This window comes from Saimiri boliviensis, chromosome 5 (assembly GCF_048565385.1).
Source record: "Saimiri boliviensis isolate mSaiBol1 chromosome 5, mSaiBol1.pri, whole genome shotgun sequence".
NCBI classification, from domain to species: domain Eukaryota; kingdom Metazoa; phylum Chordata; class Mammalia; order Primates; family Cebidae; genus Saimiri; species Saimiri boliviensis.
Window position 1 is genome coordinate 133579386 of NC_133453.1, and position 283802 is coordinate 133863187.

Sequence of the window (283802 nt, forward strand, 5' to 3'; positions counted from 1 at the left end):
AATTGACCTGGAAATACATGAAATTCTCATTTCATTGTTTCTCCTCCCTTCTCTGCCTATACCTCTCCCGCACCCAGAAATAAATAAAACAAACATTAGAGACAAAGGGTGAGTAGTAACAGAGCCAAAGAGATTTGGAGCCAGAGTTGCTGGGCCAGGGTCTGTCATTGCCATTTCTAGCAGAACATAACCTCAGATTGTTACGTATTTTCCAGTGGGAATAATTATACTAAGAATGCCTACCTCAGTTAAGATAAGTGAGAGGTTCAGATGATATTTTTCGAAGTGCTCATGTTACTTTGGGCCGTGATTTTGGCTTTATCTGTTTGGTTCCCACTCATACATCATCTCCAAGGTAGAAACTACAAGCAAAGTGTTTGACGTGGTCCTAACTTGACAAAGGTTTTGTGTGGCCAAGGAGGGAAGGGAGCTGTGAGCCTAAGTCTCTTGGGGGTGGTACAACCCTCCTGGCTGAGCCAGTGCCTGCTCCTGGGACACCCTTAGCTTGGGTTGAGACAGATTCAAAGAAGAAAACACCACCACCACCCAACCAACCCAACGTAATCTTCACTTAGGAAATGTTCACCTAGTCTTTTCAAAGAACATTATTGGAAAAGCATACACATCACACATGGCAATGATGTGGACCAGGGCATCTGATGGGCTGCAAGGAAAGCAGAGCCCAGCTTGGTTATACTTTCCAAAAACATTTCTGGGCTCAGAAGTGCTGATGAGCCACGTGTGTGCACCATCAAACCCTGATCCTTTTCCTTCGTATGTGGTCACCTTGGGAAATCCAGGTGTACTACATGTCCTGCCTACTGGCAAGGCGACTTCCGGGCACAGTCCCACAGCGGAACTTGCTTATTCTGGGACATTAGCCTCTCAGCTGTGGTCTTCCCAAGGGCTCCTGCAGCCTTCTTCTCTATTCTCTGCTCATATGCAAAGTTTGCCTTTAAACCCGTAGATGTGAATCCTTTACTAGAGTGAGTTCTTCTGTATCCTAACCTCCATATGTCAACATACAGGGTTTAAGCAATGCACATTTGAGCCACCTGCTGGGAGGTAGACAGCCATTGTTTTGTAAGCATTGCCTGCCCCCTCCCTTCTTTTTCTAAGACAGGGTCTCACTCTATTGCCCATATTAATAAGAGAGCAGTAGTATGATCATGGCTCAGGCAGCCTCGAACTCCCAGACTCAAGAGATCCTCCTAAGGCCGGGCGCAGTGGTTCACACCTGTAATCCCGGCACTTTGGGAGACCAAGGCGGGTGGATCACCTGAGGTTGGGAGTTCAAAACCAGCCTGACCAACATGTAGAAACCTCATCTCTACTAAAAATACAAAAAAATTAGCCAGGCGTGGTGGCACATGCCTGTAATCCCAGCTACTCAGAAGACTGAGGCAGGAGAATCACTTAAACCCAGAAGGTGGAGGTTGTGGTGAGCCAAGATTGTGCCACTGCACTCCAGCCTGGCCAACAAGAGTGAAACTCCGGCCGGGCGCGGTGGCTCATGCCTATAATCTCAGCACTTTGGGAGGCCAAGGCGGGTGGATCACGAGGTCAAGAGATCGAGACCATCCTGGTCAACATGGTGAAACCCCATCTCTACTAAAAATACAAAAAATTAGCTGGGCATGGTGATGCATGCCTGTAATCCCAGCTACTCAGGAGGTTGAGGCAGGAGAATTGCTTGAACCTAGGAGGCGGAGGTTGTGGTGAGCCGAGATCGCGCCATTGCACTCCAGCCTGGGCAACAAGAGTGAAACTCCATCTCAAAAAAAAAAAAAAAATAGAGCGAGATCCTCCTGCCTCACCCTCTCTAGTAGCCAAAACTACAGGCTCACACCACTGCATTTGGTTGATTTTGTGTGTGTAGAAACAGAGTCTTGCTGTGTTGTCCAGGCTGGTCTCAAACTCCTGGGCTCAAGCAGTCATCCCTCCTCAGCCTGCCAAAGTGCTGGGATTACAGGCATGAGCCACTGTGCCTGGCCTGATTGGTTGTTTAATGTGCATGCCCCTGGAGGTCTTGTTAAAGCAGATTCTGATGCAGCATGTCTGAGATGTGGCCTTGGAGCTCCCCATGTGGAGGGGCCAGCCCTCCTTGGACCACACTTTGAGTAGTGAGGCCAGATCTGACACTTCTGAGTTTCCTAAACTCCAGAGCCAAGCCTCCAACAGAAAGTGAGATCAGAGGCCAGGCACAGTGGCTCACACTTATAATCCCAGCACTTTTAGAGGCTGATGCAGGCAAATCACCTGAGGTCAGGAGTTTGACACCAGCCTGGCCAACATGGTGAAACCCCCTCTCTACTAAAAATATAAAAATTGGCCGGATGTAGGGGCAGGCGCCTGTAATCCCAGCTACTTGGGAGGCTAAAGCAGGAGAATCACTTGAACCCAGGAGGCAGAGGTTGCATTGAGCTGAGATCATGCCGCTGCACTCCAGCCTGGGTGATAGTGAGACTCTCTCAAAAAAAAAAAAAAAAAAGTGGGATCCGAGGTGTTCCACTTCACCTGTTAGGTGATGCGTCACCTCTTTTCCTGCTCATTTGAGTTAAGAGAAAGGCGTACCTCTTCCAGTAAGGCTTTGCCAGGCCTCCAGGAAGTGCGACCGTCCTCCACTTTCCCCTGGGTAAAGCCGAGGCGTGGCCAATTTCATTGAGAGGCTCTCTGAAGCTGGCACCTGTCTCCTTCCAGAGACCTCAACCCACAGCTTGATGAATTGCCTCTGTTCTCCCAACGTCCACATTCCCATGGCAGAAATGTATCGCTGCAACCTTCCAACTCGTATACTTTTATGTGACAGAATCCCTGCCTTATCCCAGATATCCCCAGAAAGGAAGTTGTTATGGGCACCAAATGGTTGTCATAAAATTCATGTTTTGTTGTTCTCCTTCCCATGGCTGGTGTCCTTCAAAAGAGTATTTTATTGTCGCTCTTCAATAATGTGGGGAATCACACACATAAGCAGCTGGGATTTTTGTGAGGCTGAGCACGTCAGGTTTTGCCATTCACAGTCTTCAGACACTTTTTCCCCCGAAAGCATCACCACCTTCTCGGGCAAGGTCTGGCCCAGCCCACCCAGATAACCCTCCTGCCCAGCTTGTCCCTGGAAGAGCAGTGCCAGGGTATGGCCAGCAGGGGGCGACGCAAGCGCACAGTCAGAGCTGGCTCACAGGGTTCAATGAATTTCTGATGACTTCTTCCTCAGAAAGCCACTAGGTCTTATCAGCGAGGGCCCCTGAGCTAAGGCGTCAGCCCTGCTGACCTTAGGGATGATCCCAGAATCCCATGCGTGTTTCAGTAGGAGCCAAGGATGCCCCAAGAGTCTTCTGGTCAGGATGTGCCTGATCCCATTGATACTTTCTGAGCTGCCACAAATTCAGAGCAGGACAGGGCTGTGTCTAGGAGGGCGCCTGGTAGCTCCGGGCTCAGGGAAGATGGGGTCAGTGGACAGGGATCAACCAGTGTTTCCCTCAGATTTGGGACCCAAGTCCTGAGGAGCAATTAGAAGTATATATCCTTTTTTTGAGATGGAGTCTCTCTCTGTCACCCAGGCTGGAGTGCAGTGGGGTGATCTTAGCTCACTGCCATTGTTTTTCTTTGTTTGTTTTAAGACAGAGTTTCGCTGTGTCACCCAAGCTGGAGTTCAGTGGCACAATCTCAGCTCACTGCAGCCTTCACCTCCTGGTTTCAAGTGATTGTCCTGCCTCGACCTCCCAAGTAGCTGGGATTACAGGTCCCTGCCATCACACCTGGTTAGTTTTTATATTCTTAGTAGAGACGGGGTTTCACTATGTTTGGCCAAGCTGGTCTCAAATCCTGACCTCAAGCAGTCCACCCACTTCGGCCTCCCAAAGTGCTGGGATTATGGGCATGAGCCACCGTGCCTGGCCAAAAATACCCATTCCTTTGAATTATTGAGCTTAGCCTCATCCCCACCCCCTCCATCAACACCCCCACTTGGGCCACTAGTGCCCTCCACCTTGGCAAATGCTAGTCTCTCTTCCTTTCTCACTTGACCCCAAAGCACCATTGACAGTTACCCATGTTCTCATGCCTGAAATACCTTCCTAGCTCCAGATGCTCGTAAGTGATCTCTTGGGGTGAGGCCCCTTCTGCCAGGGCAGCTTCACTCTTTTTAGATTGGTGTTGTTTTGTTTTGTTGATACAGGGTTTCTCTCTGTTGTACGTGACCTGCATGTACATAAGGCATGACCATAGCTCACTGTAGCCTCCATCTCCTGGGCTCAGGCAATCGTCCAACCTCAGCCCCCTGAGTTGTGGGGACTGTAGGCATGCATCACCATAACCAACTAATTTGTATATTTTTAATAGAGATGGATTTCACCATGTTGCCTAGGTTTATCTCAAACTCCCAAGTTCAAGCGATCCTCCTGCCTCGGCCTCTCAGAGTACTGAGATTATAGGCATAAGCCGCACGCCTGGCCCTTTTTAAGTTTGAATACCAAGGTTCCATGTGAGATTTGATTTGCAAAAAGGAAGCCTCAGCTCTGGGGACAAACTCCTCACTGGTTGATCTCCTACCCTTGTGCCCATAATAATTTGCCGTGATTCCTCCTCCAGCCTAGGAGTCCTGTGTAAATACCATTTTCATTTTCATGGATTTTATGACCACGGATAGTTGACAGTGAATGTTATAAAGAAGGAAATTTCTTGGGGAATGAGCAAACAGTACAAACCCTAAAAGTGAAAGAAAGTATATAAGAAATAAATGCACACACACACACACACACAAACACACACACACGTATACACACATTGACATACTTGAACAGGTACACAGCCTCACCGAAAAACAAGAAAGAGACCTCTCATGGATCAGATAAATTCTCAAAGGTATAACAGGACTGGATTGAATCCAAAGTCAGAAAACAGTTGGAATATCCTGCCCCAAAAGGTAGGTGCAGCAGTAAGGGTGCTTCACACCCACAAAGAAAGGGGTGACTCTGCAGGCAAGAGCAGACAAGTCTTGGGATGACTGACTGGGACACCTTGGTGGGAACAACAAGGCCTCACCTCCTGCCACTAGCCAGCCAATGTCTGTTTCCACGTGGGAAAATGAGTGTAGCATCTTGGAAACAGTATCTGTCAATGCTTTGGCGACCCACGCCCAGAAGAAGCCAGCACTTTCCCAAGAGGGACCAGCATCCTCAGCAAACAGGGCATCTAACAGGGATTCTCACCTCCAGAAATGAGCGCACACTCGAAAATTACCAAGCACTTGAGTAAAGCCAACTCCATAGATGGAAAGCATTTATATTTGTCAAAATACACAGATTTGGGCCAGGCATGGTGGCTCAACCTATAATCCCAGCACAAGGATGACTTGAGGTCAGGAGTTGGAGACCAGACTTGGCAACAGAGCCAGACCCTCATCTCTACAAAAAAAAAAAAAAGAGAGAGAGAGAGAAGAAAGAAAGAAAGAAAAGAAAAGAAAGAGAAAGAAAGAAAGGGAAAGAAAGAAAGAAGAAAAGAAAAGAAAGAAATGTAAAACATTAGTTGGGTGCAGTGCATGCGCCCGTAGTCCCAGCTGCTCAGGGGGCTGAGGCAGGAGGCTTGCTTGAGCCCAGGAGTTTGAGGTTGAAGTAAACTATGATTGCACCATTGCACTCCAGCCTGGGCAACAAGTGAGACCTTGTCTCAAAAAAAAAAAAAAAAAATGTAGATTTGGAAAGTGTAAGTTCATCACTATGAAGTGCCTGAGAGTCAAGACAAAAAAAGAGCTTTAACTCTTGAGGACCAAGTGAGTGCTCAGAGAAGATGCCACCTTTTACTTAGATTTGTAAATCTAAAAGTAAAACCCTCCATCCAGGCAAGGGGACTGGAGGAGACAGCTTTTGGTGGACAAACCCCCTCTCCCAGACAGATGGAGGAAGCATGACTGCCACCCTGGAAAGAAGTCCAAGTTCCGGCCCACCCTACACATGCGCACTGCACCTGAATGAAGCAGCTTCTCCACCCTGGAATTCTCCATGGAAAAGCCCCTGCCTGCCTGGCGGCCACCAAGATGCCTATGTTTGTCAAATCACTTGAGCGTATCTCCTCCCTCTTTTATGTTTTATTGCATTTTTGGGGAGAGTAGGAGGCTATTTTAACCCAGGCTCCCTGCCTGTTTTCAGACCCTAAGTCGCAAAACTCTATTACAAAGGAAATGATTGAGAAAACTAGAGTCTTTGAAATACAACCTCGCGCAAAAATTATTGTCTTAAGGTTTCAAGGACGGGTGGAAATATAACTACCCCCAGTACTTCTTGTTCAAGGGTTACCCCTGAGCTCACTCAGGCTTAGGGAGCTCCAGAGGGACCGCAATCATTTCAAGCAGCCCTTTCTTAGCCTTGGGTCTGGGACAGCTCAGAGGCCCAGGGATGCTAACTACAGTTCAGCTGGCAGAAGATGTCCTCAGAAGGCTGTGTTCTCAGCTTGGGCCCGGGGGCCAAAGAGCTGCTCAGCAACAGCCTTGCCATCATACTTGGGCAGCGTGCCCCCGAAGTCAGATGGCAGGATGTTCTCATCGATCTCCTGGTAGAAACCAGAGAGGTCATCCCCATGGACAAAGACCTGCAGGGAAGCAAGGGAGGCAGAGCTGAGCCGGAGGAGGTGCCCTGAGGATGAGGGCTGACAGCAGAAGGGACAGGAGGACCAAGCCCCACCGTGTGTAGTCGCTGCCTGGCGACAACCCCTCCCCGCAGGTCTCCATGCTGGTTGTCGGTGGGATCCACGTAGCTCAGGACCACGGTAGAGTGTGACGAGGGCTTAGGTGAGGCCCCACCCTTGGCCCTCTCATCTCATTGTCTGGGCCACCCATGGACTCACCCTCTCAAGCAGCTTGCTCTTCAAGAAGGGTTTGACCACGTTGTAAGTCGTGGTGAAGTACCACGGCTGGTGGATGAAGTGGACGGCTTTGAACCGGGCTGGGAAGGAATCCTGCAGTGACAGAGACCCCCGTGCCCCGTGGCCCTGATGACCTCAGAGGCTCCCACTCCTTCCCTGCTGCCTCTCTGCGTGGCATAGGACAGACTGCTCCAGTGTCACAGGGCTGCCCTGGAGAAGGGCCCACTGAAGGTCCTGTTTCCAGGCCAGCCACTAGGGATCCCTGGCTTCACTGTGGCCCCAAACTGCAGGGAGGAAACCCCAAGATTCATACGACCCAATCCTCTCACTGCCGATGCAAGTAAAACCGAGAATCAGGTAAAGAAATGAAAGTAGCATCGCTTGGCCTTTTGGTGAGTGTTTTACAACCCACTTGCCTGCCGAATGGACTGCAAATGATTACAAACCACAGGACCACTATTACCACGCCTCACTGTCCATCAGCTCCTCCCACGACCTCCACCTCCCACCCCTCCTTTCCCAAATACCACATACAGCAGATCCAAGATGGCTCTGAGAAAGGACTCCTGACATGTCAGCGTATATAGGAGTGAGTTATCAGGGGGTTACTGATACTTCTTTCTGAATCCACATTCAAAGAGAGGCAGGACGCACTCACAGATACACAGGTGCACCCTTCTGTCCAACAGCCAGTGTCTTATTTAATGAGAAAACTCTAGCGGCATCCTCACTGAGACCAGGAATTAGATAAGGATTTCACTATCTCTGCCACCGTTTAACTCTGTATGGACAGACAACATGGGATTCCAGGTCAAAGGTACCCCTTCAAGTCTGGCCTCTGCCACTTCATTGCTGTGTGACCTTGAGATGTCACTGAAAATCTCTGAGCCTTCGTTTCCAGGTATGAAAAATGAAGCAGGGAAGGAGGGAGACAATGCTCTCGAGGAGTCAATGAAAAAACGAAAGTGAATACTTTGCAAATTGTCAGTCACTACGCACGTGCTTGTGGTTGGGATTGTGGCTGTCCCTGCTCTTTGTGGCACAAGGTGGTCCAACTTTTCAGGTCTCTGCGAGCACCATGAAGGCAGGACCAGCCTCTGAGCCTCCCCAGCTGCAGGAGGCTCCTGTGTGACAGGGCTCAGGCCTCACCTGGAGCATGTCCACCATCTTCCTGAGATCCGAAGTCCGGAGACTGGCGGCCTGCTGCATGGTGAAGCCCTTGAAGTTCTCGATGATGCAGAAGCCATTAATCTGAGTTTCCTCATTCTCCAGCAGCTTCTCCAGGATGAAGCAATATGCCTGCAAGATCTTGGGCACAGAGCGAACAGGCCGTAAGACCTAACCCACGATGATAATTAAGGCTCGAGGTCCTGAGGGGAGAGCTAACGGGCACATTCTTCACTGGGGTAATTTGCTGCTGGCTTTGATCTCAGACATTCTACTTCTGGGCGTGTGTATCAAGAAAACAAGCTTCAGTGTCACATCCATGGAGAAGCCAGAAGGCTTATCCTAGTACTCTTAGAATAGTGAGAACATTGGCGCTAACCTAAAAATCCATCAGTGAGAACTGGTGACATTATGGCATATTTGTGCCATGGAATACTCTGGAACAATTAGAAACAATACAGAAGACTAATAGGAAAATGTGCATGACGTATTATTATAGAATATAATACCATTATGATAAGAAAAATGTATGGGCCAGGTGCAGTGGCTCACATGTATAATCCCAGCACTTTGGGAGGCCGAGGCAGGTGGATCACATGAGGACAGGAGTTCAAGACCAGCCTGCCCAACATGACGAAACCCCGTCTTAACTAAAAATACAAAAAATTAGCTGGGCATCGTGGTGGGCTCCTGTAATCTGAGCTACATTGGGAGGCTAAGGCAGGAGAATTGCTTGAACCTGGGAGGTGGAGGTTGCAGTTAGCTGAGATCACACCATTGCATTCCAGCCTGGGCAACAAGAGCTGAGTGTGTGTGCATGTGTGTGCGTGTACATGCATGTGCACACATGTATAAAACGATTGGAAGGATATCAATAGTAGAGCTCTCTGAGTAGTAGAACTGCAAATTATTTTAAATTTGTTTGTAATTTTTTTTTTTTTTTTTTTTGAGATAGAGTCTCTTTCTCTCACCCAGGCTGGAGTGCAGTGGTGTGATCTCAGCTTACTGTAACCTCCGCCTCCTGGGTTCAAGCAATTCTCATGCCTCAGCCTCCCAAAGTAGCTCAGAATTACAGGCACCCACCACCACACCGAGCTAATTTTGGTATTTTTAGTAGAGACAGCGTTTCACCATGTTGGCCAGGCTGGTCTCGAACTCCTGACCTCAGGTGATCCACCTGCCTCATCCTCCCAAAGTGCTGGGATTACAGACGTGAGCCACACTTTTTATATTTTCTGAAATATGTAGATATCACTTATGTAATAAGAAAAAATATGTATTTTAAGTCTCTTCCTAAACGAACACAGATACGCAGGTGCACGCTTCAATCCTACAGCCAGTGTCTTATTTAATGGGAAGACACTAGAGGCATCCTTACTAATTAGATAAGGATTTCTACATCTCTGCCACCATTTAACTCTATGTTGAAAGTACTAACCAATGCAATCAGTTTGTTTTTTTTAAAAAAAGATTAGGACATAAGAAGTGAAAAGGGAGAAGAAAAACTATCTCCTCTACTTACAGGTAGTATGATGGTATACTTAAAAAACCCCAGCACCTGTAATCCCAGCACTTGGGGAGGCTGAGGTGGGCAGATAACTTGAGTTCAAGAGTTCGAGACCAACCTGGCCAACATGGTGAAACCCCGTCTTTACTAAAAATACAAACATTAGCTGGGTATTGTGGCACGCACCTGTAATCCCAGCTACTTGGGAGGCTGAGGCACAAAAGCCACTTGAACCCAGGAGGCAGAGGTTGCAGTGAGCCAAGATCACACCACTGCACTCCAGCCTGGGTGACCAGAGCGAGACTCTGTCTCAAAAATAAATAAATTAGTTTGTACCAATTTTTTTTTAATTAAAGGAATCTTTTTCAGGCTCAGTGGCACATGCCTAAGTTCTCCCAAGACAAACCCTAATTCCCCCACTTGGTGCAGCCCTCTTAATGGTTAAGGCAAGCAAAAATGAGTATATATAAGCACAAAGAATTGGGGCTTCTAAATAGATTGCAACCTGTGCTTTCCAGAATCTCTTCCAGCCCACAGTGTACGAATCCCTGTTCTCTCTGTTGCTCTCAGCTTTTAGCATTAAGCCCATAGTGCACAGCTGTTACCCGGCTAGGCACTTGGCAGGGATACCCAGGAGCAGCCACATACGATTGGCCATCCAGCCCCACCTGCAAAGCTACTGGGTTTTCCAGCTGCCCTGGCATACCCTAAGAATTCTCCCCCTGCCCGAAAAGGGCTTGGCGATGGGTGGCTGCCCACCTTTCCCCCTCTACCAACCTTGCCTCCTGGGAACCAGGAATGAGGGTCCAGTAGAGACCAGGGTTGAGGGAGGGAACCCAGCCTGCAGGGTGGGAGCCGGGCGAGCCCCCACTAACCTCGTCAAAGGTGATTTCTTGACTCTGCCAGTTCTCAATGTTGAAGAGCATGACCACTCGGCCATACCTGTCCCGACTAGATAGGACACCAGGGTAACCAGCTTCAATGGTGCAGCGGACGGCCTCTGGGGACAGGCTGTCAAAGAGCTCAGGGTACTGCAGCCGGAAATTCACATAGCCTGGTGGAGGGAGCAGAGGAACCCCTTCAGGGAGCCATCCCATCCCTACCCCATCCCACCTAGTGGGCGCCAGAGACCTGGCCTCCTGCCTGGCTCTTCCACAAAAGTCCTATGCGAGACCGAGCAGGCTGCTCAACCCCATCGGAGTCCCATGTTTCCTCTCCAAAAAATGGAATCTCAGTATTGGCCTAGCTATTCTAGATAGTGGCCTATCTCACCAATTTGTTGAAGCAACCAAATAAGATCCAAGGTATAAATATCATAAGCTTGTGCAAACGTGAGACGTAGTCCCAAATATGAGGAGAATCATTACTTGTTATTTTCTTTCCCATGGGGACAAGGCACAGATTTTTCAGCTGGGCACAGGGTAAGCTGAGGGGTGAGGTGTGTGCAGGGCTGGGGAGGAGCTCCCAAGTAAAATCCAAACCCCAGGCAGGACACAGAGCCCTTCCTGATTCTGTCCAGAAACACTATCTGTACCCATCCTGAACAGTTCACCGCCTCTGTGGCCTGCAGCACCAAACTGGAGCCCCTAGAGGACCTGAGCACCTCTGCCAAGAGACTGCCACACCAACTTCCTCACTGCTCTGGAACACTCCAGGCACCTCCCACCTCCCACCCGGCCTTTGTCTTTGCTGTTCCCTCTGCCCTGGCTGCTCTTCCCCACAGATATCTCATTTCCTCTGTGTTTTTCTTCAAAAATTCCTTTTGCAGCCGGGCGTGGTGGCTCATGCCAGTAATCCCAGCACTTTGGGAGGCCGAGGTGGGCGGATCACTAGGTCAAGAGATGGAGACCATCCTTCCCAACATGGTGAAACCCCGTCTCTACTAAAATACAAACATACAAAAAATTAGGTGGGCATGGTGGTGGGCGCCTGTAGTCCCAGCTACTCGGGAGGCTGTGGCAGAAGAATCCCTTGAATACCCGAGAGGCGGAGCTTGCAGTGAGCCAAGATTGCGCCACTGCACTCCAGCCTGGTGACAGAGCAAGACTCCATCTCAAAAAAAAAAAAAAAAAAAAACCCTTTGCACTGGAACTTCCCTGGCCACTAAAATTTTACTTCATTTATCGAATGTATTATTTCCACCATTAGAATATAAGCTCCACCAGGGCAGGGAACTCTGGTCTGTTCTGTTCTCCACTGCATCCCTTGGCCTATAGCAGTGGTCAGCACAGCAAGCTCTGAATTACCGTTTGGGGAAGGAAGAAGTAAGAAAAGGAAGATCGTCAGCCTGCAGAGGGCCTGTGCAGTCCCCGTTTCCCTCCCCCAGTGCCCAAGACTTGATTTCTTGAGGGATCCTGTCTTCATCCAGCCAGCATTCCCAGGCCTGGCAGCATCTTCCATTCCACTGCACATGAGGCTTAGCTAACCGCCCTGAGCAAGGCACTGTCCAGCTTCCTGCAGCATTCCAGGGCCAAGGCCTGGTTCTCAGGATGGGGAACTCCAGGGATAAGGAAGGGAAGCTCCTCCCCTTACCACCCAAATGGGGGGTACCCAAGTTTTACTCATTGAATCCCAAGACTGGGAGAGAGTTGAAAGAACTTAGTCCTCTTGGAATCTGGTCCTGACACACTCCATTCATTCATTCATTCATTCGTTCATTATTGGAGCAAACCCATTTTGCAGGTAAGTATATAAAGGCTCAGGGAAATAGACTTGCCCACAGTATGGAAGTGGCCTCTTCAGTGCCTGGGAGAGAGTGGACACCATCCTCACAGCCCCCCGCCCCACTAGAGTTGGCCCTCCAGTGCGGGCCTCACCTCTGAGCAGCTCATAGGCACGGGCCACGTTGAACTTCCGCGCGCGGATGAAGCGCAGGAAGAAGCCGCTGTCCTTGTCCTGCACCCTCTCCGCCACGGCCACAGCCAGCTCCTCCCCGGAGGCGGCCTGCGCCTGCACCATCTCCTGCAGCTCGCGCACCGCCTCCTCCCGGGTCTCCTCTCTCTCATTCAGCTCATCCTTGGCCTGGAACAGGGTGGGGTGTGCATGAGGTTAGGCTTTGGTGCGGGTGAGGGGCAGGACACACAGGTGATGAGTCTCCCACCAGAGCCAGACCAGCCCAGGGGGCCCAGGGCTCTGCCCCAGTGCCCTCCCTTTCTGCCCCAGGGACAGCACCTGAGATTGTTGTGTGTGGAGAGAATTCAGTCAAACTGTTCGTTCTGGATATTTGCAGAATATGGCCAACAGTCTAAATGTTTCTCATAATGACAGCCTACACTCACTGAGCCTTTCCCTAGCAACCTGCTAACTCCTTTAAAGGCATTGTGTTTTTACATCTTTGCACAGCCCACATGGTTGGTGTTCTTATCCCCATCTCTCAGAGGAGCAGATTGAGGCTCAACAAGGTGAAGATATTCTTGCTCAAGGTCACCCGGAGAGAAAGGAGTGGAGCTGGGACTCCTCTTTCCATTGAGTCTCGCTGCTGCCTCCCAAGCTTTGCTCCTCACTCTGAGTCTAGTTTAGACGGCCCCGATTCAGAGGCTCTGGGCTGTAGTCTTGAGTTGGGCTGGCTAGGTGTCTGGTCAACCTAGTTGCTGCCATAGCTGTGACCAACAGGAAGGACCCTAGAACAGTCCAGTCTATCAGGTCTAGGACAATCTGGAGTGCTGGGGCTGGACCCTTTGTGCAGGAAGGAGGACGTGGTCACGGTTCCCTTATGTTGCCCCTAGGTTGCCCCTCCCGGCACTGTCAGCCACCTCACCTTCTGCAAGGTGTGGCGGGGCAGCTGGGTGCACGGACCAAAGACGGGTCCATGGTCCTTTGTTGTGAGCTGCTCCAGCTGGGCACGGAGTTCCTGCTCCTCTTCAGGGACCATGCGGAATGTGCCCACCTGGGCAGAGAAGGGGAAAACAGGAACAGCCCCACTGTCAGCCCCAGTCAGCCAGGGAAATGACCTGCTCACACCTCCAACTCATGCTGTTCCCCAAGGTCACTGTTAAGCCCCCTTGTTTTGTGAAGTCAGGACCCACAGAGAGGTGAGAGGAGTGTGTGCCTATAATCCTGGGCAGAGCAGGTGATAGAGAAGTAAGGCAGGAGGGAGAGGGAAGAGAGCGGTGGTGGGTGGAGGAGCGCCCCAGAGGACAGAGCACTTACCCCTTCTGACATATTGCCTCTGGAAGACACAGAGTCCTTTGAAAAAGAAGGGATCTGCTTTCTCTGTCCTGGCCTCTCCAGTCAGCCCCTTTCCTAGGAGAGAAAGTCAGGGCTGCAGGGGTTAGAGAAACCATTCTGTTATTGTCTCAGAACAGTGGATCTCAAACTTTGAATGGCATCAGAATCATTCGAGGCATTTGTTAGAAATGCAGGTGCCCAGGCCCCGACCTCCATGCTTCTGACTCTGGAGGTGCAGGCTCAGGCCTAGGCATCTGCAATTCAAAGCATGCCCAGGTGGCTCCCAGGGAGATGGTTCTCGGGCTGCCCTTTCAGAAACACTGCTTTGACAAAGGCACACACGCAAATGGCTCAGTCCTCAGATGTTCAGACAAGTTAGCCCCACCAGGAAAAAACAAGAGTCTGGCTCCATTCCCAATGACGCAATCACTGCAGGATAAGGCAACCCTCCGCCCTCCTGTGACCATCCTTCTCCAGCCCAAAGGGGTCCCTCAGACACTTCCCAGCCTAGTGGATGGCCCTTTCCCCAATTCATTCACTCTCGAGATGGGCAATGACCAGTTACATAAGTACATGATCATGAGGCTAGGAGTGTGTTCTGCACTTTGGGATGTGCTAAGTACTCCCAAATCCACTCTCTCAGTGCCATGGCTGGCCTTATTATTCCCGTTTGACAAGGAGGAAACAGAGGAGGGGGGAGACGTGACTCGTCCAAGGTAACACAGCCAAAAAATCTCCAGGGATCAGGACTCAGACCCAAGCTGTGACTTCCTGTCAGCACCAAGAGGCAGCCCGCTGCGGCGCGGAAGTCAGACCTGGGTTCCACTTCCTCTTTTTCACTTGCAGGCTGTGTGGTTTAACCTGAGCCTTGGCTGTTCCCTGTAAAGTAGGAATGGAAGGGTTGTGATATGTCATTTAAAAATGAACACATAAGCAATGCTTCGTTATCAGAACAGATCCCACTCATGGCCCACACGACCACCTGGGTATTTTTGGATATTTTTGGAGATAACTCTTCTGTTTCCAGGTTTCCTCTCCTGCCTAAATGTCCTGCCTAAGTGCCTTCAAGAACGCTTCTCCATCCTGCTCCTTCCTGTGACCAGATTCTATGGTCTGTTCAATTACCTCGTCACAGCTGGTAAGTGACAGAGCTGGGATTTGAATCAATGTCTGCCTGACGCCAAGTCTTTTTATGATGCCTAGAGCCAAGACATCTGCAGGCAAACTCCCTAGGAGAGCTGGTGTCATAGAAACCCTAAAGGTTAGGGCGACCTGGCTTTTGTCATTTATGACTTACGTGACCCTAGCAAGTTATTTAACCATTCTGGGTCTCAGTTTCCTCATCTGCAAACTGAGGGTAACAACAGTACTTAGCAAAAAGAACTGTCATGAAAACTATACAACTTCCGCAACGCTCCTGGCACAGCGTCCTGTTCTAAAACACAGTTTCTCTTATCTTACTTAACTCCGTATTGATCATGACCCTAACTTGCACAAAGAGACTTGGAGGACCCCAAAGAATATCTAAGGGTCCCCCATCTCCTGCTCCATCCACTCCACAGCCCCAGCAAGGACAGGGAAGTTCTGGGGGCCACAATCCACCGACAGGAACCAAATCTAAGCCATCTTTCTGGCTGGTAGACATCCAAATTTGCGGGCACAGATAGACTAGAATGCTGCTGTGTGATCACTTGGGTTTTGCTGGCACAGGAATGGAAATGGAGGGGCTGACAGAACTGCCCTAAGGAGTCCAGGCAGGAGGAACAGTGGCTGGACACCCCCAGCCAGTTGTGCAGACCATCAGAACAAGATCCTAGGTCTTAGGAATACCGGGTTCAAGTCTGTGCAGCAACTCTTTTCGAAATATGCCCAAGCTGTTAACTTTGAGTTTTAAATATACTGATTGACAAGCTGTACACAATGAAAAAATGCCTATCCCTCTCACCATGCTGATGCTGTTCCCTGCCATCCCAGGTTGCCAATTAAAATACAGAATGCCAGTTAAATGTGAACTTTTTTTTTTTTTTTTTTGAGATGGAGTTAAATTCCTGTCACCCAGGCTGGAGTGCAGTGGTGCAATCTCAGTTCACTGCAACCTCCGCCTCCTGGGTTCAAGCGATTCTCCTGCTTTAGCCTCCTGAGTAGCTGGAACTATAGGCACGCACCACCAAGCCTGTCTAATTTTTTGGATTTTTAGTAGAGACAGGGTTTCAGCATGTTGGCCAGGCTGGTCTCGAACTCCTGACCTCAGGTTATCCACCCACCTCGGCCTCCCAAAGTGCTGGGATTGCAGGCGTGAGTCACTGCACCCAGCCTAAATGTGAACTTTTCTAATACTAAAAAAGTATTTGCTGTTCATCTGTAATTCACATTTAACTGGGTGTTCTGTATTTTTATTTGCTAAATCTGCCATCAGATTGGTCTAGCTCAGCCTGGAGCATGGCCAAGTAGTTTTGGTTTTACAGGTAGCTTGGGACACGGTCTCCCTGCTCCCCTGAGTCCTTACCCCAGTCCTGGGCTCCCTGGCCCAGGCAGGCCCCAGGTATTGACTTACCTGCCAGGTTGGCAGCTCCTCCTTGGGGCTACCTGGTACCTGAATGTCCTGGAGCTCTAGAGGTTGCCTCCACTGGAGGCGTGGTCCGGTCAGCAGGTTGGGATTAGTGTCATAAGGAACTTCTCACCGCCCACAGTTTCCGTTAAATCGGGCTCACAGGAGGCCCGGAGTGGGGCAAAGGAAGACCCGGAGAGAGAGGGGAGAGGGGAGAGGCCGGGGCCTGGCTGGAGGTGCATCAAAGCCCTCCTTTGTGTGCTCCTGCTCTGGAGTTCCTGCTCAGCCATGTGGAAGCCTGGCTGTGGGGCTGGTATCTGGGCCAGTCCCATTCCCTTTTCCCTGCCCTCTTTCTCCTCAAGATCCGGGCATGGGGTTGCTGAGAGAGCACCCTGCAGGGTAATAAGAGGTGAAGGGAAATTGTGAACGTGATTACATCGATAGTGGCAGCTCTGGCCAATCCAGGCGTGTGGCCCACCCTCTCCCGCAGCCAGCAAGACCTTGGCATGGTAGTTTTCACCTCTGCAGCAAGTGGGGTCAGTGGGAAATGTAGCTGGTTAAGGCCAAGCAGGAAGAGGACGAGACAGGCTGAGCCTCCTTGTAGGTAGAGTGGTGCAGTGGACGGCATGCTCTGGATCCTGGCTGCCTGCTTAAAGCCTTGCTCCAGCATCCTCTGGCCGTGAGACATGACTTCAAAACTCGGCAGCTCTAAGGTTCCTCCCCTAAGAAGAGGAGAAAGCAGGAGGACCAGGCTCATGGCTTTGTGTAGATGAAACTGCAGTTAAGTGCTCAGTTCAGGAGTTTAGCTGCCTGACCCTTAATAAGTCCTCTGGAAAGGTCATTTATTGCAAATACGGGATCAGTAGACACCTAACTGGAGGGAACTCATTATTCAACCCTTTATACAGGAACAAACCCCTCTGCAGCCTCTCAACAGGCAGCTTTCCAGATTCTGTTTTGCCGTTCCACTGCATGAGGAGGAGGCGATTCCTCTAGAACATTCTCTGTCCAGGATTCCAAAGGCAGGAAGCTCCCTGTTTCCATTGTGGGGACTCTCCTTGTTTAAAAGCTCATTGTTGGTCTGAGCCCCAAGCAGCTTCCTGTAACGACCACCCTTGGTCCCGGTTTCGCTTCCTAGAGGTGTCCAGGACAGGCTCAAGCTCCCTCGCACAGGTCGTTCTCCAGAATCCAAGCCCAGAAGCACTTTTTTAATTTCCCTGGACATAGTTCCTGCTTTGCCACCCATTCCTACTTCAGCAGGTTTGGGATCTCTTCACACCACCCCATCCCCTGCTGACCCCTTCCTCCAGAGCCAGCTATAGTGCCTGGTGCTTAGATCTTGGGGTGCACACCTTGAGCTCTTTGCTTCCAACACGCCTTTCCCTGGGCTCCTGCACTGGCGCTGTCTGGGTCTTGGGCTGTTTCCATCTCAAGTCCTCTGTGGAGCTGGGATCCTTCATTTCTGTCATTCTTCTTCCTGATGGTCTAGTCCTACACTGCCGTATACAGTAGCCGCTAACCACATGTAGCTTTTCAAGCATTTGAAATGGGTTAATGGTAGAGATGGGGTCTCGCTATAAAAAATTAAATTGAAAAATTCAGTAATACGACCCAAGGACTAAATTTGGTGGGGTGGGCTGGGGACAGAGTCTCACTGTTGCACAGGCTGGAGTGCAGTGGTGCGATCTGAGCTCATTGCAACCTCTGCCTCCTGGGTGCAAGTGATTCTCGTGCCTCAGCCTCCTGAGTAGCTGGGATTACAGGCGTGCACCACCACACCAGCTAATTTTTATATTTTTTGTAGAGATGGGGTTTCACATGTTGGTCAGACTGGCCTCAAACTCCTGAGCTCAAGTGATCCACCAGCCACAGCCTCCCAAAGTGTTGAAATTACAGGCGTGAGCCACTGCGCCTTGGCCTTAAATTTTTAATTTTATTTGATTTTAATTATCTTAAATTTGAAAGTTAATACTGGATTCTGTTTTTTGAAAACTTTTATTTTTTTTTTTTTTGAGACAGAGTTTCACTCTTGTTGCCCAGGCTGGAGTGCAATGGCGCGATCTCGGCTCACCGCAACCTCCGCCTCCTGGGTTCAGGCAATTCTCCTGCCTCAGCCTCCGGAGTAGCTGGGATTACAGGCATGCACCACCATGCCCAGCTAATTTTTTGTATTTTCAGTAGAGACAGGGTTTCACCATGTTGACCAGGATGGTCTCGATCTCTTGACCTTGTGATCCACCCGCCTCGGCCTCCCAAAGTGTTGGGATTATAGGCGTGAGCCACCGCGCCCAGCTGAAAACTTTTAAGTAGGTTTAGAACAACTTAGATGTGTGATCCTTTTTTTTTTTCAACTGTAAATTTTGTGATGAAGTATTTCTCCTAAGAATTTAGAGTCCCAAGTGAGATGTGCTATAAAGTACCTACCAGATTTTGACGACTTAGTACAAACAAAATAATGTAAAATATCTCATCAACAATTTTTATATGCTCACTGTTCTGAAATAATAATGATTATGTTTGGGATATACTGGGTTAAAAATATATTAGAGCTTGTAATCCCAGCACTTTGGGAGGCCAAGACCAGAGGATCACTTAAGGTCAGGAGTTTGAGACCAGCCTGGCCAACATGGTGAAACCCAGTCTCTGCATAAGAAAACAAAAATTAGCTGGGTGTGGTGGCAGGCACCTGTAATCTCAGCTACTTAGGAGGCTGAGGTAGGAAGATTGCTTGAACCTGGGAGGTGAATGTTGCAGTGAGCTGAGATCATACCACCGCACTCCATCTCAAAAAAAAAAAAAAAAAAAAAAAAAAATACACACATGAGCTAATTTTTAAAATTATTTTTTGTAGAAATGAGGTCTCACTCTGTTGCCCACGCTGAACTCAGACTCTTGGTCTCAAGCTGTCCTCCTACCTTGGCCTGTCAAAATGTTGCAGTTACAGGCCCGAGCCACAGCACCTGGTCCACTTGTTTCTTTTTACATTTTTTTTGATGTGATATGAGAAAATTTAGAATGACATCTATTTCTCATGGAGAGTGCTGGTTTAAACCTTGCTACTGCTCAGTGTGGTCTAGAAATCAGCAGCATTGACATCACATGGGAGCCTGTGGGAGATGCAAAGTCTCAGGCCCTTCCCCAGAGAGGCCAAGTCAGAGCCTGGACTGGTTTAGGGCCCACCCTAATGATGTCATTTTAACTCAATTACCTAAAATTACTTAATTTTTAGCCAGAACAGTGGCACAGCTCTGTAGTCTCAGCTACTGGGGAGGCTGAGGAAGGAGGATCGCTTGAGTCCAGGCATTCAAGGCTGTAGTGAGCTATGATTGCACCTTTGAACAGCCCATATTCTCCAGCCTGGGCAATACAGAGAGACCCTGACCCAAAAAATAAATAATTTTAATGGAGTTCACCAGGTGTAATAATTCCTATGCATATACAATTTGAAAAGCACTGCCCTGGAGAATGTCTGCCCTTGCTGTGCCCAGCAGAGTGGCTTGCCTGACCAGTCACTTCCACCAGCTGGGAGGTTTGATGAGGAGTCAGACCTCGGATTGCCCTCACCCACCAACCTCTTCCTCTCCGGGACAGGCGAGTGAGGCTGGGTTGTGAATGGAGGCAGAGAGGGAGGGTCTGGCCTTGCCTAGTACCAGCCACAGACCCTCTTAGGCCTCAGTTGTTTCACCTGTAAGATGCCATATGGGCCAAATGGCATCTGTCCACTCCCCACCCACCCAATTCCTACATGGAAGCCCTAACCCCCAGACCTCAGAATGTGACTGTTATTTACAGATTGTGTCTCTAAAGAGGCAATTAAGTTAGAATGGGGTCATTAGGGTGGCTCTAATTCAATAAGGTTGGTATCTTATAAGAAGAGGAAGTTTGGGCACAGTTACAGTGGGAAGACTATGGGAAGACACAGGGAGAAGATGGCACCTTACAAGCCAAGGAAAAAGGCCACAGAGGAAACTGATTCTACAGAGGCAGTCCTTGATCTCGGACTTCCAGCTTCCAGAGCTATGAGAAATGAACTTCTGTTGTGGAAGCTGCCCGGCCTACAGTACTTTGTGATGGCAGCCATAGCAAACAAATACAGATGCGAGGATGGGTTTTTCCCAGGTACTTCATAGAGTGCGAGGCTCCTTGGAGATCATCAGAATGGGAGCCCAGGATGCCCCATGGGAAGGAACCACGAGGGCTCAGAAGAGGCTGGCTGATGGGTGCTGGGTGCTGGGTGCTGGGTGCGGGGTGATGGACTCCATCACGAAAAACACTCCTGTGCACCAGGAACCCTCTCAAGTGAATGGCCCAGCCCTGACAGGAGCAGGCTGCACGGAGCTTTTCAGGATGCTAGCTGGCCATGAGGGCATTCTGGGGGAACAGAGCTTTCTGCAGCATGATATTCTGCTCGCGGCCCTTCCAGCGCCTCTAACCTTCCCTCCTCCCTCCCCAGGAGTCATGCTCACATCCATCTCCCCTGGTGGAACAATAGTGCCACTGTGAGAGGAGGCACTGCCCTTACTGGCCCAGACACCTGTGCTGGCCACACCGGCAGACAACCGTGGGCTCCCTGGATGCTGCCCTCTGCCCGGCTGAATGCCTGGAGGGAGATGACTGGCATCTGTGGTGCCTCACCCCTCAGCCAGTCCTTCCAGATGTCAGAGGGTATAATCCCCTTTTTCACAGACTAGGATACTGAGAGTCCGGGAGGCGAGGGGCTTTTCCAAAGCTATACAGCTGGTTAGAAATAGAGTCTCAGGGGGCCAGGCCCTGTGACTCATGCCTGTAATCCCAGCACTTTGGGAGGCCAAGGTGGGCAGATCACCTGAGGTCAAGAGTTCAAGACCAGCCTGAACAACATGGAGAAACCCGGTCTCTACTAAAAATACAAAATTAGCTGGGGGTGGTGGCATATGCCTGTAATCCCAGCTACCTAGGAGGCTGAGGCAGGAGAATTGCTTGAAACTGGGAGGTGGAGGTTGTGGTGAGCTGAGATTGCACCATTGCACGCCAGCCTGGGCAACAAGAGCAAAATTCTGTCTCAAAAAAAAAAAAAAGAAGGCCGGGCGCGGTGGCTCAAATTTGTAATCCCAGCACTTTGGGAGGCCGAGGCGGGTGGATCACGAGGTCAAGAGATCGAGACCATCCTGGTCAACATGGTGAAACCCCGTCTCTACTAAAAATACAAAAAAATTAGCTGGGCATAGTGGCACATGCCTGTAATCCCAGCTAGTCAGGAGGCTGAGGCAGGAGAATTGCCTGAAACCAGGAGGCGGAGGTTGCGGTGAGCCGAGATCGCTCCATTGCACTCCAGCCTGGGTAACAAGAGCGAAACTCCGTCTCAAAAAAAAAGAAGTAGAGGTGTCAGCCATTCTAAACATTCTAAAGACCTCTCAGCGTTCAATACATAAGGCTGTCCCTCCTCAAGAAGCAAGATCAACACAGGGGTGTCTGCCCAGGGACCTCACACCTGCCCGCGACTCCTGGGGAAGGTGACATTACTTGACCCTCCCTGGGAGCAGTTCCAGTGGGCAAGAGTTTGGTTCATGCAATCCCTTCTTTGGTCAGTAGCAATTATTCTGGGCTAGGGAGGATTTTATGGAATCCTAGGCCTCAGCCCTTTCTTTGAGAAGCAGGAAAACCCAAGTCTGGGAACATTCTGCACTTTCCTTAAAATTGCACAGTAATGATGAGAGTGAGCAAGCAGGGTCTCTGACCCCCGGGGCTCGCAGCCTCTCCCATGCTCTAAAAAGTTCCTTCCCTCCAGGAGTTACTGCTCATTCCACAAAGAGAGGCCGGCCCATGTCAGGGAAAGAGCAGGAGGCACTGGCAGTGAGCAAGGAGGAGCTGAGCTATACAATTTGTCAGGATGCTTGTTCCGAGAGGATTTCAGAATTAAGGTGACTCCACAATCTGAAGAAGAATAAGCTTGCAAACACACACAGTAAGACGAAAGCGAAGAACAGATCAGTAAGCTGGATCCACGGCTGATGTGAGGGATGGATAATGGATAGATGTGATGGAGCAAGTAGAATAAAACATTTATAGCCGAGCGCGGTGGCTCACGCCTGTAATCCCAGCACTTTGGGAGGCCAAGGTGGGTGGATCATGAGGTCAAGAGATCGAGACCATCCTAGTCAACATGGTGAAACCCTGTCTCTACTAAAAATACAAAACATTAGCTGGGCATGGTGGCGCGTGCCTGTAATCCCAGCTACTCAGGAGGCTGAGGCAGGAGAATTGCCTGAATCCAGGAGGCGGAGGTTGCGATGAGCCGAGATCGTGCCATTGCACTCCAGCCTGGGTAAGGAGAGCGAAACTCCGTCTCAAAAACAAACAAACAAACAAAACAAAAAAACATTTATGGTAGCATCTAGGTAGTGGGTTTCTGGAATGTTACATGCAAAAATCAAGAAGCCCCCCCTCTTTTTTTTTTTTTTTTTGAGTCAGAGTCTTGCTCTTCCACCCAGGCTGGAGTGCAGTGGCATGATCTCAGCTCACTGCAACTTCTGCCTCCCAGGTTCAAGTGATTCTCTTGCCTCAGCCTCCCAAGTAGCTGGGGTTACAAGTGCCCACCACCACGCCCGGCTAAGTTTTGTATTTTTAGTAGAGATGGGGTTTCACCATGTTGGCCAGGCTTGAACTCTTGACCTCGGGTGATCCACCTGCCTCAGCCTCCCAAGGTGTTGGGATTATGGGCGAGAGCCACTGTGCCCAGCCTCAAAAAGCCTTCTTTCTCCTATTTCATCATTCTTTCTCTTCCTCTCTTACCTTCCTTTTCCCTACATTCTTTCAACCAGCTTGTATTGAGTAGCTACTATATGTTAGGCACTTTTATTTTTCCAGAGAGAAATAAAATACTATCTCTGCATTAAGCGGCTTACAGTGTAGAAGGAGGGAGCCATACACAAAATAATTATAAAATAGGGCAAGCAGAATGACAAGACAAAGCTTCTGAAGTAATCCATGTGGTAGTGCCAAAAAATGCTCCACAAAAATGGGGAGTTGCTCTTTGGTTAATTGTTTGATTTGAGAAATGTTACAAATTATATTGGAAATTATTAATGAACGTAAGCAATGCAAAGGCTCTGAGAAGTCCTGCAGCAAAGAAATCTAGCAGTTTAGGCTGGGCACAATAGCTCACACCTTTAATCCCAGCACTTTTCGGGACTGTGATGGGAGGACTGACAGCCTAGGAGTTTCAGACCAGCCTGGTCAACATAGTGAGACCCTGTCTTTAAAAAAATAAAATAACATGACTTGCACCTGTGGTCCCAGCAACTTAGGAGGTTGAGGCAAAAGGATTGCTTGAGCCCAGGAGGTCAAGGCTGCAGTGAATTATTATCTGGCCACTGCACTCTAGCATGGGTGACAAAGTGAGACCCTCTCTCAAGAAAACAAACAAAACACCTATTTAACTCAGCATTTCCCAAATTTATGAGCCAGCGCAACCCTTTCACGAACGACCTCTGAGCATGCTTGGGAACCGCTGTAATAGCTGTGGCCTGTGTAAAGAATACAGGAGGGGCTTGGAGGGAGAAGACTGCTCTGCCGGGGGAATTAAGAAGGATTTCCGAAGAAAGTGGTTTTCAAACTAAGAAAAGAGCAAGAGATTCACCAGGGAGGCGACGTGGGGAAATGGAGTAGGTGTCCCTGAAAAGGACTCCCAGGCAGTAAGCAGCACATGTTAAAAATATGGAAAAGCAGGAGTTCGGCTTGTTTGGAGAATTGCAACTAAATAGTCTAGTTGGAGCCGAGGGTTTGGGTAGGAGATGAGTGAAAAGATAAAGGCAGTGGCTGGATCCTTTAGGTCCTAAGATGCTGTATTCCACAATTCAAATAATTCAGTTTCAATGTAAATATAAAATAATATTTGTTGAGCACCTACTATGTGCTGGTACTGGGGATCTGTGCCTGGTACTGGGGAAATGTTGGTTTGTAAGACACGTACTCTGCCTTTGCTGCTTACAATCCAGCAGGGAATGTAGACAGGAAAACCAGGACAGCATAGTTCACAGAAGGGAGTGCCAAGTGCTGTAGGGAGGTCAAGATGGGATTAAACAAGTCCACGGGATTTAAAAACAAGAAGACGGCGGAGTGTGGTGGCTCACGCCTGTAATCCCAGCACTTTGGGAGGCCAAGGCCAGCGGATCACCTGAGGTCAGGAGTCCGAGACCAGCCTGGCCAACATGGTGAAACCCCGTCTCTACTAAAAATACAAAAATTAGTTAGGTGTGGTGGCGCACACCTGTAGTCCCAGCTACTCAGAAGGCTGAGGCAGGAGAATTGCCTGAACCCGGGAGGCAGAGGTTGCAGCTGTGATCGCAGCATGGCACTCCAGCCTGGCAACAAGAGCGAGACTCAAACAAACACACAAACAAAACCAAGAAGTGTGCCATGATCCTGGCCACGGCTGTTTTGGTGAATTATCAGAGGTAAAAGAAGGGCAGAGGAATGAAGAGGAGATACGGAAATACAGAGAGAGACAATAGATGGCTCCTTCGAGAAATCTGGCTGAAAGCAGGTGGGAAAGAGGGGGGTAACTGAAGGGAAGTGTGGGTCAAGGGTTTGCTTTGTTTAGATGGATGGGAGAGACTTTTCTATCTCCTCCTTTATTTTCCGTAGATGATCTCACTACTTCTTTTTATTATTATTTTTTTTAGCGTTCAAGGGGGAAAATAAAAGATGCCCTCAGATGGGAACTCGGCTTTAACTCCTCACCACCAAAGGAGAAGATAGGTATATGAAAGGGCAGCTGTAGAAAGTTAGAGGTTAAAGACCGAGGTTTGAGAAGGGTAAATGATAGTAAGGTCTGCGCTGAGAAGGTGGAAGCAGGTGGGATTTGATGCTCCAGCAGAAGGACCAGCATTGGCCGGGAAGGTGGGACGCCCTCCACTGTTACAGGGACCTGGGAAAGAACTGGTGGTGAGGACGCTGTCTTTAAAGACTTGACAGTGGAGAGTTAATGCAAATTTCCATCTGACGGCACTTAGTTTTTTCTTTTTTTGAGGGGCGGGGGCAGGTCAAGTACAACTTTATGAAGACAGGAAGGATAAACTTATTGAGGAAGGTTATCTGGCAGCGTTGAAGGCCCCTTTGAGGCTGGGACACTCACCTACGCACACACGTGACTTCCCTAGCACAACCCAGCAGCTGAGGTATGGCTCCAGTGAGAGAATACAGCTGGCTTCATACAGGGTTAGAGTTTGCTGAGTCAATGGGATGGAAGGAAAGGCAAAAGGGGGCAAAAGGTGGGAGCAGTCGCTTGTGCCAGGAATCCCAGCAATTTGGGAGGCTGAGGCGGGAGGTTCACTTGAGTCCAGGTGTTTGAGACTAGCCTGGGCAACATAGCAAGACTCCTTCTCTACAAAAAATAAAATTAGCTGAGTGTGGTGGTGCATGTCTATAGTCCCAGCTACTCAGGAGGCTGAGGTGGGAGGACTGTTTAAGCCTAGGAGGTTGGGGCTGCAGTGAGTCATGATTACCCAACTGCACTCAGCCTGGGCAACAGTGAGACCATCTCAAAACAAATAAATGAATAGGTCGGGTGCAGTGGCTCATGCCTGTAATCCCAGCACTTTGGGAGATTGAGGTGAGCGGGATCATAAGGTCAGGAGTTCGAGACTAGCCTGGGCAACAGGGCGAAACCCCATCTCTACTAAAAATATAAAAATTAGCCAGGCATGGTGATGGACACCTGTAATCCCAACTGCTTGGAAGTCTGAGGCAGGAGAATTGCTTGAACCTGAAAAGTGGAGGTTGCAGTGAACTGAGATCGCACCACTGCATTCCAGCCTGGGTGACAGAGTGAGACTCTGTCTCAAAAAATATATATATATATATATAATATATATATATGAATAAATAAATATTGCAAAAATGTGGTTTAAGTAACCTTGGAATTAAAGATGAGGAGGAGTCAGAGGCAGTGAAAATTGGAGAACAGGTGGGTGGGAATAATTGAGCAGGCTAATTGGATGGTTGAGAGGTTGCTGCCTGAGTAGTGATTAGGGAGGTGGCTCGGGGCACGGCCAGGAGAGTGAGTGGCTGAGGTGACATGGAGGAGAAAGTCATGGGGTGGAGGGGAGATGGCCGAGAGGCCACACGTAGGATGGGGATGACCTAGGATGGCAGTAGAAGAGGGCGAGGTAGAAGATGGAGAACAAGTATCCACCTTTCCACGGAAAAGGGCAGAGATGGCGCCTCCAAGGTGCAGTTTGCTGATGATCTATAGGCCAGAAAAGTCCGATAGATTTGCAACCGGGCCAGCAGTTTCTTAACTTTTTATTTTGACATTTAATTTCAAATCTGTGGAAAAGCTGCAAGGATGGTACAAAGAATTCCCACATGCCTTTCACCTAGATGTTAACACTTCACATTAGCTCTTTCATTCTCTCAATATGCACGCGCATACTTTTTTCTAAACTATTTTAGTGTAAGTTGCAGACGTGATGCCCTTCTCCTCCTAAATACTTCAGGGTGGACTTCCTAAAAACAGGGACATTCTCTTTGCTTTGATCTGAATGCTGCTGTTCCCCTAAATTCATACACTGAAATCCCAACCCCCAAAGAGATAATATTAGGAGGCGGGGTTTTGGGATTAGCGTCTTTATAATAGAGCACCTGAGAGCTGCCTTGCGCCTTCCGCCATGAAAGGACACAGCAAAAAGATGCCATCTATGTGAAAGTGGCCTTCACCAGATACCAACACTGCTGGTGTCTTGATTTTGAACTTCCCAGCCTCCAGAACAGTGAGAAATAAATTTCTGTTGTTCAGAAGCCACCCAGTCTATAGCATTTGGTTATTGCAGCCTGCGTGAAGTAAGATTCTGTTAATTAATCCCAGTACAATGATCAAAACTACGAATTGACCATTGATACCCTTAGATCATCTATAAAATTTAATCAAATATTACTAACTGTAAGGGGCCAGTTTTCACGGATGACTTTCCACCCTGCTTCTTTTCCTTTCCCCCTTTATTCCTCTTCCTTCCAGGCCTCTGAGAAACAGGAAACAGAATGGGAGGAAGGAGCTAACACTTTCCTGTTTGTTTTGAACGTTCTACTTTCAAATGATCGCAGATTCACAGGGAGCTTTAGAAGAAGCAATGTATCTTTTATGTCAAAATTTTGGGTTTGGCATTTCACATCTCATTGAGATACTTTAAACCCATATTTTTCTTAGGCTATTTTTATGATGTGGCATCCATTTAGCAAATACTTATGAAGCGGTACCTTATGCCAGGCACTTTTTACAAACTGGTGATACAGTGAGCAGTTAAACCTCTGCCTCAAACTCTACCAAACTAGAATTTCTTCTGAGTGGAGTAAACCAGTTCTCTTTAACAAACCTGCGAGTTACCCGGGTAGTACTGTGCTTGTTTCTTTTACCATCTTAATGGTTTTTAAGTGTACTGTTCAGTTGTGTCAAGAATATTCACACTGAGCCGGGCGCGGTGGCTCAAGCCTGTAATCCCAGCACTTTGGGAGGCTGAGGCGGGTGGATCACGAGGTCAAAAGATCGAGACCATCCTGGTCAACATGGTTGAAATCCCGTCTCTACTAAAAATACAAAAAAAATTAGCTGGGCATGGTGGCGCGTGCCTGTAATCCCAGCTACTCAGGAGGCTGAGGCAGGAGAATTGCCTGAAACCGGGAGGCGGAGGTTGCGGTGAGCCAAGATCGCGCCATTGCACTCCAGCCTGGGTAACAAGAGCGAAACTCCGTCTCAAAAAAAAAAAAAAAAAAGAATATTCACACTGTTGTGCAACATATCTCCAGAACTTTTTCATCTTGCAAAACTGAGACTCTGTACCCATTACGTGGTATCTTTTCATTTCCCCTCCCCTCAGACCCCATAATCACCCTTCTTTCTGTTTCTACGATTTTTTTTTTTCTCTTTTTTTTTTTGAGACGGAGTTTCGCTCTTGTTACCCAGGCTGGAGTGCAATGGCGCGATCTCGGCTCACCGCAACCTCCGCCTCCCGGGTTCAGGCAATTCTCCTACCTCAGCCTCCTGAGTAGCTGGGATTACAGGCACGCACCACCATGCCCAGCTAATGTTTTGTATTTTTAGTAGAGACGGGGTTTCACCATGTTGACCAGGATAGTCTCGATCTCTCGACCTCGTGATCCACCCGCCTCGGCCTCCCAAAGTGCTGGGATTACAGGCTTGAGCCACCGCGCCCGGCCCTTTTTTTTTTTTTTTTTTTTTTGAGATGGAGTTTTGCTCTATCACCCAGGCTGGAGTGCAGTGGCATGATCTTGGCTCACTGCAACCTTCACTTATCGGGTTCAAGCAGTTCTCCTGCCTCAGCCTCCAGAGTAGCTGGGATGACAGGCACCTGCCACCACTCCTGGCTAATTTTTGTATTTTTAGTAGAGGGGATTTTGCCATGTTGGACAGGCTGGTCTCAAACTCCTGACCTCAGGTGATCTACCCGCTTCGGCCTCCCAAAGTGCTGGGATTACAGGGGTAAGCCACCGTGCCCCGTGTGTTTCTATGATTTTGATGAGATACCTCACATAAATGGAATCACATACATTAGTATTTGCCTTTTGGTGACTGGCTTATTTCACTTTAGCATAATGCCCCCAAGATTCATCCATGTTGTAGCACGTGTCAGAACTTCCTTCCTTTTAAAACTGGGTAATATTCTATAGTATGTATGTCCCACATTTTAGCCATTCACTCACTGAGGGACATCTGTATTGCTTCTACCTTTTGGTTACTGTAAAGAGTACTGCTATGAAATAGATATATAAATATCTCTTTGAGATGTTGCTGTCAATTCTTTTAGATACATACCCAGTAATGGGGATTGCTGGAAGGAAATAACACTTTCATGTGCTTCTGAATTTGACTCTTTATACATTACCTTGGTTATTGTCTCAAGCAGTACAACGTTAATCCCAAGCGACTGGAGCTCTTGGGCTGGTGGGTACCTTATTGGTTCTCCTCTGCCCAGAGTCCAAGGAACCCAGAGGATGTGCTCCTTTTAAATCGTGCTGTAGGTTCCGACTTAACCATCCTCAAATTTGCTTCCAGGGCCCAGGTAGGCCTTTTCCTAGGTCCACCCTCCTTAGAGTGGACCTGCTAGTATGTACAGCCCTAGACCCAAAGGGTGGCCACGGGGCAGCTTTGTAGGGGAGTCACGGTGTGGATCTTCAGGTTGGCCATCCGCATGCAGGCATATGAAGCCTGAGACCTCACACTGCAAGACTGAGTTGGGAATGGTGAGGGGCGTCCATTTGTACTTTTTCTTTGGACTCCTGTAAATATTAGTAGCCATAATGTTGTTAGATAAACAAGTACTATTGACAAGTTCAGAAGAACATTTAGTTCCATTACTGTAGACCTGTTTTTTGTTTTTTTTTTTTGAGACGGAGTTTCACTCTTGTTACCCAGGCTGGAGTGCAATGGCGCGATCTCGGCTCACCGCAATCTCCGTCTCCTGGGCTCAGGCAATTCTCCTGCCTCAGCCTCCTGAGTAGCTGGGATTACAGGCACGTGCCACCATGCCCAGCCAATTTTTTGTATTTTTAGTAGAGACGGGGTTTCACCCTGTTGACCAGGATGGTCTCGATCTCTTGACCTCGTGATCCACCCGCCTCGGCCTCCCAAAGTGCTGGGATTACAGGCTTGAGCCACCGCACCCGGCGTAGACCTGTTTTTAACTGGCTGTATTTTCTAGAATCAGTGTATCACTAGCTTCTCTGTGTATAGCGTCTTGTGGGTGAAGCAGACGGTAAGATCTGCTGCTTAGTTAAGGAAGCCTGCACCAGGGTGAAAAAACTGCTGTGGTTAATCTGAATGAATCTAGTCTTCTCTTCTTTTGCATATGTAACATTTATTCATGCAAATGGAAAACACAAATGATACATTTGTGCAACAAGGGGAGACCAGAACCTTGAAGCATCAATGCTGGTGGGTAGACACACAGGCAATTCAGCAAGGACGTCTGGGATGTGCCAGTGGGGGCTCCGAGAGGCTAATGAGCTTGTTCTAGCTACCCAGACCCACAGACTCATGGCTGAATTCCAGCACTCCCAGAAGCAGCCAGGGAGATGTTGCGGGGAGATGAGGCAAAGTCACCTGTTTCCTTGGCAAGGTAAAAGATTCCTTTCAGGGCCGGGCGCAGTGGCTCACACCTGTAATCCTAGCACTTTGGGAGGCCGAGGTGGGTGGATCACCCGAGGTCAGGAGTTCAAGATCAGCCTGGCCATCATGGTGAAACCCCATCTTATTAAAAAAAAAAAAAAAAAAGATTCCTTTCAGGAATCATCTTCATCCTCAAACTGCCATGTTTTGGTTAAATATCACAGCTTAGTATTGGGACAGAAATGGAGAAGGAAAAAAATGCTGAAGGGTGACAAGCAAAGAGCAGGTCTAGACAAGCTGACAGGCACCATTCTCCTCCAATAGCTGTTTCTTCCATAACTGGCCATGTAGACCCATTCTACCCGCGAGGGCTGGGAGTCGAGTCAGGATCCAGACTGAATGCTCCCTGATCTTAGCATTCCTTCACTTGCACCTCAAATCCCACAGGCACCTTAAATTTGGTGGGTCCAAATCTGAAGGGCTCACCATCACCCCATCATCCTTTTCCTGTGCTCCCGGTGTTCGTCAACTAGCAGGATTAACTCCCCGCCTCCCAACCCGTCATTCAAGCCTGAACATTCCTCAACAACTCCCACCCCCACCCCTCAAATCCGGATATTTGGGCTTCCTAAATCTCTACCTCCTAATCTCTTTCACATGCAGTCCACTTCTTTCTGTCCCCGTTGCCACGGTTGGCCACCACCACCTATCTCGGGGACAACTTACAGTCTCCTAAGGGGTCCTGCCTGCGGTCCTCCCCGCCTGGCCCATCTCTTTTGAACGGTTTCTGAGGAACTCACCTGCCCGATATCGCATTCTACAGTACAACACAGTCACGCCCTTCCCCTTCAGAGGTTCCCCACTGCCCCCAACGTGAGAAAGACTTGCAAACCAACCCCACGGAGCACTTCGCCTTCCCAGCTGGCCAGAGGCTCTCTTGCTCGCTCGTTGCTCTTAGGCCCTTTGCACAAGGGGCTCCCTGAACCCAAAGCAGAATCGCGGCCCCACCCTCTGTCGGTCTTTGCTCTACGGTCAGTTGTTCATTTAACGAATATTCACTATTACCAGGCTACGCGCTAAACGCTGGGGTTACACAAGGGGAGCGCAATAAAAAAAGCAAAACAAAGATCAAGCAAAACCCACAACCCCAGAAGCCCACCAAGCCCCTTAGCCACAGCGGTTCCTGTCCCCTGGCACACTGTGGAGTATGAAACCCGCCTCTGCACTCCAGGCTTTTCCAACGCCAAGACATGCGGGGCCCCCAGTTGTGAGTCCCCCGGCCCTGACTACTGGACTAGGTCCCACTGCGCGCGCTCATCCGCGGCCCCGAGCGCCGGTTCGGACTCGTAGCGCCCCCCTCCGACTGTGAGCGGGGACGTCCTGAAACTCCGCACGCTTCCCGGCACCCGTCAGCCTTCCACGTGCTCCCCGCCCGCGGCGCCCGGGCGGCGGAAGTGAGCCGCGGGGGCGGGACTTGTTGTCACGGGTAGCGGAAGTGTGGCGGCGTCGGGTTGAGCGGGATTTTCGGAAGTTTGCGGAGGAGGTGAGGCTGGGGTGACTGCAGGTTGGCGCGCGAGTGCTTGGGCTGTGGGATGGGGTCCCTGGGAGGGAGCTATTCTTTGGGGGAAAGGAAGCTCGTGTCCTGACGTGGCGCTCTGGTATTTTCTGTGTCCTGGAAAGCAGACTCGCTTCGCTGTCTCCTGCCGTCCGCCTCTGCTTTAGCAGTTCCCTCCGAGGGGCGAGCCTCGCTCGGAGCCTCTCCTGTTAAATTCTTTCCCCGTGGTCGAGGTGCAGTTCTGACTTCTGAGAAATTTTCCGAAATCTTGCTTTGCGTTTGTTGCCGGGTCACGGTCTCCATCGCCAGCTGCTGCTTGTTATCGTTTCTGTATTTACGTTCGCGGCTAGCGCGCTGAAGAACCCGGAAGGGAACGCCAGCGTTTCCCGCCGCCCGGACCCTGCTTTTCTCAGATTTTGACTTCAGATCTCTGATGCTCTCCGCATCTCTTGAGAGGAATCTACTTTGCGCTCAGAGAATTCACAGCCACCCGTCTCTGGTCTTACCTCTGGTTTTAGGATGGTTTTAGCACATGTGCCTAGTTTGGTTTACACGTATTCCCCTCCGAAGCTGCCTGCCTGCCTCTTCTGGCTGGACACCTTGTTAGGCTGGTGTGTCCTATTTGCATCCAGTTGTCATCTTGGAGTCTGGAGCTGGACAAACTTGGGCTTCACTTCTCTCTCTGCCACTTGCTGGTCGTCTAATCTTCGGGAAATTCCTTAATCTCTGAATCCCAAAAGTTGTTCATCTAAAATGGGTCGAATAGTACACCTACCTAATATGTGGTGTTGTGAGGATCATATTAATGGATGTAAAGTGCTGGGTCCAGTGTCTTCCCTGTTGTAGGGGTTTAATAATTTGTTCAACAAATATTTGTTAGTTACCGAGTTTGAGCTAGGTAGTGTGCCAAGTGCTGGAGATACAGTGATAAAACCAGCTACGGCTTCTGCCCTTAACAGGGCTTATAGTCTAGTGGGAAATACATTTGTTAATCTGGTAATTACACATGTAACATTAAAAACTGGTGACAGTATGTAAGAGGGTTTACTGGTGCCATGAGCGGATGTAATAGGGAACTGTTTAACCTAGACTTGAGTTTTTGAGATGTGGATTGAGCTGAGATCTGAAGGATTTGTAGGAATTAGTAATAAAAGATTGAGGGGCAGTGGATGGAAGGAGGAGTCTTTATTTGAGTTCCAGATGGAAACATGTGGAAGGGCCTGTGGCATAAAGAACTTGGCGATTTGAAGGACTGGAAGTAATTCCTTGTGGCTGGAACAGAGTGATGAAGGGGAGTTAGGCATGGGTCAGACCTTGCAGGACTTACTTTATCCTTACTTACGGATTTTGGACTGATGAGAAAGCAGTGGAAAGCTACTCTGAAGAGCTTTCTAATGAGGATGGCATGGAGGGAAGATGAGTCACATAATGCGGTTTCAAAAACATCATTTTAGTTGATACATGGAGGGGGACAAGTTAAGGATGATTGCCCTAGTTCAAGTGAGAGATGGTGGTGGCTTGGAGTAATGTGTCAGTAGTGGAGTCGGAGAAAAGTAGACAGATTAGGGAGATACTTAGTAGGTAACATTGACAGGATTAGGTCATGGATGTGGTGAAGGATGAAGCCAAAGTTGTTAAGAATGTCACCTAGGTTTCTGGTTTGAGCAGCTGAACAGATGATGGTACAATTTATGGAGATGGGAAACACAGGAGGAAGAGGAGGGGCAGATTTTCTTTCTGCTAGTCTGTATTTCCTCCGTATATTTTCATAGCTCCTAGCTGAATTCTGTCTGTTTCATGTGCCTCCATTTCACCCCATCTTTTGTATTCTCCAGTCACCACCCTAGTACAGGTCTTTATTATTTCCACTACAGTGGCGTCCAAATGATCTCTTCGCCTTTGCTGTTTCTCCTTACCTTCTCCCCACTTTAATCTGCCCAAAGATGCTAGGTTCTGTCACTTTCAATCTTGTGAGATTGTCTTTTGCTCGGAATTTTTTGATGGTTCTCAGTGATTTACGAAGCAGAATCTGAATTCCTTAACCTCTTTACTCCCAGCCTATCTTTCCAACCTTCCTACTCAATATTTTCCTACTTGGATTCTACCTCAGCCATTCTACTTATTTTCCCCAAATACATTGCTAATTTCCCATATGAATGCCTTTGTTCATGATACCCTTCTCACTAATGCATACGGTCTGGTCGTCTTGACTATCTAAAATTAATCTCTTAAGTTCCAGTTCAAGGTTTCCTCTGCTGGGAAGCCTTGACCTTTAAGAACACAATTATATCTTTCACCTTGTTAATTTCTCACCTTTTCTTTCTTTCTTTCTTTTTTTATTTATTTTTTATTTTTTTAAAATTAGTTTATTTACTTCAGGTGCATACTATATCTGGCATTTCTCCCCATGTTATCCCTCCCCATCCTCCCCTCCCTCCCCATCCCCTGCTGTCTCTCCCTACCCCCCTCAACTACCCCCAGTGTGTGATGCTCCTCTCCCCGAGTCCACATGTTCTCATTGTTCAACACCCACCTATGAGTGAGAACATACGGTGTTTGGCTTTCTGTTCTTTTATTAGTTCGCTGAGAATGATGGTTTCCAGATTCATCCAAGTCCCTACAAAGGACACAAACTTGTTTTTTATAGCTGCGTAGTATTCCATGGTGTACATGTACCACATTTTCTTTGTCCAATCTATCATTTATGAGCGTTTGGGTTGATTCTATGGAAGTCTAGTATTTCTTTTTTTTTTAGAGACAGTTTCCAGTTGACACTCAGAAACAGGTTATTCAGTTTCCAAGTAGTTATGCGGGTTTGTGTGTGTTTCTTGATCCTGAGTCCTATTCTGACTGCGCTGTGGTCTGATAGACTGTTTGTTATGATTTCTGTTCTTTTGCGTTTGCTGAGGGGTGATTTGCTTCCAATGATATGGTCAATTTTAGAGTATGTGCAATTTGGTGCTGAGAAAAATGTATATTCTGTGGATTTGGGGTGGAGTGTTCTATATATGTGTATTAGGTCCACTTGGTCCAGCTCTACATTCAAGTCCTGGATATCCTTGTTAATTTTCTGCTGATTTATCTAATATTGACAGTGGAGTGTTGAAGTCTCCCACTATTATTGTGTGGGAGTCTAAATCTTGTTTTAGGTCATTAAGAACTTGCTTCATGTATCTGGGTGCTCCTGTGTTGGGGATGTATGTATTTAGGATACTTAACTCTTCCTGTTGGATTGATTCTTTGACCATAATGTAGTGTCCTTCTTTGTCTCTTTTGATCTTTGTTGAAGTCCATTTTATCAGAGACTAGGATTACAACCCCTGCTTTTTTTTGTTCTCCATTTGCTTCGTAAATCTTCTTCTATCCCTTTATTGTGAGTCTTTGTGTGTCTTTGTATGTGAGATGGGTTTCCTGAATACAGCACACTGATGGGTTCTGACTTTTTATCCAGTTTGCCAGTCTGTGTCTTTTGATTGGAGCATTTAGGCCATTTACTTTCAATGTTAATATTGCTATATGTGATTTGATGCTGCCATTTTGTTACTGACTGGTTTTCTTTCCCATTAGTTGCCTCATTTTCTTCATTGCATTTTTGGTCTTTGCCAACTGGTTTGCTTTTGCAGTGACTGGTACTTGTTCCTTTCCATGCTTAGTGTTTCTCTCAGGAGCTCTTGTAGGGCAGGTTTGGTGGTGACAAAATCTCTCAATAATTCCTTGTCCGTAAAGGATTTTATTTCTCCTTCACTTACAAAGCTTAGTTTGGCTGGATATGAGATTCTGGGTTGAAAGTTCTTTTCTTTAAGGATGTTGAATATTGGCCTCCACTCTCTTCTGGCTTGTAGGGTTTCTGCAGAGAGATCTGCTGTGAATCTGATGGGCTTCCCTCTGTGGGTGACCTGGCCTTTCTCTCTGGCTGCCCTTAGTATTTTTTCCTTCATTTCAACCCTGGTGAATCTGACGATTATGTGCCTTGGGGTTGCTCTTCTTGAGGAATATCTTTGGGGAGTTCTCTGTATTTCTTGAATTTGAAATTTGGACTGCCTTGCTAAACTTGGGAAGTTCTCCTGGATAATATCCTGGAACATGTTTTCCAGCTTGGATTCATTCTCGCCGTCATATTCAGGTATACCGATCAAGCGTAGATTAGGTCTTTTCACATAATCCCATATTACTCGGAGGTTTTGTTCATTTCTTTTCACTCTTTTTTCTCTTGTCTTGCCTTCTCTTTTTATTTCATTGAGTTGATCTTCAATCTCTGATATCCTTTCTTCTCCTTGATCGATCTGGCTATTAGAACTTGTGTTTACTTCACGTAGTTCTTGTGCTGTGTTTTTCCACTCCATCAAGTCGTCTAAGTTCTTCTGTATGCTGGTTATTCTAATTAGCATTTTGTCTAACTTTTTTTCAAGATTTTTGTTTGCTTTCCTTTGAGTTAGAACATGTTCCTTTAGCTCAGAAATGTTTCTCACTAGCCACCTTCTGAAGCCTTTTTCTGTCAATTCGTCGCACTCCTCAGTCAAGTTGTGATTCTGTGCTGTTGAGGAGTTGTGATGCCTTGAAGGAGAAGAGGTGTTCTGGTCTTTGATGATGGTTTCATCTTTTTTTTTTTTTTTTTTTGAGACGGAGTTTCACTCTTGTTACCCAGGCTGGAGTGCAATGGCGCGATCTCGGCTCACTGCAACCTCCGCCTCCTGGGTTCAGGCAATTCTCCTGCCTCAGCCTCCTGAGTAGCTGGGATTACAGGCACGCACCACCATGCCCAGCTAATTTTTTGTATTTTTAGTAGAGACGGGGTTTCACCATGTTGACCAGGATGGTCTCGATCTCTTGACCTCGTGATCCACCCGCCTCAGCCTCCCAAAGCGCTGGGATTACAGGCTTGAGCCACCGCGCCCGGCGGTTTCATCTTTTTTGTGCTGGTTTTTTCCCATCTTTGTGGATTTACCTGGCTGTGGTGTCAGGGAGCTGCTTGATGAGGTTGCTTGTCTGCCCAGGAAGGCCAGGTTTCTGTAGTTCTCTAACATCACATTCCTATATAAATTCTGTTGTGCAGGGTCCAGGCATTGCCACTCCTCCAGAGAGAATTCTATGGCCATATCCCTAAATGTCAGTGGTTCCATTTCTAGGCTTCTAGGGGGTCCCGGCGTCGTAGCTGTAGATCTCCAATACCTGCAGGTCACAGGGCCACACAAGCCAGGCGTCTAGGCGAACAGGACACAGAGCAGTGGAAACGAGACCCGGAGCTGCCGCTACAGGGAAAGACCTTTTTTTTTTTTTTTTTTTTTGAGACGGAGTTTCGCTCTTGTTACCCAGGCTGGAGTGCAATGGCATGATCTTGGCTCACCGCAACCTCCGCCTCCTGGGTTCAGGCAATTCTCCTGCCTCAGCCTCCTGAGTAGCTGGGATTACAGGCATGTGCCACCATGCCCAGCTAATTTTTTTTTCTATTTTTAGTAGAGACGGGGTTTCACCATGTTGACCAGGATGGTCTCGATCTCTTGACCTCGTGATCCACCCGCCTCAGCCTCCCAAAGTGCTGGGACCACAGGCTTGAGCCACCGTGCCCGGCCTTCTTTTTTTTTCTTTTTTTTTTTTTTTTAAAGAGACAAGGTCTTACCTTGTTGCCTAGGCTGGGGTACAGTGACATGATCACAGCTCACTTCAGCCTCACACTCTTGGGCTCCCCTTCTCACTTGTTTTTTATACTATTTAATTGGCACATAGCATTTCTAGTGCTGTTGGTTTATTCATTTATTTGTCAAATGTTTTATTACATGCTTATGATAATGTATTACATACTTGATATGCTGTTAAGTGGCAGCTGGGTTCTAGATAGATGCTCAGTAGATGATAGCAAATGTGGGCAAAAATTAAAACCACGTGATTAAAATACAGTTTCCTAATAAGGCAATTTCAGGGAATTTTTAAGATTATTTTGGTTAGGTTAAGAATCACCATCTTAACACTGAGCTTAAGAAGAAGAAGAAGAAAAGAATCACCTCAAAGACAGTCCTAAGTTGTTGAGCACTCATTGCATAATAGGTATGAAATAGTTAACAGGGAAGGAAAAAAAATGAAGTTTGTCTATTTCTGGAATCTTCACTCACCTCTGACGTTTTTCCCTTATAGTTCTGTGATATGAGCAATAATGGACCAGAAGATTTTATCTCTAGCAGCAGAAAAAACAGCAGACAAGCTGCAGGAATTTCTTCAGACCCTGAAAGAAGATGACGTGAGTATCAGGAAGCATGTTCTGCTAAAAGTGAATGTCAGGCTTGATGACAAATTCAAAGGACATGTGAGAAAGAAAAATTATATTGCGTCTTCGTCTACTCCCCATTCTCTGTAGGAGACAAGGATTTATTTAATAATAATTTATACATGTAAAGAAATTGGGATGAGGGAATGAGAGAAATGGACAACGTGAGGGCGTTTGTGACCAAATTTAAATCTGAAATAGCCTTAGAATGCTTTTACAACTGTATGTACTTTTATGGTCCTTAGAACAATTCTATTTGAAGATAATATCTAGGCTATAGTTACTGATTGAGACATTCGTTTTACATTCTGATGTTTTTCTGTGTTTTTCCTTAAAATAATTTTATGAGCAGCAAAGCATTTTGAAATTATTAGTAAAAATTAGGGCCTCTGTTTTCACTCTAAGTATATGATTATCAAATGGGATAGTAATTGCCTTATATGTGAAGCTGTTTATTTTTCCTAATCTCCTCGCTCAGCTGATATACTGCTTCTTTTTCCATAATAAGTGATCTCATCCTATCCAGATCGCTGCCTGGAAAAGCATCCTGCTTCAAGATATATGTATAAACAAGTAAAGACATTGAGTATTATGGGATTTTCTTTTCTTCTCTTTTTCTGTCAGTTGATGAGTATTATGTTTTTAAGGATTTTTTTTTTTCTTTTTTTGAGACAAGGTTTTACTCTTTTGCCCAGGCTGGAGTACAGTGGCACAATCTCGGCTCACTGCAACCTCTGCCTCCTGGGTTCAAATGATTCTGCTGCCTCAGCCTCCCTAGTAGCTGGGATTACAGGCACCAGCCACTGTGCCTGGCTAGGTTTTGTATTTTTAGTAGAGATGGGGTTTCACCCTGTTGGCCAGGCTAGTCTGGAACTCCGACCTCAGGTGATCTACCAGCCTCGGCCTCCTAAAGTGCTGGGATTATAGTCTTGAGCCACTGTACCCGACCTTTTAAGGGAATTTTTATGTATTAGTGTTGCAGTTATTGAAACAAAGCGCATCTTAGTCTGTGTTATCTGACAGACTAACTAGGAATTGATGTAGGGTTGCTCTTTGATTTTTTTTTTTCTTTGAAATTATCCAGGATTGCCTTTATAGCTGCTATTTATTTATTTATTTATTACCACATCTTATGTGTACAGATACAGCTATTTTTTTGAGCTGGCTTATTGCATGAGTAGTAACTTGAATCATTCTATAGATAAGATCTGGTTAAAACCAATATTTAAATTATTTAAAGTTTCATGCCTCAAATTGAAGGCATGAATACTGTCAAATTGAAGACAGTGTTCCAGATGTATTCTGATTCTAGGATAGAGTAATGCTAATATTTCTTTCATTTTTTTCATTAATGCAAAATCAACTTTTTGGCAGTAACATCATATTGTGGTCTTATTGGTCTTATATTTACTTTTGTATATGTTGATATTAAGCTAAATTTCCTTTATCTATGAAATCCTGTAGTTTTTAGAACCCCTGTTAAAAGCTATATATGGGCCAGGCATGGTGGCTCACACCTGTGATCCTGGCACTTTGGGAGCATTCCTTCAGGCCAGAAGTTCAAGATAGGCTTAGGCAACATAGCAAGACCCGGTTTCTAAAAACAACCACACAACAGCAAACTTTATACTTGTTAACTGTCATCTTTTTTAGATTCATCTTGTTTTACTCCATCAGGATCATTTTGTATGATTCTGTTGACCGTATTAATCACCTTTTATCCTCTACAAATTTGTTAAGCATGTCAGTAATATGTGCATGCAGTTCATTTAATAAAATGTTCCACAGAATATGAACTCAGAGTAAAAATTATAAAACACATAAGAAGTCTTATGGCAAGAAAGACTGTCACAGAACCAGCAATGGGAAAATTAGGATTCAAGGATTTAGAGCAATCTGAAAAAAACTTTAAATATTTAACACAAATACTTAATACAGTATTTAACTTTATTTATTTGTTTAGAGAGAGGATCTCACTCTTGCCCAGGCTGGAGTGCAGTGGGGCAGTCTCAGCTTACTGCAGCCTCAACCTCCTGGGCTCAAGTGATCCTCTCACCTCAGCCTCCTGAGTAACAGGGACCATGGACATGTGTCTGACTAATTTTTGTATTTTTAGCAGAGATGGTGTTTCGCCATGCTTTTCAGGCTGTTCTTGAGCTCCTGAGCTCAAGCAATCCACCCACCTCAGCCTCCCACTGTGTTGGTATTATAGGCGTGAGCCACTCTGCCTGGACTAGTATTTAACATATTTAAAGATGTAAATGAAGGCCATCCCTGGTGGCTCACACCTCTAATCCCAGCACTTTGGGAGGCCAAGACGGGCAGATCAACTGAGTTCGGGAGTTCGAGACCAGCCTCACCAAAATGGAGAAACCCTGTCTCTACTAAAAATACAAAATTAGCCTAACACGGTGGCGCATGCCTGTAATCTCAGCTGCTCGGAAGGCTGAGGCAGGAGAATTGCTTGAACGCAGGAGGCAGAGGTTACAGTGAGCCGAGATCGAGCTACTGCACTCCAGTCTGGCCCTTGGTGACACAGCGAGACTCTGTCTCAGAAAAACAAAAACTGTATGTTAGAAGAAAACACGGATGAATTTCTCTTCAAGTCCAGTGCAGTGAAAAGCTTTCTAAGTATCATACAAAATACAGATGCAATAAAAGATAAGTTAGTCTATGTATAAGTTAAATAAAAGTTTGCATGGCCAGAGTCAAAAGACAAATGGCAAACTGGGAAAAGAATATTTGTAACGTATCACAGATAAAGGATTAATATTCCTAATTCTTTTTCTCTTTTTTCTTTTTTTTTTTTTTTTTTGAGGCGGAGTTTGGCTCTTGTTACCCAGGCTGGAGTGCAATGGCGCTATCTCGGCTCACCGTGACCTCCGCCTCCTGGGTTCAGGCAATTCTCCTGCCTCAGCCTCCTGAGTAGCTGGGATTCCAGGTATGCGCCACCATACCCAGCTAATTTTTTGTATTTTTGGTAGAGACAGGGTTTCACCATGTTGATCAGGATGGTCTCGGTCTCTTGACCTCGTGATCCACCTGCCTTGGCCTCCCAAAGTGCTGGAATTACAGGCATGAGCCACCGCGCCCGGCCCTTAATTCTTTTTTTTTTTTTTTTTTTTTTTTGAGACGGAGTTTCGCTCTTGTTACCCAGGCTGGAGTGCAATGGCACGATCTCGGCTCACCGCAACCTCCGCCTCCTGGGTTCAGGCAATTCTCCTGCCTCAGCCTCCTGAGTAGCTGGGATTACAGGCACGCACCACCATGCCCAGCTAATTTTTTGTATTTTTAGTAGAGACGGGGTTTCACCATGTTGACCAGGATGGTCTCAATCTCTTGACCTCGTGATCCACCCGCCTCGGCCTCCCAAAGTGCTGGGATTACAAGCTTGAGCCACCGCGCCTGGCCCCTTAATTCTTAAATAACTCGTGAGGAGGGGAAAGATAAAACATCATACTTTAAAAAGGCAAAAAACATGAGAATAATCATTAAAAGATAGATAAAAATGGCCTTAAACATAAGAAAATATGCTCAACTTCACTCATAATAAGAGAAATGTAAATTAAAATGGAAGATACTATTTCTTGTCCAATTGAGCCGCTGGGGGAAAACGGGCATTCACTCATTCACTGCTGAGAAATGGTATGACCATGGTTAGAATTCGCTAATAGCTAGCAACACTGCAGACACATTTTCCTTCAACCCAGTCATCCCACTTCTAGGAAATGTGCAAAATGCGTATATTCTCCTTTTTATGTGAAAAAGAAGAGAAAACATATGTATGTCTGGGTATCATTACAAAAAAGAAACAAAGAATACCCCAACCATACTGAAGGTGGGGAGGGGAGAAAGAACTCATCTAAGTATTTGATTATCTACCCGAAGTCTTGGTATAGGAGTGGTGGGGAAAAATACAAATAAACCTTGAACTCTTTTTAGTAGGATTGTTTATTGTAGTGGTATGGGTGAAGCAATTTTGAAACTATTTTAGATGTAATAAACGTGTTGATATTCAGAGTCAGTGTTCTTTCAGTGGCAAAGGGACATGTAAATATGAAATGTGGAAAGGCAAGAAAGAATCCTGTGGGGATAGATTAGAAATAGAGGTACAAGTGTGAACTTAGGCTTTCTCAGATATGTGTATATATATATATATATATATGTGTGTGTACCTGTGTACATGTATATTTTTATGTGTATATATGTGCATACATTTCCTATTTAAAATTTTTTTTTTTAATTAGCATGGCATGGTAGCACATGCTTGTATTCCTAGTTAACTGGAGGGGTGCTGAGGCAGGAGAATTTCTTGAGCCCCCAGGAGTTTGAGGTTATAGCGAGCTATGACTGTGCCACTGCAGTCCAGCCAGGGCGGCAAAGAAGACTGTCTCTAAGTAAATAAGATAAGTAAATGGGTAGAAAGGAGTTCTCTTTCTTACAGTGCAGGAATTGGAAAGTCATTACTTTGCAACCGTCATAGTAAAAATTGAACCAGGCAAGAAATACCAAGGGATGCTAGATCCAGGAGGAATTTAAAAACATTCATAAGATACAATTAATGAAGCTAAGACCCTTAGTCCAACTCTCCCCAGTAATTATTTCACTAATGTTGTCTTTATATTCCAGCGTCCTTCATTGTACTCAGCATCCTACACTGCTCCCTTAGTTGTCATTTCCCCCCGATTTCCTGCAGTCTGCAGTAGTCTTTCCTTGTTCTCTGTTGATCATGATAGCCCTGAAGAATATTGATCAGTTGTTTTGCTGAATGTGTCTCAGTTATAGCCTGTTTGGAATTGTCTCACTATTGGACCAAAGTCATGTATACCTGGCATAAGGGCCACAGAAAAGGTGCCATGTCCTTTTTAGTGTATCAAATCACTGGGGTCTTGATGTCAGTGTCATTCCTGGCGATACTGACTTTGATAACCTGATAACAGTGGTTTCTGCTGGGCTTTTCCATTTTACATGGAGAAAATTAATGAGCAAGATATTTGTGTGGTCTTAAAGTGTCTCCCTACAAATTTCTTACTGGTGGCAAAGGGAGGGAGGAAAAGTAATTATAAAGTGGGGTCAGAATTAATATCGCCAATGAGGGACAGATGGACATCAGGTACTTCCTGATGTGATACTCAGAGAATGACATGGTATCAGCTATGTTGTTGCAAGACTGCATAAACCCCATCGAGGCACAAGGAAACACCAGACAACACTAAATGAAGAATGTTTTATTTTTTTAAAAAAATCGAAATTTATTTGGATTGTGCTGTTAACTTGGTAGTTCGTCTGCGAGTTAAAAATTTTGAAGCCTTCCGAGATAACAGGGATACTTAAATCTTACTTGCTCTAAGTTTTAAAATGTAGTAAAAAGCATAGCTGGGCATGGTGAAAAGGAAGACTGAAGATCACGTAAGTGGAAGGAGGAAGACGGAGAGTAGGGGACAGAGGTGATAGAGGAACATTAACATTCGTTGAGTACGTGTTGTGTGTTAGTTCCCCTGCAAGTTCTTCTGCATGTTATCTCAGTCCTTCGAGGAGGGGAAATGGACACATAACAGATTGAATTACTTGCCTGAGGTTATATAGCTAGTAAATGGCATTGCTAGGATTTACATCCAGGGCTTCTGATTCTGGATCCAGCTTTTTCCCCCCTCCTATGCCACACTGCTTTCTGTTAAAACTGAACTATTTCAAAGAGTCAACAACAGCTTCTCAGCCTTGGCAGTGCTCACGCTTTGGCTTGGATAAATCTTTGTTGTGGTGGGCTGTCCAGTGCACTGCAGAATGTTTAGTAGCATCTCTTACCACTGGATTCCAGCAGCACCCTTCCCGTTGTGACAACCAGAAATGTTTCTAGACATTGCCCAGTGTCCCCTGCGGGACAAAAGTCACCACTGGTTAAGAACTGCTGTTTTAAGGGTTAGGACCAAGTACTCTGTTGGGATGTATAGGCAAGAGTAGTCAGATGCTTTTTTATTATATATGTAATGGAGAGATGGACTCCAGCTAGAAACACCAGACTCATGTACTTGTGGAAGAGATGAAGTTTATTGTTTTATTAGTCCTGGTTTCTGTGATAGTTCGCTCTCTAGATTATCCTCCAGTGTTACTGATCTCACTTTCTCCATTGTCTTTGCTGGCAGCTGTTTCTCTTTTTAATGATTGACTATTGGTGTTCTCTTCTCTTTATATTCTTTCCTGGATGGTGTCATCTGTTTCCACTGATGCTCCACTTGGCGTATTTCATTGTCATATACTTGGCACTTCTACCTGGATATCTCAGAGTAGTGGTTCTGAGCCCCACAGCAGACCTGAATCATAAACTGTGGGTAGAGCCCAGAAATTTGTTTTAGTAAGCTCTCAGGATGATTTAGATGCTTCCTTACTCCCAAATTTTCACCACATAAATGGATGGTGCCACTATTCACCCAGCTAGCTGCTTAAGCCAGAAATGTGGGAGTCTTCCTCAGTTTCTTTTCCTTTATCACTACCCCTTACTTCGCTTCCAAACTGAGGAGTTTCTATTCTTAGTTCTCAAATATTTATCTTGGATCTATCTACTTTTCTTCATCTCCTATATCAGTGTGCTAGGGCTACAAAGTACCACCAATTGCTTAGCTTAAGTAGCATCAATTAAATGTTTCATGGTTCTGGAGACTAGAAGTCCAAGATCAAGGTGTTGTTGGGATTGGTTCCTTTTGAGGGCGGTGAGAATTTGTTCTGTGTCTCTCGCCTGGCTTCTGGTGGGTTGCTGGTAACCTTTGGCATTCCTTGGCGTGTATCACCTGAGCTCTGCTTGCATCTTCACCTGGCATTCTCCCTGTTTATGTTCTATGTCCAGAGTTCCCTTTTTTAAGGGCATCAGTCATTGGACTAGTGACTGAATGGTGCATTCTAATGACCTCAGTTAATTATATCTACAAGAACCCAATTTCCAAATAAGGTCACATTCGGAACCATGGTGGGGGGGCGGTTAGAACTTCAGCATATGAAATTTGGGGGTGTGGGGAGGACACAACTCTTAGTGCCTCTATTACTTTGGTCTAGGTCACTATCATCTCTCTCTTAAACACAGTACCAGTCTGCTAACAGATACCCCCTTTCACAAACCCCCATAACTCATTCTCCACACTAGGAGCAAGGACGATGTTTTAAAAATCTATCATCTCACTTCCTTATTTTCTCTTTAGTAACTTCTGTTGCACTTAGACAAAAGCTAAACATCCTACCATGACCTGTAAGAGTCTTCATAATCTGGTCCTTTCTGTTTCTCTTCAGACTCATCTTCTGCTACTCTTTTCTTTACCCTTCTGTAGCCATATTGATCTTTTTTTTTTTTTTTTTTTAAAAGTCTTTGGCCTCAAATATGCCAAGCTCTTTGCTTCTTCTTGGCCTTTGCACATGATCATACTTCTATCTAGAATATCCCTCTCTAACTCCTTTGAATAATTAGTGCCTTCTTGCTGGGCGCCGTGGCTCACCCCTGTAATCCCAGCACTTTGGGAGGCCAAGGCGGGTGGATCACCTGAGGTCAGGACCTGGCCAACATGGTGAAACACCGTCTCTACTAACAATACAAAAAATTAGCTAGGCACGGTGGCACACGCCTGTAATCCCAGCTACTCAGGAGGCTGAGGCAGGAGAATCTTGTCCTCTAAGTCTCTACTTAAATGTCATCTGCTTCAGAGAAGATTCCCCTTACTACCCTAGATGAAGTTTCTTTCCTTTCCTCACTTACTGTCTATCTCAGCCTCTTATTTGGTTCTTTTACAAATTATTTTCTGATTTTTTTTTTTTCTGTCATCCTTTCCCCTCCTGCTCTATTGTAAACTCTGAGTCAAATTACTATGTCTGTCTTGTTCATCTTTATAGCACGCCTAAAGAAAATAACATGCTCAAGAAGTGTTTGTTGGATTGAAGTATGTCCCCAACTATGCTAAGTACTCCACAAATCTTTATAGAATAAGTATGAATAGGCTGGGTGCAGTGGCTCACGCCTGTAATCCCAACACCTTGGGAGGCCGAGGCAGGTGGATCAGGAGGTCAGGAGTTGGAGACTAGCCTGGTCAACATGGTGAAACCCCATCTCTACTAAAATTATAAAAATTAGCTGGGTGTGGTGGCAGGTGCCTCTAATACCAGCTGCTTGAGAGGCTGAGGCAGAAGAATGGCTTGAACCTGGAAGGCAGAGGTTGCAGTGAGCTGAGATCCTGCCATTATGCTCCACCCTGGGCAACAAGAGCGAAACTCGGTCTCAAAAAAAATGAAAAAGTAAAAAATAAAAGAATGAGTATGAGTAGATCTCAGTCTTGACAATCCAGGGTCATATTAAGATGTATCCTGCTCTGTCTAAAACTTAATGGTGTTTGTAGTCCTTGAATGATCTGAACCTGACACAAGAGTATTTTTTAAGTGTTTAGGTCATTGGGTTAAAGAGTGTTGCTAGAGACTTACAGTTTTTCTTTCTTTCTTTGCAGTTGACTAATCTCCTTCAGAATCAAGCAGTGAAAGGAAAAGTTGCTGGATCACTCCTGAGAGCCATCTTCAAAGGTAATAATAATTAATGTCACTTCTATCTATCTCCTGTGTTCCTTGCTAGATTTGTTTAGTTTTGATACGTTTCTTACTATTTGAAGCCCTACTGGAACATTTTCCACGTTTTCGGGATTCCACAGAATCAACTATAGCAGCAGTTTCCTCACTAGTGGACTTAAATAATTTTACTGAAGGGAGCTGAAGTGGCTACCTGAGATTGTATTGCTGATTTTGGGGCCTGTAATTACAGAACGTGCTTTTCATAAAATCTGCTTTGATTTACTTGTGCTTTTAAAATTGTGGAGAAGAGAACAGCAATGTTTAATACATAATCTGTGCTTAACAAGGAGCGAGTGACCTGTGGGGTTTAATGAAATGGGATATCTTAAGGTGCCTTATGTAGAGATTCTTTATGTGGAGATTCTGACATACTTGTTTTCTTGTCTTGAACAAGGACTAGTTTAAGTTGTTGCAGATTGTGACTCACAGTGGTCTTATAAATTCTTATAGGATAAAGTTGTACAAGGCAAAAATTAAAAGTGTCTTTGGACTCTTAATTAGGTATGTTAACTTGGTTTATTTTTCTTCCCCCAAGTTAATTAGATCTCTGCTGCAAGGGTACAAAAACACATCTTCCTATTCATGAAAGAACTTTCAAGATTGCTTGAGTCAACCTGTATGGAAACTTGCTAAATATTTTCTAGAAATATCAGAGAAAAGGAAATAATGAAAGATCAATAGCAGCTCCCTATGTACACTACTAAGTAAAAGAGCAATTCTATGGCTTTTAGTCTATTCAGAGTTGTGTATCCATTACCACAACTGATTTTAAAACAATTTCATTACCCCTAAAAGAAGGTTTGCATCTCTTAAGATGTCACCTCTTCAAACACCTTGTTTATTCCAGTCCTAAGAAACCATGAATCTACTTTTTATCTCAACGGATTTGTCTATTTTGGACATTTCATTTAGTGGAATTGTCCTATATTTGGTCCTTTGTGACCGACTTCTTTCATTTAACATGATGTTACAAAAGTTCCTCTATGTTGAAATATATATCATTACTTAGTTTATTTTACTGCTGGTGTCTAGGCTCTCTATTTTGTTATAGTTTATGCTTTTGCTGTCATATCTCAGAAAACATTGCTTAATTCAATGTCACAAAGATTTATACCTATCTTTTCTTCTAAAAGTTTTACAAGGCCAGGTGCAGTGGCTCTTGCTTGTAATCTTAGCACTTTGGGAGGCTGAGGTGGGGGGATTGCTTGAGCCTAGGTGGAGTTTGAGAGCAGCCTGGGCAACAGGCCCCATCTCTACAAAAAATTTAAAAAATTAGCTGGGCATTGTGGCACGGGCTTGTGGCCCTAGCTACTCAGAATGCTGAAGCGGAAGGATCGCTTGAGCCAGGAAGCTTGAGGCTGTAGCAACAGAGTGAGACACTGTCTCAAAAAAAAAAAAAGCAAAAGTAAAAATTTTATAGATTTACCTCATACATATAGTTCATTTGATCCATTTTCAATTAGTTTTTATACTTGGTATGAGGTAGGGGTCCAACTTCATTCCTTCCCCATTTGGCACCCTTATCAAAAACCAATTGCAGATAAATGAGAAGGTTTATATCTGGGCTTTTGGTATTGTTCCTTTGATCTGTACGTCTCTCCTTATTTCAGTGCCACACAGTCTTGATTACTATAGCTTTGTATTCAGTTTTGCAGTCAGGAAGTGTGAATTCTTCAAACTTGTTTTTATCTTTTGGGATTGTTTTGGCTGTTGTAGGTCTTTTGTATTTCCTTATAAATTTTAAAATAAGCTTGTTGATTTCTGCAAAAAGGAGGCTGGGGTTTTGGTAGGGATAGTGTTGAATCTATATATGAATTTGGGAAGTGTTGCTATCTTAAGATAAGTCTTACATTCCATGAACATGTAATGTCTTTCCATTTATTTAGATCCTGTTTAATTTTGTTTTACAGTACTTTATGCTTTTCAGAGTACAGGTCTTGTGCTTCTTTTATTAAGTGTATTCCTAAGTACTTTATTCCTTTTAATGCTATTGAAACAAAATTGTTTTCTTAATTCAGTCTTGTAATAGTTCATTGGTAGCACAAAGAACTGTAATTATTGTATATGGAACTCATATCCTGCAACCTTCTGTACTTAGTAGCTCTAATTGTTTCATTTTTGTGGATTCCTTAGGGTTTTCTATATACAAGATAATGTCATCCGTGAAGAGAGAATAGTTTTACTTCTTTTCCAGTTTAGATAACTTTTATTTTTATTTTTACGTATTTATCCTGATTGGAACCAGCAGTACAAATGGAAGGGGTGAAAGTAGACACCCTTGTCTTGTTCCTGATCTTAGAAGAGAGCTTCCCATTGAGTATGATGTTAGCTGTAGTTTTTCTTTCTTCTTTTTTTTTCTTGGTGGGGGATGGAGTTTCGCTCTTGTTGCCCAGGCTGGAGTGCAATGGTAGGATCTCGGCTCACTGCAACCTCCACCTCCCAGGTTCAAGCAATTCTCCTGCATCAGCCTCCTGAGTAGCTGGGATTACAGGCATGCAGTACTATGCCTGGCCAATTTTTTTGTGTTTTTAGTAGAGATGGGGTTTCTCCATATTGGTCGGGCTGGTCTCAGACTCCTGACCTCAGATGATCTGCCCACCTCAGTCTCCCAGACTGCTGGGATTACAGGCGTGAGCCACCGTGCCTGGGTAGCAGTAATTTTTCCTAGGTGCCCTTTGTCAGGTTGAGGAACTTCCCTTTGATTCCTCGTTTGTTCAGTGTTTTATCATGAAAGAGTATTGGGTTTTTGAAAGGCTTCCCCCCGCCCCATCATCTTTGTGTCCCCCTTCATTCACAATACAGAGCAGGCACAGGGCCTGGGTGGAGGTGTGTATGAGGTAGGTTTACTCTGTCTCCTCTTTCTAGGCAGTCAGTGTAAGAACACAGCCAGTGGTAAGCACCAGGAGCCTCAGGTGCTTTTTCTGCATCTACCGAGATGATCATGTGGTGTATTTTTGATGCTATTTATTTACTTATTCTTTATCCTTTATTTGTTATTCCATTTATATGGTGTATTTTATTGATTTTCATACATTAAACTGATCCTGCTTAGTTGTGGTATATAATCTTTTTAAAATGTTGCTGGATTCAGTTTTGCTTTTTTGCATGGTGTATAATCGTTTTTAAATGCTGGATTCTAGTATTTTGCTGAGGCTTTTTGCATTTGTATTCACAAGGGCTAATGATCTGTAGTTTTCTCATGTCTTTGTCTACTTTTGGTTTGAGGATAATATTGGCCTCATAAGATGAGTTAGGAAGTATTCCCTTATCTTCTGTTTTTTTGGAAGAATGTGAAGAATTGGTGTTAATTCTTTTTTAAACGCTTAGTGAATTCACCCTTGAGGCCATCTGAGTTTTCCTTTGTGTGAATTGTTTTGATTACTAATTCAATCTCTATCTGGTCTGTTGAAATTTTGTTTCTTCTTGAGTTGATTTTGATAATTTGTGTCATTTTAGAAATTTGTCTGTTTCAGGCCAGGCATGGTGGCTCACTTGAGGCCAGGAGTTCACCTGTAAGCTCAGAACTTTGGGAGGCTGAGGCAGACGGATCACTTGAGGTCAGGAGTTTGAGACCAGCCTGGCCAACATGGCGAAACCCTGTCTCTACCAGAAATACAAAAAATTAGCCAGGTGTGGTGGTGCATGCCTGTAGTTCCAGCTACTCTGGAGGCTAAGCCATGAGAATCACTTGAACCCAAGAGGCAGAGGTTGCAGTGAGCCGAGAATTTTCCTCTGCCCTCTAGTCTAGGCAACAGAGCAAGACTCTGTCTTAAAAATAAAAAAAAAAAAATGTCTATTTCATATAGATTATCTAATTTATTGTTCTATAATTGTTTTTTGTATTTCTTTATAATCCTTTTTATTTCTCTTAGTAGCAATTTCCCTCTTTCATTCATGTTATTAGTAATTTAAGTCATTTTCCTTTTCTTTGTCAGCCTAGCTAAAGATTTTTCTTTTTCCTTTTTTTTTTTTTTTTTGAGACGGAGTCTTGCTCTTGTCGCCCAGCCTGGAGTACAATGGCGCAATCTTGGCTCACTGCAACCTCAGCCTCCAGGGTTCAAGCATTCTCCTGCCTTAACCTCCTGAGTAGCTGAGGTTACAGGTGTGTGCCACCACTCCTGGCTAATTTTTGTATTTTTTAGTAGAGATGGAGTTTCTCACCATTTTGTTTGGGCTGGTCTCATACTCCTAACCTCAGGAGCCACTGCGCCTGGCCGAGATTTTTCAATTTTGTTCATCTTTTTAAAGAACCAACTCTTGGTTTCCTTGCTTTTCTCTGTTGTTAGTCTCTGTTTTACGTAGGTCCACTCTAACCTTTATATTCCTTCTACTAGCTTTGGGTTTAGTTTAATTGTTGTTTTATAGGTTCTTATGGTAGATTAGGTCATTGTTAAAACACGTACTCTGAATGAAGAGACCCCCCCCAAACTGGCTTTGTCTGAGCACATGGCTGTTTATTCACCTGCGTGTGGGTGGGCTGAGTCCAAAAAGAGAGTCAGCGGAGGGTGGTGGGTTAGGAGTTGGTTTTACAGGTTTGGAGTAAGCAGTGTAAGTTACAGTTCAGGGCAGTTTTTTGCAAGCCTAGGGGGGTCATAGGGTCTGGAATCATGAGGTTGAGCAAGGTCGGTTACAAAGTCCCATGGCCTTGTCTATTGAGGCCGGAATAAGAAACAATAGAAGAATGTCCCAAGTTAGTTAGGTGTTACAGGGGTTAATTTTCTTCCAGAAACTCATCTGGGGTATATATGCAGGTCACAGAGATTACTATGCTGTTCATGGTGCGATCAGTTGGCCTAAAAGACCTTACAGTTGTTGCTTTAATTCTCCTTTTTTAATATAAGGCATTTATAAAAATAAATTTTTTTTTATGCACTGCGTTAGCTGCATCTGGTAACATTTGGCATGCTGTGTTTTTTGCTTTTGGTCATCTCAAGGTGTTTTCTAATTTCCCTGTAGTTATTTGATCCATTGGTTAGTTAAGATTGTCTTAATTTCCACATTTATGAATCTCCCAGATTTCCTTTTGTTACTGGTTTCTACTTTCATTTCACTGCAGTAATAGAATATATATGGTATGATTACAGTCCTTTTAAATTTATCCAGAATTGTTTTAAAGCCTAATATGTGGTCTATCCTGGAGAACGGTCCATGTGCACTCGAGTATTCTGCTGTTGTTGGATGGAGTGTTCTATAGATGTCTTTTAGGTCTAGTGATGTTCAAGTTTTCCAGAACAACAATGGAAGTTGTTGATCTTCTGTCTGTTGTTGTATTCATTATTAAAAGTGGGACATGGAAGTTTCTAATGATTATTGTTAAATTGTCTGTTTTTTCCTTCAGTTCTGTTAGTGTTTGTTTAGTGTATTTTGGAGCTCTTTTGAGTGCCTACATGTTTATAATTATTAAGTCCTAATGAAGGATTAATCTTCTTATCATTGTAAAATATCCTTCCTTTGTCTCAGTGACAATTTTAGTCTTTTTTTTTTTCTTTTTTTTTTTTTTAAGACAAGAGTCTTGTTCTATCACCCAGACCGGAGTGCAGTGGTGCAGTCTGCTCACTGTAACCTTGAACTCGGGGGCTCAAGCAGTCCTCCCACTTCAGCCCCCCAGGTAGCTAGGAGTTAAGGCATGCACCACCATGTCTGGCTAATTTTTTTATTTTTGTAGAGTTGGGGGTCTCAATATGTTGCTCAGGCTGGTCTTGAACTCTTGGTGTTCACAGCCTGCTTTTTCTGATACTAGTATAGCCATTCAGGCATTCTTTGGTTACTGTTTACATGGCGTTATCTTTTTCCATCCTTTTAACTTTCACTTATTTGTGTCTTTGAATTTAAATTGTGTCTCTGGTAGACAGTGTGGTGGGCAAGGCCCTTGGCACCCCAGAGATGCACTGAAAAATCAACTCACAGTAAGGCAGGTTAGTAAGAGAAATGGCATACAAATTTATTTAACTGTGTGCATGGGGAGAATTGCAGTGTGACTGCCCAGTATCTCAATGGGGTCCAGAAGCTTGTATACCATCTTAAAGTTATAAAAAGAATGGGGACTTGTATCCTGGCAAAATAGGTTATAGGAGAGGGAGAAGAGGAATTCTGTTGAGGAGCAGTAAGTGGTGACTAGGAAGATTGACTGGATCAGGACACAAATTAACATGTAAATAGTTCTCTTTGGAATTTAAATGATCCTTGGGGATAGTCATTATCTTGGAAAAGTGTCTGTTAATATGTGGTACATTTTTCTTTCCAATAATGGCTAATGAGATGACAGGGAGGAAAGCAAGAATACTTGTTCTCCTTGGTGGGTCAGTCCTGTCTTTATTTATTTTTTTTTTTTGAGACGGAGTTTCGCTCTTGTTACCCAGGCTGGAGTGCAATGGCGCGATCTCGGCTCACCGCAACCTCCTGGGTTCAGGCAATTCTCCTGCCTCAGCCTCCTGAGTAGCTGGGATTACAGGCACGCGCCACCACGTCCAGCTAGTTTTTTGTATTTTTAGTAGAGACGGGGTTTCACCATGTTGACCAGGATGGTCTTGATCTCTCGACCTCGTGATCCACCCGCCTCAGCCTCCCAAAGTGCTGGGATTACAGGCTTGAGCCACCGCGCCCGGCCAGTCCTGTCTTTATATAGAGAGGGGAATGTCTCTTCCAGGGCTCGTTGAACTCTAAGGATTTTTAATTCAAAATACTTTTATTAGGGAGCCATATTTTGGGGTGAGATTTCCTGTGGTCCTTCAACAACATGTAGTAGGATTTAAAAAAAATTCTGGCAGGATGTGGTGGCTCACACCTGTAATTCCACACCTTGGGAAGCTGGGGCGGCAAATCACCTGAGGTCAGGAGTTCGAGACCAGCCTGGCTAACATGGTGAACCCCATCTCTACTAAAAATGCAAGAATTAATTAGCTGGATATGGTGGTGGGTGCCTGCAATCCTAGCTACTCAGGAGGCTGAGGCAGGAGAATCTCTTGAACCCAGGAACTAGAGGTTAGAGTGAACTGAGATTGTGCCACTGCACTCCAAACTGGGTGACAGAGCAAGACTCCGTCTGGAAAAAAAAAAAATTCTGCCAATCTTTGCTTTTAGATTAGAGTGTCTAATCCATTTACATTTTCTTTTCTTTCTTTTTTTTTTTTTTGAGACGGAGTTTCACTCTTGTTACCCAGGCTGGAGTGCAATGGCGCGATCTCAGCTCACCGCAACCTCCGCCTCCTGGGTTCAAGCAATTCTCCTGCCTCAGCCTCCTGAGTAGCTGGGATTACAGGCACGTGCCACCATGCCCAGCTAATTTTTTTGTATCTTTAGTAGAGACGGGGTTTCACCATGTTGACCAGGATGGTCTCGATCTCTTGACCTCGTGATCCACCCGCCTCAGCCTCCCAGAGTGCTGGGATTACAGGCTTGAGCCACCGCACCCGGCCTCCATTTACGTTTTCTTATTTACCTGTCAATCTTGTAAGACTTCTTCCCTTGTTTAAAATAATCAGGTTCACCCTGCTCTGAGGAAGCTGGAACACTTAGGAGACATAAGATATACACTTACTGTATCCAGTTGGTGGAATCAGGAGACTTGCAGAAAGAAACAGCATCTGAGATCATAGGATTACTGATGCTGGAGGTAAGAGGGCAAACTAAAACTTGTATTTGGAGGTAGATTTTTGGGGGTTTGTAATTTGTTGAGGGAAGGAAAACTTACGTGCCCAACCTAGCATAGTTCCTATTTATGAGTAAGAGCTGTTGCTAAAAAAAAAAAAAAAAAAAAGTAGGCCGGGCACGGTGGCTCACACCTGTAATCCTAGCACTTTTTGAGGCGGAGGTGGGTGGATCACTTGTGCTCAGGAGTTTGAGATCAGCCCGAGCAACATGGAAACCACATCTACCAAAAATACGGAAGAAACAAATTAGCCAGGTTGGTGATGCATGTCTGTGGTCACAGCTATTTGGGAGGCTGAGGCAGGAGGATTGCCTGAGCCAAGGTAGCGGAGGTTGCAGTGAGCCGAGATTGTGCCACTGCACTCCAGCCTGGGAAGCAGAGTGAGACCCTGTCTCAAAAAAAGGCAGATGAATGGGTTATAATCAACCTAGATGTATATATTACATTTCTGGTACCATGGACATATATATCTTTGAAGAGTTGGCATGTCTAAAAATGTTAGGGAACCGACAGAGGACTCAAATCTTTGAAGCTCTTCACAATTACAGCTACGTATGTACCAGACAGAACAAAATGATTCCATAAATCCCTTACAGGACCAGTTCTGGTGGATCTTAGTCAATTTGTGTATTTCAGCAAAAGACTTTATTTCTTAGAAAGAGATATCAAACATTGGATTTCTGCTTGAGGTTTCCTTTCTCCCATGAACTTCTAGGCTCACCATTTTCCAGCACCGTTATTGGTTGAATTAGCCAATGAGTTTATTAGTGCTGTCAGAGACAGCAGCCTAGTGAATGGAAAATCTTTGGAGTTACTGCCTATCATTCTCACTGCCCTCGCAACCAAAAAGGAAAAACTGGCTTATGGAAAAGGTAATTTTCTTCCAATTTTAGTGGCTTTTTCTCTATTTATGTAATCAAATTTATTGCTCAGTCTATTTTGCATTTCTAGGTGTACTGAGTGGGGAAGAATATAAGAAGCAGTTGATTAACACCTTGTGTTCTGGCAGGTGAGTCTCACTAATATGTAGAACTTTCTTAGGAATACAAGTGGCCCAAAAAAACACTTTATTTCAGGAATTTATGTCTGTGAAGGTTTTAAGTCCTTTATTATTATTTTTTAATATGACACTATCAAACTATTTAGTCTGCAGTGAATTACTGAGAAAGAGATGACTTTATTCTGTCCTCTAATTCTGTTCATATAGTTTTATTTACTTGACTGTGTATCTTAGTACAGCAATTTAGCGTGTTAATTTAGTGTGTTTAATGCTCCAGTCTAAGCATTATTGGAGTCTTAAGGTCATGAAGGCTGGGGAAGTCAACTTGCTACTGCATCTTTTCTATTCTTTTTTTTGTTTGTTTTTTTGAGGAAGTAGAATATACAAGTGATACATCCTTTAACCAGTAATTGTATTTCTGGGAATCTACAATAAAGAATGACTTCACATACAAGAAAATCCTCACATATGAACATGTTCAACACAGAAACTTGTGACCAATATAAGCACACAGTAATAGACACATGTAAACTATGTAGGTTGAGGTAGAGCCACTCCATGACGTTTATACCTATTAAAAGTAAAATGTAGGCCTGGTGCAGTGGCTCATGCCTATAATCCCAGCACTTTGGGAGGCTGAGGCGGGTGGATCACGAGGTCAAGAGATTGAGACTATCCTGGTCAACATGGTGAAACCCTGTCTCTGCTAAAAATACAAAAAATCAGTGGGGCATGGTGGCGCACGCCTGTAGTCCCCGCTACTCGGGAGGCTGAGGCAGGAGAATTGCTTGAACCCAGGAGGCGGAGGTTGCAGTGAGCTGATATCGCGCCATTGCACTCCAGCCCGGGTAACAAGAGTGAAATTCCGTCTCAAAAAAAAAGTGAAATGTAGGCCGGGCACAGTGGTTCACACCTGTAATCCCAGCACTTTGGGAGGCCGAGGCAGGTGGATCATGAGGTCAGGAGTTTGAGACCTGGCCAACATGGTGAAACCTTATCTCTACTAAAAATACAAAAAATTAGCTGGATATGGTGGTATGCGCCTGTAATCTCAGCTATTCTGGAAGCTGAGGCAGGAGAATTGCTTGAACCCAGGAGGCGGAGGTTGAGGTGAGCAGAGATCGTGCCATTGCACTCCAGCTGTTACACTCCAGCCTGGGCAACAGAGCAGGACTCTGTCTCAAAAAAAAAAAAAAAAACGGGAAATGTATACATTATAGATGAAAAATTCTTTTCATCTTTATAAATTCATATAACTAAAAAATAAAGAGATTACTATGTTATATAATACAGTGATTGTATGATTACTACGTTATATAATACATTATATAAATTCATATAACTAAAAAATAAAGAGATTACTATGTTATATAATACTGTGATTGTATGTGGGTTTGTTAAAAAAAACCAAAGGAAATACCCAGGATTATCTAAACTAGAGATCATTGCATTTATGGTTCCTTACGTAAGATCCCTTACGTAAATCATTTTAAGCATGTATTTATCAATTTATTTGTTTTTAATTATACGACTTTATTCAATACATGTTGTAATATACCTTGCATTTTTTATTTAATACAACTGTCCATGTCAGCATATACAACTCTACATCATTCTTTTTAGTGGTTTGTAGTAATCTGTTATTTGGCTAATCTACAATTATTGGATTATCTGTTTGTTTGTAGTTTTTTGCTATTACAAAGAGTGTTTCAATGAATGTCTTTTTTTAATTTAAGTAGAGTTGGGAATCTTGCTTTATTGCCCAGGCTGGTCTTGAACTCCTGACTTTAAGTGATCTTCCTACCTTGGCCTCCCACAGTATTGGGAATATAGGCATGAGCCACTGTACCTGGCCAGAACATATTTATATATCTAGATGACCTTTTACAAGCATTTATATGGCATATATTTCAAATAGGAAATTGGGTAAATCTGTGATGATGTGCATTTTTTAAAGTTGGTAAGTACTCCCAGCTTGTCATACATTCCCTAAAACAGTACGTGAAGAGTGTTTGTTTTCCACAATCTCACCAACATTGGGTATTACCAGAATTTTGATTTCATGAGTTGGATAGGCTAACATCTGCTGTTTCATTGTTTTAAATGGTATTTCTTTGATCTTGTTTCTCAGTATTACAAAAGTAAACTTGAAATCACCCTGTTTTTTTTTTTGTCCTGATTAATTTTACAAAGTTATAACCAAATAAGTTGAAATTAAATCAGCTTTGTCATTTTCTTCAATCAGGTGGGATCAGCAGCACGTAATCCACCTCACCTCCATGTTCAAGTAAGCATCATATTTCCCCTTTTTTTTGTATTTCCTGCTTTGTGAACTTACTTGCTAGAAATTAAACCATAGCAAACTAAACATCATGCTCTCCTGCTTGCAACAATATTACTATTTATGTTTTCTGTTTCAGATTCCCTCCCCACTCCTGCCTCCTTTTTGGCTTTACTTATTTATTTGACATGTAACTTTATGTTTTTTTTCTGAGATGACTTTGCTTAGGTAAGGTTATTTGTTCCCTTAAAGGTTCTTCACTAGAGAAAAATCAAAAGGGACAGTTATAATAATCTATTACCTGTTTCTCTGCTCTCAAGTTTTGTTTCTTAAAATATGTTTAATGGAATTTTAACCACTGTAAAGCCCTGAATTGAATTTCTGAAAGCAAGGCAGTTTGACTCTTGTCTATAGCCTTTAGAATCTTTGATCTACAGGGATGTCCCTCTGAGTGCAGAAGAGGTGGAATTTGTGGTGGAAAAAGCATTGAGCATGTTTTCCAAGATGAATCTTCAAGAAATACCACCTTTGGTCTATCAGCTTCTGGTTCTCTCCTCAAAGGTACAAACGGAAAATTGTTTCTCCTTAGTTCTGATGGTATGACCAGTTAAGACCATTCAACTTACTCAAACCCTTGCCTACATAGCAGAACAAACGTAGCAGAATGTAGATGCTTTCATTTCATGGATAGTGGTAAAAAGATCGTGATTTTCATCCAAGGAAAACATACATTGTCTCTTGTATTGCACCCCATTTTTTTTGTGGTGGTAAAAGGGATAAATACTTCAGAAAGGTTAGACTATCGGCCTCATAAATTCTTACAGTAAGAGGTATTTCAAATCTTGTTTCAACGTGAAAGTGTTCTACACATTCTTAGTTTGACTCTAGGTCATAGATTATTTATTTAAATTTGTACTGGAGAATTCTTTAAGCCGAAAACTACTTTGAATTCAACTTGGTTATTTTGCTTTTAATTGGGAGACCTTACCAATTTTGTATTGTTTTCAGGGAAGCAGAAAAAGTGTTTTGGAAGGAATCATAGCCTTCTTCAATGCAGTAGATAAGCAGCACAATGAGGATCAGAGTGGTGATGAGTGAGTAATACAGTGTCGAAATAAAGATCATTTTTACAGATTCATCTTCTCATTGTGCATTTTAGCTACTTCATTTTCTTCTCTTTCCCCCCCACCTTCATCTCAGCGCAAAACTTTTCTAATCTTCTCCTGGCTGCTCAGTAGTAAAGAAAATAACATGACCTCCTCAGCTCTTTCATTTTCATCTTTCCAGGAAAATAGCAATAATTGTCCTATAAGCTGCAAGTTTAAAACCTGTTTATTAAGTGTCAACTCTCTGCCAGGAACTATTTAGTCTTGGCACTATGGTGCTAAACCAGTCAGTGTCCCTGCTCTTATAGAGCTTGAATTTTAGTGAGAAGAGAACAGAAAATAAGTAACAAGAAACATTATAGTGAAAAGTGCTATGCAGGTAATGGATGATCTAACAGTGACAGTACAGCTACTTTAGATTGGGTCAGGGAAAACCTCTCTCAGATGTGCTATTTTAACTGAAACCTGAATGATAAGATCTATAATACATAGATTAGAGAACATAGGTAGGGAAACAGTACAAAGGCAGAAGTGTGGCATGTCTGAGAAAGATGATTTGGGGGTTTTCGTTTTTGAGACAGAGTATCGCTCCGTCACCCAGGTTGGAATGCAGTGGCGTGATCTTGGCTCACTGCATCCTCCAGCTCCCAGGTTTCAGTGATTGTCCTGCCTCAGCCTCCTGAGTAGCTGGTACTACAGGTGCACACCAATACACCCAGCTAATTTTTGTAATTTTAGTAGTAAAGACGGGGTTTGCATGTTGGCCAGTCTGGTCTCAAACTCCGGCCTCAAGTGATCCACCCACCTTGGTCTCTCAAAGTGCTGGGATTACAGATCCCTGTGCCTGGCCAAGGATTTCTTTTTTTTCTTTTCTTTTTCTTTGAGATGAGTCTCTCTGTTGCCCAGGCAGGAGTGCAGTGGTATGATCTCAGCTTACTACAATCTCCACCTCCTCGGTTCAAGCAATTCTCCTGCCTCAGCTGCCTGAGTACCTGGGATTGCAGGAATGTGCCACCACGCCCGGCTAATTTATTTATTTATTTTTTTAGAGACAGAGTCTCGCACTGCCGCCCAAACAGTAGTGTGGTGGTATGATCTTGGCTCACTGCAGTCTCTGCCTCCTAGGTTCAAGCAGTTCTCCTGCCTCAGCCTCCTGAGTAGCTGGGACTACAGGAGTACGCCATCACGCCCAGCTAATTCTTTAGGTATTTTGTTAGTAGAGACGGGGTTTCACCATGTTGGCCAGGATGGTCTTGATCTCCTGATCTTGTGATCCGCCCGCCTCGGTCTCCCAAAGTGCTGGGGTTACAGGCATGAATCACCATGCCCAGCTGGGTTTTTGTTTTTTAAGCAAACATTTGTTGAGAGTTCATTTTGTGCGAGGTGCTGTTCTAAGCACTTCAAACCTTACAACCTTATTTTGCCTTTATTTTATGGGTATGGACATCAAGAAACAGAGAATTTAGTTTGGCTTGAGCAGTTGATTAGAGGTGGGCACCATCATAGCTCACTGCAGCCTCCAATTCCTGGGCTCAAGTGATCCTGCAGCCTCAGCTTCCCAAGTAGCTGGGACTCTAGGCACATGACACCAAGCCTGGCTAATTTTGTTTTTGAGATGAAGTCTCTCTCTTGCCCAGGCTGGAGTACAGTGGTGCAATTTTAGCTCACTGCAACCTCTGCCTCCCAAGATCAAGTTCTTCTCCTGCATCAGCCTCCCAAAGAGCTGGGATTACAGGCACCCACCACCATGCCTGCCTAATTTTTCTTTTTTTAATTTGAGATGAAGTCTCACTTTGTTGCCCAGGCTAGAGTGCAGTGGCATGATCTCAGGTCACTGCAAACTGCCTCCCAGGTTCAAGTGATCCTCCGGCCTCAGCCTTCCTAGTAGTTGGGATTACAGGTGCGTGCCACCATGCACGGCTAATTTTTGTATTTGTAGTAGAGGTGGGGTTTCACCATGTTGGCCAGGCTGGTCGTGAACTCCTGACCTCAAATGATCTGCCCCCTAGGCCTCCCAAGTGCTGGTATTACAGTTGTGAGCCATTCCACCTAGCCCAAGTCTGACTAATTTAACTTTTTTTTTCTAGAGACAGGGTCTCACTTTGTTGCCCAGGCTGCTCTTGAGCTCCTAGCTTCAGGCAATCCTGCCTCAGCCTCCCAAAGTGCCGGAATTACAGGAGCGAGCTGCCACATTCAGCATAGAAGGTGGTCTTAGATCCTAAATTAGAATAAGCTGACAGAGAATCAGATTTTGGAGAATATAATTAGCTCACTTTTTAAAATGAGCTCACTTTTGACCACATTGGGTTTGAGATATGTATTAGGGTCTCATAAGAAGATATTAAGCAGGTACTCTGGAGTTGTAGGGAGAAGTCTTAACTGGGGATAAGACTGGAAGGGACTAAAGCCAAGAGACTGGATGGGATTATTGAGGGAAAGCATGAAGAAAAAGAAACCTAAGACTGAGCTCAGAGGCGTTCTACCATTTAAAGGTCAAGTACTTTGGGAGGCTCAGGTGGGCAGATTGCTTGAGCTCAGTAGTTCAAGATCAGCCTGGGCAACATGGTAAAACCCCGTCTCTACAAAAAGATATAAAAATAGCCAGGAGCAGTGGCACACAGCTATAGTCCCACATACTCGGAAGGCTGAGGCAGGAGAATCACTTGAGTTCAGGAGGCAGAGGTTGCAGTGAGCTGAGATTGCACCATTGCACTCCAGCCTTGGCAATGGGAGTGAAACCCTGTCTTAAAAAAAAAAAAAAAAAAAAAAAAAATTGAGAAGAGGCCAGTGATGATGCCCTGGAAGCTGAGAGAAGAAAATGTTTTAAGAAAGAAGTCGGCCGGGCGCAGTGGCTCACGCCTATAATCCCAGCACTTTGGGAGGCCGAGACGGGTGGATCACGAGGTCAAGAGATCGAGACCATCCTGGTCAACATGGTGAAACCCCGTCTCTACTAAAAATACAAAAATTAGCTGGGCATGGTGGCACACGCCTGTAGTCCCAGCTACTCGGGAGGCTGAGGCAGGAGAATTGCTTGAACCCAGGAGGCGGAGGTTGTGGTGAGCCGAGATCGTGCCATTGCACCCCAGCCTAGGTAACAAGAGCGAAACTCCGTCTCAAAAAAAAAAAAAAAAAGAAGTGGTTAATTGTGTTAAATCTGAGATGTTGATTAAGGTGGGACTTTATTGGTTTTTGGCAACTTGGAGGTCATTTGTGACCCTTGCAGGAATAATCAGATGTTACTGTCGGCGTGAGGGTAGAAAGAGGATAGAAGCCTGATTGAACTGGATTATACCGGGAAGAGATTGTGAAACAGAAAAAGAGAAATGATGACTGTAGGCATTTCTTTTATGAAATCTTGTTGTAAAAAGGAGCAGAGTCTGGGCATACTGAATCCTGCCTTTAATACCAACATTTTGGGAGGCTGAAGCAGGAGAATCACTTGAGGCCAGGAGTTTGAGACCAGCTGGGCTATATAGTGAGACTCCATCTTTACCAAAAAATAGAAAAATTAGCTGGGCATGATGGCTCATGCCTATAGTCCCAGCTACTGAGGAGGCTGAGGTGGGAGGATCATTTGAGCCTGGGAGGTTGAGGCTGCTGTGAACCATGATCATGCCATTGCACTCCAGCCTGGGTGAGAGAGTGAGACCCTGTCTCAGATAGACAGACAGACAGACAGACAGACAGACAGGAGCAGAGAATGGGGCAGTAGAATTTCTAGTTAACACCTGCCTGCAGTGATTATAGAGTTTAGATTGAGTTGGTCTACTTATTCATCCTGTCACTTGTCTCTCACTCAAAAACTATAGCTCATACCTTTTGTTGTTGTTGTTGTTGAGACAGGGTCTCACTCTGTCGCCTAGGCTGGAGTGCAGTGGTGCAGTCTTGGCTCACTGCAGCCTCCACCTTCGGCCTGAAGTAGTCCTCCCACCTCAGCCTCCCAAGTATCTAGGACTACAGGTTTGCCACCACACTGGGCTGACTTTTTTGTATTTTTAGTAGAGGCTAGTCTTGAACTCCTGGGATCAAGTGATCCGCCCGCCTCGGCCTCCCAAAGTGCTGGGATTATAGGTGTGAGGCACTGCACCTTAAAGCTCATACCTTTCCGTTGAATCTTTTAGGCTCTTGGATGTTGTTACTGTGCCATCAGGTGAACTTCGTCATGTGGAAGGCACCGTTATTCTACACATTGTGTTTGCCATCAAATTGGACTATGAACTAGGCAGAGAACTCTTGAAACACTTAAAGGTAGCAACAAACTTGTAAGGTGATCTGAGTCTCTTTTGAATGAAAATGTTTGAACTTAAGTCGCTTTTATGCCAGTTAATGACAGGAAACAAATACTGTAAAATGATCCTGGGTGTAGAGGATCTCTTTTTTTACTTTAAAAGTGGAAAATACATGATGTTACCACACTCCTTTTTTTTTTTAAGTTAAGAAACTTTCTGGTTTCTTAAGCAAACCAGAAAGTTCCATTTAAAAAACCCTTAAATGTTCTAATGCAAAACAAAACAAAACAAAACTGAAACTACTCAGCAGGAAACTCAAAATCTAATCCTAAGTAGATGATGTGTCACTGTCTTATGTGACCTTCACCAATGACCTCTGCTTTCCCATTTATGAATTAGGATGTTGCTTACTTCTGTTCGTATATGTGGAGTTGTGTGATGCTAAGTCATTCATCATGAAATATTTGTAAAGTAGTAAAATAAAACTCAGAAGTGTTTTGAACTATATTAAAGAAAAGTAGTGTACAGATACATTTGTTCCTCCAACTTTTTAGTTTGGAAATTCTAACTAAGAAGAGATAAAACACTATATAGCATGAAGAACACCTATGCTCTCTTCACCTGGATTCACCAATTATTAGACACTTTGCCACATTTACCTTATCTCTCTATTTTCCTCATACATGCGTTATGTTTTTTGTGAACATTTAACAGTAAGATATAGTAAACCCTAACACTTCAATGCCTGGATATTTCAGCATGCTAAGAATAAGGACATATTATTATTATACTGTCATCACACCTAGGAAAATTAACAATAGTTCCATAATATTATTTAATTTATATTCCCTATTCACATTTTCACAGTTGTCTCTAAAATGTCTTTTACAGCTGTGTTTTTTTCCCCCCTGCTCCAGGCTCTCATCAGGCTTCATGCATTGCATTTGGTTCGTTCTTTCTAGTTTTGGACTGATTTTTTTGAAGCATCAGCCGACTTGTCTTGTGCAATGTCCCGTATTTTGGGATTTATCTGATAATTTCCTCACTATTGGGTTCAAGTTAAACATTTTTGGCAAGAATACTTCGTAAATGATGTTGTTTACATTTTCTTGCAAGGGCCAGATATTAATACACTTTGCAGGACACACAGGTTCTATCGCAACTACTCAGCTCTCCCACTGCAGCAAGAAGGCAGCCATAGACAAAATGTATTAATGAATGTGGCTGTTTTCCCATTATTTGTGGACACTGAGATTTGAATTTTATTCTATTTTTATTTTCTGGAATATTATTCTTCCTTTTTTTTTTTTTTGGACAGAGTCTTACTCTGTCACCCAAGCTAGAGTGCCATGGCCCAATCTTGTGGCTTCAACTTCTACCTCCTGGGTTCAAGTGATTCTCATGCCTCAGCCTTCCTTATAGCTGGGACTACAATCACATGACTAATTTTTGTATTTTTAGTAGAGGCAGGGTTTTGCCATGTTGGCCAGGCTGGTCACTCCTGGCCTCAAGTGATCTGCCTGCCTTGGCCTCCCAAAGTGCTGAGATTACAGTTGTGAGCCACTGAACCCACCTTCCTTTGATTCCCCCCCCCCCATCATTAAAACCATAAAAACCAGTCTTAGCTAACGGGTTGTATAAAAACAGGTAATGGGTTGGATTTGACCAACAGGCTGTATATAGTTTGCCAGCCACAGTTCTGTGCATTACATCAGAATGAACATAGTATTAGCTACCTTACTATTTGTGATGCTAAATCATTCGCTTTTAAGAAAATGACCATCGGCTTTCGTCATCCGTAAGTATATATATATGTGTGTGTATATATATATATATATATATATATATATATATATATATATGATCCTATAGAATCCTTTCTAATACAAAGGGATATATATATATCCCTTTGTATTAGAAAGGATTCTATAGGATCATAGTTAGAGATGGTATTAAAAATCCTTTTCCCGGCCAGGCATGGTAGCTTACGCCTATAATCTCAGCACTTTGGGAGGCCGAGGTAGGCGGATCACGAGGTCAAGAGATGGAGACCATCCTGGCCAACACGGTGAAACACCATCTCTACCAAAAATACAAAAAAAATTAGCCGGGTGTGGTGGCACATGCCTGTGGTCCCAGCTACTCGGGAGGCTGAGGTGGAAGAATCACTTGAACCCAGGAGGTGGAGGTTGCAGTGAGCTGAGATTGCGCCACTGCACTCCAGCCTGGCAACAGAGGAAGACTCTGTATAAAAAAAAAAAAAATCCTTTTCCCAATGGTATTTCGTTTTCCCATCTGTTGATGATTCTTGGCCTAAATCAGTAATTATATCAGGAATTTGAATTTTATATTTCATTTTTTTTCTTTTTGTCCTCACAATCTGTTCCCAAGGAATTCCAATTTTAATTAAAAAATTCTAATTGCATCTTTTTTTCTACATTATTAGCTGGCATTCTTCTGTAAAAAGAGCCACTCCTTTCCCTGTTGTTTTGAATATCATTATGCACTCATGAACCTTTTTAAATTCAATGTACTCATTATTCACTACTGTCATTATTTGTTTTGAGCACAAAATTACCCCAATTTGTCCAGTTTGATCCTTCAGGGTCAGCTATGTGTTCTTTTGATGTGACCCCATTAGTCTGTGAGCTGTGACATGAACTGCCCAAGGCTCACCAGAGTACTTTCCCTGCCCCATCCTGTTGCCAGCCATGTCTCTCTTTTTTTTTTTTTTTTTTTTTGATACGGAGTTTCGCTCTTGTTACCCAGGCTGGAGTGCAATGGCACGATCTCGGCTCACCGCAACCTCCGCCTCCTGGGTTCAAGCAATTCTCCTGCCTCAGCCTCCTGAGTAGCTGGGATTACAGGCACACACCACCATGCCCAGCTAATTTTTTGTATTTTTAGTAGAGACGGGGTTTCACCGTGTTGACCAGGATGGTCTCGATCTCTTGACCTCGTGATCCACCCGCCTCGGCCTCCCAAAGTGCTGGGATTACAGGCTTGAGCCACCGCGCCCGGCCAAGCCATGTCTCTTAAAAGCCTTGAGTCCCTTTTGTAAGACAGGATATTTAAACACCATCATCTGTGAGTAGGCTTTAAAGCTTCTTTATCTTCTCTGTATCTGTTCACTTTTTTTTTTTTTAATTCGGGTTAATAGTAACTATATTATTTACCTTTTCACCAGCTTTATATATTTTGAGCCACTCTGTTCTTTGTTTTTGGTTTTCTCTTTGTTTCATGTTTGATTTTACATGTTTTTTGGCTTTTTTAGTATCATTTTTTTCTAGGCCTTGAAGATGTATTTTTTAAACTTTTTGAGGCACAATTTACATAGCATAAAATTCTTCCATTCTAAGTATGCAATGCAGTGATTTTTTTCATAAATTTACCTAGTTTCCAGCTGTCACCATAATCTAATTTTGGAACATTTTTATCACCCTGTGAGATCTTTTACACCCATTTAATCTGCATTACCACTCCCACCTCCAGGTAACCACTAATCTACTTTGTATCTCTATGGGTTTACCTTTCCCAGATATTTTATATAAATGGAATTATATGATATATGGTCTTTTGTGTATGTCTTCTTTCATTTAGTGTAATGTTTTCAGGGTTCGCCTGTCTTGTAGCATATATCAGTATTTCATTTGTGTTTATTTTTGTTTTGTTTGCTATAGGAGACATGGTCTCTGTCACCTAGGCTGGAATGCAATATCATGATCATGGCTTACTGTACCCTCAAACTCCTGGCCTCAAGTGATCTCCCACTCTAGATTTCTGACTAGCTAGGACTACAGGCACACACCATCATGCCTGGCTCATTTTTAAACAATTTTTTTAAGAGACTGAGGTCTCACTGTGTTGTCCAGGCTGTTCTCAAACTCCTGGCCTCAACTGATCCTCCTGCCTCAGCCTCCTGAGTGGCTGTGATTACAGGTGTGAGCTACCTTATCAGGTTTATTTCTTTTTATTGTTGAATAGTATTCCATTGTGTGGATATATATATCAGTTTTGTTTAGCAGTCTACCAGCTGGTGGACATGTGAATTTTTTCTACGGTTTGGCTATTATGAGTAATGCTACCACTAACATTCACATGCAAATCTTTGTGTGGACTTAATGTTTTCTTTTTTTTTTTTTTTTTTTTTTGAGACAGAGTGTCACTCTTGTTACCCAGGCTGGAGTGCAATGGCATGATCTCAGCTCACCGCAACCTCCGCCTCCTGGGTTCAAGCAATTCTCCTGCCTCAGCCTCCTGAGTAGCTGGGACTACAGGCACGTGCCACCATGCCCAGCTAATTTTTTGTATTTTTAGTAGAGACGGGGTTTCACCACGTTGACCAGGATGGTCTCGATCTCTCGACCTTGTGATCCACCCGCCTCGGCCTCCCAAAGTGCTGGGATTACAGGCTTGAGCCACCGCGTCCGGCTTAATGTTTTATTTCTCTTGAACATATACCCAGGAGTGGAACTGTTGGCCTATATGAGAATTTTTTTTTTTTTTTTTTTTTGAGACAGAGTTTTGCTCATGTCGCCCAGGCTGGATTGCAGTGGCACGATCTTGGCTCTCTGCAGCCTCTGCCCCCTGGATTCAAGCGATTCTCCTGCCTCAGGCTCCTGAGTAGCTGGGTTACAAGTGCCCGCTACCACACACAGCTAATTCTTGTATTTTTAGTAGAGACGGGGTTTCACCGTATTGGCCAGGTTTGTCTTAAACTCCTGACCTCAGGTGATCTACCCGAGTTAGCCTCCCAAAGTGGTGGAATTACAGGCATAAGACCCCATCCAGCCCGAGAAATTTATATTTTTAGGAAACTGCCTGTTTTCCAAAACAATATCATTTTACATTCCCACCGTTACTATGTGAGGCTCCTATTTCTGTCTCCTGGCCAATATTTGTTATTGTCTGTCTTTTTTATTATATCCATTCTAATGGGTATAAAACAGTACCTCATTGAGGTTTAACTTTGCATTTTCTTAATGACTGATGATAATTGAGCATCTTTTCATGTGCTCATTAACTGTTCTAATACCATCTTTGGTGAACTGTCTATTCAAATCTTTTGCCCATTTTTTGAGTGTATTGTTTATCTTCTTAATTAAAATTCTTTGTATATTTTACTGACAAATTCTTTTTTGTTTTTTCAATAACTTTGTTATGAATGGTGACACGTTCTTTATCAGGTATAAAATTAGCAAATATTTTTTCCTAGTCTGACTTGTCTTTTTATTTTCTTAATGGTATCTTTTGAAGCAGAAAAGTTTTGAATTTTGGTGAGGTCCGGTTTATCAATTTTTTCTTATACAAAGTATGCTTTTCTTTTGGCATTACAGCTAAAAAATCTTTACCTAATCCATGTTCTTGAAATTTTTCTGAAAGTATTACAATTTTTGCTCTTAAATTTAGATTTCTGGTCCATTTAAAGACCTACTTTTATTTTGTATTACTATTAAAAAATCTGTTTTTATGTCCCTTGAGTCATAGGGACTTTTTTTTTTTTTTGGTGAACTGGTGCAATCTCAGCTCACTGCAACCTTTGCTCCCAGATTCAAGTGATTCTTCTGCCTCAATCTCTCCAGTTGCCAGGATTACAGGCATCCACCACCACTCACAGCTAATTTTTATATTTTTAGTAGAGATGAGGTTTCACCATGTTGTCCAGGCTGGTCTTCAACTCCTGACCTCAAGTGATACACCTACTTCGGTCTCCCAAAGTGGTGGGATTACAGGCATGAGCCATGACACCCACCAAGGAACTTACTGTTAAATAAGCTGTTATATTTTTAAGATGTAAGTAATGGGACCAGGCGTGGTGGTTCACACCTGTAATCCCAGCACTTTGGGAGACCAAGGTGGGAGGATCACTTGAGGCCAGGAGTTTAAGACTCACCTGGGCAGCATAGTGAGACTTCATCTCTCCAAAAATTTAAAAATTAGCCAGGCATGGTGTAGTCCCAGCTACTTGGGAGGTCAAGCCAGGAGGATCCCTTGAGCCTCGGAAATCAAGGCAGCAGTGAGCTGTGATTGCATCACTGCATACCAGCCTGGGCAACAGAGTGAGACCCTATCTTTAAAAAAGAAAAAGGAAAAGAAAATGTAAGTAATGACTCCCTTTTGGTTGCTCTCTTTTAGGCAGGACAGCAAGGAGATTCCAATAACTTAAGTCCCTTCAGCATTGCTCTTCTTCTCTCTGTAACAAGAATACAAAGATTTCAGGAACAGGTACTTTTTTTAATGCCATTTTGTTTCCTTCTGTAGTTGGTAAAATTAAAAAGCACAGAAATCTGTTTTTGTTGTTATCCTTTCCTAAACAATTTTGCCCCCTTCCTGCCAGCAGCAAAGCTGCTATAAGACATGTGTGTCCTCTGTTCTCTGGGGACTGGTGGAAGACTTCTCCAGGATTTTGATTTATTCCATTTCCTGTTGTGTGATAAGTGAGGTGGTGAGGTGGGAATAGAAGTGGAGGGCTATCACCTGGCGCAGCTGGAGGAAGGGAAAGTTGAGCTGCATATCAAGAATAGGTTAGTTGCAAGGATGAAACCTACCCTTTTTTTCTTATATGTGTTCCAGGTTGTGGGTAATACTTATGTTGATTTTTAGCCTTTTTTCCCCCTTTTGCTTAAGGAAGGCTCATCTTCAACTCCCTTAAGTTCCCACTAACCATCATACTTTTTGTAACATCTTCATCTAGCTAAAATAGTTGTCATGGGGATATATATGCATGGCAGCTTATAGAAACAGTTATAGAGTTAAAGTTTATAGCATGAGCTGTAATATTTGCTTCATTTTCTTATTTCTTTTTTTTTTCCAACTATACCCAAGGTGCTTGATTTTTTAAAGACTTCGGTTGTTAAGAGCTTTAAGGATCTTCAGCTCCTCCAAGGCTCAAAATTTCTTCAAAATCTAGTTCTTCATAGAGCTTACGTTTCAACCATGATCTTGGAGGTGGTGAAGAATAGGTAAGTTGGTAAACCGTATCTCAAAAGTTTCGTTTCATAAGGTGTTTAATGTGGTGCCATACTTCCAGCCTATGAGGGAAGCCTGTTAACTACAGCTGTTAACTTCACACATCACTGTAATTTCTTAAAATTGGTAGAGCATACTTTTTCCCCATGGAAGTATCCTTGAATCTTAGGACCTGGTTTCTTGGCCACCTTGACAGAAAGCATACAAAACTGAATTAGGTGCTTTTGTTTATTTCATGACGTTACAATTCTCTATTTTCCTTTTCTTTCCTTTTTTTTTTTTTGAGACAAGGTCTGACTCTGTCGCCCAGGCTGGAGTTGTAGTGCCACAGTCTTGGCTCACTGCACCCTTGACCTCCCAGGCTCTAGCAATCCTCCCACCTCAGCCTCTCTAGTAGCTACAGGCATACTCCACCATGCCTAGGTAATATTTTGCATTTTTTTGTGGAGACGGAGATTCGCCATGTTGCCTAGGCTGGTCTTGAACCTGAGCTCGAGTGATCCACTTACCTTGGCTTCCCAAAAAGTGCTGGGATAACAGGCTTGAGCCACTGGTCCTGGCCCTTTCTTTTCATTTCATTTTTAAAGGAAACAGAGTCTCACTATGTTGCGCTGGAGTTCAATGACTGTTCACAGACTCTATCATAGCATGGTAAATCCTCGAACTCCCAGCCTCAGGTGATCCTCCCACCTCAGTAGCTGGGACTATAGGCATGCACTCCTGTGCCTGGCTTGGCCTTTTCTGGTTTTTTTTTTTTTTTTTTTTTCTGAAGACATAGGACTTTTTCACTATGTTTCTCAGTCTGGATTCAATCTTCTGGGCTCAACTGATCCACCTGCCTCAGCCTCAAGTAACTGAGACTATAGGTATATGCCACTGCATCTAGCTCATGGCCTCTTTTTACAGTGAGTAAAAAACATTAAGAGTTAGGCCAGGTGTGGTAGATCACAAGGTCAGGAGTTCGAGACCAGCCTGGCCAATATGGTGAAACCCTGTCTATACTAAAAATACAAAAATCAGCTGGGCATGATGGTGGGCACCTGCAGTCCCAGCTACTCAGGAAGCTGAGGCAGGAGAATTGGTTGAACTTGGGAGGCGAAGGTTGCAGTGAGCTGAGATCACGCCACTGCACTCTAGCCTGGGAAACATAACGAGACTGTAAAAAAAAAAAAAAAAGACCACTAAGAGTTTTATTTACTTTTTTGAAATTTGGAGCTTTTGGTTGGAATTTAATTATTGTTTAGCCAGTTTAGACAAATTTATTTAAAATCACTTGAAAAACATCAGTAACTATCTGGTTTTTATTTTAATTTCAGGATATATATTAGCTGTTGTAATAGTCTTTACTATGTCATGTTTTCTTTGTACATTAAATATATTTTAAAGTTTCATAATTTATGCATGACTTACAGTAGGTCTCTTCTAGGCCTGGAATTCTTATTTATTGATAGATTGAATTTACATGAGCTTTGCAGTAGGGAAAATGTGAAATTAGAGTTTATTGTTTGAGTGTTTTACCCATTGATAGGCCTTAAAGCTTTTTAATCTTTATATTTGGTTATTCTTTTTCCTGAGGTTTCTAGTTATGTCTCCAGTATTTTCCCAACCCAGTCTCTTCAATTTGGGCTAAAGAAACAGTACTAACTAACCAGGAAATTCGGAAAGCTGCCTGTCTTCTGGAACTCTCAACTGTCATAGGACTTGAAAGCATTTCCGTGTATAATTAGCCTGGAGTGGGTACTTGCCACCAGGTGGGACCAAACCTCCGCAGGGAGAGATTTGGATAGCCTTATTAGATCCTTTGAAATAATTGACTGGGTAGTTGCACATGCTTGCCGCAGTCAGTTAATGAACCTTTCAGTAATGCCTTCTCCATTTTACGTAATTGAATTTTTGGCTGTCTAGAGTATGAATATTGTTAACTCTGTTAAAGTATTATATTTTATCCATAACTGTCTACTTCATTCTGTAGTGCTGCATTATAATTTGTTGCAATTTAACAGGTAGATATAATAGATAAAGGTTATATGTATATTATTTCCACCGTGGGGTATATAACATTAAGTGGTATAAAATCACCAATTATTCTACTGTTTTACAAAAGATTATTTGTAGTTTTAGCTCATGCTGTTGATACCAGATCACTCATCCATTTATGCTCTGAATATCTACTGAGTTTCTTTTATAAGGCACCCTTGTGCTAAGCAATATGAGTAAAAATGTGACTATGCTATGACCTCTATCCTGGAGAATTTCTGTCTATGGAGGCGAGCTAATTTGTGAGCCTATACATAAGTGCTGTCAGTGCTGTTGGGTAACAGAAGAGGCAGCAATGAACTTCTCATCATGAAATCTTGAATGGGAATATCTAAGGGTTATCAAATTGAAAGATTCCAGTTTCTTTTATATGTTTTTGAATATTCTCTAGCTTTTGGATTTTCCCAGTATTCTGTCTGTCACTGGAGACCACTTGCCTGCTGTTCCCATTATGGTACATTTAAGAATTCAGAATTCTGTCAGACGGTGTATGAAAAGAAAATTTTTATGTGCAGAGTGTGTTGGTTACCCAGGTCAAGTTTGGGAAGTGTGTAATAGGCCAGTGAATGTAAAGGTAAGATGTCTTATTAAGTTTTTCTTTTTTAACTAAGCTTTGTTTTCTTGCAGTGTTCATAGTTGGGACCATGTTACTCAGGGCCTGGTAGAACTTGGTTTCCTTTTAATGGATTCATATGGGCCAAAGAAGGTTCTTGACGGAAAAGCTATTGAAACCAGCCCAAATCTTTCTAGAATGCCAAACCAGCATGCGTGTAAGCTTGGAGCTAATATACTGTTGGAAACTTTTAAGGTGAGACACTGTTTTAGCAACCACTCCCTAGTTTTGTTTAAATAATCCATGTAGGGCTTGGCATTTGCCTGGGAGTTTGGTGGACAAGGAAATTTGAGTATGTATTAGTTTGACAGAGGATGTATGACAGAGATTAGGATAATATTGAAACATAGATCCAGTTTGATGGAATACTTACCTTCTTTTTCTTTTATGTAAGTTTTTCATTTATTCCTATTAATCCATTTATTTATTTATAAATATAAATAATATATTTATATTATTTATAATTGATATTAATATATTTATATTTATATAATTATAATATTTATATTATAATTAATATAATATAAATATTTATAATTTATATTTATTTATATATATTTATAATCCAATAATTCATTTATTCCTATTAATTGTTTCTGACCTAGAGTTTGAATATAAGATAGCTTTTTCTTGATTTTTCTCTTCTTCCAGCAGCAGTAAACCATTTCTGGTTTTTGTTTTATTTTGTTTTAATGCTGTTTTTTTTACACAGAAAAAAAATTTTTAGGTCATTATAGAACATCAAGCCTAAAGAATCATGCTTTTAAGAATTTTTACTGAAAATAAAAAAATAATCATGCTTGATCAGGTGTGGTAGCTCATGCCTGTAATCCCAACACTTTGGGAGGCCGAGATGGGCAGATTATTTGAGCTCAGGAGTTTGAGACCAGCCTAAGCAATATGGCAAAACCTCATCTCTACAAAAAATACAAAAATTAGTCAGGCATGATGGCACACACCTGCCATCCCAGCTACTTGGGGGACTGAAGTGGATCACTTGAGCCCAGGAAGTCAAGGCTACAGTGAGCTGTGTTTGCACAGCAGCTTGGGTAACAAAGTAAGAACCTGTCTCAAAAAAATAAAAAATAAAAAATAAATAGAATCATGCTTATTGTTTCATCGTTCTTAAAGAACACAAAATGGGAAATTTACACTTTTTGACAATATCACAACAGCTTTCAAAAATGTATTTTCTTTTGAATAAAAATATGCTAGATCATATCTGAGGTTAAAAACTCTGCTAGTAATTCCTCTAAGTCTTCTTGATGTTCAGTTGTTTAATGCAGCTACACACCAAGAGTGTCTGCTGAAAATGTTATTTAGGGCCAGGTGCAGTGGCCCACGCCTGTAATCCCAGCACTTGGGAGGCCAAGGCAGGTGGATCTTTTGCGGTCAGGAGTTGGAGACCAGCTTGACCAACATGGAGAATCCCCATCTCTACTAAAAGACAAAATTAGTCCTGTGCAGTGACACGTGCCTGTAATCCCAGCTACTCAGGAGGCTGAGGCAAGAGAATCGCTTCAACCCAGGAGGCAGAGGTTGCAGTGAGCCGAGATCGTGCCACTGCACTCCAGCCAGGGTGGGTGACAGAGTAAGACTCTCTCTCTAAAAAAAAAAAATGGGCCGGGCACGGTGGCTCAAGCCTGTAATCCCAGCACTTTGGGAGGCCGAGGCGGGTGGATCACAGGGTCAAGAGATCGAGACCATCCTGGTCAACATGGTGAAACCCCGTCCTTACTAAAAATACAAAAAAGTAGCTGGGCATGGTGGCACATGCCTGTAATCCGACCTACTCAGGAGGCTGAGGCAGGAGAATTGCCTGAACCCAGGAGGCGGAGGTTGCGGTGAGCCGAGATCGCGCCATTGCACTCCAGCCTGGGTAACAAGAGTGAAACTCCGTCTCAAAAAAAAAAAAAAAAAGTTATTTGGGAGGCTGATCTAAGTGTAAATCTAGTGTTCTGATCCAGAACTATGAACTAATTATTAGAATAGTTATCGCGAGTTGTAAGTATATTCGATGATATGTGACCCTGCTTAACAGTGATATGGTTAAAGACATTATCTTTGAGTATGTTTTTGTATTTAAATTATTATTTTTTCAAAACTATAAAGATGTTTTATTTGATTTAACATAGATGTCAGCTTTATCAAGACATCTTTATAAATTACGAAGTCACTAACAGTCTGAGGTCTGGAAGAAATTAGTCTGTACTATAAAGTAATCAAGTTCAAGTAAGAATTTTAACTAAAATTCATGTGAAAATTCAGAATGCATCTTTTTAAAGGCAACTGCTAGGCTTCTAGAAACAGAAAGGGGTTAGGGAAGATTTTTTAAGTTTCTAGAAATTTTCATGGGATTTTACATTTTAATTTTTAGAATAAAAGTTATGTATAATGTCAGGAATATGGATGTTGTCATGTAATGGATACCTAAGTCGAATTTGTCCTGTTTGATGTTGAACTGTATATGTAGCAATGTTTCAATGTGATCTGTACTTTTAGGCTAATAAACATGGTATTTACCCTACTAATGACTCATCTAAGTGCAGAACAAGGGGAAAGTTGAGTGATTCTGTCTTTCCAGATGATTCACATTATATTGTGATTTTTTGAGTTTTACCCATATCCAAACTGTTCTTCATCCGGCCTGACATGGATTGATGAACTTAAAAGCTGAAGTTCACCCAGTAGTATTTTATTGGTTCTGTTCTTTTTAGATCCATGAGATGGTCAGACAAGAAATTCTGGAGCAGGTCCTCAACAGGGTTGTAACCAGAGCGTCTTCTCCAATCAGTCATTTCTTAGGTATTAAACTTTGAAAGGGTGAATAAAGTTCCTAGAAGTATTTTCGTTTAAATGTCATAATCATTTGGTCCTGGAAAAAAAATTTAATAAGAGTTCAAATGCAGTATCTTTAATTGGATGTCAGTAAAGCAAATCCATTTATGTTGTGTATGACTGTCAATTGTCAAGAAGGCTGTAGTTGTTAGTAAGGAAAGCAACATTTAACCAATAAGTAAAACTTTCATTTTGCTTCAACATTCTTTTTCTTAATACCTCTCAAATGAGTGCTGTCCTGCTGCCACTTGTTGACTTTCTAGTCTCTTTAGCCTTGACATTCGGATTGCATAGCGTTTCCCTCTAGTAACCTCTGAATTTGCTGGGGTTTTTTTTGTTGTTATTGGTGGTGGTCTGTTTTCTTTTTTTAACACAGTTTCACTCTGTTGCCCAGGCTGGTATGCGTTGGCACAATCTCAGCTCACTGTAACCTCTGCCTCCTGGGTTCAGGCAGTTCTCATGTCTTAGCATCCTGAGTAGCTGGGATTACAGGCACATGCCACCATGCCCAGATAATTTTTGTATTATTAATAGAGGTAGGCTTTCACCATGTTGACCAGGCTGGTCTTGAACTCTTGACTTCAGGTGATTCGCCCACGTTGGCTGCACAAAATGCTGGGATTACAGGCGTGAGCCACCATGCCTGGCCTGAATTTGCTGTTTTTAATACATAACTCCTAATGTCTGAATTTACTGGCCTTAATCACCAATTTTTAAAATTTCTCTATCATTCATCATTGTTTATAACTCCCTTGAAACTCTTAAGTTCTTTGATTACTCTAAGAGTTTACTTCTTTTCCTGCCTGTGACCAGTGTTTCTTTTACATCAAATATAATACAGTCCCCTTCAAACAAATTTTCCTTTCCATTGCTCCTGTTTCCGTTATTTGAAGCGTGACTCTCCAGGTCCTGGAGGCCAGAATTACCTTTTATTCTCTCAAGCATATTTGGTACCTAAGTTCTGTCATTTTTTCCCCTTATACTGTTATTTTTTCTGTCTTTTTGTTCCCTCCTTCCCAGCACCTCACATTTACTGTCTAGTTCTCATTCTTACAACCTTGAATTTAGACAGCTGCCACAGCTTTCTAACTGGTTTCCTGGCCTTTTCTTCTCCCTGCAGCAATTTAACCTGCATATTACCACAGGTTAGTATTCCTAAAATAACACTTTATTACTCGAAAACCATCAATATGTTCTTTAATAAATTCTCATCCCTTTATCCTGACACTGAAGGTCTTTTGACAGTTTGATACCAACCTACCTTTCAATGTTAAAGTCAGTTATTTACTTTCCTGGATTCTTTACCCCAGCATCATTGATTTCCCTGCCGTCTTCCTAATGTGTCTTATACTTACCTTTCTTATACCTTCACTCATGGTTTCCTTTTATATATGTAGGCCTTTCTGGTTCTTTGTGCATTTAAATATTGCCCATCTTGTAGAACCTGGTTTAGATTCCTTCTCATTGCTTTTCTAATATATACCAACTCATAATGATCTTCTCTTCCTTTGAACTCCTATTTAAACTCTCTTTACTATCTGGTTGGCAATAAACTACGTCTGGTATTTTTAGATATTTGATATTACTCTGTGATTGACCTCTTTAATTCTTTTTTTTTTTTTTTTTTTTGAGACGGAGTTTCGCTCTTGCTACCCAGGCTGGAGTGCAATGGCGCGATCTCGGCTCACCGCAACCTCCGCCTCCTGGGTTCAGGCAATTCTCCTGCCTCAGCCTCCTGAGTAGCTGGGATTACAGGCACGCGCCACCACGCCCAGCTAATTTTTTGTATTTTTAGTAGAGACAGGGTTTCACTATGTTGACCAGGATGGTCTCGATCTCTTGACCTCGTGATCCACCCGCCTCAGCCTCCCAAAGTGCTGGGATTACAGGCCTGAGCCACCATGCCCGGCGCTGACCTCTTTAATTCTTAAAAAAAATTTTTTTTTACTTCCAACTAAAGTATTAAAATTTTTGAAAAAAGATGTTTGATACTTTCTGTGTTCCTAATAGGACCATATTATGCTTGCACGTTGTAAACATTCAGAAATACGTATTGATTTATTTTAGCTTAGACATACGAAGATGTGTGCTACTACTTATGTCTAGGCAATGTAATAGGTTTCCTCCTTTCTTTTAGGCAGTTTAATTTTTATGAAAATTGAAACTATCACAGAAAAAAGCTAAAATTATCCTGGTTACATTGGAGAAAAAGTATATACAAAATCAGTAGAAATTTGTATTGCAGTATACTTGACTTACTTGAGAAAGGAAACAAAAGACTTTGCATTTCTTTCTCCATATTTTTATTTTATTTCAAATATCTTCAGTTATTTGAGGCAACTGATTGTAGATTCTGTTTTTCAGACCTGCTTTCAAATATCGTCATGTATGCACCCTTAGTTCTTCAGAGTTGTTCTTCTAAAGTCACAGAAGCTTTTGACTATTTGTCCTTTCTGCCCCTTCAGACTGTACAAAGTCTGCTTAAAGCAGTGCAGGTAAGTCTTCAGATTTCCCAAGTAACTCGCCGAAACTGAGGTTTAACTGTAGTGAAGTTGCATTTCTGTATAAATATATATGTCTAAGAAATTCTGTTCCCCTTTAGTCTGAAACATAAAATTTGTATTAAAAGGGCAAAAGCATTGAGCAAGACTGTTTTCCATTCACTATCCATAGCACTATTGTCTCAACTCATTTTCAAGTTAATGAACTAATTCAAAGTCTCTTAGAACATTATTGAGTACAAGAGATTTACAAAGGCATTCACAGCCAGTTTCATTTTACTGTCTCAAAGTATACTCTTGTTCTTGTTAACTGTAATAAACATTAAAACATGGATATAAAACAGGAATACGCTTCCTTATAGAAGCTGTATAGTAACTGTACTGGGTAGAAATGAGCTCAGGCTAATAAGCAAACTTGTTCTGTTTTTACCCAGTGATTGTTTCTTTTTCAGCCCCTTCTCAAAGTCAGCATGTCAATGAGAGATTCCTTGATACTTGTCCTTCGGAAAGCTATGTTTGCCAAGTATGTAGCGTCTTTTTATATCATAGGAAGATGTCTCCTTCTAATGTTGGGGCTAAAGTTATCCCTGCCATCTCCTAGTACCTCCTGTTCCCAGTGGTCATGCAGATTCCTAACCCCGCAGAGCAGTTTCATCAAATAAGACTTCGTGCTGAGTGCTCTGTGTGCTTTTTTCATTTGGTCTTTAGAACAACCCTATGAAGTAAGAAGTACTGCGGTTTCCATTTTACAGATAAGGAAATTTAGGCTTAGGGAAGATGAGTGACTTTCCAAAGGTAAAACAGTAATTGGTGGTAGAGCGAGGATTCAAAGTCAGGTCTAACATCAGAACTTATGATGTCATATACTCTGCTGTACTACACTAGAATAATCTTCAGGATAATGTTCTAGTGCCAAATACTCTGAAACCTGACCTTGCAGCAGTTCTAAAGGGGAAAGCACCTTAGTCAAGAAGAGTATGCTTAAGAATCTCCTTTTAGTGAACATCTGAAGTGTGATCTAGAGGCCAGTAGATAAAATTAATTGTTGAGAGCATTGAGTTTTATTTGTAGCCTGTTAGCTCCTGACATCTCTTCCTTTATTTCTTAGTACGTCAGCTAGAGATGATAATACTGTCTCCTCAAAATATAAGATGGTAATATGTGAAAAGCATTTGGTACTTTGAGGATCAGATGCCCAACTAATGTCACACTGGCCATATTATAATATATTCATGGGTGATGAGAGGAACAACTAAGCCATCTGCTATTATGTTTGTTTTAGAATTAACAGTTTTGTTACTCCTCACCCAAAGGCATGGCTAACAGACTGAGACATTATGTTGTCACATCTTTAACATGAATTAATCGTTGAGCCTCAGTGAGATGAGTGTGACATTTTCTGGAAGGAGAGTTTACATGACATCGAGTACTACATTCTTCTGTGATAAAAGAGCATGTGAAGGGAAGCACTCCTCCAAACAGGCAAAATCAGCAATTCCTTACATTTGAGTAACCAACCAATTTTACAGTCTCTCAGCACTCTTACTCTTACTCCTCACATAGACTTGAGAGCAGGATAGAAGGAAGTAGAGTATCATGAGTTAAGTAATGAAAAAAGTCAGTTCAGGTTCTGTACTGTAAATTCCTTTGAAGAGCTGATACCTTATTGTGAGTATATAAATTCACTTTGTTTTGCTCTATGCTTCATTGTTTGTACATATTCCTTCTCTGTATGGAACTGCTGGATTTTTGTGATGGAGAGCGTATTCTTGTGAAATAGTACTGTTTGTTAACTTCTCTGTTTCTGAGCTAGCCAGCTTGATGCCCGAAAATCTGCAGTTGCTGGGTTTTTGCTGCTCCTGAAGAACTTTAAAGTTTTAGGCAGCCTATCATCCTCCCAGTGCAGTCAGTCTCTTAGTGTCAGTCAGGTAAGGAGTGTTTATGTTAACTCACACTGTGTGCATTTCATTCATGTGCATTAATGAAATAAATGCACGCTGTTGCCTTTTATTCCTGTTATGGTTGTAACAATGATCCTGGAACTAAAGAGTCTGCTGATGATGATGGTGATGATGATGATATTGGCTAACACTTATCAATGGCAGATCTACTGTATGCTGTGCTGTGCTATCCAGTTTGGTGGCCACTATCCTCAAGATGGCTGTTGAACGGAGCATTTGACTGAATTTGGCTAGTGTGCAAAATTCATACCAGATTTTAAGAGTGTAAACATCTAATAATTTTTAATCTGGATTATACCTACAGATAGAATTTTGTATGTGTTGGATTACAGAAAATATTAAAATGACTTTATCTCTTTCTCTTTACTTTTTTAATGTGGCTACTAGAAAATATAAAATTACATATATGGCTTGCATTTGTGGTTCATATTATATTTCTTTTGGATAGCACTGTGCTAGACCATGCTAAAGTGCTTTACATTGATTATCTCATTTAATCTTAACAGTTGTCCTCTGAGGCTAATGCTATTATTGTCCCTATTTGCTTATGTTAATTTATTTACTTTGCACATATACATCTATTACACCTTGTAATCTGAGAAAACAAACCTTTTTATCATAATATGGTAATCTAGGCTTTGAAGCAATAAAATTGTCTTCATAATTTGATGTACTATAAAATTTATAAATAGGAGACATATTTATATGTAACAGTTTCACTAGGAATCCTCACTATTGTTTTGGTATAACTATATAAAGCTTTTGTCTATAACGTATAACACAGATTAAATATTAGGAACACTAGGAATCATTTGTGTGTTATCCCCATTTTAAGAATAGAGAAACTGGCCAGGCGTGGTGGTTCACGCCTGTAATCCCAGCACTTTGGGAGGCTGAGGCGGGTGGATCACAAGATCAGGAGTTCAAGACCAGCCTGGCCAATATAGTGAAACCCCATCTCTACTAAAAATACAAAAATTAGCTGGGCATGGTGGCGGGTGCCTGTAGTCCCAGCTACTCAGGAGGCTGAGGCAGGAGAATTGCTTGAACCCAGGAGGCAGAGGTTGCAGTGAGCTGAGATCACGCCATTGCACTCCAGCCTGGGCAACAAGAGCCAAAACTCCGCCCCCCCCCAAACAAACAAACAAACAAACAAACAAAACCAGGAATAGGGAAACTGAGACTGAGTCAGGTTAAATAACTTGCCCAAGGTTATCTAACCAAGAAAGGGTAGAAAAAGGATTTGGTGGCCGGGCGCAGTGGCTCAAAGCTGTAATCCCAGCACTTTGGGAGGCTGAGGCAGGTGGATCACGAGGTCAAGAGATCGAGACCATCCTGGTCAACATGGTGAAACCCCGTCTCTACTAAAAATACAAAAAATTAGCTGGGCATGGTGGCACGTGCCTGTAATCCCAGCTACTCAGGAGGCTGAGGCAGGAGAATTGCCTGAACCCAGGAAGCGGAGGTTGCAGTGAGCTGAGACCGCGCCATTGCACTCCAGCCTGGGTAACAAGAGCAAAACTCCGTCTCAAAAAAAAAAAAAGAAAAAAGATTTGGCCTCAGGCAGTATGTGATGCCTGGTGTAAGGATTAGGTCTAAAGTTGCTGATTTTATTATGTAATTCACACAAAGGATGGCAATTCTTTGTCATGTCCATTTCTAAACAAAAGACTGTCTTCCTCTAAACCTTTCTAGAATTTGTGGAAGAGCAAGAATCTTCTAGCTCTTGAAGAAGTCTGAGACCATTTAAATAAAATTACGTATATTATTACTACTAGATTCTAATGGCTTGAAATAGGCAGTGTGCCTTCCTAAGCAATTGATATTGTCAAGGAAACCTTAAGGAATGGGGAACAGTTAATTTTGTTAAAATGCTTAGAAATTCTCTTATTCCAAACCAGAATAAGAGTGACACTTCTGCATGGTAATCATTATACTGCCTGTCTTATCCTGGGGTTTGGCATGTGAAGAAAGCTAAGTGTAAGTTTTTTTGATCAAGAAATTAGGCTTACTTAGCTCCTGTTGGAAACTGCTTTCATAAGATAGACATGAGTTGGCCTGTCTTCCTTTCAGGTTCATGTGGATGTTCATGGCCATTACAATTCTGTCGCCAATGAAACTTTTTGCCTCGAGATCATGGATAGTTTGAGGAGATGCTTAAGCCAGCAAGCTGATGTTCGACTCATGCTTTATGAGGTAAGTCAGTAGAATGGAAGGAATGTAGCAAACCCTCAACTAATAATTCACTTTATTTTAGTACATTTTTTCCTGATTATAAAAGCACAGTAGATATGCTCTTATTTGATGTAGTCAGCACTAGTAGCTAGTGATGTTTAGTCAAAAAAGTTTAAAGCAGGGCACAGTGGCTCACGGCTGTAATCCCAACACCTTGTGAGGCCAGGGTAGGAGGATCAAGCAAGACTCTGTCTTTACAAAAAAATAAGAAAATAAAGAACATTAGCTGAGTGTGGTGGCATGTGCCTGTGGTCCCAGCTACTTAGGAGCCTGAAGCAGGAGGAGCCCAGGAGTTTCAGGCTGCAGTGAGCTGTGATCACACCACTGCACCCCAACCCAGGCGACAGAGTGAGACCTTGTCTCTAAAAAAGTTTTTTTAAGGTTTTTAAGGTGAGGAATCGTAAAACATAGTTGATAAACCTTAAACACTTTATTTTAATTTGAAATATTTAAATGTATTAATTTGCCACAAGTCCTTTATTTTGCTTTGTTATTGAGTAGAGGTTTACTTCCTGTGTATCATGCAAACCCTTAATTTATTGCCTATAGTTTTAAATTTATGTTTACCGAAAGTGGTATAAAAACTTTAAGCTACTTCAGGTACAGTGTAGTATAAAAATCTTTTAGATAGCTTCAGTTTTTTTCTCTAACTTTTTATAATTGTCTTACTCCTCATTTATCAGAAATTGGTTTTAGAGACTGACTTTCCAAACATTTAACTTAGTTTTTTTTTTTTTTTTTTTGAGACGGAGTTTCGCTCTTGTTACCCAGGCTGGAGTGCAATGGTGTGATCTCGGCTCACCTCAACCTCCACCTCCTGGGTTCAGGCAATTCTCCTGCCTCAGCCTCCCGAGTAGCTGGGATTACAGGCGCGCGCCACCATGCCCAGCTAATTTTTTTGTATTTTTAGTAGAGACGGGGTTTCACCATGTTGACCAGGATGGTCTCGATCTCTTGACCTTGTGATCCGCCCACCTCGGCCTCCCAAAGTGCTGGGATTACAGGCGTGAGCCACCGCGTAACTTAGTTTTTTTTTTTTTTTGAGACAGAGTCTCACTCTGTTGCCCAGGCTGGAGTGCAGTGGCACAATCTCAGCTCACTGCAACCTCTGTCCTCCATCTCCCGGGTTCAAGCAATTCTCCTGCGTCTCAGCCTCCTGAGTAGCCTGGATTACAGGTGTGTGCCACCATGTTCAGCTGATTTTTGTATTTTTAGTGGAGACGGGATTTCACCATGTTGGCCAGGTTGGTCTCGTACTCTCAGCCTCAAGTGATCTGCCTGCCTCAGCCTGCCAGAGAGTTGGGATTACAGGCGTGAGCCACTGTGTGCCTGGGCTAACTTAGTTTTTATAAAAGCAACTTCTTTTTTCTTTTTGGACTGGGTTTTCAACAGTTTACTGAATGTCTGATTAAATCACTAATTTTTATGACAGTATAACTATGGACTTGTGATTAGCATATAACTCACCTAGTGGATATTGTATTAGCATGCATGAAAACAACATTGATCTTTCTATACCAGGGGTCCCCAAACTGCGGCCCGCGGGCCACATGCAGCCCCCTGAGGCCATTTATCTGGCCCCCGCCGCACTTCAGGAAGGGGCACCTCTTTCATTGGTGGTCAGTGAAAGGAGCACAGGATGCGCTCCTGGAGTACTGTATGTGGCAGTGCCACAAAGCGCGGCATCGCTCATGTACAGTACTACTTTCGGTGATGCGGGATGCACGTGTCACGGCTCCGGAAGCGTGTCATATGATGCACATCTGGTCTGCGGCTGCAGCGCCCCACATCACCAGAAGCAGTGTGAAATAACAGCAGAAGTAGGAAGAAAGGCAAAGCACTATAACCACTACTACACAGTACAATGGCCCCCATACTCCCCCAAATGTACAACAACATAATGGCCCCTATAACCTCCCTTTGCCCAAAAGTCTCCCCCCACATTACTACACACCATGTTTCTCCTATTATAAGACCCTGTCTTATATTAATTTTACCCCCAAAAGATGGGGGCTGTCTTATTTTTAGGTGGTGTCTTATAATAGGAGAAACATGCAGCAGTGGGCTTCCCACAGAAGAGGCCCACCACTGCTGCAGATGTCCAGGACACTGTATACACAGTGTCACAGGCTGATCACCGCCATCCCTGTATACAGCACTGGAGGAGGTGCTGGGCCTGTGACACTGTATACTGCTGTCTGGGATAGTGGAGGCAGCAGCGCTGGCTGTGAAGGGTGTCACACCTTGCATAGTCCAGCCCTCCAACTATCTGAGGGACAGTGAACTGGCCCCCTGTGTAAAAAGTTTGGGGACCCCTGTTCTGTACATTTCCATCATAGCTCTTAGGTGCCTGGGTACACTGTCAAGGAGCAGTAATATTTTGAGAATAATCTTTTTCTTTTTCTGAGCAGTAGGTCTCAACAGTGGACTTAAAATACTTGGTAAACGTGCTATAAACAAATGTGGTGTCATGCAGGCTTTGCTGTTCCATTTACAGAGCGCAGGCAGAGTAAATGTAGCATAATTCTAAAGAGCACTAGGATTTTTGGAATAGTAAATGAGCATTGACTTCAATTTAAACTTACCAGCTACATTAACCCCTAACAAGACAGTTGGCCTGTCCTTTGAAGCCAGGCATTGACTTCTCCCTAGCTAAGAAAGTTCCAGATAAAATTTTCTTCCAGAATAAGGCTATTTCATCTACATTGGAAATTCATTGTTTGAATATAGCCACTTCCATCAATTATGGTAGCTGTATCTTCTGGATAATTTGCCTCAGCCTCTCCATCAGCAGTTGTTGCTTCACTTTGCACTTTTCTCTTTTTTTTTTTTTTTTTTTTTTTTGAGACGGAATTTCCCTCATTACCCAGGCCGGAGTGCAATGGTGCGATCTTGGCTCACTGCAACCTCCGCCTCCTGGGATCAGGCAATTCTCCTGCCTCGTCCTCCTGAGCAGCTAGGATTACAGGCACACGCCACCATGCCCAGCTAATTTTTTGTATTTTTAGTAGAGACGGGGTTTCACCATGTTGACCAGGATGGTCTCGATCTCTTGACCTTGTGATCCACCCGCCTCGGCCTCCCAAAGTGCTGGGATTACAGGCGTGAGCCACTGCGCCCGGCTCACACTTTTCTCTTTTTTTGAGATGGAGTCTCGCTCTGTTGCCCAGGCTGGAGTCCAGTGGTGCAATCTCAGCTCACGGCAACCTCTACCTCCCCGGTTCAAGCGATTCTCCTGCCTCAGTCTCCCCAGTAGCTATGATTACGGGCATGCGCCACCACGCCCAGCTAATTTTGTATTTTTAGTTGAGACAGGATTTCGCTGTGTTGGCCTGGTTGGTCTCAAACTCCTGACCTCAGGTGATCCTTTCACCTTGGCCTCCCAAAATGCTGGAATTACAGACGTGAGCCACCATGCTGGTCCTGTATCTTTTCTTTAAACAAATTTTTTTTATCAAGTCTCATTTGCTTTTACTCATAGATGAACTGTATAACCTCTTTTCCAGGTTCCAGAAAGAAAGTTCTCCCCAGGATTATTGAATTTTTTTGGAGACAGAGTTTTGCTCTGTTGCCCAGGCTGGAGTTCACCACAGCCTTCATGCCTTAGCCTCCTGAATAGCTGGGATTATGGGGATTTGCCACCACTCCTGCCTAATTTTTATGTTTTTAGTAGAGACAGAGTTTTGCTGTGTTGGCCAGCCTGGTATCCAACTCTTAGCCTCAAAGGATCTGCCTGCCTCGGCCACCCAAAGTGCTGGGATTACACGTGTGAGCCTCTGCACCTGGCCTCCCCAGGATTTTAATCTGAGCAGTTCTTAACTAAGATTATGAAATTTTGGGTGGGAAAAAAATACGGTCATTTATATTAGGGCATTTAGGACCATCAGATATAGTCTTAGCAGGAAAGAACTGAGAGTAGGATAAAGTGTTATTTTAGAGTTGTGATTGTCCAGATCATTAGTATCTCTGTTAAAGTGCTTATTTCTTCTCTTTGATTCGTCTTAGGGGTTTTATGATGTTCTTCGAAGGAACTCTCAGCTGGCTAATTCAATAATGCAAACTCTGCTCTCACAGGTAAAATACATTTTTATGGATACAGGGAAAACAGATAATGAAGGATTGAGAGACAATTGGTATTTTTTAGACCTTTCAAGATACAAAATAATTTCCAACTAATACACTGGTACTTTGTGAACATGCTGGGGGTTTGTGATGCTGTTCTGGGTTGTCTCATCTTGGTTACCACTCACCTGTATGCCAAAATACCATCATCTAGCAGTTATCTCTGTGAATCAACAGTCTGTATCCTAAGTCAGAAGGACGTTTTGAAGAACCGTTTATATAGGGACTGACTATCAGCACCTAGATCCATTATATTTCTGAAAGAAAAAGAAATCCGAAACAAATATAGCAAAATGTTATTTCTTAAATCTAGGTAACAGATACATGGATGTCTTTTAGGTTCCTTTCTGTACTTTTCAGTTAACGAAAAGTATTTTTAAATTATGAAATATTTCAAAGGACCATCCAGATTAGAAGAATTTATATAGAGACTCTACCAGGAGGTTTAAATTATGAAATATTTCAAAGGACCATCAAGATGAGAAGAATTCATACAGAGTCTATCAGGAGGACTCCTCTAGGCACCCCTAGACCCCTAGTTTTTCATTCTGTTTGTTCTCTCTCTATCACTGCCATTGCTTTGTGATAGTTAGACGTTTCATTTGAAATTAAGGTCTCAGATGTGTGAACATTACTGGAAGGTCCCATACTGTCAATCAAAAGTGCTTCATTTGGCCTTGGGCCTGATCCTATTTTAAATTTATATTCTGTTATATTGTATCTTTCAAACTGTAATCAACACATCTACATTCACACATTTAACAAAAACAGAAAATCATGTTTAAAGGCATAGAATAGTGCTTTCTGACTCAGGTTAATATGCAGACTAGTAAAATTCTGCAGACTCCAAAAGTTAAAAGGAGAAAAATAATAACTAATATTTTTTCAGCTCTCTTACATGCCAAATACTGTTTGAAGTACTTTACATGTATTGTCATGTTTAATCCTTATATAATGAATATTAATAATATCCTCAGTTTTAAGATGAGGAACCAAGGTACAGAGACCTTTATAAAAACCAGTAATAAGTAGTGTACTAGAATCTTGGACTCAGCCAGTCTGAGACTCTGGATCCTGTATTTTTAACCTCCAAGTTAACTGAAAATGTTGAGTGCATGTACAAGTTTAGGAACAGAAGGAATTGGAATAGGGAAGATGATTCTAATCGGTACGATATCCAAAGCAAGAGCAAAGGACATGGGTGAGCCAAAGCAATCAAAACTTGGCTGCATTGTCCTTTGAACAGTTGGGAAATGTGTCTTAGAAGACATTAGACATTAAAGATACCTTTCACCTGACAAGTTAAAAAAGTAAAAAGCATTTATGAACCAGGGTATCTTTTTTTTTCTGACTATAAACAGTTAAAACAGTTCTATGAGCCAAAACCTGATCTGTTGCCTCCTCTGAAATTAGAAGCTTGTATTCTGGCCCAAGGAGATAAGATCTCGCTACAGGAACCACTGGTGAGACTTTTATTCTTCCTTCAACCATTATTTTTACCATTAAAGATAAGGTTGATCTCTGCAAAAAGATACCTTTCGCTGTGAAACTATTGCTGGTTCTCCCAATGAATGTGTACTTTTAAGTCTTCCTTGCTTATCATTTCGGAACCATTATAATTTTGGATCTATTGGTAAGTTATCTCCATGTTAGCCCTTTACTAAATCAAGGCTTCCCCCAGAGAGTATCTTATCTCATTTATGAATCTTTGATTACATTCACTAAATATACTTTAGAGTGGGGAGAGTGATGATGATGTTACCTACGAACAGATGAACCTAGGAACCTGCCTCATTAGTCCAGAGGAAGTGTATGATTTAGGCTGAACCAGGATTGGCACTGTCGAACCTTCAGAGGAGCTAGGCCTGGTTGAGTTTCTGTTCTTATCTAGCCTCAGAAGAACACGGAAGAGGAGAAAAATGGAAACTCACCCCAAGCAACTTACAACTCTTGGCAGAGAAAGAGGAGGAAGTCTTTCAGTTGCCATATCTTGCCTTCATTTTTGTGCCTTCTATGACATGAAATGTCCTCAGCCTAGATCTAAGATACTGTGTTGGTCTCCTAAAGATTCCCTCCACATAAACCTCTATTTTTAGAATAGTCTCTGGGACTCAAATGAAAACTAGAGAAGATTTAACTTCACCACCTAGCTCCAGGGTTATTTGTTTCAGACCAGAGACAGCACATGTAATGTTGCATTTTGAGGTGTCAGCCACTTAGGCCAGTTTTGGGGGGAAGCATCAGAAAAGCATGCTGCTATTCAGTTTATTTGCCCAGTTTTGTTAATTTAGATGGATTTAATTTGTAATGCTAATGAGTTCTTTTCTTTAGCCTTATAGATGGGAATTACTTGCTGGTTATGAATACCTTATGGGTTATCCCTTGTTATCACGAGTATTTAATTTACTTTCTTTCTCCTACAGGATTATCTACTGTGTTGTATTCAGCATTGTTTGGCCTGGTATAAGAATACAGTGATACCCTTACAGCAGAGAAAGGAGGAGGAGGAGGAGGAGGAGGAGGAGGAAGAGGCGTTCTACCAAGACCTAGATGATATATTGGAGTCCATTACTAATAGAATGATTAAGAGTGAGCTAGAAGACTTTGAACTGGTAATTGCTAAGTCCTCAGCTGTATTGAATGATGAGGTTCTTTAGTAGCTTATTAATTTTTATCTTGTGTCTTTTAGGATAAATCAGCAGATTTTTCTCAGAGCACCAGTATTGGCATAAAAAATAATATCTGTGCCTTTCTTGTGATGGGAGTTTGTGAGGTTTTAATTGAATACAATTTCTCCATAGGTAATTTTAGGTAAGGTATTGCTATAACTCGTAATTTGATGAATTCTCCTTTATATTTATATATTTTCACTCTAGCAGTAAACAGACCACAGACTATGACACTCTCTCTTAAATGAACACCTAGTCTAAGACTCAACTGTGTTCATTCCACTAGAGAGCACTCAAGTGCATGCTTACCAGGCCTAGGAAATGAAAGCCTCCAGCAGGCTTTCACCTCCTCAGAATTTCCCAGACCCTGAATTCAAGAACTCCTCATGATAACATGAAAATTTTGATTGGTGGTAGTATTGGACTTTCATACTCTGCAGGGACTGGTATAAATAAGGGAGGGGAGGTCAGGCACAGTGGCTCACGCCTGTAATCCCAGCACTTTGGGATGCCAAGGTGGGATCACTTGAGGTCAGGAATTCAAGACCAGGCTGGCCAACATGGTGAACTCTCTCTTTACTAATAATATAAAAATTAGCTGAGTGGTAGTGGCGGGGACCTGTAATTCCAGCTACTTGGGAGACTGAGGCAGGAGAATCGCTCAAGCCTGGGAGGCAGAGGTTGTGGTGAGCTGAGGTCACAACACTGCACTCCAGTCTGGGCGACAGAGTGAGGCCTGTCTCAAAATAGATTGGTGTGACCTAGGAGTATTATATTAATGAAGTTCCATTCATTTATAATGTTATGTCTAAAATATGACATTTACAGAAATATTGTGGTTTCCTTATCACGGGTGAAAGTAAACCACAGTATTCTGATGTTTGTCCTTAGTGGTCTCTGTTTTGTTTTTCACAGTAAGAATAAGTTTGAGGACGTTCTGAGCTTATTTATGTGTTACAAAAAACTCTCTGACATCCTTAATGAAAAAGCTGGTAAAGGCAAAACAAAAATGACCAACAAGACAAATGATAGTTTTTTGTCCATGAAATGTGTGTCCAGTCTTCTCACTGCTCTGTTCAGGTAGGTTCTGCTAGTGTGCTTAACGACAGCCGCTCCCTGAGGGTAGGTTGCCTGCCTAGGCACACTCGTTTCACCTAGTTTGGACTATTTACAGTAAGAACTAAGTCAGGAGGTTTTAATTTTCTTGAAATGAAAGCTGGACAACCCTATGTAGGTACTTTATATAGGTACCTTGAATCGTTAAAAGGAAAAATGAGAAACAGTGATCTAATAAATGAAAAGAGAGGGATGAATTCCAACAGGGTGTTATAAGAAAATCTATGTAAGTAGCTTATATAAAATAACAGATTTTAAAAAGTGGGGGCGCAGGCACGGTGGCTCGCGCCTGTAATGCAAGTACTTTGTGAGACTAAGGCTGGTGGATCACCTGAGGTCAAAAGTTTGAGACCAGCAATGACCAACATGGTGAGACTTCGTTTCTACTAAAAATACAAAATTAGTGGGGTGTGGTAGCACATGCCTGTAATCCCAGCTACTGTGAGGCTGAGGGAGGAGAATTGCTTGAACCTGGGAGGCGGAGGTTGCAGTGAGCCGCATTCACGACATTGCACTCCAGCCTGGGCAGCAAGACCAAAACTCCTCTCAAAAAAATAAATAAATAAGAAATAAAAATAAAAAGTTAGGGGGTGACCGAATTAAAAATACAAAGGGACAACAAAAAAAACTTTAGACTAAGACGTACATTTACATTTTACCCAAGTAAAGGATTTGAGGATGGGGAGAAAATGAGGAACAACTAAGAGTAATGATTATAAAAGGGCAGCCATAGCCATGACTGGATCTTGGGCTCCCTAGAGAGTCTGCCATTCAGAGCTTATTGGCAGGCTCTGTTGGGTGTGCAAAAGCTTAATTCCGTATCCCAGTAACAATAAGGGAATCTTCTTTTTTTCTCTCTCTCTCTAGGGATAGTACCCAAAGCCACCAAGAAAGCCTTTCTGTTCTCAGGTCCAACAATGAGTTTATGCGCTATGCAGTGAATGTAGCTCTGCAGAAAGTGCAGCGGTTAAAGGAAACAGGGCATATGAGTGGCCCTGATGGCCAAAACCCAGACAAGATTTTTCAGAACCTCTGTGACATAACTCGGTAAGCCACTCCCACTCCTTAGAAGCCTATTCCACGTGGCTATGGTTTCTCCAGAGAACAAGTTGGGAACGGAGGATGAAGGTAGTTTGAAGTTGGACGTATTTTAAGAGTGAAAGAATACAAAAAATCAGCCGGGCATGATAGCAGGCGCTTGTAATCCCAGCTGCTTGGGAGACTGAAGCCGGAGAATTGCTTGAACCCAGGAGGTGGAGGTCGCAGTGAGCTCAGTTCCCACCACTGCACTCCAGCCTGGGTGACAGAGCAAGACTCTATCTTAGGCTGGGCGTGGTTGCTCATGCCTGTAATCCCAGCACTTTGGGAGTCCAAGGCAGACAGATCCCTTGAGCCCAGGAGTTCGAGGCCAGCCTGACCAAACTGCATCTCTACTAAAAATACAAAATTAGCTGCGTGTTGTGGTGCCTGCCTTAATTCCAGCTACTTGGGAGGCTGAGGCAGGAGAATCACTTGAACTCTGGAGGCAGAGGTTGCAGTGAGCTGAGATCGCACCACTGCACTTCAACCTGGGCAGCGAGCAAAACTCCATCTAAAAAAACAAAAACAACAACAAAAAGTCTGTCTCAAAAAAAAAAGTGAAAGAAAATGCAGTAATTGACATAGGATCTTTTTCTAGTCCTGCCTTCCCCTGGCCCCCTGCCTTTTGTTGTTTGTTTGTTTGTTTGTTTGTTTGTTCTGAGATGGAGTCTCGCTTTGTTGCCCAGGCTGGAATGCTGTGGTGCCATCTTGGATCACTGCAACCTCTGCCTCCCAGGTTCAAGCAATCCTTCCACTGCAGCTTCCTGAGAAGCTACAGGTGTGCTCCACCATGCCCAACTAATTTTTACATTCTAATTTAATTTAACTTACATTTAGTAGAGACAGGGTTTTACCATGTTGGACAGGCTAATCTCAAACTCCTGACTTCAAGTGATCAACCCACCTCAGCCTCCCAAAGTGCTGGGATAACAGGTGTGAGCTACTGTACCTGGCTCTTATTTTTAAAAAATTTTCTGTAGAGATGGGATTTCACCATGTTGCCAAGGCTGGTTTTGAACTCCTGGGCTCAAGCAATATGCCTGCCTCAGCCTCCCAAAGTGCTGGGATTACAAGCCTGAGCCACTGAGGCCTTTTTTTTTTTTTTTTCCCCCCTTTATTTAAAGAGATGGGGTTTGCTATGTTGACCAGACTGGCCTTTAACTCTTGGGTTCACTAGGGCTTCTAGTCTTGCTTTGATATGGATTGTTAGTCACATATAAAATGTTCTATTATCAGAGGAAAAAAGCGGATATTACATCATGGTTAAGTGATTCAAAATACAGCAAAAACTGATGAAACTAAAGGAAAAATAGACAAATCCTTAATTATAATCAATCCTCTCCCCATAGTAAAAAAAAAAAACAGTAGATAGACTCTACTGGAAGGAGGTAGAAGATGTGAACAACACTGTCACTCAGCTTTATTTAATTAACACGCACAGAACACTCCACAGCAGCTTGAAAATACACAGTATTTTTATGTGCACATGGCATATTTACCAAGATGAACCATATTTAGGCCATAAAAACTCAGCAGATTTAAAAAGTAGAAATCATTATGTTCTCTGACCATAACAGAATTAAAAAAGCAGTAACAGAAAGATATCTAGATAATCCCCATATAATTGGAAAGTAAATGCACTTTTAAATAGCCCATAGTCAAAAAGTCCTAAGGGAAATTAGAAAATATCCTGAATAGAAACAGACAACATGTCAAAACATGTGATCCAGCCAAAGCACTATTGAGGAAATTAGAGCAGTTAGTGATTTAAAAATCTCAAATCTCTCATATAAACTTCCACATTAAGAAAACAGAAAAAGAGCAGAATATAATGAAAGTAGTCAGAAGGAAGGAAACAGACAAAAGCACAATTATGAGAAAAGAGAAAGTTAAAATAGAAAACAGAAAAAGAAAGCTAGTTCTTTGAGAAGATCAATAAATTTAATGAACTTTAGTCAGACTAATCAGGAAAAGACACATCACAGATAGCAGAAATGAGTAAGAGGAGACATCACTACTGATCCTACAGATGCTCAAAAATTGATAATAGAATATTAACAGTTTTATGCTAATAAATGTTAATGGATAGGTTTCTTGAAAGCTCACTCAACAAAAAATAGGCAACCTGGCCGGGTGTGGTGGCTTACATCTGTAAACCCAGCACTTTGGGAGGCCAAGGTGAGTGGATCACCTGAGGTCAGGACCAGCCTGGCCAACATGGTGAAACCCCGATTCCACTAAAAAAATACAAAAATTAACCAGGCATGGTGATATGTGTCCCAGCTACTTGGGAAGCTGAGGCAGGAGGATCACTTGAACCTAGGAGGTGTGAGGTTGCAGTGAGCTGAGATCACACCACTGCACTCCAGCCTGGGTGACAGAGTGAGACTCCATCTTGGGGAAAAAAAAAAAAAAAAAGCAACCTGAGTAATCTTATTTCTATTCAAAGAAATTGAATCTGTGGTTCAAACTTTCTTCACAAAACCTCAGATCTAGGTCTATTCAGTGGTCAATTCCACCATATATTTAAGGGAGAAGTAATGTGAATTCTGTGTAAATTCTTCTAGAAATAAAAGGAGAGAACATATTCCAACTCATTTAATTAATGAGGCCAGCATTACCCTATTATGTAACCAGACCCCAACCATTGCAAAGAAACTGCACAGCAATATCCCTCATGAATGTAGAGTCTGCTGTGTTAAAGGCAGACTCAGAAGGGTATATACTGAATGATAACCATTTTTGTATGGTATTTTGTAGAAAGTAAAACCATAGGGACAGAAATTAGATCTGTAGTTGCTTGGAAATGGGAGGAGAGAATTGACTATCTGAGCACAAGGGAACTTACAGAGCAGTAGAAATAGCTTACTATCAGGAGATTACACAACCACATACGTTGTTTTAAACTCAGAACTGTTCACCTGCAGGGTATGAATTTTACTGTATGTAATTTTATCTCAGTGAATTTGTCTTTAAAAACAAAACCACTTTCCCCTGCTTCAGGGTCTTGCTTTGGAGATACACTTCAATACCCACTTCAGTGGAAGAGTCGGGAAAGAAAGAGAAAGGAAAGAGCATCTCACTGCTGTGCTTGGAGGGTTTACAGAAAATATTCAGTGCTGTGCAGCAGTTCTATCAGCCCAAGATTCAGCAGTTTCTCAGAGCTCTGGGTAAGCTTTGGAGTATCAATAAATTGGCTTGGTTTGGCTTTCTCCTGAACTCAGCCCCTTAATTCCATTTGTTAACCTACGAAGACATTTGAGAACAGTCCTAGTGTTGCTAAGGAGTGACATCTAGTGGATTCAAGATTGGCACGTAGTGGATTACACTCAGCCGCAAAGAGTGTCTGGAAAATGGAATCTAGTGTTAAGAAATCACAAAATTTTAGAAATACATTTAAGTTTGCCATTAGCCTTTTTTTGGCTAAAATTTTAGCTGTTAAAAGGCCTAAAAGCATGAATTTATATCGAAGAAGACAGTTTGTTTTCCATTCCTAGATGTCACAGATAAGGAAGGAGGAGAGAGAGAAGATGCAGACATCAGTGTCACTCAGAGGACAGCATTCCAGATCCGGCAGTTTCAGGTGAGAAGCCTCGAAGCTGCTGTACTGGCCGGAGGGGCCTTGCAAGGGAACTGTTAGCAGGGACAGCTGGAAGAATGGGCAGACAGTGAGCAAGCAAGAGAGGAGTTTTTTCCTTGGGTCATCCAAGCAACAGGACATAGCTCTCAGAATGGAGGATAATGTATTTCAAAGGACCCTAGTGAGGATGTGTATTTAGCCATCCCAACCTGCAAAACTCATTACCTCCAAGGACCACTGTTGGAATTGATACAGACAGAAAGGAGCCTTCAAGGTATACATAGAATCTGTGTTTTTGTTTTTGAGTCTGTGGTATAATTTGACTTGGTCTGATAGACTGCATAAAGACTGGACAGTAAAGCTTATTAGTTTCTAACCAATCGTTGTCAAAATAGCAGGATGTTCTATCACAGGATTTTTTTCATTTAACAAGTAATTTTGAAGTCCCTTCCATGTGCCAGAAACAGTTCTAGGTGCTGGGGATATCGCAGGAACAAAAGAGACAAAATATTCCTATCCTTCTGGAGCTTTGATTATAGTAGAAAGACACTGACAAATAAATAATCAAAGACATAGTTACTTCAGCTAACAGGGAAGATAATATAAGGAATGCTGGGTTTGGTGCCTGGTCTAAGCCTGAGAACGACGGATAGGCTCCATGGAGGTGTGAGCCACCAGAAACTGGGTACATAGTTCCTTATATACGTTTAGCATGGCCTTGGAACAGAAAGAGTCAGTTTTCAGGAAGATTCTCAGAGAGGTTTGTGGTCAGAAACAGCTTAGGAAACTGCTACTCAATCTAGGCTCATTTTTAGATTTTATCCTCTTAGAACTTTGGTAGCTTTGAATTCTTTCTGTCCCAATCTAAGGAGTCTCTGACTAGATGCCTCTTCTTCCCGGTAGGAACGTGTCTGCTAACGTTGCTGTGTGTGCCTGCCTTTTTCAGAGGTCCTTGTTGAATTTGCTCAGCGGCCAGGAGGAAGATTTTAATAGCAGAGAAGCCGTCTTGCTAGTCACTGTTCTCACCAGCTTGTCCAAGCTCCTGGAGCCCTCCTCGCCTCAGGTACTGGCACCCTCACTTAACCTCTTGTAGCTTTCTTCAGACGGCAAGGACTGTGGCGTCATAAAAGTGTATCTCTCAATGTCCTTTTGAAGTTGAGCTTATTTTACATGATATATTTAATTATACGCCTGAGTGAATATAAGACCTGTAAGATGTATTCTTTCCTACGTAGTGTGTCTACCACAACATACATACATGCAGCCATACAGGGCAAGAACATACTGGTTTTGTTTTGTTTTGTTTGTTCAGGGTAGACAGAAACACCACAGAAAGAGTCCTGCGTTGATCTCTGGTGCCTTCAACCTCTGAAACCTGAGTTCTTTGGTGTTTCCCCTTCTTTTGTAAGAAGAAGGTTGGTTAATGGTGGAGAAGGCAGTGCCTTTCTTAGCACAGTTACCTATTACTGACTTAGGAGGGAATGCAGCAGGAGAGGATTAATTCAGAAGGTGTAACTATAGTGCCAAAGCAGAAACATCTTTGCAGAGATGTGTGTAAGTGAGCACACATAGGTGTGGAGTTGTTCACACGCAGAAGAGTAAGACAGGAGCCACGTGTTGGGGTTCTGTTCCATCCAGGAGTAATTTTCCTGTAGGATGATAGAGAACCTTCAGGAGCCCAGGCCTGTGTGCTCCTACCACGTCTGCTTCCTGGGCTTGAGAAAGACAGTGAGGCCCCGGGTGTACTCCTCGGTCCGTGAGCCCTTGCCTCAGAAGGCTGCAGCCTGGGAGTGCTACGGTGTTTGGGCACTAGAAAGCTGACCTGCTTCCTACTGTCCCACTTCCAGCTTTGCCCAGACAAAGTCCCTTTTGTGACTCACTTTGTCCCTTTCCAAACAGCTCGCTCCCACTTTGCTTTCAGCATCATCCTTTCACACTGCTATTTTTGCTGCAAAGAGGAAAGGACTGGGAAAGAAAAGGACAATTGGGGCAGGGGGAAATTTGAGGGAAAAATAAATGGATTTGGAAAAGCTAAAATATATAGGAAAATTTTTAAATTGTTCTTTTTTAAACTTTTAGGTTTTTTTTTTGAGACGGAGTTTCGCTCTTGTTACCCAGGCTGGAGTGCAATGGCGCAATCTCGGCTCACCGCAACCTCCGCCTCCTGGGTTCAGGCAATTCTCCTGCCTCAGCCTCCCGAGTAGCTGGGATTACAGGCACGAGCCACCATGCCCAGCTAATGTTTTGTATTTTTTTTTTAGTAGAGACGGGGTTTCACCATGTTGACCAGGATGGTCTCGATCTCTTGACCTCGTGATCCATCCGCCTCGGCCTCCCAAAGTGCTGGGATTACAGGTGTGAGCCACCGCGCCCGGCCTAAACTTTTAGGTTTTTAAACTTTTTACCACCCACCCCGTCTCCCTTAACTTCAGGTAGTCTCTTTAAAAATTTTTAAATTTAGGTCGGGCGCGGTGGCTCATGCCTGTAATCCCCAGCACTTTGGGAGGCTGAGGCAGGTGGATCACGAGGTCAGGAGATCAAGACCATCCTGGCCAACATGGTGAAACCCGTCCTCTAATAAAAATACAAAAATTAGCTGGGTGTGGTGGCGGATGCCTGTAATCCCAGCTACTTGGAAGGCTGAGGCTGGAGAATTGCTTGAACCTGGGAGGTGGAGGTTGAAGTGAGCCCAGGTTGCACCACTGCACTCCAGCCTGGTTACAGAGCAAGACTCTGTCTCAAAAAAAAATTAAAAATTAAAAATAACAACAAAGAAAAAATAAGTCAAAAATTTAAATTTAATTTTGAATGGGTAATAAAGTTCTCTGATTTGAAAACCACAGATTATCAAGAGATTTATGTTGAATGGTCTCCCCTATCCATGTCCTCCATCTGTTGAGTTCCTTCTCTCCCCAAATAAGTAAATACCTTTAGTTTGTTGTATCCTTCAAGTTTCTTTATTCCTCCCCAAGTAAATACAGATTTTTATTCCCAATCCTACCCCTCTTCACACAAAAACTTGTTCTGCATCCTGCTTATTTCATTGAACATGATATTCTGAAGATATATTAATATCAGTTTGTAGAGCGCTTTCAGTTAGCCTCTTAACTTACCTTTTTCCTCAACACTTCAAAACTTCATTCCTGGTAGTGATTTGCACTTAAGTATAACTGCATTTCAGTGGTTTTATAGCTGAAAACCTATTCCAGAAAACTGCGGAAACAGAAAGTTGGCTGTGTTGATGCAGACCCCTGCTATCTGAAGACCTTAAGTCTTCTGCACTTAGCTAAGAATATTCAGTCTGGTTTCTTGCCTCTTTTATTTCTCTCTTTTTTGCCCCTTCTCTGTTCTAACCACCTTTGTTCTTTTGGCCTCTAAATGGTAACTCTACTGTTGTTAGAGCCAGGATTCTTTCCCACACTTTCTGATAACCTGATATCCTCAACTGGAGTGTGTGGGGACATGGGAAGGAAAGAGCGAGCTTTCACCCTAGACCACCGTGGTAGAAGTGAAGGAAGTTCAGGTATGAGGACCCCAAAACTTTTGGCCCTCAGTAAGGACGAAGACATTGAGAATTAAATTGTATGTTATTCTCATAATTCTTGGAATTTTTGACTTATTTTTATGCCCTTCATCATATATTACCCCTTGAGATCCAAGAACATGTTTTGGCAACTGATTGGCTTAGACATGGAAAGGTCTAAAACTCTTCTGATAACGCCTAGGCCTATCTCTGGCTTGGTTCTTTAACATCCGAATAATCTCTAATTTAGTTTTTGCAGATGTTATCCTGGACGTCGAAGATTTGCAAGGAAAACAGCCGGGGTGAGTTTCCTGCCATGTTTTCCCAAAGCCTTCATATAAAATCACAATCCTCCAATGGCATTTAGGAAAGAAAAGCTATTCCCCATTCACTACACATTCATCAGAGTGGCCAAAATGAAACAGACACCTAATACCAGTTGTAAGCGTTGGCAAGAATGTAGAGTAGTTGGCTCTGTCATTCACGGTGGGTGGAGGCAGAAATTGGTATAAGCACTCTGGAAAACTGTTAAGCAATATCTAACTACTAAAATTAAACATATGCCTATGACCGAGCAATCCAGTCACAACAGAAAAACATGAAAGAATTATCTTAGCAGCGCTGTTTTATAATTTTTTTGAGATGGAGTCTTGGTCTTTCGCTAGGCTGGAGTGCAGTGGCGCAATCTCGGCTCACTGCAACCTCCGCCTCCTGGGTTCAAGCGATTCTTCCACCTCAGCCTCCTGATTAGCTGGGACCACAGGCGCGTGCCACCACGCCTGGCTAGTTTTTGTATTTTTAGTAGAGATGGGGTTTCACCATGTTGGCCAGGATGGTCTTGATCTCTTGACCTCATGATCTGCCCGCCTCGGCCTCCCAAAGTGCTGGGATTACAGACGTGAGCCACCGTGCCCTGCCAGCAGCACTATTTTAATAGGTTAAAAACAAACCCAAGTGTTCATCAGCATTAGAAAGGATAAAAGACTTATGATATATTCACGCAGTGGAATCCTATACAGCAAATGAGCAGGGGCAAACTACACAGGCACACAACTCGGAGAGGATCTCACAAACATACTGTAAAACAAAAGAAGCCAGGCGCAAGAAGGGGTACTTACTATAGAATTCCATTAGGTGAGGTTCAGAATTGGACAGAAGTCAGGATAGTTTCCTTGGTGGGGCAAGTTAGGAGGGAGTCCCTAGAATACTCATAATGTACTTGATGCTAGTTGCACGGCGATCGTGACTGACGACAGTAGATGTCTGCCTCTTTGGGCACACGGATGAAGAGGCATCATTGCAGACTAGCTGCTTGGCTGTAGTGTGTGTAACACTAGGATGTTGTGCCTGGGATGTGACCAGCTACCTGTTTTGGTTAGGCACCCCACCCCTACCCCCGTACACGTGCCTGAGGGACCTGCCTGGGTTATAACTTACCTTTTCATTTGCTTTTCTTCCTATTCCTAGAGGACGCCTTGTTTTGCAAGAGCTTGATGAACTTGCTTTTCAGCCTGCATGTTTTGTATAAAAGCCCTGTCACTCTGCTGCGTGACTTGTCCCAGGATATCCATGGGCACCTGGGAGATATAGACGAGGTACTTGAGTGAGCCTTCAGTACAATACCCTGTGTGGGGATGGAGGTCAAGGGAACAACCTTACTGTCATTACGTCTTACCTCTCTTTTCTTCCCTAGGACATAGAGGTGGAGAAAACAAACCACTTTGCCATAGTGAATTTGAGAATGGCTGCCCCCACCGTCTGTGTAAGTGCTGCAGCTGAGCCACGGGGAGCAGCTCTGTCATTCCTTCCGTTCTGCTCCATGTGAAGTGGCTTGTGTCCTGAGGCCTGTTACCCACCTGTAGGTGGCCAAGTGGCCACGGTTATTCTAATACCCCACTGCTGTGTGTGATCACAGCAGACACTCTTGTCTTTCAGTTACTCGTTCTGAGTCAGGCAGAGAAGGTCCTAGAAGAAGTGGACTGGCTAATCACCAAGCTTAAGGGACAAGTGAGCCAAGAAACCTTATCAGGTAAGATAAGTTCAACTGGGATTCCAGGAATTGACATGAGCCAGGTCTACCAAAAATCAAACGGGGCTGGTGCATAAACGTGGAGCCCCTGGGCTGTTTCTTACTTGCCTTTGAGCTAGACTTGTTCGTATGTGATGAAAGAGGCAGAAGATCTTATGGCTTATCAACAATCACGATTGTTGATTCACTCTGCATATTGAATGTTCATTTTTCCCTAAAGATGTTCTAGTGGTAATCAATTTCTAAATCTCCTTTACTCTTAACTGGAAATGAAGTTGGGTTTGAATGTGCCAATTTTATTTCCCTTCAGAAGAGGCCTCTTCTCAGGCAGTCCTATCAAATCATCCTGTGGAGAAGGCCATCATCATGCAGCTGGGAACTCTGCTTACATTTTTCCATGAGCTGGTGCAGACAGCTCTGCCATCAGGCAGCTGTGTGGACACCTTGTTAAAGGACTTGTGCAAAATGTACACCACACTTACTGCACTTGTCAGATATGTGAGTATTTGAGAAGCAGATTCGCCTCCACCATTCTACCACAGGGAGCCAGGTCAGGCTGGGGCAGCAGGTCATGGTTTCATTTTTATTTCGGTCAGAAGGTGGCAGGCGTCTCCACAGGCCAGGGAAAAACAGTTTAAAATTCTAAACCTGCTTTTGGGCCAGGCGCAGTGGCTTACACCTGTAATCCCAGCACTTTGGGAGGCGGAGATGGGCAGATCACTTGAGGTCAGGAGTTCAAACCAGCCTGGCCAACATGGCGAAACCCCATCTCTACTAAAAAATTAGCTGGGTGTGGTAGCAGGTGCCTGTAATCCCAGTTAGCTCAGGAGGCTGAGGCAGGAGAATTGCTTGAACCCAGGAGGCAGAGGTGAAGTAAGCTGAGATCGTGCCACTGCGGGTGCCGCCTGGGCAACAGAGAAAGACTCTGTCTCACAAAAAATAAATCTGCTTTTGGAGGCCCTTAATTCCTTGGCATGTATGTGGCACCTCATTGAGAATGAATGCCTCTTTCAAATGCCTTCTAAGGTTTAATCTAAACTATAACTATCTAGAATTAAATCTGAGCCCATATTGCATAGAAATTATACCATTTCTAACCATTCTGGACACTAAAGAGATGTTTATTCCCTTTTTTCATTCCTTAAGCATTTAGGGGTTAAATATCTTATAGATCAAATACTAAGAAGAAAATAATTTTTTATAAAAAGATAAAGCATAAACTGCTCTTACTGTTTATGTTTCTAGCAGTGATTATATTAAATACTTAGAAAGGCACAGATAACCCAAGAAAGATGTGAACCATCCCTTCTCACTGCACTGTGGCTCAGAATGTGCAGCTCTAGCTGCATGTGGCTCACCTGCTGTAGTGGAAATACTGAGAGCCTCTTCTCTTTATTGGCATCTTTAAAAAGAAAAACAGCCAAGTTGTTGGTTTTTGACATGCAGGGACTTACCAGCCTGAGGAGATTTTAAAGAAATGAGAAAGTTAGAAACAAACCCTTCATTACCCTTGTCTGGGAAGCTGAGGAGCTTTGGAGGAGAGGAAGAAGGAAGCCTTGTGTCTCGGCTTCTCTCTGAATTTTTCTTTTCCCTCTCCTGTCAGAACGATGAGTCACACTCCCATCAGCTCACTGCAGTAGGACTTGTAGTTTCATAGGGTAGTCTGCTAAATCCAGGAATCTTTTTTTATTAGTATCTCCAGGTGTGTCGGAGCTCTGGAGGAATTCCAAAAAATATGGAAAAGCTGGTGAGTTGAGAATGCCTTTCCTAGGAATGGGGGAAGCACTTTGATTGTTGGTTACATTGGTTTCCTTCTCCCTTGCTGCAGGTGAAGCTGTCTGGCTCTCATCTGACCCCCCTGTGTTATTCTTTCATTTCTTATGTACAGGTAAGTGATTGAGAGGCAGTACCCAACAGATCTTCAAGAAAGGATTTCTTACATGCCCAAGGGACTATTGATCACCTGAACTGAGTGTATATAAACTTTCGTTTTTGCTTGCCACAAGCCAGAGGCACCCATCAGAGACTAAGCCAAGGCTTGAGGGCTTTGCATCAAGGAGATCTTTATTCATGTAAAGAAACCAGTTTCATTTAATTTGGAGAAAGGAAGCATATGTGTTTGCATTCAGAGCAAGGAAGGAACAGGCATGCTGGGGCTCAAGGGGTTTCACCATGGTTATTTCTGGGTAAGTGAAAGTCCATGCCATGAGATGTCCTCTGGGAGTATGAGCAGAGCAGCAGCAAGCTCATGGAGAGGGCTGTAACGAGACAGCAGTCAGTGTGAGGGCGCCTCCGGGGCTTTCTAAGTGTCATCTGGCCCCGAATACCATCAGATTCCTGCGGTACTGGAGTCTCCTTTATTGTTTGCTTAAAACAGAGTTTTTTAACCTCCCCACTATTGGCATGTTGGGCTGGATAATTCTATGTTGTGGAGCCTGTTCTGTGCATTTGGGGATGTGGAGCAGCATCTCTGGCCTCCACCTACCAGATGCCAATAGCAGCGCCCTAGTTGTAACAGCCAAAGAATGTCTCCAGAAACTTCCACTTGTCCTTAAGGGACAAAATCACCCCTCGTCGGAAAGAGGAAGAATCGAGAGATGTGCTTTCGCGTCAGGCCACTTAGTCATGCAGTAAATGTATCACAGGGCCGTGACTGATCTTTGAAGAATCAAAGAGAATGGGTCCTTGAAGTGTCAATCTCAGCCAAGATTCTAGAACCAATTATTAAAGTCACTGATTGTGGTCACTTTGACAGTGACGCCTCACTTGTTTTCTGCCTCTGCATCACCTACAGGCACAATGTCATTCAACTGGTAACTTGCCTCATTGTGTGTATTCAGGGTGCCTCTTCCCCTCCCTTTAAGAATCGGTGATCCGCTGGACACAGTGGCTCATGCCTGTAATCTCAGCATTTTGGGAGGCCCAGGCGGGTGGATCATCTGAGGTCTGGAGTTCAAGACCAGCCTGGCCAACATGGTGAAACTCCATCTCTACTAAAAATACAAAAAATTAGCAGGGCATGGTGGCACATGCCTGTAATCTCAGCTACTCAGGAGGCCGAGGCAGGAGAATCTCTTGAACCCAGAGGGTGGAGGTTGCACTGAGGCAAGATCTCACCATTGCACTCCAGCCTGGGCAACAAGAGTGAAACTCAATCTCAAAAAAAAAAAAAGAATCTGCAATCAAGTAGGCTGTCATCTGGATTTAGCTGAAGGAGTTCTTAATAATGGGCTGATAGTTGAGGCTGTCTGTCACCTTGCCTTTGTATCAGTTTTGTGATCTGTGCCAGGAATACATCATCCATTTTCTGTATCCAGCCAGTAGCCAGCTGTCATAAAGCTTTTACTTCTGGTCCTCTCCTCTCATCTCACCCAGATGCTTGCAGGAATGCTTTCTCAAACCTCGTGCTTGTAAATTTTCATGTAGGTGCCATTCATCCAACAAATCTGTTGTCTGTAATAGGAGATATACCTCTCCACTCCCGTATTGGGGCTTTGAGTTTCCTCATCTCCAAGTCTTAATGATACCTATAAAGCCACATTCCACAGAGTATCCTGTGTAGACTGAGACAGTCCTCAGAAAAAGGAATTCAGTGAGAAATGCTCATACTGTGTTTCTCATCTTAGAGATTCATGGCGTCCATTTGCATATTAAAGGTGCTGAGACCAGCCATGGTGGCTGAGGTAAGAAGATCACTTGAGGCCAGGAGTTCAAGACCAGACTGAGCAACATAGACCCCCCGCCCCCGAATCTCCACAAAGCCTTTAAAATTTAGCCAGGCATGTGCCTATAGTCCCAGCTTCTTGGGGGGCTGAGGCAGGAAGATCACTTGAGCCCAGTACTTGGAGGCTGCGGTGAGCCATGATCATGCCACTATACTCCAGCGTAACAGAGTGAGATCCTGTCTCAAGAAAAATAAAAGCAGTGCTGAGAGTTCCAACAGTATGTTCATTAGTAGTTTTCAGACCTATTCAAGAACATTTTAAAAAAATAACCAATGTTTCTATTTGGCAGAATAATGTTCCATAGAGTAGAGTTTGGGAAATACTGCTGTTAGATCCTATTTACTACCCTTGTTATGATTCAAGAGTCACATTATCTAATCATTTTATTAAACAGGTAATGCTTAGAGAACCTCTACCTGGTGTGCTAAGCTCTTGTCATACATCATCTCATTCACCCCGGCTAGAGGTTGTGATTAGTAGTTACTCCTATAAGCACGATGAGAAAGGGTAATCAGAATGCCCAAGAACTCACCGTGAGGAAGAGGCAGATCTGAGAGTTGAACCCAGCTAGTTTGACTCGATCACAGGAATTGACACTTTCTGTAAAGGGCCAAATAGTAAATATGGATCATAAAGTCTCTGTCACACCTACTCAGCTCTACTATCACAATATAAAACCAGCCACAGACAATATACAAATAAGTGAGCATGGCTATTTTCCAATGAAATTTTATTGTCAAAAACAGGCGGTGGCTTTTTATACCATGGGCTGTAGTCAGCCAACCATTGCTCTAGAGTCGGACCTGATACCTGTTGACATGTAAAATGTTGGAGGGTTGGGGGTTTTCGTGTTTCTGACCCCATTCTCAAGCATTTTCTCCTGGGAATCACTGCTACCTCCTGGACCGCTATTCTTTTTCCCCCATTACACAGTAATCAGTTTCATTTCTTCCCTGGGCATTTTCCTCCTCCTCCATCCATATTCCATGTAAAGCCTTACTGACAAGTCAGCTGATCTGCAGGCAAACATTTTACACTTTTCTGTTTTTGTGAAATATACTTAATGAGTGCCTCTAGGCAAGAGCCCATGCATGGTTCCTTTAATTTCAGCTCTTATCTAGAAATGGGGATTGCATTTTCCACATCTCTCCTTGAGCTTTTCCTCTCTTGTAGCCGCCTCTTCATTTCCTCACCTCCTTAGATCTCAGTGGGAAGAAGGCAATGAAAACCATTGCTCCAGCTCTTAGCATCCTGCCCAGAACTGTGTACCTTTAAAAGATGCTTCTCTTCCAGCTCTCATTTTGTCCTGCCTGGATCCATTGGAATGGGCGGGGAACAGGGTTGATCTAAGCTGTTCAACAGGATCCCATCTTTGCTACAACCTCCAGGAAGATGGTTCACTTCCCGCTTGGTCAGTGAGGTCGACCTGACTGCCTCCTTGCCTCCCACTTAATGGGGCTTCACCCTCTACCATCCTCTGCCCTGCCTTCCAGCCCCTCTGGAATGTCTCCAGTTCCTTATTGTCCAGAACGTGGCATGTGGAACAGCCTCCTGTTTCTCTCATGGCTCCACTGGCAGAGCTTCTCTGTATTTTCGGGTCTGTTTCTTTATTCTCTTGTCCTCGTGGAATAAGGTATGTTCCTTCCCTGAGGTTTAGCACTCCCTTTGCGGTAAAAGCTTCCTACATTTCTGTACCTTACATTTGGGTGGTTTTTCTCTCCCGTCTCAATCTTGACTCAGATCTCGAGCTTCTTTTGCCTTATCAGAATCCTATGCCTCTTGGTTCCTTTCTTTATATTACCCAGTAATTTACAACATGGGAAAGTGTGCCTGTGACCCTTTAAACCTTTCTTGAGCATGATAACCCATAGCACATCAAATGTATCTGGTTTTGGCTTTGCTGACTAAGGAAAATAGAATCTATCTGGTGATTGCCTGTATGTGGGAAGACTGCAGGGCCCTGCAGCAGCCTCCTCAACTTCCTCTCCTTTATGGAATCCATTTAGCCTACTGGCTAAAATAGAAATAGATATGCCTATTCCTGCTACCACCTTTAGTCGCCATGTTAACCATTCTTCAGTACCTCACCAGCCCCTTGGCTGACCCAGTGCAGTAACTGTCCTGCCTTCAACTTCCATGTGCCAGCTCTAAGAACAGATTATAAACCTCCCAGCAATTGAAAACTGAGGATTACAGAGCATCACATTTTTTCCGCATCTTCTAACACCTGTTGCACAGATAATCCTGTTTACCCCAGACTTGGTCCTCAAGCCCTGTGTAATTACCTTCCTAGAAAATGCCACTAACAGCCGGGCACGGTGGCTCATGCCTGCAATCCCAGTACTTTGGGAGGCTGAGGCGGGCAGATCACCTAAGGTCAGGAGTTTGAGACCAGCCCAGCCAACATGGCAAAACCCATCTCTAATAAAAATACAAAAATTAACTGGGTGTGGTGGTACGTGCCTGTAGTCCCAGCTACTTGGGAGGCTGAAGCACAAGAATCGCTTAACTCGAGGTGGGGGTTGCAGTGAGCCGACATTGCACCACGGTACTCCAGCCTGGATGACCGAGCAAGATGGTCTCAAAAAAAAAAAAAAATTACCACAAGCATGCTAGCTCTACAGAAAAATCAAGACAATGTGTTTGTTTCTTTAGAACAAGAAGAGTAAAAACCTGAACTATACGGGAGAGAAAAAGGAGAAAACTGCTGCCGTAGCCACAGCCATGGTAAGCTGCCGACGTGGACCATTAAAACATGCTTATTGGTGAACCTTGAAAACATTAAGAAGCCAGTGACAAAAAGACCACATTGTGTGATTCTGTTTTCATGAAGTGTCCAGATTAAGTCAATCTAAGGCCAACTAGATTAGTGGTAGCATAGAGCTAGGTGGGTTGGGAGATGGGAGTGACAGCTAAAAAGGGTATGGAATTTCTTTTGCGGGTGATGAAAATGATTGTGGTGACGGTTGCACAACTCTGAAAATACTGAAAAAAAATGTACATTGTGTGTGAATTGTGTGGCCTATGAGTTATAGCTCTATAGAGCTGTTACCAAAGTATGTGTTGTGTGTGTTACATGGTGTGTGTGTATGATATACATGGCTCCTCAACTCAGGGATTTTATGATCAGATGGAACATCTTATTTTTCCTCTGAACCAAAAAGATGTTTTATTCAGGAAGCATCAGAAAATCTGGGGTTGAAATAAAAATAGTACAATAACAAGATACTCCATTGGGAGAAATTATTTTTAGGTTAAAGTAAAATAACTTACGATACTATTGGGGGAAAATATTTTTAGGTAAAGTTGGTGAATGCATAATGTGCTCTCTCAGAGATCTCTGAGAGTCAGCCAGGGTCCAGGAAAGTAGGCACTTAGCACATTGCTGGCCAAGTTGAAAATGAGCACAGCCTCTCTGGGGGCTTAGCAACAACTAATGAATCCCAGGAGATTAACACATTCTGATGTAACAATTTCACTTTTAGGATGTACGGGCCTGTGTACAGGATGGTCCTCACAACATTGCTTATAAAAGTGAAATATTACAAACAAAGATACCCATTAATAGAGGACTGGATAAATAGGTTATAGTCTATACTGGAGAGAGTTATACAGACACGCAAAAAATAAACATCTAAATGTTCAGCTATCTGGAATTATCTCCAAGATAATGTTAAAAAATATGTAGTGTCCTCATGGATTAAAAAAAAATACAAATAAATGTAGAAGGATCTACAAATTATAACTCAAATTAGGGGAAAGATATATAATCCCAGCAGTGAACATTCATATGCAGACCAGAACAAGGAAATACAACTAGGGTGAGAATAGGCATAAGAATAATCAGGTCAGAAAAGCAACTAAATTTCTGCAAATGATCCTGCCCTCCTCAGCCAGTCTCTAGGTAACAAACAATGGGATTATAAATGGAAAGGATCACTGCAATTGTCTCTACTGGCATTTGGGTCCTTTGAGATTGAACTGCCAAAAATTTTTAATTACTAGTATATAAGTAAAACTGCATATGATTGGGAGACACACTAGTTTCCCCCAAAGCCATACCAGTTTTGGAAGTGACAGCTTAAGAGGAAAACTTCAAAAATCGGTTTCAACCTGAAATACAAGTCTTCTTCACATTCTTTGCCCTTAGGCCAGAGTTCTTCGGGAAACCAAGCCAATCCCTAATCTCATCTTCGCCATTGAACAGTATGAAAAATTTCTCATCCACCTTTCTAAGAAGTCCAAGGTAAACATTCTCTATTATGTGCCACCATTTCCATTTACCTTGACAGGGGATCTGGCAAACTAAAGGAGCACAACTGCAGTGGAGGAAAAAAGACTGGTCCATTTGCCATCCACCCCCCCCCCCGTCCCCCCGTTTTTTGGAGACAGTGTCTAATTCTGTCTCCCAGGCTGGAGTGCAGGTTCAAGCCTCCTGCCTCAGCCTCCGTAATAGTTGGTACTACAGTCATATGTCACCACACCCCACTAATTATATATATATATATATATATTTTTTTTTTTGTAGAGACAAGGTCTCACTATGTTGGCAGGCTGCCTCAAGTGATCCTTCTGCCTCTGCCTTCCAAAGTGCTGGGATTATAGGCATGAACCACCACACTCAGCCTCTTTGCTATTGCGGATCTGATGGCCTGAAACCCAGCATACAGAAGGAAGTGCGTGTGTGCTTGCTTTAGGTAGAAACTGAAAGGCTGGTCAGGTGCACTGAAAATGGCTTCAGCTGTCCTGGCAGGACCTATGAGTAGGGAGATGCTCCCATGTTCACAATCCCGTCACAGGTGAACCTGATGCAGCACATGAAGCTCAGCACCTCACGAGACTTCAAGATCAAAGGAAACATCCTAGACATGGTTCTTCGAGAGGAAGGTGAAGACGAAAACGAAGAGGTCAGTGCTGGTTTCTGTCTGGAGCCCAGCAAATCCCAGCCACTCTGCTAGCTGGTTAGCAGCCTATCTTGAAGCAGTCACAGATTAGTGGAAGGGCAACAGACTGGAAACGGGCTAAAGGGTGATCAGGCAAAGATGAGAGCCAAGGACTCTCAGAGGGTTGTAAACTTTGGACCACACCAAATCCTATGAAGTTGCCCTGATTCATTTTTGGTCAACACTTCTGGAAGTGGGTGGTAAAAAAACAGTGTCCTGCTGTGGGTCCTCTTCAGTTCTTTTAAACCAGGCATCCCCAAACTTTTTACACAGGGGGCCAGTTCACTGTCCCTCAGACTGTTGGAGGGCCGCCACATACTGTGCTCCTCTCACTGACCACCAACGAAAGAGGTGCCCCTTCCTGAAGTGCAGAGGGGGGCCGGATAAATGGCCTCCGGGGGCTGTATGGGGCCCGAGGGCCGTAGTTTGGGGACACCTGTTTTCAACTACTGGATGATGAGCAGCTGTAGCACCCTGACCGAGAAACTAGTTTACTTCTCATGTCATGCTCTCATTCAAAGGCCGGCCACTCATTAGTCCGGGTTAAGGCTCCTTCAATTCATGCCAGTTGCTTATCCTTTTCCCCTGCAGTTTGTTCCTCTCCCTTTACTCCTGCAGTACCACACCCTCATCCATGCAACATCTTCAAAACAAAGCCCAAGGTTTCCCTATTTCTAGCACCTACAGTTTTCATCTGAGGTTTGTCTAATAAATAGCAAATCAGTGACCCACTCCCATTTCTGAATTGGAAGTTTACGTACAAGTGCCTTGGATTTCTGGCTTCTCAAGGATTTGGAACATGCCTTCTTCAGATGATCACACTCCAGGCTCCCATCCACTCCTTTACCCACTTGGCAGCAGCACTCAGGAGAGTCAAGTGGCCATTTTGATGCCAATGGCTTTGTCATTCCGTCCCATGACTCTCCTCAGTATAACAAAAGTCCTAACAGGGGGAGTTGGCACTGCCTTACTCTACACTTTGGAGGACTCCCTCCTCTTCAACATAAAATTACCTCCTGTGAGTGGGAAAGAGGGGAAAGCATGACTAACACAGGCTTTGATGAGAAGATAAAGAGGTGTTTGTTTTTTCTTTTTATTTCTACTGCCTTGGAGCAGGTTGATCACATGAGAGCATTACTTCTTTCCCCTTCTAGGGCGCTGCATCAGAGCATAGGGAACAGAACAAAGAACCAGCCAAGAAGAGAAGGAAAAAATAATTGAAATGCCTGAGTTAATGTGAACTTTGGGGCTTTTGCTTCATTCTTCCCCAACAAGCAACAATGCCCCTCGTCCTATAGCCCATACCGATGTTGGCATCTTGGTTCTGAACCCACTGAATTCAACTGCACCTTCCATTAGAAGGAATCTTCTTGGCAGGTCCTGCTACTGAAAAATGGCTGGCCTTAGGCAAGCCCTTCTGCGAAAAGCACAGCTGAAAGCCTGAGTTTGCTAGCCTGAGCTGCCTGATGAAGCTCCATGGGAGCAAATACAGCCTTCAGGCAGAGCTATGGTCCAGGCTGGCTTCGTTTCTCCAAGGAGCCTTTGGTGAGTTCAATTATCTGGTAAATATCCAGCGCTTCACCTGAAAGATAGTGCAAATTGGTTAGGATGCCACCTCTAGAACTGTAACAGAGATCAGAAGTGAGCAGCGGAGTTTAATGTTAAGGTCAGAAAGGAGAGAAAGGTTGAGAGCAGTGCAACAAATGGTAATGTTACATGTTAAGACGGTCTGTTTTCCTTGTATATAAAGTAAGTCTGTCTGAGATACATTTTAAATATAAAAAAAACTTTCTGATTTACTTGTTTGGTAGTTAAAGGAGAGTTTGTTTTCTGTCACCTAAGAATGCACTCTATATTTCTGGTGTGGCTGAAGTGGGGGACAGGTACAGGTGGAGTATTTGAAGCCCTGCTGTCTGCATTTTTGAAACATGTCACACTCACTCTGGATACAGGGCACCTTAGAAACTGCAATTAGCCTAGAATATAGCATGAGTCAAGAGTGATTCCCTGGGGCCCCCAAGAGTCCTGTCCTCCAAGACCCACTTTCTAGTCCACCTCAGATACTATGTGTAATGAGGAACAAGTATGTTGTGCTCACCCTGGGGAATCCCGTATCTCCTTTCCATCCCAGTTGGGTTGGAAGGGGTTTTACAATCCATGGTCACTTCCTTCCTGAGGCACCGGTCAATATCGACTGCACTGAAAAAGGCGACTGACTGGGGCAAGTCATTCAGACCCAGCTTGTAGGCAAACATGCACCTGAAAGAGACCCAATCTCCTCTCACAGTCATGCCCCTCCTCCTGGAGCACCGACCCCATACCCCATCTGTTCACTTAGCTAAGTCGAGAAAGTGAAGGGCCAGCACTGTCTTCCATCCAGCAGCCTAACCCCCCACTGAGATACTAAAATGCAATTATGAACTCCACCACACACACTTTTTCCCCCATTTTGACCTAAGAAATCACTTCCAATTATTGGGCCAGAGTTTAAAGCATAAATGAGCACTTTTAGATTTGTTAAGCATAATCCCCCCAGAGATGATGAAGAGGACAATGGGAACAATGTTGAGTATCATAAACATCTGTTATTTACCCATTAATCAGGATAGATCATGGTTCCCAAACTGGTTCTGAGTGGTAGATCAACATGGAACGGTAATAGCATTTAATTCATCCATATGAACTAGGAATTTTACTATAAGAAAATACAACTCAATATATAAAAGATACTTTAAAAATCACATTCGAGTGTCTCCGTGAATAATGTTTTCTGTTAGCAGTCAAATAATAAACTTTTGGCACTTAAAACATTTATGGGCGAGAGAAAAACATCTCAATTCCCTGTGAAACAAGAAAAGGCTTCTTCTGTCATTTGATTTTCAAAACAGAAAAGTGTGAATACCACCCACTGGAACAATTTCCCTAACCTCACTCTTCCTCAGTGATCAGTCTTGGTATTTGACATTTTCAAACCCAATAAATCTTTTTTTAAAAATTGAGACAACTCTTTTTTTTAGGACTTCTCTAAGCTTTTAAAAGGGGGATGAAAACTCAAAACTACCCAGTCTGGCCCAAGGAGCTCTCACCCGGAGCACATGGCCAGGCCAGAGAGGCCACAGGCCCCGCTTACCTGGTCAAGAGGTTGGTGATCTGCAGGGCCAAGGCAGCACGGTAGCGGTCCTCCTCCCGCACCAGGTAGCGAACCTCGTCATGGATGCTGATGCAGAAGCGCCCGTCTATGGCAAACTCCTCAAACAGCCACTTCATGGCCACAAGCATGAGGTGTAAGTAGTCAACAGCAGAGCTCTGCACCACCCAATTCACACGGCTGGTCATAAACTGCAGAGAGAAGGGGAGCAGAGGTGAGAGGGACTCTGCTACATACCAGCTACCCTAGAGTTAGAAGGTTGGGTAAGGCTCATACCTAACCTAATTCTAGGGTAGAAGCCCCAAGAGAAGCTTCACTCCGGCCCTACTGACAAACCCTGGTAAGGTCCACAGGGAGCTCTCCCCTCCTCTCCCTGGTCCACCCACCCACCCATGCTCCAAAGGTAGCAAGATACCTCTCCCTGGACAGCCGAGGGCTCCAGGGCTCGGCTGATGCGGCAGCCCAGAACCGGGGTGCGTGGTATGTCAGATGTAGCGATGCTCTCAAGCTTATTGAACATCTCTGACTCTGTGCCCCCCATCCAAGCCCGTTCAGCAACCAACTCCCACTTCTTCCAATGTGACCTAAGGGACCAGAAACAGAGAGGGGAGAGTTTGTCTTTTAGCATCTCAGTGCTAAAAAAGCATCTAAGCTATTCTGGGGCAAGCCCAGACCCCTCCCCTCCCTCCATCCTTAACACGAAGGTTCTTACTTCCTTGAAGTTTCTCTCTGGACCTTGCGCAGATCCTGCAGCGAAATCCAGCCACCCTCAGTCCTGTCCACTGGGAGGTGTAGCTCCCTCACCAGCCACTCACCCTCCTCTGACAGCCGATACCTGGGGGAAGTGTTAACACTGTCATTCCCACGGGAGTGTTTCCTGTGCCACACTACTGCCTTGATGAGGAGTGTTCACCTATCACTCAGTTTTCAAAAACACTGGCATCAAGCCAGTCCCCTTAAGGCTTGTCTTCAGAGCAAGAAACAGGCTCAGAGAGGCTAAGTGTCTTGCCTAGGGTCCGCTAGGAGGAGATACAACCCAGACAGGAGCCCAATAAAGGACAAAGTTTCCAGCACACGAGGCCACCATTCCTATGGTCCTGTTTCCCGACACTGCATTGCCCAATGCCCAACACCAGCCTTTTATTCAGAAGGCAGCAAGGGCCGTCACTCCAGATTTGGGGAGACGGGGCAAGAACAGGCTACTCCCTGAAGGGAAGGGGGCATTCGCAGAAGCAGAAAACACAGTAGCCAGGCCCAACTTACCCTTCTCAACTGCCATGACCCTAGACTCCCAGCTTCCATCTAACCTGCAGACATCACAAGGCTGCTTCTTCAAGGCTCCAGAGACACGTCAATCACTTGCACAAAGGAGTTCCAGGGCTTCTACCACCTGCACCCACAGTCAAACTCCTGTGACACTTTCAAAGGTGTCCACAACTAAAGCCCCACCACCTTGCTCGCCTCCACCAGCACAGGCTGCCAACAGTACGAGCCCTACCCAACCTCACTTCATCCACTCTGGATGATACTCGGTTCCCTTTCCTGCATTTACAGTCATGCTCACGGTACAAGCCTTACCCAGCATCGCACCATCAACTCTGGAGGACGCTCAGCTGCCCTTTTCTGCATTTACAGTCACCAACCGCTACATCATTTATCACATACTTAACTTGAGTTGTTCACAAGAAAGTGAGTTTCCACAATTAGCCAGCTAATTCAATGTGGACACTTATTATATGTAAGGAAGTTGCATCTCTCCTCCCTCATGCTTTTGGAACCCACCAGAAAGCCTGCTAAGGCCCTGAGTACACAGTATGCAGTACCATCAGAGGAAACAATTTGCCAACTAGTCTGAGCAACCTGGAGGCCTGGTAATGCTTTCTCCTGTATCAACAGCAGCCTACATGCTCATTTGCCACAGCACCCTCCTGTCAACTCCTGTCTTCTGCCTACTCCATTTGCTTTCGTTCCCTGGAGGCATCTGAGTTTGCAACCCCTACATTATTATTTATGCAGAACTATCAGAATTGTCAAAATGCTACCACCTGGTGACAGTATACCAAAAGTATGGCTTTACTCCATGAGGAAAATCTGTTTAAGGCTGACTAAAAAGCAAGCACATATCACAACAGGACAAATCATCCTGCGGCTAGGTCACACAGGTGTGGAAGGAGAGGGGCTAGGTGGGGGTTGAAGCAATGGGCAGGACACAGATCAGATGGAGTACTAAAAAGCAGTAAAGCAGGCCTTGGGTTCTGAGTGTTAAAGTGGACAGGAGAGGGACCCTCACCGGCGGAGGCCCTTGGTGACAGCATACATCTGCTGGGCCTTCTCAGCTGCCTCCTGCCGTGTGAGCCGGTGGTTGAACTGCATTAGTAAGCGCTCAGCAAAGGGCTGCCCGGCACCATAGATGCGGCCATAGTTGAAGACTTTGGCGTGCTCTCGGCTGATGCCCACGGTGGTAGCCGTCTTGCTGTGCAGATCCGTGCCCCTGCTCTTCCTGCCCTGCAGTGTCATCCACCCAAAGGCTGTGCAGCCTGCAAGACATGCGAGAGTAAGAAAGGAAGCTCAGGAACATCTGCCCAGTGTCCATCACAACTGTGGTTACGCTGCCTGAGGGGCTGGGCTGCCCCGACCCCGGCTCCTGCTCACCATGCATGCCGGCAAAGTGAGCATCTCCAAGCACAGCTGCAATCCACAGCTCCTGGGAGTCCACATCGGCACCCACAAAGGCGTAGCCAGGTGGGGCCTGCACCATGGCTTTCAACTCACTGCCTACTCGGTCAGGCTGTGGGAAGAGGGAGATACCCCAGTGAGACTCCTACCCCATTCCTGGAGCCCGAGTTGACTGAGACAGAGCTGGAGCCTTCCTGAGGGGATGGATGGCTTTAGAGAATGCCAGACAGCCCCTCAGCAACTGGGGTGACAAGTAAACAATCTGCTCTGTGCCTAGCGCCCTGCCAGGACCCTCACATACAAGGTCCCATCTAAAGTCTAAGATCGCTGTAGCTATTGTGCCTGTCATCGTCTGGCCAGGAAGGGTGCCCAGAACACATTTACCGAAGGAGTGGACAAGAGTCATGACGCCAGATCTGAACTAGGGTTCTGGCTGACCCAGATCATAGGGTCCTTTTCATGCTCCTCGCTAAATACCGAAAGGCCCTCAGATCCCAGTTTCCACAGACCTGGGGAAGGAAGGACACGTACCCGGGCATTGCTGGCAGTGAGCCACGTGGGCTCCACAGCCCGGCGAGTGATGGTGCCGGCAGTCACCACTTGGGGCAGGATGGCCCCATAGAGGCCTTCCTCATCATAGTCAGGGTGCCTGGTGGGATGCAGGGGAAGGAGATGGATCTTAGCAGGTTGCTTTGGCCCTAGGACCTACCACCCCACCTCAGTTCTCCTATCCCTGCAGCCACTCAGCAGGCCATACCTGATCACAGCACGGGGCAGAGCGGACCTGGGCAGCCACACCACCATCTGGGAACTGTGGGGACAGACAGGGGGAGGCTCAGCACAGCCACGGGGAGCAGAATCTACCCCCCCATCCCACCATATCCCTTACCTGCCCCGCTCCAGACCTGCTATACCCATTACCCAGCCTCACTCACTGGATTCAGGCTCAACCCAGGCCTCAGGCCCGATGACAGATAAACCAATCAAGAGCATAAGCCATCTGGGAACTGGCCAGGCCTCCAAGTGAGCTGCTGCTCTTCTCTGGAGGGATCCATGAAGCGCCCCTTCCACCACTGCTTCTTCCTACACCCAGGGCAGACTTCACCATCCCAACACCCACTCTGTTCATGAGTATGTGCCAGTGGCCACAACTGCCTTGGAAATGGCCTTCAAGATTAATACATTTGCCATTCCAGACTACAAGAGCCAGCTCCCAGCCCCAACAGGGCTTATAGACCACCAGCTCTCCATGGTCCTCAGCCATATCCCATGGCTCCAGCAGTTACACAAAGGGATTCTGGGAGCTACCAAGGGCTCTCATGGTCCGACAGCAGGATTTTTTTTTTTTTTTTTTAACATAAACAAGGAAACTGAGGCTGGAGGGAGACTTGCCCGAGGTCCATGGCACAGGACCAAAAGTAGCCAGGCCTCTAGACCGTATCTAGGCTGGCCCTCTGTGGGAATCCAGGGTTAACCAGGGATCCCTGGGTGGAAGAGAGGGAAAGGAGTCCCGGGACTCTTCCCAGCGTGGCCCACCTGATACGTTTATGGGCGTTCCTCCAGAAAGAAATCATTTTGTTGATTTCCAGGGCACGGGGCCCACTGGCACCTCCTGGGCCAGCCTGCAGGGTGCCATCCTCCATCTTGGGCAGGAAGTCCTTGGCAAACGGGCTTCCCACATTATAGTTATTACCATCCTGGACAGAGCAAAGGAAGCAGGGGCTGGAGGCAGGTGGCAGACCCCTGGATGGGGAACCAACGTGAGCACCTGTATTCCTCCCAACACAGCCCAGAACCTCAGCAGCCTGAGGCAAATCCCTGATTGCATCATGCACGCACGCACGCACGCACGCCCACCCACCCCCCAACCCCAAGACACAGACATGAGCAAACCTGGATCCCTCATAAATCAGTCAGCAGAACCTATCATGTACCAGATGTGGTGCCAGACATATGACATACCCCATAGCATTTAATTCCACCACCATCACCCTTCCCACCTGACTTTCATTAGAAAAACAAAAGCTGAGCGATGACAGTATGTGTCTAAAATCATACTCTGTCCCACTACTAGTCATTCCCACAAAAAAGACAGTGTCAGGTGTGTGACCTGAAGGCCTGCTGTGGGCCCTAAGCACAGTGGACACCAAGAGACAGGCCATGACCCATGACACACCTTGTGAGGCAGTTTGAAAAACCAACAGCCAGGGACATCCACATCGTTGTAAGGTCCGTTGCCATGGTGATAGGTGGGCTGGCTGTCCTTGGGGCCACCAGGGGCAGTCTGTGGGGGCCATACACCTAGATCAGGCCCTGCTCCAGCACCTGCACTCAGCAAGGGCCAGGGGGTAGCGGGTGGGAAAAGGGCCTGAAACTCATCAGCTGGGAAATGACATGATGGCCACGAGATCTCAGGCTGTCTCCTTGGCCTCCAACATGTGTGGGGCCTCCCAGGGGCATGGTGGCATCTCCAGCCCCCCAAGACCCAGGGAACTCTGGCTGGGAAGAGCTACGCAGGCAAGAGGAAGCCCTTGCCACCAGAACCCACCCAGAGAACCCCTAAGGAGGTGCCCTGCTCACCAGAGCTAGGGGTTGATCGGGCACTGCAGCTCGCAAATTCTCCATCTTGGCCTCAGCCTCCACTTCTAAGTAATCCAGTTCTTCCAGCTGGATGGGCCCAAGGACCAAGGGAGTGAAGCATAAGACTGGGTAGGCCCCAATCCACCAGCCCCTCCCTGCATGGCACTCAGACAACCCAGGCAAGTCAGGGGTGAGCCACCAGTGCCAGCCTCCCACCCAAAAGGCTGCCCCTTCCCTGGGTAGATGGAGTACAGAGACCTCCCCTCCCCAAACCTCAGGTTCAGAGCCTGCCCTCACCGTCTGCCACATGGCACTATTGTCAGTGAACAGGAACTCCTCAGCCAGGCCGGCCTCCTGGGGTGTTAGCTGCTGCTTCCCCTGTTCGAGACAGTGCTTCCTGTACAGGGACTCGATGGCTCTGGGCAGAGAATAGCAGCAGCAGCCTCTGATTACTAGATGCCCACTCAGCCTGGCAGCTTGCTGGTACCTTCCGCAGTTCCCTTTGTTTGGTCCTCAGAATCAGCTCTGAGGCAGAACCAGACAGCACTTCCCCTGGCTTTTAGACAGGGACTGACAAACTGAAAATGTCAGCAACCTGGCGGCAGGCTGGGGTTTGAGGCTTGTCTCACTCAAATCCAAGTTTCCCTTACACTACAGAGCTGCTGTCTCGAGCAGCTCTGAGAGCACAGCTGGGAGGACAGGACCCAGGGCCCAGCTACAAGCTGGCTCCTGCCAGCTCACCCACCCTTGCGCTCAAAGGAACAAGGCCAGTCCCCTCCCCTTTTGTGTGACAGCTCCACAAGGAACTTAGGCCGCCCTGCAGAGCCAGGACTCTTAACTCTGGGCCCCTGTTAAGTTTCTCCCCAACACTTGCTTTTTAAAGCTCAGGGTCTGCAATCTCGAACAAGTCAGCTGAGCCCTGGTCAACTACAACATGGGGACAACCATTCTAGGTCATGGGGCTCCCTGGGGAACAAACGAGGGAAGCACTGCTTGGCCCATAATTTTCACTTAAATTATATACACTTTTTGAAAAGCCCATCTCCCTGCCATCTGCAACAGCTCTCTGCATGTTCCTGTGAAGGCAGCTGTGCTGTGCCCAAGAGTAGGGCATTTAGTCCTCCTCACTCTGATTGTCTCAACATACTCCCTACTAGGGCTCTGAGACCCAAAGGGTAAGGGGAGCCTTGGAAATAAATCTGAACCCAGATTCTTTTGTTTTCTTCTGAATCTAGACTCCTAAACCCAAATTCTTTCCATTAGCCTGAGCTAACCAGCCAGGGGAAGGGCTCCCTAGACTCCAGCCCCTTCTGGCCCTGGGCCCGAGCCTTACCTGTAGGGGCAGACCACCCCAGCAGACTCTGGGGTGGGGCCTGCCAGCAGCTTGGCCAGGTTGTCCCGCCTCCCAGGTACCAGGTAGCCCCAGCCATGACGCTCTGAGTAGTGCAAAGGGAAGCCATCCCAGGTCAGTGCCATGAGTTTAGGTGTGACCCGCATCTGCAGACTGAGGAGGCTGGGGCCTGGGGTCCATGCAGGGTCATCTAGCCGGGGGCAGAGCTTCCGGTACCATCTACGTCCCACCAGGAAGACAGTAGTGTTACAACGGTAAGGGCAGTTGCTGGGGGTAAGGCTCTCTCTCCCAGGATGTGCCCCACCCACCCTCCAAAGTCCTGGGGCTTTCTAGTGACTACAGCCTAAAGCCACCATCCCCTCCTCTGGGATGCTTTAGCCAGGACCCCCATGGAATCCTCTAGGAGAATACTTCAAAAGGAAAGACACTCAGTCCCAATGGAGTAGTCAGAAGCCAGGACACAGAAGCACACCCTGGCCCAGGACAGGGCTCCTCCCAAGCTCCATTTCATCTGGGGTAACTCTGGTCAGAGGAGGGAGCAAGCAGATCTGGCCTCCCCACTCCTCTAGAGAAACGCCAGTTCTTCTGGGCTCTCTAGTACAGGCTGTTCACCAGGGCTAAGCCCAGGCTGAGGCTAGCAAGGCACCGAGGACACTTGCTCTCAGGGTCAGGCAAGTGCAAAGCTGGCACCCTGCTGCCCTTTTTCTCATCTCTGCCATCCTATGAGGCTCAAAGGAAGAGACAACTTCTCAAGGAAGCCTTCTTATTTCCCCAGGCAGAGTCAGAACTACCTCAACACTGCTCACTCTATGGATACTAGTTGCGCTGGCTGAAAGAAAGAAGGAGCCACTGGAGAGGAGGGGCCATGCTACCATCTGTACACCCAGTGGCTGCCGTGGGACTGGAGAGGAGGAGCCATGCTCCCATCTGTACACCAAGTGGCTGCTGCAGAACTGAAGAGGAGGGGCCATGCTCTCGTCTGTACACCCAGTGGCTGCCCCGGGACAGGAGAGGAGGAGCCATGCTCCCATCTGTACACCCAGTGGCTGCCACGGCCAGTGCACAGCAGGTACTCAGAACACTGTGCTACAGTGAGTCAGTCCAGAGTTAGCAAATGAGAACAGGACTAAAGATGGTGTGAATGAATGGCAGTGGGTCTAAGTGCACATGTTCATGCTGCCTCTGTGCCAGAACCCAGATCAGGGCTGTCCTGAGAATGGCACAGGCTAGACTCTAGATATACTACCGGGGTGGGCAGGGCTCACCCAGGGTGTCCAGGAAGGTGCTGGGGCCGCTTGGGTAGGAGCTCTGTGGTCCCCTCCAGCTTCTGCAAGCAGGCACGGGCCGCAACATCTTGTTGAAACTCCTCTTCCTCACTGGGGGGGCCGAGGTCTGTGAGAATAAGGGAAGATAATCAGGAACAGGAGCAGGAACTCTCAGTAAGACCTGCCCCCACCACTCATCTCCAGAAGGTTGGAGCACCCCTTTCCAAGGACCCCCTCAATCACAGGACCTTCCCAGAGACAACGTCCCTGCCCTACCTCCCGCCCATGCTCCCCACCTTCCTGATCCATGGGATCACCAGGGGCCCCAGGCCCCTCGATGGGCAGCTTGCTGACTGTGGCTGGCTCCTTCTTCACCTTCCTAGCTTTCTTCTGCTTAAATTCTTGCAGGTCCCACTCCAGGTCCCAGAGCCAGGGGTCTTCTTTGTACCTACAGAGCCAGTCCACTAGGGCAGGGCTAAGGCTGAGCCGAAGGCGAGGCCTCCCACCTGCCAGTCCCCTACCTAGATCCTGCCCACCTAAGGCCTGGCTACCTCTCTCCTGAGAGCAGCTGGCAGGCATCATTGGCCAGGTCCATCAATGACTTCTTCATCTCCCGCTGGAGCTCCTCATAGGTGCCCTGTGCCTCCACCAGGTAACGCTCCCAGTTCTGGTTGACAGGCAAGTAGGAGACACCCATCTCCAGCATGCCAGCCAGAGTCACTGGGTGAGGACACCTTGGAGGCAAACACCAGGAGCTGCCATAAATGACCACAGGAGGCAAGATTTTGTCCCAATCCCTGAGCTGCTCTGGCAAGCCTCAACCCAGCCACCAACATGGCATAGCTCAAAAGTCAAACAGACAAGGGATTAAATCCCAGCTCTACTGTCACTCATCCCTAAGTCACCCCATCTCTCAGAGCCTCAGTTCTTTCATCTATCAAATGGAAACAGTATCATCCCATCCTCAGGGGTAATGTGGGAAATACAGATGGGGAAAGTGAAGATGGCTGCAACACATGGACTGTGTGCCAGGCACTGTGCTACACATCCCATACATGAAAAACATCACACACAAACCTCACAACTTGGGCAATAAAACACAGGTGACCTTGAACAACACAGGTCTGGATCATGCAAGTTCGTTTATACACTTATATTCTGTGTTAGTGACAGCAAGACCAACCCCCTCCTCCTCAGCCTACACAGCGTGAAGACAAGGATGGAGACCTTTATGATGATCCACTTCCACCTAATGAATAGTAAACATATTTTCTTCTCGTGATTTTCTTAAAACGTTTTCTTTCTTTCTGGCTTAAGAATACAGTATACAATACATTTAATGTTCAAAATATGTATTCATTGTTTATGTTATCACTAAGGCTTCCAACTAACAGTAAGCTATTAGTAGTTAAGTTTTAGGGGAGTCAAAAGTTATACCCAAATTTTCCTTCCTTTTTTTTCTTTCAATATCTTTGGTACAAATACACCTGAATTTTCAACTACACAAGGGCCACGTCAGAAGACAGACTCATGAGTGAACATAAGTACAATGTATGTGAAACCCTTGGCTCAGGATCTGTTTCACAGAAGGTGTGTGGTAAACCAGGACATGCACAGGAAACACAGCAGAGCCCTATGGCCCGCCTCCCGGAGCCTCTGTAGAAATCCAGAGCCCAGGGTCCAGATGGACACCACTGGACAGAGGGCTCCATTCTTTCTGCCTAGAAAAGCTAAGGTCCCCAACCTCAGAAAGAACCAATGCCACCTGATTACAGCGGGCCTCGGGACCAGGAACGCATTGACTTCCAGAGATTCCCACATGGGCTCCCCCTCACCTCTCCAAGAAGAGTGGTAGCTGCTGCTGAAAAACTTCATGGGTGGCCCACACATCTTGGGCACAGTACTGCATCAGGTCCTGGCACAAGGTGACAAGAAGATGCAAGGTGGGCAGCCATCTCAGAACCACCACCAGGTCTCAGGATCAGGCCTGGCAGCTAGGGGTGTGCCACAGCCCATCTCCCCAGCCCCCTCCAGCACCATTACCTGGAAGTTCTCACGAATGTCCTTCATGCTGCCCTTCACAAACAGCTCTCGAGGCTCCTTTTCTAAGCGAGGCCCCCCTACATAGAGGCTGTGCACCTCTGCCAGACTGTTGACACTGCTGATGTTCAGCCAGTCCCAGGATGAGATCTGGGGAACCAGAGCAAGGGACAGGCAGATCAGCTTGGCCTCAGGCCAGACAGGCTGCTGAGGGGGTCCCAAGCACCGTGTTCCTGCCCACCCACAGTGTCCTCTCACCAATGGACCTCCTCTGGCTTTCCTCTGGGACTTTTGGTTTTGCTTTGTGAGGCGCTGGGCCTTGTGCTTGCCCTGCTTGGCTGCTATCCACAGACTGCGCTGGAAGCTGCTAAGCCCCGAGATGGCCATGTGCATGCTCATGGTGTCCAGGAAGCGCATGCGGGAGCCCTGAGGAGGAGGAGGAGGAAAGGAGGGAGGCTGCAACTGTGGGACCAGCCCACCACTCCCTAAAGGTTTGGACTTCCGGCCCTACCTCAGCTCTTCAAACAGCTTCCCCTCCCGGCACACAGCCTCCAGCACAAACACAGAATCCTCATGCTTGTGCATGCTTGCCTGCCACCTGTAAGGGGCCTGCCTTCCCAAATCCTAGCCACCCTTTAAGATGCAGGCCTGGTTCAATCCCAATGTACAAGTCCTTCCCAGCTTCCAGCAAGAGCTCTGAGCAACCTGGGGACAGAGTGGCCAAAACAAAGCTTTCAGGGCTATCTGGTCTGGCCCCAACCTGCCACTCAAGAGCTCTGTGGTCCCAGGCCTGTCAACAAGGCTATCTGAGCTATAGGATAAGGTTGTTCTCCCCTGCCTGGACTGTCTCCTAGGGCTGTTGTGAAGATACAACGAAAAAACGCTTTTCATAAAATTAAGAATTGCCATGACTAGCCAGGTATGGGGGTTCATGCTTGTAATCCCAGCACTATGGGAGGCCAAGGTGGGTGGATCACGAGGTCAGGAGTTCGAGACCAGCCTGGCTGGCATGGTGAAACCCCACCTCTACTAAAAATACAAAAATTAGCCGGGCATGGTCGCAGGCACCTGTAACCCCAGCTACTCAGGAGGCTGAGGCAGGAGAATTGCTTGAACCTGGGAAACAAAGGTTGCAATGAGGCGAGATCACACCACTGCACTCCAGCCTAGGAAAGAGCGAGACTTTGTCTCAAAAAAAAAAAAAAAAGAAAGAAAAAAGAATTCTACTAGTATACACTAGGCAGAGTGCTGCGTGTCTGACACGCAGGCATTATTCCAGCCCTCCTATTAATCCTATGAGGTTTCATTCTTTCAGTCTAGAAAGCTAAGGCTGAGAGATGTTAAGGAGCTCACACTAGTCATCAGTGGCTAAGGCAGGTGAGCCCAGGCTGTAGCTCAGAACCTTCAAGACCCACACTAAGCTCTAAAATGCCAGAGAAAAAGGCCATTATTACCTTCTGACAACTTAAATCCTACACCAGGCTTTCCTGGGGACGTAAACAGCGAGACAAAGACCAGAGGCACAGCTGGTCAACAGACGGGCCTTGTGGCTGAAGCAAAGGCAACAGAGACACTTGCCAGGAAAACAGAGCCTTCCCTAATCACTGAGACGAGGGCTCCTGGCCCCTCCCATGCAACCCATGCCAGAACCTTCAGCTGGCCCCAGGAACCTTACCTGGATCAGGTACTGCTCCCTGACATGAGCTCGGTCAAAGGAGACATTGTGCCCCACCACTAACTTCTCCTGCCAGTCTCTCTGGGTGGGGCCGCTGGCACCAGCAGGGACCTCCAGGGGGATGAGGTCAGCCGGCGACAGCTGGCTGGTCCAAGAGTAACGCTCTTCCACCAGCCGCCGGCTGCACCAGGAATACCTGAGGGAGGCGAGAGGCAGGCAGGTTCACCATGGAGACATTACAACTTCCACAACACCCACTGCACACCTACCACCACATGCCAGGTCACATACTGGCAGCTGGGGACACAAATGAGACCAAAGGGTGCTCCTAACTCCAACAGCTACAGGTCAGGTATGTTGGGCAAGGGAGGGGGAAGGGGGTGCTGGCAAGCAAGAGCTACAGGAGCTTCTTTAAACTTCCACACATTAAAAAGGAACTAGTAGGCTACAAAACCTACAGGCAGGTATAGCCTGGGCCACTGAGGTGTTTGCTAGGCCCAGTGTTCACTGGGTCTGCATCCGGCTCTGAAGTGTTTTATGAACATGCTCAGCCCCTCGTGTCTACAAGCATAAACCAGCTACTGTTCAAAGCGCTAGTAAAGGAGAGAGACATAATAACAGAACCCAAGGTGGAGACTTTAATTGAAGTGGCAAAAAAAAAAAAAAAATGACAAATGCTGCACACATGTACAGGATGAATCATCCCACGGCTGAAAAGATTCTGGGGGACAAAAAGCAAATCACACACCTTGGAGAAGCAACTACCCTCGGTGAGAGACCAGGGAAAAGTGCTGGAGTGAGAAAATGTATGCACATGTGACAGGGTGGGGGTCGGGGGATGGGGATGAGTGCTGCCTGCTGGGGGGCCGACACCGATTCTGGAAAAGGTGCAGTTTGCTCGGTCCATGAGGCTAGGTATGGGGGAATGGTCACTAAGAAAATGCCTGTTGCAAACCACAGACTGTTCTAAACAGTAAAGGCTCACTCAGCATCAGAGTGAGTGATGAGGCCACATGTGGACAACACAGCTGCAAAGGAGCCCCTGGCAACTTTTATGGAAGGGAAGAGGAGTACCTGCCTCAGCAGATTCAACACATATAAAACGAACTTCTTTCAAAGAGAAAGCAAAAAGAGGTTCCTAGTTTTAAACCTGGCAAAATCTAACTCATATTCCAAATGGTGAAAATAAGCCAAGGGACTGAAAGAAACCCACTCCCAATTTTTAATTCAGCATGTCAAAGTCCTTAAAACACCACAGACGAAAAGGCTAAAGAATGCCAAATAGCTGAGGCCATGATGATCACAGGGACTTTAGTTACATTAAAAAGCCACACTGGTGTCAAGATGCGGCCCTGCAGCTGTGCATGAAGCCATCTTATTTATTATAAGCTTATCTGTGATTAAAAAGAAGGCAGCCAAATTTAAGATGAGTAGGGATTCATGCCATTAATGCTAGTTTTCCCGTCAATCTTACATAAACACTGACGGCCAGAGAGATGTCCCTCTAGGCCAGGCGTCCCCAAACTTTTTACACAGGGGTCCAGTTCACTGTCCCTCAGACCGTTGAAGGACCGCCACATACTGTGCTCCTCTCACTAACCACCAATCAAAGAGGTGCCCCTTCCTGAAGTGCAGCGGGCGGCCGGATAAATGGCCTCAGGGGGCCCCAAGGGCCGTAGTTTGGGGATGCCTGCTCTAGGCTGATAGCCAAAGCCCTTACCCACAGCCTTTGGGACACTGCCCTGAGGGAGGCTCATAGCTGACGAAGGCTTTTCCCTCCCACTGGAAATTGTAGGCTGCCCCAGGACCTAATGCTATGCACCTAAGGGGTAGGGGCATGCCCAGGTTCAAAGTAGACTGCTACGAGGGCACCACGGGGCACCCACCCGCCCACCAGACTCCCAGGAGGAAGGTCCCAGCATGAGCCCAGGCCAACTAAGCAAAGCCCCAAGTACCACTGGCAAGAATGGAATGAGAATGAGGGCAGAGAGGGAAAGACAGAGAGGGAGAGGGGAGTAAAAGGAGAGAAAGGGAGGAGGAGGAAGAGAAAAAGGGACTTTAGGTAACTTGGCCAAAAACGACCAACAGATCAAAAACACATCTTTCTTGTCCCTGGTTTCCTGATTTTCTTTCAGCCACCAAAGCCTACTTTATCTTTTCAAATGATGGCCGGTATTCCCCTGTACTTTGACCATCAAGTTACACATCATAAATAGTGTGATTCTCATTGCAACTGGAACTCAATCAATGTGGAATCATCCAGTTTTGCTCTTTTCAGCCATTAATGCCTACCTTATCTATTTAGCCATGTTTTCACCATTTTCAACTGCATATTTAACATTTCGCAGCTTTCTTTACAAAGATGTAGCTTCCAATAGGAATAAAGAAACTGCCAACTTTTTTTGCTGGCCATGCCTGAAAGCATTAAGGTTGTAAATAGTATTTTAATCCTGGAATGAAGAATAAAAAAAGGGGAGAAACAGTACTGCCATCATTGTTTGAAAAAGAAACTTGGGTAGCACTTAGAAAGTTATTTAAAAAGAAAAGAGAGATTGTATATACTTGTTTGGGACCAAAATGCCTGCTTGGAAGGCTGGGGGAAGGAAGCAATGCTTCTCAGCTAGGGGTGGTCAACCAGAAGCCACCTCAAGGGGCATGTGGAAACACTGGGGGTGGGGCTTGGGCTGGCGTTTATGGGAAAGGCTCGAGATGCTAAATGTTCTATACTGCCTGGGACAGTCCCACGAAAAGGAGCTTTCTACTGCTCAAAATAATCAATAGCTCCCCAAACAGAAACACTGTTCAAATGACTCTCTGACAACTCAGATCTCCACTAACTTCTCATGACGCTATCAGGGGAGGGGCAAAGGCACCAAATCATGGTGACCTAAGTGACCTCTGTGGGTCTCATGTAGTGCTCTTGTAATTCTCTACACGGCCTTTACTGCCTGACATGAATCTGGGTAACTGCTTACTGCCTGTGATCTTCCCACCAGAAAGTGTGTCAGTCCCAGAGAAGCAGGGGTCTAGTCTGTTTAATTCACACCGGCAGTCCCTACTTGAGCACCCAGCACATACAGGACCTCAGTAAAGTTTCACCAAAACGAACTATTCAGCTGGGCCCCCATGCCTGCGTATGTCCCCAACCACGCCTCTACTTACCAGGCCGAGGGGGATATGGCCACCGCCAATGTGGGGCAAGTTCCCTCTGCCAAGCAGACCTCCACGTCGAACACCAGGGCCCGCTCCTCGGGGATGGCCACGGGTACGGCCTCCCCCTCGGGGCCGTACCGGGTCCAGCCCTCCGCCCAGGCCCAACTCGGGGGCTGCGGGGGCAGCTGGGCCTGCAACAGCGAGTTGGCCGCCTCCAGGTAGGGCAGGCTCTGCTTCTGGGCCAGGAGGCGGAAGTGCTCGTCCAGGTTGTCCCCGTAGAGGGGAGGCAGGCGCAGCTCCACGTCGGGCAAGGGCGCGGCTGGCTGCCCCCAGAGCCCGTGCTTCTGCAGGTGCTCGACGCTGCGGCGCACCGCGGCCTCGCCGGGCATCTCCCCTCCTTGCCCGAAGATTTGCTCGTGCAGCCCTCTCGAGAGCATCTGGATGTGCAATGGGTTGTGCCGCAGCTGCCCGCCCTCCGAGGATGGCACTTGCGGCGGCTGCTGCTGCCGCCGCCCCTCGCTGGGGTCGGACGCGACGACGGAGCTGGAGACCCAACGCCCCGGAACTGGAGCTAGCCCTGGCCCGACGGTGGCGCCGGCGGCCACCTTCCTCCAGAGCAGGCGACTCATGGTTGGTGCAGGGACCCCCCCGCTGGGAGTCAGAACACCTGGCTTTGGGCTCCAGCTTGGCTGCTCTTACTGGCTGGAAGACGAGGAGAGAGACACGTCCTGTCTCCGCTCTCCAGTCAGTGAAATGGGCTCGACCATGCCTGCCTTCCACCCCAAATCCTAAAGGAGACAGAGGATATAAAGCGTTATTTTCCATTGAGCTAACAGGTGTGTTCACAGTCAATATTCCTTGAGCCTTTACTGCGTCCCCGGCCCTGCGCCAGGGGCTTCAGGGACATTGTCTGTTGTTGACTCTTAAAACTTGGGAAACGTCAATACCCCGCCTGGGGAAAGGGGTCAACGCAGCTCCGTCAGTGACCCACGTGGGGAAGCCAAGGGCATCGAGTAAGGGCTTAGACTCTGGAGAAGGGTGACGCGGGCTCGAACCCGCTTCTGGCTCTCTGGAGCTGTGCGACCTTGGGCAAGCTCCTCAGGCCCCGACATCCTACTCCGTGAAATAGGGTTACGAATTCCACCTGTCACGCAGGGCTGCTGTCTCGGTGACACAGACGCCTATGTCGCGCGACCCTGCTCCAGGCAAGCCCTCTGCAAATCGGGGCTGCCACGACCGCGACCGGCGCGGCCCGAGGGCCTAACGTCGAGAAGGGCCGGCGCCCGGATTCGAACCCCTAGGGTGGGCCGCCGTCTCCCGGGACCCCCACCCACGACCAGACCCCGGCCCAGCCGGCCGAAGGCGGCCACCCCCGTGCGCCCCGCCGCCCGCCCGCACCCGACAGCGCCGCCGCGGTGCGCCCTGGGACCAGCCGCCGCCCTGTTGCGGGCCTCGCTCCCTGACTGGAGAGGGAGGGGCCGCGCCGCCGCTCAGTGACCCGGCCTCCCCGCCACCGAACCCGCCGGAAACCCCGTTCCGCACGGTGCTTCCCGGCCTGCGGCTCCACGGGCCCCCAGCCTCCACGACGCGGCGTCCCCGCCTCGCGCGGCCTACGCAGCCCCGGGGTGGCGTAGGGCCTCCGCCCGGCCGGTCTGCCTCGCTGGCAGCCGCAACTTCCCGTCTGCGCCCGACTCGGTCCCGCGGCGGCCCGAGAGGCAAGCTTGAGACTCCCAGCGCGACCAATAGGAGGGCCGCCAATGGAGCGGTCCGCCCGCAGGGGGAGAAGGGGGACTTCCGGGTAAAGGCCAATCTCCCCTTCTCAAGGAGCAGGTGGGTTGGTCCCGAGCGAGCCCGCTGGCGGAGCAGATATGTTTTGGGTTGCTCAAGAACCAGCGTCGGCCGCGTGGCCTAATGGATAAGGCGTCTGACTTCGGATCAGAAGATTGCAGGTTCGAGTCCTGCCGCGGTCGTAAGGAACTTCTGGCTACCTTTTAGTTTATTCACCGCTAAGAATGAAGTTTCGGAATAGTACGGGAGTAGTTGCTGACTCTCACCCCACTTCAAAAATGTGACAACGCCAAGAAGTAAAGACTCCCATCCTGCATACCCAGCAGGTCCGTGAGAGATTGCCTGCCTACGTGTCTCAGCGCAGGCAGTTTTCTAAAATGTACCAGGTCTCGCGCAGCCCGTCGCAGGTGGAGGATAGTGAAGAGGGCGGGGCATCCTATCCTGTACGGAAGGGTTGATTTGTACTCAATAGACGGGTGGAAAGGGGTTGAGGCTCGCTGCTATAAGCGAGCCTCCCTCCCTCGCCCATCTCGTGCTACCTGCTGGTCCGGAGCAATTCTGGTGGGTAAAAAGAATGCTGCTTTTCTTAGGACCCGAATCTGCCCGCAGACGCTAGCCCGGGCCCACAACACAGCTGGAGCTAGTCTCCCTGTCCGGCGTTCTCCAGTCTCCGCATTAGTCTTCTGTTGCTGCAGGTGCTCCGCAGCTCTTGGCGCCCGAAGGTCTGCGAATTGTAGTGAAGTGCACGCGGAATAAAGTCTACCTGATTAGCTACAGCTTGGGGTTTGGGGTCTAGAGGCCCAGCTGTACGGGTGAAAATTCAGGCCTCGTTGAAAGTCTGCCGCTACTGTCCAGCGTGGATGCCAGAAACCGACTTGAGACACCGACTCCACCTTGCACCTGCTTCTGCCATCTGGAGAGGTAGAGCGATGCCCCGGGCCAAGCAGCATTGAGCCCTGGTGCCTTCTATTTAAATATGAAATATTTGCCATACACTTTTCTAGATGTACTTAATATACACAGCGTTTTAATGTTTGTGTTTTGTTTTGCCAAAAAAAAAAAAATCAGAAACTCATCTTATTTTTTTTTTCCACGTAGTTGTTGACTTTTACAAAATACTGGAAGGAGAGGCTTTCGGCTTAAATCAGAGAGTCCCTGAATGGGGAAAACATTTTCATCTTGTTTCTTCTAACGTCCTACTGATCCTTGGCATTTCCTCCAATTACGAGCATAGGCAGTCAGCTACAGTGGTATTACCTGTGACTTTGTCCCTCCAGCAACCACAGGTATTTTCGTAATGCATTACAGGTGCTGCAGATTTTTCAAAATTTGCATTCGTCTGTACTTCAAAATAACAGTGGTTACTAGGCTGCCGCTAGATCCTGTTAGTTAATCAGCTCACCTATTCGTTCTAATAGTTCAATACCTTTGGTGTCCTTTGTAATCATGTATGTTTTATGTGCTTGAAAACACTATTCTTCCATATAACCAAAAACTTCCTGAACCCCAAAAACTATTGAAATAAAAATAAAAATTAATGATAAAACAATAAAAACACTACTCTAAGCCAGGCACAATGGCTCACACCTGCAATCCCAGCACTTCGGGAGGCCAGCTTGGATGGATTACCCGAGCTCAGGAGTTCAAGATCAGCCTGGCCAAATGGTGAAACACCATCTTTTCTAAAAATAAAAAAATTAGCCCAGTGTGCTGACGCATGCCTGTAATCCCAGCTACTCAGGAGGTTGAGGCAGGAGAATCGCTTGAACTGAGGAAGCAGAGGTCGCAGTGAGCCGAGATTGTGATACTGTACTCCAGCCTGGGCAACAGAGTGACTCCGTTCCCCCCCAACCCCACCCCCGACACAAAAGATTCTAAGAGGTGTCTATAACTCAAGAAAGCTAAGAGCTCCTGGCCCAACTGTCCGCAGAGGCTTCTGTTACCCGGCCTCGCTGGCCTCCACTGAAATTTAGTCTCAGGAGATGTCCATCGAGATGCCTGCTCCTCCCACAGGCTACTTCAGGCTAGCCTGGTGCCCTGGTCACAGAATTAGAACCTTCAACAAGGACAAAACTGGTTGATACTGATTCCTTCTGAGAGAGGGTGCCTGGAGGCCTGCATCCTTCCTGCCAAGCTACATCTTGTTGGCAGGCCTGAGACCAGCTCCTCCACTTCTCCTACCTCCTTTTCTAGGAGCTCCCCCACATCCTTCTAGAAAAGTCTGTCTCTGATAGTAGTACCTGAGAAACAGTTACATTTTCCCACAATTTCCTGCACCTCTCTCCTAACAGAGCAAGAGGCAATGTTCATGAGGACCGCCTGTCTTCATCAAAACACTGTACTTTTTTTTTCTTCTGAGATAGGGTCTCGCTCTGCTGCCCAGGCTAGAGTGCAGAGACACAATCTTGGCTCACTGCAACCTCCACCTCCTGGGTTCAGGCAATTCTCATGCCTCAGCCTCTGGACTAGCTGGGATTACAGGTGTGTGCACCATGTGCGCCTAATTTTTGTATTTGTTTTTGTTTGCTTTTTTGTTTTTGAGACAGAGTCTCGCTCTGTCACCCAGGCTAGAGTGCAGTGGCGCAATCTCAGCTCACTGCAGCCTCCACCTCGCGGGTTCAAGTGATTCTGCTGCCTCAACCTCCTCAGTAGCTGGGATTACAGGCGCCTGCCACCACACCCAGCTATTTTTTGTATTTTTAGTAGAGATGGGATTTTGCCATGTTGGCCAGGTTGGTCTTGGACTCCTGAGCCCAGGTGATCCACCCTCCTCTGCCTCCCAAAGTGCTGGGATTACAGGTGTGAGCCACCACGCCCAGCCATAATTTTTGTATTTTTAGTAGAGATGGGGTTTCACCAGGTTGGCCAGGCTGGTCTGGAACTCCTGGCCTCAAGTGATCCGCCTGCCTCGGCCTCCCAGAGTTCTGGGATTACAGGTGTGAGTCACTGCACTGGGCTAGAACACCCTGTACTTTCAAAGCGTGTACCTCAATTGTAACTGAAATATGATTTGTTTAAATCTCCCCCTTCCACTGCTGTAATGCCGAAAGGGACTGACCTTGTGTCTTGTTTTGTGTTCAGTTCTGGGACCTGGCTGGATCTTGGTAATAACTGGCACTTGCTGGCTGCCAGGCGCTGTTCTAAGGGCTCACACATGTCAGCTAACTGAATCCTCACATGGACCCTTTGGATAGAGGTACTGTTATTATCCCCTTTCACCCATGAGGAAACTGAGGCACAAAGAGGCAAAGCAGCTTGCTTAAAGCCCTATAGCTGATCATTGGTAGAGCTGGGATTTGAATTTGTGGAAACCAAGATCTCAGCAACTCCTCTATACGGTAAATACTGGCCGATGATGTTAGGGGAGGAAGCTGCTCCACAGCTGTGTGCAGGCGCTGCAGGAGCTGCACGTGCAGACGGTGCGGCCTCCCACATTACTGCTGCTGGCGAAGTGAGGGGCCCTTGGGTGACAGCCTGCTTCTCCAGGGTCCCTCTCGTGTGCTCACGTCCTGGTGACTTACATGGTCTTCTCTCACGTTTGCCAAGCCCAGCTCCAGCAATTCCTGCCACAGACAGAAAATATCACTGCTCTTCCTTTATCAGCTGCTACCACTTCCAAATAAATGCTCTAGAGCACCATTTTATTTCATCTTTTCAACGACCTCATAAAGTAGGTGCCATTATTATTCATTTTACAGAGGAGAGAAGAAAGACTCTAGTAAGAAGTGTGAAGCATCGTGGCTGATGCCTGTAATCCCAGCACTTTGGGGGGCCAAGGCAGGAAAATAGCTTGAGGCAGGAGTTCAAGATGAACCTGGGCAGCATAGCAAGACTCCCATCTCTAAAATGAAAAAGTTTTTTTTTAATTGTATGAGTATGGCAGTACCCATCTGTAATCCTGGCTACTCAGGAGGCTGAGATGAGAGGATTGCTTGAGCCCAGCAGTTCTACTCTAGCTTGGACAATATAGTAAGACCCTCATCTCTAAAAAAATGAAAAATAAAATTTTAAAAGAAAAAAATGAGAATGTGTCCTCGTGACCTATGTGTGAAATCCAGGATGACAGGCATAGACTATTTTCAAAACATGCTTTATTTGAGGGGAGAATAACTGGTTCCATCAACTCCACATAGCCTAAGAACGGGCCAAAAAGAAATTAAAATGCAAATAATTTTTTGATAACTGGGAAGCTTCCTGATGGGAAGAAACCGTACCCTGTCATGTGTCTGTCTGGCAGGCAAAGACAGACGTCTGTTGTTCTTGTCCCCCCCCCCCCAATTTGTCCCTCCTTAGCTCCTGACCAAGGCTTCTGGCCCAGGGAGTTAGGGACAAAGCTTGTTAAATAAGTTGAGCCAATCGGGACACTCCACTAAAAACATGAACAGTATTCCCTTCATATCATCAAATATCCAGTCAACGTTGAAATTGCCAATGGCAAGAGTGTCTTTTTGCTTTAGCTAGTTTGGGCTGGATTTCCTGTCACTTGTGATGGAAAGAGCTCTCACCGATTGAGTGCTTATTAAATATTTGCTAAACAAATGAATGAGCTTTTTGAAATAAAGTCTTTAGCTAAATTTCACAGAAGGAAATTTCACTGAGATGAGACTAGCTAGGCTGTAGGTGAGAGTCTTAGTTTTGCAAAATGCTTTGTAGTTTGCTGTTTGCAACTGCTCATAATATTACCTTAGCTGCACAACAGTCTATGATACTCGAGGTATTTTCAAAGGAAATGTGGTATATTTCTGCCTTAAATTGAAAACTCCTGTCACTTATCATACATGCAGTTGAAATATAGACAACTACCTATAACTATATGATATGTAATTTAGATATTAAAATGTATAACATACATTTGATATATCATTTAATTTAATGTGTAAAATAAAAATAACATTACTGCTAAGAAAGTCAACCAGCTTACAAAAAGTCGTTCCTAAATGTAAGTTCTTTGGTCAGAAGAATGACACTTTCTGACCAATGTGCAATAAGGGGATACTCCATTAATGTCTCATAGTTTAAGATAAAGACAGGCTGGGCCCAGTGGCTCATGCCTGTAATCTCAGCACATTGGGATCTCAGCACTTTGGGAGGCCGAGGCAGGTGAATCATGAGGTCAGGTATTTGAGATCATCCTGACCAACATGGTGAAATCCCTTCTGTACTAAAATTACAAAAAAATTAGTTGGGCATGGTGGCACACACCCACAGTCCCAGCTACTCAGGAGATTGAGGCAGGAGAATCACTTGAACCTGGGAGGTGGAGGTTGCAGTGAGCCGAGATTGTGCCACTGTACACCAGCCTGGGCAAAGGAGCAAGACTCCATCTTAAAAAAAACAAAACAAAACAAAACAAAGAAGAGGTTCTAAGTCAGTAAGACGATTTAATTTTGAAAATATTGATGTTAACCCCAAGAATCTCAGTCTACATGTGTATGTCACCAGAAAAGGCAAAAAAAATAAATAAATAAACTGCCATCTCTGATATATTTTTGTATATACTAAACAAATATTGATTTCTAGTAGCAACATTTCTATAAATTACTCAAAAAAGTTCCAATAAGAGTGGACACTGGGCCACATGTGGTGGCTCACACCTGTAATCCAAGCACTTTAGGAGGCAGCTCAGGAGTTTGAGACCAGCCTGAGCAGCATGTAGTCCCAGCTACTTGGGAGGCTGAGGCATGAGAATCACTTGAACTTGGGATATAGAGGTTAGAGGTAGAGGTTGCGGCGAGCCAAGATTGCACTACTGCACTCTAGCCTGGGTGGTAGAGTGAGACTATGTCTCAAAAAATAATAATTAAAACAACAAAAAAAAGAATGGACACTCAACGTCCAGGCTTGGTGGCTCACACCTGTAATCCCAGCAATTTGGGAGGCTGAGGCAGGAGAACTGCTTGAGGTGAGGCGTTCAAGTCCAGCCTGGGCAACAGAGTGAGACCCCATCTCTACTAAAAATAAAATTTAAAAATAATAGTTTAAAGATTAAAAAGAGTATATTGTGGCCAAAACCTTTACAATAAAAATTGAAAAAAAAAAAAAAAGGAAAAAAAATTGAAAAGAGTGGACACTTGAATACAAAGATCCATTCCGGAAGCATGTCATCGGCAGCGTGTCCTTCAAAGAGAAGGGCTGAACCTTCAGTTTCTGAATTACTGAAACATCCAGTCTCTCCCATCTAGCAAGATGACGGGTGAAAAAGTTGAGAAGCCGGATACTAAAGAGAAGAAACCTGAAGCCAAGAAGGCTGATGCTGGTAGCAAAGTGAAAAAGGGTAACCTCGAGGCTAAAAAGCCCAAGAAGGGGAAGCCCCATTGCAGCCGCAATCCTGTTCTTGTCAGAGGAATTGGCAGGAGTTCCCGATCTGCCGTGTATTCCGGAAAGGCCGTGTACAAGAGGAAGTGCTCAGCAGCTAAATCCAAGGTTGAAAAGAAAAAGGAGAAGGTTCTTGCAACTGTTACAAAACCAGTTGGTGGTGACAAAAACAGCGGTATCCAGGTGGTTAAACTTCGCAAAATGCCTGGGTATCATCCTACTGAAGGTGTGCCTCGAAAGCTATTGAGCCACAGCAAAAAACCCTTTAGTCAGCACGTGAGCAAACTGCGAGCCAGCATTACCCCCGGGACCATTCTGATCATCCTCACTGGATGCCACAGAGGCAAGAGGGTGGTTTTCCTGAAGCAGCTGGCTAGTGGCTTATTACTTGTGACCGGACCTCTGGTCCTCAATCGAGTTCCTCTGCGAAGAACGCACCAGAAATTTGTCATTGCCACCTCAACCAAAATTGGTATCAGCAACGTAAAAATCCCAAAACATCTTCCTGATGCTTACTTCAAGAAGAAGAAGCTGCGAAAGCCCAGACACCAGGAAGGTGAGATCTTCGACACAGAAAAAGAGAAATACGAGATTACAGAGCAGTGCAAGGTTGAAGCTGTGGACTCACAAATTTTACCAAAAATCAAAGCTATTCCTCAGCTCCAGGGCTACCTGCTATCTGTGTTTGCCCTAACGAATGGAATTTATCCTCACAAATTGGTATTTTAAATGTCCTAATAATCTAATTAAATAACCGATTACCTTTAAAAATAAAAAAATAAAAAATCCATGGGTTCTGAGGCCTGGCCAGGGCCCTGTGGCCTATTTCACCAGCGGCAAAATTGCACGTTCCACATCCTGACCTATTAGCTCCCAGCCAGGCCCAGCTCAGCCCAGCACTGCCTGCCGAAGACAGCCTTGGCTTCCAGCCTTGACCTACAACCACTGCCTAGGGCCTGCTGCAGATGGCAGATGGTTTTTTTTTGCAATTTGTTTATCACAGGAGCTTTTCAGCTAAAAACATTGGCTAAGTGTAAATGGGGTGAAGAGAAGTGTATATTTCTCTTTCACAGAGCCCTTTCTTTTGAGGAATATATTGGGCTAAACTTGGGGTCAAGAACTTTTGTGGAAATGGTGTTGTTCTCCTGTTGAAAGGGGATGCCCCATCCTATCTCAGGAACAAAAAGTGTAAAGTTATCCAAGCAATCGGGGAAAACAATAACAACACTCTGTGAGCAGGTATTCACACGTCAGGGAACATCATCTCCCGCATCCTGTATCTGGAAGCAAATAGCCACACTCCTTTTTCATTTAATTATCAGGGCCTGGAGAAATGATTCTGTATTTTTTTAGTTCAGGGAAATGATGGACATGTTTGGTCACTACAAAGTGTCCTTCAGTTTGGATTGGTCCATATTTATTGATTTACTGCCCACTTTGTTCCAGAAAGACTTTGAGGTGGCAGAGGTGAGTTGTGATCACATAATCATGACTGTCTAAATGTAAAGCAGGGAAGCAGCTTAAGCTACCCAGTGGGATCCTGCCAGGAGGTGTAGCAGGGCCTGCCACTCCCCCAGGCCCCACCACTCAGGAATCCGGCCATGTTCCCCTGGCCACAGCAGGCTGGACCCAGGCAGGTGCCTGAGCAAGGTAGGCATAGGCTGGCTGAGCTTGAGGGAGACCAGACATCCACAAGTAAGGCTCAGACACTAGGGCTGATCCAAAGCAGATGGTAACAGAGCATCCCAGTTACATCACCTTCTTTTGAGAACTATGAGAAGGGACCCTGGCCATTCTCATCTGATAGGACAGGATGCCCAGGGTCACCAGAGCTGCTGCTGCACCATGTGGCGATGAGGAGGCTGGCAGGACATCCTGGCTGAGGCTCAGGGGGCTTTCCCCGCGGTACTTGGAGCATTAGAGTGATGCCAAGCTAGCAGTTCCAATAGTGGCTGGGATAGTGGCCAGGGTCACTGCTTTGCAAAAGGGCTAGTTCTGTGGCGTTCTGGAGGCCCCACTAAGAACTCACTGTCTGGCGCTTCCAAAGGTTTGTAAGCACCTAATCTTCTGTACTACGTCTGTCTCACTGAAACGTCTGGGAAGTTCTGTGTTTCCTGCAGGTGAACCCTAACTGGTTCCAGTGCCTGCCTCTGGGCTCCGCTGCACCTTGTGCATGGATCTCAGGGACTGAGATTGTATAACCTTCTCCCCCATCAAAGTGGGAGAGCTCCCTGAGGGCAGGGTTTCTGTCTGCCTGGTTTCTCTTCTATCCCCAGCATCTAGCACGGGGCCTGCCCTGGGAGGTGACCAATAAGTATTTGTGAAATGAACCACCCCAGTGAGAATACATTTCTTTTTCGTCTCTGTATGTACCATTGTATCACTCAGAGTTCAGAGCAAGAACTAGGAAACAGTCTCAGGGTTTTTTTGGTTTGTTTTCATTTTTTTTTAAATTTATTTTTATTTTTTCTGAGACCAAGTCTTGCTCTGTTGCCCAGGCTGCAGTGCAATGGCACGATCTTGGCTCACTGCAACCAACCTCCACCTCCTGGGTTCAAGCAATTCTCCTGCCTCAGCTTCCCGAGTAGCTGGGATTATAGCCATGTGCCACCACACCCAGCTAATTTTTGTATCTTTAGTAGAGACAGGGTTTCGCCATGTTGGCCAGGCTGGTCTCGAACTCCTGACCTCAGGTGATCCACCCACCTTGGCCTCCCAAAGTGCTGGGATTACAGGCATGTACAACTGCACCTGGCCCGGCTGCTTTTGTTTGTTTGTTTTTAAAGACAGAGCCTCTCTCTGCCACCCAGGCAGGAGTGCAGTAGTGCCTCCCAAGTAGCTTGGACTACAGGTGTGCACTACCATGCCAGATAAATTATTTTATTTTATATTTTGAGAGGCAGGAGTCTTGCTATGTTGTTTGGCTGATCTCAAACTCCTGGCCACAAGTGATCCTGCCACCTCAGCCTCCTAAGGAGCTAGGATTACAAAATATGCCCCCACACCCAGCTTGTTCTGGTTATTTCAAGCAAGAAGAAATGTAATGCAGGGCTTGACCTACATGAATCAAGACAATTGGAAGGGCCAGAGGAGTGGACATCAGAGAGTGACACCACCACAGCTGTGATCTAGATCCAAAATCTGAAGGGAAGAAGGCCACTGTTGCTATGGCTACCACTGTTGCTGCTGCCACCACACATGAAGCCAGGGACTAGAGAGTGAAATGTGGCGCTGGGCTGCCTTAAACAGCCTTGTCAGCCAGAGCTTCCTGGTCTGTGCCAGGGCCACAGGAGTATTCTCACAGGCGGAATCTAAGTCACAGCCAGAGCCCTCACTGCAAGGGCATCTGGGAAATGTAGTTCTTTGCTTTCCACCACCTATAATTCCTGGGGGAACAAAGGAGAGGGCAGGAATGGGGGCCAAGTTCCAACAGACAATGTCTAGCAGGCACAGTTATGCTGTTGTATCTGCACCTCTGCAGGACATGTGTCATCTCTGCTTGGCCTAGGGGCTGGGAATACACACGCTGATTCCCGGCGTTGGGAGCAGGGGCTGTTTCTTCATTACCTCCAGCCGGCCTGTGCCCAGTGCAGAGTCTATCCGAGAGCAAGCGCTCCATTGGTGCTTCTGGCCAAGTTGCCATGTTTTCTGTTTTCTGCTTTCTGCAGGGATGCGGATTCAGGCAAGGAGCTGCCTGGTTATCCCCTCACCTTTAAAAAAAAAATCTTTTAATTTATTTTCCTTTTTAAAAATAGAGATGAAGTCTCACTATGTTGCCCAGGCTGGTCCCAAATTCCTGAATGCAAGTGATTCTCCTGCCTTGGCCTCCCAAAGTGCTGGGATGACAGGTGTGAACCACTGTGCCCAGCACTGGTGACCCCTGAAAACTGCCTGGAAACCACTGTTAACCTCTTATCCTGCTCCCAGGAGTTCAGAGGTCACAGGAAAGAGGGGCTGAATTCCAGCAGCTGGGGCCTAAATTGCCTCAGCTCACGGACCAGCAGCATCTCGCAAAGCAGAGGGCCTGGGCTGGTGGGAGGCAGGCCTGGCCAGGCAGATGGAGGAGCTCTGGTGACCCTGCTGATGAAGCCTGGTGGTCCCAGAAAAGGGGCATGTCCAGTGTGTGTGGCCCTGGGCTAGGCAGGTAGCCCCAGGAATCCAAAGGAAGAGAAAATGGGGATCAGCCACCCCCACCCCCCATGGATTTCCAGAGAGACTCAGTGGCTCCAAAATGTCAACAAAGGCCACTGAGGTGTGGCCAGTGCCTGACAGGCAGGGACAATGGCAGCCAGCTGAGGACTGTGCCCCACTGCAAGGGTCAGAGAGCAAAGGTGGCTGCCCACATCTACCCACACAGGCTCCTTACCCTTCACTCTGGAGGTAGTGGGGTCTGGTTGTCCCAGCTCATCCTCACCTGGGCTCCTGAGTGGACTGTCTATACCTGGCAGAGCCCAGACTCCATGACCCCTCCTGCCAGCCCGGGGTATGATGGGCCATGAAGAGGCCTGGGGATGAGGGAGGTCATGGTCAGTCTGGAGCCCCCAAATCTGAACCTAAGCTCCACCAGGTGGGGATAGAGAGGGGAAGGCATGGTAGAAGCTGTCAGTGCACTGCCAGCTCCAGTCAGGGGCAGCAAGGAGGGTAACCAGGGAACCCTGCTGGGCTCACATGGGAAGACAAGGCTGGGAAGGGGAGGCCGGACCCACCAAAGGGCAGGCACCCCAGGGCCAGATCTGAGCAGTAAACTCTGGTTCTTCATCTCCTCCATGGCCTCACCTCCACCCTGAAACTCTTGAGGGGAGCTCCAAAGTCTCCATCCCTTCCCAGAAAACCAAGAAACTGACACCATTGATATCTCTAGATGGCAGGACACGATCAAGGGGAGACTTCTGACTTAGACCCTATTGTGGCTTTCCAATTTTGAATTGTGAACTTTTTACCTCTTCAAAAACAATACATTGTTTTTACATTATATATATATATATATATATATATATATATATATATATATATATATATATTTCAAATAATATATTAAACTAAAACTTAAAAAAGGAAAAGGCTAGTGTAGTGGGCTCACACTAGTAATTCCAGCACTCTGGGAGGCTGAGGCAAGAGAATCACTTGAGGCCAGGCATTTGAGACCAGCCTAGGAAACAGAATGAGATCCCCATTTCTACAAAAAAAAATTAAAAAATTATCCAGGCATGGTGGCATGCATCTGTAGTCCCAGCTACCAGGGAGGCTGAGGTAGGAGAATCGCTTGAGCCTAGGAGATCGAGGCTGCAGTGAGCTATGATTGCACCATAGCTGGACTACACTCCAGCCTGGGCAACAGAGCAAGATCCTGTCTCAAGGGAAGAAAGAAAAGAACAGAAAAGACTTCATCATCTCCCCTCTTCATTTTTCCCCCTCCACCCAGGAAAGCCAGGTAGAATCTCTCCACTCTTTTTTCTCCATGTTCCAACAAGCATCAAAACACACATACAGAAGCCCTTTTTTTTCAGACAGAGTCTTACTCTGTCACCCAGGCTGGAGGGAAGTAGCAAAATCTCAGTTCACTGCTACCTTGGCCTCCCAGGTTCAAGGGATTCTTGTGCCTCAGCCTCCCAAGTAGCTAGGACTATAGGTACACGCCTCCACACCTGGCTAATTTTAGTATTTTAAGTAGAGACAGGGTTTTACTCTGTTGTTTCACCATGTTGGCCAGGCTGGTCTCAAACTCCTAACCTCAAGTGATCCTCTTACTTTGGCCTCCCAAAGTGTTGAGATTACGGCCATGAGCCACTGCACCTGACCCAAAGGCCTTTTTAAAAACTTTATTTATTTACTTATTTCAAATATGGGATCACCCAATACTCTGTATTCTTTAACTGACAGCTAACATTCAACTGAATATCATGGACATCCCTGACTGATTAATAAACAGTCAGTTCTCATTATTTGCTGTAGTTATGGCCTCTGAAGTCACTGTGAACACTGAATGAGCAAACGTGGAAGCATCGTTCCTAGAGGAAATACACAGGTTCTTGTGAGCCTCTGCTCACCACATTTCAATCAACTGGATCACTACATAACCTTGTATTATATGTGTTTCCATTTAAAGGCACCCTATTTACTACATACTGTTGATTCATTAATATTGAACTCACAGCCAACAGTGCTAACTCATGCCTGAATGAAGCTAATCTAACATACATATTTTTTCTGTAAGGACATCACAGCCTTCTTGTGCTTGGGAACTCTAGACAGCACTTCAGCACTGTGCTTGGAGGCTCTGTTAAACAGCAAAACCACCACCAAGAAGCACAAATATGTGAAAAGTGTGGTCTGGAATAGACTGCAGAAAAAAATTTGTTTACGGCAGAAGAGCTGAGACAAGGGCCGGGCACGGTGGCTCAAGCCTGTAATCCCAGCACTTTGGGAGGCCGAGGCGGGTGGATCACCAGGTCAAGAGATCGAGACCATCCTGGTCAACAAGGTGAAACCCCGTCTCTACTAAAAATACAAAAAATTAGCTGGGCATGGTGGCGCGTGCCTGTAATCCCAGCTACTCAGGAGGCTGAGGCAGGAGAATTGCCTGAACTCAGGAGGCGGAGGATGCGGTGAGCCGAGATGGCGCCATTGCACTCCAGCCTGGGTAACAAGAGCAAAACTCTGTCTCAAAAAAAAAAAAAGAGCTGAGACAAGAAGACAGAGCATCCCTTTGTTCAACCTCACAAATTGTTTGCTGCTCTGCAAATGCCCGCCAATGGCTGTGGAAACATCATGATTATGGATTTAGGGATTGCAAATAATTATTAGAAAGCAAATTCACAAATGCTGAATCGTGAGAATCAACTGTATATGGATTTAAATGCATTTTCTAAAATTTCCACATTTAATCTTTTGGTTCGGGGGATTCTTTGCTTTTTTGGTAAACAGACAAAAACATATTGGTCACTAAAAAAGGTGTGAATTGGAGGGTGCAATTGGACTTTTATGTCCTCTATTAACTCCATCCGCCACCCTGGGATGGAGTTAAAGTGGCAGTAACCTGGCTGGCCCTGGAGTGGCCCTTGATATGAGTACGACCTGGGGTGGAGGAGGGTACAGCTCTTCCTAAAGGCACACAGAAGTCTGATAACTGGCAGTCAGTAAGCTGGACAGTGTCCTCAGGCTTCCCCACCTGAGGGCCCCTCTGACTGTGAGAAAGAATGGAAGCATTTGATCCCTACCTTACAGATGAGGGAATGGAGTTCTTGAGGCCCTCTGCTTGAGGCCACATGGTGGTAGCTGTGGCCGAGAGCCCTGCCCTTGAGCCTTTTGGCTGGAGGCTTCATGCCAGCATCCATGGCATCTATGGAGGCAGCAGTCTGGTGGCCCAGCCAGTGGGCAAGAGAGGATACTCTTTTCCATCCCTGGGTCTGCCTAGAGGTCCTGAGGGAGTTAGGTCCTTGCCAAAGAGTGGTAGAGCCTGTGGTCAAGTGGAGGTTTCTGAAAGAAATGAGTCTGAATCCTGGCTCCAACTGTTTAAACTGTGACCTAATTTAATTTGATCTTAGATCTTTATAAGGGGCGAGGAATTTGCCAGACAGTTTAGCAGTATTAGCAATTATAATTACTGTTAATGCAGACTTTACAAAATTTCAGAAGGTTTTCAAAGCTAACATGAAAATAGCCTGCAGGGCCAAACATGGTGGCTCATGAACTATAATCTCAGCACTTTGGGAGGCCGAGGCAGGTGGATCACTTGATCAGGAGTTCAAGACAAGCCTGACCAGCATGGTGAAACCTCATCTCTACTACAAAAATTAGCTGGGCATGGTGGTGGGTGCCTGTAATCCTAGTTACTCAGGAGGCTGAGGCAGGAGAATCGCTTGAACTCTGGAGGCAGAGATTGCAGTGAGCCGAGATTGTGCCACTACACTCTAGCCTGGGCAACAGACTGAGACTGTCAAAAGAAAGGAAGGAAGGGAGGGAGGGAGGGAGAAGTAAAGAAAAGTAAAGAAAGAGAATAGCCTTCTGACTGTAGCCCTCTCCATTCATCAGGCCAGCCTGGGCTGTTTGATTCCCACTTAGACCCAAGCTAGCCCTTACCACCATCTATCCCCCAATCCACATGGATAAACAAAGAGAAGAGAATTCAAACCTTTCATAAGCGCATGACCCCGAGATAACCACTGCTAACATTTTGGTGAGGGCAATTTGTGCTGTTTTATATTTGTAATGCTCAGCTTGTGCCATGCACCCCCAAACCTGTATTTCCCACCTGCACCATGATGTGATTGTTTTTCTGTGGCAATGCATGATGCCTTAGACAGTAATGTTTGTCACTGCCAGGACATGGAGGCTGTTTTCTGCTTATTTATTGCTGCACATGGCCTCCCTCACCCCAGATGGTTTCTGCAGATCCATGCACTCTAAGGTGATGACTAACCCGCGAGCAGGGCTGGCAGCCACCTCTGTGGCACAGAAGGGTGGCATCGCCGAGTTTCGATTTAGCTGAGACGGAACACCCACGGATACCACCTGCACAGGCTGCTGGGAACATGGCTCTGATTTATACCACAAAATCCCTCCTGATCTAGAGCTATCCTGTCTCTAGAATAAAGGCTTTGGACAGATGGAAACTGAGCTTTGGAGAGATGGATATTCTGACTCACTTTAGCTTGAAGTGAGACGATGCCCACTCCTGACCTGGCTGGCCTCAGAATGGGGACAGGGCAGGAGAAATGCAGCAGGACAGACCCTCCCTCCCCAGCCAGACTGAAATCAGGGCTGAGTCAGCCTGGTGCAGCCTGTGCTTTCAAGAGAAAGGCGGGACTTCATGGCTAAAAGGAGTTGATGGCAGGTTCCTGAGTATGCAGGAGCTGGGCACAGGGGAGTGTGTGGTCAGAACATATCAGCAGGTCCCTTGGGGAGAGAGGGGTCAAAACAACCTTTCAGAAAGGTTGGTGGTGGGGACTTTGGCCAGGGGGTAGGAGGGTCCTGGTGATCCGATGACCCCATTACCCAGTGGAAGCTGAGAGACCCAGTAATCTGATGACCCCACGACCCCATGACTCTGGGTCTGGAACATACACTTGGGAAAATGGATGGAGGTGGTCTTTGTATTGTAATAATTCCTGTGCTCCCAGACCCACACTGGCCCCAGCAGGCTGCAGTTGACCAGCCAAGGTGGGACATGGGGTTGGGATGGTGCCCAGCTCTTACGGGCTAAATCGTGTACCCCCACCTCAGTTTGTGTGTTACAGTCGTAACCTCCAGAGTTAGTACCTCAGAGCATAACAGTATTTGGAGACAGGCTCTTTAAAGAAGAAATTAAGTTAAAATGAGGTTGTTAGGGTGGCCCTAATCCAGTATGACTGGTGTCCTCCATAGAAGAAGAGGAGACTTGGACACAGACACACATAGACGGAAGAGCAGGTGAAGACCCAGGGAGAAGATGGCCACTTATAAGCTGAGGAGAGAGGATTGGGAAGAAGCCAGCCCTGCGGACACCTTGAGAATTGAGAGAAAACACATTTCTGTTGTTTGAGCCACCCAGACCATGGTTGTTTTTTTTCTCTCTCTCTCTCTTTTTTTTTTTTTTTTTTTTGAGACAGAGTCTCACTCTGTTGCCTAGGCTGGAGTGCAGTGGTGTGATCTCAGCTCACTGCAACCTCCGTCTCTGGGTTCAAGCAATTCTCTGTCTCAGCATCCTGAGTAATGGGGATTACAGGGGCCCGCCACCACACCTGGCTAAATTTTGTATTTTTTAGTAGAGACCTCCGCCTCACAGGTTCAAGTGATTCCCCTGCCTCAGCCTCCCAAGTAGCTGGGATTACAGATGTCTGCTACCATGCCTGGCTAAATTTTTTGTATTTTTAGTGGAGACGGGGTGTCACCGTGTTAGCCAGGCTGGTCTTGAGCTTCTGACCTTAGGTGATCTGCCCACCTCAGTCCCCCAAAGTGTTGGGATTACAGGCGTGAGCCACTGCGTCCTGACAGTGGTACTTTGTTATGGCAGCCCTAGCCCACCCTCTACTGCAGAGTATGGAGTACTCGTCTGGGTGGGAGGGAATCCTCAGCTGGGAAGTCAGGGGCATGTTCGCTGATTCCACACTCACTACGTGCCCAGGACAGTGTGAGGCATGGAGGATATATGTGGCTGGACTGATGTGGTCCCTGTTCTGATCACGGCATGTTCTGATCACCCGAGACAGCAGAAGGTGCTCAACCTTTAGCATTTTTTCCCCTTTACATAGGATGTGATTCATGATGATTGCTATTCTCTGAGGTGGTTGTAGAAGATGGCTAGAGCTGCGGGGAGCCTAAAGCCACCTGCTGGGTAGACCTGCTGCTCACCTTGTTACCACTTTGGCCCTTACCAAGCTTGTCCACTGTCCTCTGCTGTGCATTCAGCCTCTGCTGGACACCCAGAGATGACAGCAAGAGATTCACCCAGGCTTTGGGACAACCAGTATCTCAGCTGTTTCTCTTATCACCTTTTTTCTTTTTCGAGACAGGGTCTCACTCTGTCACCCAGGCTGGAGTGCAGTGGTGAGATCACAGCTCACTGCAGCTTCAACCTCCAGGAGCTCGAACAATTCTCCCATCTTAGCTTCCAGAGCAGCTGGGACTACAGGCACATGCCACCTTGCCACCTTACCTGGCTAATTTTTTGTATTTGTTGTAGAGACAGGGTCTCACTTTGTTGCCCAGGCTGGTCTTAAACCCCTGGGCTCCTGCCTTGGCCTCCCAAAGTGCTGGGATTACATGCGTGTGCCACTTTTAACACCTGGCTCATCACGTTTAACCGACCTCGGCGTCTCCTACCCTCCCACTCAGTTGCACACACCATTAAGAATCAAAATCTTCTCCATCGGCCTCAGCAGAAGGAAAGGTTTTGCTTACTTTTACTTTCTATAGGTGCACTGTGTAAACAATGTAGAATTTCATTTTTCCACAAAGGAAATTATACCTCAACATAGGATTTTTTTTTTTTTTTTTTTTTGAGACGGAGTTTCGCTCTTGTTGCCCAGGCTGGAGTGCAATGGCGCGATCTCGGCTCACCGCAACCTCCGCCTCCTGGGTTCAGGCAATTCTCCTGCCTCAGCCTCCTGAGTAGCTGGGATTACAGGCATGTGCCACCATGCCCAGCTAATTTTTTGTATTTTTAGTAGAGACGGGGTTTCACCATGTTGACCAGGATGGTCTCGATCTCTTGACCTGGTGATCCACCCGCCTCGGCCTCCCAAAGTGCTGGGATTATAGGCGTGAGCCACCGCGCCCGGCCTCAGGAGTTTGAGACCAGACTGGGCAAGAGTGAGACCCAGTCTCCTCAAAAAAATTTAAAAAAGAAAACTAGCCAGGCGGGGTGGCCCACCATGCCCAGCTAATTTTTGCATTTTCAGTGGAGATGGGGGTTTTGCCATGTTGGCCAGGCTGGTCTTGAACTCCTGACCTCAAGTGATTGGCTCATCTCGGCCTCCCAAAATGCTGGGATTACAGGTGTGAGCCACCATGCCTGGCCAGGATTTTTACAAATTATTATTTTTATTTTTTTCTCACTCTGTTGCTCAGGCTGAAGTGCAGTGGTGTGGTCATGGCTCACTGCAGCCTCTATCTCCAGGACTCAAGCAGTCCTCCTGCCTCAACCTCACGAGTAGCTCAGACTACAGCACGTGCCACCACGCCTGGCTAGTTTTGTTTTTTAAGTTTTTTTGAGGAGACTGGGTCTCACTCTTGCCCAGTCTGGTCTCAAACTCCTGGCCTCAAGCAATCCTCTGCCTAAGCCTCCCAGAGTGCTGGAATTACAGGCATCTGAGTGGACTTTTCTTTTTTTTGAGACAGAGTCACCCAGGCTGGCGTGCAGTGGTGTGATTTCGGCTCACTGCAAACTCCACTTCTCAGGTTCAAGTGATTCTCCCACCTCAGCCTCCCAAGTAGCTGGGATTACAGGCACCCACCACCATGCCCAACTAATTTTTGTATTTTTAGTAGAGATGGGGTTTCACCATGTTGGCCAGGCTGGTCTCAAACTCCTGACCTCATGATCTGCCCGCCTCTGCCTCCCAAAGTGCTGAGATTACAGGCGTGAGACACGGTGCCCAGCCCAGACTTTTTAATAAGCGGCATTCTTCTTTACTTAAAGGTTTTCAGGAACCGGAAGGCGGAGGCTGCAGTGAGCTGAGATTGCACCACTGTACTCCAGTCTTGGCTACAGAGTGAGACTCCATCTCAAAAAACAAACAAAACAAAACAAAACAAAAAACACAGGTTCTGATATGCATCATCACCCTTAATTCCTCTCCCTTTGCAATATGCACCCCCTTTGGCTGGGAAGGACCAGGGTACTTGTGAAGGGTGCCCTCTGGAGTTTTGCAGTTCCCAAACTGCATAACCGTCTGTGGTGCCTCTGGCTCAGGAGGTAACCCCAGCTGAACGCGGTTGCTCTACAAGCTGTCAAAGCTGGACCTGTCCCAGTGTGCGGTTGCTGCAGTCACTAAGACAAGCAGAGATGTCTGCAGAGAGGTAGCGTATCTGCCAGGCTCCTTCTGAGGACAGAGCAGGAGGAACCTGAAAACTTACTTCAGGCCTGAGGGTGGCATCCAAACCTTGGTTGGTATCCTGTGGCCTTAGCCAGGAGGGTCCTTGTACTCACTGAAAGGGATACAAAGGCAACCAAGTTATAAGGATTTGGCAGAGACAGAAAACTGAGGCATGAAAATAGGAGATGGAGACCCACGTCCACTGAAGGGTAGAACCTGAGGAGGGCACAGCACCTGGTCAGGTGCCCAGCACACAGGCTTCAACACAGTTGCCAAAGCTCCACATGACCTGCAGCCTGGAGGCATCCCTGACTGGTTCACCCACACTCTTGGTTCTGCTTACACACCTCCAGCAACAGAGAGCTCACCACCTCTGCAGGAAACCCATCTCCTAATTGGGCAAATCAGGTTACTGAAAATCTCAGACAACTAATAGGAGCCAATGGCGAACATGGATTGATTGCCTACTTGCAGGCATTATTCTCAGTGTTTCTAACAGTTGTCCCTTTTAACCATCTCAATAACCCTGTGAGGAGGGGACTACCACTAGCCCCATTTTACAGACATGAAAACTCAGATAGGTTCGGGCGTGGTGGCTCATGCCTGTAATCCCAGCATTTTGAGAAGCTGAGGTGGGCTGATCACTTGAGGCCAGGCGTTCAAGACCAGCCTGGCCAACAGGGGGAAACCGTGTTTCTACTAGCAATACAAAAATTAGCCAGGCATGGTGGTGTACATCTGTAATCCCAGCTACCCAGCTACTGGGGAGGCTGAGGCAGGAGAATCGCTTAAATCCTGGAGGCAGAGGTTGCAATGAGCCGAGATTGTGCATTGCACTCCAGCCTGGGTGACAGAGTGAGACTCTGTCTCAAAGAAAAGAAAAGAAAAGAAAAGAAACCCTCAAGTACAAAAAAAGTTGTCAGTTGGCATAAGTCCCACAGGAAGTAAGCAGTGGGTAGAATGGGACTCAGGAGATGAGAACACTGGTCTCAGGCTCAGAGTCACCAGTGAAGCTGCTGGGCAACTCCGGCCCCACCCTCCTGGGCAGGTTGCAGGCAGGTCAGCTCCTCCATGAAGACAGAAGGAAAGGCTCTGGAGTTGGCTCTCAGCTCTACTGTCCCATGGCTTCTGCTCAGCTGCTCAGCTGGGGCCTGGGGAAGCAGGCCTGTCCTCAGTGAGCCTTTAGAGTGTGTTCCTGCTGTTTACTTGTGGGTCCCTGGGGTGCTGGTTGCTGCTCTCCTCTAATCCGCCTTCATTGCCTACACTGCCCCGACCTCACGGCCTCCTATGGTGAACCCCACTGGCTGCTAGCAACCTAAAGCCTACCCTGGCTTAGGACACATGTGAGTCAAGGTGCTCCAGAGAAACAGAACCAATAGGGTGTATATCTGTGTGTGTGTGTGTGTGTGTGTGTGTGTGCGCGCGTGTGTATGAGAGAGATTTATGTCACATAATTGACTCACCCAGTTTTGGGAGCTGTGGAGGTTCCAACAAGAGTGGATTTTGCAGTCTTAAGTTCCAAAGCAATCTGGAGGCAGAATCTCTTTCTCTTTGGGGTATCTGTCTTTTCTCTTAAGGCTTCACTTGACTGAATGAGGCCTACCAAGTTATGGGGATTAAGATACTTCATTCAAAGTCTACTGATTTAAATGTTAATCACATCTAATAAAATACCTTCACAGCAACATCTAGACCCGTGTTTGATCAAACAATTAGGCCCCACAGCCACGTTGACACAGGAAATTAATCAGCACAGGGCACTTCTGGCTTTTGGAGTGACCCCATGCTGTTCTGCCAGATCTCTGAAAGTTCCGGCTTTTGGAGTAACCCCACGCTGTTCGACCCGCTCTAAGTACAGGATTCTGGGGTGACCTCATGCTATTCCACCCATTCTCTCACAGAAAGTTCCCGCTTCTGGAGTGAACCCATGCTGTGGTGCCTGCTCTCTCAAGGGCAGTTCCGGCTTCTGAAGTGAGTGACCTCACACTGTTCCGCCCACTCTCACACAAGGAAGTTCTGGCTTCTGGAGTGACCCCATGCTGCTCTGCTTGTTCTCTCACAGGAAGTTCCAGCTTCTGGAGTGACCCGATGCTATTCCACCTGCTCTTTCACAGAAGTTCCGGCTTCTGGAGTGACCCCCATGCTGTTCCACCCGCTTTCTCACAGGAAGTTCCAGCTTCTGGAGTGACCCCACGCTGTTCCACCCACTTTCTCATGGGGCAGTCAGGAGTTCAAGACCAGCCTGGCCAATATGGTAAAATCTCATCTCTATTAAAAATACGAAATTTGCCGGGCGCGGTGGCTCAAGCCTGTAATCCCAGCACTTTGGGAGGCCGAGGCGGGCGGATCACGAGGTCGAGAGATCGAGACCATCCTGGTCAACATGGTGAAACCCCGTCTCTACTAAAAGTGCAAAAAATTAGCTGGGCATGGTGGCACGTGCCTGTAATCCCAGCTACTCAGGAGGCTGAGGCAGGAGAATTGCCTGAACCCAGGAAGCGGAGGTTGCGGTGAGCCGAGATCGCGCCATTGCACTCCAGCCTGGGTAACAAGGGCGAAACACCGTCTCAAAAAAAAAAAAAAATACGAAATTTAGCTGGCACACACCTGTAATCCTAGCTACTCAGAAGGTGGAGACAGGAGAATTGCTTGAACCAGAGAGGCAGAGGTTGCAGTGAGCCAAGATCATGCCACTGCACTGCAGCCTGGGTGACTGAGTGAGACTCCGTCTCCAAAAAGGAAAAAAAAAAAAAAAAAAAGAGGCTTGCAATAAAGTCTGATAAGTATTGGTCAGCTTGTGGATGATATAGAACTATTATTAAGAGTCAGTGAGGTAGTGTAACACAGTGGTTAGGAATTTGGACTCTGGGGTCTCATCCCGTGCCAGTCACTGACTAGCTGTGGCTTCAGGCAAATTGCTTAACCTCTCTGTGCCTGGGTTTTCCCATCTGGTGAGTGAGGATAGTAAGAGCAGCTCTGGCATAAGCACAGCTGTGAAGATTAATAATAAAGTACTTGGAGTCGTGTTTGGCACCACATACCCGCTCAGTAATCGTTAACTGTTAGCAAATTCTCACCCTGTGCACAAATCTGAAAGATGCAAATCCTAAAACATTTTAAACCTTAATCAATAAACTAATCATTCTGTGCTGGCATCCAAATGGATTGCAAACTGTGTTTGTCACAATTGCCACATGGTGGCGTGCCTGCTGGTGGCTCTGGGGAAATTGAATTATGCCAGTTCTGAATGGTGCCAGGCCTTCAGGAGGCTGGTCACCATACGATGTGCTAACTGTTCTGCAATAAAGCCCAGGGACTGCTTCAGCGGGAAGGCACACAGAGAAAGAGGGCCAGGCTTGGCAGAAAGGGGTTGTGGTCAGAGGGCTGACAGGGGCAGAAGACAGAATCCTATGCACAGCTGGCCAAGGGAAAGGAGCAAGACTTCCCTGTTAGGGAGGGGCAGAAGCCATCTGAGAAAGTCTCTCTCTTGCCCTGAGTCCCATAGCCTTTTCTCTGCTAGCCTATTGACCCACCTGCTCCATCCTCCCAGCTTCTTTGCCCCATCATCGCCTGAGCTGACCATGGCACTGAATCTATGAGGCTGTTGAGCTCCCCCTGCTCACTGCAGACCTTCCCAGTTTGGGTCTTACTTCAGTGCTCAGGAGAGACCCTGTGGTTGGTTCAGGCTGGACCAGGGATTATCCCTCGGGGGTCAGTGGCCATGCCAGCTTCAATTAATTGGTTGTCAGTGGGGGAAGGAGGATGAAAGATGTGCAAGCATGGCCACTTAGGCCCATCCGGTCTCTAGGTGATTGGAGAGGTCACTGTGGATATGACTGGATCAGAAGGTTTCATGGAGGAGTGACATTCACCCAGGATCTGAAACACCCCAGGGAGGACTATTCCAGGTAGAGACACTCCAGGCACACACCGAGGTAGGGAGTGGTGCAAGAGCACCACTTAAGGGAAACGTTCTTGGGGTGCCTGGGATGGTGGGACTGCCGGGTTCCTGAAGATGGGGGCAAGGCTCTCAGGGGCACAGGCCTCGGGGGGAGCTCGGATGCCTGTGAGAAACTTGAGTCTTTTTCCTGGAGTCAGAACACCCTTACCAACAGATGTCAAGCAAGGAAGAGACAGGATCAGATTGGCATTTTAGAAAGATCTGTCTCCAGCAGTGTAGATGGCATATCGGAGGGGGCTGAGTTCTGAGGTGGAGCTCCAGTTAGAAGACTTTTTTTTTTTTTTTTTTTGAGACGGAGTTTCGCTCTTGTTGCCCAGGCTGGAGTGCAATGGCGCCATCTCGGCTCACCGCAACCTCCGCCTCCTGGGTTCAGGCAATTCTCCTGCCTCAGCCTCCTGAGTAGCTGGGATTACAGGCACGTGCCACCATGCCCAGCTAATTTTTTTTTAGTAGAGACGGGGTTTCACCATGTTGACCAGGATGGTCTCGATCTCTCGACCTCGTGATCCACCCGCCTTGGCCTCCCAAAGTGCTGGGATTACAGGCTTGAGCCACCGCGCCCGGCCTAGAAGACTTCTTAAGTCATACAGGCGAGAAGGGAGAGATGGGGCTGGAGTGGCTGGGGTGGCATCTTGGCTCCGGGAGCTTCCATCTGTGTGACCTTGAGCACGTTTCTTACCCTTTCTGAGCTTTATCCCTAGCGGGGCTGGCATCTATCAGGAGCTCAGCACATATTTGTTGAGTGAATAAATGAACGAATGTCAGGAACCCATCGAAATGCATGGCCAGACCAAGGACAGACCACCATGCCACTCCTGAAAAGACGCGCCTGTCACTGGCCTGGAAGCCTGGGGAACATCTCCAGAACTTTCCGAATCCAGGGCCTTGCTCCCTCATCCCATCCCTACCTCCTACCCATTGCCCACTGCAATTGGACTAAGGGATCTCCAGCCCTGATGAGAAAGGGCTTTTACTTCTTAATTTTTCTGAGGCCGTGCAGTTACGAGAGGGACCCTGGGGAAAGGAAAGTCACCGAGACAGGGAGGGCGAGGCTGCAAACGGATTGGCCCTGCCCGGCTGCAAGAATCCAAGGTAAGGTTCTGAACCTGCGCTGCCCTCTCGAGCCTCCGGAGACCTTTCCGGAAGGAAGCGCGGGTAGCAGCGGCGCCCGTCTCAGGGGGAAGAAGAGGTGAACGCCCACGCTGTCCTTCACTCTGTTTCCCGACCTGTAGGGGCTGAGAGGTAAAGAGGTGCCCGGTTGTCCTTAGACTACGCATCTCCGTCCCCTCCACTCAGCCACTAACCCCCCGGCAGGCGCCCAGGCACCGCCCGCGCCGCGTGGGTCCTGAACCTTTCCCGCCCGCGGGGGCCGCCTCGGCGGCGCTCACATGCAGCTCTTAGGGGCGCCCGCCAGAGTGCGCTGTTGGACCGGGCAGAGCCGCGCCGAGGGGAGGAAGAGCGGCGAGGGCTGCGGCGCCGACTGGAGGCCTCGGGACGGGCGGGGAGGACGCGGAGGACTCAGGCTGGAGCGTGGGAGACCTTCGGAAGTTCCTGCGTCCTCGGAGAGGCGGGGCGCGCTCCGGCCTGGTTTCGGGGGTGCGGGGACGGCAGCCTCTGCCCCCTCAGGTCTGGAATCACGCGGGACGGGGACGCGGCGGCGGCGGCGCGGGCTCGGCAGAGGCGCCAGGAGGCGCTAGTCGCTCCTTGCCGCCCATCCTGGCCGCGGCGGTTCCACCAGGTCCGGCGTCCGGCGCCCCGCGCCCGTGCCCCGCGCCTCGCAGTCCTGGCCGGGCGCTGGGAGACGGTGGGGCGGAGACGACCGGTTCTTCCACTGCCTCCTCGGCCCGCGGGAAGTGGTGCCCGCCATCCGGTGCTGCTCCTCCGCGCCCTGCACCCCCAGCCGCAACCTCTCTCGGGCCAGACCGCCAGGCGCCCCCGTCCCTGGTACCCGCGCCGGGCCCCATGGCTCCTCCGCGACTCCCGCCAGGAATTCAGCTTCTGGGAAGGATTTGGCCGCTTCTCAGACTGGAGAAGGCAGGCCCGAGCAGAGGCCCGAGTGATTTCCAGAAGCCTGGTGACTGGGCGTCGATGTTCGCCCTGGACTCGGTGACACAGTAACCCCAGAGCGGGAGGAGGGGCGAGGCTGCTGGCGGAGCGAGGAACCTGCAGGCGCCGAGAAAAGATACGCAGCAGCAAGCCAGCCTTTTCTGGACACTGGCTGTGGGAGCGCTGTCCTGCTGAACCTCGACTTTCCCGGGGCGCGCAGCTCAGAGCTGAGCCCCTGGGGACTCCCACGCTCTGCGTCTCCCTGGGTCCTGAGGCAAGAGAGGAGGAGGCTGCAGGGGGACTGAGCCTCCTCCCCACAGCCGCACCCTGGCACCCTGGGAGCCTGGAATGTGCATCTGAGGCCGGAGCGACACTTGCCTCTTTTCCAGTGAGCTGGGGGGAAAGTCACCCTCCTGAGGAGATCAGCCTTCAAGGGCGACGTGAGCGCGTTTGGCGCAGGAACTGGCCGGCCCTCCCTGCTGTGCTGTCCCCTGAAACTGATGGCTCCCCTTTCATTCCCCCAGCTCAGAAGAGGCTTGACCCTACTGGAAGCTTGAGGGCGCAGGCCGGGAGGAAAGAGAGAAACAGAAATCCAGGCGGTGGGAGCAGCTGAAAAGCCGGAGAATTCGGAGGAAGGATGTTGCGGGCTCTTCTTCCCCCGCCCGCATTCCTGAGGTTGGGGCTGCAGCCCCCTCAAAACCTGCCCTGCAGGTCCAAGTAGTACCCAGCGGACAAACAGTAGAATTTGGGCAGGACCCCGGGAGAGGCCTGCTGGATGGGATAGAGCTCACAAGAATCATCCTAGGCGGCACCGCCCCCAGTCCCTCAAGACAGAGAGAAACCCAAATAACCCCTGCGTGTGGACCCGCAGCTTTCTGTGACTCCACCGCGGAGCCCAGAAGGCAGCTGAGGGTGGGAGCGGAGGGGACGGGAGGGGGGCCACCGGCGCCTGGGCAAGAGAGGCGCGTCAATGGGCCGCAGGGGCCGGATCGGTGGTCTAATGGATTCAGGCCTGCAAGGCAGAGGCGCACCCGGCGGCCTGCCCGCGCTCTCAATAGCGGACAATGGAGTCCCGGGGTGACCTGAACAAAGAATTTGGAAGTAGTTAAACTGCAGAACACGTTCTGGGCCTGGGTGCCTCCTTTCAAAAGGAGCGCTGGGAGAAGAAAAGAAAGCGCTGGGGGGCGAAGGGGGTGAGAAACTGCCCAGGGGAAAAGTTGGTGGGTCGCCCTAGTTGCCGCCAGCTACCAGACGCCAGGAATTCAATAGGAAATGGGGGAGGGGTGGCCCAGGTCTACCAGACGGCAAGGAGAGTCAGAAAGTTCTCCAGGGATGGTTGGGGTTCCGGAGCAGGACTGAACTTTCTCCCACCAACACATATACGATCAAGGGAGCACCCCCCCAACCCTGCCCCGGCAACAGACACACGGTCAAGGCCAGGAGAAGCTTCCCTCGAACTTTGGGGCTAGAACAGGGACCAGTGAGTGGAGAAGGTGTCTGGGCCCCTGTGTCTAGACCTCCATGGACTGCTTCCCTCCTTCCCCCCTCTAACAGGACTCTGTGGACAGGTCTCCCTCTTTGAGCCCTTTCACAGAGCTTATTTTTGTTTTTCCTTCTCCATCCAGTTCAGAAAGACTGGGTTCTCTCCCTCCACCCCTTCTTTACTCCCCACCCCACACAGCCAGCAATCTACATTATTCTATGAGAATATGTATTTTTTTCTTTTAAAGTCAGGCCTCTGGGTGTAAAATAGAGGGCCAATTATTATTTTATTTCTTTTTTCTGAATTTTCTAATTTTTTTTCACAATCAGCACAGCCACAAAATAGGAAATGAAGACATTTGAAAAGCAATCAGTTATACTGGTATCAAACTTAGAAGAAGAGGAACTTGAAAGACTGTGAAAACTAAAAGTGTAAATAAAATGACGGAATAAACGGTTAGGAAACAAGTCAGGAAAGAAAGGAGCGGTGGCTGCCACGTTCCTGGGAGGCGGTGCCTCTGGGATCCGAGAGAACGCTCCCTGGCCAGGAGGCTTTCTCCTGTGGGAGGTGCTTGGCTTGCAAAGGGTTAACAGTATTGCTCATGAACTTGGCCTGTCTGGCTCGTGATGAATGGTGATACTCGCTGACAAGTTCAGCCTAGGGACCTCCCCGCTGTGGAAGTGGAAGAAGCACACACAAGCGGAGGGGACCCGGGGGGAGCCACCAAGGCGCGTGGTTCGGCGTGCCAGGCGCGCTGTTCTGCCTGCTCTCTTGGCTCCTGTCTCCCTTCGGCCGATCATCTGCTCTCCTGAAGCTTTCTTACGTCATCCTGGAGCCCCAAAGTTTCCTGAGGCCTCCGCGTTGTGCGTCCCAGGACCCCTTGCCCGCCCCTGCGGGAAACGCGGAGCTGTAGGCAGCGGGACGTCCGGAGCCAGCCCAGGGGAGGCCAGATTCAGCATTTGGACAGCGGCTCCGGGGCGCCGTCGGCCCAGCGAGTTTGCAGGTGCACAGCCTCTGGCAGATGGCGCGTGGGGGGTAGCGGGGCTGCTCTGGGTCTTGGAGAAGCAGGTCCCTGCCTGGAGGGCATCCCCAGCTCCGAATGGGACACGTTTCCCCGGGCTAAATGATCCCTTTTGAGCTCACACGGGGACCCCGGGACCAGCCAATCCAGCGTGGCTATCCCCAGCCTAACCAACACCTGTGCTTGGAGGGAGGATAAAACGCCCCCTTTCAGCCCAGAGGTGGATGCCCCTCATGCCTCAGCTTCCATTCTTCCCAAAGCAGCCCATAACTGTGAGTCTGGAGCCGCCGGAGAGGCTTCCAACCCGCGGCTTGCCACCACCTCCCAGGTTGCTGGTGGCTCCGGGTGAGTCTGGCGGCGCGGGGAGAAGAGGGGGGACAAATGGCGTTGCGACTCCCCGGGAAAAGCTAGGAGGCAAGCGGGGCGTGGGGAGGAAAGGCCAGGGCACACGGCTGGGTGCCCCTCGCAGCCTGCCTCCGCCCCCTCCATTCCGCACTGGTCCGGGTGAACGGAGGGGGGGCGGGGGGAGCCGCGCTTACGTCACTGCGGGCCGTGCCCGCCCGAGAAGGCGGCGCTGGGAGCCGCTCAGAGCCCAGAGAAGCCGCGCGCCGCCAGGAGCCCCCGCGCCGCCACTGCCATGCCCGCCTCCCGCAGCTCCCTGCCATGCGCTCGCCGGGGCAGGGGCTCCCGGAGAGCGGCGAGAGCTGGGCCTGAGCCCAGGAACGCGCTTGATCCGGGGCGGCAGAGCCGCGGTGCCCGCAGCCGCCCCACCCGCGCCACTGCCTCGCTGGGGCCCGGGCCCCCTTCCCGGTCCGTGAGTGCCACTGCCCGCTGTGTCTCGGCGAGGCTGGGAAGCGAGGGCTGGGGAAGAGGGCGGTGGCCTCGGCCAGGGCAGCGTCAGGAAGCTGGGCTGGACTGAGAGAGGGGGCTGGGGCATCCCTGCCCGGTCCCCTTGGGCAGCTCAGGCGGCTGGGGCTTCCCTTTGCCGCTGGGGTGGGATGAAGGGCGCACTCCGACTGTGTGTGGGAGGCGGGACTCAGTCATCCGGGGCAGAGGGTTATGGGGCAGTGGGGAGCGCCCAGAGGTGAGGACTTTGGGTGAGCAGAAAGGGGAAGGGCGCCGGGTCGGATGGAAGTTGTGGGGCTGCAGACGTGGTTAGTAGGAAGAAAGGAATGCTTCTGAAGTGAGGTTCTGCTGAGTCCTAGAATCGCCCTCTCCCTAGCCACTGCCCCCTACTCCTTCCTTCTTATCCCTTCCCCCACAAAAAATAATAACCTAGAAAGCAGCTTCCTGAAAAAAATATTTTCAGAAAACGCACCACACACAGCACCCATTCTAGACAAGATTTTTGACGTTTTTCCCCCTCTGAAATGGGAAGTTGTTGGGAAATCCTGTCCGCTCTGCTCCCCACTCCGTTCCCCAGAACAGGTCTCTCTGATCTGCTCGTGGGCGACTCTGCAAGCCACCTCCAGCCTAGGCTCCACTGAGCTGGGGAAGAATAAGGGCATTGGTGGAGGTTGAACCAAGTGAGGGACTTCTTTGGGAACAGGGTTGGTGGGGAAGCTGGTCCCGTTTGTACCCATCAGAGCAGGGAGGTAACAGAAGGTGGGAGATGTTCCAGGGCCAGATCACAGAAGCAGTATTGGAGTCCAGAAAAACATACTGAGTCTTTGTGGCTGGGGATAAACTGAGGTGCTGGGCCTAAAGGGACCCCCCTTTTAAGCCTGCATATCCTGGAGGAGGGCGATTCTCAGGCCATGGAGGGGAAGAGGATGGTTTGAGGGTCTACCTTTCAATCAAGGAATAGAAGCCAGAGGGTAGGCTAAGTGGGTACTGAGATGGGGGCATCATACAGGGTCCACCTCAGGACTTCCATTAGTAGTATCTGCTGCTGGAGACCCCAGGGAAGGGGTAGTGCTCTGTCCAGGCCTTTTCAGGAGGGGTGTTTTCAGGTTCCTGCCCAGCTTAGGCCTCCCCAGAGCCCACACCTCAGCTGCTGAGGAGAGAGGCTGGATGTGGGAGCCAGAGAGAGCATTACCCTCAACTGACCACGTGTAAATTAAGGCAAGTGTGCAGGCTCTGAGACCTTCTGGGTGCAGGGATCTGGGTCCATCTGAGCTGGCCTAATGCTGGGTCTCTCAGCTAGCAGTCTTGCCAGCCTCCAGACAATAGGGAGATCAGCTTAATCAAAGCTCGGGCCTGAGGAAGGAATGAGGGAGGAAGGGAGGGGCAGTGGGGTAAGGGCACCCTGGACTTACCCTAGATTGTGGCTGGAGACACTGTCTCCTAATTAAGAACCAGTGAGGCTCAGGAAAGGAGCACTAGCTCCAGGCTGAATCGCAGGCTGGGTGGCTGTATCTGCCTAGAGTAGTGCCTGGGGAGTTCCATTGGCCTCTGGCTCCCAGCCTCTAGATCAGGGCAAGTCTAGTCTTCGTAGAAAGGAGGCTGCACGAGACTGTTGGCTAGGATCAGAATTGTCCCCCTCTCCTGCCACTTAATACCTTAATTTACTATGTCCTGAAATAGAAGGCACACTCCTGTGGATTGTCAGGTCCCCTGTACTGAGTTGTGTAACTACCAGTAGGAACTTGGGCCAAAGCCAGCTTGGAGTCCAAGCAGCTGCCACTGCCGATGGGTACAAGAGTGTACATGGGTACTTGCATGGGCAAGGTACCAGCCACCTGTCTTAGGCTGGCTGCTAGATGGGTGTATGGGCCAAGTGTGTGAGGGGGTATTGTGCAGATTTGCTGAGTCGAGGGAGTGCAGAGCATGCCTGTGGTTGCAGCAGGGACAGATATTTCTCTTGATCTGGATATGGGAGTTTCATGGCCAGGAGCTCTTTCCTCAGTAGAGGTTTGAATATGAAAAATGGTCTCTGGCCCTCAGTGAAGGTACCTAGTTGCTGAGGCTCTGTCTTTCTTTGATTGTTCATTTCTCCTGGTAGCTGCAGGTGCCTGTGGAGCCTGGCTTCAGGACTGAGGGGAGGAGGTGGAAGAAGTTCAGGGCAAGTGGGGAGGTGGAGAGACAGGCTTGGCGGGCAGCTCTCAGTACCGTGGCTGGGCCGACTGCTGCCACCAGTGCTCTAGCCTGGGTGCCCAGTGGCCGGCCAGACCCAGTACCTGATCTTCTGCAACTTCAGGGACTGTGCTGCGGCTGAAGGCCAGGCCCAGGGGCTTGGCGTGGGGAAAGTTCATGGAACCCAGACCCAGCCTGAATTGCAGGCAAGGGGGCAATCTGGGTCAACGCTGGTGGCTGGTCGGGTTCTCCCCACTTGGTCCGTGAGTTGGCCTTCCCAGCAGTCTGCCAGCCTCAGCTGGCAGTGCCCGGCCCACACAATGTGCTTCTGCCTGGTGTCGACCTGGATGGCTTCCCGGGCTCCTGTGAAGCTGTGCGTGGAAGCTGGCTGCCAACCCATGGAGACTGCAGCTGCCTTGACCCACTGGAACAGCCTCCTCCTCCCAGCAGCCTATGGCCTTGAGGCTCCATGTCTCTGTGGCCTTATTCCTGGGAGTGGGGCTACAGTGAGGTGGAGGAGGCACTGATCTGGGGCAGGTCCCACTCAGGCAGGGTGTGGGAGCCTCCCTGTGGCCAGCCTCACCTGCTCCCAACAAGGGACTCGATTTCCCAAAAAGACAGTGGAGATGTGGCTTTGGTAATAGTGGCCTCCTGCATCTGAGCTGAATCAAAAGCAGGCTTTTAATTTTTTCTCCCAAAGCCCCCACCCGCCCTAGGCTTGCAGGCCAGCCTCCGCGCAGTTACCGTGAGTCTCGCTGAGGAGCCATTTTGTGCAGCATCCTGCTTAAATCACACTCCGAGGGGCTCGTTCCTCGCTCTCTCTTCCCCCTCGTTTCCTCTCTTTCTTCCCTCTCTCTCAGGTGAACCAGGCTTCTGGGCCCCTCCCTGCCTCCACAACCCCACCCTTCCACCCCTGGGTGGCCCGAAAGGGCTAGGGCTCAGAAGGCCGCCCACACACACATCAAGAAGGGAAGAGGGTGCAGGTTCCTGGAGCTGCAGGAGGAGGGAAAGCAAGGGGCGCCTCCCAATTATGGAAATCCTTGGAATTAACTGTCTCGGGCCCAAATTCAGAGCTTCCTTCCTGAACCATGGCTGGCCTCTCTGTTCCCCTGCTGGTTTAGCATCCAGGGCCTGGTTCACCTTCTGGAAAAAGGAATGTGTCTGCGAAGTGGGATTTTGAGGGAGACATGTAAATGCCAGGTTTGGTTGATCACAAGCTGGCTGGGATGGGAGCAGGATGTCACCTGCCTCAGATTGAGAGTTGGGATGAAATTAGAACAAACCACAGACAAGCTAGTGGGGAAAGAGGCACTTGACAAAATCTGGAACTTGACAAAATCTGGAACTTGACAAAATCCACTTGTCATTTTTAGGAGAGAATATGGAAAGAATGGATTTTTAGTAAAATCATAAAATCTTTTTTCAAACCATCCACTTTTGGCCTCTTGTTTCCAACCCATCCTGCAAGGGTTTTACCTGGCCCAGAGTGGCCTAGTGTCCCAGACCTCACTAAAATGAATCTGCATGGGTACCTCCATCTTACCCATGATGCTTGCTGTAGACAGCAGCAGCGAGAGTCTCTGTGACTCCTGTGTATTGACCACTGGAAACAGGGGATCCACTTGCCTAGTCCAACAGCAAATCTCTCCCTAGCTGTTGAACTTAAGATTTTCTGGGGGCATTTTCATATTTAATCCTTTGCCTCTTGGGGATGGCTGACAGGCGGAGGTGAATCATAGGGTCCAAGGCGGGAGGGTAGCCACAGCAGCGAGGAAGAAGGGGGTGATGGCTGAGATGAGCATGCAGCAGTACGCATAGGCCACTCACATCTGGAAGGCTGCAATGGTACCACCAGGTCAGCTGCCAGGCTCAGTTTAGGGGTAATTCTGGGAGAGGTGGCAGTCCCTGTCCACTGTTGTGGCTACTTTGAATGAGTAGTCCAGGTGTGTGCAGAGAGCTGGAGAAGGAGAGTGAAGGCATGGCTTTGTGCTTTCATTTTTTGATGAAATATGGATTTAACCAGGAGACAAGATAGAGTCTAGGACTTCTCCAAGGTACTTGGCACAATCGGTTTTACACTCCGAGTGTGACTGGGAACTGGGAGAGAGAAGGGACCCAGCAGCCTGGTACTCGGAGCCAAGGCCAGGGCCTGGTCCAAGTGGAGCAATGCTCAGGAGCCTCTGAGTGCCAGGTGTTGTGGGTGGGGCACCGACCTGCACTCACCGGCACACTTAATTCCTACCCGAGTCCCTGGTCTTGCTGCGTGGGCTGCAAGTACTGAGCATGGGGAAAGGAAGAGAGAAGTGAAAGGTGAAACAGCTTCTGCTCTCAACTCCCCCTTCCCCCCACTCCGGGGAGATCGCCACGTCCTATCACGCGCGTCTCCTAAACCTTGTCACTGGAGCTTCCTTGTCTCCCTAACTCTGATGGTCTGCAGGGGCTGCCAGGCTCCCTGCGCCTTGGGGGGAAGACAGAGGAGTTTGGGGGAAAGACCAGACGGTGCGCACCCGGGAGCGCAGCCCTAACGCTTCAGAGGACAGAAGGGGCGCATCCTTGCCCTCGGGGCAGGGGAGCAAAGAACGCCGAGGCCATTGTCAGGCTGGGTGGTGCGGAGCGCGGGAAGGGGGCTGGGATTTGAATGGGAGCCTGCGATTGGCTGATCCCCAGCCTGACGTCACTTCCCCGCGGGGCAATTAGCCTGCCAGAGGAGGCCCGCCGGCCAGTGAGCTGGGGGCGGCCGGGGCGCCCGAGGCTGCCGAAGCGCTCGTCGCGGGTGCCCTCCTTGCGCCCCGGGACGCCGTCGGAGCAGGCCGCCAGCGCCAACGCGCGGAACAGGGGGTGGGGGGGATGCGCCGGGAGGGCGAGGGAGGAGGGGAGCTGGGCGGGGGTTGCCGGTCTCCGTGGCGGGAGTCGGCGTGTGCGTGTGTCTGTCCATGCCCTCTGGCTCTCCCCGCGCGCCCCGGGACCCGGGAGCGGCGTCCGCCCAGGCTTCCGCGCTCGGCTGGCAGCAGCACGTGGAGCCCACGGCGTGGCAGCGGCTGTGGCGAAGGGAGGCCGGTTTCTCTCTTTGGTTATCTAGCTGTATGAGTGCCACAGAGCCGTCATAAAGCTAGATAACCGAAAGTAGAAATGACTCTCATAACTTCTGTGTGCGAGCGCCCGCCCCGCCGACCGCCCCGGCCTGGCCCGCAAGAGCCTGGGGAGCCGAGAGGAGCCCAGCGCTGGCCCAGAGGACTCCAGTTCGACGGAGCGGCCGCGCCGCGACCAGGTACCTGACCTCGGCTCTCTTCAGGGACACTCGCAGCGTCCGCTTTCCTCCAGTCCCTTTTCCCGACCCTCCACCTCTCTCCCCCAGCGCCGGAACAGGAACCCCTAAAGTGGAGCGGGCTGGGGAGAGGGAGGGGGTGGGGTTGCAGAGGGGTCGCTGGAAGGGGAAGGCGCCAGCCTTCGCCTTCACCCCATAAATCAGGCTAGAACAATCCGCTCCCGGAGCCGGGGACGGGGATTTTGGGATGCAAATGCGATGTGAGAGAGACAGCGGCCGGTGGGGGGTGGGTGGAGGGAGTGAATGGGGTGGGCTGGGGGCTGCCCTGCAGCTAACAATGCGGCCTTTATCGAATTATTCGACGAGTCAGCCCCTGAGCGCCATTAGCATACGGCTGGGGGGTTGCCGCAGCTTCGCCCCTCGGTGAGGTCAAGTTCTTGATAATTTGATCACTTTTCACGGGCTCTGGCAGCTGCCTTTGTGTGCAGTTGGGGGGTCTGTGTGCAGCGTGAAGCAGAGCAGAACTGGCGGGGAGTGCGCTCAATGGCAAGGGGCCAGGGCAGGGGCCTCCCTCCCCGACGGGCGACCCTGCCCTGCATACAAACCGTGCGCCGGCGGGCGGGCGGACCGGAGGGGTGCAGCTCGGCTCCCAGTACCGTCACCACAGCACCGACCGGGCTGCTTCACCCGAGCCTCCTCAACTTCTCGAGAGGTTAAGGTGCAGGCAAGCTCCCAGAGCACCCCCTCCTCCCTGCCCCAAGAAGTCACGACATAAGATGTATTACAATGTCTAGCAAATAAAAAAGCAATTGGGGGAAATCTGAATTCGTTCCCATGGCAACCCAATGCAGCACACCGGGCCACTCGGGCTCCCAGCCCCTCTTCACTGGGCTCAGGGAGTGGGGCTTGTCCCTGCTCACTGTGTGGGGGTCCCCCTTGAGGTTCTCATCTGCCTTCAGGTCACTTTTCTCCCTGATGCCTTGGCTTGTCCTGAAGCTCAGGGCTCCTGCAGCTTGGGAAACCTCCTGGGCTCCCCCACCAGTGTCTGTAGACCAAGGAAGGGACCCTGCCAGGCTTCAGGGAAGAAAGGAAGAAAGGTAGGCTCAGACTCCCTGATTGGTAGGGGGGCTTTCTATAAGTATAAGGGTATGTGAGTGCTGTGATAGGTAGGCTGGAAGGAACTGACACCACCACCCAGCCCTGACCCCCATCCCCTCACCCTTTTACAAGACAGGAAGCAGATCTGGGGGGTCTGAGTGGCTCCCTAAGGGTCACGACACTCAGAAGTGCAGAGCTGGACCCCAGGCCACCTTACCTCCGTCTTGGCTCACTTCACTCCCCAGAGCTTCTCCCTCTGTGATTTTCATGGCCCTTCTTCTCCCAGCCTTTGCCCAGCCCTCTTGTAAAAATAGAAATATTTTTCCATCTTCACTCCCGTAAACCTTTTTTGTTTTTTGCTTAACAAAATTATTTTGAATATAGGTTATGTGTGTAAATGGTTAAAATTCAAATGGTACAAAGGAAAACCCCTTGTCCCTGGGGAGAACTGTGTGTCGAGGTGGAAGGTGGAGGGAGGCTTTTCACTGTATACCTTTGGAATTGTGAACCGTGTGAGTGTGTTAGCATTGGCAGTAAAATTAAATAAAAACACAAACAAAAGACCAGGCAGGGAAAGTCAGTTGCCCTCCTCCCCGGTTCTCCTCCTCTGAGATCATCACGGGCAGAAGGTTTTCTGAATTCCGTCGTACCCCTCCTCCATTTTGAAAGGCCAGCCTCCCTTTTTTCTGACAGGAGGCTGGTGAAGGGTGACTAGAGTGTTTCAGGATCCACAAGGCCATGTGCCTCCCTAGGGCCGTCCCTCCCTTCCCAACGCACCTGGGAGGCTGTGTGCTGATGGTGACCTCATTTCGAAGGAAGAAACCGGAGCAGTGCTTCCTGCCCCCTTGCCCCGCACTCCCTGCCTGCCTCCCTCACCGGCCATCCGGTGTGGGCAAGCCCTGGCCCCTGGCTTCTACCTTCCCCTCCCACCACCCCATCGTTTTGCTGCGTTGCAGGAACTAGTCCTTCAGTAGCTAGGGTGGCTTTGCAGCTTGCCAGCTGTGTCTACACAGTTCAAATGAGTCTCGTTTTTAAACACCACTGTCCCATACCATCTGGGCAGGTGTGAAACCAGAGTTGAGGGTCTGATGAAGGAGTAGATTGTGCAGGGGACAGCGCGGCATTTTTCCGCTTTCTACGAAAATCTGTTGATGCAAATTTCCCGCTTCAGAGAAAGATCAAGGCAGCAGGGCTGTGGAGGGCGCTACCCACGCCAGTTCTAATCCCCAGGAACCAATCCCACACCCTCCAGAAAAGGCCCTCAGAGAGAGGCCAACCATCCGGTTTTGGCCTCCTGGTGCGAATGCTTGTAATGTTCGAATCCCCTTTGGACACTTAAAGCCCAAGGCACAGACTCAGACTTGGTGCCTGGGCCCATCAACTTCTTCCGGCCTGCCTGGACCTGGAGTAGCCAGGCGGGCCTGGGGCCTCCTCAGCCCCTCCTCTCCTCCATTCCTGTGCCCCAGGGAGGCCTTCCCTAAGCCGCCACTGGCTCCCCACGTTTGGGCTTCATTTTTTGTCTCCAGTTTGTGCTACTCTTTCTTCATCCAAAAAGGCGTTGGGGATCCCGAGAATCTGCTGCAGCTTGGAAGCCAAAATCTCAGAGAATCTCGGAGGCTCCTCACCCCATTCCTTCCATTTTACACCTAGAAATGGTGTAAAAGGCCCCGTGGCTCCCAGAAGGTCGCACAGCCGACCACGGGCAGAGGGCAGCGATCAGGACAGCCACCGAGGCGGTGAGGAGTCCAGGGCTTTCTTCTCTCTGGTCCACAAACTCCCAGCTCCAAACGCTGCGGGATTGCGTGGGCCTCTGCCCAGACTACTAAGATGGTCCGCCGAGAGGCGGCTGCGGCGCAGCCCGGAGGCCAGATCTCCGGCGGGGGAGTTCTCGGCCGGCACCGGCCCGACCTCCCGGGAAATGGGACCGGAGCGCGGAGGGAGCCCGGCCAGGAGGCCTCCTAGGACCCAGCCGCGACGCTGAAAAGCATGAAGGGTCGGAATTAGGCACTCATTTAGCGAGCGTTACTAATCCGAAGTTACAGCGCTAATTCCCTGATCCGGCCGCTCCCACACGCAGCGCCAGGATTAGAGGCGCGGCCGCCGCCCGCCCCGCCCTCACACCCCAACCGCGCCCGCCCCGCGCCCTCGAGGCTGCGGGCTCAGGGCTAATCCGCCGCGCCGCGCTCGCCTGGGCCGAGCGCGCGGCGGGGCGGGCCCGGCCAGCTGGGGCTAGGCTGCCTGTTCGCTGGCTCCGGCGCCCGAGTCTGGGCTGGGCAAGGAGCGCTCGGCCAGGAGCCGCGGGGCAGCCCAGGCCGGACGGATGCGCCCTCCAGGCGAGGCCGCGCGGTGGAGAACCGCCGGGATTTCTCCAGCCGGGGTATGCGCACCCACAGGAGGAGGCCGCGGCGCCATTTTAGTGGCCTTCCTTCCCCCTTGGCGTCTCTCACTTGCGGGGTGTCCCCAGCTCCCCAAGCCCACCCTGACTTCAGCTGCTCTCTTCGCCAGCCTGGATAGAGTGCCCAGTCAGCTCCGACCTAGGGTGGGATGCGCGTCACCATGGCGACAGCTAGGGCGCCCTGGCAGTGCTGTCCATCGCAGAGGGCGAGTCTCCACTCCGCGTGGATGGACTTGAAGGGGAGGTGGGGACAGGTGCCGGGGAGGGAAGATAGAGGGAGGCCGTGGGACCTGGTTCCCATTCCCACCCCATTCTGCCTAGGGTCAGTTCAGCTGAGTCAGGCCGAGGATAATGGATGGTGTGGAACGGGGCTGGATAGGGGCCTGGGCTTGTCCTGGGGCTGCTCTTCCACGAGTCCTCCCATCTTTCCCAGGATCTAGCTCTGGTACAAAGGCCCATCTTTGTTTCTTATTCTTTTCTGTGTCTTTCTTCCTAAGACAGTAGTGTTCAGGAGCCCCCAGAGGTTTCCCCAATTTTCTTGCTGTTAAGTGCTGTGATTTTAGAGAAGGCTCTTTCCCTAGGTCTTAGTTTTTACATCCAGAAGATGGGCTGCTGTGCAGGCTTGTGCATGGAAGGCCTTGAGTGGACACTGGTTGTCCTACCAGTATTAGAGCTCCTTCTCCCTCAGCAGGGAGGGCAAGACATTTGGGGGCAGGACTCAGAGCCTGAGGATGTCCCTTCTGTCCAGGGCAGCCAAGTTTGGGTGTCTGGTAGCTTCCTAGAGCCAGCTTTTCATCTCTCCTCCAGACAGCTGGGAGAATCGGAGAGGAGGGGAGGATTTTTAAAAATAGAGCCAGGGCGGGGGCTGTGGCTGGAACAAAACCTTGGTCAGTGGCTCTGAGAATGGGCTGCGGCAGCTCCCAAAGTGCTGGCTCCTTCCTCCAAGCCTGGTCGGGCTTAAGCACCACTTTAAGTGGTCCCGGCATTCACTGGCCAGCCCCTTACCGCAATTGAGCCGCAGGGGTTTGAAAAGAGGGCCAGGGCCTCAATGACAGGACCTTGGGCCAGGCTAATTGGTTTTGGTTCAAGGGGATACTGGATTTGTGAAAAGCTCCAACCCGCCTTTCCCACGCCAGAGCCAGGCCACGGCTTTAAGGAGTAGGGTTCGAGGAGCTTGGGGCCAGGCAGGAAAGCTCGGACTGAGATGCCTTCAGCTGATGACCTGCTCTCATGGCCCGGAGAGCCCTCTGCTTGGAGAGGGCAGGAAGCTGTTGTGAAGCCACTTCCAGGGGCACCTGCCTTTAGGCAAGTCAGGTACTGGAGAGTCAGCTGGAGACATTCCTAACCTTCTCCCACACGTGGCTGTGCCAAGAATGGGGCCTCCTTTTTAGGCACACCTCAGTGGTAGAGAGGCCCCGTTTTTTCCACGTTGGGATCATCCAGTAAAAGAAGCCAGCAAGGGCCATGTTTAATATTTTTTTCCCCAGGAGCTGGACCAAACCCAGGCTTTTATACTCTGGGGGGATCCTGGACTCTTATCCTGAGGCAGATATGCAGTTGGTCTCAAGGTGATAACCCACTTCTGTCTCTTGAAATGTCCTTACACTACCCTGGGCACAGACAGACAAAGCAGAGATGAAATGAGAAGCAGGAGGCCCTTGGTACTTAAAAAAAAAAAGGTAAAATATTTCTGTTCTCAAAAGTCCAGCATTGTGTTATGACTTAAATCTAACATCATTATAGATAATTTTAATGCAAATGCCTTGAAGCATATATCTTAAGGTGTACCAGTTACCTATATGTTTGGACCAAATGATTGCACATTTATATATAAAATATACCCATTCTATGTGTGCAAATGTATATGCATACATGGTCTATATACCAAATCCTACGCTTATATTAACAAACAGTTATGTTAAGGATGGAGGCAGGGTGGGCTGCTATAAAATATAAAACATCAGCTCTATTTAAAATAACAATGTTGCATTGACTGAGACCAGTGTTTCATGGTTCATTGTGTGTTGAGGGGAGCATTCCAGTGTGATCACCAGCTAAAGAAACCTCCTACCTTTTTTGTTAGCATCCACATTTTTTACTGTTTGCCCACTTGAGGCACAAAAGTAGGAGAAAGGCACTTTGAAGAGATATAGAACTCTGTGTATCACATTTTCCATTTTTATTTCAATTTTTAATTGCCCAGAGCCTAATTTCTGTGAGCCTCTGCTGATTTGCACATTTGAGATTCATGTGTAAATATGCATGTGGCATGTGTGCACGCCTGGGCCTCCTTATCACAACGTGTGCGCTCTCGGTGTTTAAATACACACAATCCACATCGACACATGATTATGGGCTTACGTATTTGCTTCTTCTCTAGAATCGGGTTAATTTTCCCTTCGCTAATCCTCAAACCCATTAAGTTCCCCACCTCCCCACCCCCACAAAAAAATGCAAACCCTACCACAGACCGGTGGTCTCACCCCACTTCTCCAGCATGCAGTTCTCCAGGCGGGGTGCTGGAGTGGAGGTTCCTATTAGGCAGACTTCATTAATGTTACCAAATACACCCCGGCACATTTACTCGCCTACTATGAAGTATTACCATAAATAATTAAAATTAAACTGTACTTGTCAAAATAAATGAACAAAGTAGAGTTAGTGATATCTTTGCCTTGATTTGCTTGGTTTGCTTACTCACTAATTTGAGGAAAGGAAGAAAGTGAGAGGAGGAAAGAAAGAACACTGCCACAGACTGCCGTGGGATGAGCAGAGGAGAGGGGGAGAGAACAGAGGGAGACAGAGAAGGGAGAGGGAGAGAGAGAGGGTGAGAGAAGGAGAAGGGAGGAGAGAGAGGGAGGGCAAGAGAAAGAGACAGAAACTGACAGAGAGACTGACAGAGAGCATGAGAGAGAGAGAGAGAGGAAAACCCCTCAGTCATCTGCTCTTGGGTTTTCAGTCATTAGGGCACTCTGGGAGGCTGGAATGCAGCCTTTAACGTCAGCTCATAATGAATATTGAGGTGTGGATGTGGAAGGAGGGATTTCTTTGTTTACTGAGGAATGGCCTTGGGAGTGGGGGAGAGGATTGCCTTTGGGGATTAAGGAGTGGGCTTTGTTTTTATAAAGGGCCTTACTTCTTTTCTGAAGTTTTCTGCAGCTAATTGATTCAATTCAGACATTCCTCCTCCCCACCCGGCTCTGGCCTCGTGTTTGTGAGATGTGCAAGCCCCATTTCCCCATCTGCTCTGGCCTCTTTTTCTACCGTGACCCTTGAAAAGGGTGTGAACCTTCACATCAACGAGATCACAGGCTGTGGGGAAATCAGTCAGGGGCCGAGACCTTTGCATGGATATGTGTGTGATATAGACGCATACCCATATACACACACATATATTAATAGAGGCATAATTCACATGTAGAAACAGATCATAGGTGTACAGTTCTATGGGTTCTACAAATGCATTTGTACCCATGCAACCAACACCCAAGATAAACCTCATTTCCTTCATTTTGAAAACTTCTTTCCTACCTCTCACAGTCAATCCCTGTCAGTCCCCATTCCAATGTCTCCTACCATAGATTAGTTTTGCCTATCTGGAGTTTCATATAAATGAAATGTATGTCAGGGCTTTTTAAAAAAATTTATTTCAAGTCTGGAGGGAGCACTGTCCTGGAGGGAGCACTCAGCCTGGCTGAGCGTGTGTCCAGGAGCACTGGACTTGTGTTAAACACTGTCCTCTCGGATGGGTCCAGAAGTCAAACCTGTCATTAGATTTTTTTTTTTTTTTTGACTGGGGGAGCTGGTGTGGGCTGGTCTTCCTCCAGGAGAGCCCTGTTCTTGCCCGAGGTCTGTTAATGAGCTGGGGACAGGTGAGCCTCACACGTTCCAACTTGGCTGCCTTCAGCGGCATCCAGGAGCGGTGGTGAGCTATTAATGGAAGGTGCTGGCTTTGTGCTAATTAGAACTTCCTTTCAGCTTCCATCTGCACAGACACTGGAGCCCCTCACTGGTCAGCCTCACTGTCCCTACCCCACAGTTTGCAACCTAGTTTTTTGTTCCCCCCATGAATTAGGGGGTGCTAGGAGTGGAGCTGCATTTTTCTCTCTCTGGCCAAATCCCGGCTCTTTGTGTTTTGCAGAACTGTAAGGGTGGCATGTCTCAGGTCTTCTCTCTCTTGCTGGGGTGGAGATGGACTTGGAAGATGGAGTGGGAAGGGGGTTTGGGCACCATGTCCAACCTCCTAGGTAGGCTGGTCTTACATCATCGACCTGGGTTTGTTTTATGAAAGGCCTTACTCCTCTGCCGTCTGGAGACTGTGGCTTCAGACCCTTGTCCTCCCCATTACAGCTAGTCCTGATGTCTCCCAAGTCTGCTGGTACCTACCCATCTCAACTGCAGCTGCCATCTTTGCCATCTCAGGCATCTCACAGGTGGGGGCTGTGTCCTTGTCCCGCTTTAAGAAAAAACAAAAACAAAAACAAACGATTTTTTTCTTTACTTTTGCTTTTTATTTCTTTCACATCAGGCCCAATGGACATCATTTTTTTTTAATGGAGATTGTCTCTTACAGAGGTTTCATTGAAAAAGAAAAAACAACATCACATTAACGTCATTTAAAGAAAAAGCACCTCTCAAGAATGGAGGTTGGGAAAGCTACGGCTTCCTGCCTGAATGTGAGTTGGGATGCAGTCCCTTGTGGGGAACTTGAGAGGAGCGTCTCCTCAAAATACTTTCTTTAGCTCCTGAATCTCCTTAGGTCTCCACTGGGGCTGTGTATAAAAATATCAAGCCCTCCCTGACAATGCATCTCATTCTCTTCTGCTTGAATTATCCTGATAATGAGAGGTCACCCACTTCTTGGACTTTGTAGACTAGGATTTTAAAAATTGGGAGTGAATTACTGGACGGTGTGACACTTCACCAGGTTCCCTCAAGATTCTGGACCTATGCAAAAGAGGGGTGGAAACCTCTCTGGGTTTCCCTGAAGGGCTGCAGAAATTCTCTGTCACTGGTCACAGGGAGAGCAGGGGGAATGGTGTAGCTCTGTGGCCTCCTCTGCCTCTGCAGGTGGCAATTCCTGATTTGGGTCACTAGGGTAGAAGACCCAGGACTGTCCAGGACCAGGTTGATAAACTGGCATCCAGATTCCAGAAGGGCAGCAGCTGGGGGCTGGGGGGATGCCCATGCCTGTGCCACAGAGTTCTTTTGCATGCTTTGGCTTTTCCAACCCTGTATCCTTGACAAGTCACATGCACCTCTGGGTGAAAAGGGGACAACAGTACCCATACCTCCAAGGGTCATGTGAGAATCAAGTAAAATATACAAATAAAGTGCCTGGCATACAGTGGGCATAAGCAAATTGCAGCTCTTTTCTCCAGGCTGGGGCAAGTGATGCATATAAATGTCTGGATCTGAAGTTCAAAATTCCACCTGCTGGAGACAGTGAACACCTCAATACATATGAAAATCCCACAGAAGGACGGAGGACCCACTGCTCTCCTCCCCACTGCCCTCCTCCACCAGCACATGCCATACACACGGCCTGAAGTGGGAGAAGAATCCAGACCCCAAAGAAAGGCTTGTGGAGCGGGGTTGCAGATGGGTGCAGTGTTCCTAGTTTGGCTGCCTGGCGAGGGGAACATAGAAGTGTCTTCAGAGATTTGAAGGACTGACCTACTTTGCCAAGGTGTCTGGGGCTGGGAACCAAGGGGGTGCTGCCGGGAGGCCCATGTTAGCTTGGGGTACAACATTTCTAATAGCTGGCGCTTGCGGAAAATGGCGTGGGGTTCCAGCTCTGGAAGGTTTCCGAATCTCAGGATTCACCAGCGGCGCTGTCCGGAGCAGCCAGGGTTGTCCCAGGGCGGTCTCGCGTAGGCTCTCCGCGAAGCGCTGGCTAGGTCGCAGTTGAGAACCTCAAAGTTCACCATTTCCCGAGCTCCAGCTTGCTCACTTCACCTGCCCCAGCAGCGTACTGGTTGGAAGTGCGGCTATCTGGCGGGTAAGGAGATCCAGGTGAGACGGAGCACGACCCCTGTTACCTTTAGCGGTGCCCCCAACCCCCCGACTTCTCTCCTGCATCCTGGGAGGGCATGCTTGAGGCACCACGAGCACCCAGCACCCTCCCCAGGCTGTGGTTGTGACCTGAGGACCCGTGCACCCCCGCCCCCAGGCCACCGCCACAGGACCCTGAGTGCGCGCTTCTGGGCGGGCGTGGGGGGTGCCTGATTTCTCCGCTCTGTTTTACAGTGATTCCCCTGCTGGTGCCTCCCTCCTTGGCGCAGCTCCCGCCTGCGATCGGCGCCCTCTTCGCAGTCACGAACTCGCGAGCAGCTCGCAGCACTGACTGGTAGGAGGGCCCGGCAGAGGAGAGGTGAGCGCCCAGAGCCAGGGAGTGGGAGGAGGAGCGGGCCGCCCGCGCCGCCCCAGAGGCCTCTACGAGCGGGCTGCGCGCTGGGTAACTCCAGGATCAGGTTGGGAGTGCGCCTGTTTTTTTTACCTGGGTCACCAGAAAGACGACTCCCTCCTCCCTAGGCCCAGATCCAAGGTCATCCCTCACCCGCAACCTGTGAAATGGCTTTAACGACACACCTGCTGGCTTCTTGTGCGCTGTATAACATAATTTGGCAGAGCACGGCGTGTAGCACACAGTGGGAGCAAAGTAAATGGCGGCTCTGGGGGTTCTAGCACCGGAGGCGGCTTTTCGGACACCCGGCGTTCGCGGTGCCTGAGGCGCTCGGTGGCTGGAGCCTCGGCTGGGAGTGGAGCGGCCGCTTCCCGTCGGCGCAGGATCGGGGCCTGGGCCCGCGCCCTCCACCCAGAGCTCGGGAGACTTAAGAACTCGGAAGCCGCGGTGCGGCCAGAGCCTGGGACAAGAATCCTCTCCAAGCATTCACACCTCGTCTACACCAGGGCACCGCCTGGGCCACGGCCTTCGCAACCCGAAGCGCCCGCCGCCAAGAGCCGGCATCTGGCCTGGAAGGTCTTCCCCGCAGGCCACAGAGCGTGGGCGCGCGGTTGGGGGAGGCGCCCAAGGGGCGCGGGGGGCTGGGGAGGGAGGAGGAAAGGGCGCCGCGGGCCCGGGAGGGAGGCCATTTTGAGAGCGCGAGGAGGGGCGGCAAGATGGCTGCGTGGGCACCGGGAGGTCGCGACGCCGAGGGCCCGCCGAGCCCCTGCCGAGCCCCTGCTCGCACTCGCCCCGCCGCGCGGCCCAAGGAAGCGGAACACGCGTCGAGCTTGCCGGGCCCAGAGGCGATCTTGCTGCCGCTCGCCCCAGACAGACGCCCGGTATTCATGACCCCGAGGCCTAGAGGGGCGAATGGCCGTCCCCCTCCTGCCCTCAGCCCACCGGACCCTCCGTCGCGGCCGCCCTGTCCCCGGAGGGGACCCACGCGTCGTGGCTGCTGGGGAGAAAGAGGCGTCCTGCGAGAGCCCTCCTCCCCCGGCAGGGCGGAAACGGCCTCCCCGCTTGCGGAACAATGGCGGTATTTTGGAGTCTGCAACCGCGAGCGCTTCTAGCTCTTTCACCATCTTCGAGGAGTGTTAGGTGCGTGGCTAATGCCCGCGTTTTCTTGAAACCACTAGGCCGGACTTGGCAAGCGGGCCGAGGCCGCCCTCCTGGGGCTGGGTGTCGTAGGAACGCCGGAGCAGCCACGGGCTAGGGAGCAGTGGGCCCCGCGACGGGGGCGGGAGCTGGCGAGGGCCTCCGTCGTCCGTGTGCTTGGGGTCGAGGACCTGCCGGGAGGCTCCGTTCACAATCCCAGGGCAGGCTGCTGGTCAGATGCGGACGAAGCAGGCGGGGGCAGTGAAGCTGCGTCTTTGAGCTTGCCCCTCCGGGCCTGAGGGCCCGAGCCTCGTGAATAACGGAAGCACAATCACTGTTTTTCTAGCTGTTCCCCCTCCTCCCCCCCACCACCTTGAAGCAGGTCGCAGGCCTGCACGTTTATATGCAGAGTGACCAAGAAACTTCGGTAAAACTAGTTTGTGTCTTGGGAATCCTTTGTGCCAGGGCTGGTGCTAACAGCTTCAGGAGAATGCGGCCTCACCTTGACAGGTAGGGTGATGATTCACTATTTGTGACTTTTGCTATAGCTAGGATGCAGCAGAGCCGGGTGTGGACTCGGGGCTGTCTGCCCCAAGGCCTGCGTTCCCGACCTGTCTTTGCACATACACAGGAGCACAGGGGTTCATCACCGTCATGGTTTCATCTTTCCAACAAGTACCTAGCATCTTGGGAATCTAGCTCCCCATCCCCACACAGCCTTACCTCACAATTGGGGACACTCTTACGATCTCCCTATCTCCCCGTCCAAAGCCCTGGCCTTAGATAGATGTATGATTAAATAATGTGATTGTTCTGAGCTTCCTGGCAGCCAAGAAAAGAAAAACATGATGGTTTATAACCTTGTTTTTAAAATGAAGTTTATCAGGATTTTAGAGAAACACTTTCCCTGTACAAGATTTCTAGAAAAGGTAAAGCTTAATGATTATGTAGGTCAACTGCCCATGTCACTGATGAGGAACTAGGTCCAGAGGGGTTAAGTGACTTTTCACCAAGGTCACAAAATTAGCCAGTAGAGTGGGGACTGAGACCCAGGGGTCCTGACTCCCAGCCCAGTTCCCATCCTCTCAGGACCAGGCTTTAGCGGGCTTCTCAACTGGGAGATAGTTGAGTTGTGGTCTAGTGGCTCCTCCATTCCTCACTATAAATTGCCCAGACCTGGATGCTGTCTTGTGCCTTTCATTACCCCCACTTCCAGTGCTGGACTGACCTCATCATTGTGGGTCTCTAAATATTAGATAGTAGAGTGAGGCTGAAACCTCTGATAATCGGGGGATATGGGTGGTGGTAGAGGGGGAGTCCCTGGCTTCAGTTTTCTAGGGGGCCTTTCTTTTTTGAAGGTTGGGTCTCTGATCATTAATTCCCTAGGTCTCTGTCCTGGCAAGTGGTACAAGGTGGGTCGTGTGCTTTCCCTTTTGGCAGCCATTCTATTCCTAACTGCCTTGTCACATCATTGGACCTTATAGGAAAGGGTCATTTGTCTGTTGGGGGACTGTGTTGTCAGTGGCACGTGCAAGTCCCTTTAGGTAAACTAAGGGAGGTTTCCCCACCAGCACAGTGGCCGTGTGACCTGGCTGACTCATTCTTTTGTCCTCTTTGGGTGGAGAGTCAGATTTTCTGTACTTGCTCAGGTTTGATCCCCATGGCTTAAGTACAAATCACAGAATGTGGCTTAGATTAGTAAATTTCCAAGGCTCCCAAAAGGTAGCATTTGAACCCCTGGCATGAAAACCATAGGTGCTGAATCAAATTAGTGACCCTGCAGCAGATCAGAGTATCTGGGATTCTAGGCTGGAAAGGTGTCATCCCGGAGGGTAGTGCTTCTTGATGGGATCCCCCATTGGCAGAAAGGCTCCAAAAGATTCTGGCCAAATTCTGTTGTCTTTGGGTAGAATCTGCACAGGCAAAGCAGGGTAGGTAACTAGGGCTGGTTTGCAACTAAAGCCCCAGCTGTGGAAGAAAAACAGGGTCCAGCTCCCTAGATTAGTTACTGTCTACAAGGATTAAAGGCCCCAAATAATGGCTGGCTTCTCCCCTCCTCTGTGCCAAGGGAAGACATGTAAATACAGAAGCACGCCAGCTTAGGCAGTAGATGTGTATAAATCGAATTTAGCAAATCAGATCATGGTTTAAATGCACTATTTAAAGCAGTCCTGCAGTGAAGCCTTTTACAAAGGGAATAATCATTTTGTGATGCTAATCATCAGCCTCCAATTTATCTCCTTTGTAAGTTCAGATGTTGGTGCTCTGGGTGTTCTGAAATTGGGGCGCTCTTGTGTAGGGCTCTGGTGATGGCTGTCTGCCTTCTTTTTCTGCCCTCTCATTTTAAATGGGTGCATGTCCTGTTTCTCACTGGGGGCCTCAGGATGCTTGTCACTTAGCCTGATAGTTCTCTTCCAGCCCACTCATCTTTTTATAATCTGATAGAGCCCACCATTCAGCTGCTCCTGGCTCCTTTTCTGAGATTTTGTCCTTCCTGGGGAGACATACAAGCCCTGCTGTTCTTGAGGTGTTAAAACTAGCTCCCTCTCTGGTCTGAACTGTCTTTTGTTTCCCTGAGTTTCTGGTACCTCTGGTGCAGATCAGAAAGATGATCTTAGAGTTGACTAGATAACACAGATCAGCCCTGAATTTAGAAGGTGAATTAAATGGAGCCGCCCATTTGCTGAATATGCAAGCGCCAAAATATTCTCCCCATTTACAGCAAAATAACTGAGGCCTGGATGTTAAAGTGACTTTTCCCACAAGTTAAAATTGGGCCTCAAAGGAGAACCTGTCTCCCAATTGCTATAAAAGTGTTTTATATATGCCGAGCTGTAGTTCCTTTCTCTGCAGAGAAAATATAATCAGAGACCATCTGGGTGGGAGAGAAAGAATGAAGAGAAAGCAATGGATCAGAGTGGAATAAAGGAAGTGGGCAGGAAGCTGGGGGGCTGTGAGGAGCCTGACCTTGCTTAGCTTAGAGGCCCTGATATAGTGTCTTTGTCAATGCTGCCACTATTGACGCGTTCCTCGGTAATTATGACTGTGTGTTGGCATGGCGACTCAGAGTAAGAAGACCAGAAGCACTGGGTAAATGCACGACTTGTTCTTGCCTTCTAAAGCAGAGAGGAGCTTTTGTGGGTAGTTCCTCCAGGGAGACATGGTAGAAAATTCAGCAGACCCAGTGCTGGAGTGTGAGTATTTACACCCCACAGGAGCCAGGTGGCCATGAGCAGAGAATGTACAGAGGTCCTCAACAAGACTGGCATCTAACGCCGACGTCTCTCGGAGCCACCCTCTTGTGTCTTCCTGTTGGTCTTTGTTCCTGAGCCTTGTAACGTCAAGTATATTCATTTCTGCTCCTCTCTGGGTTGTCTATTTTAAAATAGGTTTATGTTGCAGTCTCCCTGAATTTGATTGATCATAAAATTATTTTGGAGGCCATGACTTTGTGTTTGGAGGCTGAAGGGAAAGGCTGCTGAGCATAGCTGGGGCTTCCCTGTCTGTCCTCGTGCCCTGCCCTCAGATGCTTGAACCACATTCTCATCCTCATTTGAAAACGGGGAGAGGTTGCTGTTGTCCAGAGCTGTCCTGTATGATCACCACCAGACACATGTGCTGTTGGTCTCATGAAATGTGGCAAACGTGGCATGTTGAAATGATAATGTTGGGTTAAGTAAAAGATATTATTAAAGTGACTTGTTCTTTTTAATGAAACTTCTGAAATATTTAAAATTATACTCGGAACTGACATATTTTCATTGGACAGTGAGGTCTACACTAGAGGCTCAGAACCTCTTCTAGCCCCAGTACTTAGTAACCAATCCTGACCTTCCCCCAGGAGGCTTCTGGCCATACAGGGCTCTGTGCATAGAGGTCCTGGAAAAGCTAGAGAGGAGGCGAGTAGAGAGCCTCGGTCCTTGAGGGGCTTTTAGGAGTGCCTGGTATAGCCCTTTAAATGGGGATTACCCCCCAGTCCTTGGAGGCAGAAGTCGTGGCTTGAATCTGCAGGCAACATTGTGTTTTTCAGAATTTTAGGTGGGGACAGGCAGCCAATGGGTAACCCCAGAAGAGTCTTTGGATGAATGTTTAGCAATGCCCCAGTGGAGTTTGAACAGGCACAGCTGTAGTTAACAGGAGGGTCATCCTCTTTCCCCCATCCCCAGCAGCGATTTCATAGTCTCCCAGATGTGCGGAAACCACGGGAAGGCAGCCATGCATCCCAGGTTCGTGCCAAAACCACTTTCAGCAGGTTTGTTTCCTTTGGCCTGAGGGCTCCTTGTCGCCCTGCTCTGGCTGCCCCTCCTCCCCTCCGCCTCTGCTGCTCTCTGTGAGCTGGAGCTTCTGGGATGCGTCTTGGCTCACAGCCAGCATCTTCTTGGAGAGGCCTCCTGCCCTGGCTCCCTGCCAAGCTTCAGGGCCTCAGAGAGATTTTCTGGGGAGGCGCTGGGCTCATACTGCTGTCAAAGGGCAGAGGGGCCTCAGTTAGCCTCTCGCCTCAGAGGACCCGTGGCTGTGGATCTGACCTGGCCTGCAGCCCCCTTCCCCTCTCAGAAGCTCCAGTTTCCTGCCCTGAAAACCCTGGACTGGGTTAAGGGCCTTCCAGCTCCAGTAAGCCTTGAGTTTATAGAAAGAGGGCTCCTCACCTGAGCCTAGGAAGTGAGGAATGGGCATCCAGGAAGTCATAATGAGTTATGATGATGGGGACAGGAACCACTTATTGAGCACTTACTCTGTTCCAGGTTCTGTGCTAATACTTTGCCTATTCTGTCTGCTTTGAGGGCTGTCTCTCAGGGAGAAAAAAGAGTAGTGAAACTGACCAGAGATTTGCCCTTCTTTTCTAAGCCAAATGCCATTTGGGTGACTGGATGGGGTGTATTACAGGAGCTGTAGTCCCAGCATAGGAGAGATTGCAGCCTTCAGTGAGTCCTTGTCTCCCAAGGAATCAGCCTGGGCTTTGGAAAGCAGCACGAGTTCATCTGGGTTGCCACAGGATGCCTCTGCGATGTCTCCTGCTTGGGGCTGGCAATACCCCTGGAGAATCAAGATGGGAGGGCTCCGGCCGGGCGCGGTGGCTCAAGCCTGTAATCCCAGCACTTTGGGAGGCCGAGGCGGGTGGATCACGAGGTCAAGAGATCGAGACCATCCTGGTCAACATGGTGAAACCCCGTCTCTACTAAAAATACAAAAAAACTAGCTGGGCGTGGTGGCGCATGCCTGTAATCCCAGCTACTCAGGAGGCTGAGGCAGGAGAATTGTCTGAGCCCAGGAGGCGGAGGTTGCGGTGAGCCGAGATCGCGCCATTGCACTCCAGCCTGGGTAACAAGAGCGAAACTCCGTCTCAAAAAAAAAAAAAAAAAAAAAAAAAAAAGATGGGAGGGCTCCATGGTGGGCCCCTGGGAGCCTTGGTGTGGTGCTAGAAGGGTGAGCAGTAAACCACCCTATCCAGATTTATCTCCTGATTGTGAGCTCCATATCCTTGCCATGCCTCAGTTTGTAAAATAGGGGGTTGGCCTAAGCCTACCAGCCTGCCCACAGGTGCCAAGGGATTGTGGCTGCTCGGGATGAGGCTGGCCTCTTGCTTTCTGCAATGTTCTATCCCCCTGATGTAGCACCCATGGTCTGGGAGCGAAGGGGGCCCACATCCTTGGTCCTGACTCATCTTGTCCTTAAGCAGAGAATGCCAAGCCTTCCTCCTGTCTTCCCTGTTCTGCACCATAGCTCCTGCTGTCTCCTAGGTCAGGAGACGTGGCAGATGCCTCTGAGGGCATGTTACATCTTGATTAGTGCTGGGGAGAGGGGGAGTAAATAAATGAAGTCTCAAGTTTATAGCCACCCCTTCCCTTTGAATCTGCAGCTTCATTTACCCAGTATCGAGTCCTCTGTTCTCTCTTCTACTGTGGCTCACAGACTCCCAAGACCATGAGGGTGTGGGGCAGAGGCAGTGTGGCTCAGTACGTATCCAGATAGAGGGCTTGGTCTGACTTAATTCAGAGCCCACAGGACACCCCTTCCCCTCTTGCTCTGTGCCAGTTTTCTCACCTGCAAAATTGGGAATAGTGACACCCAAGATGCATCCCCCATCTTGCTGGTTTGTCACGAGTGAAGGCCAGTCAAGGTAGCCAGGGTCAGCTCTCTGTTAGTAACTGCAATAAGCTGTGGTGTTTACAGACCAGCCATAAGCTCTGTAGTGCAGGCAGAACCCCTGACCTCTAGGAGCAGAGAAACTAGCTGTGACGAGCCTACTGTGGCACACATCCAACGGGCAGATTGTTGTGACGTTTTTGTCTCTGTCCCTGGAAGTTAAGTGAAGAGGAATTAGATTGGGGTGGATAAGCCTCACTGTACCCAGACAGGTCTTCTATGCTGTCAAGAGGGCAGGACAGGGCATCCTTGCCAATAGGGAGAATTCTCTGACAAGGGCCTTAGATGGGGAGATGGAGGGGGAGTAGGAGGAATCCTGCTGGACTGCGCCTGAGATTTGTTATAGGAGGTCAGGTCAGATGGTGGAGGATAAGAACGACAGAGGTAGGGCACAGGCTAAGGGAATTGGTACAGTCAACATGTGCAAGGCGGGTGGGCACTGGAGGTGGTCAGGCCTTGTGCTGCCCAGGCTAACCTGAGCAGAGCAGCCACTCTGCCTGTGCCACTCACCTCTTGCGGCACCTGGCCTGGACATCAGCAGCCCCAGGGCTGTGCTGCGGAGCCACTATGCAAGGGAACTGTGGAGCTCTGAAATTGGAAGTCATCCCATGCCACACTGTATTTTTTCTGCCACTATCATTTATCCATTCAATGCCTGTTGACCACACATGGTGTGTCAGCTTCTGGGCAAGGCCCTGGGGATACAGAGAAGGAAACCACAGCCCTGGCCCAGCACTTTCACTTGTGTGATGTGGAATGCCATGTATCGGTCCAGAGCTGGAAGGCCAGGCTGGCGGGTATGGAATGGTATATATCTGTCCAGAGCTGGAAGGCCAGGCTGGCGGGGATGGTGTGCTGGATTAGCAGGTGCTCAGGTCTGATAGTTACCGTCTGTTTGTGGCTTACTGGTTTCCCTGCCCCTCTCCATACCTCAAGAGCCTGGGGGAACAGGGTCAGAGACCATGTCATGCTTTGCCCATGATGACCATAAGCTGTCGCTTAGCCTCAGCTAGAACTGTAAATCTCTAGATTCTGTTGTTTCTGTATAGAATTGTGGCATGCTCTGCTGGCCAGGCTGGGTACAGTGGCCCGATCATAGCTCGCTGTAACCTCGAACTTCTTGCTCAAGCAGTTCCCCTGCCTCAGCCTCCAGAGTACCTGGGACCACAGGCATGTGGACCACACCTGGATAACTTTTATTTTTTATTTTGTAGAGACAGTGTCTTGCTTTGTTGCCCAGGCTGGTCTCAAACTCCTGGCATCAAGTGATCCTCCCACCTCGGCTTCCCAAAGTGTTGAGATTACAGCATGAGCCACCACACCAGCCTAAAAGGCAGTTTGATCTTACAGATCAAAATAGCAGTACCCTATTGAGATTTGCTTGTGAGATTGGTAAGAAACATCTTAAATGCAATCAAATAATAAATTACATCTTGATGAATTCATGTATAGGTTTCTCTTCCTCAGAAGAAATCAGATGCTGTTGAGGGTACCAAGGCTAGAATTTTACTCTGGTTCTCATGCTTGCCTCCACCCAGGCTGGATCCTGAGTGCAGTTTTTGGCAGGTGGGGTTAGCCATGGTGGGTGCCCAGCTGCCTCTCTTCATACAGCTGTGGTTTTGGGGAGTCATCCTTGTAGCCCCTGGGTTGAGCCTAGCCCTGCAAATGAATTCACTACCCTAAAGCCCAAATTGCAGCCTCTGTCATTCTCTCTTGCCTTCCAGGGGAGGGAAGGGCAATAAATTTCATCTTATTATTGTTATTTTGGTGGTTTTATTGAGGTTGATGTGTGTATGTTAGATAAAGCTCTACGAAATTATATAGCTTTTGTCAAGGGTGTAAGAGAGACTGTGCCACTTCTGGCTGCATAAAAGGTAGTTCCATATCTTTAAATAGAGCCCCAGGTCCTTAGCCACCAGAAAGGTTTTCAGGGGAAGTGTGTGCCCTCAGCTGCTGCTGGTGGGCAAGATGGGCACATATGGAACAGGCTTTCCTCTGTGGCCGGGTGCGAAGCAGGTGGTGAGACACAGAGCAGTGCTGGGCTCTGCTTCTGAAACCTCCAACCTTTCCTTCCCTAGGATATCCCAGAAAGACTGGTGTGGGTGATTTCCCAGGAAGACGCAGTGTGCTGAGTTCTGTGACAGTGAGCAGTGGGACGAACGGATGTTCATATGCTGGCAATGAGTAGGCCTTCCTTACGCTGGGTAATCCAGGCTGCAGTGAGCTATTATCACGCCATTGCACTCCAGCCTGGGTGACGGAATGAGACCCTGTTTCTAAAACAGTTTAATTGCCCAGCATCTGTACCCTCTGGATTCCCTTGCTTAGGTCTTCTGGAGGTGGTTTGCTGGATGAATACCACGTGCACAGAAGCTGGCCTTGGGTTTGAATATGGCGGCCAGTAGACAGCATGTGCTTCAGTTGTGAGGCTGCCCAGGAGGTGGTTCTTCCAAGGCACAGCATGTGCAGAGTCTAGTGCTGGAGAGGCCAGGTGGGCTGTTGACCCATTTCCAGTTCTGTTTTCCCTCTTACGTTCCTCTGTCCCTGTCTAGGACATGCTCTGGAGTCCGAAGACAGAGAAAAGAGAAGCGGAAGGCCTGGTGGCAACAATGTGAAGGTAAGTCCCCATCCTGACGTGGTGGCATGAGTCTGAAGGTGAGTCCCCGTCCTGACATGATGACAAGAGTCTGAAGGTGAGTCCCCATCCTGACATGGTGGCATGAGTCTGAGGGTGAGTCCCCGTCCTGACATGATGACAAGAGTCTGAAGGTGAGTCCCCATCCTGACATGGTGGCATGAGTCTGAAGGTAGGTGAGTCCCTGTTCTGACATGGTGACAAGAGTCTGAAGGTGATGCCCTATTCTGACATGATGACAAGAGTCTGAAGGTGAGTCCCCGTTCTGACATGGTGACAAGAGTCTGAAGGTGAGTCCCCATCCTGACATGGTGGCATGAGTCTGAAGGTGAGTCCCATTGTGACATGGTGGCATGAGTCTGAAGGTGAGTCCTCATCCTGACATGGTGTCATGAGTCTGAAGTTGAATCCCCATCCTGACATGGTGGCATGAGTCTGAAGGTGAGTCCCATTGTGACATGGTGGCAAGAGTCTGAAGGTGAGTCCCCATCCTGACATGGTGGCATGAGTCTGAAGGTGAGTCTCCATTCTGACATGGTGACAAGAGTCTGAAGGTGATAACCCATCCTGACATGGTGGCAAGAGTCTGAAGGTGAATCCCATCCTGACATGGTGAGTCTAAAGGTGAGTCCCATCGTGCCATGGTGGCAAGAGTCTGAAGGTGAGTCCCCGTCCTGACATGGTGCCATGAGTCTGAAGGTGAGTCCCCGTCCTGACATGGTGACAAGAGTCTGAAGGTGAGTCCCCATCCTGACATGGTGGCATGAGTCTGAAGGTGAGTCCCATTGTGACATGGTGGCATGAGTCTGAAGGTGAGTCCTCATCCTGACATGGTGTCATGAGTCTGAAGGTGAATCCCCATCCTGACATGGTGGCATGAGTCTGAAGGTGAGTCCCATTGTGACATGGTGGCAAGAGTCTGAAGGTGAGTCCCCATCCTGACATGGTGGCATGAGTCTGAAGGTGAGTCCCCATTCTGACATGGTGACAAGAGTCTGAAGGTGATAACCCATCCTGACATGGTGGCAAGAGTCTGAAGGTGAATCCCATCCTGACATGGTGAGTCTAAAGGTGAGTCCCATCGTGCCATGGTGGCAAGAGTCTGAAGGTGAGTCCCCATCCTGACATGGTGACATGAGTCTGAAGGTGAGTCTCTGTCCTCACATGGTGACAAGAGTCTGAAGGTGAGTCCCCATCCTAACATGGTGGCATGAGTCTGAAGGTGAGTCCCCATCCTCACATGGTGGCATGAGTCTGAAGGTGAATCCCCATCCTGACATGGTGGCAAGAGTCTGAAGGTGAATCCCCGTCCTGACATGGTGACAAAAGTCTGAAGGTGAAACCCCATCCTGACATGGTGGCAAGAGTCTGAAGGTGAGTACCATCCTGACATGGTGGCAAGAGTCTGAAGGTAGGCCCTGTCCTGACATGGTCCTTGGGCCGCACATGTGTGTTGGCAGTTCTTTTCAGCTGCTGTTCTGACCTCTCTGTGTGATGTATTTATGTGGCTGTAGATGGATGGTCTGAGATGGATTTAGGTCTTGGAATACCGTTTTTTTTTTGTTTTTTTTCTGCTTTAGGGAGAAAATAACCCAGTTCAGGAAGGACATTTGAAAAGGGAAAATATTGCGTATGGTGGCACACCTGCAGACCCAGCTATTCAGGAGGCTGAGGCTGGAGGATCACTTGAGCCCAGGGCGTCCAGGCTGCAGTGAGCTCTGATCTGGCCATTGCACTCCAGCCTGGGGGACAGAGTGAGACCCCTGTCTCTAAAAAAAAAAAAAATGTCATTTAATTTAAAAAGGGGAAATATCGTTGGTGGTTCTTGGAACAAGCACCTACTAGGTTGACCCATGTGAAATTTCTTGTTGATGAAAAATAGTCAAATGTTGGTAATTTCATATCATTCAACCTACTACAGTTCCATTCCTCTGGGATGGTAGAGGGATCCCCAGAGCACATTTTAAAGAGTTTCTGATACTTTAACCATTTGTGTTATGATCGCCTTCACAGAATTTTTTTTAACACCAGAAAGAAATCACTCTAACCTTTGGATTGAACCACAGTAGGAAATTATCCCAGCAAGATTCCACTTTGCCCCTGCTTCAAGGTATATAGTCTCAAAAGGCAGGATACTTCACAAGCACCCTTTGTTTTATTATATAAAAAAGAAAAATCCAGACAGCTCAACCAATACTGACTAAGGGCTGAGACCAGATCCAAACTTTTTTGTCTCAGGAGGAATTTGCTTCCATCTGGATGCCGGAAACAGTATTTTACCTCACCTCCTGTCCCCAGCAGCAGTCCTGGGCGCCTTGGGAGGAGGTTGCTGGAAGAGCTAGCTGACAGCTTCTCTGTAACCTTTCAGCTCCCCAGGGCTGTGCAGGGCGGCCAGGGTGTGGGCTTCTGATGGAATGCACTTGCTGTCCTACGTTCATTACACCATTGTCACTGTGTGTCTGGGCTGCCTCTGGGTGTGTGTGTTTCTTTTTGTGTCTGCGCGTCAGTGTCAGGCTCTGTGTGTCTGTTTCTGTTGGCCTGTCTAGGCGCATTCAGTGCGACAAGGAGCTGGGGAAAGTGGCAGTAAAGAGAGGGCATTTCAAAGCACAGCTCTCCTGCTCGGGGACCTCAGGAGGGGGTGTGTGTGTGTGTGTGTGTGTGTGTGCGTGCATGCATGTGTGTGAAGTACAGCTCTCCTGCTCAGGGACCTCAGGAAAGGGTGTGTGTGTGTGTGTGTGTGTGTGTGTGTGTGTGTGTGTAGATTTTTTTCCATGCTGCTGCTCATTGTGTGGGGCTGCATGTGAGTGTCTGACCAAGTGTGGTTGGGCAGCCGCTGGGCTGGGTGAGCCCCGTCTGCTGTGAGCTCCCAGACTTGCCTTCTAGCCCTCTGCTGCCATCCACGGGGAGCCTGTCCCTTCACAGCTCACCGTCTCTTCTCTAATTTATTAGCTGCAAAGGAGGAGAAAATGAAACGTTGCCTGAAGACAATGGCCAAGACGGCAGGTCCCACCCTGCACAGCCGCCAGCATCTCTCCCCTCAGCTCTGTCTCCTCTTCTGCGTTTGGGATCTGCACATTTAAGCCTGAAGTAAGAATAAAGCCAACCCCCAAACCATCATATTAAAAAATGTGCCTGGCCTTGGACGTGCAGAGGTAGCTATAAACTCTTGAAGGTGGGAGAGGTCAACAAGATGTAGGTTTCAGCCCTCTTCTACTCTGGGGCCCCCCACCTCTGAGTTCCAGCACTTCCCCCCAGCTCCAAGCCAGGCAGGGGAGGGCAAGGGGGCCCAAGGCAGCTGCAAGGTCTGTGTTAGTAAACACTTTCCTGGGTTCCCATTTTCTTTACACCCCCCACCCTCCTCTACTCCCTGATGCCCCGTTACACACTCCCACCCCCCAGCATCCCCTTTTCTGTGGCCTGCACAATGAGCTCATTGTGCCGGGTGTGATTTGAATAAAGGATCGGTGGGCCTGTTCCCAGCATTGTCCAAGGGGCTGGGAAAAACCCCAGCGCAGGCAGGAGGACCAGACCAGACAGAGACAGATGCCTAAATTAGCAACAAAGCTTTGTGCACGTCCCCTGGACAAGGGCTCGCCTTGTTTGCGTGGACTCGAGGGTGTGGAGCTGGCCGGCTGCTAGCATGTCTCCCCATGTTAATTAGTTTTGCATGCATGTCTGAGAAGGTGCCAGGGGAGATGTGTTTGCCTTTCCCCCCTGGAGGGGGCCCTGTTTGTGGCTGGCCAGTAGGCTGGGGGCCTGGAGATGAGAGGGGCTGGGCCTACCTGGGGAGCCAGGCTCTGAGCTTGGCTGGGGGATCACGGCTTTCCCATCCTGGAGTTCTGTTTCTCTGCCTCTGGGGGGCCTGGCTTTGCTCACTGTGCCTTCTCCCTGCCACCCCTCCGTGTCCGAAAGTTGGTCAGCTCTGACTACTGGGGACTCACTGGCTTCCTCCCAGACCCAGGCCAGTGCCTGTCCATCTGGCTGTCTGTCTCTTGCGACACAGGGCCCCTCGGGACTGGGCAGCAGAAGCAGCCAGTCTGGACTCTTCTCCGTCCCCGAGCCAGATGGCCAGTCTGCTGATCGCATTACGGCCTTCCCTGTCCCCAGATCCCTGCCGGCTGTGGTTGGACCAGGATCTTATTTGGGATATGATGGAGAAGCTCCCTTTTAGACCTTTATAGAGGCATTGCCCTGAAAGGAAAGGGGGCTGGTAGACAGGGCATAAAGCATGTCCTTGTCACCAGCTTCCATGTGACCTCAGGCAGACCAAGTGCCCCTGATGCCCGAATCTCAGTTTTCTGGTTGGCACGAGGAAGAGGAAGCTGAACTTCAGGAATCTCTTGGTTCTCTTCTAGCTCAGAAAGCCTCTGATGGTGGTAACAGTGGTGATCATTTCAAAACTGTGTTGGTTTAGCATTCGCTGATTTAGCACAATGACAGGAATGGGACTAATGGATTCTGGCTGGGGGCGGAGGGGAGTGTTGCAGGAAGGATTTCATCCCTGTTGATACTCAGTGTGGGCTCCTGTTTTCCGAGTGCGGGGAGGACAAGGAGCAGGCAGAGCCTGCCTTCCCAGGTCTTCACAGATGAGCCCTTCCCCATCCCTACCCTGCAGTGCTGGGAAGCAGGCCCTGGCCCAGGCAGAAGGGAGCTTGGCAGAGGCAAAGGAGAAGCTAGACGGAGTGCAGCTGCTGGCCAGGGCCCTGGGTGTGTCCTGGTCGCCCCCTGCAGGCCGTGGGATTGAGGGGAACGGGACAGGGCTGAGAAGGGTCAGGGTTGTGGGGGGCAGGGGACAGGGCTGAGAAGGGTCAGGGTTCATCTGGGAACTCCAGAGTTGCCACCTCTTCACAGCCCTTCAGAATAACCCTGGGTGGCAGGTGGGGAGTGGGATGAAGCATTGCCCTGCTGTTCAGGGCAGGGGTCTCAGGATTCAGTGGATAGGAGAATTCTGGCTTTTTCTTTGCCAGCCTCCCCATCTCTGGCACCCTCCCACTCTCATCAGGTGTTGTGGGATATACCTTGCCCTGGGGCCAGGCAGCTGGCCACAGCCACCCACAGGAGCCTCTGGAATTCACCTCAGGTAGCCAGCCACTCAGGCAAGACAGGGGAGGCCCTGGGCCTCTGTCCAGCAGGGACCTTCCTCCCGCTGCCACTGCGCCAGCCAGTTCCCACCCGCAGTGCGCTTGTTCCTTCCATCTGGGCTGCCTTTCCCCTCCCCGCCTCTCTCTCTCTTTCTATTTCTGTTTCTGGGGGGCCTCTTTTTCTACCGCTTTCACTGTCTCCCTGAGCTGCTCCTCACCCACGCTGGCTAACTGGTGGTTAAGGTCCAAAGCTTGAGAAGAAAAGAGGATGGAAGTGAGTGCTTCATGGCTGGGACAGTAAGAGAGGTGCCCACAGTACGGGCTGAGAGAAGAGGCAGGGCCTTGGGGGAGCTGCCCACCGCCCTCCCTGCCCCTCCTCATTCCTACCTCCTGGGGTTTAGCCGCCTCAGCTGTAGCTCTGAGCTCCTTAATCTGGTGATCCTTGTGGCGCTGTGGGGCGGGCTGGCAGAGGCTTTAGGAGGTGACAGGGGATGTTGGGAGTCGCACTCTGCTAACAGAGTGTCGTGCAAAGCTGGGGAATCACATTCCGAGCGCAGCTCCCCCTCCTCTGGCAGTGGCCCTGCAGGGCTGGACCCAGCACGGGTGGTGCCCAGTGGAGGGCTGGGGCTCAGGCCCTGCGTGCAGCCAGGCGTCACCTCCCCTTTGTCCCTCAGGAGGAAAGTTCTCAAGATTAGGGCTTTCTGGCCCTTTCTGCATGGCTAAGGTTTTATTGTTTTGTAGCTGCCCCCACCCTTACCCCAGCCCCCAAATCCTCTGGCTGCCAATCCCAGTTAGAAGAAGCCTCTGTAAGTTGCAGGTATTCACTTGGTCAGCGAGGAATATGCTGTTGGGCTAGTCCGGAGTGGGGATTTGTCTAGAACTAAGCAAGTATGCCAGGCGGAATGGCTTCCCTGCCTAGATAAGCAGGCGAGAGAACCCCTGACATAAACCCCTGATTTTCTCAGGGGATGGGCCCTGAGGGAACCCAGTAGAGACAGGAAATTGAGGTGGAGGTGCAAATGCAAAGCCCAAGTGGTTCTGAGCTCAGCAGAACGGGGGCAGCCCAGGCCCTGGACCTTGGCTGGAGGGAGGGACAGAGGACGACGCTGTGGGCCGAGGCCCAGGGTGCTGCTTTGCTTCTGCCATGACCCTGCAGTAGACCCTGGATGTCTCTGAGCCTCTAAACCCTCATCTGTGAAATGAGTGTCATCATTCCTACCTCTGCTGGAGCTGCTATGAAGACTCTTGGGCACATGGAAAGCGTTTCATGGGGTTAATTTTTCTTCTCCTTTTCCCTTCTATATGGGGCAGATAGGAAGAAGTTCAGCTTCACAGATAATTTAAGATAGGTGAGATTTGGAGAGTGGGGACAATGGTGATATTCAGAATATTTAGCCACCTGTACAGGCTGAACACCAACCAGGCAGAGTGACAGCTGGCCCAAACCACCCAGGGAGGAGGGCACAGCTGGGCATACCTTGTCCCTCTGTCTTTCTGCCCTATCATGAGTCCGTTTATCAGCCAGCATACAGACATCCCTTGAGGACATCTGAGGAGGTCGCAGGATGCAGGATCCTGAGATTTCCTTTGCATCCAAGCAAGTCAGGCCTGCCTGGTGTGGGGCACCCTGCCTGACCTGGAAGAGGACCTAGAAGCAGAGGGCAGTGAACTGAGGGCCTCCCAGCTCCTGCCCAAAGCTGGAAGCAGACCTGCCACCAGGCTCTGGGGAAAAGCTGCTTCTGTGGGGTTCTCACCACCCTCATGTACCCCAGAGCTGCCCGTCCTTTCTGTCCCTTCTTCTCAAAAGCACTGCGGGTCAGGATTATGGGGTCTGTTTGTGCTCTGATCTAATTCCTCATGCCTGTTTCTTCATCAGCCAGGAGAGGTTCATGGTTTCCATTGTCTGACTGTGGAGTATGGGAGTGTGGTGTTGGGGAAGTGCAGAGCCATGTTCTGTCATCGAGGAAAGATTCTGGCCTCAAGGCAGGCAGTGTCTTCCCCCAGCCCCAGGTTTTCCGAGGCCACGCCTGGACACGTGGTGCACTTGGCCAATGCTGACTTCTTTTACCTGGCTTTTTTCTTTGCCTTGTTGGGTGAAACTATTGGCTTTGAGGGCCTAAGGTGGCCTGGTAAAGTGACAAGGGCACAGGAAGACACTACCTTACCTAGCTGGAACTTAGAGATTGGACTTTAGCCCACTTTCCCACTGAGGGGTCTTGGGCAAGCCACCTCCTTTACTGGACCTAGAAAAGTAGCACTGAGCCAGGTGCAGTGGCTCACACATGTAATCCCAGTAACTGGGGAGGCTGAGGTAGGAGCTGTCTTGAGGCCAAGAGTTTGAGAAGAGCCTGAGCAACATAGTGAGACCCTATTCTTAAAAAATGAAAACAATAGCCAAGTGCGGTGAAGTGCACCCATGGTTCTAGCTACCTGAGAGGCTTAGGCAGGAAGGCCACTTGAGCCCATAAGTTCCAAGCTGCAGTGATTGCACCATTGCACTCTAGCTTGGATGACAGAGCAAGATGCTATCTCTTTAAAAAGAAAGAGGGAGAAAAAAGAAAGGAGCATTGGATAAGATGGTGGCTGAGGTCCCTTTTGGCCCCTGCATTTTGCCTTGTAGGAGTTCTTCCTGCTTTTTCTACTCTGTTACCTGCCAGTAACCCCTGCTCCTAGCCCCCTGGCTCACAGGAAACCCAGCTAGCTTTGTCCCTTTCAAGCTGGCCTGGGTGCAAGGAGGCACCATCAGCTAGAGGCTACAAAAATGAAAACCCAGCTCACTGCTGGCATGGCCATGGGGTGGGGAAGTGACCTGTCCTGGAGCAAGACTTGGGCAGAGAGCATGGGTCTCTCCTAGGGGCACTCCCAGCCTCTCATCTGGATGCCTTTGTCCTTCCTTTCACTTCGTTTGCTCTGAATGCTGTTTGCCTTGGTGGCTCTGTTTGCCCAGGTGGTCCTCAAGGTGGGTTTGCAGTGCTCTCCTTGGGACTTACCCCATTCCACTTCCTTGGGCCAGAACCTTTCCACTCAAAAGCTCTAATCCCTGAGAAGCAACCATGGGGGAAACACTGTTTTTTGGTGCTGACCCCTCTCTGCAGCACCCCAGCTAGGCAGCTCTGCCACTGGTACAGCTGACGTGGATGTGGGCTCACCACCACATATGACTGGCGTGGCCATAGGCCAGCTCCCTAGCTTCTTTGACCCTCTATTCCCTTATTTCTAACAAAGAAAACCACACCTTTCTCATAAAGTTGCAGTGAGGCATAGAAATAATACAGATGAAGTACCTTGCAATGATGTTCTCTCTCACCTCTTACTCGGAGCTGTACCCACAGGGTTCAAAGGCCACAGGCATAAACCCTTGACTTTCCTGACCTCTTGCCTTTGAGTTTCAGGACTGCCCTGCTGGGGAGGTGCTAAGACAACCTTGGAGGAGCTCCTCCCCGCAGCCCACCGCCTCTCCTTCCCCAGGGGGCAGAAATACCTAGTTTCAGCCCTAATAATACCTGAATGAGATTTTTAGGACACCTTCCTCCCCAGAGTGCAAAGCTTCTCACATATTATTTCTCTTATCTTTAGATTGTCCTGTGAAGTGAAGTATGATCGGACAGCCTCTTTTCAGCTTTTATGAAATGGAGACAGGAATGTGGCTCTTGCCAAGGTCACAGGATTGGAATAGAGAGCCAAGCCAGCTCAGGACATGCAAGAGCCCCAGAAGGAAAGACGGAAAAAAGCCCAGCAGGAAGGGAGAGCAAGTAACCTCTGTCCTGACGTCACAGATGGGCCAGCATGGAGGAGGAGGACCCCGTAATCCTGCCCATCTGGGACTTGGCAGGGGACCTGAGAAAATGTACCCCAACCCATCCTTCTGGGGCCTTTGCCTTTGACCCATTGGCCTAGCATCTTCTTCACCATGTCTGTTCTTGTCACCCCTAGCCAGGTCTGTTTGGGTCTGAGGTGCATGGAACATTCTGGGTAGGCCTCCAGCAAACGGAAACTCTTCACCACGTTTCCAGCTGAGGACCAAGGGCAGCACACTGGCAATGTTGCCACAGCAAGGGACTCCAGCCTTCGAGGAGTTAACGGCTCCCTCTCCCCAGCCAGTCCTCCCTTTGGTGCTCCTCTTCTTCCCTCCTCCTGCTCACAGCAGGCAGGGCCTGGACCCAGGAGCCATGCTGCTGTGCTGTTGCCAGGGGAGCTGGGAGGCAGATCTGAGCTATGCAGGGAAAAGGCCCGGCCTGTCAAAGTGTCTGAGATGAACCGCCGCCGTCCCCGAGCAGCTGGGCTCAGACGTGTCTCAGCTCTTGTTCTGGGCCTGAGAATGGCAAAACCCAGTGAGGTTCAAGGGCAGACTCACTATTCATTAGTCAGGGGTTCTTGACGTCCCGTCTCTCCCGGGGATGGGCTCCCCCCTCCTGTGACACATTCCTGGGTGCCTTTGGTGAGGGTCACACACCCTCCTCCTGCTTAGCCCCCTCTCCAAAGACCCCTGAATAAATTCACCCCAAGGAGACGAGGCAGGGCAGAGACCATGGCTGCAGGAAATCATCCAGATGGGACCCCAGCCATGCTCCCTGCCCTCCACCCAGCCCCCCTGTGGACCCCACTCCCTTTTGACTCGGGGCACCCTTGGACCACCAGCTGGTACAGGCCTGGACAGGGGGATACTGCTGGGAACCACCCTGAGGACAGCGTGCTGGTCCAGTGCCGGTCTCAGTTGGTTCCATGGGGCCTCTGGCCTGTACAGACTGCTGGCTAGTGTTTTGTTTTCTGTAGTATCATATGCCTATTTGATGACTCGAGCACTGTTGGTTGGGGACTAAATTGTACACTATTTTTTGAAATGTGGCAATATCACTATGGATATGTAAAAGGCACATATACTTGGTCACAAACAAATGGCACTATTTACTCTGTGGGCATATTTGTAAAAGAACTGTATACAAGGGTGTTCATCAGAGGAACATTTCTTTTTTTTTGTTGTTTTGTTTTTGTTTTTCTGAGACGGAGTTTCGCTCGTTACCCAGGCTGGAGTGCAATGGCGCGATCTCGGCTCACTGCAACCTCCGCCTCCTGGGTTCAGGCAATTCTCCTGCCTCAGCCTCCTGAGTAGCTGGGATTACAGGCACACGCCACCATGCCCAGCTGATTTTTTGTATTTTTAGTAGAGACGGGGTTTCACCATATTGACCAGGATGGTCTCGATCTCTTGACCTCGTGATCCACCCGCCTCGGCCTCCCAAAGTGCTGGGATTATAGGCTTGAGCCACCGTGCCCGGCCTTGTTTTTGTTTTGAGATGAGTTTCGCTCTTGTTGCCCAGGCTAGAGCACAATGGCATGATCTCAGCTCACTGCAATCTCTGCCTCCCGGGTTCAAGTGATTCTCCCGCCTCAGGCTCCTGAGTAGCTGAGATTACAGGCATGCACCAACATGCTTGGCTAATTTTGTGTTAGTAGAGATGGTTTCTCCATGTTGATCAGGCTGATCTTGAACTCCTGGCCTCTGGTGATCCACCTGCCTCGGCTTCCCAAAGTGCTGGGATTACAGGTGTGAGCAACCGCACCCGACCAGAGCATTTCTTTTTAAGAGTGTAAAAAAATGGACAGGAACCTATGGCCTATTCATACTGTGGAATACCATGCAGCTGTAAAAATCAGTGTGGTAGATCTCCATATATGAGTTGATGTGGAAGGTTGGCCAGTTCACATGATAAGATGAATAGAATAAATTACAGAACAGGCCGTGGAGTATGATCTTACTTGTAGATGTTTAAAAGTTATAAGTATGCTTATATGTGGATCGTTTCTGGAAGTATGTACTGGAAGGCTACCTCTGGGGAGTGGAGTTGGGGGAATGCACTCTTCTATACTGTTAGGTTTCTGTGCTCTTAAGATACTTTTATTGAAAAATATAAAGGAGTTGTTCAATATAATAGGCTTAACTTCTGTCAACTAACTTGGTGTGGGTTCAAAAGGGTGGTGGTGGTGTTGCAGGAGAAAGTATTCCACAGTCACTGGTGGCTTCAGCCATGGGCCATTTTGGGGCCTAATAATTACATGCCATCATGGCTGCTAGTGTTATTCGAAAGCCTACTAAGGTGCCAGGCTTACCGTCTCTGGATCTCGCTTACATGGGTGTCATTATTCCAGTTTCACCGAATCGAAAGAGGTTGATGGTTTTGTTGCAGCTCCTCTGCAAGTGAGGGACAGGGGAGGTGGATGGTGGGTGGTGGGTAGGCCTTGGCTCCCGGTTTCCTTCCTGGCAGACATTTCCCCTCTGCCCTGAGGACCTGCTTGTTTGGGGGAGGAGGCCTTTGGAGGCCCTGGATTCATGCCAGGTGTTGAATATGTGAACTGGGGAGTGCCCCCATCTGGCCACAGCCCAAAAGTATCACTATGCTAGGGGATGGGGGCCAGGCCGGGAATGGCCCTATTTGCATAAGCAGGACCTGTCTGGAGAGAAAGACGTCACAGAGCAGAAGAGGTGCTGGTGCCCACCCCTACTTCCTCCCTGAAAGAGTAAATGGCCCGGAAGGTGTCTCTGGGAGGTAATGCTGCACCCCACCCTCCCAGGGGGCACTGGATTAGGCTACACCTGCCTTAGGTTGGGGGCTGTAGCAGCCTGCAGAGCTCTCAGTTGGGCCTCAGTGGCCTGGGAGGCAACAGGGGCAGGGGGCAGGTCAAGAGGCAAAAATGGGGCTGTCCAGAGGGGCCTGGGAAACCTGGTCCCTGAGGCCTGGGCACAGCTACAGCCACTTCAGATTGGCTGTGAGGCCAGTGAACTGGGGACAAAAAAGTATTAACAGTGACCAAGTACAGAAGGCGGTCAGCTGCCAGGTCACAGCCTTACTGCAGTGACTCATAATTTTATGGGGTGTGGGTGTCATTGGTGCACCCATTTTACAGGCGAAAACACAGGCCCAGAAAAGTTGTTACATGTCCTAAGTCACACAGCTAAGTCAGTGCCAGAACTGAGATAAAAACAAAGTCTCTTTGACTCTAAAATCTGTACTCTGGCTCCAAAGAGATTCTGTTTGGCCACTTAACAGCAGGTCCCTGAAGCTGCAGACTCTGCTTGCCAGCACCCACATATGGAAACATTAACCCCTACCCTGCAGGGTCGCCTTAAGTAGTCTTTTAGCTGGGCTTCTCCCCGACTTCCATGCAATGGCATCCCCTGGGTTGTGCCCAGCCCTGGCCTGGACAGTGGGGTTAGAGGAGGGCTTTACAGGGTTACAGAGCCTCATACAGAAGGAGCATGTGGCTGCTGGCCATCTGCATTCCTATAGGATTGACTGTTCCTTGGGGTCCTTGGCAGGAAGATGAGGATGCTCCCAAGGCCTGCTCCAGTGTTTCCCAGAGGCTGGCCTGGTTCAGGGCTCTGGGAAGGCTGAGGGTGGAGAAGCAGAAGTAGGAGAGCAAAGATGGCACCCAGGCAGCTTGAATCACCAGGACCCCTCCACGGCCCACAGGTCCTCCAGTACTAGGGTGAGCTCTGGGAGAGCTCTCTTCCTTTGCTGTGAACCCCCTGCCTTTCTTGTAGCTTACGAATAAATTTTCTTTGCAAAGCCTTCCATGTTCTGGTCAGTTTTTCTAGGAGGACGTGAGTGAGGAAAGCAGTATGAGTGTTTTACCAGCAAAAACAACAACTGTGTCTTGAGGTGTGGTGGGGACTCTGGAATGGGTGGAAAGGTTGGAGCAAGAAGTCTTACAAGGCTTGGGAAGTCTGTCTTGCCCTGAGCTAGGGTAATCTGAGCAAATGATGAAGGTCATCGCCAGGGCAAGGCCTACCTTGTGGGTGCCCTGCCCTCAGGAGAGGGGTCCTAGAGGTTCTGGATTGGTGGCCAGCCCCCAGGCTCCTCCTCAACCTCCATCTGTGTCTTCTCATTTACTGCTCACAATGTCCCCATAAGACTGAATTCTATCTTACAGACTAGGAAACAGCGGCTCAGAAAGACTAAGAAATAGGCAAAGCCACACAGCTGGGAAGCAGTGGAGTTAGCCTCCAGATCTCATGTCTGTGACCAGAATGGGATGCAGGGGGCAGTAAGTCTCTTGAAAGCCCCTGATGAGTTTTTTCATGTAGGAGCAAATTCACAAGCCTGCTTTCATCACAACATTCATTCTCAGAAGGCCTTTGGACCCCAGAGAATAATCGAGACTTACTGTGCCAGGCACTATTCTAAGTGCTAGCTTGTGTCTTACATCGTGGCTTAATCCTCACATCTGTGTGCTTAACTGGGCACTATCCTTATTCCTACTTAACCAAGAACGAGAGTGAGGCCAATTTGGCCATCCAGAGTGGCCCACGTGGCCCCGTGTGATGTGGGGGAGGGGGCATTGCAGCCCCATTTGTCCAGATGCCGGACTTAACTGCACACACGTCCTCCCTAAAGGCCCCACCACCCTGGCCCAGACCCACGACCCCAAATGAAACATCTTTCCCCCGCACCCAGCAGCCCGGGGCCGCATTTGGCCACTTGCGGGGACGGAGCCGCTGGCCGGCAGGCGGCGCTCCCCGGGGTTCCCAGTTCGAGCCCCAGGGCACCAGGAGGAGCCAGGACCCCGAGCGGGAGGGAGACGACTAGGGGGCGCGGGGCACAAAGAGCTTTTTATTCAAATTTGTTTAGAGTTTCGCGAATTTGCATGAAAAATGTGTGAGAAAAGCCAGCTCCGGTGACCTCATCCGCACCTGCCATTAACGTTCAATTAGCCGCTGAATAGCGGCCGCCGACGCGACGTGCAGAGAATCTGGCCTGCCCCGCGCAGCAAGGCTCAGGACAGGGTGGGGCCGAGGGAGGGGACGCGGCGAGGGCCCCGGGCTACTCCTCCGGGCCGGAGACCCAGGACCGCGACCCTCCGAGGGAACGCGGGGACCTCAGGACCCTCGAGTCAGGGCTGTTTGGAGCTCGCGGGGCCCTAGGATGCCGGAGTCCCTCGGGGCTCAGACAGGGGCGGTCTCGCCCCTCCCAGGACTGCAGGTGGCGCGACCAGCCCTGTCCCAGCTCGGAGGGGCTTCCCCGCCACCTTCCGGACGAAGCGTCAAGTACAAGTTCAAGTTCAGGGCCAGGCCCAGAGGCAGGGGGGCGGGGGGGCGCGGAGCTTCACCCAGAAGCCTTTGTTCTCTGGGATCTTCGCTCCCACGTCCCCTCCCGGGCGGGGCCCGGCAGAGACCCCCGCCCCGCCCCGCCCCACCGCGCCCGGCAGGAGCCTCCTTCTCCCGCCCGCGCGGCGCCTGTTCCCGATCCCGGCGTCCCAGCTCGGGGCCACCGAAGGGTCTAGGGGCTCGGGGCGCGGGGGAAGTGGGGCGGAGAGGCGCTATACGAGCCCGTGGGAGCCCCTCCCCAGCCCCGCAGTCCCAGCGGCAAACTGTGCTGGCCGGACGGATGCCCGCGCGGAGGTAAGAGCCTGGGCGGGGTTCACCCGCACCCCTGTGCCCCGCCCCCGGCTCGGGACTGCGTGGGGCCCCAGGAGCCAGGCGAAGGAGGGTGAGCTCGGCCTCTGGCGGGGCTGCACTGTCGCTCCAGGGCTCGGGGAGGGGTGTCCCAGGCCTGGGCGGTGGGTAGCGAGGGCCAGGACGGCCAGCTGAGGCCCGGTAAGATCGCCGGCCTTTCTCAACAGCGTGTGGCTCACCCATCTCTCCTCGGCTACCCTCGGTCTCCCCTTCGGTGTTTCTGGCTGTGGCGCTTCCTTGACTCCTGAGATTTTGGCTGGAGGGAACCCTAGTTAGACTCTAGCTCCCCAGGCCCTGAGGCCCCTCTTGAAGAGCCGGAGGTGTGTGTGTGGCTCCGCTGTGCCCTCTCCACTCCCTCAGCCCATTCCCAGAGCCTAAAACAAGGTTCTGGGCCAAATGGTGGTTGCTGGGCTGGACTGGGCTGTGTTGGGCTGTTGACTTACTGGCAGTGCAGGGACCATACGGGTTATTTGTGTGTAGGGGGAACTCTTGCTGTCCCTGCAGGCCTAGTTCCTGGATTCTGTGCAGTGGCAGGTGCTAGCGTGCACCTAGCTTATACCTCACCCCCTACCCTCTGTGCTCTGCCAAGCTGAAAGGGCACAGGAGCTTCTTCTGAGTCGCCTAAGCTCTGTCCTCTCTTACTGCTGTTCACTCTCAGGTGCTTGTTCACTCTCAGGTGCAGGCCATTCATGTACTCGGCCTTTACACACAGTTCTAACATCCACGATATTTGCCTTCTAAATTCACAGCAAGTTAGAAGTAGCAAATTAGAAAGGGAAACAAGGCCTTTTCCCTGCAGCTGTACTACTTCCCCTCTTCTCTGCATAGTCCTAAGATTTCTCACCTCTGGGGTTTTACTCATGCTGAAGTACCAGCCTACAAGAGTACACTCCTTCCCAAATCCAACTGGCAAAACTTTGGCCAGTGCCTCCTCCTCCAGGAGGCCTACCCAGATTTTCCCCACGTCTCTCCCTCTCTTGACACCTTCAGCAGAGGGTCAGCTGCACATCTGAGTCCTTAGTAAATACTCAATAAATGAAGTCATTTCTGGATGAACGAATTAAAAAATCATACATACACATAAATCTAACGAGCATTGCGATGGTCAAATTTGTTTTGTTTTTAAATATTGATTTAAATGTAACAGCTCCCGGGGCTCCTCTCCTCTGTTCCATCACATATGAATTCTCTCACTCGCAAGCAAGAACCAGCCTGAAAACGTTGGTTCTGTGTGCCCTGTTAAAAAAAGAAAGGAGAAAAATTCTATGCAGATTGCTTTAAATTTTAAAAAAGAAGGAGAAATGCCGGAAGGGAGCGCCTCAGCCTCTGCGCAGCTCTGCTCTTCCTCTGACGGGGTCCCCAGAGGGCTTAGAGGAGCTAAGGTTTCACGAAGTGCATGTGACTTGGGACCCTCCTGCGAGGCCTCAGTGGAGCCACCGGGAACTTGACTAAAAATGGAGACTGACCTACCTAGTGCGTGCGTTTAGATTCCCGATGATTCATCACTGACACACTGATGTCAGAGGAGCCTGGGAAGGTGTTTACATCTTTTTTAAAAAGGGAAACCAAAACGTTTTCTGCAAAACCATCTGCAAAACCATCTGTAAAGGCTGCTCTAGGCTCTTCCTCTTCCTCATGGGCACTTCCGGCCTGAGCTCTTGGACAAACCAATGTTTTTCTCCTCTAGATTCCCTAACTCGGAAGGGTAAAATGAGGACATTTAAGACAGCCACAGTTGGCAGGGGGTGGTATAAATACTACTCTCAGTAGACTGAGAGAACAATAATTTATTTATATGTTAATTCATTTAGACCTCCCAACTAAAGAAGATGTCTCCCTTTTATAGAAGAGGAAACAGGTGTGAAGAGGTTAAGTTAATTGCCTTCAGTCTCACAGCCAGAAGAAGGTCCAGTAGGCTTTATACTTAGCAGGAAGGGTTAGACTCAGCATGCTTGACTATGCTACTGACTTTCTAGCTTTGCTCCTAAGGTAGTGGTTAAGTGCCTCCTCTCCCAAGTCACATTTCATTTCATGTGGATTTCCTTGCTTTCCTTATCACTCAGAGACAGAAAGAAGTCGGGGGCGGGGTGGGGGGGGAGGCGGGGGTTGGGGAGGAGCATTGAACAGCTCCCTTTGGAGTCTTGCATTCAAATTCTGACGCTGTCCTTTACAAACCATGTGACTTGTGTCAACTCTCCATATCCTCATCTGTAAAATGGATTTGCAAATTGATCTGCCTCTAGGACTTGTTGTGAGGATGAAAGAAGATGCAAGATTTGGCCCCAGGGCCTGAGTCACAAATGTGTCCTTGAATGACAGCTATTATTATTAACAACAATCACCTCTAATGACACTGTGCTGTCACTATGCGTTTTCAGAAAACAATGCCCCTCCCCACTCAAAAAAGAAGAAAAACACCAATACATCTCCACGTGCTTTAACCAAGCAGCCAAGGGGTGCCAGGACTGTAGAACAGCAGCAGCTTCATTCTCTACGCAGATAATTCAGACTCCCAGGAGGCCACCTAGACCCCCAATGTCTTAAATACAGACCCTTGAAACCTTGTCCCTCCTGGGCTCTCAGCACTTAGGGAGGCGTGAGTGTGTGAGTTGGGGGAGGGTTGAAAGACAGGCCCTGTTGATAATTGAGAGAATTAAAGGCCAAGTCTTAAGGAGAGAAATCTGAAGCACATTCTTTTTTACTTTCTTAGCCATAAACTCCAACTATTATCTATTGATAAGGAAAATAAATTAAGACTAGACCCTGCTACACAAGTATAATAGATCTAGTCAGTGGAATGTTTCTCCCTCCTTTAGTAGAATTTGTATTTATTTATTCAGTGCTTATTCTGTGCCAGACGTTGTTTTAGGCACTGGGGTTAGGGCAGAGAACAAAACAGAAAAGCCCTTGCCCTCAGGGAGCTGACGCGTGCCTGCTCGTGCGTGTGTGTGTGTGTGTGTGTGTGTGTAGAACGAAAACATGAGAAATTCTGTGCTGTACTTGCCTCTGAGAGGATCCCTCATGAGTGGGACTGGTCAGCTTGGTCTCCCTCACCCTCTCACCCCTGAAAGCCAAGGACACATGTTTTCACACAGCTGTCTCCACTTGGGGATATTATTAAGGACAGAGATAGAGATGGACTCAGTTTCTCTCCATATCAGAAAATAAGTAACAGACTGAGGCAAAAAGCTTCTTCAGGCAAGATACCCATCAAGCAGGCAACACACCAGTGCCTGCCCTTCTTTATCCCATTCCTGACCAGATACTGGATCCAGGGAAGGCTGAAATCCTGGCAGTGGAACAGGGACAGAAATGGTGACAGTCCATTGCAGAAACCAAGAGGACTGGGAAGGGACAAAGCTGTGTCCAGGGGTGTGGGGAAATCATGTTAATAGCTAGCCTGTGTCAGTTAATCCTCACCAGGACCGCTGATTTAGAGGTGAGGAAACTGAGGCACAGAGAGATTGAGTAAAGTGACCCAAGGCCGCATAGCTATTCACTGGCAGATCAGGGTTAGATTCGAACCCAGTCAGCCGGCTTCAGGGTCTGTGTGCCTCATCCCACTATCAGATTATTTCAGAAAGAAATGTGCACTTCTCTTGGGTGAAACTCATTCTCCAAGTGTCCTCAGAAGTCTGCAGGGGGTTCTTTGTAGCCAGCCTCCCTCATACTTCTTTTAGAGCCCCAGGTTAGAGATGTTAGGAACCTTCTTTTAGAAGCCCTGTGGCTTGGCTTCAAATGAGAAAACAAGATGGAGAAGGACTTGCTGGAGGCTATTGTCAAAGTGGACACTAGAATCATGGTCTCTTAGCAGGGCTCACACTGGGACTGGATGTCAAGGTCTTGGGGAGAAGAGCTGCCTACCTTACTGGAGCCTCTGCAAGGATCTAGCCACTTCTACTGCCAGCAGAGCAAAACACCTGCCTACTCTGTAAAGAAGTCCCAGATAGTTTCTAAAGGCCTTAGTGGTCTTGAGATACCATGGTGTCCCGTTAGAGAGCCAACGTGCCTTTTATCTGATCCTTGGAGAACTGGCCCTGTCCTTCTGGAGCACTGCCCATGCTCTGGGCCTGCACTTGGTAGGATCTGGTTTCCTGCCAGTTTGGGAAGCTTTTTCTCCCTCCCTGAGCCAGAGGCCAGGGAAGCCATATCTGTTGCCCTCCCCACTCTTGGTATGTGCCTTGCACAGAAGTAGGGACTTAGTGGCGGTGGCATTCAATTGAATGTCTTCACCTGTTGGTGGCAAGCTAGGTCCCATATTAGCCCACACGGCTGCCTGAAACATGCCCCCATCCTCCTTGGAATTGTAGGGGGAGGCACAAGTCCACCAGCCTGGACTTGGAAACAGAATGCTGGGAGGAATCCTGGCTCCACCCCCCCTTGCTGGGAGATCTTGGGGTAACCCAAATTCATTCTTTACACTTCTGTGTCCTGTCTGTTGAAAGAAGCTGACAGTGTCTCCTCGGGAGGCCTGGTGAGTGGGGGACTATAGGAGATGCTGCGTGTAAGATGCTTTGCAGAGGGTGAGGTGGGTGGGAGATCTTGCTTACTCAATCACATGCTTACCTAATTCCTGTAGTTTGGTCCTGGGTCAGAGAAACCTCTGTCCTTTCATACAAACCAAGAGAGAGGATGGAGGATTCGGGAAAAGGGGGGAAGGGTGGGCTTCCTCTGAGTTTTCCCACAGAGGCCGGGTCTTGAAGGCTGCCACTGTCCTACCCCACGGAGGGGTTTGCTGCAGTGAGGAGGGAGTAAGCCTCAGGAAGGGCCAAACTACACCACACCCTGTGAGTCAAGGAGTCTATCTTCTAGCCTGGTGCTTTGTGGCTAGAATTTGATATTAGCAACACCAGCTTTACCTAAGTCACTGGGCTGGCAATGAAGAGGGTGCTAGGTTAATGAAATGTTCCCCGCTTTCCTGGCTGCACGTAGAGGTTCTATCGCCAAATGGAAAGATGAGGTGTATGTGATATAATAGCTGGAGTAACCCAAACTCTTTAGAGATTCCTGTTCAAATGCACCCCAAAACCACATAAAACTTTTCCTGAGTGAAAGGTCCTGCCTTGGTGGTTCTGCAGTTGGCTTTGAGTGCATTTGGTCTGACCTACCCATCTGTGCCCGCCCAGGGTCTTGCTTGGCAGGTCTCATGGCCTACCTAACTCATTAGACTGCCTGAGGGGGAGATGTAGGTCAGTGCGGCCTAGCCAGAGTGAAATACACAAATCAGAAGGCTGGGGGTGTCGCTGCCTGAAATGCACATGCTCAAATGCTTCTGCAGAATGGTTTCCTGCCAGTTTGGGGAGATTTTCTCCATTTAAGAAAAGCAAAACAAACTTACAGTGAGGGGTGAGGTGCTAAGGTTTGGGATTGCGGGGGAAAGGTGGGCTGAGAGCAGACCCAAGGAGTTGAGGAGGGACCTGCAAAGATTACATCCGAGCATGTTTCCCTAGGAATCAATTTATTATATGTTTATAATTGATTCTAAATCTTTCCTGTGAAGAAAATCGATAGTAGGTGTTAGTACTGGTAGCCCTCCTGATCACACCCGCAGCCCTTGAGTGTGCCTTAAAGGTTCTGGGAATGGAAAATACAAAAACTGCTTCGTGCTGCGTCATCTTTGTCCCCTACTTCCCCACCCATTCCAATATACGTTCTACTTCAAGCCTAAAATCCGGGCCCCCTACCGGGGCCAGCCATAATCTTGAGGAGGGCCTAGGGGAGGATTCGCTTTGCCCACCCCAGCCTGGTGATGCCGTTCGTTTCCCTCGCCCGGTATTGTGGGCTCCAGGCCGGAAGGCGTAGAGAGCTGAGTGCCCAGACCAGCGCCCCTCAGTCTCTCAGTAATGCCTCCCCGAAGCCGTCGGGCAATAAGACTATTCTCATGGCTTCGGCAGCGCGGCGGCGCGCGCGTCTCCTGCCCTCCGCAGCTCCCAGACCGTCTTGCAAACCACCTCAGCCATCTCTTTGGCGGAGCCGGAGAAAACACTTCACCCTGGAACCCTGACTCAGGTCCTGGCAAAAGATACGAGGGGCAGCCCTGCTCTCATACATCTCGGCGGCTCGCGAGTCCGGCCCCTGGTCCAGCTGGCAGGGGACTGGCTGGTGTCCGCGTGGTGCAGGCCTTGGGCGCTGGATCCGCCTGTTTTCCCTCCCGCGGAGCCCCTAGATGACCATTTTCGGTCTTCGCTTGCATCCGGGATGTTGAATTTCCAGGGAATCAGAATTATTTTATCTATAATTTATTCTAACCCCAAGGTTCCAAGACAATCTATAATGAATGTTCCTATCTGCAGTCTCTCGATCTGCATCGGGCGAGGGAGCCGTCGGGTTCTTCACGTGGGTGACTTCAGGCCCCCAAGCCTTGTTTCCTATCAGTCTCAAAGAATTTTCTCCCTGAAGGGAATCCAACTGGTTTGAAACACAGGTTTCCCCTCGCTGATTTTCTGCACTGGAGAAAAATCTCGATCTGCTTTTCCAAAAGATTTATTATTTTGTTTGTTTATTTTTGAAACGGAGTCTCGCTCTGTCGCCCGGGCTGAAGTGCAGTGGCACGATCTTGGCTCACTGCGACCTCCCGGATTCAAGCGATTGTCCTGCCTCAGCCTCCTGTATTTTTTTTTTTTTTTTTTTAGTAGAAACGGGGTTTCACCATGTTGAACAGGCTGGTCTCGAACTCCTGATCTGCTCGCCTGGCCTCCCAAAGTGCTGGGATTACAAGCGTGAGCCACCGCGCACAGCCTTATTATCATTTTTTAAGAGGCATCCGGGCAGGCCCGCGGAGTCGGGCTGAAGGCTGCCTCAGACCCCGGACGCTGCGCACCCCAGCACCTGAGCTACCCGAGTGTATCAGACACGAGATTGCCGGGCACAGCCCTGGAGCCCCTTCGGCCGCTCCCAGTCTGTGAGCGCCGAGGACCCTGAGCTCTGTCCCCTATCCCCCGAGGCCCCGGCGTCTGCTGAGCTCTCTCCGCGCGCGTCGAGGCGAGGCCGCCTCTCATGAGCAAAAGCTGTGAGTTGTTAGAGATTCCGCAGCCGCTCTGAGGGCAGATTGGGTTTGTCCCAGGACCTCGGCGCCAGGAATCTGTAGAAAGAGACAGACCCCAATTTTCTCCCCTTGGAGTTGAAACAAAACCTGAAAGCCCGAGGTTGCCCGCACCGCCAGAGGTGGCGCCTGGGCGGCGGGGGCGACTGAAGCCGCGTGGCCGCGCGGTTCCCAGGCCCGGGTTCTGTTTGCTCCTGAGTTGGTGACTTAGCTGGTTAGCTAACAGACAGCTCGCAGGCAGCATTTATGCAAACGCCAAGCCCGGCCTCATGCTGAGTCTCTGCGGCCGCCAGACCGATAGCTGCCCGGCTGGGCTCCCAGAGGAGGGACCAAGGGAAATTCCTGGTAATTAGAGGGGAGGTTTTCCCGGGGCGCCCCTTGGCGAAGTAGCCTTGGAACAAAGGACTAAGGTGCCCGCGCGCCGCGCGCCCTCGGGGCCCGGCGCGACCCGCATTCACGCCCCTCCCCGCTCCACGGCAGCCACGGGCTTTGTGCGCTGGGGCGCTGCGCCGCCCTGCACCTGCCCCGCCTTAAGTACCTTGGCGAGGCGGCGCGGGCGGCTGTTCTAATCGCCATCTCCAAAGTACCTGCTCATGAATAAACACCAGCCCCATTTATCAGGTACTTAGCGCTCATTGTTAAGGGGAAATTGGCCCTTTTCTGAAAGTGTCTATCCACAGCCCATCTGCGCAGTTCTGGTTGCAGAATTCCCCTCACCCTTGAGACGCGCGCGCGCGCGCACACACACACACACACACACACACACACACAATCACAACACGAGGCTCCTCCAAGCTAAGATAAACTCCCTTTTCTTCCGGTAAGTGCGTGATTGAGCCGCTACAATAGGCGGCGAGGAGGAGGCCGTTGGGTCAATAGCCTGCGTCTCTCCCATTGATAAGAAAAGTCAGTGCGCGGAATGCAGGGCCTTCGAAAAGCCTTGCCCGTCCGGTTCCAGCCGCAGGGGTCATACTTACATCAACCAACGTGCGGGCACGCTGACCCTTGGGTGCCCCAAACATTGAGCAGAATATTGGAAAGGTGGCCCGAGGTGTGTATGGTCCCTGACAGCACTGGCCGGGGGGTGGGGCGCAACTGCACCCTGGGTTCCCCTACTTTCCCCCAGTTGGGTCCCACATTTGGTTCTGCCTCTTAGGTCTTGAGCATAGGGAATGGAGAATTTAAGGATCCAGATACTTTGTAAACCCCGGGCAAGTAGGAGGAAAAGTGGCTCCTCTGGGAACCCGGATGGGCCGAATAGCAGCTTGCAGCAGAGGCCCTCAGTGTTCAGAGTTCTCCACGTGGGAAAAGGGCGGCCTGCCCACCCTGCGCACCCGTGGCAGCGCCAAAAAGGGCATAAAAGCAGGGTAAACAATGTGAAGATCCCCACAAAGGCACGACAGTGCATTTACAAACTCATTTGCGTCCTGAACGCTTGCTTCTTTTTCACTCAAACATTCCTTCTAAAATACGGGCTTTCTGTGTACATGGGTGCGCGTTCCCAGGACTGGGTTCCCTGGGTGGAATTCATCCAGGAATACAATCGATTTTCTGAATCTGCGTCCGGCCACAGGCAGCTCTGAAAATGAAAGCGTTTGCTAAGCGGGGAGATCTCACCAATCGAACGTTTAAAAATGGCTTTGTCTTCACTCAGCTCTCCCGATTCATTCTGTGTTTTACAAATAGAAGCCCAGAGCTTCTGTCCCCCAGTCCTTGCGTGACTCAGGGCGGTGGCCACGCGGAGTTCAGGGATGCGGGAGGTTTGGAAAATCGCTGCATGTCGGAGTTTCCTAGCATGTTCCATTTATACTGAATGCAGGCGGCCGCTGAAAATGCAGCCTCGACTCTTGCCAGCGACCGGTGGGACCCTCGGGGTCCTGCGACCCCGCAGGTGGGTGCTCCAGGCTTGGGTCTGGGGAGACCTACGCGGGGACAGGCGGGCGCTCCGGCTGTCAGCGCGAGAACCCGAGACTGCTGCGGGGCTGACGCGGGATGCCGGAGCTGCGGTTCCAGCAGGAACGCGAGGGTCCTGCACCCCGCAGCTCCTCCCAGCCCCCACTAGACCGGCGCCTGGCCTGGAGAGCCTCTCAGAGCCGGAGCAGCACCATCATGCCGGAGAGAACAAGCTCAGTTCCAAACACAGACGCTCATTTTGGGAATATTCTATAAAAATAAGATCTTGTTTGTCTTTATGATTCACGGGAGGTAACTGATGGGTGGGCCGACACTGTGGGGTGAAGGTGACTTCTGGACACAGGCTTTAAAGTGGGAATAGCTCCAAATTCCCAGCATCTTCCGCCTTTTCACTGCAAATTGGACCTCCGCGGCTGCTGTGGCGGGTAAACCAGACATTTCTGCCTCATGGCTTTCGGGCTGCCTCCAGCCCACGCGGGCTCCTATCGTCGCTGCGGAGTCCGCCCCTAGCCTTCCTAAGTACAGGAACATGTGCTCCAGGTCTCGGCCATGGGCGAGAGGGCTGGGAGGAGGGATTCCTTGAAGCTCCCCAGTGCGCCCCACGAGCCTCTTCTTCTCCTGCCATCTCCCCACCTCCAGGTGTCGGTGCCGAGTTTCCCTAAGTGAAGCTGAATTTTATTTGGTGAAAATTCTGGAACTGGAATTTGTTGTTCTTGTGTTTGTGTTAAATGCCTTGATGGCTAAGCGTGTGCGCACTCACACATTTGTGGAATTTATGGGCACCCAACGCAGCTGAGAAAGGTTTGGGGGACAAGCAGAAGAGGGCCCTGCATGCTCCCTCCAGTCCCAGGACTGGCCCCCAAGGCACGGCTGGAGCAGAGCCTGGTGGAAGCTGTAACGGCTTCAACTCGACCCCTCTCTCTTAGGAGCCCTCATTTTCACCCTTCTCAGCCACGCCCTTGGTTCAGGTCCGTGCTGGCCCTTGGGGTCCTAAACCGACCCCCCACAAAAGACCAAGGAGCAATGGAATTGAATCAGCGCAGAGCAGGGCTCCCCCAGGGCGGGTTCCCGACCCCACATGGTGCAGCCAGGCCTGAGGCCTGGGGCAGTGGATTCGGAAACCCTGGGGTTGAGGCTCTCCAGACTGCACTCAGGCCGCAGGAAAAGCATAAGCCCAGCCTTTCACATAGTGTGGCCTGTCCTCAAACCTCCCCCCTCCCCCACTACAGCCCACCCTCCCTAATCACACCCCTTCATCTTGGTTCTTTTGAAGGGGTGGGTGCGGGAGGGCCTCCCCCCATGACAGGAGTGTGCGGAAGCTAACCTGGAGCTGGGAAGTCGAAGAAGGCACGTGGTGTTCCACCTAGATAAACCCCGAAAAGACAGCTCTAGTGAGGGCCCAGCAAACCTGAGATCAGGGAGGGACACCAAGGATGGAGCACGAGTGCCAGAGCCTAAGATCTGGGCTCTCACCTCCCACCTAGAGAGGATTTGTGGCCCCTGGATAGTCATCGTGAGCAGGCCTCGGACCCCCTGGAGTGTTAGGGAGGGAATCCGTGGTCCCCCTCCAGTGTCGGCCACTGAAATCCTGAGTTCGTTGAAACAATCCAGCCTACATCAGGGGCGTCTTAAAGCCGGTGGTTTTTGGTTCCCCAGGACCCTGCTCAACTCCCATGACGTCAGACCACCACTTACGGCGTCTTGATGCCCAGGCTAGGAGGATCTCGGTTGCACCAGCTTCCCCCACTGCCTTCCAGGTTTTGTCCTGTCCGACTTTCAGCAAGCGGCTTGGCTCAGCCTCGGCTCTGCCTTCCAGGAAGGAGGGGCGCCAGCAGCATCGGCTGACCCGGGTGCCCCTGTGGGCCACCTAGTGGGGGCTCGCTAGTCCTTGCCTTCTCTGCCTGGGGTGGGTGGGAGGTCTCCCTGGCACACTTTGCCTGCTTAGGATCCTTCCTCATCCACATCACAAATGGAAAAGCGGAGGCCAATGGGCTCAGGTTAGCTAGCAGCCGGCCGCCAGCCCTGGTTTCCCGCTCCGGCCCGGGTGCCTTCCTAACCCCGCACGCGCTTGCTCTCTGCCCGGCGCTGGCGGGGAGGGGTGTTCCTAGAGGCCGCGAGGGGAAGCGGGTGGCAAGGCCGGGCCTTGAGCTTCTCACGCTCCCTCGTCTCAGTTCACTCTCGTGGTCTCTGTTCCAGTTTGGCCTGCGGTTCCCTGGCTCCCCCACCGCCACGCCGAGAAACAGCGGGCGCGGGTTTCTTGGTGCAGACTACCCGGGTCAGGTCGTGGGGTCACGTGCGCGCGGGGCTCCTCTGGGCGCGTGGGTTCCAGATCCGCCGACAGAGGGCGCCGGGGCCGGTGAGGAGCGCGTTCAGGGGCCTGGGAGGAGCGCATTCGGGGCCCGGGGAGGAGCGCTTTCGGGGCCTGGGAGGAGCGCGTTCGGGCGCCTCTCCCCGGTCCTGAGCGCCATGCTGTAGGGTTCGGTGGTTCAGAGCCACATCTGACACCCTCACGTCCCAAACTCACACAGTCTCACCGACAAAGCCACAGGAAGGAGCGCGCAGCTGAAGGTGGGTGAGGGGGGTGGGACGGTGGAGCCACTTACAGCGGGACCTGCTAGGACGTGGGTACGGTCCTCCCCGGCGGACCCTCTAGTTTGTAACCGTGCGAACACTGGAGGGATTCACCGTGTTCACCGTGGCACACTCGAGTGTGCAGAGGCAGCACAAGTGATAGTCCCCAAGACCGGCACCTACCCATTTCTGAGCTGGAGGAGTTTTCTAGAACATGTCCAAACATCCTCTTTAATAGCAGGAAACTGAGGCCCCGAGAGGGCGACGACTTATCCAAGGTCCTGCAGCACTTAGAAATAGGGCGGACTTCCCTGGCGTTGGGTAAGGGCGGCCCCTGCGCTGCCCTCTGAACCTGAGTTTCCTCCGTTGTGAAACATCGCGGTTGTGCTAGGTAGTCTGGAGGTATGTCTGAAGGGGTGTGCAGGGGTCTGCCCGTGTGTGCTGATGCCTGGAAGGCAGCCTATGGCCATCTGAGAAGGGCTATGTCTTCAGGCCAGGGTGCCTGTAAGTGTGTATTCACCCTTGAAGGAGATGTGTCTGCACATCGTGTACAGATGCATTTGTGCCTATCAAAGTGTGTATTTGTGAGGAGGTGTGTATAGAAGAGTGGAGGGATATTTGTGTCTGCGAATTGTGTACATGTGCATCAAGGAGTAATTGTGGATTGTAAATAATTGTACCCTGAGAAGGGGCCTGGCACTCCCCATCCACTAGAACCCCACCACCTGCCTTTACTGCTCCTCGCATGTGCCCTGGAGCCCATTCTCATTCTGGGCCCCACAGAAAGGAGCAAGGGGGTGAGAGGACTGAGGGATACAGGCTCTGGGGTGTGGCTCTGCCCCAGTGCCTAGCAGGCTCTAAGGGGCTGCGATTAGGCAAAGCTTCTCCCTGGCTGCAGAGGGAGAGAGAGAGAGAGAGGGAGGGAGGGAGGGAGAGAACGAGGGAGGAAGGAGGATTACGGCAAATTCATTTCTATTTTCCAGCCCACTAAGCCTGCAGTGTGTCCCTGGTGTTAGCATGAGAATGGGCCAGGGCTCTGTGAACACCCCCGCCCCCGACCTGCTGACCCCTCTTCCCCCCTGACGTGAATAGCGGGACTCACAGCCTCCCCAGCCTCTCCAACTAGTGCCTGCAAAGCCACGACTCCTAATCAGGGTAATTTAATATATTTTAAGCCCCCGGCGGCTTTATTTTCCCTCCTTTTCGAGTTTGTTTTAGGCATTCACAGCTCTCACCCCGTCATTAGACGGCCTTATTTGACGGATGGAAGGAGCTGCTATGAGACCACAGCCCTTTGTGTCCCCCACATAAGCTGGGCTTCCCTGTAATTAGAATGGTATTCCCAGCCATTGAGGCTTTTCATGAGGCAGAACAAAAACTCCCCGAGATGAATATCCCCCAACTCCCAGCCCCCTGGCCAGGAAAGGGGCTGTGAGTTAAAGGGACTCCTTGGGGAAGGCAGTCTGGAGGAAGGACAGCCAGGGTCCTACCAGGGCGAGGAATTTAGAGGCCATGGGAAGTGGGCACCAGACAAAGGCTGGTTGCTGGTCAAGGTTGCTGGTAAACACTAGTCACATACATATTCCACCCACCAGCTAGCCTCAGATGTGCTGGGCTCATCAGAGGACCTTCATACGTCCATGGGGTGCTGGGGTATGGAACCAGGCTGGAGTATGCATGTAAAACACAAATACACACAGTCACACAGGTCACTCCCAGGCAGGCTTGGGATTACACTGTGAACATGCATATACACACATACATGTACACATGCAGGCTTAGCCACAAGATTACAATGTCACTAAACCAGGTTACCCAGACAGAACCAGACTGCAGTTTGTCTTTATATCTATGCATACAAACACACACACACACACACACAAAACAAGCCACTCAGATGAATTGCTTGTGAACACACACACACTCTTGTATACTCATATACATACATACACCTTTAGGGCCATCCAGACCCCAGTTTTTCTGGGGGCATTCACCAGCTTGTGCACACTGTGGTACACCACCCCTCCTCCCCAGGATATAGACTTGCTCCTGGCTACACTCCTAGGTCCATGCTTAGCCTGTGTGCAAGTAGTTTGACATGCACACACATGCATGGACACATGCCCATCCTCTGGCTCACACTGACATATGAAAACTCAGGAAAATGCTATAGAACCAACATGACATTACAGTGTTTTCGTATTCTCTGGCCAGCCTCTCCCAGATGCTCATTACCAGACATGCAGGCGAATTTTGAGGATAAGTCCCCACTCAGCTACACGCTGTGCTCTGAACTCAGCCCCCAAGTGGGCTGGGTTCTCTGGGGCTCAGGTGGATCTCCTGAGCCCCAGAGACCCCAAAGGGGTCTCCCCATTTGGGGAGAGGAGATCTCCCTTTTCTAGATTGGACCAGGCTCCAAGGACAGAAGGCAGGTGTCTGGCCATCTGGTACAATCTGTAGCTTTTTTTAGGATTCAGGAAAGGCTAAGAAGGTGATAACTAGCTCTGGGAGTCTGCAGAAGGAAGAACTCAACCTGCTAACAGACGCACAGGGATGCAGTTTCACAGAGAAGTAGTGGGTGCCTCATCTCTGGGAGGATTCAAATAGGGGCAGCATGATCACCAGGGAGAATTCGTTTATTTAGTTTAGCTCCTGCTCTCTGTCAGACCCTGTGCCCAGTGCTTGGACTACAGTGGGGAGTAATATACAAGCCTGTCTTCAAAGGATCTTAGAGTCTTAAATGGGAAAGCTAGACACACACGATTAATAGATAGGCCTGGGGAAGGTGACAGGGATGAGGCTGGGGCAGAGAGGAAAGTGATGTAATGGGTCTCTAGTTTTCACAAGGGAATGTTAATATCAGGGAATGAAGTAGATCCTTTAACATCCTGTGCCCAAGGCACAGTTGTGGCACCTTGGAAGTTTTGTTTTGTTTTGTTTTTTGAGACAGAATCTTGCTCTGTTGCCCAGGCTGGAGTGCAGTGGCATGATCTCGGCTCACTGCAGTTCTGCCTCCCAGGTTCAAGCAATTCTTGTGCCTTAGCCTCCCAAGTAGCTGGGATTACAGGTGTGTGCCACCACACCTGACTAATTTTTGTATTTTTTAGTAGAGATGGGGTTTTGCCATGATGGCCAGGCTTGAACTCCTGACCTCAAGTGATCTGCCTGCCTCAGCCTCTCAAAGTGCTGAGATTACAGGCATGAGTCACTGCATCCAGCCCTGCACCTTCCAAGTCTTTGTATTGGATAAATGATGCATTAGCTGGTCTCCAAGGCCTCTCTCCACTCTAAAATTCTTGTACTCCTGGTCTAGGTCCATGGCTTTCTCACTGTGGCAAGGTGGGTGGTCTCTCCCTAACTCACTCTGCACAGTATACCTTTACCATGGCACTTATCACCTGCCCGAAAGCTGTGCCCAGGCTCTTAGCGAGGGCAGTGGCTGAACCAATTCAAGGTCTCCAGGAACAAAGGAGAGGCTCATAAAGAGTGTGATGAATTCAGTTTGCTGGGGTGGGGTGGCAGGGATGTCCAAAAGATGTAGATCAGGCTCCTTCATGGCTCCTGATTTCTTAGGAGGGAAGAACAGTTCACTGAGTCTTATGGAGCTTTGTTCTTCTGGAAGGAAGTACAGCTTTGACGGGATGGGGTGGAGACCTCAGACCGGTGGTTGTTTGCCTACTTTTTTTTCCACCTTACATCCTATTCAATATGGGGGGCAACCATCTTACTCTTGTATCCGCTGGTGGACCAAGCAAACGCCTACCCAGCAAATGACCAGAAAACCTCAACATCTGTCTCTAGATAAAACCTATGTCTGTTTCTCTTCGTAGGAAAAATTTCATGGGGTGAATTAGAGAACAAGGGATGCTTTGAAGCCACTTCTGATGCCTTTTTTTTTTTTTTTTTTTTTTTTTTTAAATTTTACCCTAGTGTTCCATGGTGTAATGTAGTGCTTAACCCAGTTCAAAGCCTGTTTCCCGCTTTGAAAGAGCTTGGCCACGTCTCCCTGGGCCTAGGTGTCTACAGCTGCAAAGTGGGAGTAATAATAGTACCACGCTGCTAGGGTTGTTGTGAGGATCAGATGAGCTGATACATGTAAAAGAGCCCAGGAACATCTTGCCTGCATTAAGTACTGTGCTCACTGTGGTGATTAATATTAGAGTGAGTGCTCAGTAAATATTTGTTGGGTAAATGTGTGCATTTTTCATTTTGTTTACATTCAGGATAAAGTTGTGGGAAAATAAGATCTTCCTGGTAGTCTCCGCCGGGTAACTGGTGGGAGGCGGAGATGGGGTGGGAGTGGGCGGAGGGTCTCCCTCTGGTAGTTTTAAAAAAAGCGTTCGGGCCGGGCGCGGTGGCTCAAGCCTGTAATCCCAGCACTTTGGGAGGCCGAGGCGGGTGGATCACAAGGTCGAGAGATCGAGACCAACCTGGTCAACATGGTGAAACCCCGTCTCTACTAAAAATACAAAAAATTAGCTGGGCATGGTGGCGCGTGCCTATAATCCCAGCTACTGAGGAGGCTGAGGCAGGAGAATTGCCTGAACCCAGGAGGCGGAGGTTGCGGTGAGCCGAGATCGCGCCATTGCACTCCAGCCTGGGTAACAAGAGCGAAACTCCGTCTCAAAAAAAAAAAAAAAAAAAAAAAAAAAAGCGTTCGGAAAGGATGGGTTTAGGGTCGCTACTGCGGTCTCCAGCAGGGGGAGCCCTGGTGGCCCCCACTTGCCGGCTCCAGACCGCGAGGCTGGAGGGAATTAGCCTTGATCGGGCGTCTACTGTGTGCAGTGCGCCCGCCAGTCGCTGGGGTGCGCCGCGACGGCAGGGTGATCAGGAAGTGGGGGATGCGGAGGGCGTCGGGAGGTGCTTTTGAACCAATGCAGACCTACAGGGCTGGCCTCTGGAGCGCCAAGGTCCCTTGGCTGCAGCGGGGCACGCGCTTGGGTCTCGGCCGGGCCAGGTCTGGGAAGCGCGGGGCTGAGGGCGGTGCCCCGGCCGTGATCCCGGCTTGGTGCGGGCCTGCGCTGCGGGAGGCGACCGGGAGCTCGGCTTCCCGTCTGCACCGGTTCGGAGCAGGCGCCCAGCACAACCCACTCGACGAAGTTAGGCTGCGGGCGGGGACACTACGGGCTGCAGGCGGGGGTACATGGGGCCTCCTCATGGCAGTTTGGGGATGGAATCAGACACCCTTCGTCCTGTCCCTGCGGCTGGTCCCGGGAAGAGGTAAAGCCCGGAGACCTCACCTTGGCACGGGGCAGGGGTGCCACGTGGGGTCTGCCTTGACCGGGACATTCTTCATTTTGCTTCCGGCAGCTCCAGGTTTTCTCATCCACTCCCTGCGGTGGCTGATCGGCCCCTGGAGGGACAGCTGATGTTGGGGGCCCTGGTATGTGTTTCTGTATACATGCATGCATCTATGTATGCATGGAGGAGTTTTCATAGGTATTTTCCCGACAGTTGCGGCTAATTAGAAAAAGGAGTTGCACTTCGGCTCAAAAGACGCCAGAATCAGAAAGATACTGAGGAGCCAATGATTGGAGACGGTTTTCCCTTTGCCCCAGAGCAGACGGGTTTGGCCCTGTAGGTGAGGGCGAGATCCAGAGAGGGTGGGGCTGGGGAGGCGTGCGCTCGGCTCCTTGCTGGCCCAAGGGGTCCGGGTACAATTGCTGAACAAGCGGGTCCACGGCGGGAGCGGGGGGCGGGTCCCGCCGGCCCTGCCCACTCCTGGCCACCGGCTTTTGGCCCTGCAGGCTTAGGAGCTGCCCTCCCAGACGCCCTGCTCCTAGAGAAGTTTAGTTGGAGTTGCCGAGCTCCACACTTCCAGCTGTGTGAAGTCGGCCACATCTTTCAACCTCTTTGAACCTTTGGAGCCAAAATACCAGCCCCTCAGTGGAGTGTGAGCAAGCGTCTTCAGGGAGACCTAAACCTCTGTGGACGTCTGTCAAGACCGAGTGGTGAATGCCTTCCCGCATTTTTGTCTCATTTAATCCTCGTCTGAGGAGTCTTTCTCCCAGTTTTACAGTTGGGGTAGTGGAGGTATTGACGAAAGGAGTGGATCCCCTTGTTGCTGGGGCAGACTGAAAGCCTCCTGTTGTTCCTCAAGCCCCCTTTGAAGTTCCTAAAATGGAACTTCCTCCCAGGAAGGAGGAGAGGCCAGCAGGGTAATTCTGGCCGAGGGCAGAGTCTCCTTCACCTGGGGTCTTGGTCTGAGAGAGAAGAGGCATGCAGGGTAATTGTGGCTGAGGGCAGAGATCTCCTTCACCTGCGGTTTTGGTCTGAGGAGCTGAAGTGGGAACCTCCCAGGCCTCACTTTTTGGGTGGCAGAATATTTGCTCAGTCACCGCTGGAGATTGCAGGGTCTAGAAAGGTTCTGGGACATGGGCTGGTTGGGGAAGGGGAAGTCTCCCTTAATTCTATGAAGTATCCTCAGCTATCCCTTTTCCAGGAAGGGCACTCATATTTTATCAGCAGAGGGCCACTTATGGGGCACTGATCAGAGGGTTTGTTTCAGTGACTCCTGACAGCAGCTCTGTGGAAGGAGCTACTTTCCCCATTTAACAGGTGCAGAATTGAAGGCCAGGAGCATGACATGAAAAGTGATTTACTCCAGGTCACATAATGAGGGAGGAAAAAGAGAGGGCAATTGGATTTGATTCTAGGTCTGGTCTGGCCTTGCCTTCACACCAAAAAACCTAGTCCTGGCATCCCACCCCCACCCCCAACCTCCATATCTACCTTATGATATCCCTTAGAGCAGGGTGGTTCTGATGTTGGAGCCTGGCCCATTTAAGGGACATTTCCAGGACAAAGCTCACCTAACCATCAAGCCTCCAGCTAGTGCAGGGAGGCTAGGTGGGCACAAGGTACCCATGTGGACCTGGGCATGTCAGGAAGGCTAAGATTGGGGTTGCTGCTGAGTTTACCACTGTGGAACAGATGGTCATGACAGGATGGGCTCCACTGTGGCTTTGGGGTATCCCTAAGGTTAAGGTGAGAGTCTTTGCTGCTCCCTTTCCCCTCTCATGGGAAGCTGAGAGAAAGCTCTTATTTGGGGTTCTGAAACCCAAAGGTCATTTCTGAGTGAGAAAGCTGAGCTCCCTCCCATTTTCCCTGACCCTCCTGACAGCACCTTCAGGAGCCAGAACCAGCACAGTGAGGCTTCCCCAGGCCCAGATCCCAAGGGGCATCCCCCAGCTCCTGGAAGGGGAATCCTGACAAGCTCCAGATAAAAATATCAATCCAGTTCAAAAGTGATCAGGGGAAACTAGATCCAGTTAGGGAGGACAGAGCCAGGAGGGCCAGGAGTAGAGGATAGGCCTCTCACTACCCCATCCTAGAGAAACTCTGCCATTGGAGGGAGAAAATGTGCACTAGAATGATTCAGCTGTCCGACTCTCAGAGAAGCAGCTTAGTTCTTTGGAGCTTTATCAGCAGAGACACAACAGAGTAGCACAGGCTACCAGGAGCTGTGCAGAAACGCCCCTTCCCCCAAACCTACTGTACACTCGGCCTCTTTTTTAATTTCCCAAAGTCAGGGAAATAAATTGCTGTGTCTGTGACAGATGCTATTTTTTCAGAGGCCTTGTTTTGGGCCTCCCCCCGCCCCCCAACCCCTCTGGTGACCCTTAAAATCCGTAAGGGTCTGTCTTAGCATCATTATCTCCATTTTACCCTTTATAGGGTAGCAAATGGAAGTTTTCAGAGAAAGGGCATTCCCCTCTTTCTCCTAGCCGCCAGTCTCTGAGGGGGCGCCTGTACCCCAGGACTCTCTGCCAGGACTGGTCTCAGTGCAGAGGGACTGGGCTCTGTCTCCGAGGTGAGATGGGAGCTGTCCGCCCAGTGGTGCTGAAACTCGGCCTGTCTCTGTTGGGGTAACAGGCAGAAGCTCGCTTGTTCAGGCACATCCTGGGTCAGCCTTTCCGCCTCTGAGACGGGCTCCTTCCATCTCAGGTGAGAGATTCTGCCTGGAAGGGAAGTAGTCCACGCCATCATCGTTCCCCAAAACTTTAACAGCCACCTAACTGGATTCACCACTTCCTGTTTGCCTCCTCAGTCCATTCTCCACGCAGTACCCAGAGTGGTCTTTTCAAGAGGCAACTCTGATCCTATGTAAAATACTCATATGGTTTTTCATATTACTCAGAATAAAACTTAAACGTTCTTGCTAGAGCCAGGAGACCTCTTCCCCTCAATGATCTAGCCCCTGTCTGCTTCTTCCACCTTAATCGCCTATCAGGATGGCAGTAATGGGTTAGGACTGGGTTAATTCTGATATGTTTTGAAGATAGACCTGCTTACATTTGCTGAGACATTGGAGGGGTGTGTGGGAGAGAAATAGTGGAGTCAAAGATGACCCTGGGGGTTTGTGGTTAGGCTCCTGGAAGGATGTTGTTTCTGTTTCCTAAACTGGGGAAGGCTGAAGGAGGAGCAGAGTTTTGTGGGTGGGGCTCTGAGGCTGTTTCTGGACATGTTAAGTTTGAGAGACCTAGTCAAGGGGAATAGTCTAGTAGGCAACTGGACATGTAAACGTGGCCTTCAGAGGAGAGGTTCCAGCTGCAGATGGTAAGCCAGGAGTGGTCAACTTATGGGTCTTATCTAAAACCATGCAGCAAGATGAGATCACTAGAGAGTAAAAATGCAAGGAGGAAAAGTGTTCCAGAGTCTGAACACTGGAGCACTTTGATTTTAGAGGAAGAAATGGAAGAAAATCAGTAAAGGAGACTGGGAGGGTGAGTCTTTGAAGAAGAAGAGAGCAAAAAATGTGATGTCCCTGAGGCTGGGGGTTGGGGACAGTGGAGGTGTCTTAAGAACAAAGGAGCAGTTGACTGAGCATGGCAGCTCACGCCTGCAATCCCAGCACTTTGGGAGGCTGAGGTGGGCAGGTCATCTGAGGTTGGGAGTTTGAGACCAGCCTGACCAACATGGAGAAACCCCCATCTCTACTAAAAATACAAAATTAGCGAGCTATGGTGGCACATGCCTGTAATCCCAGCTACTCAGGAGGCTGAGGCAGGAGAATCACTTGAACCCAGGAGGCGGAGTTTGCAGTGAGCAGAGATTGTGCCATTACACTCCAGCCTGGGCAACAAGAGCAAAACTCTTTCTCAGAAAAAACAAACAAAAACAAAAGAAAAAAAGGAGAGATCAAAAATATCCAATATGCTGACAGGCCAAGAAAGATGAGGTTTTACACTTGACCTTTGGATATGGCCTCACAGAGGTCCTTTCTGAGAAGTGGAAGTAGGGGGGGGATATTAGAGGGAGGACCAAGAGAGTGGGAGGAAATGATACCCAGGCAGGCTGAGGAAGAGAAAAATTGTTTGGGAGCCAGTGGGGAGGTCACAGGGAAGGAATCCCAAGAGGTGGTGAAGCACTAAACAGTTTCAGCCACGTAAGTGACCTGTTGACAGACCAGGTCCTCCATCTTCCACATGCTTCAAAATTTCAGTTTAGAACCGATCTGGACACTTAGGATACACATGTTTAGGAGAGTTTTTCTTTTCTACTTCATCTCAGCTCAAAATCCCTTCTGGTGAAATGGTTTGACATTTACCCTTCTGGGATCAGAGCTATGTAGCCCCTTGTCTTGGCCAGGATGAGATGTGACCTGTACGGGAAACGCCACAGCACATGAGCGAGTTCAATGAAGGGGTGCGGTCAGAGCGCGCTTGTGCAGCATATGTGCAGGACACACGCCCTCCAGGGCCTCCTCCCTTGCCTGGTCTGGCTTCAGGAACACCCCCAGAAACCTCTTCTCACATCATTTTGCAAGTTGGGAAATATACTGCCCCCAAACTCAGCCTGGCTCTGCTTGACTGGTTGGTTATGCAGATGGTGGCCAGCTTTCCTCTCAGGGGCCCTGGCTCAGTGAGAGCACCATGTTTCCCAACAGCCAGTGAGGACCTCTGTGGTCCTTGCACCACCCTGCGACACAGAGCAGGCTTTCTCACTTTGTGCCCACCTTTGAAACAATGGTGCTAGTTCACCATTAGTGGGGGAGCGCGATGCCCTCATCTCATGCACGCAAGGATAAACCTTGCATTCTCAGGATTCCTGGGGCCGCAGAAGGCAAGGTGGTCTAGCACAGATTGATTCTCATGGGTTCCTTCTCATGGACGCTTTTCTGTCTGAGGGGCCCCTCAGAGGCTGCACTGCACTCATTCCCGATGTCACCAGGGAACTGCAGGGCTGGGCTAGGTGAAACTCCAGGCCCTGTAGCCTTGCAGGGAGTGGGCTGAGAGGGTTAGGAGAGTTGTTGGGGAGGTTGGGGTGTCCTGGGACTGCAAGGATGCTACTGAGAGAGTGAGGCTTCTGAGCGACCCCTGCTGCTCCAGCTCCTGTACAAGCCACACCTCCCTGTGTGATACCCCTAGGACTGCCCCTGTTCCCCTGAAACATTATATGTGAGTTACAGCCTGGCAACAAAAGTGTGATATGTGAGAACAGATGGGAGACCTGGAGTCCTTACTCAGCCGCAATGTGCCTTGGGCAAGTTACTGCCTGAGTCTGGGTCTCAAGTTTCCTCATTTGTGAAATGGAGGGGCAAGAACAAATTGGAATCCAAGACCCTTTCCTGTCTCAAAAGCCCTGATTAGCCCGTTTGCTTCCTCTGGTACAAGTAAGCCTGGCACATCCACTGCGCAGGTATTTCTTTAGCTCTGAGCAGCAGAATGCCTCCTCCTTCCCCAGTTCTGGTCTGAATGCTCACCCTTTCCCGTCCATCCTCGCCACCCCTTTTTCCCTGTCCCTGGAAAGGCTCTACAGAGGAAGTGGCATTCTAACTAAATGGAGAAGAGATAAGATGGCATTCCCAGCATAGGCTGGTTATATAGTCATGGAAGCCTGTCTGGTTCAGAAACTGGCCAGTGGCTTGGTGAGTGGGAAGGGAGCAGGGGCTCGATCCTGTAGAGCCTTGTGATTCGTGCTCATAAACTTGGAGCTCATGCTGAAGGCAATGGGGAGCCATGAAGCAGGTCAAGGTGGTCAGAAGTTGCAATTTAGAAATGTCACTCTGAGGTGGTGTAGAGAAGGGCTTGAAGGTTTGTGAGGAAGCCTCTGGATTGTCTCCTGTCCTATGGATGCCCAAGATGAAGACTGCTCTTCCAAAGTCTCTTGGATCTGGGTGTGGACATGTAACTAAGTCCTGGTCAATTGAATATAAGCAGAAATATCTTGTGTACTTTCCAGGGGGTGTTCCTGGAGGGAGGGGAAGTGCCCAGCATCTTCCTTCTTTCTGGATGGAATGTGACTCAGTAGTGGGCACCTGGGTTTCCTAATCTAGCCTGATTAGGTTGATATGGGTATGTTCAGCAGGCGAGGCCAGCACGAGTGACTACTGTGTTTGGTCCACAGCTGCACCATGCCACCCAGTGTATTCTCCCACAGGTGCCCGAGCATACTGCCCAGGTTTCCTTTTTTCTTTTTCTTTTTTTTGAGATGGAGTCTTACTTTGTCACCAGGCTGGAGTGCAGTGGTGCAATCTCTGCTCACTGCAACCTCCGTCTCCCAAGTTCAAACAATTCCCTTACCTCAGCCTCCCAAATAGCTGGGACTACAGGTGCCCACCACCATGCCCACCTAACTTTTTGTATTTTAGTAGAGATGGGGTTTCATCATGTCAGTCAAAATGGTCTCGATCTCCTGACCACAGATGATCCACCCACCTCGGCTTCCCAAGGTGCTGGGATTACAGGGATGAGTCTCCCAACTCAGCCACCCATGTGGCAGCAGCTGGGTCAGCTCTACTACTTTCTTTTCCTCATGGTCCTGACTCTTAGCTGTCTCCTAGAGGAGTTCTTTCTGGGGGGCATCTCCACTTTTGGATAGCAGGGATTGTTTATATCCACCTAGTGAAAGTAGCAACAGCTAATATTCACTGAACATTACTGTGAGCAGATACTGTGCTCAGAACTTCATGTGGATGATGACATCTATTCTCTCTCTCTTTGAGACAGGGTCTTACTCTGTCACCCAGACTGGAGGGCAGTTGTGCAATCATGGTTCGTTGCAGGCTTAGGTGATTTCACACCTCAGTTCCTTGAGTAGCTGGGACTACAGCCACGCACCACCAGGCCCAGCCTATGTATTTGTAGAGAAGATGGGGTCTTACCATGTTGCCCAGGCTGGTCTGGAACTCCTAGGCTCAAGTGATCCACCTTTGCTGGCCTCCCAAACTGCTGGGATTACTAGTGTGAGCCACCACACCAGGCCTCATTTATTGTCTCTTAACCTCCCTGCCTTTTTTCTTCTCAAGCTGCACCAGGGTGTGAACACAACAGGAAGGTTCTGGTGGAGATAGGGGGTCATTACTGAACAGAACTGATGAGGCTATTCAGGACCCTGACCCACCCTCCCACTTTAATGCTCCTCCCTGTTCCAGATGAGGAACCAGGCTCAGCCTTGTGAAGTAAGTAGCTCAACAACATACAGCTAGAAAGTAGTGGGTATGGAAGCAATTCCAGGTCTTTATTGCTCTGAAGAAGCAGCAGGAGACCCTGTGAGCTTCATCTCCGGCAGAGGACCACCATAGTGACTCTGGAGCCAGACACTCTGGCTTTAAGTCCCAGCTCTGCCACTGACTGACTGAGTCTCTCTGTGCCCCAGTTTTCTCATCTGAAAGAAATGGATAATGATACTGCATCCCCCATAGGATTACCGTGAAGATTAAATGAGATAATACAGAAAAAGCACTTAGCATAACACTAGCATTGTTATTACTTTTATTATTATGACCAGCATCTAAGTCCCGCCCAGGCAAGGCTAGGGAGAACCAGCAGGTAGAGAGGAAAGCCAGAGCTGAGAATTTTCTGTCCCATCACTCTTGCCAGAAGAGAGAGGACAGAGGACAGAGGAGGGGCCGCGTGACTGCCTGGGCTAGTGAGCAATTTGCTGAAGGAGCTCATTTGGTGACTCTGACTGAGTTAATTAAAGATGGCCACCAGAGGTCATTGCCATGGTGACAATTAGGCTGGGAAGGAGCCTCATTAAGGTGCGGTTTTAACAAGGCCAGTCATTTTTAACCTGACACCTACGTGAAAGAGGGATTTTTCCAGTTGCCTCCCTTCCTTCCTTTGCTGAATTTCGGATCCATTTCTAGAGACTTCCTGTTGAAGAACAAGACAGAGGAGAATTCCTGGGTTAAGTCCCTCTGAAAAATCAACAAGGCAACAGGTTTCTTTTCTGTGGTTCTACCCTGGCATCTGAAAGGAGGCCTGGTTGGCAGAGGCTTGGAGAACAAGGGGAGGGTGGAGGTGATGAGGTCAGAGGAGGTGAGGAAGGGATTCATGTTGCTTTGTAATTCAGCATGGAACTGGAGGCCTTTTCTGGAATTAGAAAGGTTGCTTCTGCCACCCAGTCACCTCCCAAACTGAGGTGGCAGGGACGGTGTGGATCACAGGTCGGGGGGCAGTGTCAAGCCTGTTTTTCCCAGGTTGAAAGGAGGAAGGCAGGAGGCTCAAGCCCTGTCTTAATTCAGAGCACTTTAAAAAGTAGGTATTTTTCTTATTTCCCTAACAGTACACTTATTGAGAAAAATTAGTAATTTCACAAAAGCACAAAAAGAATATCCCTGCAGTGCGTTCAGAAGATGGAATGGCTGTACCCATTTCCTTTGTGACAGGAAGCTGAGCACGGCCAACCAGGAGCTGCATTGGGGAAGGAAGCGGGTAGGGATGAGACACGTGCTTTTTCGTTTAGATTCTCGTCTGCCGTTTGAATCTTGATCAGGAGAGTGTAAAATAAGATCAAGTTAAAATAGCATAGACTACAACATTTTTCTTTTTCTTTTTTTTCTTCATCCTGGCTGGGATGAAGTGGTGCTATCTCAGCTCACTGCAACCTCCGCCTCCCGGGTTCAAGCGACCCTCCCGCCTCAGTCTCCCGAGTAGCTGGGACTGCAGGTACACACCACTGCACTCAGGTAATTTTGGTATTCTTTGTAGAGATGGGGTTTTGCTATGCTGGCCAGGTTTGTCTCCAGTTCCTGGCTTTAACAATCCACCTGCCTTGGCCTCTTAAAGTGCTGGGATTACAGGTGTGAGCCACTGCACCCTGTCCTGACTTTTTTTTTTTTTTTTTTTTTTTAAGCACATTGTAAAACATTCAAACTAAACAAAGGGTAGACAAGATGAGTTTCCTAGCTGGGTCCCCCAGTCCCTTGAGGTAGTTCCCTACCTCAGAGGCAGTCATTAATGTAAGGTTTATTCTCTGTGAGGTCTATTGTCGAGTTTAAAATGAGGAAACTGAGGCCTGCATAAGAACAATTACACGCCAATTTATTTGGCTCCCTAGCAAGGTTCTGTGGTCCAAGGAAAGGGGGCCAGAGAAGGCACGCTTGACGTTCCTCAGGCCTCGGGCTATATAGGGAGAGAGGGCGTTCTGATTGGCTGTGGAGAACCGGACGTGGACGTGGCAAGCTGCTATAGGTAGGTAGGCGGGATTTCTGGTGAGCGGGCTGGACGGGGCAATGTGCTATTGGGCAGGTTTTGGCGGGGCTTCTTTTAAATTTTGGCGGGTTTTCCAACGGCTGGCTAGGTGCCAGGTGCAGAGTTTATTGTTGAGTGCAGAGGTGGGCGTGGCGATGCTAGATGCTGAGTGCAGATTCTGGTGATGTAATTTCAGGCGTGGAGAGGGATAGGCCTGTCCGAGCTCTCAGCGAGGCAACCAGCCTTGCAATTAATACCGGTTTATTCTGTGACTGTCTAGAGATATTCCGCATGTGTCCAAGCACACTGTGCAGTGAAGTTAGCACACTCTTCACCCTGTTATGCAGCTTGTCCCCGCTTTTGTTTATAAGTTGGTCTGAAACTCCTGGGCTCAAGAGATTTTTTTTTTCTTTTTTGGGATTGAGTCTCACTCTGTCGCCCAGGCTGGAGTGCAGTGGTGCTATCTCAGCTCACTGCAACCTCTGCCTAACTGGGCTCAAGTGATTCTCCTGCCTCAGCCGCCCAAGTAGCTGGGATTACAGGTACCCACCACCACGTCCGGCTAATTTTTTTGTATTTTTAGTAGAGACAGGGTTTCACCATCTAGGCCAGGCTGGTCTTGAATTTCTTACCTTGTGATCCGCCCGCCTCGGCCTCTCAAAGGGCTGGGATTACAGTCATGAGCCACCATGCCTGGCTGCCAAGGGATGTTTTTGCCTCAGCCTCCTGAGTAACTGGGGCTACGGGTGCATGCTACTACACCTGGCTAACTTTTTAAGAAATTCTTTTGGCCAGGTGCAGTGGCTCATGCCTGTAATCCCAGCACATTGGGAGGCTGAGGTGGGCAGATCACAAGGTCAGGAGTTCAAGGCCAGCCTGGCCAATATGGTGAAACCTTATCTCTACTAAAAATACAAAAAATTAGCCAGGTATGATTGGGTGTGCTTATAATCCCAGCTACTCGGGAGGCTGAGGCAAGAGAATTGCTTAAACGTGGGAGGCAGAAGTTGCAGTGAACTGAGATTATGCCACTGCACTCCAACCTGGGTGACAGACAGAGCGAGAGTCTGTCTCAAAAACAAAGAGAGAAAAGAAAAGAAAATTCTTTGAAGAGGGTAGTGGGGTGAGGTCTTGCTATGTTGCCCAGGCTGGTCTTGAACTCTTAGCCTCAAGCAATTCTCCTACCTCAGCTTCTGGAGTAGCTGGGATTACAGATGCAAGCTATTGTGGCTGGCTTGCATCTTGTTTTTTTTTGTTGTTTATTTTTTTACCTTCACATTCTATTTTAGGGTTGTCCCATATCAGCTTGTACAAAGCTATCTCATTCTTTTTTAACACATGGCAGGCTGCTGCAGGTGGGAGTCTTTGGGTATGAACAAGAGGTGGTCCGGGATTTTAAGGAGTTCACAGGAATGTATATCCTTTCACGCTCAGCATTTGGCATAGCAGTCAGCACACAGAAGCGCTTGGTAAATGTTTATGGCTGAATGAGTAAATAGCAAATAAAGAGGGAGGAGCTGGAGAAGTAAATAGAGGCTAGACTGTGTTTTGTTTTGTTTTGTTTTGTTTTGTTTGAGACAGTCTTGCTCTGTTACCCAGGCTGGAGTGCAATGGCACCATCTCAGCTTACTGCAACCTCCGCCTCCTGGGTTCAAGTCATTCTCCTGCCTCAGGCTCCCAAGTAACTGGGATTACAGGCATGCCCCACCATGCCAGCTAATTTTTTGTATCTTTAGTAGATACAGGGATTTTCCATGTTGGCCAGGCTGGTCTTGAACTCCTGATCTCAAGTGGTTTGCCCACCTCGGCCTCTCAAAGTGCTAGGATTACAGGTGTGAACCACCATGCCTGGCCGTGTGAATGGTTTTTGATGGCCATGCTGAAGGTTTGCATTTCCTCTGGTCAGGGATGAGGTCCCCTGAAGGCCCTCACATGGGGGCTGGCACAGTCAGACCTGCCCAGAATTACTCCACCCAATCACAGAAAGTTCCTCTGGAAGCTCAGGTAGAATTGGGGTGACCACACAGATGACAGAAAATCAGGTGTAGGAGGCTGTCCTCATGTGCAGTGTCCCCCCTTTGCTGGCCCTCCTGGCAGGAGGAGTATGCACACCCACTCCCCGGGGAAGGCAGGCATGGCCGTGTGACTTGTTTTGACCAACAAAACATGTGGGGAAGAGGTATGTGACATTTTTCTGCAGAAGCCCTAAGGGACGTAAGTTTGGGGTTTGCTGTGCTCTCGTTCTGTTCCCAGCAGTGGTGCGAGGACGGCTCAGTCGGCAACTCCCTGCAGCCTGCATCCCGGAGTGACTTTCATGAGAGGAGGCTTCTTGCCCATCTTCATCTGGCATGTAAATAGGAGTGGGAATGAGACATAGCTGCTTTAAGTCACTGAGTTTTGGGGGGTTGCTGTCTCTGGGCCATCACATAGCTAACCCTGACTGATACACAGTGAGCCAGACTGGGTCGTTTCCAGGTGTCTTCCAGATACGCACGACAGGCCGGGATTCTGCCAGGCTGGCTTTTCTGTGGCTTGGGTCCACTCTTGGTTGATGCAGGCGATGCTCAGCCTCAAGCTCCCATGGAGACCTATATTCACAACCTTTCTGCCCCACCCACTTTGGGCCCCATGAACATTTCTCAGAGGTGGAGAGAAACCCACAGCAGGAAGAAGACTGCAGCTGCTACTGTCTCCTCTGAGATCTGGTTTCCGGTAGCCTTTAAAGGGCTAGAAACATGAACGGCCATGTTGGCATCACCATAAGAGGAAGCTGTCTCTGTGCTCACCAGGATCCCTTTTTCTGAAAAGTAAACTGAGGCAGTAGTGCCATTTAACCCGAACCGTTCATGCCATTGTACCCAACAGTTGGTCGCCACTGTTTTCTCCGTAAGATTTACCTCACAGGGCTGGAGCTGCAGAGGCAGGGCATCCTCAGGTGCCATAGCATCAGGGTTCGGTGACATCACAACGGTCCAGGTCCTCCATCTCTGTCCACGCTGGCTCCATCCTCAGGATCATCAGCCTCATGAACACAAGGTAGCTGCCAATAGCCATCAGGCCTTGTGGCTGCCTCCTTGTTCATGCCGAAGAGTGAAGATGCCCAGAATTACTCCACCCAATCCACGAACCCAAGTCATCCCTAGGGGAGCTCCATCGGCCCTCTGGCTTGGACCAGCCGTTCTCCATCCCATCAGGCTCAGGGCTTCCTTCTCATAACAAATATTACTATCCCAATGAAATCTGTAGAAGTAGGACCTACTTACACATGTAATTGCAAAAATAGCAATACAATGCCCTAACTCAAAGAAAAACCAAAGGAACTGTATAATGTAATAAAATATATTTTAAGATACATGCTAAGGCATAAGTATTCTAGAGAACAGGCCCAGTGCAGTGGCTCACCCCTATAATCCCAGCACTTGGAAGGCCAAAGCGGGTGGATCGGGAGGTCAGGAGTTCAAGACCAGCCTGGCCGACATGGTGAAACCCCGTCTTTACTAAAAATACAAAAATTACCTGGGCATGGTGGTGGGCACCTGTAATCCCAGCTACTCATGAGGCTGAGGCAGGAGAATCACTTGAGCCTGGGAAGGAGAGGTTGCAATGAGCTGAGATCATGTCACTACACTCCTGCCTGGGCGATGAGTCTCCATCTCAAAAAAAAAAAAAAAAAAAAAAAAAAAAAAAAAGTATTCTAGAGAACATAACGAAACAATCAAAACAATCAGATGTTTTCACCTGTGCCTAAAATCTTCATGAATTCGGGAGGAACAGATACAGACAAATACAGGCAGGTTGTTTTGGTGACCAAAGTGCTGCTGGTATTATTGCTAACATGACTGTGTTGAGATGGCAACTCTTGGGAAGATAATCAAGGAAAGAGCACAGGCCTCCTCAATTGCACTGTAGCAGTTTGCTGCAGTGTGTTTTCAATATGTATGAAAGTTTGGCAAAAAAATCTTTGTTAATATGTGAGATTAGATTCTAGGCTCAGATTTTTCACCTACATTTCTGTCCAGTGGGACATTTGAAAGTCATATGGGATTCAGGCCAAAGTTTTGCTATGTGCAACTGTCAGGAATTCTAACCTCGATTCCTGCTCACCAAATATCCATAGTGCCCCCGTCATTACCAGTTATGTCCTGCAAGCATGCCCGCTGATGGTCTGGAAAACCTCTGGTCTGGTCCAATCACAAATTCTTTGCTGGGCCTGGGATTCTATTAGCAGGGAGGGGGAGGGAGGAGCGGGGAGTAGAGGTAAGGAGGTTGCCAAGTGTCCATACCAGGCCTCAACTCAAGCTCACCTATTTCTCATGGGATTCATGGTTCATTCCTAGAGTCTCTTCCTGGGACTGAAACATCTTAGAAGACTCACAGAGAGACTCTCAGGAGGAATTTTGCTTAGAGGTGTGTGTGTGTGTGTGTGTGTGTGTTTTCCATTGAGCTGACTGGCATAGGGAATATTCATGCCTCTTAGAGTAGACAGAGATGGTTCAGTTCTGGTTCTGGGCCCACCAGGAGAGACTAAGCTTCCTCCTCTCAAATTCCCCAGGACATTCACCCCCAGACAATCCAGCTCTTCCTACGGAGCTCCTTTCCTGCTGTTACCTTTCCTGCTGGACCCTTGCCTCCTGTTGGGTTACTCATATTTTTTTTTTTACTAACTTTTAGGAACTCTTTACATATTATAGATGTCATTCCTCTTTTCCTTATGTTGCAGACATCTTCCATCAGTCACTTTTCATTTACCTTCATATGAGGTGTTTTTTCCTTCATATAAGTTTTAAATTTCTATGTAATCAAGCCTGGAAATCCCAATCGCTTTGCATGCACCAGGATTGTGAGGCAGGGTGAGCTAGTGACAAGGCCTGCTGTGGTGAGGGAATTGTGACACAGGAAGGTCAGCTCACAGGCTTATGCCTTGAGGCTTAGCAAATGTTCGGCAGCCTGGACAAGCCCTCCCCTCCCCTCCTCTCCCCAGGAGCCACAACCATTTGCATGGCCTGGGACGTGGAGTTTCTCCTAAATCCCATTAAATAACCCTCTGGAGTCATGAATAGCTGGCAGTGCTGTCTGAGGAAGGCCAAGAGGTCCCAGGAGTTCCTCTCTCGGCTTCAGGAGTGGGGTGTGCAGGGCATCGATGTGACCCAGGAGAGGCCACCAAGATCTGGGAGCCAGAGTGGCCAGGATGAGTCTCAGTGCTGCAACTAACCGGCTGTGTGGTCTTGCAGCAGTCTCTGCCTGTCTCTGGTCTCAGCCTTCTTTTCTGTCCAGGGAGTGTGCCTGAGCACTGTGGTGTAGGTTCCAGTCGCTGATGCTATCCCACCACGTTGCTCCACACACACCCTTGAAAGAGCCCTGCTGCTGGGGGCTGCCCTCAACCTGGCCTGCTCAGACTCCTCACATGGGGCAGGAGGGGGCTTTGGTATGAGGATGTCTGGGAGTATCCAAGCCCCAGAGATAACTAGCTCCTGGTATGCGATGTGACTTCTGAGCCTCCCTGGTGCCTGGCTTCAGCCCTGGAAGTACAGAAAGCAGGCAGGTCCTGGGGAGCCTTCACTGGGTGTCCCTGCCTGCAACATAGCAAACCTATTACAATGCACTCACATTCTGCTCTATGAATTTTGTGACAATTGGCTGGTTGGCACGAGTTTCATTCTGTAGACATCTAATTAAACGTTTGTTCATTTGGATTTTGTAGTTTCCTTTTAAAAATCTGGAAGCATACTTTTGTTTTTCAACACCTTAAATTTTTGCACCCCCAGAAAAATCCATAAGCCAAGCCCTATGCCTGTCTTCACTGCTGGAGAGCCCAGCGCTGCACTCACACCCCACCTCCCCACCTGCCAGGTCCTCTCCAACTCCTCCCCAGGACCGATGCCCAGTTCTGAAGTTCTCCCTGCTGTCTCTTCAGCTCATCCTACACGACACAGTTGAAATGATCTTACTTGTTTTTATTATAAAGACTTTACAAATGTTAATTTAATAGTTTTTGTTTCCTTCATTTTTCATGAAGGTGATTCATTCCCATGGCTCAAAATGAACAGAATGCACACAGTGAAAGTTTCCCTATCTCTGTGCCCAGCCACGAGTCTTGCTCCCTGAGGACACCAATATCCCCATTTAAAAATATCTTCCAGATATATCCCATGAACACTCAAAATGCATCGTCTTTATTTTGCACCCTTCCTTTGGTTTTTTTGTTTGTTTGTTTATTCTGAGATGAAGTCTTGCTCTGTCACCCAGGCCGGAATGCAGTGGCACCATCTCAGCTCGCTGCAACCTTTGCCTCCCAGGTTCCAACGATTCTCCTGCCTCAGCCTCCTGAGTAGCTGGAGTCATAGGTACCCGCCACCACGCCCGGCTAATTTTTTTGCATTTTTAGTAGAGACGGGTTTCACCATGTTGGCCAGGCTGGTCTTGAACTCCTGACTTTGTGATCCGCCTGCCTGTGCCTCCTAAAGTGCTGAGATTACAGGCGTGAGCCCCCTTGTCCGGCCTCCTTCGTCCTTTAAAAACACAAATGATAGCAAACAGAGCGCCTTTCTGAGCACTCATCTGCCCAGACCTTTGTTCGGGTCCCTGATGGCCTCGTGGGAAAGCTCCAACTGGTGCTAAAGGCCCTCGGTGACCCGCCGCTTCTGAGCGCCCTCCTAAGACCTCGCTCATCGCCAGGCTGTGCACACCCCTGAATCTCCCTGTGAGCCCCCTTCCCGGCTGTGCGGTGCTCAGGGTACCTCACTTGTCTAGAGTCCCCAGGGCCTGGCACCCAGGGCGCTCCGCTTGTCGCAGCACATGTGGCCCCGCATGTCGCCGAGCGGGTTCGGAAGCGTCCGGAGGCGGCGATCGCTTTTCCACAGCGACACCTCGTGGTATATCTTGGAAGTGCAGCAGAGAAGAGCCAGGGCAAAGAGCAGGAGCAGCGACAAAGGCGGGTCTTTCTGGCTGGGGACCTTCGCTGGGGCCTCAATCCTCTTCTCTTTTCTTTCCTGCCTTCCATTCTAGACCCCACCTTGTCCGCCGGCGCCCAACCTGGGGCCCAGAGTCCCATCACTGGGACTGCTGTTGACTGGAGAGACCCACCCACTAGTGATCGTGGGCACAGAAGAGAGTGCACGTGCGTGTGTGTGTGTGTGTGTGTCCACGCACACGTATCTAAGGGGGTACCCAGCATATACCCTGAGCAGATTTTCAACACCACCTCTCTTCTATAAGACAAAAATTATTGGCAGTAATAATCATGCAATGAATAACAATAAATGGCAGACAGCCAAAATTTTCTTTTTTTGAATTTTCTATATGAACTCATGCCATTTCAAATATAAATAAAGAAATAATCATTATAGTACAAAAAAGGAAATACGGAAAAAAAATTCTTTTTTTTTTTTTTTTTTTGTCGCACCCTTTATTTTGCACCCTTCCCTCGGTTTTTTGTTTGTTTGTTTTGAGAAGTCTTACTCTGTCACCCAGGCTGGAATGTAGTGGCACCATCTCAGCTCACTGCAATCTCCACCTCCCAGGTTCAAGCCTTAGTACAAAAAAGGATAAAATTTTAAATTACATTATTTAAACAAAGGGGGGAAATATACTTACATACTGATTGGTCCCAGTAATGAATAACATTACATGAGAATTAAATAAAACTAAAATACTAACAATCTTCAAAGAAGAGACTTCAATTTTAAACATATTGTTCAAATTAATAAAATATTTCCTGTATAATATAAAATTTGCATTTTCCAAACAAAACCATTGTAGCTTCACAGCTCGCTCACTGATTCACAGTTTTAAATTTTAATCACAAATAACATTAAGCATTTCAAGTTCTGCTCTACAACTTCACCATCACGGGGCCTGGAGACACAGCCTGCACCTGAAGTGACTTGGTAGGTTCCAACCATCAAACCTGTCTAGGGGGCCGACTGTGGAGCCAGGAGTCTGTGGAATTAATCTTCTATGCAGAACACAAGGTTGAACAAAGGATAGGTAATAAAATGTGCATATTTGAAGCCTACATATATACTCCCAGTTACTCGGGAGACTTTGGCAGGAGTTGCAGTGAGCTGAGATCACATTCCATCCTGGGCGACAAGAGCAAAACTCCATCTCAAAAATAAATAAATTAATTAAATAAACAGTTTAAGTCTTTAAAAGACAAATGTTGTGTGATTCTACTCATATGACATACCTAGAATAGGCAAATTCACAGAAACAGAAAGTGGAATAGAGGTTACCAGGGACTGGGAGATGGGGGGGTGGAGTGTTATTGTTTAATAGGTACAGTTTCTGATTAGGATGAAGATGTCCTGGATGGTGGTGATGGTCACGCAGCATTGTGAATGTACTTAATGCCACCGAATTGTACACTTTAAAATCCTTAAAAAAAAATCTGTGCACGGTGGCTCGTGCCTGTAATCCCAGCACTTTGGGAGACTAAGGTGGGCAGATCATAGGGTGAAGAGATCCAGACCAGCCTGGCCAACATGGTGAAACCTCATCTTTACTGAAAATACAAAAATTAGCCAGATGTGGTGGTGTGTGCCTGTAATCCCTGCTACTCAGGAGGCTGAGGCAGAAGAATTACTTGAACTGGGGAGGCAGAGGTTGCAGTGAGCCAAGATTGCGCGAATGCACCGCAGCCTGGGCGACAGAGTGAGACTCTGTCTCAAAAACAAAACAAACAAACAAAATCCTTAAAACACCAAAATGAAAAAGCAGTTAAATGGTAAATTTTATGTTATATATACTTTACAAAAATTAAAAATCTGAAAAAAAAAAGGTTAGAATTAACAGAATAATTTGGAGAGGACCGCAGAACATCTTTTTACAGACACAGTTAAGGAATTGCAGTGCAAGTTGCTAATCAAAAGCATGATGACTTTCAAACTCTCTGCAAAGCACCTGCCTGCCCCTGGCGGGCTCTGTCCTACTTCCTAGCCCTTGGGACACCACTGGTGTGTCTACCTTTGTGGGTCCATGCTTTGGTTGTCCTTGTGTGTCTCAGTCTGTGAGGTTTTTGTCTTTGGGTTTCCAGTATGTGTCTTGGTGTCTCTCTGCTACTTCCCATTTTGTGTATATTTGTGTGTTGTGTGAGGATTAATTAAGATGATCAGGGCCAGACACATGTCACAGTGCCCATGGTAAAGATCCAACAGTGACTGTCTGCCATGTGCGTGTGTGTGTGTGTGTGTGTGTGTGTTCGTCTTTGCGTCTCCTGCATCTATTGGTGAGAGAGGGTCTGGTGTCTGTGCCTGTGTTGCTGTGTGTGTTAGTGGTGTGTATCTGTCAGCGGTGTGTGTGTAATAGGCACGAGGTCCACCCCTGCTCCGTCCTGCTGGCCTTGGAGTGAGTGGATGGGGCTGTCAGGGAGGGGTGTGGCTGCCCTCAGTTCTCAGGTGCAGGGTTCTCCCGGAGCTGGCCTGATGAGGAGGAGGGCGTCCTACAGCCAGGCTTTCCCAGCAGCCACACCAAAATGTGTCCGGGGCTGTCTTCTGGGTGAGTCCCAGGCCTTCCAGAAGTCCCAGCTGGCCCTGCACTTGCTCATCCACAGGCCCCAAATGGAACTGTCAGGATTGGATAGCAAATAACCTCAGCAGTGTCCAACCCCAAGGTATCCCTTGAGGATGCCTTGAACCACATCCTTACACAGAGCGAGTGGCATGAGTCATTAGAGCAAATGGCTCGGGAGCCTCATGTAGCTCAAACCCTGAACTGGTGTCTGGAGACACACTCCATGTTCCTCCCTTAGCCAGGGAGCCTGGGCTCGTCATCAGGCATCTCTGCAGGTCTCAGTTCTGCAACCTTCCAAGTGGGCACAGTCACTCCAACTGGAATCCCTTCCTCCCTCCTCCAAACACGCCCTGCAGCAGCCTTCAATGCGAGCCCCTTTCAAGGCCAACAGGATGAGCCTTGTGAAGGTCTTTGGCATTCAGAGACCTTGATGAATAATAGGTGGGGCCGGGGCTGGCAGTCCTGCAGCTTCAGGGTCTGGGGGGAGCAGGGCGGCCTCACAAAGGGGAAGGGAGGCCCTTACTCACACTTCCCTTTCCAGCTCCGAGGTTCCCAAGTGGAGGTGGGGCATGGGTGGCCAGGAAACCTCCGATTCCGAACAAAGTTCAGCCCCTCTTGCCGCTGATGCTCTTTTGGGAGCCTTGGCCTTTGCCAGTGGGAAAGAAAGGCTCCTTCTCTCTGGGTGGGGGCAGGTGCTGGCACGGGGCTGCCTGGGAAACAGCGTCCAGTGTCTGACTCCAATGGGCATTCAGACACCCAGGGCCTGGCTGGCTCTGCCAGCTGCCTGAAAAAGTGGGCATTGTCCCGCCTTCACTCATGCCAAGGGGGCCTTCCCTCCACTGCTCCTGGGAGCCTGGCTGACTCCTTGCTGCCAGGGTGGGCTGGGACCCAGAAGTGCCCAGAGTCAAGCAACACAACCAGCTCTGCGGGAAGAGCGGCAGGTGTGGGCCTGGGGGATGAGCTGGGACTCATTCTCATTTAAGTGCTTGGAGTGGGAGAGAAGAGTTTTGGATTCTGAACCACTCTCTGAGCTACAGGAAGGTCTGATTTGTGTGTGTGTGTGTGTGTGTGTGTGTACATAGCAGCAGGGATAGAGGGCCTCTGAGATACTTTGGGTATCCACGTTCCCATCTGTGTGGTCCAGCTCTGCTCTGACATTCTTCCCGAAGCTTTCCACGCTAGCAAGAAACCACAGTTTCATCAGTCTAGAGCTCTGGGAAGGGACCTCCTAAATGCACTGATGAGCTTAGGAAATCCACTTCCTGATGGGGAGACTCAGCAGGACAAGAGGCTTGCGTGGGTCCTTTCTCCATTCCTGGAAACAGGCTTGCCTCCCAGGAGTGAGCGAAGCTGATGAGGAAGGGTCCTTCCGCTCTTGCATCCATGACACACAGGTGACTGGATGGGATGCAGTTCCCTGGACTAGATCCTAGAATAAAGCACATTTCCAGGAAAACTGGCAAAATCTAAATATCTATGGAGTTTAGTTCATCGTGGTGTAATGGTGCTAATTTCTTAGCTATGGCAAAGGTACCATGGTGATACCAGAGGTTCGTGTTAGAGGTATCTCACTGTAGCATCTGCAACTTCTCTGTAAATCTAGTCATTTCAAAATGAAAAGCAGGTAGATGTTGTAGCAGGAGTGTTTATACCCCATCTCTTTAGCCTTGACATCTTCTGTTTACTAAGATTGCTGGAAACCTTAGCCCGAGACTGCTTCTGAGTATAGGCAATTTGCAATTAATGACCACTCCACATTCATACTGGGCCTCAGGAACACAGCTACTATGTAGAGACCAGATTGTCATGAACGTCAGGGGCTGGAGACCAGGCATCTCGTTTAATGCACTCCCCATCCCACAGGCAGTATCTCTACCTTGTTTGAGAGATGGAGAAACCTTGACTCTGGGGTTGTGAAGCTTGCTGAGGTCACACAGCCAGAACCACAGAGCCCAGGCTTGCTGCATTCTGAGTTGGGGTGCTTTGGGGTGCTTGCTGGAGTACTGTGCCCCTAGGGTGAGATTCGTATCTAGCAAACCAGCTGGCTGAGGAAATGGGTCCCGGGATGCGAGCATGGTCTGGAAGAGGAGCTGTTTCAAAGCCTGCAGGGGCTGCATTCTGTCTGCAAACCAGTGGCTCCTCATGGAGGGGAGAATTAAAGGTAGCTTCATGGCTCATCAGAGGCCTGAAGGCCATTCTAGAGCCCACCTTCCTCCTTCACCAGTTCCTGCTGCTGTCCTGGGAAGTAAGAAAACAGTGTCCCCAGCCCCCCAGCTCAACCCTCCTTGGGGCTCTTCTGGTCCTTTACAGGCCCCTCTGGCAATGGACCTTTCCTTCTCCCAATGCAGCTGCCCAGGCTGTGGGTGGCTGGGGCCCAGCTGGCCCCCCTGGTGGGTGGTGGGGAGTGTGGGGAGGATGCTTGGGTGGGCGGCCAGTGAGAGCTGGCTTCCTGGGGCCTCCCCGGGGCTGAGCAGCGTGGCCACTTCCGAAGGGCCCTTTGTCCGTGCCTTTATCCAGAAGAGCGGCCGCAATTGTGCAGGGCACAAAGCCCCTGTGGGCCCTGACTTCCCATCCCTGCCTGTGGCCTGCCTGGGAGAGGGTTTCCCAGGCTCCTCGAGAAGGCAGCCTCCTGCCCCCTCCTAGGCAGCCAGGGACCCAGACCTTCTACTTCCGGCCCGAGATCTATTCATCTAGCCGAAGCTTTCCATGCCAGCTCCCCTTCCCCCCTGGGGCCCAGCCATTCACACAAGCCACGGGCTCACTGCTCTCCACTGCCCATCCTGGACACACACGGGCAAACGGTTCCCAGGCTTACCATGCGGGTGGTGAGGGAGACCCCAGGAAGACGCTGTGTGCCCCCTTCACCCACTGCAAAGCATTTCAGGGGGATTTGCTGGCATGCAGGCAGCCTGGGGTGGGGGATTGAGTGTGGCTGCCCCAAGAGGCAGCTGGAAAGTGGGGTACAGCCTGGGAGTGGGCCAGAATCCATGCCTGCAGGATCCTGGTGCCTGCTGTGGGGACATAGCAGCTGTGCCAGGGGAAGGACAGAGTGAAGGAGGGAACAGGGAGAAGGAAGGGGGTCTTTGCCACCTCCTCATCTCTCCTTATGCCTTTAAGTGTTGTCATGCTAAGCCCTGAGCCCCCATCACTGCATTCAGTCCTTCTAGTGCCAGCACTACCTCTTCTTATAGACAAGCAAGGCTGGAAGGAGTCAGGTGGCTTTCTCAAGGTCTCACGGTGGAATTCAAGGCAGTGGATCTTTCACCCTGAAGCCTGTGCTTCCCCTTCAGGAAAGTGGGCAGGGAATGCCAGGGGGCTGAGCCACACAGCCAAGGCTTTGGAGGCTGCTCCAGAGCTGGCTGCCTTGCCCAGCCTGCCCAGGTCCTGGGGCTCTGTGGGAACCCAGCCTCAGCTCCTCCCCTGGCAGTGGCCATCTCTGCTCGGTGGAAAGACTCTGGCCTGTCTACGAAAGGACCAGAAAAACCCTTCACCCTGTTTCATCCCTTACCTCTCTGCCCACCACTCACACCCCAAGAGGGACTGAGGATGGTGCTCCTGGGCTTATGCATATGCCCCACGAGCTCTCCTGCAGGAGATCCTGGCCCACCCAGTGGCGGAGGACTCTCACCCAACCTGTTTTCTTCTGGGATACACAAGGTGGTGACTCAAGGTCTAGAGGTCCTTCTGGAATCCAAAAGAGCATTCCTAGCCCCAGGGGCCTGGCTCAGGGCATCAGCCCTCCAGAGAGAGCCAGCCCTGCACTGCCTCCAACAAGCCTGGGGTCCTTCTGGTGTCCTTGGGAGCAAGCTCCTTTCTGGGTTTCTCTGCAAAGTAGAGTAGCTGGGATTAGAAGCACCCACCACCCTGCCCGGCTAATATTGTTTTGTATTTTTAGTGAAGACAGGATTTCACCATGTTGGTCAGGCAGATCTTGAACTCCTGAGCTCAAGCAATCCACCCGCTTCAGCCTCCCAAAGTGCTGGGATTACAGGTGTGAGCCCCCATGCCTGGCCCATACCCAGACTTTCTGATTCAGTGCCTGAGGGCACCCCACTCACCTGGCCCCTCTCATGCCCCTCTCTTCCCTCTGCCATCAGCTCTCTACAGCCCCTCTGTCTTCTCCATCTACCCTCTCGTTTTCTGAGCTCAGCTGTGCCATGTCCCCAATGCCCCCAGAAGTCCAAGCTCTCCAGCGGGCCTTGCACAGGCCTCCTTGCACAGAGCTGGCCCCCTCTGCTGCTTGTCCCAGCAGACCTGCCTTAGCACCTGCCATGCCTTTGGGCCAGACAATATCCCTCCTTCCTCGCCTGGACTGCTCCGAAACAAGCATCCGGTCTCAGTGGCCCCTTCGTATGGAGGCCTCTCTGTCTCTGTGGCCCCGTTGGCTGCCTTAGCTGCTCCTCTTCAAGGCTTCTCCTGGGGTGGGCCTGTACACGCTGCATGCTGACACTCAGGCATGGGATCAAAAGTCGGGGTGTGGGCAAGGTGCGGTGCCTCATGCCTGTAATCCCAGCACTTTGGGAGGCCGAGATGGGCAGATCACTTGAGGTCAGGAGTTCAAGACCAGCCTGGCCAACATGGCGAAACCCTGTCTCTACCAAAAAATACAAAAAATTAGCCAGGCGTGGTGGCTGGCTGTGGCTATCCCAGGAGACACAAGGCTTCCAGAGCAAGGGAGTCTATGTCTCTCACCCAGCTGTATCTCATGCCTAGATCCAGAATAAAAGTCGCTACTATTGAATCAATATAATGAATGTTTCTTGTGCAGCAGACACTGTGCAGAAGGTGTCATCTCCCACCCTCAGTGACTCTTCACAATGACCTCTTATATCTTATCACTAATAGTAAGTACACACAATCATATATGCTGTCATTAAGCCCATTCTGCAGGTAAAGAAACTGAGTCCCAGAAAAGTTTCCTGTTCAGGTGTATGTTTGAATCTTCTGTGACAGGTACTGTCTCTTGGAAAATGTGAATAAAATGATGAATAAACCACAAGGATCTTCAGAGATGGGTGGGGAGAAATTTGCTGCTTCTCTCACCAGGGAGTAGCCTTGGGTTCCTGATCCCAGCAGGGACTATGTCCCAACCCAAGCAGCTCCAGAACCTTCTGAGTCTAGCTGTGAGTGCTAGCCTCAGGTAGGAGATGTATGAACCTCACTCTGTGAGCTCTGGCCCACCGCTGTAAAATGGGCACTGCAATCCTGTCCTGGCTATCTGCTGGTTTCAGGGGGTCAGGCTCAATCTTGAATGTCAACATGCTTTGAAAATGGTAAGCCGGGTGCAGTGACTCACTCCTGTAATCTCGGCACTTTGGGAGGCTGATGTAGAAGGATCCCTTGAGCCTGAGAGTTTGAGATCCACATGGGCAACACAGCAAGACCCCATCTCTAAAAAAATTTTTTTACAGCACTTTGAAAGGCCCAGGCGGGCAGATCACTTGAGGTCAGGAGTTTGAGACTAGCCTGACCAATATGGTAAAACCTTGTCTCTACTAAAAATACAAAAATTAGCCGGGTGTGGTGGCAGGTGCCTGTAATCTCAGCTACTCAGGAGGTTGAGGCAGGAGAATCACGTGAACCCAGGAGGCAGAGGCTGCAGTGAGCCAAGATCATGCCATTGCACTCCAGCCTGGGCAACAAGAGTGAAACTCCATCTCAAAAAATTATTAATAAATGAATAGATAAATTTTAAAAATTAGCCAGAGGTGGTGCCCATCTATAGTCACAAATGCCTGGGAGGCTGAGGCAGGGGGAATCGCTTGAGCCAAGGAGCTCGAGGTTGCTGTGAGCCAGGCTGTAGTCAGCCACTGTGCCATGAGCTCAGAGGAGAGTGAGATGGTGGCAGGTCACCAGGAGCTGGGGCCGCACAGGCTCCGTCCACCTGCTGTGCCAGGGAGGAGAGGAAGAGGGAGGGCACTGCTGGGGCAGTGGGCACAAAGGTGGCACCAGGTCAGGCAGGCCCAGTGGCAGTGGCAGACCAGGGTCAGTGGCCTGGGTGAGGTCTAGGGCACCCAGATGCCCATCCTTTTCCCAAGGCCACCCTGGATTCCTGCAAATCCTGGGCATAGGGAGGGGTGGAGCCAGGAGGGCAGAGTAAACCACAGCCTGGGAGGAGCACCTGAGAGAGGCCTGGGAGGAGCACCTGTGGGCGAGGCCTGGGAGGGTCTGGGGCTGCACGGGAAGGAGCCACGGCCAGTAAAGTAAGGCCGAGTGTCACTCACTTCCTAAACAACCTTTCTTGAGCCCCTTTATTGAGTATGATGATCCGGGCATCGTGACATGCGGCTCTGAACCAAACAGACGACCATCCCTTCCTCGCAGAACTGACATTCTGGAGGAGAAGGTGGGTAATAAATGAGATAAATAAATATAGAGACGAGCTGAAAGTGAGGAAGAAAGTGGCAAGGTGAGCAGGGTGTGTGGGGCCACCACTGTAAATGGGGAACCTGAGAAGGCCTCATTCAGAGGGCGACGTTTGAGCAAAGGAATGAAGCCAACCAAGACGCCGACCCACCCATTTGCGCTTTTGAGTCAAGTTCGGTTGTAAGCGCCAGGACTGCAGGGGAATTGGTTGTTTTCACTGCTGGATCTCAGGCACTTAGGTAGGGCCTGGTACCTGGTTAGAGAAATATTTGTGGATATGATATAAATGAAAAAAGGAGTCCAACATTTGGTATCTGATCATTGCTGGGGCTGGTGCAGGGATTCTCCTAGTGAAGATTCCAGCCCCCACCTGCCTGGGACCAGCCTTGAAAGCCACTGACCCTATAGGAAAAGTAGGGAGGGGTGGGGAGGGGGGCAGGGGGCAGGCCAGCTCCAGGGTGGGAAGTTTGCTGTGTACAGGCGAGACTCTGCCATCTTGCTTGGGTTCCTGGGTCTCACAGGGTCCGTGGTACTGCGGTGCCATGTGGTCAGAGACCTTAGTGGTGGGTGGGACCCTGTCATGTGCTCTGGAGCTGGGCTGCAGTGGCTCACACGAGGCCGCTCAGGGTGTTCTATGTCACTGAGGGTAGGGCAGGGGCTGTAGAGGGTGTTCTATGTCGGTGGGGGTAGGGCAGGGACTCTAGGTTCTGGTTGCCTCCTGCCCCCCCGCCAGGTTGCTACCTGCCCCCCACTTCATGACTGGGTCCTGATGCCATCCTAAGTCTCCGTGGGGTGGGGGAGGTGTGGCTGCTTGCAGGGTATCTACCTGGGAGAGAGGAGACTCTAGGTCCTAGGCCCTGTGAGGCCCTTGGCAGGGGAGCACCCTAGAACAGGGAGCGTCCATTTCTCCGTGTATAAGATACCAACCTGCCTGTCTTAGGGGCTGCTGTGAAGACTGAAGGGAAGCATGGACCTGGCGGCGCCTTTAAAAGACCCCTGAGGGGCTGTGCTGGGTTAAAATCCTGCCTTCCCCCAATTCCTAAGCTCTGTGCCCTGTGAGGGCTGCATCTGCCCCAAGGGGGCGCCCCTTCCTAATTTTCACAAAGGTTTGCAGGGGCCAGTGGGCGAGATGGGCACAGGCTTTACCTTTCAGGAGAGAGGGTGGCCGGGGCCAGCAGCTGAGATGGGGCACAGGCCTTATCCATCAAGAGAGAAGGTGGCCGGGCCAGCAGGCGAGATGGGCACAGGCCTTATCTAGCAGGAGAGAGGGTGGGCTGGCACCCGAAGCCCTTGAAGACTCTCTGTGGTTAAAACACCTTTCCCAGTGCGGATGTCTACCAGCTCTCAGAAGCAGGCAGAGCGGGGATCCCATCCCCAGTGGCAGATGAGAGGCCTGGGTGACCTGCGAAGAGACCTGTGCATGGACGTGCGGCCGGCAGTCCCAGGCTACAGTCCACAGTCGCCCCAGGGACCCGCACGTCACCTGCCCGGGTGGCAGCCGGTGGAAGCCTTCCAAATGTCCCACATCCCTCTCAATCCTGCAATCCCAGTCCCTGCCTACCCATCACCCCATCATGAGGAGACAGCTAAGAAGTTCCTTATTTCCATCATGTTTGCCATTTTCTGGTCTAAGTAGAGTGTCAAGAGAGTGACAAGCTAAAAGCTGCTGATTACCGTGGCTTCAAGGCAGTGACCAGTGCCTTTCACTGGTCACTGCCCATTCTGGGTACCTAACCCTGTAATTAATCAGCATTGGTGGGGGTTGACAGGGGACCAGAAGAAGCTGGGGGTAGATTTGTGCAACTAAAGGGACAGGCACTCCCCTCCCTCAGGGGTGTGGGTCTGAGGGTGGAGGCGGCAGGGACCGAGATAGAGTCACCAGGAAATCATTTGGCGTGTTTTGATTTTAAACCCAGGCTGTAGGTCTGTGGCTAGGGTATGCTCTTCCCCGATGCCCCCACATCCTATGATAACCCTTCAGAGTTATCATTCAATCCAACTGAATAGCCTGCCCTCTGGGGGCCTACATGTCGGACAGTTGAGGCTGATGGAGACACACACACAGAGCCATTTAATCCGTCCAGCAGCGGGGACTGTTTGCAGAAGAGATTTCATTTATTTTACTCCCAGTCTCCAGGAGGCTTGGCGGGAATAAACCCTTCCTCTGGGTAGGCTGGTCAACTCTGTGGCTTGTTTGCAAGCGTGTCTGAAACCTGTGGTGTCAGGAATAAGGATCGTGGGAAGCCTGGTTCCAGCTCCCACTTTTCGTTTTATTGATTTTGTGGGCAATTGTAGCATCAGGCACACCACAATCTGGACTGGGGTTTCTGGCATTCCTGGGGCTCATCCTGCCCTGGTGGGGCCCCCTTCGTCACTGGGGCTGTTTCTTAGGTTCCAGCGCGCTGCCAGCCAGGGCTCAGAAGGAGGCTCAGAGTTGAGATCTGGACTTCCCGGGCGGGCAGCAGTGCCCTCCTCCGAGGCAGTCATGTGCCCCGACCTCTAGGTGGCCAGGGTGGGGAAGCTGGGCCTTGATCTTCCGACCTGTTAGCCCCAGAGGATCAGTCAATTAATCCACTAAAGCTTGGCTGTTTTTATCTGACTCTGAACACTGTTGCCCCACCAGTCCCCTTTGTGTCCCCTAGGGGCTGAGAGACCAGACAAGACTAAAACCCACAGAGGGGTCAGAGGGGAGGGTCTGGCAATTAACCCTGCATCCTGAGCAGGGCGGAGTAGGGGTCAGTGGGGTCGGGGAGGGGCTGCCCACCAGCTGCCACGCCCAGTAGGAGGTCTCCTGGGACACCCACAGGTGGGATTCCAGGCCGGCAGGGCTCGGGAGGAGCTGGAAAGATAGAGGGGCCTCTGAGCAGCTCTTCCACTTCCCCGCGCACCAAGGCAAGGTCCGTGCTTCTCCTGCCCAGGCCTCTTCTGGGGTCGGACCCCTGCCCCCCACCCCATCTGAAGCAGCAGCTGATTCCCTCCCCTGCTGTCCCTCCTCCCTCCACTCCACTTTCCGAGGAGAATAACCTGTGATAATTTTTTCTTCTTTTTTCTGGCAACTAATGGACTCCTTAAATAGCAAAAATTGCGGCCTGTAATTAAGATCTTGCTTTTTAAATGATTAATCACTGTAGCCCCTTTGAGCGGCATCCCACTTCCCACTCTCCTCACATTGAAATGCAGATCGTCGGCGAGGGAGGGAGGCGCTCCCAAGCCACTGAGGAGCAATTAAACCTTCCCAGCTGTCACTAGCCTGCCTCGCTGCCTCTCGGCCTGTCCAGACGCCTCGGAGGGAGAGCACAGGCTCCTGCTCCCCGGCGGCGCCAGACTCACCAGTGGCCTAGCCGGGAGGCACTGGGCCCGTCTGCCTCCAAGCCTGACCCTGGCTTGCCCCTGCCTGGTGGCCCAGAAGCCAGCTTTCAGACACTCCCAGAAAGTCAGGTCCTGTTTGCTGAGCACTTGCTGGGTACCAACACTGTAGTCACAACATCTTCAATTTTCACAATAGGCACCTGACAGAAATGTGAAGACGCCCATTTCTACAAAGGGGCAAGTAGAGGCACAAATTCACAAAATCCAGAAATGGTCACATCAGGATTTCAAACAAGGACGGGCTGATCGAAAACCTAGCCTTCATGTCGTTGGCAGGAGGTCATGGGAGACCTCACTGAACACACACACACCACACATGCACACACACACAACACTCTTCACCAGCATGCAAAGGGCTTTCTGGGTTGATCGCTTTGAAGCCTGTCTTGCAAACAGGTGCCATCATTTGCCAGCCCGTGGAATGTTTCCAAGCTCCTTCTGTTGAGGTATACACACAATGACAGCATGATTCGGGGTGGCAGATCATTGGAGCTAGAAGGAAACTTGGAATCCCCGGGGCCCATATACCTTTGAACTCAAGAGGACACTGGAGGCTGAATGTCAAGAGACTTAGCCGACATCATAGGTCACATTTTCAGCGTTCAGCAGGTGCCAGCTTCATAGTAGGCACTCGTGGATCTGTGGACCAGTAAACATGGAAAGATGTACTTCTTCCTTTAGGGTTCTACTGTTGCATTTTTCAGAAGGGATTTTTGTGTATTTGTGTGGTGGTGGCAGGTGGTTGGGGGCAAAGGGGCTCTATCCATACTGACTGTTTCAGAGAAAAGGGGCAGGAGAGAAAGGGAGGCAGACACAAGCATGAACGGGGCTGCCGTGTGTGTTGTGCAGACCCCTGCACAGATGTGCTGGGCTAGGAACGCTGGAAAGGCCCTTCACTGCTGGCTGAGCCAAGATGCATGCATGGCTTTGTGTGGGCCTGCGCCAGGGCTGGAGGAAGGGGAAAGCCAGCTTGCTGCAAAAGGAAGTCTCCTCCTGATCTCCGGCAGGGAGCTGATTCTGAGGGAAACCCAGGCCTAAATAGTCAGTAACCCACCTGGTTAAGACCCTAACGATAGCCTGTGGGCTGGAGGTGGCACCTGCTGCCTGTAGGGCAATTTGGCAAGACTGGCAACATCACGAATGCACATAAGCTCTAGCCCAGCAAGCCCCATCTTGGGAATGTATCCTACAGGCACACTCACACTGTGAGAACTCACTCATGTGCAAGGCGATTTGTTGCAGCATCATTTGTGAAAAAGGTTGGAAACCACCCAGATGAGCCTCCAGAGAGGATGAGTTTGGGTGAAACCACGTAGCTGAGTAAGAGAATGAGAACAATCTCCTTGCTCTGATAAAGGTCGCAAAGATCCCCATGATTCTCTACCATAAAGAAAAACAGCATGACACAGTGCACTACGCCACCTTTGTGTGAAAATACGAGTCACATTTGCATTGTCATGCATTCTCCTTTGTACATGTTTATGTACAAAGAAGCTCTGGAAGGACACATAAGAAACTAATAACAGTGATTATCTTGTAGGGAGTGGTGAGAACTGAGCAGACCGGTGACAAGGCTGCAAAGGAGACTTCTCACCACAAAACTATTTTTTGGACTAGATGAAAGTATTAGGTATTCAACGCCTGTAACCCACAGCACTTTGGGAGGCCGAGGCAGGTTGGATTACCTGAGGTCAGGAGTTTGAGACTAGCCTGGCCAGCATAGTGAAACCCCGTCTTTACTAAAAATACAAAAATTAGCTGGGCACAATGGTGGCCTGTGATCCCAGCTACTCAAGAGGCTGAGGCAGGAATTGCTTGAACCTGGGAGGCGGAGGTTGCAGTGAGCCGAGATTGCACCATTGCACTCCAGCCTAGGTGACAAGAGTGAAACTCCGTCTCAAAAAAAAAAGTATTAGCTATTCAAAAAATGAATCTGAATGATCGTATACGTCCTTATTGATCTGGTATAGGCTTACTTACAAGCCCCTACAAATCACCAATCCCCAGCCAATGATTCCCACTCTCTTAGGTGTACATGCCCATGCCACTGGGTACACACTATCACAGGAGGTACGTGTCCTGAGACAACTCACTTGTGGCCTCGCCGCATGAGTGTCCAGGACCGAAGGCCATGCTGGGCCTTCTCTTCCCTTTCCTTCCTCGGGGGCATCCAGCCTTACTTAGCTGGTCTCACATCAGGGCTCACCCAATCATCCAGACATGGCTGTGGCCCCCTTTTGCCTTGCACCTCCAGAGTATCAGGCAGGTTGAAGGTCTCTGCCCCAGCCATATGTGTCTGTGGCATGTGCACATGCACAATCACATGCACGCAGCCTCGTACACAACATGCACTTGTAGGCAAACAGGCACACCTGGCACATGTAGGCCTGGGTCTTCCTCACATTACAGATGCCTGAGCCACAGGCAGGAGCAGGGCACAGACAGGACTGAGTGACACCCAGGAGAGGAGGAGCTAGAGGAAAGGAGGGAGCTCCCCATCCCTGGGCTTCCCACCCTGGGCTCCTCCATCCCTGGGCTCCTCCATCCCTGGGCTACTCCTCCATCCCTGGGCTACTCCTCCTTGGGCTCCTCCATCCCTGGACTCCTCCAGCCCTGGGCTCCTCCATCCCTGGACTCCTCCATCCCTGGACTCCTTCATCCCTGGGCTCCTCCATCCCTGGACTCCTCCATCCCTGGGCTCCTCCATCCCTGGACACCTCCATCCCTGAGCTCCTCCATTCCTGAACTCCTCCCTCCCTGGGTTCCTCCTCCCTGGGCTCCTCCATCCCTGGACTTCTCCATCCCTGGGCTTCCCTTCCTGAGATCTTCCATCCCTGGACTCCTCCATCCCAGGGCTCCTCCTCCTTGGGCTCCTCCATCCCTGGGCTCCTCCATCCCTGGACTCCTTCATCCCTGGACTCCTTCATCCCTGGGCTCCTCCATCCCAGGGCTCCTCCATCCCTGGACTCCTCCATCCCTGGACAGCCCCATCCCTGGCAGCCCCCCCACCCAGCCATCACCTGACACAGTCCTGGTCCAAAGCAGGCGATGAGGCTCCACATTCTCAGAGCTTTGGGGAGTGGGGCGCACATGAGCTCAGGAGGCCACCCTGGGTTGGAACCAGCCCTGCTGCCTGCCCCGGTGTGCCAGGGCCTGCAAGTCCAGAAACCAAGGCCCAGGAAAGTCAAGTGACTCGCTGAATTCCCCTAGCCGGTGAGCAGTGGGGCCAGGATTATATCCATGCAGGCTGGCTGGGAGGCCGTGGTCCTCCTCACGCTGCTGGCTGCCTCTGAGTCCTGTGGATCGTGGGGCTTCCTCAGCTTTCTGGGGCCTTCTACCTCATCTAAGATGGGATGAGAAATGGGGGCTTAGGAAGCAAGAAGTTTATTATCAGGGCCCTTTCTCCTCCATACCCCCATAAGAGGCGACTCACTGGCTTCTTTTCAGGGACTGACACATGCTGAGCAAAGGGTCATTGGCCTGGTCCTGCTGGGCTCGTTTCAGGACAAGTGCCCCTGGGTGCATGCGGTTCCTCAGGAAATGCATTTGCTCCCAAACACCACCCAGGGATGAGGTCTCCTGGGGCAAGGTCAACCCAGAGACCTCCACCATTGAGAAAGGGGCAGCCCAGCTCACCATGCCCTGAACCAGTGCCATCCTGGGTCCTCATGCGCATCATGGCCCTGTCACCTGCTCCCAAGGTGGCTCTCAGTGGCACAACCTCTTCTATCACCCTAAAAGTGCAAGGCCAGGAATATGGTCAGGTAGAATTGTTTCCGGCTGCAAGTAATTGATGGGCAGGGACTTATGCAAATGCAGCCTTATTCATCTCTCACAGCGAGAGGGTGGGGGGCCAGGATTGGGCCTGGGACTCAGTGATGTCAAGGAATGGGCTCAGCTTTTCTGGTAGCCATGGGACTTGAGTCTGAGGCTTTCTTTTTGACTACTCCCTTACAACACATTATACCAGCCCATCAGGGAAAAGGACCAGTGAACCCTGGTTCGTTAAATCCAGGAACAACTTCAGCATGAATGAAGGCCTGGGGAGGGCGCCTGGCTAATACAGGGGATTCATGTGGCTCCCAGCTGTCACCTCCCCACCATCCCAGCCTGGAGGAGACGGAAAGGGAGGTCAGTGGCTCCTTCATCTCCCCACTCCCTCCCATATTCCAGGACACCTCCTGGAGCCACACTGTGCACTGGGCCGGCCCAGCCCAGCCCGTTCCCATCCTCCCTAGGTGTGATGAATGCTAGGGCTGCTTACAGAGTCACAAATTAGGTTGCCAAAGGCATCCCCGGTTTGGCCTGGAAATACCTCCCAGCTGAAAGGAGGCGCGTCTGGGCTGAGCAGACGTCTTTATTCAGCTGTAATTGATGTTTCACAGACGTCTGTAACTCCGTCTGGAGGGACACAAAGCGCCCCCATGCTTGGCCCAGGCAGCCGCTTTATGTTGCCCCTTTTCATCTGGCAGTCAAAAGTGTAGGAGCCGCCTGGGCTCTCCTGCTTGGTCCCTGGGCCAGGACAAAGGCGGGTGCTGCACACAGAGGCCACCCGGTGGGCCTTTACCTCCTGGAGTGCTCTATGCTAATCTAGCGCCAGCCCAGACCCCTCCTGCATGGCAATGGACTGCAGGGACGGCCGCTGAAACGGGCAAAGCCCTGGCTTACCGGGAAACGGGGTGTCTCCCAGCAGTCAGATCGAGCCGGTGGGTCCGCCTGAACCCAGACTCAGTTGGCTGAGATGGAAGTTGAAGGGCCTTGTATTGGAGCAGGGGTTCTCAGCCCGGGACCCAAGGTCCCCAGGGGAGGAACATGCGAGCCTCCGAAGTCACAGGCAGATCTATGCACAGGCCTCTTTCTCTAGGAAGAAGCTCAGTAGCTTTCATCAGATGCTCAAAAAGGTAAGTCCTACCAGGCACAGTGGCTCACACCTGTAACCCTGGGAGGCTGAGGAGGGAGACTCGCCTGAGCCCAGGAGTTCAAAACTAGTCTGGGCAACATAGTGAGACCTCATCTCTTAAATGTTTTTTTTTTTTTTTTTTTTTTTTAATTAACCAGGTGTTGTGGTGCATATCTGTAGCCCCAGCTACTGAGGCTGAGGTGAGACGATCCCTTGAGCCCAGAAGTTTGAGATTATAGTGAGCTGTGATCATGCCACTGCCACTGCACTCCAGCCTGGGTGACAGAGTGAGACCCTGTCTCCAAAAGAAAAAAAAAGAACAGGTAATTCCTTCTGCTGGGCTCACCCAAACTCCCATTTTACAGATTAGAAAATGGAGGCCCAGGGAGCAAGGACATCTCCCCCAATGTCACAGGATAAGTAGGTGGTGGCACTTGGGTCTTTACCCCTGCTCAGAGACTCTGCTCTGCCAGAGACCACATGATCAGGAGCTGAGAGAGGCCAGGCAGGTTACCTACCGTAGGGGGGCATCCAATTTCCCTGAGGAGGGGCCAGGGAGACGGGCATGTGCAATGATCTGCCAGGGAAAGCCCAGTGGGGCCAGACTCTCAGGGGGAAACAGACTTTTAAAAAATGGGAAGTTTTCCAATTAAAGAATGCCGATTCACAGCCCGCAGAGTGCAGAGTTGAGACTTTTGGCTTTTGCCTCACTGAGTTCCTCCTCTTCTGTTCTGCAGGCAAGAGAAGCTCCAACATGGCCACACGAATCCAGATTCTCCCTCTGAGCCCCTTGCCCTGAAGCCAGAAGAGGGCTGCAGTGCGGAGCTGGTGCCCAGAAACTCTTGCCAGTCCTCTGTGGTGCCTGGAGCAGGACTGCAGCTCGAGGGCTGTGTGGCTTCTGCTTTTGGTTGTCAGTCCTGACAGAAATGCCATCTCCAGCGACTGCAATTCCTCCCCATTCCTGAGCCCTGCTATTTCCCAGGCTGGAGGCAGAAGTGACAGGTTAATGGCAGGCTGTGCTGGCCCTGCAGGCTGCCCTGACCTTCCCTCTGGGTTTGGCATGATCCTACAGCATCCTCCAGAGACGGCAAGAGGAGACCAGAGCGGGAAAGACAGAAAAAGAGAGAGAGAGAGAGAGAGAGAGAGAGAGAGAGAGAGAGAGAGAGAGAGAGACAGCCACAGAGAGAACAAAAAGAGACAAGGAGGGAAGGGAGACAAGGGAGCAGAGAGGAAGAGAGAGAGGGGAGGAGAGAAAGAGGGAGAATCAGATCAGTATAGAGAGAGACAAAGAGGGAGGATCAGAGAGAGACTGGAAATGGGGCTGCCTGGAGAGAGATGGGAGAGAGACTCAGAGAGACAGAGGCAGAGCCCAGAGAGGAAAGAGGCCAAGAGGAGAGGAGGTGAGGGGCGGGGGGAAAAAGCAGGGAGCGCAGAGCTCCAGATGTGGGTGGTTCCCTTGGGGGCGGGACATGGGAGGGGGTGAGGAGGTGTCTCTGTAGTTCTCAGGCTCTGAGCGCGGGAATCAGCGCTCTCCCAGACCATTAGCTCTTCGCTGTGATGCCTGGGCCACGCCCACCTGCATCTGAAGCGCAGGTGAAGCCAGAGCTACCCCGTGCGGAGCCCACGATGCAGACTTCAGAACTCACCTGCTCTAGACCACGCGCTGAAAGGCAGAAGCGGAGCTCATGCTGGGATCCAGGGAGGCGCTGCAGAGGTGACACCCCACTTGCACATCGAAGGAGTTTACATTTATTTGGGAACAGGTGAGACACAATTTTTCGAATTCTTAAAATAAAAAAAAATGTTATTAGTTTTTAGGGTAACAGCACAGGAGGGGGTCAAGTGAAAAATAAAATTCCCCTTCCCTAACAATACCCTCAAATACAGTCTAGGGGATGGGATTTAAAATACTGGGGCTCCCCCATCCTTTCCTTCCCTCGGTGAATGGGATTGGGGCTATTGGTTGGCATCATGCCATGGTTCCATCTCTTAGGAACATGAGAGATGCAAGATCCTTAATGACACAGCTTTTCACAAGTCTCCACACAGATAAATGCATGCACGTGTGCGTGGGCTCACGCGCACACACACACACACACACACACACAAAATTTATGCTCCAAGTGCAGCTCCTGGTGTATCCAGGGCCTCCACTAAGTGACCTCTCATTTCACCTGGGGGTAACAGCCAACTATAGAGAGGCTGGAACACGTATCAGGCACTGGTGTGCTGCTCATAACTACGGCCTTTGAGGCACTTCACTGTTTTGTTCTCAGCGACTCAGGTGAGAGCATTTCAGGCACAAGAGAAAGATAAACAAAACTCGGCCAACAGGGGAGATGTCTGGGGGGAAAGATGAGCAGATAGGCCAGACTCATTCCTTTGTTTTGCAATGATCGAGTCCTTCTTCTAGCATTTGCAGTTGTGTTTATCTTGTATGCATTTAATTGACAGGCATGTAATGATTCACACTCAAGATGTTTTTAATTAAAAATGCTGTGCAGAGCCGGGCGCGGTGGCTCAAGCCTGTAATCCCAGCACTTTGGGAGGCTGAGGCGGGTGGATCACGAGGTCAGGAGATCGAGACCAACCTGGTCAACACGGTGAAACCCCGTCTCTACTAAAAATACAAAAAATTAGCTGGGCATGGTGGCGCATGCCTGTAATCCCAGCTACTCAGGAGGCTGAGGCAGGAGAATTGCCTGAACCCAGGAGGCAGAGGTTGCGGTGAGCCGAGATGGCGCCATTGCACTCCAGCCTGGGTAACAAGAGCGAAACTCCGTCTCAAAAAAAAAAAAAAAAAAAAAAAAAAAATGCTGTGCAAGTCCAGTTGGATATGCACTCTTTCTTGCATACTACACATTATGTATCTGTGATACATGTATACATGCATATTACCGTGAAGACTTGTATATACGATACTACGTATACTGTCTGTGATTTATTTATACATGCATATTACTGTAAAGATTTGTCTTTTCAATACTATGTATACTGACTTGCTGGGCAACTTAAAGGCCCAAGAGTAATCTTTTTTTTTTTTGAGATGGAGTCTCACTCTGTCGCCCAGGCTGGAGTGCAGTGGTCTGATCTCGGCTCACTGCAACCTCCACTTTCCGGGTTCAAGCAGTTCTCCTGCCTCACCCTCCTGAGGAGCTGGGATTAGAGGCACACACCACCACGCCCAGCTAGGAGAGATGGTGTTTCACCATGTTAGTCAGGCCAGTCTTGAACTCCTGACCGGGTGAACTGCCTGCCTCAGCCTCCCAAAATGTTGGGATTACAGTCATGAGCCACTGTGCCCAGCCTTTTTTTTTTTTTGAGATGGAGTCTCACTCTGTTGCCCAGGCTGGAGTGCAGTGGCACAATCTGGGCTCACTGCAACCTCCACCTCCCGAATTCAAGGATTCTCCTGCCTCAGCCTCTCAGGTAGCTGGGACTACAGACATGCGCCATGACACCTGGCTAATTTTTGTGTTTTTAGTAGAGACGGGGTTTCGCCTTGTTGGCCAGGTTGGTCTCGAACTCCTGCTTCAAGTGATCTGCTGGCCTCGGCCTCCCGAAGCGCTGAGATTCCTGGCGTGAGCCACCGAGCCCGGCCACAGATTAACCCAGTCCTGTTAATAGCACCAGTCCCAGTGTCTGGGGGAGGGTTCTGGGTGGTTTCAGTCATTCGCAGACATCCCTGTCCCCACACCAGTGAGTTGTTTAGACCTTGGCCATTGACCCAGTCATCTACTGCAGCTGAACAAACTACTTCAAAACTTAAAACGGCAGCTTTTTTTTTTCTCAACACATCTGTAACTGGGGCAGGAATCAGTGGGGACAGCTTCTCTCTGCCATGTGGTGTCAGCTGGGCCAAGTTGACTGGGACTAAAGGAGCCATTTCCAGGAGGGCTCCCTCACGTGGCTGGCCAGGTGTGCCAGCTGCAGACTGGCCTCTCAGCCTAGGCTGGGACCGGGGGACTCATGCTTGGCTGGGTTCCAAGAGTGAGTGTCCGAAGAGACAAGAAGTGGAAACAGTTTTTACAGCCTGGGCCCTAAGAAACTGGCAGCGTCACTTTTGTCCTAGTCTGTCGATCAGGCAGGAGCTTGACCCACCGAGCTCAGATTCAAGGGAAGGGATAGACCTCGCCTCTCAAAGGGAGGGGCATCAGATAATTTAAGGATGACGTTTTAAAACTGTTATAGCCGAAAGGGAACGGCGGCTGCTGCACGGGCCCCGCGGGGTTAGAGGTCACCATGCTAAGGGCCGCGTGGAGGGTGCTTAGTTTGATTTGCCCCTGGCCCCAGGCTGCCGGGTGGTGGGAGCGCCAGGTTTCCTTCCAACCAGTGGGGCCTGCAGCTTCGAAGTCTCCTCTAGGCCATGCACAGACATGTCACCCAGAAACCAGTCCAGCCCAGGCAAGATGATGAGCCGCCTCCTTTTACACTGCTCCAAGACTACCAGAATGTCCTTGGAATTGAGAAGGTTGGTGATGTTGTGAAAAAACTCTTGTCTTTGGAAATGGCCAAAACGAAGGAGAAGCTAAAAGTCATACAAGAACAGTTGATGAAAAAGATTGTTGAAAACCCTGAGGACACCAGATCCCTGGAGGCTCGAATTGTTGCCTTGGCCATCAAGATCTGCAGCTATGAAGAACACATGAGAAACATGGAAAGGACAAAGCGCACAAACGCTATCTGCTGATGAGCATTGGCCAGAGGAAAAAGATGCTCAAACACCTCCATAACACCAATATGATGTCTATGAGAAAAGATGTGCAAGGAGCTGGGGATTGAGTCCACCTTACCACCTCTGTATTACCGAAGAGCCCACCAACGATTCGTGACCAAGAAGGCTCTGTGCATTCGGGTTTTCCAGGAGACTCAAAAGCTGAAGAAGCAAAAAAGAGCTTTAAAGGCTGCAGTAGCAGCCCCAAAACAAGCAAAGCAAAGGAAACCAGACAGCCCTGCCAAAGCTGAACCATAGATACTCGGAGACAACCAATAAATTCTGTTCAATCATTAAAAACAAAAAACAAAAAACTCTGTCATAGCCAAGAGAACATGGGGAGAAGTCTATTGGGGGATTTCTGGGAAAGGATTCTTTGCTCTCAAAAAGAGACATAAGCATAACTCAGTAACAGTTCAGAGTCCAACATAAGAAATGAGACAATTCCAAGAAAAACAAGAAGATCATACATTTGACCCTTCATGATTATGTTCCTAATTGCTTAAAATTCAGGGAAAGGAGAAGACCATTATAGTGTCTTCTACAATTGTTACATTTGGGATAACAATAAAGCTTACCGAAATTACATATAATTGTGTGACTTATACTTTAAAAATCCTGTAGGATTTCAATATTTGATGGGAAAACTCAATATTGTCAAGATGTCAATCCTTCCCAAATTAAAGCATATATTCAATGTAATCCCACTGAGATTGGAATTTACAAGCAGACTCACTCATCTGGAAGAGTTCATCTGGAAGAGCCAACGTGAAAAATTAACCAAGAACATTTTGAGAGAGAAGAGATGTTCTTACAGGATGCAAAAGCACACACAAAAAAGGCAAGAAATTGGAAACAACCTGAATGTCACAGGGCCAATAGTTAAACAAATTAGAGCAGGGAGCTGGAGTGGTGGTGCACACCTGTAATCCCAACAGTTTGGAAGGCTGAGGCAGGAAGATCTCTTGAGGCCAGGAGTTTGAGACCAGCCTGGGCAAATAATGAGACCCCTGTCTCTATTATTAAAAGATTAGCTGAGTGTTGTGGCATGCACCTGTAGTCCAGCTACTCGGGCTGAGGTGGGAAGATCTTCCGTGCTTAAGCATTTGAGGTTGTAGAGAGCTATGATCACGCCACTGCACTCCAGCCTAGGCAACAGAGCTCTCGCTCTATCTCAAAAAATATAAATAAATAAGTAAATTAGAGAAGTGGATCTCCAGCTTGAGCATACATCAGGATCACCCAGAGGCCTGCTAAAACACAGACAGACAGGCCCATTCCCAGTGCTTCTGAGTCCGCAGGTTAGGAGGCATTCATTCAAGTGTTCCTAGCAAGTCGGTTCCCAGATGATGGTGATGTGGATGGTCCAGACCACACTTGAGAACCACTGAATTAGAGAATGATCTAAAACAGATAGAAACACAGGAGGGATAGGGGGTATATATATATATATATATATATATATATATATATACATATAAATATAAATATATATATATACCCCCATCATATATATATACCCCAAATATATATATCCCCTATATATAATATATATATATAATTTATATATATATGTGTATATATATATATATATATATATATATATATATATAATTTCACTTAAAAACATGTCCAAAAAGCAGAAAGGACATGAAAGGAAGAGATGGTTATTCCTCTTCCCCTGACCACCATGGTCTGCCCGTGATGCCCAGAAGTGCTGGGCCACCTTTATATTCACCTCAGGTTGAAGCCAATGGCAAGAGGTGTGAGCCATTAAGACTCACAGGAAAGCAGAACTGAATGGACTCATGAGCCTGGAAGGCCCTGGGGAAGATTCTTATATGAATTCATAAATCCTCTTATGATTTAAACCATTGAATTGGGGTTCTCCATCATTTATAGTCAGAACTGTCTAACTCATGCAGTAGTGGTTACATAGGATTGTTTGTAAAGATCAAATAAGGTCACATAAGTGAAAGGTCTTTGGGGATCTTGACACATAGTAAGATTCTCGCCTCCAGCCACCATTTACTGTACTTATTATGGAAAAACCTTCTGAGCTAGGCTGTATGGGGACATTATGTGGAAGCTGGCAGATACGCTGACCTCCGGCAGCTCAGGGAATGCCAGGGGAGCCAGGACAAGCAAAAGAAGAATTTAATGGCTCATGTACCTGGGAAATCCAGGGCTGGCCTGGCCTCAAGTGTGGCAGTCCCTGCTACTCAGATAATGCCAACCAGCCTCTTTTGCTTTCTTTATATATATATATATATATATATATATATATATATATATATATATATATTTTTTTTTTTTTTTTTTTTTTTTTTTTTGAGATGGAGTTTCACTCTTGTTACCCAGGCTGGAGTGCAATGGCGCGATTTCAGCTCACCACAACCTCCACCGCCTGGGTTCAGGCAATTCTCCTGCCTCAGCCTCCTGAGTAGCTGGGATTACAGGCACACACCACCATGCCCAGCTAATTTTTTTTTTTTTTTGTATTTTTAGTAGAGACGGGGTTTCACCATGTTGCCCAGGATGGTCTCGATCTCTTGACCTAGTGATCCTCCTGCCTCGGCCTCCCAAAGTGCTGGGATTACAGGCTTGAGCCACCGCGCCCGGCCACCAGCCTCTTTTTCAACATGTCTCAGAACTCCTCTTTTTGAGCCAGTTTTGTTCATTAGTGCTGTGCAGTTTCCTCCACACAGTAGGGGAAGAAGATAGATTTCACAAGCATAAACTGACATCATACCATCTGAGCAAGCCGAGAGCAAAGATAAGGCTTCTTTTTCTCTGCCTTCGTTTACAAAATCCCAGGGAAGAAGGCTGACTGGCCCAGCTTTGGCTGGTGCCCTTATCTGTGCCACCTCAGCCTTCCAAAGTGCTGGGATTAGGCCACCGGGCCTGGCCTATTTTTTTTTTATAGCTATGTATTCATAGTTAGCATATATTGCCCATTTGCTATATGCTGATTATCCCCCTTAATGCTCACAACTCACTCTGAGATAGATGTTATTTTCCACATTTTACAGATAAGGAAACTGAGGCTCAAAGAAGTGAGGTGACCTGCCCAAGATCAAACGTGGAATTATTGGCAAAGATGGATTTCGATCTAAATCTATCTGACTACATTTCCTCTTTTCCTTATATCAAGATGCTAATGAGGCTGGGCATGGTGGCTCATGCCTATAATCCTAGCATTTTGGGAGGCCGAGACCAGCAGATCATTTGAGGTCAGAAGTTCAAGACCAGCCTGGCCAACATGGCGAAACTCTGTCTCTACTAAAAAAAAAAAAAAAAAAAAAAAAAAAAAATAGTAGACTGGCATGGTGGTGTGCACCTGTAATCCTAGGTACTCAGGAGGCTGAGGCAGGAGAATTGCTTGAACCTAGGTGGCGGAAGTTGCAGTAAGCCAAGATCATGCCACTGCTCTCCAGCCTGGGTGACAGAGTGAGACTCCATCTCAAAAAAAAAAAAAAAAAAAAAAAAAAAACGTGCTAATCAATAAACCCTCTTGGGTGCTGTTTAGTAAAGCCAGCTGTCTCTGGGCTTGGACACAACTGCATGCTTTCCTCACTTTGGTGTCCCTGTATTTGAAACTCTGGGCCCTTCCCCAGTGACATTTGTGCCATTGAGACCAAGTAAATCGCTATTAGTTATGTCCTTCCCCTGAGCCTGTATTTTTCTTTCCTTTGCTCCCTTTGGGTAGTCCACTGTGTGCTCACTGCCTCCCTGTTGGGATGGGGTGGTCTGGGAAACACAGGTCCCTCCTTCCTGGCTTCTGCCTCTCAGTGCACAAATCCCTAGAAAAATTCAGATTTGTGAGCAAAGACAAAATATCTTGAAGAGGCAGAGAAAGGAGGGGATTCTCCTTTCTCCAACACCCTTGGAATAGAGAAAAATTCTCCCAGGCTGGGGAGAGAAGAAAGGGGTGACAGAATTATTGGATATTATTTCCTTAATTTATAGACTGAGATTCACAAATGCTCACAACTTTAAGGTGTGTTTCCACCCCACACCCCCTTCTCTCAGCCCTTCCTATTCCTCCTACAATGGGTTGTATATTTGTCAGGGTATCAGTCTGGCTGTTGCATCCAAAGACCCAAAAGAATAGGGCTTAAACACAAATTTACTTCTCTTACATAAAAAATCTAGTGGATGGCCTAATGCTGGAATGGTGGCCCCATAATTATTGGAGACCCAGACTCTTTCTGTCTTGTTGCTCTGCCTTTGTTAACATGCAACTTCAACTTCATCTGCACGTCACGGGGCAGGATGAGAAAAGGGAGCCTTGCCGGAGCCTGACTTAGGAAGTTACGTACTCCACTTCCACTCATTGGCCAGAATTTGATCATGTGACCACATGTTAGCCGCAAAGGGGTCTGGGAAATGTAGTTTTATAATGAGAGGCTATATGGCCCTTTATTCTACAAATAGTTATGAAGGGTAGAATAGACATAATGGGACAATTAGCAGTCTCTGCCAGTGGTCCTATGTGGTCTAGCCCTGTGGCCTTAGCTCTGTTTCTTTGTTCAGGAGAGTCTCAGGCATACAAGCTTTTAATATGGTGGCTTTGCATCTGTCAGTGCCTTCAGAAAACAAGTAAGGAGAGGACTGGGGCCAAAGGCCATGTCCAAGTGTATCAGCAAGCAAGGAAAGGAGGGTCAGCATGGGGGTCCTGCCAGGTGATCTGCACCCAGAGCAAGTTCCATGGGTGACAGCTTTGTCCACCCTTACTGCCTGTCATTCTGATTGGCTGTGTGGTCTCTGTTTATCCCCTTCCCCAACTCGAAGAACAACTTTCCAACCTTTTTTTGGCATGTAAGGTGGCAGGGGGTTTGTCGGCTTAAGAAAAAATTCTCTAGGTAGCATCTGGGTCTTCTATTCTTCTAGCCTTGCTCAAATAGGGAAGAATGCAGCAGGTGGCAGGTTTAGGTCCTGTAAGTCCTGCAACAGAATTAATTCCCAAGCCCTTTAGTATGTTCATTGTCTTCATTCACACACCCGCCACCCACATTCACAGCCTGCATGTCGCTGACCTGGGTCGGTCCCGAAAAAGCCTCATGAGTGTTCATAGATGGTATTTCTGCTTGCTAACCTCTACCTCATTCTCCCAGTTTAACCAAAGGGCATGCGTACATTAATTCTCTTACTCGTTCATTCAACAAGTAATGATCAATTCTGCAATGTGTACGGCTTGTCCCGTGGCAGATGGGATCTCTGCCCTTGTGGAACTGTGGAGACTAACCATTAGCTAATGGCACAAAGAAGTACACCATCACAGGCGCCTGTAATCCCAGCTACTGGGGCAGCTGAGGCAAGGAGAATCTCTTGAACCCGGGAGGTGGAGGTTGCAGTGAGCTGAGATCAAGCCACTGCACTCCAGCCTGGGTGACAGAGTGACTTTGTCTCAAAAAAAAAAAAAAAAAAAAAAAAAAGATGTGCACCATCAGACTTGATTACTGCTACGGAGAAAAGGTACAGGGTACAAAAAAAGTATGAGTAGCAATGCACAAAATCAGTGGAATGGAAGAGGGTCTGTAGAACATTCTAGGCATCAGGCACAGCCTATGCAAAGGGCCTGAGGCAGAAGCGAGTGTGACTAATTCCTAGAATTAAATGAAGCAAGCGAGGAAAGGAGGGTCAGCATGGGGATCCTCCCAGGCATTCTGCACCCAGAGCAAGCTCTACGGGTGACAGCCTCGTCCACGCTTACTGCCTGTCATTCTAATTGTGCAGTGACCAGACCCATCACTCTGGTTATCCCCTCCCCCAACTTGAAGAACAACTTTCCAACTTTTTTTGGCATGTAAGGTGGCATCCTCACAGCGAGGGGGCAGTGGAGAATGCCGTTCCCAATCCCGTCACCCCTACTGCTGAACACCCTTCAATGACTTGTTCCATTAGCTTTAGTACAGGTTCCACACTTGCCCTAGGTTAGATCCCTGCCTTCTCCTCTGGCTCCTGCCTCACCACTCTCGAGCTGGATGTTCCATTGCCTCCCAGACACTGGTCCCTCCATCCGCAATCCTTTCCCTGAGTAAGTCCTCCCGGTCCTTCAGGACTCGGCGTAGACATCCTGGTCTCTAGAAGGCTAGATCGGATACTCTCCTGTTTGCTCTTTCAAATCAAAGCGCTCTCTGTAGGTTTTGCCAGGAGGGAGGGTAGTGAGGTCAAGGGCCTGCTCTGCAGTTAGCTGTGTGGCTGTGGATAAGTGACTCCACCTCTCTGTGCTTCAGTTTCTTCATGAGGTAAAATGGAGGTAAGAACTGCACTGACCTCATAGGATTGTTGTGAAGATAAATGAATTAATAACATATGTAAAGTGCTGTTATTGGTCTTTAGTATTCTGTCCTGGACTGGGTACTGTGTCATTGGTTTCAGTCCTGCCTCTCCTCATAGGGCTGGGGAACTCTAGGGTCAGAGTGCTGGGCCTTCCTGCACTCCTGCCTGCTAGTACGTGGCCCAGTGGAAGTCATATGGTAACTGCCTAACCCATTGGATTTGCTCTAAGAAGAATGAATTTCTGGCCATCATCCCACATGGAAGCAAACATGATCTCTGGCCTTTTCTCCCAGTTGGGGGATAAGGGATCCTGATCTCTGAGATCTCTCTCCACTCCTCGACTCCCAATGCCATCCTGCACCCCAGCCTCCTGCCAGCTGTCAATAGGACAGATCCCAGTGTCCCCGGAATGGAACAGTGAGGGGCACTGGTGGTCAGGGAGGTAGCCTTGTGAACACCTGTGGGTGGAGGCTCTTCACAGTTGTAGGGAAATGGACAACCCAGGTGGGTCCAGAGGGACATGGCCAAGGTGGACAAGGCCTCCAAATCTGAGAAGCAGCTATTGGGGGTTCCAGACCTGGGGGAGAGAGGAGGGGTCTTTACACAATGAACGGGGACTTGGGGAGGAGAGAAACCCCTTTCTGAGTAGCCCAGGAGGCAGGGAAATGCATGCACTGCAGGTTCTGTGTCTGGACTGATAACAGCCATTGTTCCTAATGACCCTTGTTTCTGAGCAACATGTCCAAGGCTTGACATTTCTGTGTGCCACAGCCCTGTGCTGACAGTGACCACAGCATACGCCCCAGTGTGCTGGTGCTAACTGATCCCTGACAGTGCCCTTGCTGGGTCATCTTACTCTTCCACATCCTTAATGCCTCATACAGAATTGGGGTGAGGGACAGCCAGTTCCTGTTTGCTGGTTGAAGGAAGGAATGAACCCATATGGTGGGAGCAGGGCAGAAGAGGCAGAGGGATCAGATAGAGCTGGGTTCAAATCTCTGCTCTTCTCCTAGCTCTGTGGCCTTGGGCAAGTCACCTAGCTTCTCTGAGCCTCAGTAGTCTTATCTGTGAAATGGGATACCTAGTACCTGCCTCACTGTGTTGCTGTCAGGTTCAGTGATCCACTGTGTACCCAAAGGGTGGCACAGTGATTGGTGCCTGCTGAGCCTTTGCTCAGTAAACAAAGCAAGAACTTTCTTCCAAGTCTCTGCTTGTTCCTGAATCCATGTGTAGTGTGACTCACCCCTTCAGGACCCCATCTTTCTGGCACCTTTGGGTCGTCTGCTGCTCCCAAACTTCAAGCCTCAGCCTCTCCTACAAGGGGACAGACACAGGAGACACAGAGCTGCCCACCTTCGCTTTGAGGGAGCCTGGAGGTCACCTCTTTTGTCCAGCCCTCCCTCTGGTGGTCCTTGCCTTCCTTCCCCAAACTTCATCTCAGCCAGTCCAAAGGGACGTCCCAGAGAACATGCAAGCTGGAAGGTGGAAGGTGCTGGAATTGGTGGGAAAAAAGCCCCACGCTGGTGAGGGTGAGATCCTGAGGCCTTGGCGCCCTGCACCCCCTGGGCTGGCCAGCTTCCTGCAGAAGGGTCCCTGGTACCTTCTATTTTCCCAGCCAGGAGGCTGGCGGGTTCCCACATTACCACATGAATGGGGCACAAGCACCCCCCCTCCCCGACTCGAGCAAACAATTTGGCTAGCAAATTGACATAATTACAAGAGACAGGGAGGGAAGAAAAACGCTCCCCCCACCCCCGGCCCCCCAGCGGGCGGCTCCCACCGAGTTCCTCCGGGCTTTGTGGGCCGGGCGCTCAGGGCTGATTAGAAACCTCGTAGCCTTTTCAAGAGCCCCAAGTGATTGGTCCCTTAATCTGATTACAATTTGCAGAGCCCTCCAGCCGCCTCTGAAGGGCCGTTCTCAAGCGCCCGCTAGATGATGGGCGAGTACACACACACACACACACACACACACACACACTCACACACACGTGCACACACACACACACACACACGCACAGCACCCACTTGGGCCTGTCAGGCCGCGCTTGGCCACTTTCGTTTTCATGCCTCACTCCCTCAGTTAGGCACCTCAGGTACCATTCCCTGTGCCTCAAACTTCAGACACACACAGGGCCTGACACTGCCCCTAATACCTGGGGTTGCCCATCTTTAGAGGGTCCCACACAGATACAATGCCCAGACCAGAGGCATTTGTGCGTATGCCCCTGTGAGTATACATTCTCATTTCCCACCGTCCTCCGCGCTGCCGCCCCGAGCATCCAGGGTGAGGCTTCCTGATCCCATCGAGGGCAGCCTCTCCCCAGCAGCAGTATTTCTGGGGCTCCTTGGGCTGCGGCTCCCACAGGCTTAGGCCCAGCAGGCCGCCCGGACACTGCTCAGGCGCAGGCTGCCCAGGCACGGCTTCTCCCCTGTTGGGAACTCAGCTCGTAGGGGCTTCAGTTAGTGGCCTTAGCCCTTAGCCCTTCACGTCCAATTTGTATCTCTTAATCCCTGAGGCTGAGCCCCAGTGGCTCCTTTTCCTGTACTTGCTGTGGCTGTCATAGGCCCCAGCAACTCAGAATAGGAGTGTGGTGGGGGGCAAAGCCGGGGCCGAGGCAGAAGGGGACAGAAGTGGGGGCTCTGGCCTTATTAACTGCTCTGCCCAGCAGATGGAAGTTGGGTGTGTGTATGAGGATAGGGAACAGGTGCAGGACCTTCCAGGGTGACCCCCACCCCCAGGTTGCTGTAACTCCATCTTTTGTGCATCCCAGGCTGGAGGCCCTGGGAAGGATATTGTCTAGTCAGGAAGCCCGTCCTTTTGCCAGATCATCCTAAATGCCTGGAGCCTGGAGCCAGAGAGCAGGGAACACAGAGCCCAGGTACTGACACCGGAATCAGGATCGGTGACCTTGAATGAGTTACTTATCCGATCCGGGCCTCAGTTTCCCCACGTGTAAGATGGGAATGCTGCAACCTCTGTCTCTCAGGGTTGCTGGGAGGCTAAATGAGCTGAGGCACAGAAGACCGTCAGCACGGCGCCCAGCACAGTCAGCACACAATGCCAGACTGCGTCAATGTTCATGAGCCAAGAACAAGAGAGGACTTGAAGTACAGCCATCAAACACACGGACGGGGTGGTCTGTGTGTACCCTGTGTGCCTGTGTGGTGGTCTGTGTGCACCCTGTATCCCTGTGGGGTGGTCTCTGTGTGCACCCCCGTATCCCTGTGGGGTAGTCTGTGTGTACCCCCGTATCCCTGTGGGGTGGTCTGTGTGTACTCCCCTGTATTCCTGTGGGGTAGTCTCTGTGCACCCCCGTATCCCTATGGAGAGAAACTCAGGCCCTACAGGCTTCCTAAGGACCTTCACTTTACAGCTGGGTTTTCCAGGACGAGCTTCTCAGTTGCCAACGTTTGTCAGCTCTAACTGATCAGATGACCCAGTGCTGGTTTGGGAAACAAGGGCCTCCACTCAGCTCTTGCCCAGGGATTTGAGGCAGGAGAATGGGGTCTGAAAGCAGGTATCTAAGGTGATGCATGGAGACTGGATAGTAGAGGCTACTGATTGGCAACCCCTCCTTTGTCTGCTTGGTAGCTGAAAAATGAAAGTACTTCTGATTGGTCCCCTCCCACAACCAATCAGACTGGTCGTGGGCCGACTCTTCCTCTCCTGCAACCAATCAGACTGGTAGTGGGCCACTACGTCTTTTGCTTAGAGTGAACCAATGGGAAACCCCTGACGGGTATTTAAACCCCAGAAAATTTTGTAACTATCACTCTTGAGCCGTTGCTTGAGATCTCTCCCGTTCGTTGGCGTGTACTGTTATTTAAACTACGTCTCTGCTTATGCTGCTGTGTTTTGTTTGTATGTTTTATTCAATTCTTTGTTTAAAACACCAAGAACCTCCACTTAACTGGTAACATATGTTGGCAAGGCAGCCAGGAGGTAAGTCCAAAGTTTGGGATTTATTTTTCTCTCTTTTTCTTTTCAACTCAGGACCCTCGGTGGACAGCACCTGTGCACAGACGCAACTGCAGGTTTCTGGCCAGGCCCACTGTTTATGGAAGCACCTGACCCCCACTGCCCAGCTTGGGTGAGGGACCGAGTCCTTTTCTCTTTTAGTCTTTCAGCCGCTGTCTCCCAGCAGCCATTTAATAACTGAGGGCAACAGGCCAGGACCACTCTCTGGTGTTACCTGAGGGCCAGGGAGGGAATGGGGACAGCTGCCTGCCGGAAGGGAGAAGGACTCTTTCCTATCTTGTCCAGTTATCAACCCTGAACCCTCCGTGTGTGATGCAGTTGGCAGCGGCAGCCCATCCAGGATGAGCTCATACGTGTTTCAGGCAACTTAAACTTTATTTTCTTATGCTAGATTCTTCCCTTCCTCTACTCAACTGGCTAAGGACAGGTCAGAAGGCTTGGGCAGATCGTTCGTGTGAGTCATGCTGGGGGGAATTAATAAAAGGGAATTTATGTACCATTTAATCTTGTCTAAATTTAGAGAATTAAATAATTACTTTAAGTGGGATAGGAAAAAAAATCCACAGGTTTGACTGAAAATTCATTTCTAGAAGTCAGGGTCTTCATCCAGGGACAAGAGGGAAAGTTCATAGTGGGCCATCGGCAGCGGAGGAAAACATTCTACAGTGATGTCGGATCTAAGGTCAGAGACCGCCGGCAGACGAAGATGGGGCCCTAAAGCCGGATGCCGCAGAACCCCAGTCAGGGCCCAGAATTTTTCCAGGAGGATGCCCTGTGTAAAATTTGAGTCACCTGCTGAGCCCTCCACTTTTCAAAGGCCTCTTTTCCAGACCATTGTGAGCAACACTCCATCAGTTCCACCTGATTCCCTGCCTGGCTATATCCTCCACCCTTGAAGTTAAGTTGACCCTGACAATCTACAGAGAAACGTATGGTTCCTTTTTTCTACAATATTCTTTGGCCCCATTTTGAGCTGCCCAGCCAGGAAACAATGGGTGGTCAATGGTTGCCTTAGTTATGACACCATCCTGCAATTAGACCTATTTTGTAAAAGGCAGCACACATGATCAGAAATCCCATATGTACAGGCCTTTGTGGCCCTATACCAAAACCCAATAATCCCCCTAAAGGAAAGTCCAGAGGCAGAACGAGTCACAGATGACCCCTTTTCACACGGGCCACCTGTCTCAGGGTGACAGCAACCACCCCCATATAGGCCTTTGTCAAGTGCTCCTAAGGCTAAAACCCAAACACTGGGGACACTACTAAGCCCCCCCTCACACTTGGAAGGGAACAACCTATTCAACTCTCCCTCCAGCCCTGCTACCCCTTAGAAAGTAGCAGGAGCTGCGGGACCAGTCCTAGTGCAGGACCCCTTCTCTAACTGCTACACAACAGTGTAGGGAAAAGTAAGGAACCTATCCCGAGAACCCCAGGAAATTCTCAGATGGGTTCCAAACTTCGATCTTAGCCTTTGATCTCTCATGGAGAGATGTTCAATTCATTCTAGCAACTTGTTACACCCCTTTTGAACAGGAACGGATCTTTGAGGCTGCCCAAAACCTCAGGGCAATCACCCAGGCCCAGGCAGAGTCCCCACTACTGACCCTAATTGGGATTATAACATCCCGTGGGAATGAACAACGGGGCTAAATTTCTTGAGGCTCTCCTTGGAGGAATGAAAAAAGGAAGAACTAAGTCAGTAAATTATAAAGTAAGTGAGGTTACACGGGGCAAGGAGAAAAATCCAGCCATGTTTTATGGCAGGCTAAGGAAGCCTTTAAAAAATATGCTCTCTGGACCCTTCATCTCCCAAAAGCAACATATTAATAGCCCAACATTTCATCAGCCAATCCTCCCCAAACATGAGAAGCAAGCTCCAAAAGCTACAGATGGGGCCACAAACTAATTATAAGCAGCTCCTTGAGACCACCTTTATGGTGTATAACAATCGTGATCTGATGGAAGGAAAAGGGGAACAGAGTAAAGAAAAATGGCAAGCCAAAGTTAAGGCAGCCATCACTGGTGATGCCCCAAATGCCCAAAAAGCATCCAAGGGAAACCCGAAGGCCATGAGGATGATGCCAGAAAGGACTCTTGCTTCAAGTGCAAGAAAGCTGGGCGTCAGGCAGAGGACTGTGCTAATCCCCCCTCCCCGCAGGCCCCTGCTGAAAATATAAGAACACCAATTACAACCCCTGGCGCTGGAGGATTGACTGCCCCTGCTCCCACTGAAGGGCTCTGTTAAGCAGAGCTCTAGCTGTGCACAAGGAGGAGTCAGATGAAGACTGAGGGGGCCCGAGGCCCTCCTCACTGCCGCTGTCCAGGAACACTGTAACCACTACTGAGAAGCCCCAGGTAACTCTGGATGTCATGGACACCCGATTTCAGTTTCTTTTTTATGCAGGGGCAAATTACTCTGTCCTTACTGCTCATACAGGAAAACTTTCTTCCTGCTCCACGAGTATTATGGGAATGGAAGGAAAGCCACAAACAAGATCGTTTCCTCCTCTTTTGATTTGTCCATTTGAGATACAAATCTTCCAACTGGGATTTCTAGCAGTTCCAAGATGCCCAGTCCCCCTGTTATACTATGGGTAAAATAGGGGCACTACTACAATTTAAGCGTCACCTGGTGAAATTGCTAATAGCCAAAAATACGGACAGTGTCCCAGACCATATTAATAAACAGCTTAGCCTGCTAGCGTGGTATACTGGGAAACCAGGGAAGGCCAAAACAGCAGTGCCAGTCAGAATATGGCTTAAAGACCCCAGTTGTTTTCCCAATTGAAAACTACCCAATTAAGCTGGAAGCAAGAAAAGGCCTAGCACCCTCAGTTGAGGTATTACTTGCCCACGGGCTCTTAAGGCCCTGCAATTCTCCCTGAAACACTCCCATCTTTTTTTTTTTTTTTTTTTTGAGACGGAGTTTTGCTCTTGTTACCCAGGCTGGAGTGCAATGGCGCAATCTCGGCTCACCGCAACCTCCGCCTCCTGGGTTCAGGCAATTCTCCTCTCTCAGCCTCCTAAGTAGCTGAGATTACAGGTACGCGCCACCATGCCCAGCTAGTTTTTTGTATTTTTAGTAGAGATGGGGTTTCACCATATTGACCAGGATGGTCTCGATCTCTCGACCTCGTGATCCACCCCCCTCGGCCTCCCAAAGTGCTGGGATTACAGGCTTGAGCCACCACGCCCGGCCGAAACACCCCCATCTTACTCATTCTAAAGCTTTTGGGGGGACTACCGGCTAGTTCAGGATCTCAGAATAGTTAACGAGGCTGTAATCTTTGTCCACCCATTGATGGTGGATCCATATACCCTCCTGGCTCAGGGCCAGGGGATGCAGCATGGTTCTCAGTTCTATACCTAAAAGATGCTTTCTTCTTCATTCCTCTGGCCCCAGAGTCCCAGTACATTTTTGCCTTTGAGAAAATCCTAATACCAGAGAATAACAGCAATACACTTGGCCACCGCTCCCCCAGGGCTTTCAGAATGGCCCCCACTTATTTGCCTGAGCCTTAGAGAGGGATCTGAGGGTCTGCAATGGGAGGATGGGAGCACACGGCAGTATGCGGATGATCTCATGTGTAGCCCAATCCAAGAGGCTTCTGACCAAAACACTATTAAAACCTTACATTTCTTGGCTGACAGGGGATACAAAGTGTCCGAAAGAAGGCTCAGATCACCCGCTAACAGCTCCACTATTTCGAGTATGTCTTGACACCTGGAACCTGACAAATACTCTCAGAATGAGTGCAAGCCATCTGTGGTTTGCCCTCCACCCGCACCCCACCAAGCAGCAGCTTCCTTCTTTTTGGGGAATGGCCAGGTTTTGTGGAATATGGGTACCAAATTTAGGGGCTCATAGCAAAGCCCCTATTAAACAATAAAGAGGCCTGAAAATGAGGGAATGAATGGACCCGGAAATGACAGAACTCTTTGCCAAGCTAAAATAGGCCCTTACCCAGGCGCCAGCTCTTGGCACCCCAGACCTAACTAAGCCCTTCCCTTGTATGTAGCAGAGAATAAGGGCATAGCTGTGGGAGTGCTACCTAGCCCAGAAATTCGGATTAGAACACAAACCAAATACCTACTTTTCAAAGAAGTTAGAGAGAGTGGCCTCAGGATGGCCAGGTTGCCTGAGGGGAACAGAAGCTACCACTATGTTAGTGGAGGAAGCCGCTAAAATCACCCTGGGCCAACTACTGTAAGTTCTAACCCCTCCATCAGGTAAAGTCAGTCTTAGAGATAAAGAGGCACGTTTGGATGATGGGGGAAAGGTTAACCAAATGCCAGGCCATGCTCCTAGACAATCCGGATGTAACCCTTAAAACCTGTAACCCTTCTAATCCAGCTTCACTGATATCCAATAACTGATCATTCCTGTGAGCAAATCATTGCACACACATATGTTAGATCATTTAAAAGATCAGCCTCTCCCAGATTCTGAGGACTGGCTCGCAGATGGCAGTTCTATGTGACATGGAGAGCACTGAGCTGGGTATGCAATAGTCAATGCCATTCTTAAAGCCCAGCCACTGCCTCTGGCACATCAGCACAAAAGGCTGAAATCATTGCTCCTACCTGAGCATTAATGCTGAGACAAAAGAACAAGCTTAACATCTATACAGATTCTAAATACCCATTTCTTGTGGTTCACGCTCATGCTCCAATCTAGAAAGAAAGGGGATCACTAGCTGGCAAACACTCCCCCATAAACCATGGGCCCCAAATTCTTCAGCTATTGGAAGCAATACACCTGCCAAAGGCTGCAGCTATAATCCACTGTAGGGGGCCTCAAAGGTACTAACCCCTATAGCGCAAGGGAACAGAAGCGCTGATAGAGAAGCCAAAGCTGCAGGCCTCAGGGTGTAGGTGTAATCCTGACAGATCCTAGCACTGCTTCCTTTCTGTGATTTCCCAGTAGAACCTGAGAATACACTACAGGAAGAACACTTAGTAAAGGAGCAAGGGAGGCAAAAACAAGGATCCCGGTGGTATGTGGCATCAAAAATACATCTCCCTCAAACAGCCCAGTGGAGAATTATAAAAACCCTGCATGACTCCTTCCTTATGGGGAAAGGTGCCACCCTGGCCACGCTTAACAGGCTCGTCACTGGGCCTGACTCAGCTTCGGTGCTTAAGCAGGTCTGTCAAGCCTGCTCACTGTGTGCACTTGACAGCCCAGGAAACAAAATGGCTACTCTAATAGAACCAGTCCAAAGGAGGGGAACTTACCAATGGACGACCGGCACTTAGACATCAACCATATGCCAGCTGGCAGAGGATACAAGTTTTTGTTAGTGCTAATAGATACCTTTACTGGTTGGGTCGCAGCTTACCCTACCAGAACAGAGAAGGCTAGTGAGGTTATAAAGCTTCTCTTCAAAGAAATAATCCCCCTGTTTGGGTTACCTCAGAGTCTTCAAAGTGATAATGACACATCGTTTATCTCCCAAATAACTCAAGGGGTGGCCAAGGCTCTTGGAATCCAATACTATTTACATTCAGCGTGGAGGCCTCAATCCTCCAGGAAAGCAGAAAGGGCCAACCAAACTCTAAAGTGAGCATTAACTAAACTATGTCGGGAAATATCAAAAACTTGGGTCAGCACCCATAGCCCTCTTAAGGATCCTTAATACCCCTAGAGCAAAAATTAATATAACCTATAAGGCCATTCTTAACTAATGATCTGATTACTGATCCAGAAACAGCTGGTTTAGTAAAATACCTAGTTAACCTAGGACAATTTCAGGTTTTACAAAAGTTTAGAGCTCAAAGGCTCCCCATACTAGGAACTAATCAGCAACCCGAGATTAGGCTGAGGGATAAGGTAGTTGTTAAAACACGGAAGGAGGGGTCACCTGCTCAACAATCGCAACCCCAATGGAGGGTAACGTTTTCAGTGGTACTGGCTACGGCTTGTATGGTCAAGGTACTAGGATTAGATAGTTGGGTACATCTTTCAAGGATCAAGTCTGTGATACTCAAAGCCCTGGACCAGGAGCCTGAAGTGCCTGTTTAGAAGGCAGCCAAAACACAAGTAAATGCCTACCAACTTTCCTTGGTGTTTCTGTTGTGTAGTTACTGTAGGCTGGATAATGGCAGACATGTTTTTATTTATTTATTTTTTCAGTTTAATTGCTTTCTGTCAAATGATTGGAATCACTTCCTTTGCAGTGATTTAGCAGAATGTTGTGATTCATTCCCATAGCAAACGTTCCTGACAGCAGAGGTATCCACCCGCCCAAGTTCCCACTGAATCTTTTAACCAAATTCATTTCCTCTCACCTAGAGAGCATCGAGTTTCAGATGATCATGTGACAAGCTTTCCAGCCAGCTCCAAATAAAGACAGCACCTCGGCTATCAAGAAACTACTCTGACTGTCTCCACTGGATAGATCAGAGCGGGAGTTCTGAGATCCCCAACAGGTAAGACTGCGCCTCAAGTCAGTGTGAAGCATTTACAGAAGAAAGACCGTGAGTCTCCCTGTCTCCCATAAAGATTTCTGGGGATCATGTCTCTTGGGGAAAATGAGGCAGGAGAATAGGGTGGAGGCAGGAAACCTAAGGCTGATGCATGCTGACTGGTTATCAGAGGCAACTCCCTTTTCAACCCCGCCTTTTTCTGCATGGCAGTCGCTGCCTGACCGTTAGAAATTAAAGTACCTCTGATTGATCCCCTCCCACAACCAATCAGACTGGTCATGAGCCTACTCCGCCCCTTCTGCAACCAATCAGATTGTAGGAGGCCTAATCGTCCCCTCCTGCAACCAATCAGAGTGTTTGTGGCCACTACGTTGTTTGCAAAGAGCAAACCAATGGGAAACACCTGGAGGGTATTTAAACCCCAGAAAATTCTGTGGTCCAGGCTTAGCTGTCTGTTGGAGCCTGCTCCTACCCCGTGGAGTGTACTTTTGCTCTGGCTGCCTTGCTTTATGCATTTCATCCAGTTCTTTGTTCAAAACGCCAAGAACCTGGACAGCTACCCTGAACCGGTAACAGATGTGCTGAGCATAGGCTCCCAGTGCCACCTCCCCCTTGCCATGAGGGAGCTGGAAACCTTCACTGGGCCCCTGCCCTCCCTAGGTAGCCCCCAGGACCCAGGTCACCTGATCAGGAGGAGGGGTGAGCCTCACAGCCCTAAAAGCCTGGCCCTGAGGTGGGCCCAATACTGCTGGCCTGGCTGAGGCCAGGATTGGGGTGGGGGGCAGTGGGAGGTGGGCTTCAGGAACCCCACCAACAGTCCCCCACCTTCCTCCCACACCACCCCACATCCACTCATACTGTGGGCCCCTCCCAGTCCCTTAGTGGATGTGTGGGGCTGGGCCAGGCGGCTTCGCTGGGGGAGGGAGGCTGGGGTTCGGATCAGCTGAAATCAAAACCACAGCTCCCCTCCCTGCCACGCCGCACCCCTGCCGAGCGCCGCGCACCTCCTCCTTTGTCACAATGTTTTTCAATCCGGTGAAGCAAACTGTCCAATTAGAGCCGGGGCCTCCGGCTTCCATCTTTGCCGATGTTTAATTAACATGCTCCTCTTGGCAGCTGCTGACAAGTTCCAGAAACAGGTTGTAAAGGGTTTTTGTCTTTACCCAGCATGGAAAATGAGGGGTGTTACATCGAGGGAACATGAATAGATTGCATTTCAGCTCCTTCCTTCCCCTCCCCCCCACCCCGTACACTGGAGAGAGGCATGCAACCGTGTGTGTGTGTGTGTGTGTGTCTGTGTGTGTGTGTGTGTGTGAATTGCAAGGGGGTGGGGAGGGCGGAGTTGAGGCTGAGAGACCTCCTCCCTCTTCCCTCACCTCTTCTTCCCAGGAGTCTTTGCTCCACGAAAGATCCGGATTCCATGCCTTATTCTCCAGCTGGCACACTTTTGCGTCACCTCTCTTCTAGCCGGTAGCAGACCTACCCATGGGTTTGTGTCCATGCTGTTCCTTTGCCATCCTTCTAGTAAACTCCTATTCACCCTCCAGAACCCTGCTCAGGTGACCCTGCTTTGGGAAGCCAACTGGGCACAGACTGTCCAGCCATACCTGTCAGAGTTCAGAGTGGACTCTGTGCATCAGGTCTGTCCCCCAGCTAGACTGTGAGCCCCTGAAGGCAGGAAGTATGTATTACTCTGCCCAGGGTGCTGATGGGCCTGGGAGATCCACCCTCTTCAAGTCTTCCCTCACTGTCCAGGGAGAAGAAGGCTGGCTTGGCAGAGAGGAAGAATGGAAGGGATGGGGAGGAGGAGTTGGGCCTAAGGGAGCCCCAGAGTCCCTCTGTCTCCCATAAAGATTTCTGGGATCATGTCTTTCTGGAGAGGGGTGCGCAGAGGAATGAGGCAGGAGAACAGTGTCTGGAGGCAGGAAACCTAAGGCTGATTCACACCGACTGGATATCAGAGGCAACTCCCTTTTCAACCCCACCTTTTTCTGCATGGCAGTTACTGCCCAGAGCAGGACCACATGGAGGGCCCCACAGGGATGCCAGCTTTCTTAAGGGCTGTTTCTGGAGTAGGTAATGGAGGGGCCCTGAAGCAAGATCCCAGCCCAGAGCTGAGCCCTGCTGTGTGCCCCAGGTTGAAGGAGGCTCCAGCACCCGGGTTTTGCCTCTTCAGTCTGGGATGGTTTTTCTTGCAGTGTAGGTGGTATCTTTGGATGCAGGTAAGGGCTGGGGCAGAAGCAGGTCTCTGGGGTCCTTTTCTCTCTCAAACTGTCCCCACTGGAGCATTCACACCCACTTTACAAAGGACATCAAGAATGTTTATTCCTGGAGGCTACCACCTACATGACACAGAGCAGTCTGGGGGACCCAGGGAGCACAGGAGATGCTGGCTGTGGTACAGGTGAGGGTAGAAGAGCCTCACAGGTGGTGACTGCACTAAGTTGTTTCCTGGAAGAGCTCAGGTTCACCCCCAGGCCCCAGCCCCACTCTGAGCCCATGTTTCTCAAACGTGGTCAAGACCCAGGACAGAAGCAGAACTTTTACAGCCAGAACCTGGCTTGGACACCCACTTTGTAGCTTCTCCTCCATTCTCAGGCAGACTCCCTGGGATGAAGGGGAGGGGTGGGATGGAGGCTCGTGGGGCCAGGCCAGTGGTGGGGGTGCTGCTTTCTTGCTGTTTTTCTCCAGGTAGGTCAGCACCAGCTCCGCTGGAGCCCTGGGGCAGTCTGCACACTACAGGGAGACAGCCAAGATCAGTGGGTCACTGCTGGGCCCTGCTGCAGCCTCTTGGGAACGATTTTCTTTTCTGGATGGGGTGGAGATTCAAGGCAATGGGGCAGAGCCCCCCCCATCCTCTTTTCTGGCACCCTAACGTCTTCTCTTGCCGCTTTGCTCAGCCTCTTGCCCCAGACCCAGTTATTTCCAAGCTCCGGCCTCCAAGGAAGTAAAATAACAATAACAGTAACAATGACCAGCAAGGACCCCAGCTTCTCCACTTGCTGGTTGTGTGATCTTGAGGAACCTGAACTTCCCTGAGCCTCAGTTTCCTCATCTATTAGAAAGAGGGCAGTCTTCCTACTTGCCGTGCAGAGATCTTGGGAAGGTGAGATGTGGAAGCCATGAGTATGGGCTTGGTGCCTTCCACAGAGGAGGCAAAGTGTGAGTTGATGGAAGGAAGGAGGGGAGGGTGAGTCTCATCTGAGCTGTGCAGCTGAATACAGCCAGACCTTTTATAGATGAGGAAATCGAGGCTCAGCCTCTACGGTGAGCAGATCTTCAAAGTCACAGCCAGCAGGCACAGTCACACAGCCAAGTGTGCCCCAGGTCTCCTTCCCTGTGCCTCCCAGGCCCTCATGCCTTTGGATGTTCTGCATCTGTCCTGGATGTGTGTTGTCTGACTCAGAAGTTCCCCTGCCAACCCAGTGTGCTCACTACACCCAGGCAGGAGGGGCGGGAGCCCTCATTTCTCGATGTTTGCTTTTTGCCTTTTTACCGGGAGCATCTGATTCTGAGAGCTGGACCCCCACTGGGAGAACCTCCCTGTCATCCCCGCAGACCAAGCCCATGCTCACCTGCTCCTCAGGGGGCCCTGGGCCCCTAGGGTACCAAGGGTACCGAGGAAGCCATGGGTAGTGGGGATGTCATGGATACCGAGGGCACTGAGGATGCTGAGGGCTTGAAGGTGGGGTCCTCAGGGATGTAGACAGTGCTGTTCCCTTCAGGAATCTGCAGAGAGAGGATGCGACTCCTAGGGCCCTGTCCCAGGCCAGGCAGGGTGTCCCTGGCAACTAGAATATCCTGGAACTGCAAATGGTGTGTGGCGAGCGCCACCTTGTGATTGCTGTGCAGATCACATGCCACAGAGAGCAAGGTGGTCCTTCGACACCGGCGTCCTGCCCCTACCCCATACTAGGCACTGTCCTGGGTCCTGGGGCGTGGCACAGATGAGATGGGGTCCTTGCCCCACGAGAGCAATGGTGAGGCATTCCCGTGAAATACCCAGAGACAGTAAGAGTTGTAATTGCACACGAGAGGCTTATAACCCAGCCTGGGGATGCTGAGAAGTTGTACTGAATCCACTTTTAAAAGATGAGTAGGAGTAAGGGCCAGATGTCAGGTAAGAGGCAGTATGGCAAGCTCTTTCAACTAAAGGCAGGTCCGAAACGGGGATTGGGAAGGTGCAAGGAAGGCCAGAAGTGGGTAGAGAGGTGGAGTGTGGGTGGGGCAGGTCAGCCCTGCCTTGCCTCCTGGGGAACGTTGGTCCATTCCCCATCCTCTGAGAAGCCACCTCACTTCCAAGGTAAACCCCCCAGGGGCTCAGGGATGGCCTGATGCTGTTCCTTCCATTGGCACGGAATTCATTATTCCCAACCAGGTACAGCCAGCCCACCATACCCATGGGTTTTGTATCAGTGGGTTACACCTACCACAGGTTGAAAATATTCAGAAAAAGCAACAAAAAATGACAATACAACAAGAAAAAATACAAATAAGACGACATTTACATTGTGTTAGATAATCTAGAGATTACATAAAACATATGGGAGAAGATATGTAGGCTTATATGCAAATACTATGCCAATTTCTATCAGGGGCTTGAGCATACCAGTGAGGGATCCTGCAACCAATCCCGAGAGGTTACTGGGGAACAGCTGTCCTGCTCAAGGTGTACAGAGCTGAGAGGTGTGAACTTGGAATAAATTATAAAGATCAAAACAGAACCAAGAGGGAACTTCTATTTGGGGGAACTGATAACATTTCTGACGTATTTCATTAGTGTAAAATCTGTGTGGTTTCTAATTGTGGTGTCTAAAATAGTTTAAGTTCTAACTATTAGATATAGACTAGAAATAATTATGCTGTGAGAAAAAGTTTATTGGGAATGTAATAACACAGAACAATCCTTATGATAGCTAAGGAGAAAGAGAATCTCAACTGTGTAAGAAAAATCTGTGCAAAGAAAAGGAAGGAAATATACTAGAAAATATTAATATTGCTTGATATAGGGTGATGAGATTTCTGTTTTTCTCTATTTCTGGATTTTCTTTAATGAACATCTAGTCATTTTTAATTTACAAAATTTTTAGGAATTTAAGAGACATTCATTATGTGCATGAAATTAGTTTATGGTAGATATTAAATTTACCCTGAAAACCTCTGGTATTGGTCCCTTGTCCTAGGAGCTATAGACACAGGCAGGTCCTCACACATGTCATGAGGGGACAGTGCAGGAGGCATGAGGGGAGTCCTGCCATCCTCCCTCATCCAGTGGCAGGTAGGCACGTCCAATCATGATTCATGGGGAGAGGCTGGCCTGAAGTCACAGAGAGCCCAGACTGCCGAATGTTCTTAAGGAAACTGAGTTCATTCTGCCACTTTCAAATCTACAACGTTTCTCAAGCTGCTGGAAGTGATGGAGTGTTGCACAGCTCTGTTTTTCTTTTTCTTTTTCTTTTTTTTTTTTTTTTTGAGACAGAGTCTGGCTCTGTTGCCCAGGCTAAAGTGCAGTGGCCAGATATTGGCCCACTACAACCTCCACTCCCTGGGGTTCAAGCATTTCTCCTGCCTCAGCCTCCTGGGTAGCTGTGATTACAGGCATGAGACACTGAGCCTGGCTAATTTTTGTATTTTTAGTAGAGATGGGGTTTCACTGTGTTGGCCAGGCTGGTCTCGAACTCCTGATCTCAAGGGATTTGCCTGCTTTGGCCTTTCAAAGTGCTGGGATTATAGGCATGAGCCTCCACACGCAGTCCAGAATTCAGTTTCTGTATCAGAATCACCTGGGAGCTTGTCACTTGCAGGCCCTACTGAATCGGAACCTCTGGGGTGGTGTCTGGGAAGGTTTCCAGGTGGTTCTTATGGAGATGGAAGCTGAGCACTGCACTGTGATTGCCAGCCCAGGCTGGCTGTCTTCTCTCTCTCTCTCTCTTTTTTTTTTTTTTTTTTTTTTTTTTTTTGAGACAGAGTCTAACTCTGTTAAAGGCTGGAGTGCAGTGGCGTGATCTCGACTCTGCAACCTTGACCTTCCCAGTTCAAGAGATTCTCCTGCCTCAGCCTCCTGAGTAGCTGGGATTATAGGCACACGCCACCACACCTGACTGATTGTTGTATTTTTAGTAGAGATGGGGTTTCACCCTGTTAGTCAGACTGGTCTCGAACTTCTGACCTCATGATCCACCCACCTCGGCCTCCCAAAGTGTTGGGATTACAAGCATGAGCCACTATGCCCAGACTCTTCTTTCTTTCTTTCTTTCTTATAGGGTCTTGCTCTTCTGCCCAGGCCAGAGTGCAGTGGCACCATCATAGCTCACTTTAGCCTCCACCTCCTGGACTCAAATGATTCTCCTGCCTCAGCCTCCAGAGTAACTGGGACTACAGACGCATGCCACTACATCTGGCTAATTTTTCTACTTTTTTTGTAGAGAGTGGGTCTCCCTATGTTGCTGAGGCTAGTCTCAAACCCTTTGGCTCCAGCCGTCCTCCTGCTTCAGCCTCCCAGTGTGGGGATTAGTCGTGAGTTACTGCACCCAGTGAAAATCGGCTCTTCTAACCAGTTTTCAGTGCTGATAGTGCTGGCCACCATACCATGGGACCACTGCGCTAGAATAAAGCTGAGTCTTTAGGGACAAGAGTAAGCTCCAGCTGCAGCCCTGAGCTTGCTTCTGTCACCCCTCGACCCCAGGGTTGCAGAAAGAGAGGTACACACCACCCACTCCAAGCCCTGGGGTCTAGAGGGAAGAGGAGGGAAGAGTCTTCAACTCCTTGAGATATAGCCTTCCCCGATGAGGTGGGGTGATGTAGGGTCTGATCCCCACCCTGGTATCTGGCTCCCCAGGCCCCAGCCCAGCTGATGCAGGTGGAGGTGGGAAGGGAACGCCTCTGGCCTCCTTCAGGGGGACAAGTCCATAGAGCTCACCTCCCAGTAGACCGCATCCTCAAAGCAGTTCTCATCTGAAGGTTGTCCCCAGAATGGTAATCGCAAAATAAGTCCTACAGAAAGTTGGAGATCACAGGATGTCAGGAAATGCTTTCTCTCTGCCCACCCCGGCCATTTCTCTCAGCTGGGAGAATCCTCCTGGGGCCCTTGGGCTGAGGTCCAAATCTCCCCAGTCCCGTAGCCAGAAGTGCAGAGCTCAGGAATTCCTGGGGGCTCCCGGCTGACCTGTACTGCCTACCATTTGGTTCCCCACCCGGGGAGCCCCACAGCAGCCTCCATTCTCTGGCCCAGCCACTCCTGCTCACCCACAATGATGCCGCCCATCAGGGCCATGCCCAGGGTCACCAAGAGACCATAAATCTGGAACTTTCCCTGTGTTCTTGGGGTCCAGTTCGCCTTCGAACCTTGAAAGTCAAAGGAATGGACAAGCCTGGGGTGGAGACAGGGGACAGGTCAGGGCCCCATGGGGAAGCCAAGTAACCGCTTGCTCCACCCCAAAAATCTGAGCGGGTACCACAGGCCTCAGCCTTCCGATTCACAGCATGGGAACACCGGACATATTGGTTGGTCTCTAAGACTTCTGGGAAGTCACAGAGGCTGGGGAGAGCGGCCCATTAAACAGTTGGTCCAGAGCAGCGAAGGAAAGGGAGAGAGACACAGTAGGGTCCCAGAGGAACAGCAGGAGGAAGGGATGGAGAAGGAAAGGGGATGCTCCACCCGGCCACGCCTCCGCCACACTTACCCTTCTTCTCCGTAGACTTCCGGGGTGGCAGAGGCCGCCGTCACGGCACCCACGATGCCGCCTATGATGCCAGGAATGCCGTGCAGGTTGTTAATGCCACACGTGTCCTGGATCTGCAGCCGGGACTCCAGGAATGGCTGGAGAGGAGAAGCAGGTGCTGCTCAGGCCGGGGGCTGCAGCAAGGGTGTGGGGCAGACCCTCAAATACTCAGAGACTCAGGGTTCTCTAGCCCTCAGCCCCCTCCCGAGGAACCCTCGGCTCGCTGCCAGGAACACAAAGACCTCAGCGTTCTCCAGCCCCCAGCCCCTTGCTTGGGCACTTACGGTCAGGTATACGAAACCTAGGGTGGAGAAGATGCCACAGAGGAAGCCGACAATGAGGGCGCCGTAAGGCATAAGCATCATCTCAGCAGCGGTACCCACGGCCACTCCTCCCGCGAGTGTGGCATTCTGGATGTGCACCTGGACAGGGCAGGCAGAACGGGCAGGAACTCGGTGCTTTCCTGGAGCACCGGGCCTGGAGGGGCTCACTCACTGGCTGCGGGGGAGGGGTGCAGCCTGGGCCTGGAAGCCAGGGATGGCTCGGAGTTGACCACAGCAAGCCAGGAGCATGCAGAGAACTCCAGCGCCCGCCTGGGCTTGCTGCTGCTGCCCCGTGTCCGTCCCTCTGCACACGCCACCCATCCCCCTTAGCAAGTCTGGGCATTTTCCACATGCTGGTGCACCTGCCAGTGAGCCCCGACACCAGCTTCACCATTGTTTTATGTGCGCCATGTATACCTTTGTGCCAGACTAGCGTTTCTGAATGTTCGTGCCAAGCCTGCAAGTCCACGTCAAGTGCCTATGGGTAAGACATTTGCACGCGCTGGCTGCTGCTGTCTGAGTGCTAACCTGTCCCGGGTACCATGCTGCTGGCTGTGGAGCTTAGCTCTTTCCATTGCTACAAGTCTGCAAGGTGCGGACAGTTACCTTGCAACATTTGCAGATGAGGAAACAGAGGTGAGGGGGGTTAAGTGGCTTGTCCAAGAACACAGAGCTAGCAAGAGGCAGAACGGTGTCTTGTTCCAGGCCTTGTGGCCCCAGAGTCCCCATCCTTGACCCTATTCCATGTCCCTCCCTGCAGGTGGGTGTGGATACACACAGGTGTGCCAGTCAGTGTGTCTGACTCTTCCCCAGGTACCCGAGTCCACACCTCTCTGCATGGTGACAGTGTTGCCAAATAATGGATACTCCTGACAGTGTCTTGGCACACATATGCCATGTCAAGATGCTTGTGTCAGATTATAACCTACGTGGGGCACCGTGGCTCATGCCTGTAATCCCAACTTCCGAGGCGGGTGGATCACCTGAGGTCAGGAGTTGGAGACTAGCCTGACCAAGATAGTGAAACCCTAGCTCTACTAAAAATACAAAAATTAGTTGGATGTGGTGGCCTGTGCCTGTAGTCCGAGCTAGTCAGGAAACTGGGACAGGAGAATTGCTTAAACCCAAGAGACGGAGGTTGCAGTGAACTGAGATCATGCCACTGTACTCCAGCCTGGGTGACAGAGCAAGACTCCATCTAAAAAAAAAAAAAAAAAAAAAAAAAAAAAAGAAAGAAACGTTAGAAGATAAAGAGTGTCCTTATTTTTCATGGAAAAATCTGCCAAATTCTATGGAATTTGGCCCCTCCTACGAATGACAAAAATAGCTGCCATGTGATATGAGGGACATTCTGCAACATGACACTCCCCAAAACTTGCCCAGTTCAGTGGACAAAGCATTACAGGGGCTGCCTCTCTGAGTGCATGGGATGGGGCAGGTGTGGTGACTGTAGGAAGCCTGGCTGGGCACAGTGGCTCAAGCCTGTGATCCAGGTACCTTAGGAGGCTGAGGCGGGAGGATCACTCGAGGCCAGACATTTGAGACCAGCCTGGGCAACCATAGTGGATCTTGTCTCTACAAAATATTTTTAAAAATTGATCAGGTGTGGTGGTGCATGCCTGTACCTAGCTATTCAGGAGTTGAGGTAGGAGAATCGCTTGAGTCTAGGATTTGGGGCTACAGTGAGCTATAATTGTGTCACTGCACTCCAGCCTGGGTGACAGAGTGAGACCCCATCTCTAAAAAATAAAACAGCAGGCTGAAGGCCGGTGTCTGGAGGTTCAGAGCCTGGCAGAGGGGACGCACCCCCAGCAACTCTGCTGGGCAGGCCAGATGCACTGTTCAGCCCAGAATAAAATCAGCACCTGGGTTATGAGCAAGATGATGAGGAGTAAGAGCCATTGAAACAGCCAGACCTCCAAGACTCTCACTCTGGGTGCTGCTGAAAACTGCCCATGTGCTCAAAATGAATCATTTCTCTCCCAGCCTCATCTGCAAGATGGGTGTGATAATCCCCTCGGAGCTGTGGGCAGGCCATGGTGATGGCACCTTCCAGGCCCAGGCACTCAGCCACACCCCCAATGCCCTCATGCTCACCATGTCCAGCTTGCCCTTCTTGTGCAGGGCACTGGATGTTGCCACTGAGGTAAGCACGCAGGCTGCCAAGGAGCAGTAGGTATTGATGGCAGCTCGGTGCTGGCTGTCGCCGTGGTAGGATATGGCTGAGTTGAAGCTGGGCCAGTACATCCACAGGAAGAGGGTGCCTGGTCAGACCAGACAGGGCCGACAGGCCCGGGGGGGAGAGGCATTAGGTAGGCCCACGGCTCAGGCAGGCGTCCTGTCTTTTAGCTCTGGAGATGACCCCCACACCCAGCTATCTGCACCAGGAAGTCCACCCTGACCCCTGTCCCCACCCTGTTCCCACAGCACCAAGAGGGAGAATCTTTTCTCCGCCGAAGGGAGATCCTCCGGGTGGCACTGCTGTCTCTTTCACTACACTGTCAGGAGCTCCTGGAGGGCAGGGCTGGGTTTTGAGAGACCAGAACAGGTGTGGTCAGTGTGTTCTCTGGAATGAATGGACACAGGAAGTGGAAATGCACATCCTGCCCTAGCCCAGGGATGGAGTGAGCAGTTCCTGGTTACCGCTGTGTCTGCATTGGGACATTGTAGGGGAAATACAAGATGAGTGACCAACTTCTTTCAGCTCCTTGGGGAAGAGGGACAGTCATGTGGGATTCTAGAAGTATCTACAGGCAACCTCTGTCTGCCCTTCCCCCAAAGAGAACTGGCAGCCACCCACCACCATACCATGTGGGGATCAGGTCTGATCATGGCCGCCACCTTCACCCATCATGGTGGCCCTCAGTCATCATGGCAGTTCTCACCAATCATGGCAAAGAGGTCCGACTGGTACACAGAACTCTCTCTCTCCTTGCTCTGCTCTAGGTTGCGTCGGTAGAGGATCCGGGTCACTGTGAGCCCAAAGTAGGCGCCGAATGTGTGGATGGTCATGGAGCCCCCTGCATCCTTCACCTGGGGTTCAAGGGGCCTGTCAGACCCTGGCACCCTCTCTCCCTCCCTCCTCATAGCAGTCCCCATTCTGCCACACACACACGCCCAGAGCTCGGACTCCTCGGTGCAGGAAGGAGCCTGGGGCCTTCACGGCCCAATCAACTGGTAATGTGGGGGAGAAGGTAGGGATCCCTACCAGCAAAATTCCAGGATGTCCTCATCCAGCAGATGTTGCTGTTCCCAGATGGGGAAACCCAGGCCTGGAGAGGGATTTGCTCCCACAGCTGGAGGAGGAGGGGCAGAGGCAGAACCCAGGGAAAGCCTCTGCCTGTTTGCTCACTCACTGGTTTCTGCCTCTGTGCCTCTCATTTGACTTCTTCAGGCCTCAGCCTCTCTGTTGATGCCACAGGGCTGATCCCAGTGACATAGCAGGGCTGTTGTCAGCATTTTTGCAGGAGACTTGCCCCTGGGGAGGGCCTGGTGCTCAACAGGTGCCTGACTAATGTTGGTCCTCCTCACACTCACCTCCCCTTCTCTTTAACAGCCTCCTCCTCCCCATTCACAACCAATCTCAGATGAATAGAATCATAGACTCACTCCTTCACTTTAGATGCGGGAAACCCAGCCCAAGACGTAAGTGTGTCATCCAAGGTTGTTGACAGGGCTGAAATTCTCGACTCCCAGCCTAGCAGATGCCTCTACTAGCTGTGTGACCTTAGGTGAACCACTTAATCTCTCTGAGCCTCAGCTTTCTCATCTATAAAATGGGGGTAAGCCAGGCACAGTGGTGGCTCATGTCTGTAATCCCAGCACTTTGGGAGTCTGAAGCACGTGAATCACCTGAGGTCAGGAGTTCGAGATCAGCCTGATCAACATGGTCTCTACTAAAAATACAAAAATTAGCTAAGCATGGTGGCATGTGCCTGTAATCCCAGGTACTCGGGAAGCTGAGGCATGAGAATTGCTTGAACCCCGGAGGCAGAGGTTGCAGTAAGCTGAGATTGCAACACTGCACTCCAGCCTGGGCGACAGAGCAAAACTCCGTCTCAAAAATAATAATAATGAAATAAAATGGGGGTAATAATTGTGCCAATATCAGAGCTAAGGATTAAGAGTTAACCCATGGAAAATGTGCACATTGGGGCCCAGCAAAGGGCCAGCACACCTTACACGTGAACCATTACTGTGTTTCAACTTGAGAGGCTAAAAGACTGTCATGTGTTAAAATAATTCTGTAGTAGACTGGGGAGGGGTTTTGAGGGCATAGGAGCTTTCTCTGCCTTTTTTTTTTTTTTTTTTTTTTTTTTTTTTTTTTTTTTTTGGATGAAGTTTCCCTCTTGTAGCCCAGGCTGGAGTGCAATGGTGTGATCTTGGCTCATAGCAACCTCTGCCTCCTGGGTTCAAGTGATTCTCCTGCCTCAGCCTCCTGAGTACCTGGGATTACACGTGCCCGCCACCATGCCCAGCTAATTTTGTATTTTCAGTAGAGATGAGGTTTCTCCCTGTTGATCAGTCTGGTCTCAAACTCCCAACCTCAGGTGATCCGCCCACATCGGCCTCCCAAAGTGCTGGGATTACAGGCCTGAGCCAGCACACCTGGCCCTTTCCTGCCTCTTAACTCATCCCCAAGATATCACCTTACCAGCCTGTCTCCCATCTCAGTGACTGGCCCCACAGCCTACCCCCGAACAAGCCTCTGTCCTCCCTCTCCCTCATCCCACGCAGTCTCCAAGGCCTTTATTCTCCTCCTGGTGGCTCCTGGCTCCTCCACTTGTTCCCACTGTGCTAACCCAGTCTTAGTCCCATGATCTGTCACCACAGCGACCAGAACAACCTCTTAGCTGGGACTTCTGCCTCCCAAATGTTCTTGTCACCCTAGGGAAAGCGGTGTTTCCTTTACATGTGTCTGACCACATCACTCCCTGCTGACCTCCCCACTGCCCTCATGATACAGGCAAGGCTCCTTAACACTGTTTCTTGAGGGCTGGGTGACCTGTGCTCCCCCTCACCCGTCACCCACGACCTCCCTCTCAGCACAGCCCCTTTCCAGCCACAGCCACTGTGGAGCCCTCGCTGTGCATCTGTCTCCAGCCCTGTGTACTCGAGGTTCTTTCTACTTCGAATGCCCTCACTTGCCCCTTTGCCTGCTGAGCTCCTACGTGACTTCTGGCTTTGACTTCTCCTCCTCCAGGAAGCCTCCCTGACCTGCCAGGCTGCTTTGAACTCTCCTCTGGGCCACTGAGCCCTTGCCCTTCGACGTGCTTCTTATCACAGCACAGGCTCACTGCCGATGTACTTCCTGGTTCCCTCACCTGACCGTGAGCTTCTAGGGGTCTAAGTGCCAGTCCCACTCACCTCTACCTCCTAGAGCCTGGAGCATTCCCTGACATGCAGTCAGACTCCTATGTAGACACTGGGCTAGGTGCTGGGGGGTCCAGGTGGTTAAGACTTTCTTCCCTTCGCAGATGAAATAAATGCAGCAGAGAAAATACACCAAGGTAGTGTGAAAGCAATGGGAGAGGTGAGGTAGATGGGGACACTGTCTAGAGAAAGCCTGCAGAGCTTCTCTTAGGACAGGATACGCAAGGCCGAGCACGGCAGCTCACGCCTGTAATCCCAGCACTTTGGGAGGCTGAGGCAGGCAGATCACTTGCAGTCAGGAGTTCAAGACCAGCCTGGCCAACATGGTGACACCTGTCTCTACTAAAAACACAAAAATTAGCCAGCCATGGTGGCTTGCACCTGTAATCCCAGCTACTGTGGAGGCTGAGGCATGAGAACTACTTGAACCCGAGAGGCAGAGGTTGCAGTGAGTTGAGACGGCGCCCTTGCACTCCAGGCTGGACAACAGAGTGAGACTCCATCTCAACAACAACAACAAAAAATGAGAGGATGTGCACACTGAGATGCAGTAATGCAAAGGACTGAGAGAGGACCCTCGTAGACAAAGGGAACAGCCAGGGAACAGGCCCGGAGGTGGGGCTGAGCTCTGTGCGTGAAGAGCAGAGAGCAGGCTATGGCGAAGCACAGGAAGATGGGGAGACAGCAGACAGCAAGTGGACAGGAAAGTTGGTACCAGAACAGGAAGGGCCTTATGACAAGTTGGTGTTTTCTCCTAAATGAAACGTTAAAACCGCTGATAGATGTTCACTGGGTGAATGGTCTTCTATGCATTATTTACAGGCCGCTCTGGCTGCTGGAGGTGACTTGCCCTAGGGACAAGGAAGGCAAGAATCCAGCCAGGGAGATGAGTTAGGAGGAAGAGATATGGTACCTTGGACTAATGTGGTAGCTGAAAAAAATGATGAATGACTGAATTTAGGGTGACGTAAATCAACACCTTCCAAGTAGGGGGAGTTCCAGACAGAGTCCAAATGTAGAGGGGGAGGCAGCTAAGAAAAGCATGCCGTTTCTGTGTGAGAACCTGCTGTCCAAAGGCACCAAGGAGGCTTCTGAGACACAGTCAAAGGTCTCAGGTGCCCCTGATCTGAGCCGCCAAAGTGACCTTCCCCAGGGAGCAGCACTCCTGTCATGGTCCACGTGAATGGCAGCTCTGGGTTGGGTAGCACACACCACGGCCACCTTGACCATTCACCGGGGATCCGGCCCTATAGATCTGCCCCCTCGATACACTGGATCCCTTTTCTTGGCAGAGCAATCTGCAAATGTGGTACGTGTGCAAGAGAATGTGCAGGGATAGCCTACTCCTTCCACCTGATGTGCGGGGAAGAGAGGAGGGGAAAAAACCACATTCAAAGAAGCCCTGCTGTGCCCAGGTGCTGAGTTGATCTGCCAGGTGGACTATGGTACCTGCCTGGTAGATATCATGACTCCCACTTTAGAGATGAGAAAACTGAGTGACTCACCAGGCTGGCACGTCTCCCCAGCCATCTCTTCCTCCATGCCCCGCTGTCCCCCAAAGCATCCCCTCCACCCCATCCCCATTCTGAGCCCCTCTCACCTGCAGCAGGTTAAGCAGAATGAACTCATTCACAGCAAAGAGAGTCACTTGGAAGAAAGTCATGATGAGCAGCTGAATGGGGCTGACTTTACCCAGAACTGCACCGAAGGCCACGCAGACAGAGGCCACACAGAAGTCAGCATTGATGAGGCTGTGGGGAGACAGACCAGTGGGGAAGCTGGGGCAACAGCGACAGGAGGCGCTGGAAGCCCTGGACTTTGGTCATATATGGATTTGGGCTTGCGGCTTAACCTTTCTGAGCCTCAGTTTCATTGTCTACACTAATGGGCACCTAACATTTAGGGCTACTCCGAGAATTAAACCACACATGAGACAGGCCCAGTCCAGCAGCACTCTAGATTCCCCACCCCATGCAACCTCACCTCAGGCCCCCACTGCTTGCAGGCAGCTCAGGCTCAGGCACCAGTGTGGTCTGGCTGTTACTGTTGAACATGTCCCCTATTTGGGGTCCTGCCCTGCCCCGTAGCTTCTATCTGCTCTTCTAGAACCTCCTCTCACTGCCTCCTCTTTCAGGAAGCCTTCCTGATTCCTCCAACCTGATGCCATTTCTGCCTCCAGATCCTTCTCTCTCACTCTGCACAAACTTCTTTGTTGATGACCAAGGCCTTGCTTGAGTTTGAGCTATTGGGACCTTCCCTTTACTTTCTCCATGA

The 283802-nt window shown here is 48.8% G+C and overlaps 4 protein-coding genes, 2 long non-coding RNA genes, 2 other non-coding genes and 2 pseudogenes across 23 annotated transcripts in view; 6 read left to right on the top strand and 4 right to left on the bottom strand.

The window, feature by feature from the left end:
- Positions 1-6257: 6257 nt before the first annotated feature.
- On the bottom strand, positions 6258-13413 carry RLBP1 (retinaldehyde binding protein 1). Its single transcript, XM_003921631.2, has 6 exons — positions 13290-13413; positions 12349-12553; positions 10408-10586; positions 8008-8166; positions 6841-6951; positions 6258-6585 (listed from the first exon to the last, which is right to left on the bottom strand). Exons 1-6 carry the CDS (start codon positions 13401-13403, stop codon positions 6427-6429), a joined length of 927 nt encoding a protein of 308 aa, XP_003921680.2. The 5' UTR covers positions 13404-13413; the 3' UTR covers positions 6258-6426.
- Positions 13414-14748: 1335 nt separating this feature from the next.
- On the top strand, positions 14749-110764 carry FANCI (FA complementation group I). 5 transcript variants are annotated; one of them, XM_074399999.1, is made up of 38 exons: positions 14749-14837; positions 38033-38135; positions 46640-46712; positions 54239-54369; positions 55121-55277; positions 55357-55414; positions 57651-57692; positions 58124-58247; positions 58695-58780; positions 62917-63043; positions 69160-69249; positions 69850-69986; positions 72658-72838; positions 75361-75448; positions 77846-77976; positions 78435-78505; positions 79796-79910; positions 82017-82139; positions 86184-86252; positions 87662-87763; positions 88724-88912; positions 88990-89111; positions 89885-90049; positions 90953-91132; positions 94169-94335; positions 94663-94748; positions 95692-95808; positions 98519-98570; positions 99736-99863; positions 99962-100030; positions 100204-100297; positions 100608-100795; positions 101991-102044; positions 102126-102185; positions 106678-106749; positions 108173-108268; positions 108822-108929; positions 110120-110764. In XM_074399999.1, exons 2-38 carry the CDS (start codon positions 38052-38054, stop codon positions 110180-110182), a joined length of 3999 nt encoding a protein of 1332 aa, XP_074256100.1. In that variant the 5' UTR covers positions 14749-14837; positions 38033-38051; the 3' UTR covers positions 110183-110764. The 5 variants fall into 5 exon arrangements, with proteins under 5 accessions (XP_074256100.1, XP_010348107.1, XP_074256102.1 ...); XM_010349805.2 differs by lacking the exon at positions 14749-14837 and adding an exon at positions 31819-31891; XM_074400000.1 differs by lacking the exon at positions 14749-14837 and adding an exon at positions 31887-31912.
- Positions 49533-49666, bottom strand: LOC120368248 (small nucleolar RNA SNORA51). The gene has a single exon (XR_005582438.1). It is a non-coding gene; the product is annotated as a small nucleolar RNA SNORA51 (small nucleolar RNA).
- POLG (DNA polymerase gamma, catalytic subunit) lies at positions 102344-127570 on the bottom strand. Of its 3 annotated transcripts, XM_074400002.1 has the most exons (24): positions 126863-127570; positions 123701-123896; positions 122284-122451; positions 122029-122175; positions 121821-121900; positions 120537-120719; positions 120282-120433; positions 119986-120112; positions 118703-118939; positions 117667-117787; positions 117370-117456; positions 116966-117073; positions 116326-116486; positions 115547-115600; positions 115321-115438; positions 114766-114901; positions 114404-114650; positions 112826-112948; positions 112529-112697; positions 112096-112304; positions 111064-111224; positions 109727-110547; positions 104555-104622; positions 102344-104198 (listed from the first exon to the last, which is right to left on the bottom strand). In XM_074400002.1, the coding sequence occupies exons 1-22, from the start codon at positions 127480-127482 to the stop codon at positions 110471-110473; spliced, it is 3681 nt and encodes a 1226-aa protein (XP_074256103.1). In that variant the 5' UTR covers positions 127483-127570; the 3' UTR covers positions 102344-104198; positions 104555-104622; positions 109727-110470. The 3 variants fall into 3 exon arrangements, with proteins under 3 accessions (XP_074256103.1, XP_039335804.1, XP_039335805.1); XM_039479870.2 differs by having other exon boundaries at positions 104555-110547; XM_039479871.2 differs by lacking the exon at positions 122284-122451 and having other exon boundaries at positions 104555-110547.
- A 1180-nt stretch (positions 127571-128750) lies between these two features.
- On the top strand, positions 128751-128823 carry TRNAR-UCG (transfer RNA arginine (anticodon UCG)). The gene has a single exon. It is a non-coding gene; the product is annotated as a tRNA-Arg (tRNA).
- A 5881-nt stretch (positions 128824-134704) lies between these two features.
- Positions 134705-135685, top strand: LOC141584486 (large ribosomal subunit protein eL6 pseudogene; annotated as a pseudogene).
- Positions 135686-165743: 30058 nt separating this feature from the next.
- On the top strand, positions 165744-194726 carry LOC101041279 (uncharacterized). Of its 6 annotated transcripts, none has more exons than XR_746336.3 (4): positions 165744-172128; positions 181995-182059; positions 185027-185164; positions 190735-194726. It is a non-coding gene; the product is annotated as an uncharacterized LOC101041279 (long non-coding RNA). The 6 variants fall into 6 exon arrangements; XR_012517838.1 differs by having other exon boundaries at positions 165744-171770; positions 172005-172128; positions 181995-185164; XR_012517836.1 differs by having other exon boundaries at positions 165744-170431; positions 171137-172128; positions 181995-185164.
- Positions 194727-196442: 1716 nt separating this feature from the next.
- LOC141584658 (uncharacterized) lies at positions 196443-262968 on the top strand. 2 transcript variants are annotated; one of them, XR_012517840.1, is made up of 4 exons: positions 196443-196555; positions 246860-247024; positions 247439-248464; positions 261695-262968. It is a non-coding gene; the product is annotated as an uncharacterized LOC141584658 (long non-coding RNA). The 2 variants fall into 2 exon arrangements; XR_012517839.1 differs by lacking the exon at positions 196443-196555 and adding an exon at positions 207972-208133.
- LOC141584657 (small ribosomal subunit protein uS15m pseudogene) lies at positions 249426-252837 on the top strand (annotated as a pseudogene).
- Positions 262969-270410: 7442 nt separating the features above from the next.
- RHCG (Rh family C glycoprotein) overlaps positions 270411-283802 on the bottom strand; it is a 28192-nt gene continuing 14800 nt past the window's right edge. The window contains exons 3-11 of one of the 4 annotated variants that reach the window (XM_010349780.3): positions 283129-283279; positions 279041-279188; positions 278253-278419; positions 276117-276254; positions 275794-275930; positions 275357-275481; positions 275031-275104; positions 271687-271840; positions 270411-270847 (exon numbers count right to left, since the gene is read on the bottom strand). In XM_010349780.3, the coding sequence (XP_010348082.1) occupies positions 271712-271840; positions 275031-275104; positions 275357-275481; positions 275794-275930; positions 276117-276254; positions 278253-278419; positions 279041-279188; positions 283129-283279 (1069 nt within the window). In that variant the 3' untranslated portion in view covers positions 270411-270847; positions 271687-271711. The other 3 variants (XM_039480056.2, XM_074400005.1, XM_010349790.3) reach the window with 3 other exon arrangements.

What these genes read in the sequence shown, in the direction of transcription:
- RLBP1 (XM_003921631.2), bottom strand. Translation starts at nt 13,403, where the DNA reads ATGGTCCCTGAAGAGGAGCAGGAACTCCGTGCCCAGCTGGAGCAGCTC. An exon ending in AAGAAATCACCTTTGACGAG is followed by an intron (nt 8,167 to 10,407) that starts GTTAGTGGGGGC and finishes TCTGTGCCCAAG; the next exon opens with ATCTTGCAGGCATATTGCTT. An exon ending in AGAGCAAGCTGCTTGAGAGG is followed by an intron (nt 6,586 to 6,840) that starts GTGAGTCCATGG and finishes GCTTCCCTGCAG; the next exon opens with GTCTTTGTCCATGGGGATGA.
- POLG (XM_074400002.1), bottom strand. Translation starts at nt 127,482, where the DNA reads ATGAGTCGCCTGCTCTGGAGGAAGGTGGCCGCCGGCGCCACCGTCGGG. An exon ending in ACATTCGTGAGAACTTCCAG is followed by an intron (nt 121,901 to 122,028) that starts GTAATGGTGCTG and finishes ACCTTGTGCCAG; the next exon opens with GACCTGATGCAGTACTGTGC. An exon ending in TCACTGCCAGCAATGCCCGG is followed by an intron (nt 114,902 to 115,320) that starts GTACGTGTCCTT and finishes CTCTTCCCACAG; the next exon opens with CCTGACCGAGTAGGCAGTGA.
- FANCI (XM_074399999.1), top strand. Translation starts at nt 38,052, where the DNA reads ATGGACCAGAAGATTTTATCTCTAGCAGCAGAAAAAACAGCAGACAAG. An exon ending in TCTCGCTACAGGAACCACTG is followed by an intron (nt 87,764 to 88,723) that starts GTGAGACTTTTA and finishes TTTCTCCTACAG; the next exon opens with GATTATCTACTGTGTTGTAT. An exon ending in CAAAAAATATGGAAAAGCTG is followed by an intron (nt 102,045 to 102,125) that starts GTGAGTTGAGAA and finishes CCCTTGCTGCAG; the next exon opens with GTGAAGCTGTCTGGCTCTCA.